Here is a 286,040-nt window from a genome sequence, read left to right as displayed (position 1 = left end):
TATAAACAAAAACAAACAAACAAATAAATAAATAAAGCATGCCTCTATTAAAAAAATAATAAATAAATAAATAAAGCGAAGAGATGCTGCTTTCCAGCTTTTGGCTTGAACAAGGTGAGACCCATGGGTAATAGCAGTGCTGTCAATGTCTTGGCCAGATACCCTGCACACACCACCCTTATGAATGAAAAAGCCTTAAAGTCTATGCACACCCCTTGACCTATAATTCCTTTGCAGGAACTTAGCCCAAGAAAGCAGGAGAGTGCCATCAGGTGTGCGAGAACATGTGTTGTAGAGCTGTTTGAAACAGCAAAACCTGCAAGCATCTAAATGGCTTTCAGAGAGAGCCTTCTTAAATTGCAGAGTATCCATTCACTAGAATGTGATCATTCTATTGCAAATTCAAGATGTACACTCTAGTACATTTACAGAGTTGTCATCCACTGCTATGACAAATTTTACAACATTCCTACTCTTTCAGAAAGGTTTCTCTCATGCCGGTCTGCACCTACTCCCCCCTGTAGCCCTATTCTCCTGGCAACCACTGTTGGCAACTATCTGTCTCTATAGATTTGCTTTTCTGGACATTTCTATAAATGGAATCACACAACAGGTGACAATTCTTCCCATGCAGGATCAGGAAGGAAACATGGCCACAGCCTAGGAGCTGAGTTCTACGGTCAGTCCCACCTACAGATAGGGAAATGGAGGCTCAGCAAGGTAAAGGAATCTGCCTGAGGTCACACAGCTACAATGGCACAGAGCTATGACCTGAACCTGCTCGGATTCGGAGCCTGTACTCCTCTGCCTCCCACAGACTTGATGGGCTGGTCAGCAGCTCAGGGGAATATTTGCAATAAATGAACCCACCCTGTGCAGCACCTGGCAGAGTCTGCAGGACCAGAGTCAGAGGAAGTAGACTCTACGCCTTGCTGAGTGGTTGTTTATAGGAGGGTCAAAACCAGGCAAAACTAACTTTCACAGATGTCAAGGTCAGGACAGGATGGGCAGGGCTGGTGTTTATTTCTTTCTTTTTTTTTTAAAAGATTTATTTATTTATTCATACAGGCACTGGGCACAGTCAAAAGTGCAGGAGGGTGAGAGAACCCACCAGAGCCAGAGCAGGGAACAGAACAGGCAGACGGATGAAACACACTGCTGAGGGGAGCAGCGGGAGGCAGGAGGGGTCTGTGCACCATGTGGGACCCTGGCCTGGTGGCTGGGGATCAAACCGGCACTGCAGAGACCACGGGCAGCTTCGCAACCCAGTGCTCAACCGCTGCGCCACCAGGAAGGCCCAGGGCTGGTGTTTCTTATTGGAGCTCCAGATGGGTGTGTAGACTCCTCTGGCTGCACCCTGCAGGTGTGTGCACCTTTCTCCATGTGAGGGCTGAAGTTTGCCTTTGTTTCCTTTTTGTCTTTAATTATGATGCAAGAGACATAAAATTTACCACCTTAACCATGGAAGCGTGCTGGTTCAGTTCAATTGGGTTGGCATTTTTGCACATTTATGTGATTGCACAATGGATAAAAAGATGGGATTTTCACCTTTCCTTTTCATAAGTTTTTATTGAAGTAACACTGCATAACATGTTCAGGTGTGTGTTGCTATAAATCAACATCCATCTATATATACTACATTAAGTTTACCGCCAAGAGTCTGTTCTATCCTTCCTGGTACAAATCACCCCTTGTTCCCAACTTACCCATCTTCCTAAAGTTTCTAAAAAGGTCACCCATTATGGGTCTCCCCGGTGGTGCAGGGGTTAAAGTCTCAGTGCTATCAAGCTATGGCCAGCCACTGTGGCATGAGTTCCATCCCAGGCAGGGAGCTAATCCACCTGGCGCAGCAGACCTCTCCTGTCTCTCCTGCTGCTCCCCTCAGCAGTGTATTTCAGTAGATCCGCCTGTTCAGCTACCCTCTCTGTCTCTGGTGGAGGAGCACCTCCCTAGCACCTCCGGCCGACACCCCAGTTCTTGTATGCATAAATAAATAAAAAATAAATCTTAAAGAAAAGTAACCCATTATACTCAAGAGGCTGGGAGGCATGTTTTACTTGTTCTAAGCAGCAGGAAAACTAGGTGGCTCTTTCTAATTGCATGCTGATGAGTCAGAAAAAAAACAGCAAAAAATACAACAGAAAAATGAAAGGCCACAAGAACCCCCCTTGCCAGGAACCCTGTTTAATCTGGAGCTGCAGAACAAACAAGATCAAGTGCAGAGATTCGGTCTCTATCCAAAAAAGGAGAGCAAGGCTTTGGCTTGCTTCCCGGGACTTTGAAACCTGACAGTTACGACGTGTGCGATCTGCTTTGGTCAAAGCAAAGGAGGAAAAGGGGAGCTTGGTGTCACCCTAGAATGGGGTTTCCCAGAATCTGCTCCTCCTAGAGCCCCAAGGCCTTTAAATATTTGGGATGGGGCAGGATTCAGGGAGGCGGCGATGCTCTTCAAGAACAAGTCTGTGGTCAGATCCACTTGCAAAGTGTTCTATGTCCCCCTCCCCCTCCTTCATCGAGAGGCTGAATTCACCCATCAGAACATCCAGGGTGCTGGCAGGGCCTGCAATCCAGAGATACTTCATCCTTTGAACCCAGGGCTCCCCAAACAACTTGGACCACAAACCTCTTCCCATTAAAAGCCAATGAAATCCCACATATTTGCCCTGGAGAAAATTCAGCGAGCTTAGCAAATTAATATCACTAATATTAGTAATCACAGCTGCTCCGTCTTGCTGAGCACCAGCTCTCATCTCTTTTAACCCCCTCAGAAGCCCTATGAGAGGTGCCATTGCCTCTAGCTTACAGATGAGGACACTGAGGCACAGAGAGGCTTAGAATCTTGCCCTTGGTGCACAGCCAGTCATGGTAGAGTCTGATCAGATTTAACTTCAAAGTGGTCTTTTCTGCTTTGCCCTTTGAACCTTCTTTGAAACAGGCAGAAAACTTGCGAATCAGCGGAAATATACACATCCTGTATCAGTTTTGGCAACTGGAAGGCTGCATATAACTAACTTGGCTTTAGGGTGATAAGGACTTGCCTCTGCAAGTACCCAGAGTCTTGAGTTTTCAAAACATGGGGTGGTGGACAGTCAGGCAAGAAAGTTCAGGTAAGGCGTTAGGGCAGCACCAGGAGTAGGGAGAGAAGGCTGCAAAATTGCAGCAGGATCAGGGGCACAATTCTGGCAACAGAATTCTCCATAGGCTAAAATGAAGCAAAACGTGGGTTCCAGCTTCCTGCCGGGGCCCATAATTCAGAGCAGGGCTTCTCAGCCTCAGCACTATGGACACTGAGGCAGGATCCTTCCTTTCTGGGGATGGCGGCTGACCTGTGCACCATAGGATGATCACCAGCTGGACTCTACTGAATGCTAGTGGCACCCTCCCTGGTTATGACAACCCAAAACATCCCTAGACTGTGCAGATGCACAGGGTTGTCCCTAGTGAGAACCATGACTTTCGAGGGAACAGTGTTCTCTTGGGAAGGACAATGAGCTGAGGCAACAACTGCAGGGGTCCCCCAGGTTTTCTGTGAGCGCACAGGACCAGCAAGAGACTGACACCCAGAGGGCCAAACCTCAAGGAGACTCCAATAACCTTGTCTCTTCCGCGCCAAGCCTCCCTCCTCCACCATCCCCCACATCCAAGTCCTGCATCAGCTCCGAGGGCTGAAAAGACATCCTCGGATCAGGACCTAAGCCTGGCGCCCACAGTGCGTTCTGAGAAATGCATTGCTCGTGGTTTCATCATAGTGCAAACATCATGGGATGAATCACACAACCCGAAGGCATGGCCGCTAACTCCAAGGCCCTGTGGCACAGCCTCTTGGAACACTGTCCTCGCCGTGGTCTGTCTGACCACAAGCTGGAGTACTAAACACTTCTCAACGATCAAGGGCTGCCCTTGAATCTTTGGGGGAAAACAAAGGGCTCGTGGCTCCTGGCAGTCACCATGTTTGGCACAGCTGAGTGGTCAGCAGGGACAGAGTCCTGGCTTCCTCACCAACAGCCACGACTTCATGGGGTCCAAATAAGCTGTTCATTAGCCCCTAGAAGATCCCAGGGCTACAAGAAGCAGCTCTGCTCCCCCAGCTGCCGGGTGACTCTGGGCAAGTCACTCTCTCTGGACCTTGCTTCTCATGTGGTCCATCAAAAAAAAAAAAAAAAAAAAAGTCAGGCTGGTCTAGCTCTGACATTGTAGAGTATCTGTGATTCTCAATCAAAGTGAGCTGGATTACATCAACGGATCAACGGACATGGCTCACCTGCTTTGTTCCATTTGTTCCACCATTAGTTTATTTTACCATTATTTTTATTTTCCCCAGAAGAACTCAGGGGTAAAAGATCTTGCCACTTCTGTGTCAATGGAAAATGAATCAAATACTCCAAAGGCCAGGCAGCGCAAGGTGGATGCATCATCAGGCCTGGTGGACAACATCCCTGGGAGTTTCACGCCAACTCCAGATTGTGGGCCAGAGATACAAAGCCCATGGTCTCCAGGTTCACATGGGCTATGCAGAAGGGCCCAGGCCAGAGGTGGTAGGGCAGAGTCCTCCTGCCCAGAGAGTGGCCACTCTAGTCCAGCAGTCACTGCCAGTTAGGAAGCAGGCCCTGCATGGCCAGAATTAATCAGTGCACCAATCTGAATTTAGGTACAAAATACCTGTACCCCACAGTTAAATTATAGCCTGATATGTGAGCAAATTGAAAGCTCTCTGGGCCTGATCTAGACCATCTCCTGGCAGCTGGAAAGTGAGGTCTGTTCACGTTCAAGTCCTGACCCAAGTGTGGGGAGGAGCTAAATGTGCAGAGGGAAGCAAGGAGAGACACACCAGGTCTCCAGGCCCCAAACAGTCCCCACAAAGCAATTTGGACTCTAAATGAATAATTAATAGTCATGAAGATAGGTCTGCAGTCCTATGGAAAACAGTAGGGAGGGTCTGCAAAAAAAATTTTAAAGAGAACTACCATATGATCCAGCAATTCCACTTCTGGGTTTATATCAGAAGGAAATGAAAACACTAACTCAAAAAATATCTGCACCCCTGTCTCCACTGCAGCATTATTTATAATAGCTGAGGCATGGGAACAACCTAAGTGCCCAGCAAGGGATGAATGGGTAGGGAAGATGTGCTATATAACTGCAGTGGAATATTATTCAGCCATAAAAAGAAGCAAATCCTGCCATTTGCAACAACATTAATTGACCTTGAGGGCATTATGCTGGGGGGGGGGCGGGGGCGGGGACAGAGAAAACAAGTAGCCTATGGCCTCACTTATATGTGGTATCTGGGGGGGGAAAGCCAACAAAAAAGCAAACTCACAAATACAGAAAAGAGACTGTGATTATAAGAGGTGGGGCGGAAGGGTGGGTAAAAACGAATGTGTCAAGAGGTACCAACTTCCAGTGATAAATAAGTCACAGGGATGTGATACATAGCAAGGTGGCTTTGGTTCATAATGCTGCATGAAAGTTGCCAAGAAAGCAGATCTTAAAAGTTCTCATCACAAGGAAAAAAAAAAACTGTAGCTTTAGCGATGAAAGTTCACTAGACTTATTGTGGTGATCGTTTGGCAATGCATGCAAATATGAAAGTTACTATGCTGTGTACTTGAAACTAACAATGTTACTATCAAATGTATCTCTATTTAAAAAATAGCCGCTATCATTACTGAACCCTTCCTATTCCTTGGGTATCAGGCCAGGCAGTTTATTGTATACACCATCTCTCTATGTCATGTTAAGTGTTCGGTGAGGCGAGCTTTATTTATTATTTCTATAAGACACTGAGGCTCTGAAAAGAAAGTTAAAGGCCTTCCCAAGACAAATTTGGAAGCAGGATTTGAACCGGATCTGTCTGACACCCAATCTAGTCTTAACGGAAAGTCCCTTTCTTGCTCCATGCTCCCCATTGGCTTCCTTAATGCCCCTCAGCCACTGTGCCCCCTGCACCCCAAAAGCAACATCCCAAGGAAGGCTGGGACGTTGGGACCCTCACAGGACAAAGATAAATGGCAAACCTGCGGCTTCAATACCTATGACATCTGCTTCAATCACTTGAAAACTTTTTAAACTCCAGAAGGACTTAAATGAATTAAGTTCATTTTTTTCTTCCCTGCCAGAAGAAAGTGGTTAGGGAGAGGTAGTGCTGTCCTGGTGAAGGGTGCTTTTCAGAAGCTCCATTGTGTTTTGCTCCCTACAGCTCCCGCATAGCACAGCTTAAGTTAAATGCCGTCTGGTGTGTGACCACTGGAGTTTGCATTTACAGTGTCTTTTTTTTTTTTAAGACTTATTTTTATTTATGCATAAAAGAGCTGGGGTGCAGGCCAGAGGCACAGGGGTGAGGATTCACCAGAGACAGTGGGGAGCAGAACAGGTGGATCTACTTAAATACACTGCTGAGGGGAATAGAGGGTGAGACAGGAGAGGTCTGCTGTGCCATGTGGGTCAGCTCCCTGGCCAGGGATCGAACTCATGCTGCAGTGGCTGTGGATAGCTTGATAGCACTGAGACTTCAGCCCCTGCACCACTAGGGAGGCCCACAGGTGAGTTCTTAAGGGACACCACTGTGACCCTAACTGAATCACAATTAACTGGGCCAATTCACTGGCATTGGAATGTTCCTGACACAGGTGGCTTACATTCTAATAGGAGGTTCTAATCACCACCTTTAGCCCACGTGGAAATTAGGGTCATGAAGAGATCACACAAAAGGAAAACCAGGGGCAAGTTTCTCCTTGACAGAAAGGCCACATAAAAGGTTTCCGCATTGCCAAACTCCAGCTGTGCCACACCAAGCTGGAGTGTCTGGTCATGGATGTTAAAATCACCATCCACTGAGTTACCAGGACCCCAGGGCTGTGCCTTTGTCTCATTTAATCCTCCCAAAGGGTAATCCTGCAGGCTCTGGAGTTAGAATAAGCTGGTTTGCCCATCCTGTCTCTGATTGGCTTGCTGAGCCATATCAACAAGTTATTCAGACACCACATTTCTAAAACGTGGCCAGTCTTTCCCTGGGGGCTGTTGTGAAGCCTTTACAGGAAACACCTGGCCAAGTGCTCCACCAGCAATACCTGCTCTCATGAGTTCCATTTTACAGATGGGAAGACTGAATTTCAGAAAGACCATTGCAGGTGACTTCTAAATTTGCTGGTGACGTTCTAGGATTCCAATGGACTTAACATTGGTTTTCCAGGGGAACAACAGGTGCATATCTGACTTCAGAATTACATGTGTGTCTCTACAGTGTAAAATTCACCTGTTTGGAGTCAGGTACTGAGGAGGGGAGACAATCCCCACCCCCTCAAAAAATGTAACTTGCAAATAAAAAGGGGTTTGAAGAAGCAGGTAATCCCCCTTCCTCCTGAATGTCTTCTCCTGGGGTCCCTCCACTTGCTCCCAAGCAGGAAGGACGAAGGCAGAGAACTACCCGGTCAAAACCAATGAACGAAGCTGCAGTTCAAGTCTGTCTAATTGTGAGGGGGCCGGGACGGCCTCGTGGAAAATGCTTCCATAAATGGGCATGTCTGCCTCTATCGCAACCCTCGCATAGAAAAGTAATGATAACAAATCCATAACAAATACCTTGTACGGAATAACACGTCTCTCTCAGACATGATAATAAAAAACACGGTGTTTACCAGGCAAGCCCCAGAAGTTTCTCAGGGAAGGTCCAGCTAGTTTACGTCTCATGCTCTCGGGACAGAAGCCCACCTATGGTGACCAGCTCCAACTAGATTGCCACACCACCAGGGGACAAACAGTGCTGCTATTTAAATCCACAAAAGGTCAGTTTATGTTTTCTTCAAAGAGAAGATGATAAACACTTGCGTTGCTGGACGCTTTTGGTCCCACCAGAAACCAGCCTGCCCCAGAGAGTTTCCCCTTGATGGTGGGGTCAAGGGGAGAGACAGAGCCTCAGCCAGACCCCTGCTGGCTGTGTAGCACTCGGCAAGTTACTTAACCTCTCTGAACCTCAGCTGCTTTCTATGCTAAACAGACATCACACTGTCTTGCTTAAAAGGCTGTTACAGTGATTAAAAGAGAAGCAACGGGAAAGCACCAAAGATTCCATGGATATTCAATACCCTATTTTACACACTGCCAGGTAATGGCTTCGAGTTGAGCATCTTCAAGCTCCTGCTCTGTAAATCATTCTAAAATGGTAGCTTTCAGGAGTCCAAACAAATCAAAACTGCACCAAACCAAACTATGTAAGCAGTTTACTGTCAGCCTGCCTTTTGCAGACCCTGGCCAGTTTTCAATTTAATCTGCTAGTTCTTAGTACTGTAACTAAACACTCTGTCTCGGGTGTCTAAATATTTTCTTTTACTTTATGTTCAGTAAGGCTTTGAATAGTGCCTCTCCTCAAACAGCAAGATCCCCACCGGCTCTCTGTGCCGGGAGAAACTTAACAACAGACAGTAGCCACGTTTGCAATGGGTTGCCATTCGGGCCGGCTCAGGAAGCCTGGTCAACCCAGTGCTGGTGAACGCACCTGCAGCTCGAGGTTGCAAAGGTGGGGTTGGCACCTGCCTGGCAGAGGGCCCTTGGAGGTTTTTTGTTTTGTTTTTTAATTTGGAGGGGGCATTAGGTTGTAATAAATAACCATTCTCTGGATTATAAACCATGGCTCTAGACTAATGGGAAACACTCCTGTCTGTGGCACCCAGGTGTTTTAACTGATTGAACCAACATTATCAACAACTCAGCGATGCTGTCAAGTCCACTTTGACGGCTTCAGCGATAGGAAAGGCCCCTTTAGTGAAGTTCTGCTGCACTATTTGTGCCTGGAATAAAAGTGAAAAACCCACGAAGCTGGTCCCCCCAGATGTCTAAGGGGGCGCATCTCCCAGAGTCGCCTCTTAACAAGAATCAGCTGGGATTCCGAATGTTGAAGGTACAGCTTTTCTGGAGTCCACTGTTAAGTGGAGCTAGGCCCTGCGATTGCTCTTTAGCAACTACTCTCAAAGTAATACTTATCATTGGCAACCTTGGGAGATGCTGGTTTGGGGGGAAATCTAGAATGATGGGGAAGACAGCAAGGACTGCGAGCCCTGCGGCCCCCCTCACCCTGGTTCTCGAGAGGAAGACAATGGTAATACTTCCCAGCTCCCCGGGTGCTGTAGGCTGCCCTGGAGGACCCCTAAATCCTCCCTCCGAAAGACCCCTCCCGCGGGACCCGTCTACTTACAGATCTCCAACTGGGGGGCTAGCGGAGAAGCAACTGGATGGAGAGCTCAGATCTGGCACACCTCCCAGGCAGGGGCGTCCAAATCTCCCCGCTGCCTCCGACGCCTCTCTTTATAGACCTGGGGCGGTCAGCGGGTGGGAACCCGGAGGCGGCCCTGGGGGGCGGACGGGGGAGGGCCCGGCGCCGCGCCCCCCGCAGCGCCCCCTGCAGGGCCCGAGAGGCGGCTCTGGGCCCGGCGCCCGCGCGCACCTGCCGCGGAGCTGGCGCGAGGGGCGCGCCGGGCGGGGCGCAGCGTCCAGGGAGGGCCTGCGAGGGCCTTGGGACGGAGTCTCAGCTCCGGCCACCGGCGGCCACCGAGACTCCGGGTTCCTGGAGAAGGGGGTCGAGCCCAGCGCTTACTGGGGATGCTTGAGAATGTCTGCCCCAGGCGGGTCCAGCCTCCCGGCTTTAACCTGCTCCTCCCCCGGCGGGTCGAGGTGGGCACCTCCCCGCCCCGCGCCCGCTGCATTCGCTGCCGTTGCCGGCGCCACGGGCGGGGAGAGGGGATTTTCTGAACTTTACAAAGTGCAAGGCAGGAGTCCGGGCTGTTGGGAATTGTGCTGGGAGGGGAAGTTTTTACTTTTCCCGGCTCGCGCTCCCCACCTGCACCCCCAGGCCTGAAAGCCCCGCTGCTGTGACTTCTGGCACCCGGGCGGGGGCCGCCGGCTGCGCGGCCTCGGGCGGGTCATTTCCCCGCTCAGACCTCGGCGCGCGCGGCTGGGGCGAGGGCGCGAGCGAGACGAGAGTTACAGGGTTTGGAAGGTGCTGTCAGGAGCCGCACCTGTGGGGTCCCTTCCATTGCTCCCCCCAGGAAATTCTTGCAATTATAGAAAGCCTAAAAATCCACTCCTCTCCCCCTCGGCCTGCCTCGCCGGACACTGTCCCTCCATCGCCACTGCGCCCCCCGTGTCCGTGTCCCACAGCCTCGGGGTGTCTGCGCCCACCTCTTGCTCATCTCCCCCGTGTTCCCTCTTCCCTGTCTCTGTGTCTCTCGCTGTCTCTCCGAGTGTCTCTGGTCTCTGTGTCTCTGGCTCCAGAGCTCTCTGGATTTCCACCTTCCTCCCCCGGCCCCACGCACGCACGCGGGCCATAAAAGGAAGCCGAGGCGCGGGCTGGCGGCGCTCCAGGCGGGGACCCGCGGGCCGCCGGGGCGCCCAGCCGCCCGCCCCGCACCGGCTGGGAGGTCCCGGGCGGGCGGGGCGCTGCCTCCCTCCCGGGCGTGGCGGGCGCGGGCCGGGCTGGGGGCGCCCAGCGGGAGACAACCCAAAAAGGGCAGGCGCGGGCTCCTTCCTGCAGGAATTCCCAGCGCCACATACCAGCCCGGGGCTGCCCGCGCCCGCTGCCTAAATATGGAGCCGAGCGGCCTCCCGGCGCAGCGCGCACGGGGCGGGGGCCAGGCACCCCGCGGGCTGCTCTGCTCGCGGCGCCCGGCGCTGGGAACCCGAGCCCTCTGCTGGGACAGCGCGAGGGGGCAGCCCCCAGCCCCACGTGGATCCCCGCTACTTCCAGCCGCAGGGTCGGGGGAGGGTTGGAGTGCGAAGACCCTGTGCTGGGCGCCGGGCCCGTCTTCAGCAAACCCTCCCTGGCAAGCAGGTCAGGAGGTGCTGGGATCCTCGTTAATACCCCATTTTGCGGATAAGAAAACTGAGGCGCGGGAGGAGCGTAGAGATTTGCCCTCCCTCTCTCTGGGGCTGGAGCCCACAATTGCCGTGGCTCAATTCAATCTAAAGACTTTGAGGGAAATGCCCAGAACTGGCCTTGGGGCTAAGGTCCAGTCTCTGAGGTTCCATGACTGGGTTGGAACGTGCTGGTGCCCCTGTCTTGCTGTCTGACCACCAGCAAGTGACTTAACTGCTCTCTGCCTCAGTTTAGCTACCTGCGAAATGGAAAGGACATTAGTTCCTTCCTGGCTGTTTGCAGACACACCCTGAGATGATCCACTTACCCGACCGCTTGGTGTTGGCAGCTGTTACTCGGAAGTAGAGGTCAGGCCTGGGGGATGTGGTGATGAGAGCCTGTCCTGCCCAGGGTTTTCCTACAGGCTCCCAGGCCCCTCTGCAGGCCCCTCTTGTTGCCTTCCTCCAGCATCACCTTCACCTGGTGTTCACCCCTGAAAACAGCCCATGCTCCCTGCCCCTCACGGAGCCTAAATCAATCAAGACCAGTCAGTGTCCACCTGGCTGGAGAAGTTAGGGGGGAAGTTGTGCTGGAAATGATGGATGGGCTACTTCCCCACGTGCCTTCCAATGTCTGCACTGTAAAAGGAGTGGAAATTGTACAGCAGTGATAGAAAGCAGAGAACAGCGATGAAGGGGAAACCAAGTGGATCGTCACCTTCCCATCCTAGAAAGATAATCCAGAGCAGGCTGTCAGATGCTACCTCACTGGCCTCCAAGAAACAACTGGCATTTTCAGCGGAGGCATTAACATTGGCACTTGCAAAGGAAATGCATTGGATGCTTTCAAGAACATCTCAGTAACTTTTAAGGGAATCATAAGAAATTATTCATAAATGAAAGCTTTAGAACAAACACTGATTTTTACTGCAGTCTCACCTCACCCTTAGAGCTACCCTAGGAAGTAGGTACTCTTTTCCCCTCTCATTTTGCTGTTGAGAAACCAGATTTGATGCGTTAATCCAAGAAAATACAGTTCCTGATGGAGCAGAAATTCCAACCTCTGCCCTTCCCCTCCGGTCTGACAGTGCCCATGGAAGCGGATGAGAACCATGACCTCAGACCTGTGGGCACCCACAGGCAGCTTCGGGATTGTCAGTCCTTGTCTCCGAGCCTCTGTTTTCTCAGGAAACGCAGATGGCCAGAAGATACCGTAGCTACCTTCTGAGTTGCTAACTACGAGATGTGAAGATCTGTAGCTTGTTTCTGGTACGCTCTTCTGAAGGCCTCCGGAACAGCACAGGTGTGTGTCAGTGCTTCATCACACATGTCCACTGCACAGGCCAGATGTTTGACTCTTGAAAGGTCACTATTATAAAAATTAAATCAGATGTCTCTGTTTTATGTCTCCTGACTCAAAGAGCCAGTTATTTTAAGATTGAGGGGGAAAAGTTACTTTAAAAATGTTTCTTTGACTGAGAGCTGTCAAGTCAGTTTCCTTGGCATATGTGGGAGCTTGTAATGGGAGTTTCCATGAACTCATGAAACAAGATGGCTGGGAGACATTTCTCTTTGGAATCTTTTTTTTTTTTTTTTAAAGCAAATAGTTTATTATTTGAAGCAATTGAATTCAAAAATCTCCAAACTGCTTTTTAATATCAGTTTTTAATATTCGGTTTTTAATATTGAAGATTGGGTCCACACATGTGCTTCCTAATTTCATTATTGAAACGTGCATGCACTCACGTCACACCTAGCCCCAGATCAGCACAGGGTTCTCTCCCTGTGAAGAAAGGTGTGCTGTTTCTGACCTCAGTCGAGGCGCTAGCCATTCTCTTCCACAAAAGCACTTGTTTCACTCAGGACGGCCCCCCGGCTTCTCCAAGTGCAGCCTGCATTGCGTAGTAACCTGCAAGAGTTCTATCCTCACCATTTCCGTAACTCCATATTCTTCTCACTTCTATCAGAACCTGCTCTAAAATTCTCAATAAAAGTAGTTTGTTTCTTACAAAACTGAACAGTCTTAGCACATAATCCAGCAAATCAGGCTTCTTGGGATTAACCCAAATAAGCAGAGAACTTACATCCATTCTAACTTTACACACAGATCTGTATGGCTGCTTTATTTATAAGTGCCAAAACTTGGAAGCAACCAATATTGCCTCAGTAAGTGAATAGATAAATCAAATGTGGTACATTCAGATGATGGAATATTACCTAGCACTAAAGAGAAATGAGTTATTTAGCTATAAAAAGACATGGAGGGTCCTTAAATGCATATTACTAAGTGGAAGGAGCTAATGTTCTACGTAGGCACAATCAGTATGATTCTAACTATGAGATTCTGGAAAAGGCAAAATTATGGAGATAGTAAAAGGATCTGGTTGTCTGAGACGAGTGGGGAGAGATGAAAAGGCAGAGCATGGAAGATATTTAGGGCTATAAAATTAAACTTTATGATTCAATGGTGGATATATGTCCTTAAATGTCCAAATCCAGAGAATGTACATGACAAAGAGTGAACCTTAACGCCAACTATGGACCCCAAATGATGATGACATGTCAGTGTAAGTTCATTAACTGTAAAAAAGGTAGCACTCTGCTGGGGGATGCCATCACAGGGAGCTTGGGAAAGGGGCAGTAGTTACTGGAAACTCACTGAATCTTACATTCCATTTCTCTGTGAATGTAAAACTGCTCCAAAAACCGTTTTTACCTCACCTTAATTTAAAAAAAGATAAAGACCACATAATCCTTACAATATGGTTGTTAGAAAGTCAAATACCAAGTGGCTGGGAACGCATTGTCCTAAATGCCTTTAAAGGCAGATTCTCACAAATGTTAATCCTTTATGTACACTTGGCTTTAGGTTAAAAGAACACATCAAATTTTACATAATCATGTAGGCATGTGAGTCATATACAAATGTGTTCTTGCACATAATTATAAAGCTATTAGTTTATTCTGTGCAAACATATGCTAAGATTAAAAGCATCATCTTCAAAAGCCACTTCTGTTCCTGCAAGCGGTTTCGAGATTGTCCAAGTTTTAAGTTTCCACCTTTTCTAAATCCCTCCCTAGTTTTAATTTCCATTCTATTTCTGTGTAAATCCAAGTTTTCTCCTAAAACTTTTCCTTTCTGGAAAGTTACTTCTTCCAGTGACCCCATGAAATCCACCAGTAATGATGGTCTAATTTACTTCATGTTCATGAGCATAATTTAAGGGGTTCCTCTGTATTTTTATATCTTTTCTTTCCTTGAGTTGTTTAAATGTCTCAGCCCATGTTCCTTTTTCAACTACTGGATGATAACCTGACACTGTTCAAAACTCCTGAATATAGAAAATTCTAGAGCAGATTTTCTCAACCCAAGATCTTCCTTTGTAGATAACCATAGAAGTCTTTGTGATTAGGTGGTTCGCTTTTCCAGATATAAAAATGTAAATCTAATGGAAAAAAAGCATGCTTTTTCTAAACACATATGGCCCGACCAGCCCCCACATGGTCACTCTGTGCAGGTGATATGGTTGCTAGAAGTGCATAACCAGGAAAAGTTCTCCCTCACCTGACCACACCAACACCAGGTTGCTGGAGATCCCGAAAGAAGGCCTGGAGGGTCATCTCCAATCCTTCTTCTGGTTCTGGTGTATACCTCTCTAGATGATAGAAAAGTCATATGAACATCCTTGGAACAAAGGTGAGTGGCTTATTTTTTTTATTAAATAATACACTGAAAGTATAAAAATTGCCTAGGTACAAATAAGTTACAGAATAATGCATACAAAAGCACTATGGACTACATGTGACAATTTTGTTTTGCTTCTATTTTGATGATTTTCTATCAGTATCCAAAATGTCACACTCCAGCATTTTTTATTAATCTAGTCATGCATGATTGCAATTCCTGAGGTAAACTGAAGTGTCCACTGCCAACATCCTTGGATATAAACCAAGTCCTCTGGGAATAATTCAGATATTTATATTCCCACATACAATGGAATTCATAATTGTAACCAGATCCTACAAGTTTCATTTAAGAAATGGAAATGAAACCTTATTAATACTTCTCCATCTAAACGTAATTTTAGTCCACTAAGAGGGCCTCTCAAAATTCTTTGACTTGTAAAGTATAATTTAATAATTTTCTGCATTTAGATCAAAACTACTGGTTAATCTGTAAGGACTAAATATTGACTAGCACCAGATATAAAATTGAAAGTTTCAATAAATTCCAAAGGCAGCAGATTTAATACCCTGAAGAGAATGCCAATGTTGCCAGCTATAGCTCTTTTCTCTCTTTCCTTATGGAAAATGTTCAAGCCAAGTGTCACTGTACAGATGCTGTGCAGTTTTATTCTGAATATACTTTATGACTTGTTGATCAGGTACTACCAGTTGTTTTCAGTGAAATCAGTCTATAGCCGCCACATTATAAAATGTCTTAATAAACATCAAAGTAGCATTTTAAAGATAGCACTATGAGTCCTTACTATTTTTCTATCCTAAAAGCAAAAAAATGACATTTAGTAAGACTTTTAGGCCCCAACTGAGTAGGGGTTAGCCCTTTCATAGCTCATTTTGTAATTATACCACTGAAGGTCACATGGAGGTTAAACAATGCCATCTTTTAAAAGGTACTTTTTGGTATTTTTCCTAAAACTTGTCTCTTCATGCTAATTCTACATTTTTATATAATAAAATAAACTCTTTGTTTCACTTACAGCAAAGTCAAAGGAATGATTTCCCCCTCTACCATTTAATTAAATCTCTCAGTAGAAGCCAAAATGATCTAAGAAAAGAAAAAGTACATTGTTACCTAGCTAACCTAATTATAAATAGTTCTCCGAAAAATAGCCAAGCCAAAAAATAAAGATCAAACTTTATAGGAATTAAGTTTTTCTGGCCATCGTATTCTTTCAAAAAAATTTTAACTTGGATGACTTTTCCCACAAATCCACAAAATTCCAGCTTAAAAGTCATTTAATTAAGGTGTCATGTAGAAGACCAGAGGATATGGCTATGGAGACCTGAATTTTCTTAGAAGAATGTTCAGGGTACTAAATCTCTTTCATTTCTCACAAATTTAAGGGGCCTTTAAAATGCTTCCTAAAAACTACTTTTTTTTTTTTCCAAGTTAAATCCAATGACAGATGGAGCTTTTATTCACAAATGCAGTTAAGCCATGAGGGGCTCAATGTTCTTCAGAAACTCAAGTTACTACAAAGTTCAAATATTGGTAATGCATTTTGGTCACATCAGGAGAATAAATAATTTAATACATATGAAGTTTAAAATAAAAGATGCCCCACTGGGAACGTCATCTCTTCACTGCTTGAGACACGTGAGGATCTTCAATGGTCACACCTTCCCCTTCATCTTTAGGTGGTCTCTGAATGAACAGAAGTGCATGTCAATGCTTATCCCAAAGCATAATAGGCAGTAGGCAGACACATCTACATATATTTTAGGATGTTATTATATTTAATATTGTGTGGTTCCTTAAATAGCTTAGAACAATGAAAAAACTCACTTTTTGAAAAACGCTATTGAATCACTCAGAAATGTTTAATACTAGGGACTCACTACTTAAAAGTCTTTAATTTTTTTAATGAATAGAGAATAGCCTGTGTGAGCAGTCACAAATTTCTCTTATATTACATCTTACATTTTAACTACATTATAGCTCTCTCTTTTTTTAAAAGATTTATTTTATGCATACAAGAGTTGGGGTACAGGCCAGAGGGGTGGGGGGCGAGAGGATTCACCACAACAGAGTGGGGAGCAGAACAGGCAGTTCTACTGAAATACACTGCTGAGGGCAGCAGTAGGTGAGACAGGAGAGATCCGCTATGCCATGTGGGTCAGCTCCCTGGCCAGGGATCAAACTTATGTTGCAGTGGCTGCCGATAGCTTCATAGTGCTGAGACTTAACACCTTGCGCCACCAGGAAGGCCTTAGATTATATCTCTTACAATACAGCTAAGAGAATTTGCAAAAAAACAACCCAACTACCCAAAAATAAATGACTAGATCAAGAAGATGTGGTACATAAATACAATGGAATATTACTCAGTAATCAAAAAAAAAAAAAACAACTCATGCAATTTGCAGCAACATGGATGGAGTTGGAAGGGAACATGCTCAGCGAAATAAGCCAAAAGAAAAAGAAAAATATTGGATGGTCTCACTCATAGCAGGAATTTAGAAAACCTAAATAAGAGACCAGGAAAAAGACTAATTATAATGAAGTAAAAATAAAAATCAACAAGCAACTATAGGGCCTCCCCGGTGGCGCAGCGGTTGAGCACTGGGTTGTGAAGCTGCCCGCGGCCTCTGCAGCGCGGGTTCGATCTCCAGCTGCTCCCTGGCCATCGAAGGAGGACCCCACATGGCGCGCAGACCTCTCCTGCTGCCCGCTGCTCCCCTCAGCAGTGTACTTCGGTCCTTCTGCCTGCTCTGCTCCCCGCTCTGGCTCTGGTGAATTCTCTCACCCTCCCGGGCTTCTGACTGTACCCAGTGCTTGTATAAATAAATAAATAAATAAATCTTAAAATAAATAAATAAATAAATGGCAACTATAAACCAGAAACACACTATGGGGTGTGGGAGAGATGGGAGGAGGGATTAGGGTCAAAATAAGGGGGGTCGGAATTATATGGGGAATATAACCAAGATGAAAATGCATACATTGTGCAAAAATGAAAAATGATGTAAAAAATATGTATAAATATATATAAAATATATATATAATAAAAAAAATAAAGTAGTCCCTATCAAAAAAAAAAAAAAAGAATATTCAATAGCACTTTGAGGGATTTGCCAAAATCTTTCACCTTAAAATGAGGGGGAAAAACCCCTTTCCTCAAATAGAAATGCCTCCCAGTAGTACCCTCTTGTGGCAGAAAGAAAATTAGCACAATTTACATCTTCTAAGGAAAATTAGAAAACTATCCAGGAAACTAAAGACAGTGTCCTTCAGCTAAAAACAAAACAAAACAAACCTTCAGGAGAGCTTAGAGGAGACCAGAGGCCCTGGGGCCACCCACTGTGCTCAGGCAATAGCAAAGAAGGGGCCCAGTCACTTCTGTTCAATTTCTTTTGCTACAGGGGACAAAGGGCAGAAGGCAAAAGTGTTCTAGATTAAAAAAAACCTGAAGAAGCTTAACATCCAAGTGTTAACAGCAAGGAAACACGCAAACAAAATTCCTAATAAAATATGAACCCCAGGGGCCTCCCTGGTGGCGCAAGGGGTTAAGATGCAACCTATGAAGCTATCCACAGCCTCTGCAGCACGCGTTTGATCCCTGGCCAGGGAGCGACCCACATGGCACAGCAGACCTCTCCCTGTCTGGCCCGCTGCTCCCTTCAGCAGTGTATTTCAGTCAATCTGCCTGTTCTGTTCCCCTCTCTGTCTCTGGTGAATCCTCTCACCTCCTACACCTCTGGCCTGTACCCCAGTTCTTGTATGCATAAATAAATAAATCTTTTAAAAAAAAATGAACCCCCAATTCTCTCAAACAGTTTTCACAACTGAAAAAATATCGTTTTTATGACAACTTGATAGCAAGAGGGAAAAAATTACAAATATAGACAAGTACACAATTTAGACAAAGATGCAAAGCAGACAAATATGTGGTTTAACACCAAATACACATTTTAATTCTGAAGAAAATTTGATTGCACACCCAGTTTTATTATTAATTCAAAATAGCTGATCTGGGCCTCCATGGTGGCACAGGGTTAAGTCGCAGCAATGTGAAGCTATCCGCAGCCACTGCAGCAAGAGTCGGATCCCCAGCCAAGGAACTGACCCGCATGGTGCTGCAGACCTCGCCTGTCTCCCCCGCTGCTCCCCTCAGCAGTGTATTTCAGTCAATCCACCTGTTCTGCTCCCCACTCTGTCTCTGGTGAATCCTTCCACCACCCCATACCTTTGGCCTATACCCCAGGTCTTATCTGCATAAATAAATTGAAAAATAACAAAAAAAACAAAATAGCTGATCACCTTCATAAATATTTGAAATGTTAATACTACTAGAGGTCTGGATCACAGATGACATTCTATCTCCCTCAATTTTAGACAACTTTGCTTGCCAGAATAAAATTAACAATACTCTTAGGACATAGCCAATTTAAGGTTTTCTAGAAAATGCGCTATTAAAAAATATGTTACCCATGTACTTCACATACATGCATAAAGTCGAACTTACATCTTCTCTATCATAAAATATCTGGTCTTTTATTTGTAGCAAAAGCCACTTTGCCTCCAGTATTTTAAGAACTAGCGTAGCGAAACCAGTGAGCTGGCTATCATCCTATCATTTCATATGAACCCCCTTCATTTTTTTTCAGTGCTTTGAAAAGCTTTGTTTAAAAGGGGGGAAAAAAAGCTTTCAAAAAAAAAAAAAGGAGCTTTCATACTGGCATGCTTTTGACTTATTTTCAAATGAAACACTTTTAGTGTTTTATATTTCAGTTGGATGAGCTGGTGTAGAGAAAGGTACTGTAACTGGAAGACTAATTATTTTAATACCTTCTAACCTTTTCAGTGTCGCCAATAAAACTCAGTACCCTTCTGACGGCAAGCCCACCACATGAAAGTGAAATGTGTCACCAGAATAGAATGAAAAGTTCTGCCTGACAGCGCCTCACAAGTCATTGCATGTAGAGCTCACTGTGGTGCAAGACAACTTTTGATGATCAGGAAAATGATTTGCAAAATCAGTCATTCTTCTGTGAGTTCAGCAGGCATCCTCACTTTTGAGCCTCCCACAGAACTTTCCAAAGAATAGGCACCCAACATTTCAGACTTGAACTTGATTCTCTGATCTCTTGCACTTTACACACAAAGGACCCCTCTTTTTTCGTCTGTCACTCTCCCTCCAAACTCAGAATGCAAGCTCCTTGAAGGCCGAGGCTGTCTCCTATCACTGCTCTCCACTGGGAGCTTAGATTAGTGTCTGCTACAACAGGCCCTCAGTAAACCCTTCTTGGATGAGTAAATGATACAGAATTGCACAGAAGTTGCCAGAGGAAGCCACAGTGACTTTTATCTAAATAAATGTTTTATTTTGGGCCTCCCTGGTGGCGCAAGTGGTTAAGCGGTTAAGCACCGCACTATGAAGCAATCCGCAGCTTCTGCAGCACAAGTTCGATCCCCCGCCAGGGAGAAACCCACATGGTGTGGCAGACCTCTCCTGTCTCACCCGCTGCTCTCCTCAAGCAGTGTATTTTGGTCTATCTGCCTGTTCTGCTCTCTGTTCTGTCTCTGGTGAGTTCCTCTCACCCTCCCATGCCTCTGGCCTGTACCCTGGTTCTTGTATAAAAATAAATAAATCTTAAAATAATAAAAGATTAAATAGAACAATTGCCAAAATAAATAAATAAAAATAAAATTTATTCAGTATACTAAGGATCTAAGCTATACAAATCGATATAAAAATTGATTTTTAATACTTCCAAACAGAAATTATATCTAAGAATGTTGTCTATTTGCAAAAACAGATTCTGTCTTTTGAAGAATAAGTAACCTAGGATAACTATATTAGCTATAAGTACAACTGAAATATGAATCAAAAGCTCAGGAAAAACTACTCCAAACAGAGGGCCTCCCTGGTGGCGCAGCGGCTGAGCGCTGGGTTGCGAAGCTGCCCGCAGCCTCTGCAGCACCGGTTCGATCCCCGGCTGCTCCCCAGCCATCGAAGGAGGATCCCACATGGTGTGCAGACCTCTCCTGCCGCCCGCTGCTCCCCTCAACAGTGTACTTCGGTCCTTCTGCCTGCTCTGCTCCCAGCTCTGGCTCTGGTGAATTCTCTCGCCCTCCCGTGCTTCTGACTGTACCCAGTGCTTGTATGTATGTATCAATCAATCAATCAATAAATAAATCCTTAAAAAAAAAAAAAACTACTCCAAACAGAAACATATACATAGGAAGAAAACATAACATACTTGCTGATAGCTAAGTGACACCTCTCAGAAAACTCCCACCTGTTTGCTTTCTCCCACTTGGGTGTAGATGTCTGGCAAGGTTTGGGTTTGGAAGCTGAAGAGAAGACCTTGTCAGAGATGCAGCTGGGAAGTCATCCTTAGTGCCATGCAAGAAATGAGCTAAAATCCCATATAAAAGAGGTCTGTAGCAGGAAGAAAACAAAATTAATTAAATTTGTATAAACAGGAAAAGCTTAAAACACCTGTTCCTTAAAAGGGAGTCTCTACAGGGGCCTCCCTGGTGGTGAAGGGGTTAAAGTCCCAGCACTATCAAGCTATCTGCCAGCCATGGCAGCGTGAGTTCCATCCCTAGCCAGGGAGCTGACCCACATGGAGCTACAAACCTCTCCTGTCTTGCCCGCTGCTCCCCTCAGCAGTGTATTTCAGTACATCTGCCTGTTCTGCTCCCCACCCTGCCTCTGGTGAATCCTCCCACCTCCTGCACCGCTGGACTGTACCCCAGTTCTTATATGCATAAACAAATAAAAATAAATCTTTAAAAATAATAATAATAAAAGGTAGTCTCTACACTAGGATGGTCAAGTAACTCATTTGACTTAAAAGAAAAAGGTAGTATGGTTTTTATCCAAATTGCAAAATATTCATGCTTTTTAAAATTTAAAAGTACCTTTAACCCTAATGATAATTTCAAAACCCAGAGAAAATATTTTAACAAACCTCATCTAAATTAAAATACAATCAATGTATAGGAACTCAATTTTTAACCTCTAAAGTCTAACAAAGATTTTCCAACAATGTCTGTCTGATACAAATAGGTATTCAATAAACACTTACTGGATTAATAAAACCTTGTCTGAAGAAGGTCTTATGTCCCAAGAATTAAACTGCCTGTGTCAAAATGCTGGCTTTGCACTTGACCTCAGCAAGATTCTTAATGTCTTAAGATGTAAGAGTCATAAGTATCCCTTCTGCTATAGGGTTGGTCCCCACCTCATAGGGTTGCTGTGGACTAAACAAGCTAGTCATGCTAAGTATGAAGAATCATGCCTGGCACATACTAAATGGCTACAAATGTTAACTATTTAGAAGCTGGATAGGAACTACTATCTTAAAAGCTACTTTACAGTTTACTAACCCGACCTTTATGATTTTATCCTCACCTGTGATTATCTCCAATTTATAAATGACAGCATCACAGCTGAGAGACGATTTGCTAGAGATCCCTTGGTAAGTAAGCAAATTTTATGAACCCCAAGTCCTATATTCTTTTCCTTACAATATGCTGCCTAGAGCTTTCCATTCGTGCCCCTGCACAGATGCAAGCTGCTCCACAATTAAGGGAGCTACAAGAGAAATGTTTTCCTTTCTTTCCAATCTCATCACTGAAAATACAGTTTAATGGGTTTTACTGAGATTTCTACCTATTTAATAGGTGTGATGTTTATAAAAAAAAATAGTAATAACAGTACAAACACAACAAAGCAAAAACAGACAATTATAAATCAGAGACATAATGCAGGGGAGGAGGAGGGAGAGGGATCAGAGGGAGGGTGGGAGGAGCACAGGGGACTCTGGTGATGGTGCACGGGTACCCTGGGGAAGGAAATTCTATGGGGACTCCATCTGAGGGGGTGGGGGGAAGCAAATATTGTCTAAAAATATTTAAAAAATGATAAATGTTAAAATAAAAAAAATTTTTAAAAAATAGCTGTGATGCTTTAAAGTATGACATTCCTTTCTCTTTTGAAAGGTGCAGCTAACTTCCCCTCCCTTGAGTGTGGGCTGAACTCACTTCTAATGAACCAAGAAAGTGACAGCAGTGTGTAACTACAGAGAGTAGGTCATAAATGGCGCTGTGGCATTGTCTCCTAGTGGAGTGTCATGTGACACTCTAGCTATCCGATGGAAAGATACAGATGGCAAGGACTTGTGGCCTTCTGCAAAAGGTTGTGTCAGTAAGCAACATGTTTTAGGAAGAGTAATCAATATTACAAAATGCTGCAGAAATGCAAGCAAAGCTGAGCTTCTCAAATTGGACATAAACATATATTGCAATACACACTATACATACAAATCTCACACACACACCCCTATTCTTGGTGCTAGAGGCTTGGGACAAAGTACAGGATAAAGGTAGCATCTGATCCTGGAACACTGATTTTACACAAAGATTTGTGGGAGAGTTAAATTTAATGAGCATATCATTTAAAATACCTTCATGGCAAAACAGAGAATTATACCATGAAAGGAATAAAAAAAAATTAGTGAATTTTTAAAAAGAATAATCATAAGACTTCAAAGAAATTTCTTATTAGGAAAAGGCTGCTTTGAGCTGGAAAAAGTTTAAGAAACAATGAAGTCAGAAAAGAACTAAAAAACGACTAAAAAAGTTGTTTCCCTTCTTTACACAGTCAGTATAAGTGGTGAAGGGATAATTTAAGATTTAGGGAACACAAAATACAGAATGAAAACAGAAGGTTGATTTGGAAGTTGACAGGGTTTTTTTTTTTTTTTTTTTTTTTTTTAGAGAAGGGACCTCTGAGCACATTCCTCACTTGAAGTGACAGAAGCGGTGGTGAGGAAGTTAAATATGAAGAATTGATAGAGTAACACCTCAGAAGAAAAAAAAAGACTGGCTCAAAAGCCATGAGGAATGACCCTTAGAAAGAAGTAGGGGTGCTCAGTTCTCTGACACCACAAGAATTTGGTTCCAGGAACAGAGGTGTCCTCTGACCTGTTCACTGCTGCACCCTTGGATATGGTACAGACACACACATTCCTGCTGCATTACAGTGAAATAAAGTCACCATTATGCGAACATGTCTCCAATACAAGAACTGATAAAGTTCTGACAATTTATATTAAAAAAAAAAAAACTTCTTACATTGTATTATCCTTTGATTCTTCAAATGCATTTAGTTCACGGATGAGAAACTGTCTGTCTAATGGAACTAGAGGTTGGCCAGATTCTGAGGGGAAAGTCATGAAAACAGTTGAGTCTTCATTAATCTCCAAAGCAAATACGCCTTTGACAACAAACACACTTAACTAGATATACACATTATTTTAGATTCTGGAAGAATGATGGCACTTACCACAACAGATTCAAATGTGTATGTGATTTTAAGACTTTCAAAACACGTATTTTGGGCCTCCCCGGTGGCGCAGCGGTTGAGCGCTGGGTTGCGAAGCTGCCCGCAGCCTCTGCAGCGCCGGTTCAATCCCCGGCCGCCAGGCGAGGGTCCCACATGGCATGCAGACCTCTCTTGCCACCCGCTGCTCTCCTCAGCGTGTCCTTCGTCAGTCTGCCTGCTCTGTTCTCCCCTCTGGCTCTGGCGAATTCTCTCACCCTCCCGCGCTTCTGACTGTACCCAGTGCTTATATAAATAAATAAATAAATCTTAAAAAAAAAAAACCCAACATTATAAATAAACTTGTGAACAGATGTGGGACCTCATCAGCCATTAAAGAAATGCCAATCCAATTCACACCTACGTGCTTGGTTTAAAAAAAAAAAAAAATACGTATTTTATTAAATATACAACTTAACACAGTTTAACACAAGTTCATTTTTAAAATCCTTCCATTTTTGGATGGGAAAATAATTTTCTGCATATAATCTAGAATACCAGACTTCAGAAGTCTGTATATTAAGAAGTCTATGAATTAAACATAGGGTACTCATATTCATTCAACAACAATAATTCTAAAAGTAAAATGAACCCTGAAATGACGTGCTGGCAAGTACACCTGGCAACTGGAACCCACCTGGCTGGTGGGAGGTATAATAGTACAGCCACTTTGGAAAACAGCCGCCCACAGAGCCAAGCATACACTTCCCACACGAAACCCAGCAATCCCGCTCCGAGCTCTTTACCCAAGAGAAATGAAAAATTATGTTCACACAAAATCTTGTACATGAACGTTCATGGCGGCTTGATATATAACTGCCAAAAACTAGAAACAAACGTCCATCAACTGATAATAGATAAATTGACACGGCCACACGATGGATGCTATTTAGGAGGGGGAAACCAATATGGTTAAAAGCTCAAATGCATTAGGTTAAGTGAAAGGAAGCAGAACTCAAAAAGCTACATTCTGTGTGGTTCCATGTACAGGACATTCAGGAAAAGGCAAATGATGGATACAGAAAACAACAGGCCAGTGTTGTTAGAGGTAGGGAGTAGGCAAAGTAGTCTCTTTGACTACAAAGTCTAAGTAGTTTGTCCCTTTGACTACAAAGGGACACTATTTCTAATGTGTTGGGAATAACCCACATCCCTGCTATGACTGTGGTGGTAGTTACACAATTGTATACATTTTGCAAAATCCACAGAACTGTGTATTAGAAAAGGTGGAGTACACTGAATGTTAATTATACCTGTTTCTTTTAAATCAAGACAGTAATATGAAACTTAACTACTGTCACTACTGTCAAGGGAAGCCTAAGTCTTCTTTTCTGAGAACTAATGGTATTAGATAGCCATTATAACTGAGCAAAGTAGAGACACTGATATTAAAGATCCCTAAACCAATAAAAATCATCAGTTTATTAGTAAAGATATATGCTTAATAGTCAAGAAAAGATCTTTAATGAAAAGTTCTTTCATCACAAATAAAGAATTCATTCTCTTTTCTATTTCATGATCTCTTGTGCTTACACTCTAAGGCATGAAATAGTCTTACAGTACAGACTGCACTTTACACAGGAGTCAGATGATATACGGTGATGAATGTCTGTCCACCCACCCAGTCTCACTCCCACCACCCCTGTCCAAAAGTAACACTCAGCTCAGCTACTGTGTGTCTATTACCAGCCTTTTATTTTCTTTCTTAAAAATTAAAATTTAACATAGAGTAAATTTCTCATTAACTGTCTACCCCCATTCCCTAATACCATCTCTCTTCCTCTCATCACTAGAGTTTGTTTGGAGTTTACTTTCCTAGTCCATATTAAATACTATATTTTTACTAACATTTGTAGATCTATCCCTAACCAATACATAGTAGTGGTATTTTGAGGTTTTATCTGCAATGTCTTATACATTTTTAATAAAAAAAGTATATACATTAATTCTGTATATGCATATTTTTAAAGATATACTTTTAAAAAAACCCACTGGCAACAAACAGGATAATATGTAAACAATCGCTTATTCTGAGTATCAGAATTATGGGTGATTTTTCAGATTATGCACCTAGCCTAAGTGCTCCTTTACTTAAACTCGTTTTTCCCTACAATACAACAAGGCTCAGGAGAACTTTGTTCAAGCTATGGAAAGAGTCCCTGTGATTTTTATGCCTCAGCCCCTCAGATGTCACTGGTAATGGAATTGGATTTCCAGGCCAAACACTCTGAAAGGAAAAAGCAGATTTTGCATCAGGTGATAACAATGACTTCTTACCTGCTATGAGAACAGATGCTGTATATTTGTATTTGTTGAATTCCAAGTATTCCCGAATTAATTCATTAATTAGAAGGTTTTCATGAGACAATGACGGTCGGGGTTCTCTTTCATCATCTAGGGCATTGAAAACTTCAGCTCGAATCCTTGCTTTTAAATGCCCTAAAACTCCCCTTTTTTCCAAGGTGTCCTTTAAAACTGTTAAACAGAAAACATAGATGCTTCAATTATAAACTTTGTCATTCTTTAGGCATACTTTGAGGAAAAATGTTTAAAAGATAAATGACAAACTGCAGTTTTCAATGTAAACATAGTAAATGAAATTAACGATCATGAGTCATAAAAAATAAAGTTCCCAAGTTGCAAAGATTTACAATTTTAACACATTTAAGCAGATGCAAATTTATCCTTCCAACATCATCATTGTCAGAGGCTACAGTCTGTTACACATTTTTCAGTAAGGGGAAAAAAGGGACAGAAATGTACTTGGTTTACTGGGACCAGCATGGATACTGCCTCATACATTTTCAAATGTGTTGTTTTCAAATGTCTGTCACTGCAAACAGGTTCTATTTGTCACTAAAAAACGCCAGGTCTAGGAAGAAGAGGACTAAAGATAACAAGCATACCATAAAAGGACTGTATTGAGTTCTGTATAAAAATCTTTGATCTTTTAAAAAGGGAGTGTTTTGTTTTGGGGGTTTGCTTGCTTTTTAAAGATAATTATGAGATATCCTTTGAAAGCAGTAGGATTTTGAAATCTTAAGCATAGTCAGAAATCTAGTATGTGACTATATCACTGCCATCTTAAGGAACTGGGGATGTATATACTGAATATAATCTAACTTTTTTTTAATTTTATTTTATTTTTATATTCCCCATACAATTGCAACCCCCTTATTTTGCCCCATCCCTCCTTTCCCCACCCCCCAACCCCCATAGAGTGACTCTGGTTCATAGTTTGTTGACTTTGATATTTTCTTTCTTATAGTTATTCTTTTTCCTGGTCCCTTATTTAAGTTTTCTAGATTCCTGCTATGAGTGAGACCATCTGGTATTTTTCTTTTTCTTTCTGACTTATTTCGCTGAGCATGATCCCTTCCAGCTCCATCCATGTTGCTGCAAATTGCATGTGTTTATCTTTTTTGAATGCTGAGTAATATTCCATGGTGTATATGTACCACATCTTCTTGATCCAGTCATCTATTTTTGGGCATTTGGGTTGTTTCCAAAGCTTAGCTATTGTAAACAGTGCTGCTATAAACATAGGGGTGCAGGTGCTCTTTGGAATTGATGTTTCTGTGTCCTATGGGTAAATACCTAGGAGTGGAATTGCTGGATCCTATGGAAGCTCTATGTTTAGTAGGTCCAGAAATCTCCACACAGCTCTCCATAGTGGTTGGACCAGTTTGCACTCCCACCAACAGTGCAGAAGAGTTCCTTTTTCTCCACACCCTCGCCAACATTTGTTGTTGCTAGTTTTTTTAATATGTGCCATTCTCACTGGTGTAAGATGGTATCTCATGGTAGTTTTGATTTGCATTTCCCTGATTACAAGTGATGTTGAACATTTTTTCATATGCCTGTTGCCCATTTGCATTTCCTCTTCAGAGAAGTTTCTTTTTAGCTCTTCTGCCCATTTTTTGCCTTGATTATTTTCTTTGTTTTTGTTGAGTCTCATCAGCTCTTTGTTGATTTTTGTGATCAGTCCTTTATCATTAGTGTTGTGTGCAAAAATGTTCTCCCAGTCGGTGGAGTTTCTCTTTGTTTTGTTATTGTCTCTTTTGCTGTGCAGAAGCTCTTTAATCTAACTTCTTAATAAGCAAGGGTCATTATTACAACAATCAGTAATGTAATAATGAGATTTAGCTACTAATACCAGCATGGATAGTGACAGGTATAGGGCTGAATTAGTATTATTCCTCCTACAGTGATCTGAAATCTTTTACCAAAGTCTCCCTAATGGAACAATTAACACATCATCACTCACAGTACCTAGAACATAGCAAAAGCTCAAAAATGTCACCTAGAAGCATCATGATATAGTGCCATATGCTGCTAATATAAATATAAATACATAAAGGAAGTCCAGGGAGTTTATTCATACAGACATGAACATAAATTTTTTCTTAACCTTTGATAAACAACAACGAAAAAAATCTGGGTCATATGATTGAGACAACAATCTAGACTATACTTGAACCTTTCGCGTTCCTTATTTTAATATCTTCCCTCAATCATGTTTGCTGGTACACAAGCATAATGATCACCCAATCAGGATTTGTAAGAGGACTTTCATAAAAGGGGAAGCCTTTTCATAACCAAATCCCTGTTTTCTAATTCCAACTTTGGAAGGCAGATGAATTTTTCTCCACTGGCAAGGATCCTGTCCCAGTTAGTCTATTTGCCTACAGCACAGGCTCACTCAGTAGGGCAAGAGGAACTTATGAAGCGGAGTTAGGAAACCTAGTATGTCACATTACCAACTTGCACCTTAGCTGCTTCCTTCAACATGAGTTCTAACCTGTTGGAGGCAAAAGTGAAGTAGGAAAATGTGCTTTAAGGTGAAAATCTATAAAGCATAAGACAAATGATTTGCGAGCACATTTTCACTGGGTTTCTGTTGGACACTTAACACTTTCAGACCTGCAGAAAGAAATATATTCTCGGGCCTTCCTGGTGGCGCCAGGGGTTAAGAACAGCACTATGAAGCTATCCGTAGCCTCTGCAGCACAAGTTCAATCCCTGGCCAGGGAGCTACCCATATGGGGCAGCAGACCTCTCCTGACTTGCCCACTACTCTCCTCAGCAATGTATTTCAGTAGATCCGCCTGCTCTGTTGCCCACTCTATCTCTGGTGAATCCTCTCACCTGGTCCCCCCCACACCTCTGGCCTGTACCCCAGTTCTTGTATGCATAAAATAAATCTTAAAAAAAAAAAAAGACAAATATTCTCTTTTATCAGTGAAGGACACCCTTACCCCCAGAAAGTTATGCCTTCTTCTGAGGTTCCATTTCTTTTTGCCCTACTTTCTACTGTTTTAAGATAGAGGAACAGGTCACACTGTCCTGCAACAATTCCAGAAAGAGGTTCTTAACCTGGCACATATCTGAAAAACACCTTTAAATCCTCTGACATTGTATGTAATATTGCATATGACACCTATTTCCTGGGGTCTATGCATTTCCTGGTATGTTCAGATTTTTGGATAAAAGTCTGCTTTTTTTTTTTTTTAATGGCAGCTCACAAGTCCAGTGCCCCAAATATACATTGATATCAGTGGTTATTGAACCACATTCTTAAAGAAATGCCAATTCTCTAAGAATTACTGATTTTGACCTGAAAATGGAACCGATTTTATTAACCCGGCAGCAGTATCACTCAGAGGTTAAGACCTGGGGCTCTAATGCAGTATCTCAAACTCTGTGCCTCTTTCTGAGTCACTGTGGGTGAACAATTTCACCTCTTAGCACCTCAATTTCCTAACCAATGAAGTGTTCATAGGGCTCTTAAAGGGAGTCAATGAGATAACAGGGGGCTGGGTGGTGCCTGACACCTAAGGCTCAATCACTGATAAGGAAAACTAGTATTGCTTTTCTGGGCAGCTGCATCAGCTAACGGCTGCAAATGTTATCACTTACTCACACCTTGGAAGAACTTTCCCCCCAAAAAAAGATAGGCGAGCAGACAGGCAACATTCTGCCTCCAGTCTTCCCCGTTGGAAAATCAAGACCTACCTCGCAGGCTGTCTTAAGGATTCAGTGAGACAGCTAGGATTGCACCTGACCCCCAAGGCCCAAGGTGCAGTCCTGTCCACCCTTCTGGCACCTGCAGAGCCTGCGAGTCCTCTCCAGCTCAAAGCCAGATTAAGAATTGCAGCCGGAGCCTCCCCGGTGGCACAGCGGGTTGAGCGCAGCTGTCCACGGCCTCTGCAGCGCGGGTTCGAGTCCCGGCCAGGGAGATACCCACATGGCGCGGCAGACCGCTCCTCGCTCGCCCGCTGCTCCCCTCAGCAGTGTCTTCGGTCTGTCTGCTCTGCCCTGTACCCCAGTTCTTGTATAAATAAAACTTTTAAAAAAAAAAAAGAATTACCCGGGGTCACCACCTCTCTCACAAGGCCCCGGGCAGAGGCCGCCAGCCCAGCCGGACGCTCTCCAGACCCTGATACCGCAGAGCGACCCCGGGAAAAGCTGACTCTAGGGTGACGCGCGTGCCCTCTTTCGTCCCATCCTTCTCACAGGCAGCTCCCCCGGCAGCCTCCCGCTCTCACTCACCAGCCTTCAGCTCGGTGACAGTCGCCATTTTTCAACGGCCGTCAGGGGCGCGCCTCGGCCGTGCGCACGCGCAGTTCCGCGGCGTGATCTGCAGCCAATAAGCGCTCGCTTCTTGTCACGCTCAGTCCCGCCCCTCCCAGTTTACGCTCTTCGCTATTGGCTAGGTGGTAAATAGCCAGAGAAAATTCACCAATCAGAGAGCTGACTAGGCGGGCCTTGCTGAGGAAGGGGGAAGTGGGCGGGGACTGAGCAGGTGAGTGCTCTCACCTGTGGGTGGTGCTGACACTTCTCGTTTGTTAACGCGCCATCTACTAAACCTTTCGTGATCTGCCTGTCGCTCATCCCTGCGGGTTGAAGTACTTATTGTTAATAGTCACCGTGTATTAAGCCTGTGGCTCTCAAATTTGAGTGTGCGTCAGAATCGCCAGAAAGACTTGTTAAAATCGATCGCTGGGCTCCTCCCCTGCAGTTTCGGATTCAGTAAATTTGGGCCAAGGTCCAAGAATTTGCAGCTCTAATAAGTCCCCAAGTGCTGCTGCTGCTGCTGCTGCTGCTGCTGGGACCCTGCTTTGAGCATCGCTGTATTAAGTATTTACTATGAGCCTGACGCTATGCTCAATGCTTCACCCACTTTAGCTCGTTGGTGTCTCACTCCCTTGTTACAGAGGAGGAGAAAATTCTTTGTTGGTTGAAGAGACTAACCAACATCACCAGCAAATGGTGGAGGTGAGATTTGAATACACATAAGGAGTCCAAAAGATCCTTGTGCATCCCAAGGAAATAGAGAAAAAGGAACATGAGCATAAATGCCCACAATTGAGCACGAGGTTCTGTGATTCCAGTTGTGTTGTCTGGGAGACCAACATTTGTAACTTACAACTTACAACTATGCCCGATAACCGCAGGTCTGGACACAGCAGTAGGTTTTGAAATCTGTATTTTTGGTAAATCCAATGAGCATGTTTTTGATGGAATGGGATGGATAGGAAACATTGAAGTTTTTTTCTAAAGATTTATTTATCGATACAAAATCTGGGGTGTAAGCCAGAGGTGGGGGGGAAGGGTAGAGGTACATGGTGGTGAGAGGATCCACCAGAGAGAGTGGGGAACAGAACAGGCAGATCTACTAAAATGCACTGCTGAGGGGAGAGGTCTGCTGCTCCATGTGGGTTGCTCCCTGGTGGGCTGGGGATGGAACTCGTGCTGCAGTGGCTGGCATAGCTTGATAGCTCTGTCTTTAACCTCTGTGCCACCAGGAAGGCTCCATTGAAGTTTTTTTTTTTTGAAATTTTGTTTCTGGTAAAATGTGTGTCCTGGTTTCTGGTGTGCTGCTTAAAGTAGGTGGCAGGTCCCCAAAAAAGATAGTCTAGAGGACCTGTAATCTAGAAGAAACATTCCCTCCAAATGAGGCAAGTTTTGACTTTGTGGGACACAAATCTATCCTGTAACCTTAAAGAGGTCCCATCCTGTCACATTTCCCTGTTGTGTGAAACTCACAGTGTCTGACTTCCTGGCCTGCGTCTGAAGGGACTTGAAAGATGAACTAAATTCCATAAGTGGGCTGTTTGAGTTCTTCAAAGAAAAGCACTCCGAACACACTAATGAAGACTACTGAGAGAGACACCAATAAATGTGACTGATTGATTAGGTGGTAATCACACAATAACTAATATTCATTGCCACTCCATGTGTGGCAAGCAGTGCTATAAAAGTTTCACTTTAAGCCCTTGCCAACAAGCCTGTGAGGTAAAGACTCACACAGCAATCATCTAAAGTTTCACTTAACAACATGCACTGAAGTTGGGTAACACACTGTGCTGATGAGCATGTGAGGAAATAGGCACTGCTATCCCTGGTTGGTAGGTAGGTCACTTGGCACTGCCTTCTCAGATGGCTATTTGGTAATATCTAATCACCCTTTGGAACTCTTTGCCCCATCCATTCTAGGCTCAGAATGTCTCTCACAGAGATACACCTACTTACTAAGGATATATGCATCAGGATGTCCATTGTAAAACCTATCTACATCTATCAGAATGCCAAAATAAAAACTACTGACGGTGGTATCTAATGCTGGCAAGTTCACATAGACTGCTGGTAGAGAAATAAAGTGGTGCAGCCACTTTGGAAATCAGTTTGGTAACCACTTATTAAGCTGAACCCACACCCACCATCAAAACAAGCAATCCCACTCCTGGCTGTTTACCTGAGAGAATTAAAAGAATGTCCGCACGCAAGCCAGCATGCAATGATAACAGATTTATTCATAATTGCCCCAAGTGGGAACAACCCAGTGTCTTCCCATTGGCAAATGGGTGTACAGCAGCTGTACACTTGGTAATAAAAGGAACAGGACATCACTTGGTAATAAAAGGAACCAATCTCCAATGCTTGCAACAATATAGATGTATCTCCAATGCATTGTGCAAGATGAAAGAAAAAAGACTCAAAGACTTCACCCTTTGTATGTGTGTATGATTCCATTTATATGCCACTTGGGGACAGGTAGAGAGATAGAAAGCAGAGAAGTGGTGCCAAGGGCTGGGGATGAGTGAAGGAACTGTCTACAGACTTGACCTAGGGAGTGGAAATGTTCTACCTCTTGGTTGTAACTGCATCATGATACACCTTTACCAAGCTTCCTAGAGCTCTACACTTATTTTTTTAATGATTTATTTATTTATGCATACAAGAGCTGGGGTGCAGGCCAGAGATGTGGGGGGTGAGAGAATTCACCAGAGACAGAGTGGGGAGCAGAACAGACAGATGTACTGAAATACACTGCTGAGGGGAGCAGCGGGCAAGTCAGGAGAGGTCTGCTGTGCCATGTGGGTAACTCCCTGGCTGGGGATTGAACTCATGCTGCAGTGGCTGCAGATAGCTTCATAATACAGTGACTTAACCCCGTACACCACCAGGGAAGCCCTTTAATACATATAATTGAAAATTATATATAATTATTTTTATGTGGACAATATCTTAATATCTCCATGTTAAGATAATTCATATATATAGGAACTTTTATGATGTGTCAACTCTATGCCAGACATAGGGGAGGGTGTTGGGAAAGAAGTGGACTCTGTATAATTTTTCATGACTGCAGTTATGAGCTTCTCCCTGACCCAGGATCATTACAACCGATTATCTCTCAAGTGGAATAAATGGCCATTTTGAATTCATTAGCTCTTTGGATGACCAAAGAGGAAACTGATTGTTGCATCTCACTTTTTGTTTGGTGCTTTCCCCATATCATGAGCCAGTAAAGATATATGTGACTGGTGTTATTTGGCATGTATAATGTGAGAGCATTTCAAGCCAGTGGAGAGGGTACATAGGCAAAGCGCCAACAGGGATGTCTTCTCAAATGACAGAGCCTAGTTTTGATGTTTTAATAATCTAGTTTTGGGGGTTGGTAAAGGGGAGCACCACCTTGTCTGTCAAGTCTTATCAGACAGGCACGGTCTGTGGATGCTTTCATGTTCCCTGAGTTAAGTAGTTGCAATGGGGACCACATGACCCACGAGCTTAAAATATTAACCTGGTTCTATAACAACAAATTTACAGACTTCCGAATTCTTGCTCTACAACTTTTCTAGCGCGGGAGTGTATTATTATTTTCCAAGCAAGAGTCAGTAATAATGGACACAGCAGGTAACATTATGAAGCCCTTACGATGTGTGTGTTTCATTTCTTGTGATCTTAAATACACCTGGGAGGCAGATATTAGCATTCCAGGGTTACAGAAAAACTGAGGTTTGGAGAGTTTAAGTAACTACCGAGGAAATGGGGGCCTCCCTGGTGGTACAAGGGGTTAAGATGCAGCACTATGAAGCTATCTGCAGTAACTGCAGCACAAATTCATCCCTGGCCAGGGAGCTACCTACATGGCACAGCAGACCTCTCCTGACTTGCCCGCTGCTCCCCTCAGCAGTGTATTTCAGTACATCTGTCTGTTCTGCTCCCCACTCTGTCTCTGGTGAATCCTCTCACCCCCTGCATCTCTGGCCTGCACCCCAGCTCTTGTATCCATAAATAAATAAATCTTTAAAAAAAAAAAAAACTACTGAGGAAATGACAAAGAGCTCCTGCCCAGCTCTTTCATTTATCCTGAAATGAGGATCTCTTCCCCCTCCTTGCCTTGGCCTCCCATATTCCCCCCTCTTCTTCTTCCTCTCCTTCCCTCCCTCTTATTGCTGTGTCCTTGCAATGCCCTTCCCACAGCCTGGAAACTCCCTCCTGCTCTCTCCTTTCCCTCCCTAGTTAATTTCCACTCACTCTTCTGGTCTGGGTTTTTATGTATCTCTTCCTAAACCTTTCTTGGCTAGATTACCTTCCTCTCCCAGCTCTGTTTGTGAGTGGAAAGGGGAGAGGCTGAGAAAAGGGAGAGGTATAGAAACCAGAGAAGGCTTCCACTGATGACACACCACCACCCTCCCCCCAGGCCCAAGATCATGTCCCTTCCTGGGGGCAGACCACTTAGGGTGCCTGGTCCCAGTGGAATATAAAAATCTGCCCTCCCCACACCAGTTTAGTACACTTCCTAGGGATTGCTTCATTTTTCCATTTTTTCCAAGGGAGTGGGCTGAGGTTTCTGTTGGGAGAACACAGCAGTCCAACTTCCTTCCCTCCCCCAACCCTCTCTCCAAGGTTGATCTGATAGCCCTCCCTCACAAACATCTCCCTGAAGACAGCACTCTCAAAGTGGGGTTCCCAGGGAAAGGAGGACTTGATCCCAGACAATAGCAAGAGGCCCATTTGCCTCTGGTCCCCAACCTGCTCCACTCCCCCAGGTTCTCTAGGGTGACTCATTACTTAGCAGCTCCAGAATGAAGGGCGTTCCCTGACACCAGGACAGTGCAGGAACATTAAGGTACAGTCATCCTGGGACTCTCCAGAGTTTCCTAGTCCTACACCCCACCAGGACAGTGCTGGCGCTATGTGCTGACTGGTGATTCCTTGTCCCTGTCTGGTGCCCACAAGGGACTATTTGCAGAACAGAAACCATGTCTACCTTGACCATCTCTGGTAGAACAGATATTTGCAGAATGAATGAATGAATGGATGGGTGAAATCCTACAAAGCTACTCCTCTCACAGGTAAAACTGACACTCAGAGAAGCAACTGACCCAAAGCAAGTAGAGCTGGTGGAGCTGGGGTTTGAAGCCCGCTCTCCCCTCTACAGCAACCTAGTAAAAGGGATCAGTAGTCCTAGCTATGGACTGCAACATTCACATAGTTCACACATTAAAATGCTCTTATGGGCCTCCCTGGTGGCACAAGGGGTTAAACACAACACTGTGAAGCTGTCTGAATCCTCTGCAGCACAGTTCAATCCTGGCCTACCGGCCAGGGAGCAACCCACATGGCACAGCAGACCTCTTCTGTCTCACCTGCTGCTCCCCTCAGCAGTGTGTTTCAGTCTGTCTGTCTGTTCTGTTCTCCGCTCTGTCTCCGGTGAATCCTCTCACAGTGCCCCCCCACCTCTGGCTTGTACTCTAGTTCTTGAATGCATAAATAAATAAATCTTTAAATTATAAATAAATAAAATGGTTTCATGTGGGAGGTTTTAAAGTGGAATCTTGGGGGCTGGGGGAAGCACTGGTGGTAAATACCAGTCCTTTAGAGGTAGTAAAACAGATCTGCCAGGTAAAATGACATTCTCATGCCACTTTGAATAGATTGTTTTCAGAGGGATGAGCAATACATTCATTCAAAGCCTTATTTACCAAGAGGATTAGGGATTAAGGAATTCTTGAGAAATGTGCTTTACCAGAGAAATCCAACTGACAAAAGCTGTAGGTTGTGTGCAAAAGAATTCAGTGGCCCTGACCAAGATTTAGCCCCTTTTTTCTGGTAGGTGCACCTTTTCTTTGGACCTAGGGTAGGAGACTGGGGATAAAGAGGAGCCACAAATGGAAACTTACAAATTGGAAACAGCGAATTTAAATAAAGGTATCTCTTTGTCAGACAAGTCAAGGCAACTTTTGAAATTATAACATGCCATTTAGGCCCAGAGACCAGGGCAACCAAATTTAAACTGTGGATTCAAAGAGATGGGTGTGAATCCCAGAGGAATTCAAATTCTTTTTGTACTGACGAAGCAGGAAAATAGCTACTAGCAATGTTTGCAATATTGCTGTAGGAGACACAATCCTAAAAAGAGGGGTGTCTTTATTTTTGAAGTCCTCACCCCTGCACTGGAGACCGTGTGCAGCATTACACAGTCTGATTAAGGTAACCCTTTTCCGGGAGGTAGGTACTGTGGTTATCCTAATTTCAAGACCGAGATGAGGAAACCAGAGTTAAGGAAGCCAAGGTCAGAGGTGACTTGACCTATTTCAAACAACCTGATGCCAGGTCCAAGTTCTTCCGTTTCATTCACCTTGCAGGTGGACGGACAATTTAATATTCCAGTGGGATTAAACAAATGTATGATGTATCGTTGTTGTAGTGAATTCACGGACCTACACAATAAGGATTTTTTTATGCTGGAAAAGAAGGGTGATGAAATCTGATACCCTTTCCAAAATTTTTCCCAGCGTTCCTAGTCTCTGGCCCAGTGAGGGCTTCCCTCTCCTCTCTGGACTTAATCATTGTGAGAATGTACAATATACACAGCTGATGTGGTAGGCAGGGTCTGGGGTAGCTCAGCACTGGCTGTGGGAGGATCCTCAGGGACTGAGATGTTAAAAAGTAAAGCAAAGCTGGGTTTTTTTTTATTAAAGATTTATTTTTGGGCCTCCCTGGTGGTGCAAGGGGTTAAGACGCAACCTATGAAGCTACCCGCAGCCACTATAGCATGAGTTCAATTCCCGGCCAGGGAGGTGACCCACATGGCACAGCAGACCTCTCCTGTCTCGCCCGCTGCTCCCCTCAGCAGTGTGTTTCAGTCAGTCTGCCTGTTCTGCTCCCCACTCTGTCTCTGGTGAATCCTGTTATTCCCCCCCATCTCTGGCCTGTAGCCCAGTTCTTGTATGCATAAATAAATAAATAAATATTTTTAAATGATTTATTTTTATTTATTTATGCATACATAAGAACTGGGGTGCAGGTCAGAAGTGTGGGGGTGGGGTGGGGTGGGGTGGGGCAGGGGAGCAAGAGGATTCACCAGAGACAGAATGGGGAGCAGAACAGGCAGATCTATGGGCAAGATAGGAGAGTTCTGCTGTGCCCTCTGGTTTAGTTCCCCTGGCAGCTGGAGATAGCGCTGAGACTTTAACCCCTGCACCACCAGAGAGACCCCCTTGAAGCAAAGTTTTACTGAGAGTACTTTCCACCTGAGGCAAGGGCTGAAGTCAGTGGCTACCTGCAGAAGTTACCAGCTGGAACCCATCTTTTGTATTCCAGTTTCCTTTACCTTGTGGTTTCCTTGTGCTCACTTAGCAAGAACTGGGTTAGCAAGTGCTGGGTACCCACATTTTGGTCAAGATGTGGCACAGGAAATGTTGCAGTGGGCAGGGTGTTGATAGTGTTCATGGGGACTGTGAGTTCACAGAAAACCCTACTGGTGCCTGGGGTCCTGGTGAGGGCAACTAGCTCACAGGGGCCAGTTTAAATTTGTTTTTTTTTTAAATTTATTTTTTATTTATACAAGAGCTGTACAGGCCAGAGTTGCGGGAGGGTAAGAGGATTCACCAGAGACAGAGTGGGGAGCAGAACAGGCAGATCTACTGAAATACACTGCTGGGAAGCACTGGGGAGACAGGAGAGGTCTGTTGCTCATGTAGGTCAGCTCCCTGGCAGGGATTGAACTTGTGCTGCAGTGACTCCCAATAACTTGATAACACTGAATGAATTTTCTACCCAACTTTATTTTCGAATACTCTTTCTTCTTTGAAAAATAAATACACTTTTTGTGAGAATGACAGATATCAGCATTAGGAAATCCCAATTATATAAAAAGTACCACATCTAGTGGGCAGGGTAGAAATATTGATTTTGGGGTTAAATCCATTAAATGGCACTAATTATACTAGAAGGTAATTAACATGAAGCAGGGCAAGTGCAAGTTTGCCTCAGCTACCTGCACTTGGTCCTTTCTGGCTAAACTCACATCCAAAAAGCAGATGTCTGTCCCAGAGCTATGGCCGTGGAACCAGAGAGGGATCACCTTGTATAAGGGATCATGATGGGATTATATCATCAACTGGTAACTCCCCAGCTTACCTTGTAATTAACAGATGATGGGCAGGACGCCTCAGTTGTACAGTTGTTATACACTAACTCACAAAAGATACGGGCTATTTCTTTTTCTAGAAAGAAGTTGAGACATTCTGTGGATTAAGTACCTGCTGTGTTAGAAGAGGGCTCCTTGGTGGCAGGGCACCCTGGCAGGCCAGACAGGTTGGGCGCCACTAATCACCGTAGTTCTACATGCAGGTAGAAAGATGACGTCTAATCTTAGGTAAATTATAGATAAATGAAAAGAGCTAGTAATCATCCACTAAGATTAATTAACAATGCTTCAAATTGAACCCCAGGGGGGCTGGGCTTGCAGCAGGATTTCACAAGACCAGATGCCTAGACCTTTTCTTCCCATGTCTGGTGTGCAAAGTGGAGTTCTTGAACCCAATTCAAAATCCTCCATCTTTTTCCATCTTTGCTTTTTGGTCAACACTCCATGTACCCAAAACACTGAAACTTTCCACCATATCTCAGTCCTCTTCTGGTTTTGCTGGTTTCTGCTTCATCTTGCCTTCCTCTTGCCTGTGTGTTCATCATTCCAAAGATCTTTCTTGTTCCCAATCAAGATGATCTGCATGTTGGGACAGAAATGCTTGACTTCCAGTCTATGTTTTTGGAATGTCTTCTAAACTATCGGGGCTGTGGATGGAGTTACACGTGGGTAACTCAAGTCATCACATTCTTCCTACAAAAGCTATTTCTGGGGCCTCCCTGGTGGTTCAAGGGATGAAGTCTCAGCACTATGAAGCTATCCACAGCCACTGCAGCAAGAGTTCAATCCCTAGCCAGGGAGCTGACCCATATGGTGCAACAGACCTCTCCTATCTTGCCCGCTGCTCCCCTCAGCAGTGTATTTCAGTAGATCCACCTGTTCTGCTCCCCACTCTGACTCTGGTGAATCTCCCCTGCCCTGCCCCCATACCTCTGGCCTACACCCAGCTCTTATATGCAAAAATAAATAAAATAAATCTTTTAAACAACTACAACAACAAAAGCTGTGTCTGGACAATACATCTCTACCTGTTCTCTGCTCACTCCAGTGTCTGCTATCTGCTTCTTGGATACTGCAGGTATGCACAACTTTGGCAACTTGTCCTTGTTAAAGACACAGTACCGCGTTCACTAGCCAGTGAGGAAGATTGTAATTAATCTGACATGAATTATTTAAGAATTTTTTTTAAAAAAGGATTTATTTATTTATGCATACAAGAGCTGGGCTACGGGCCAGAGATTTGGGGGGTTAGAAGATCCACCAGAGACAGAGTGGGGAACAGAACAGGTAGACTGACTGAAATACACTGCTGAGGGGAGCAGCGGGCGAGACAGGAGAGGTCTGCTGTGCCATGTGGGTCAGCTACTTGGCCAGAGATTGAACTCGTGCTGTAGAGGTTGCGGATTGCTTCATAGTGCTGTGCTTAACCCCTTGCACCAATAGGGAGGCCTCCACTGGAGATTTTAGATACTGGAGTCAATAAATTTGGGGTTAAGCTGATTTGAATGTCTGTCACTTGCATCCAAGAGTCCTCTATAAATTATCCCTTGGATTTTGGGCAACCTGCTGCTCACTACACCTGTGTCCTTCCTGGAAGCCCCCAGCACATCATCTGGCATCTACCTTCTCTTTTATGTGTGTGTGATCAATAACTGTTTTTTAGTGCTTCTTGGTCTAAATGTCAAATTAAGTTTGGGATTCAAATGCAAATACATGGACCATTTACAAGAACAATCATACAGAACACTTCTACATGTTCCTGCTAGAATAAGAATAATTTGTAATAACATAAGTTGTCTTGTTGGCCAATAATTAATCAAACAGAATAGTACATGATTTTTTTTAAAGATTTATTTATTTAGGCATACAAGAACTAGGGTATAGGAGGTACAGGGGGAGGTAAGAGGATTCACCAGAGAGAGAGTGGGGAGCAGAACAGGTGGATCTACTGAAATACACTGCTGAGGGGAGTAGCGGGCGAGACAGGAGAGGTCTGCTGCACCATGTGGTTATCTCCCTGGTGCCTGGTGGTGACTGAATTCAGTCCTGGCAGTAATAATGCTGAGACTTAACCCCTAGGCCACCAGGAAGGCCCTGCATTACCCTCTATTCCCTCCCCCTGACAAAGAGAAATCGACCTTTTTGTCTGTATAGATTAGCTTATTCCGGACATGTCATATAAATGAATTCACACACTATATAGCTTTTAATGCCAGGCTTCTTTCACTTTACTCAGGTTTTCGAATTTCATCCAGGTTGAAGCCTTCATCAGTGGTCACTCCTTTTTATACATGAATGATACCCCATTGTTTGACAGACAAAATGTCATTTCTCCAGCCATTAGTGAGCAGACATTTCATCATTTTCACTTTGGACTATTTAAATTATGCAGCTATACATATTCCTGTACAGGTTAATGTTTGAATACCTGTTTTCAATGCTCAGATAGATACCTGGGCAACATATTACTGGGTCATTGGTAATTCTTTGTTTAATACTTTGAGGATATGCCAAACTTTTTGACAACTGGACTATATTTCATTCCCATCAGTAATGTAGAAAAATCCCATTTCTCTACATTCTCCTCAATGCTTGTTATTTTCCCTTTTTAAAAATTCATAATCATCGTAATGTCATGAAGTAGCATCTCATTATGGTTCTCATTTACATTATCCCAGTGACTAGTGAATTTGACCTACTTTTCATGGGTTTGTTGGCCATTTGAATATCTTCTTTGGAGAAAGTTCTATTCCAGTCCTTGATCCATTTTTTGAATCGACTTCTTTGTGGTTCGTTGTTGTTGCTGAGTTATAGAAGTCCTTTACATATTCTGGATATTGGAGCCTTATCAAATATATGATTTGCAAATATTTTCTCCCTCTGTGGGTTGTCTTTTCACTCTCTTGATAGTGTCCTTGAATGTGCAGATTGATGAAGTCCATTTTATCTATTTTTTGTTGTTGCTTATATCTTTGTATCATAATTCAGAAACCATTGCCAAATCCAAGATCATAAAGATCTTGGATTTACTTGTAGATTTTCTTCTAAGCATTCTATAGTTTTAATTCTTCCATGAGGCTGTTGATCCATTTCAAGTTCATTTTTGTGTGTGATGTAAGTTGAAGGACCAGCTCCCCTCTTTCACACGTGGGCAGGCAGATGTTCTGGGAAACTTTGTTGGAGAGATTATTTTCTCCAGCAAGGAATGGTCTTGATACCCTTGTCACAGGTCATTAACCATGGATATATGGGATTCTTTCCAGAATTTCAACTTTTCCTCTATTGATCTGTATTTCTAACCATATGCTAGTATCACCATGTTTGATTACGATAGCATTACGCTAAGTTTTAAATCACAAATGTGAGTCTTTGAACTTTGTTCTTTTCCAAGATCATGGACTTTATTTCAGGGTCCCTTGAAATACCATATAAACTTGAGACTTGGTTTTCCCGTGGCTGCAAAAGCAGACACGAATAAAAACATCTCTTAGAAACTGTTCATTGCTGAGCCTCCCTGGTGGTGCAAGGGGTTAAGACCTATGAAGCTACTGGCAGCCACTGCAGCATGAGTTCAATCCCCAGCCAGGGAGCTGACCCACATGGCGCAGCAGACCTCTCCTGTCTTGCCTGCTGCTCCCCTCAGCAGTGTATTTCAATAGCTCTGCCTGTTCTGTCTTTTTTTTTTTTTTAAAGGATTTGACGATTTATTTATTTATTTATGCAAGCACTGGGTACAGTCAGAAGCATGGGAGGGTAAGAGAATTCACCAGAGCCAGAGCAGGGAGCAGAGTAGGCAGAAGGACCGAAGTACACTGCTGAGGGGAGCAGCGGGAAGCAGGAGAGGTCTGCGCGCCATGTGGGACCCTCCTCCGGTGGCCAGGGAGCAGCCGGGGATCGAACCGGCACTGCAGAGGCTGCAGGCAACTTCACAACCCAGCGCTCAACCGCTGTGCCACCGGGGAGGCCTAACTCTGCCTGATCTGCTCTCCACTCTGTCTCTGGTGAATCCTCCCACCCCTCGCACCTCTGGCCTACATCCCAGTTCTTCTATGCGAAAATAAAAATACAGTTAAAGAAATGAAAAATAAATAAAAATAAAAATACAATTCCAGAGCCCACCCCAAAGCTGCTGGCTCAGATTCTCCACGAATGTCTACTTCAATACACACCCCCAGTATTCTGATAGGCCGACTGGCTGGGGACTACTCAACTTATAGATCTCACAGCTTCTTTTCTCCTTTACCTGCAAACTGCAGATGCCAGATGACTATACACAAAGCATTTCTTCACCTATGATTGTGAATCAAAGAAATTGACTCAGAGTGTGAAGCCCCAGGACTTGCAAGTCAGTCCTGAATTTCTATCTCAGCTCAACACGCAAGCAGCTACCTAGTGTTGAGCAAGGCACTCTGTTTCCTCATCTGGACAACGAGGGTCAGATTAGCAGAGGAGGTAAGTCTAACGTGTAGGAGGGTGCTTGGCCATCAGTCAACAGCATATGAATAAGGTAATTATCATTGATGGCTAGTGGTGGTGGCCTTTCACAATCTGTCAGGCACAAATGGGTAAATCATCAACTATTTTGCATCTGTTTCCTCACCTACAGAGTTGGGATGTTAATATACTTTCTTCCAAGTTGAGAGCATTAGATGAAGGAGAAACCATCTCCAATGTTGAGGGGCACGTAGTATTCAATGAAAATGAGATGTTAGTGTTAATTACTCTTTTCTTTATCTCTGCGCTTCAGAACAAAGGAATTCTTAACTTGAATAAGCACTCTGGTGGGCAGGCAGCCTCCTTGCATTTTTCTCTGCCCTGCCTTCTGCCTGGATTTCCCTGTGTGTCAACTCCCCATCAATCTCCTTCAGCCCCACCAGCCCTGTCCTCCGTGCCTGGGAAGCCACCCCTTTCCCTCCCCCATGGGGAACTTTACTGACCTCTCTTGGGACACTTATTTTTAGCTTTATGTGGAAACCTGTTTGTCACTTCTCTGTCTGAAGGACCCGTTTTCTCAACTTCAAGCAGCATCTAAACCAGAGCAGATTTACATATCTGCTCCCCTAAACAGACCAGAGACATTTTTAGAAGTAAACGGATAAAGTTTGTTGGGAGTCAAGGCATTTGAGCAGCTTGTCCCTGTGGCACCTCCCATCTGTCTGTTGCCAAGAATGAGAATAAGTGCATCAATATGGACAACCCCCACGGGTCAGGGAGTGATTATTAACGTCCTGCACAGGGAGAGAGCTGGCAGCACCAATGGCTTCTCATTCCTAGGAGAGGAGGCCTTGGGAGGCTTTATCAAGGACCAAGGCTACTGGAGTCTCCCCCACTGCAGTTAAACTGATGGGAATACAATGGGCAGATTGCTACAAAAGTGGGTAGGCCAAGGAGGCCCAGCCAAGGACAAGCCTCAGCCAAGATGTTTCCACTTCTTTTTGGGTGTTTCCACTCCTTTCTGGGGAGGCAGATAAGAGTGCCACCAGAGCCCAAGAACTCCTACTCTGCCTTTGCAAACTGAAATTCTTTTTGGTATCTTCCTTAGATAAGCATATTGAGACCTCTTATTCCTTTGGGGACTCAAAGGAACAATAGCTGTTGTTCCGTCTAGGGCCTGCTGGAGGCCAAGCCCTCAAAGGTGTCCTCCCAGGGAATTTTCTCCTTAGAAGAAAAACGTGGTGTCCTCCTGAGCTTCAAGTCTTTCTTAAATGTCACCTTCTCAGTGAAGCCTCTCCAGATGACCCTATTTTAAATGGCAACATGCTCCCACCTCCACCCCAATTCCCAAGCTCTCAACTTCACCCTCACCACCTCCTGACATGACCCCACCCCCACAAGGAGGACATCCATCGGGTGGGGAGGTTTGTCACGGAGGGCCTCATAGAGGCTGGATCTTTAATAGATGACATGATATAGCGCTCATGCCATCATTCTTTTAGCCAGCCTACTCCTTATGAACATATGGGTTGTTTCCAAATGGTTTTGAGACACAGGGCAAGCTAGAAATTAGGCAGTTTTAGGGACAGTGCAGGAGGGGACCTCTGAAGAATTTAGGGAGGCTTCAGAGATAAGGACAACCAAAGGAATGTAACCAATTCCACTGGGAAAAACAAACATCCCAGGACCACAGACAATGTTAACAATGGTCCTGGTTTTCTTCAGGTAAGTGTAGAGATGGGCACCCGGAGGACTGGGCCATAAAGATAAAATGATAAGCATAACAAATGGGGAAAGACAGACCTGTTAGATAAGGAATGTGAAGATCCCCCACTCAGTAGCAAATTAAGTGAGACAGCCGAGAACTAACCAATCACAAAGAGACTGGTGGAGCTTTAGAATAATCAGGGAAAGAAGGTCTATATTCCCTGGGACATGACTCCACTTTGGCTTCCTTGCCCCTCCCAGGCCTGGTTCCCTGGCCTGGGAGTCCTACTTTATTTCTGTTCTTTTTCTCCTCAATAAACTTTTTCTTTCTATAAACAAACCTGCCTCTTCTCGCTTGCTTGCCTGAGCGTCTGCGAAGTTCCTGCTGCGGCTTCGTGAGACACCAACCCGTGGGGGTCTAGCAGCTGGGGCTCAGCATTGCCCCTGCAGCCTGGGATCTGTTCCTGGCTGGGAGACTAGGCCTGACAATTCGGTATCAGTTTGTTAGGGGGAAAAGGATGTCCCAAAGCAAATTCCATATAGGCTTTGTGGACTCCACCCCCACCCCAGGTCAAAGCCAAAGACACTGGGAACTCCACATCCCATCACCACCAAAGGGAAGGTGGCTGGGACCTGAGGGTGGGGTTAAGCAGCCAGGTGGATACAAAAGGCAGACACGTGGGCTTTGGGGGCGCTCCATTTTTGGGCTCTCAGCCAGCTCGGAGCGTCTGGCCAGCTCTGAGAGTGACTTTGGGTTTCCAGGTCGTCGGATCGGGTAGGACGCATTAAAGACTTTATTTCCCTATTTTCTCCCTGAGTTGTACATTTTCCTTATTTCTTTTTCTCTTGTAAATAAACCTTTTATTAACCCTTTTGCGTGTGTCTGTAGTAGAGTATTCATAAGTCCCTTTAAAGCGTGCGGGTGAGGACCCACAGCCAGGAACCCGTTTAATATCGGGGTTGCTCTATAACAAGTTTATTATTATAAAAAGGCAGTGGTGAACCTTCTTGGGCAAATGTCTTTGCATATCTGTGTGTTTCTATTACAGGACAGATTTTGATATGGATCTCCTCAATCAAAGGAAACAAGAAGCTTGGATATGAATAGGTTCCACCAACAGCTCTTCAGAAACAGACTGTTTCTCATTATAGTCCCCCCAATAGTGTGTGAGGTGGCTCAGTCAGGACTGGTGAAATCAGGGTAGAGGTGGAGCGCCTGCTCCACTCTTCTGAACTGCTAATATTTGTGATGACACCACCACAGTGCCAAAGGGACATCGAAGTTCATTGCATTTGTTTCACCAACCCTTGCAATCCTAACACAGTCTTGTTCTTGGACTGTGTTCTGGTCAGGGATTCAAGTCAAACCCCCGACTTTTGTTTCCAGAATAAATCACCACTACCAGGAATCTTACTACTTCCTTAAGTAAGTTTATTGCCTCACTGGTTCAAATCTACTTTCCTGCAATCCCACCCCACCTATCCTGGCCTGGTCTCAGGAGCAATACAAAACAGGGCTAATCCTTTTTCCACATGACGGCCCTCAAAATATTTGAAGACTGTATCAAATCTCCTCTATGTTTTCCCCTTCCAGAGTGAACGGCCTCAGCTCCAGCCGGACATGCTCTCCAGAGAGAAGAATGTCTGCCAAGAGGCCCTTGAGTTTATTGACTAAGGAGAAGAGCTTTAGTGTTGCCCACGCCTGGACTCAAGACTTAGTCCCACATTTCCCAGCTGTCTGACCTTGGCTAAGTCACTGTTTGGACTTTAGTTTCTTCCTTTGGATAAGTTACATAAAACAGGTCCCAACTCACGGGGCCACGAACTCTGCCACATCCCACCATTTAAAAAAAAAATTAAAATTGTATTTTAGAGATTAGCAAGCTTTTATTTTTTAAGATTTATTTATTTATTTATACAAGCACTGGGTACAGTCAGAAGCATGGGAGGGTGAGAGAATTCACCAGAGCCAAAGCAGGGAGCAGAGCAGGCAGAAGGACCGAAGTACACTGCTGAGGGGAGCAGCGGACAGCAGGGGAGGTCTGCGTGCCATATGGGACTCTCACTCTGTGGCTGAGGATTGAACCGGCGCTGCAGAGGCTGAGGGCAGCTTCACAACCCAGCGCTCAACTGCTGCGCCACCGGGGAGGCCCTAAAATTGTATTTTAGGACTGATGAATATAACAAAGGCAGGGTTGTATTTATTTTTTCTTCTGATTTTAAAAGGATTAAATCATGTTGGGTCTTAGGTACTGTGCCTTCTAGAACAGAAGGATAGGTTCTGGTTGCTTGAAGAGTGAGAAAAAGGAACAATAAGCCAAATATGTCAAGTGCATTTTGTAACTTAATAAATGAAGATCAAAAATGAAAAAGGGCTGTGCAGAGAACAGAGTGTGACACTGGAGGACAACCCCCTACCTCCCTATCTCTTTATCAGCACTGGTTGGAATTCACAGACTGAGCTGCTTCTGAATGAAAGGAACATAGCCTCCGGCTGGCCCTCCTGTTATCACCTTGCCTGCAAGAGCCTGGCAAGAGGTTTTGTTCAAAAGATACACATTCTAGGACATTTATTTTGAAAAGAGGTGTCTTATTCTGCTTAGGCAAACAATAAAATACCACAGACTTGGGGACAGGGAAGGGGTGGGGGGACTTATAAACAAAAGAAACATTTCTCATAGTTCTGGAATCCAACAGCAAGGCATCAGCCTGGTCAGGTTTGCAGCCAGTGGTTCTTTCCTATGTCCTCATCTGGTGCAAGGGCTCAAGGAAGGTCCTCAGGTGGCTTTTATAAGAACACTAACCTCATTCATCATGACCTGATCAGCTCCCAAAGGCCCCTCCTCCTGACACCATCACCTTGGATGTTAGGATTTCAAAATAGGAATTTAGGGAAGGTAGGTAAAAGCATTCAACCAAGCCAAGAGGAAATATACATCTAGAGGCAAGTGTATGAAGAATTCTGGAAGGACAGACAAGAGAGTTGTAATAGCAATTGTCTTCTGGAAAGGACTGGGAAGATGTGAATGGACACAGAAGTGGGAGAAAGACTTATCGGACATCCTTGGTGGCCTAGGGGTTAAGTCTCAGCGCTATTACAGCTATGGCCTGAGTTCAATCTCCGGCCAGGGAGGTTACCCACATATCGTGCAACAGACCTCTCCTGCCTTGCCCTTTGCTTCCCCCAGCAGTGTATTTTGGTAGATCTGTCTGTTCTGCTCCTTTCTCTGTCACTGGTGAGTCCTCTCACCACCCTCCACCCCGCACCTCTGGCATACACCCCAGTTCTTCTACACATAAATAAATAAATAAAAGACTTAACTTATAGTTTTGGTGTTTGAACCATGATGATATGGTATTGCTTTTAAAAATCTGAGTATTTTTATTTTGAAAAACTTAAGAATGATTCCTTAATATTTGAAAGTTTTATTTCTTCTTGAACTTATATTTCCTTTCTTCACCAAAAGATTCCTTTCCTAATAAAATATACTTGAAAGGTTTTAAAAATTAATCATCTGATCATTAATCATCTATAACAAAAATGTTTTATTTTTAAGATTTATTTTATTTATTTATTTTTTTAAAAGATTTATTCATTTATTTATACAAGCACTGGGTACAGTCAGAAGGGCGGGAGGGTGAGAGAATTCACCAGAGCCAGAGAGGAGAGCAGAGCAGGCAGAAGGACCGAAGTACACTGCTGAGGGGAGAGTGGGAGCGGCAGGAGAGGTCTGCGTGCCATGTGGGACCCTCGCCCGGCAGCCAGGGATCGAACCGGTGCTGCAGAGGCTGTGGGCAGCTGTGCAACCCAGCGCTCAACCGCTGTGCCACCGGGGAGGCCCTTAAGATTTATTTTTATTTATGTAAATAAGAACTGGGGTGTAGGCCAGAGGTGTGGGGGGTGAGAGTATTCACCAGAGACAGGGTGGGGAGCAGAACAGGCAGATGCACTGAAATACTCTCCTGAGGGGAGCAGTGGGCGGTGAGACAGGAGAGGTCTGCTGGGCCATGTGGGTCAGCTCCCTGGCTGGGATTGAACTCATGCGCCAGTGGCTGGTGAAAGCTTGACAGTGGTGACTTTAACCCCTGCACTACCAGGGAGCCCCAATATATGCTTTTTTTTTTTTAAAAAAAAAAAAGGATAGATTGTTCTCAATGAAGACGCAAAGCTACTAAATGCAATGCTTGCCCCAACATTGCGTGAAAGTGAAAAATTGGATCAGATTTGGAGAGTAAAACTCAGCTGGCTATGCTTGCTAGCTGCAAGGAAATAGCCCTTCTCCCAAGGACACTGGGCAGCTGCAAAGTGACTTCCTTCTTTGAGTGACCACTGAGAAACTGTAAAAATGAGAGACAGTCATGAATCTTGCATTTGGAAATCATATCCATGCAAGTGAAATGTCTGCCTCTTGCCTGGGAGATCTAAGTCACTTGGAGACAGACAAGCTGCAGGATGTACAGCCCAAGCTCAAAGGGAAGGCCTTCTGAACCATCCATATGGAGCTAACTTGGCACTTTCAGGGACTAGTCCCTCGGTCCACTTTGCTGTCCTGGCTGATAATAACCCCTTTACTCATGGCTCTGTTGTGCTTTGGCCATATCAAAGCCCTGCTTCCTTTCAATTTCACCCTAACTCAACACTTCCCTAAATCCTGTAAGAACCTGATGCTTTCCTTTGTTTGGGAAAGTACCTTAGAGCTCAGAGTGAGCTTTTCCCTATTATAATGAGTAAATGAGTCTGGCTTTGTTGGAGGATGGTTTGCCCCTGGTGGCATTTTCTGATTGGTCTAGAGCAATCAGGCTCCTTGAACATACTTTTTAAAAAAAGGACAGCTTGGAGACATTTAAATGTGAATTGCATTGTAGATGACTATAGGGCATTTTGCCAGATAAGAAAGTGGTATGGAGGTCATGTAAGGGAATACCATCTTTTTTTTAGTGGCGCTTATTGAAAGGTTGAGGGCAAAGTGTCATGAAACCTAATGACCTTGAAATATTTATTTTAAAAAGTAAATACCTTCTAGATACATAAAGATGAAGCAGATATGCAAAATGGTCATAAGGAGGTTGTGAGCACCAGTGCTTAATTTACAGTTTGCACTTTTCCTTATATTTGACAATGTTTACAAGAAAAAGTTAAACAAAGGGAACACACAAAATCCCTGCCCTTCACATCGTCCTGGCATGACCTTCATGCCAGAAGCCCCTGGAAGGTCACTGGGCTCACTGGCTGGCCTTGCTGTCCTGAAAGAGACCTTGCCCTGTCAACTTCCTTGTCAACTTCTTAAACATTCTCATTGATTTTCTCATTGATCAGCAGAGGGATCTGGCAGCAGGAAAGGGAAGTGGCTCCTGGGTTGATGAGAGGAGAGACCCCTGGGTGTAAGGAATCAGTGAGGGGTCTCAATGGGTAGGCAACAACATGGAAACTCAAGTGGGATTGCAGGGAGGAGACAGAACCTTCCTGGCATTCTCATCTGGGTGATTCACTCAACTCATAGTCTCCCAGTTTGCTGAGGTTGGAGGCACAGATGTCGTATGTTCGTCACCAGTATTTTAGTTTGCAGTCAGCTAGTTGGGTGGGTTTGCTCCAGGACCTGCAGCTTCTGGGTCTAAAGGTGGTACTTGAACCTCAGGTGGGTGGAAGAGGCATGGAGAGAAAGTGAAGGGAAGGGGCTTTGAGGCTATGATTGAAAAATATCAGGAGGCGTAGGGGTCCGGAGCAGGGCAGGGCCTGGTCCCTGCTGTGGCCCTTGGACCAGTTATCTCCTCCCTTGAGCCTGTGCTTTCTACTTCATAGGCTTCTTGGTTTCATCTGTTGTTTCTCTTGAGGAGAAAAATCTTTGTTTTGTTCACTGCCGTGTGTACAGTGCCTAATGCACTGTCTGCACCTGGTAGGCCCCAAGACATGACTTAATTTTATTTATTTTCTGTCTTAAAATTTCATATATGGTATAAATTTTATAGAACAAATGACAGCAACCTTAAGCGCCCTCCTCAATGAATTTTAAAATGTGTGTGTATAAAAACTGTGCAAGTGGGCCTCCCCTGTTAGTGCAGGCGGTTGAGCGCTGCGCTGTGAGGCTGTCCGCAGCCTCTGCAGCGCCGTTTCAGTCTTGGCCAGCCAGGAGGGTCCCACATGGCACAGCAGACCTCTCTTGTCTTGCCTGCTGCTCCCCTCAGCAGTGTATTTCGTCAGTCTGCCTGTTCTGTTATCCGCTCTGTCTCTGGTGAATCCTCTTGCCCTCCCGAGCCTCTGGCCTGTACCCCAGTTCTTGTATAAATAAACAAATCTTTAAAAATAAATAAATAAATAAAAACTGTGCAACTACCACCAGCTCAAGACTATTTCCAGCTGCCTCCGGCCTCTCTTGTACCCCTTCCTAATCAACGGCCCCCACATATAACCATTATTCTGACTCAGATCAACACCTATTAGTGTTGCCTGTTCTTGAACTTCACAGAAATGGGATCAAGAGAAATATATTCTTGGGCTTCCCAGGTGGTGCAAGGAGTTAAGCACTGCACTGTGAAGCAGTCCACAGTCTCTGCAGCACAAGTTTGATCCCCAGCCAGCCAGGGGCCTACCCACATGGCGCAGCAGACCTCTCCTGACTCACCCGCTGCGCTGCTCCCCTCAGTAGTGTGTTTCAGTCAGTCTGCCTGTTTTGTTCCCCACTCTGTCTCTGGTGAATCCTCTCACCCCCCTACACCTCTGGCCTGTACCCCAAAACTTGTATGCATAAATAAATAAATCTTAGAAAAAAACTAAGGTTTTGTTAAGTTTAATAAAAATTTGTTAAATGCCTGGACTCATTTAAACTAAAAATTACTGGGCCTCTGTGGTGGCTCAAGGGTTAAAGTCAGCACTATCAAGCTATCAGCAGCCACAGCAGCACAAGCTTGATCCCCAGCCGGCCAGGGGCTACCCACATGGTGCGGCAGAACTCTCCTGTCTCCCTGCTGCTCCCCTCAGCAGTGTGTTTCAGTCAGTCTGCCTGTTCTGCTCCCCGCTCTGTCTCTGGTGGGTCCTCTCACCCCTTGCATCTCTGGCCTGTACCCCAGCTCTTGTATGAATAAATAAATCTTAAAAAAAAAGAAAAAAATATTCTTTTGTATGATACACTGTGAGATTCACCGTGTGTGTGTGTGTGTGTGTGTGTGTGTGTGTGTGTGAGGTGGGGGGTGAGGAGCGCTCGAGGACGCCCCTCAGGTGTGGGGCTCACGCCCCCAGGCTCTGGGGGGGGCTCGGGACCTGCCACTTCCCGGGGATGCTGTGGCCTGGGCGGCTCAGGCCGTCGCGCTGTCACCTCAGGATTCGACAACCGCCCTCAGGGGCGGCGCGCGGACCCCGGCCGCTTCCGGGGCCGGCGCCGAGGGGTGGCGCGGAGGCCCGCGGCGGCCGCCCAGCTCCCCCGGGCCCACGCGGAGCGCCGAGGTGTGCGGGGCGGGGCGGGGCGGGGCGGGGCGGGGCCGCCCGCCCGTGACGCGCCCGCCAGCCAGGCGGCGTCGCGGCCCCGCTCCTCTCGCCGCCCGCCTCGCCGCCCGCTCCCGCCGCCGGGCCCGTCCGCCCGCCGCCCCGTGCCCGCCGGTGCCCGCCAAGCCCGCGCCGGCCGCATGGCGCTCCGGGGCTTCTGCAGCGCCGATGGCTCCGACCCCCTCTGGGTACGTGCTGGCGGCCGCCCGGGCCGCGCGGGGCGCCGGGGGGCGGCGGGAGGGACGAGGCGGCGGCGGGCCGGCCGGGCCCGCCTCCCGGACCCCGCGGCCCACCCGGGGCGCCGCGCCCGCCTCGGCCGCCGGCCGGGGGCCGCTCCCCGCCGCGCCGCGCCGGGCCCCTGGCGGGCGGCCGGCGGGGAAACTTGAGCGACTCGGCTCCCGAGAAGCCGGGAGGGGTGCAAGTGCCAGGCCCCGGGGGTGGGTTGGAGAGGTGAGGGGCCAGTGCCTGGGGGGGACACTGAAAACAGGGGCCCCTCCCGCTTCGGGGTGACCGCTCCCGTGACTACGACGGGGGCGCCCGAGATGAGGCTGTGACAGGGTGGTCCTCACCCTGCCCTGTATCAGGGCCAGGGGAGCAGGTGGTCCTTCTGCTGAAGTCCGGCCATCTCCTTTGTGGGTTGGGGTCCCCTCCTTTTACAGAGGACACCCCATTACCTAAAGGGCTGAGTGGGGAGGAATTGAGCGGGGCTTGACCTCTGCCCATTAGTTTTGCATCCACATTGCTCTTCCGTGGTGATATGTTTTTGTCGTATTTTACTTTCTTTCTACCTGATTTCTGTGGGGAGAATTTGGGGGGAGGGGAGGAATTTGAGAAGTTTGAGGTGCAGGCTGGAAAGAAGGTAGGGCTGCTCACCCCTGCTTTGTCTCTTCCCTGACCCTGGGGTCGGATTTGGGGTGCCTGGAGGATGCCCGGGGCCCTGGTACCTGTGGGTGTGCCATTTCACCCTGTAAAGTGAGTTTTTTCTCTATGGGGGGCCCCCTCTGGGTTTTACGGTGCAAGTTTCTTCTGAATGTTCTTTGCTGAGCCTGGCTGGGTCTCTTTAATCCCCGTCTTTTGAGCCTTAGCTTCCTTCTAATGCGATTTGCCCCTTTGTTGGAGGAGGGCACTTCAGTGTCACCCTGTGTTGCTTATTGGTGAACACAATAGGCAAATCTGGACACGATCATTTTTCTGCTTTTGTTTAGGACTTGGGAGAGAGAGAGGGAAACACCCTTGGCTCTTAGAACCTGGTGATTAGCATCCAAAAATACCTTGCCCTGTTTCCTTGTAGGCTGCATTTGGAGCTTTGTAAAGGCTTCCTTGAAACCCATGGAAAGGTTTTATTTTGGGGGGCCTGGGGGAGGATCTCATTTGGGAGCTCCTTGGCATATCTCACATTTTCAAGCCAGTGGGGCCAGAGATTTTAATTTTACTCCATGGCTGAAAGTAGTACCCATGCTTTGCAGTCAGGGCCTGGGAGCCACGGGAGAACGGACCTTTTGCAAAGCAGGGCTCTACCTAGCAGAGAGGATAACCTGGGGTCCCTGTCCCCCATGCTGAGTGTAAGATGACTTCTGCAAGGATCCAGACTGGGAGCTCATCTAGTGTTGCTGTGAATTCTGGAGTATTTCCTTGTTTGTTTTCTTCTCCTCAATTACAGAGAGGAAAACATTGGCAGTCATAAAATAGATCCTGCATCAGGATGAATTTATTGATGGCAGCTGGCAGTTGGTGGCTAGTGGAGTTCTTCAAAGTTGAATGTGTTTTTGGGGTGGGGGGTGGTGTTCATTTAGCTGACAAAGCACATCCAGGAAAGTCATTTGTATTTTTTCTCCTTCCAAGAACTTTTTGCTACAGAAATTGCCAGGTGGTTGGGTTCTGCTTAGCATTCCCTCTTCCCCCAATCTTGGGTCTTGACGATTTTCCCCTGTCCCTCCCTTTGGATTCCTGGGCTTGCCCAGTGCCCCAGATTTATGGGGGTGGCCTGGAACCAGATTTTGAGAGCGGGTAGCTTGGGCATGAGAATTTCCAGAGGGCAGGGAAAAAATCAGCCTTTATAAGATGGCAGGGAATGTCTGTTTTCTGGGGCATCAGGCTCAAGGCTGGGAGAGACTGGTTTCTCAGCTAGTTAGATACTCTGTGACCCTGGGCCAGCCACTTTACAAACTCTCTGTCTCAGTTTCTTCATCTGTGAAATGGGGCCTGGGCCCCCAGAGCCCCAACCTCTGCTGGTTGTCATGAAGAGTAAGTGGGTCACCTGTGGAAGTGGCTCAGCTGGTGTCCTGCACGGAGTTAACCAGTAATTATTATTTCCGAAGATGAAGTTGTATGTTTCAAGTTGGTTCTCCTTCCTTTGGTCCACTCTTCTGTTGCTGGGGATGCCCACCGCAGCTGGCTCACTCCCCTGACGGTGGTCTTGTGCTTAGTCAAGGTGACTAGCCCACGTGAGACTTACTAGAACTCCTTTCTGGGCCACTGGCTGCCTCTGAACTGCAGGAAGTGCCCAGAAAATCCAGAACTGGAAAGTGACCCATGCGGGCTTCCGCTGACTTACTGCCTTTGCTTGGGCAAATGCTCCAGGATGAAAAAAGGGGAACTTTGGAATCTAAATGGAAATAGGCTGAATTCCCCAACACTTAGCTTGAGGCAGGAAGTCACAGTGGAGTGGGGGTTTGGGGGAGCAGGTATTTGGGGGAGACTCACGAAGGCCCATGTTCCCCGCCTCCCAGCTGGACCTGCTTCCAAATGTGGTGGTGGGAGGGGTGTGGATGAAAAATGTCTTTCCATTTGTGGGCTCAACTATTTGGAACTGGTATCTTCACCTGGATGTCCCGTGGGCCTCTCCAGTGCACTGTGTCTCCAAAGACTAGAAACTTCCCTCTTGTTCTATATCTGATCTGTCAGCAAATTCTGATGTCTCTTCTTCAAAATGTTTCCCAGTCTGCCTACTTCTCACACTCCCCAGCCTGAGTCATGATGGATATACCCTATCCCTATCCTTGACCCCTCCAGTCTACTTTCAACAGCTGGAGGTCCCCCTGAGACAGGTCAGATCCTGCCCCTATTCTGCTGAAAACCGTCCCTCAGAGGTCAGCATCTGACCCTATTGCTTCTCTACCCTCTTCCATTTCTCACTCCAGGCCAGCCATGCTGGCTACCAGACTGCCTCAGGGCCTTTGCACTTGCTGGTTACTCTGCCTGAAATACTCCTTCACCTTCACTTCCTTGTTCAGATGTCTACTAAGCAACCTTCCCTTGACTCCCTGCCGCTTCCTTGTATGCCCAATTCTTCCCTGCTACCCCATCTACCCCATGGCTACGCTACTGCCACCTAATATACAAATATTTTATTTATTTTGTTTATGCTTTATAACTTTCCACCAAAAGGTAAACTCCATGGGGTCTTGGGTTTTTGTTTGTTTTCATGGCTGTGATCCCAGCACCTAGACCAGTGCCTGAGACCTGATAGATACTCAGTAAATATTTGTTGAATGAATGAATGACATGAAGCCCTGAATGGCTATTGTGCAGGGCTGACGCTTATCTCCAGAGATTGCTAAGGTCGAGATTGTCACTCACCTGTCTGGGTAGACAGTCTTTTAGCTTCTGCATTTAGTTGCTTGTATTTTATCTTGCAAGGGTCAGAACTGGGTCCCACTCATTTCTCTTTTTGCAAGCCCCAGTGCCTCTCTTGCACACAATAGGCTCAATCAACATTTGGATTTGAGTGTCTGCGATACAAACAAGTTACAGACTGGAGGGGGTTAGACCCAGCCTATCACTTTGCTGGTTTGTCTTTTTTTTTTTTTTTTAACTGATGAATTGCTGTAACAGCTATTGTGTACTGACTGGGAGATTTCACAGAAAAATCTGGATTTCTGACTTCTGAAAAATCAGAAACTCTGAAAGCACAGGACCTGCATTTGTATATGGCAGTGATTGACTGCTGCTGCCTCCTCTAGAACATGTCTGTTTATTCCAGTTTGCCACGGTTCCAGAAGGCTTATTGTACCTTCCTTATTGTACCTTCAATTCCAAGGCCAAATGTCTGCTGCCTTTTTTTATTGTGCGTTTTCAGCTGGCCCACTCCCCTCATTGATAAAGCCCACCCAGCCCCTGTGTGCGTTTGGATTGGCATCTCCTGCTTTGAAACCCAGCCTTTTGGTGAAATGATTGGGAGTGGTTGGAATTGCCAACAGAGACCCTGGCTCCTATAAGATCCCGTTGGCAGGAGGAGTTGGAGAAGCTAATCATTTGCATGTGAGCTCCAGATTTTCATAGTGGGATAAAGGGGCGCTTTTATTATCAGATCGTAATGGTCAGTAAAACTCTAGCCTACAAAAAAATGTTCCTGAACATTTGGCAAAAAGAATTATCAAGTGCTAATGAAGTGGATTAGTATAATGACAAGGACTTAAATGTCCTGAGACTTCCCCCCGAGTGGGGCCAAAACTGGGCTAGTGTCTGCCCTGGTGGAAGCCTGGGCTGGGCATTTACCTCCTGAAGGCTAAGGATTGGCGGGGAGGGGGACTTTGAGAGAGTCAGTGTTGGGGGGGGGTGTTGGGTGCTCACCTGTCTCAACCTTGGCATATTTGGGACCAGCTACTTCTTTTGTGGAGGCTGATGTGTCAGGAGGATGCTTACTTATTAGCAAGCATCCCTGGTCGCTACCCACTAGCAGCGGTAGCACAATTCTTGTTGTGACAACAGAGATGTCTCCAAGATATTATCAGATGTCCCCTGGGTGGCGAAGTCACAAAGCCCTCAGTGTGGAGGAATCTGGGGAAGAAATTTTCGACAAGACATTCACCCTCATCCCCTGTGTGTGTTTAGGCTGTTGAACTGGTGTCATTGGCTTATTCGGGTCGCCTTGGAGAAACTTAATGAAACGGAAAGAGACATTAAACCCCCATTAGCTGGAGAAGGAACGCAGTGGTTTCCATGCTGGTTTCTGCACTTGCTGTGACTGCTGTGTTTTCCTCCCCTGATCTGCTCTGGTTGGAGCCTGTGCGGCCACGGCTGGGTGAAGATGCCTTTCTTCAGAGCTTCACTTTGAAGTTCTTTGCCTTCATTTTAAACTGCCCCAGGATAGACCAACAATTACAAAGTGGAGATTCGACTAAGTGTCCCTTTGGTTTAATTGTGGGAGTCATCTCCTGGGAGAAGCTGGAAACTGGGAGTGGTGATGGGGAGCCCTGGGGAGAGTGACTCCTGGCCAGCACCCTGTACCCTCAGGCAGTAATTGAGTTTTTATGAGTTTTTTCCTTCCCTCTCTGTGAACTTTCTCTCTGAGAAAGTCAGTTTACCTTTCTCATAAAAGTTAGCTACTTAGGTAACTTGGTGGGGGTGGGGGGAGGCTTCTTCCTTGGAGAGCAGTATCAAATGCCTAAGTTCCTGGCGTGGTCTTTTAAAATACTGGATTTGTTCTTTTATTCCTACAACTATTTTGGGCTCATTCATTCATTCATTCAGCCTTTTGTTATTAATTAGCTGAATTGGCGCCATTCTTAACATAGGGAATACAGCCTTCAACAGGACAAATGAAGCTCCTATTGTCAGGGTGCTTTCACTAGGGTGACAAAGTGATTTTGCATAGTGGTAAGTGGCACAAAGGCATACACTGGAAGAAGTGGGTTGGGCTGGAAGGGATGATAGAGGGGTGTCTTCTTGGAGGAGGTGACATTTGACCTGTGACCTGCAAATCAATGCGATCTGGCCAGGCAAGGATCTGGGGGAAGGAAGTCCCAGATGAAGGGAAGAATGTGCAAAGGCCCTGGGGTGCCTTGAGTAGAGCTTCCCAGAATATCACAGAATTTAACTCAAAGGAACTGTAAAGCCCTTCTCATAAAGCCTGGAGCTTTATGCAAAAAAAAAAAAAGAAAGTAACAGGGTGGTCCCCAGGAAAGGGGGAGGTTTCAGGTTTCCTGCCCCACCCAAGGGAGGGTGGAGCTGAGCAGGGAGAAAAGAAGCTGCAGAGGAGACTGAGAAAGGAAGGAAGGATGGAGAGCCAGAAGGAGACCTGGAGGAGGCACATGGAGCCGAGAGACACGTGAAGAAACTGCGCTTGCCTTTTGGTCGTGGGCAGATGTGGGTGAGACCCATGGGGAGGTGACAGTGGCGGTTTTTGTCTTGATTTTGATTTTGCTCTTTTCCTCCCAGACTTGTCTGGTTGTTTCTGATCCTTTTCTGTGGGAAGATGCTTTAGACTTGTGGCAGGCTTTGGGGCCTTGCTCTGGGCCAATCCTGTTTGGGTGGACTTTTACCCATGAGGGGACGGGTAACTGTGGGTGCTTGATTTAGAAACTAGATTCTTTGCCTTTCCTGTATTGTTCACTAATTGTATTAAAGTTTCTGCCTGTTAAAGTCTTACATGGTTTGTGTTGATGCGGCGGATGGCAGAACCTATTTAGAGCAGGCAGGTTTGTAGGGCCTGGGGTGCCCCTCTCCCTGCCCTGTAACAAAAAGAACGCCAAAAAACAAAACACATAAAAATGGCATGTGGTAATAATAAGGACCTGGAGATTCCAAGGAGGAAGCTTAGCTCAGCTTGGCTGAGAAATGGGACATTATTTGCCCTCTGATAGGGCATGGACCTTCTGATCCTTCAGAGTTAAAATGAGGCTATGAGGCTCAGGTGTTTCTTTTTTTTTTAAAGATTTATTTATTTATTTATTTATACATACATACATACATACATACATACAAACATACAAGCACTGGGTACAGTCAGAAGTGTGGGAGGGTGAGAGAATCCACCAGAGCCAGAGCGGGGAACAGAACAGGCAGACTGACGAAATACACTGCTGAGGGGAGCAGCGGGCCTGGCAGGAGAGGTCTGCACGCTATGTGGGACCCAGTGCTCAACCGCTGTGCCACCAGGGAGGCCCGAGGTTCAGGTTTTTAAAATGAAGTTTGTATTATGAGTCTGATTGTTTCAGAATCTGTAATCGAAACCCTTTAGGATCAAACCAAGTTGGGGCTCCACTCCACAGGCGCTTCATGACCTGTTAAGATGGTGCAAGGCTTTCTTGTGTGATTAAGATGACTTTCTGTTGATCAGTAGGAAACTTTTAATTTAAAACGAAATGTTATTGAATCAACCTGGCTGAGGTCTTGGGGGCCTTTGGATTGTGCTGTTACGTTCAGAAAGGTGAACAGTCTAGGAGAATATAAAGGGAAAGTAAAAGTTTGAGTACTTTCCCTCCCTGCCCCCTGTGCCCAGAAGTAGCCCTTGATGATAGTTTCTGGCTGTCCTTCTAGAAAAATTTCAAGTGTATGCAAATAGTCTGTAGGGGTGAGAGTGTGTGGGTTGCATCATTTTTTCCTCCCCACTTAGGTTCATATTCTACATAATGTTGTTACGTGTGCCCTTTACTTAAAAACAACGTGATATTTCTCATATTGATGTTGATTTTTCTGTCCAATTTAAGACTGCAAAGTGGAAGGAAAAAAGGAAATAACTTTTTTTTTTTTTTTTTTAACCACACATTCTTCTGTGATTGGTCTGGGCTATATGTTTACCAAGTCCCCTCCTGGTGGCTGTTGGGGTGGGTTCTGGGTTTGGGGCATGATAAACTGAGCTGCCAAGGACATTCCTGGACCTGCATCTTGGCACTTGCATGCAAATAGATGTAAATGACTCAGCATAATAAATTCCCCAAGAGAAACTGCTCTGTAGAGGGGGAGGTGGTCCATTTTTAAATATGATAGTTCTCATTGCCACGTGGCTGCTGTAGTTTATGCTCCCAGGAATGGGCCCACAGCATTAATTAAGCACCTGCTGTATGCTTGGCATTTGAGAGCAAGTGGAGAATGGAGACCAGTTTTGTCTTGCTTCTGGGTCAGAGTTTGCCCTGTTGAGTTTAACCATATGGGGTGGGGGGCGTTGGGAAGGAGTGGAGGGAGAGAGGGGTTTGGTTTAGAAACTGCTTGGTTTTGTTACAGTTTTTAAAAGATATGTTTGCATTTTAAACATTCTTGACTTTTCTGCTATTTAAAAGTTATTTTGCATTAACAGTTTATACATCTAAGTTTTACTTATAATCCCACCATGCTAACTGACTTCAATTGCTATACATCAGCTTTCAAGTTTAAATAGCTTTCTGATGACTGAAGTGACAAAACAAATAACATAGAGATGTTTAAATAGATATTTAAATGAAGTGTTAACATGCTACTCTCTGAAACTAACCAACAACCAAGCTATTCTTCCAGCCCTTTCTCTGTAATCATAGAAACAGTTATAAACATTTATAATGTGCTAAAAGTAAAATGGGTTCTGTTATCATCACTCTTTTTTTTTTTAACTTAACGTATAAGACATGCCAATACCTCAGATGTCACTAATCCTTTATGCAGTTGCAGATTTGCTAGAATTAACTCCGCCATCTTCCTATGCATAACTCTGCTTGAATTCACTCTCCATTTCTTTTCCTGTATACGGTGGTGTTCTTGTAAACATCTGTGCACATAGGTCAGAAAGATACACATTGCAGGCCCTCCCCTGGAGGCGCAGCGGTTGAGCCCTGGGCTGTGAAGCTGCCCGCAGCCCCGGCCACCGGCGAGGGTCCCACATGGCGCGCAGACCTCTCCTGTCGCACTTGCTGCTCCCCTCAGTAGTGTATTTCGGTCCATCTGCCTCTTCTGTTCCCTGCTCTGGCTCTGGTGAATTCTCTCACCCTCCCGCGCTTCTGACTGTACCCAGTGCTTGTATGATTAAATAAATAAATCTTTTTTTTTTTTTTAAAGAAAGATACACATTGCAGTTTTTTAAAAAAGATTTTTTATTTATGTATGCATACAAGAACTGGGGTGTAGGCCAGAGGTGGGGGGTGGTGGTGGTGAGAGGATTCACAAGAGACAGAGTGGGGAGCAGAACAGGCAGATGGATTGAAATACACCGCTGAGGGGAGCAGCAGGGTTGACAGGAGAGGTCTGCTGCGCCATGTGGGATTCTCAACGGCCAGCCGGGATAGAACCCAAGCTTCAGAGGCTGCGGACAGCTTCACAGTTCGGCACTTAACCGCCTGGGCCACCAGGGAGGCCTTTGCAAATATTTTTTCATTGGCTGTTGTTTATTAAGCCACCAGCATGCGATGCACTTAGAGAGTGGATGCCATTTCTACCCTACATTTTTCATTGCCAGAATTTTCCCACATTCCTACTTACTTTTTGTAATTATACCTTTAGGTGTCCGAGCAGTAGTCCCCCAAATGGGTGGACTGTAATTTTCATAATTACTATCTGTGGTTTGATATTTGGGTTACTGCTTCTGTCCCCCTTCTTTTTTTTCTTTGAAAGAAAACGCTGGGATCTCATCCGGATGAGCTGAGCTGAGCGCAGTCCAGCTGTTTCCTTAGAACATATTTCAGGAGTGCACATCAGAACATTTGAAAGGTTTTGCTCTAACTTTGGTCTTCTTTGTTTTCCTCAAAATGATTGGCAGAAGTCAGTGTTCTAGCGGGGTGTGAGGATACCCATTTTTATTGTCGTTGGACTTATTATTATGAGCGGATGATGGGTGTGTGGTAATGACAGTCTCTCCTCTCCCCAGTCTGCTTTATAAGCCTGGAGACTTGGGATCCAGAGGAAGGTTGGGGTTGCTGGTGCTGGGGAGGGTGACTGACAGTTATAATTTGGTTAGATTACCTGGGGGCCTGTTGATAATGCTTCTTCCTCAAGGTCATTCCCTTAGTGGGGTCTCCAGTCCCATCAGAATCTGTGAATCTCTCTCCCAGGCTGCTGGGATCCTGCCTGGCCCACTTGCAACCTAGTGGGGAGGGGTTGGAGCAGAGTCTCACTCCCGTGGGTGACCCTCTGTACTTAAAGGGGCCATAGGTGGGGGATGAACATTGTGCATGGAAGGCTTGGGGATGCTTGAACCAGGACCAGGTGCAGCTCTAAAGAAAGCCAGGTACGTGGCTGGCTGAGGTCCAGAGGCCAGGTTCGAGAATCTGAGTTGAAAAATCATCCCTATCAGCTCTGGGGGGAATTGGACCAGTTATTTAACTTTCGGGAGCCTCAGTTTCTTCCTCAGTACAGCGGGACTCACTACATGCTGTGTATATTATGGTGTTGGTTGTGGGGAAGAAAAGGTAGGATGTCCGGACACTAGCGTGGTTATGGAGGGGAGACTGGGTGGGTAAGGGATAGCAGGATGGTCGAGGGCAGTGGAGGGGGGATTTTGGGTGTGGCGATTCTCTTCTGGAGGGTCATTTCCTGGCTACCTCTGGGCCTGTGCAGCCCCTGGCAGAACCAGCACAGACCCAAAGAATCCCGACACCGGCTTCATTCGCCCAGTTGTTACAGGGTGTCTGTCGGGTGCCTGCGTCTGGGGGAGGCTTGCTGGGGTGTCACTGTCAGCCCTGAAATCGGGCCGAGTGTGGGAAGATCCATTCTGCAGTTTTCTTTGTAGCTTAGTATTAGGACAACTGGCTTAAGGACCTACTTCTACGACCTGTGAGTGGAGGTGGGTGATGGCAGCGCCGAGAGCTGCTGCCATTTATGTATTTGGGAGCCCCAGGTTACTGTTCCTATAAACACAGCAGTGATGCATTATGTCCAGGGCCGGTCCCTTCCTCTTACTCTCTGATATTAACAGCTACAGTATAAAGGAAAACAGTACAGGAGTGAGGTTAGGCAACCGTGAAAATCTGTCATCACTACACTTTTCTAGAGACAGTCTCCTCCTGGCAGGTTGGTGCTTGAATTTGCAACTGCTTTGCTGCACACAACCTAAATCTACAGTGCATTTTAAAAAGCAAGAACGGGATCCAATGTAAACACAGTCTGTATTGGGGTTCCACTGACTAGTGCATCTTGGACATGACCCATTTTAAGTGTCTGGTATTTACTTGATGAAATGGCACTATCAACCTAATGAAATTTGCTCGTAATTGTTCCCTCTGGAGGCAGTTGGTCCTCGCCTTGTTTTGCAGCCTCTGTGTCTGGGATGCTGCTGGGGAGACGTGGAGCCAGGGTTAGTGGGTGGGCCAGCAGACGTTCACCCGCCCAGATCAGAATTCAGGGTCAGTGCTCCGGGCTCTTGGGTTCTTCTGGGGCAGAGCACTTATCCTGGGCCTGACCCCATTGGGGGTCTCCTAGCAAACCCTGGCTCAGGGAGGCTGGGAAAGGGTTTCAGGCCTAGTGACTGGGGGGCAGCCAGAGAGATGGGAATTGGGAAAGTCTTTGGAGCATGCCAGCCATTGTCTCCCACTGCTTCTTAATACTTATCTTTAAATCAGTTCACTTTCTTTTAAGCCGCAATAAGTTTCTCCCCAAAGGAAGTTTCTTTCGCAGCCCACCTGGCTCATTCAGCAACTTCACTGTCGCAGCTGGGGCGGGGACCACTTCGGTTTCTCTGCCTTCCCTTAGTCTGTATGACCATGGGGTAAAGCTGTCTGCTGTATCGGACTGTAAACGTCCCGTTATCCTTGTTTGTCGTGATCTTTCAGATTTGGCATCCTTCTGCCTGGCCGTGAGCAGAAAGGCTTTGGTTCCCTCAATTTTGCAAGGCGTGCTGACGGGGTGTAGGAGACTGCACATCGCTGACCCAGAAACTGTCCCCAATGCTTGTTTTTTTTTTTTTTTTAAAGGTTTATTTTTATTTTTGCATACAAGAGCTGCGGTGTAGGCCAGAGGGGTGTGTGTGTGTGTGTGTGTGTGTGTGTGTGTGTGAGTGAGAGAGGATTCGCCAGAGACAGAGTGGGGAGCAGAACAGGCAGACTGATGAAATACACTGCGGAGGGGAGCAGCGGGGACACAAGAGAGGTCTGCTGTGCCATGTGGGTCAGTTCCTTGGCCGGGATTCGAACTCATGCCGCAGTGGCTGGCTATCGCTTCAGAGTGCTGAGACTTTAACCCCTGTGCCATCAGGGAGCGCCCTCCCCCATCGCTTTGAAACACGTAGGAAGTCACAGGTTGGCCCTGTTCATAAATACGTCATCGCTAGCCTGCAAAAACAGGAGATTCTGCAAACTACCTAGGTCAGTTGTTCTCACCCATAGCAGGCATTTGTCAGCATCTGGAAATGTTTTTAGTTGTCATAACTGGAGGGCGGATGCTGCTGCCTCTAGTGGGTAGAGGCCTGCGGTGTTGCTAACATACGTTCTGCAGTGCACAGGAAAAGCCCCCCTGATGGCTTTTTAGGGCCCAGATATCAGTCGTGGGGATGCTGAGAACCACCGCACAGATGCCAGCCCCCCCCCCCCCCCCCACATTTCAGGTGATGCTGTGACTTGTTAGAAACATCACCCTTTTTCCCTGTGATTCTGTTTTCTATGTGGCAGCGGCACTCACATCTAGCTGCTTGTTGGTTTTCGAGCCTGTTCTTAGAGATAATAATATCAGGTCTCCGATGAAGCTGTGAAGTAGTTTAATATGACCATGAATTCAAGACACATCTGCTCCTCAGCCCCTTACAGAGAAGGGGAAGTGGTGGTTGAACTAGTAACCTTTTGCCAGGAACATGCTTTCCAAGTGTATGTTTGGGAAGAAGACTACTTGTGGAGAGAAGGTCTGTTTGGGCCTTATAGACTCCGTGTCCTCTTGATGCTTTCAAAAGGCTTGGACTTTGTTGAGTAGGAGATTTTATTGCCTCCTCTCTGCCTGGGTTTGGCAAAAACAACCTGGACTAGGCCAGGGCCTGGGGAAGAAACTGTGGAGACAGGCAGGCAGCTGGCAGGTGGAGATGATGATGGAATCAGGCTTTGCCCGAGCTGGCATGGTCAGGTAGCTTGACAATTACACGCACCCCCCATTAAAGTTAATTGAAGTGTTATGGCGCAGAAGAGGGACGGGGGCGGCTGTTACTTAGCTAAGAAGTAAGGCCATTTTTTTTTTGTTTTCTTTTTGATTCTGGAAGCATAGAAAAAAGCCTGTTGCCTTCCCTTCACAGTACAGTTGGGTTAGAAAAGAGGCCTGCAGCGGTGACAGGCACCCCAGTTTCGGAGACCTTATGATATGAAAACTTGGCCGGTAAGATTGTAGGATGTGCTGTGAAATCAAAGATAGCAAATGTTGAAGAAACCCAGGACTTAGAATGGATGCAGTGTAATAGCATCCTCATCTTCCTTTGCTCCATCCCTTCTTCCCTCTTCTGTGTGTTAATCCTTTTATTGTGTAGGTCCCATGCCAAGTGCTGGGGACGTAAACAGGGTGAGTGAAAGGCACAAGGCAGCCTCCGTCCTTCCCTGTCTCACGTGAAACCTGTCTCCAGATCTTGTCCTATTTCGTGCCTGCTGTGTGACCTTGGACAAGTGACTCGACCTCTCTGTGCCTCCATTTTTCTCATGTGCAAAATGGGGATAATGGTAGTGCCCAGTAGTGTGTCGTAGAGTCGTACTATTTAGTGAGTCACTGTGCGGTTAAGTGCCTGTCCTCTCGCGTCAGGGCTGCAAGTGTAACGTCGTTGCTCGATGGCAGTCCCCACTCTGGTCCAAAGTGAAACTGGAGGACTCAGGAGGAAACTGAACCAGAACAAGCACTGGACAGCAGCCTATTTAGCCTTGGTTAACTTCTGCTCACCTGAGTAACATGATTCCCTTGGCCCGGGTCAGGAGACCTTTTTACTCTGTGCCTGTTTCCTCATCTGGAAAAAGGAGAATAGTCATAGTCCTCGCTCCTGCTACGTTTGTTTAAGGGGTTGGGTCAGTTGAGACTTGTAAGGTGCTGAGAACTGTGCCTGGGGCTAGTTATGGATTTGCTATAATATCTGCACCTCTCTAGAAAGAAACTTTAAGGTGCATTTGTTCCTGTGGTTTGGAATCCTCCCCTGACCCTCACTCGAGTGTTAGGTGGTATCTTTGTACTAGCTCTTGGTCTGTTCTCACAGAGCATGTGAGCCTTGGGTGGCCAGTGCTGCCTCCTCCTTACCGATGACCTCTCTAGGGTTGGAGGGCCCCCCCTCCGCTGCTTTGGTGTGTGACAACTGGGTCATTTTTTTTTAAAAAGATTTATTTATTTATTTATTTATTTATTTGTTTGTTTATTTATTTATTTATTTATTTATTTATTTATACAAGCATTGGGTACAGTCAGAAGCGCGGGAGGGTGAGAGAATTCACCAGAGCCAGAGCGGGAAGCAGAGCAGGCAGAAGGACCGAAGTACACTCTGAGGGGAGCAGTGGGCGGCAGGAGGCCCACAACTGGGTCATTTTTAACAGGGTTCCCTCCTACCATTTGCCCAGCTCTTCCTTCCTGGAAACTTCTTGGCTTTTGCTATGCGTGACGCAGAATATGAAATTGCACTTTTTCTGGATGTTTGAGCTACTTCCTCTGAACCTGTGCCCTTAACTAGGATTATTGGGTCAAAGGCAGGGATGGAGTCTGGCTTTTTCTGTGTATTTCTGGGTTGCTCTGCAGGTGGCTTTCTTCACCACACTTTCATTTGTTGAACAAATATTTAATGTTGAACAAATATAAATTTAACAAATATTTAATTTAATTTCCTTCACCATGCAGGTGAAGGAAGAGAATATTCTGCTTTGGGTGGGGATGAGGGGCCCTACAGGGCAGGAGGGGAAAGGAGACACTTAGAAATCAGGGAAGGAGCTGATAGTGTAGACTTACAGAGCCTCCTGAGCACCAGGGATTGTTCTAGATGCTTTAAAGTGCTAGTGGTTGCAGCCTACCACCAACTATACCATAGCTGTAATAGAGCTGTGTGTATTCCTGTCTTGCTGATGGGGAAACAGGCAGTAGCAGGTGGCACGGGAGCCAGGCGGTCTGGCCCTATAAACATGTAGGTGCAGGAGGATAATGGTCCCAGTGAATAATGGGGTAGGGGGCATTTTTAGGCAGTTAGACCTCTCTCGCCCTGCTGGTGTTTGAGGCAGCACTAGAGGGATGAGAAGGACCTGGCCAGACCAAGGGCACTCAGGCCTGGGAAAGCCAGTGGGAGGCCAATGAATTTGAAGAACAGAGGGGAGCGGGGCGGGATCATGGCTGGACATGGTGGGGCGTGTTGTGGTGGTACAAGGGGCTAGTAGAATGTGAACTATAAAATAATAATAGCTAACACCCATAGGATCCTGGCATTCTACCACACACTTTCCAGAACAGCCCTGTGAGGTCAATAGACAATTATTCCTGTTTTATGGGTGGGGAAACCGAGGCCCAGAGAGATTATGTGACTTCCCCACGGCCAGGCAGCTTATTCGTAACAGTTTGGCCCAGTGTCTAGGCTCTCAACGGGGACACCATCCTGCCACCTCGATGGGTGTGGCCTGGCGGCTGCTGTTGAACCACAAGTGCCCCCCCAGGTCAATGGCATGATAGGACTCTGGGGTGGGCCCAAGTGACTTTTCCAATAGGCTGTAACATGACTTTGGTGAATCCTGGCACAAGAGAGATGAACGTCAGTCTCCCAGGGGACCTCAGCATTTTGGCACATGGCCCTGTGAGCTGTTGTTTTTACTCAGATGATGAGGACAGCAATAATAATCTGGTGGTAGCAGCAGCAGCAGCAGCAGCAAACTCAACCCCCAGCGTCTTCCACCCCCACCCCTAACTTTGAATGTGAATCTTCCCATGGGAGGCGGTGTTATTCTTTCCTTTGGCACAGAGGCAACTGAAAGCCAGAGAGGGCATTGACTTCCTCAGGGTCACACTGCCAGAAAGTGGCCTTCGTACCAAGGACTCAAACCCAGATTTGCTGTTTTGAAGCCCACTCTGGCCACCAGGGCGTGGTCCTACCCTCCGCACTGCCTGCTCCCTGCCCCTCTCCCTCATGGCGCTGTTGGCACTGTGGACACACAGAGTTTGGGCTTCGGTTGGGGCAGAGACCTTTGCGTAGGGAGATGAGGGGGCTGGCTGCCCCTGGGATGGAAGGCTACAGGGCCGGGTGCCTCTGCGGGGGTTTTTGAGGACACGTTGGCTTTCCCAGTTTCTCCTTCAAGAGAGGGAAGTGAGGATAACCCAGAAATATTCCCTCTCGGTTTCACAATTCCTCGGAGCCTTTGCAATTTGGGGGGATGCTGCCGTCACCTGGTGGGAACCGTAAGTGGAGCTTAGTTTTCCTCACTTAACTCGCTCAGGCCCTGGCTGGTCCTCCCAGCCCTGCTTGCCAGCCAGTCCCCTTCTGTCCCTTCGTCCCCCTTGTGCTTACACTCTGGGCCTGTCCTGTACTGTCTCCCATTCTCTTACCTCCGTGCCGCCGGCAGCTCTGGGTACCTTGGCCCACCTTAGACTTTACAGGCTTCTGGAAGCCTGCTTGACCCCCTAAGTGGTCACCAATACCCACCTGTTGTCACATGCGCACTTCTGTCCCTATTTCCTCGGACGCAGAACCTGTGCCCTGGGCTGGACTGGGCTGGCCTTTGTTGAAATCTCCTCCAGCCACTTTCAGGCTGTGCCACCTCAGGCTAAAGTTGCTTTACCTCTCTGTGCCTTACTTCCTTTACAAGATGGGAACAATAGCACCCACTTGAAAGGGGTGGGGTGAAGATGAAATAATCTCCTGTGTGGGCTTCACCTTCCCCAGGACCTGGGAAAGCAGCCGTTCTCGTCTCGCCTGTGTGGGGGAGAAAGCCGAGCCCCCCATCCTGTTTTATGAAGAAGCCCCTCCTGCTTCCCTGGATGCTTCCCGCCATTTACTCCGACCTCCTTACTGGCCTTTGTGCTCTCAGTCCCTGTCCCGCTCCTGCATGGAAGCCCAAGCATCTCAGGGGTGGGGCACAAACATGGATGCTGAGCCTGAGCGCCTGTTCCCAGGCTCAGCCTGTGGCTGGGCGGGTGCATCTCTCCCGAGTCACCTGGTGGCACGAGAGGGGCCAGATGGAGAAGCTGTTAAGACGGCTTTCAGCAGGGGCCGGACACCCCCAGCCCCACCAGGGGACCCTACATGTCTGAGACATTTCTGCTGTCACAACTTGGGGGAGAAGGTGCATCTGGTTGGGAGAGGACAGGATGGTGCCACGCACCCCACATGCACCGGGCATCCCAAGGTAGTGGTGCCCAGGGTTTGAATCTGGCTGTAAGAACTTAGCTGGGTGACCCCAGCTCTTCCACAGCCGATTCAGTTTGCTGAGTGAGAGCCCCTCGATTTTGGCGTCTGCCCTTCTTGCCATGGTGCTCACTGGCCCGGACCCCGCGACATGCTGGGTGCGAAACCCGGGGCCTTCACTGCCCTTGAGGAACTGACCGTGTGTGTGGGGTGTGGGGTGAGGCAAGGAGAAAAGTGTGTAAAACACTTAGCCTCAGATTGAGCCCTAAGAAATCGCTGACTGTCTATGGTTTTTGCCCTACTTCGGGGTTGGCAAACCTTTTCTGTAAGAAGCCAGGTGGTAAGAGTTTTAGGCTCTGTGGGCCAAGAGGCAAAATTGAGCAACTGCTCTTGACAAAAGGCACGTGGCCCTTTTTTCCCTATTTACATGTTATGTTCCTGGTTTGGTGCTGTACCAAAGCATGCAGCTGGTCAGATTCGACATTGGGGTCCTGGCTGGCCACCCTGACCTGTACAGATGACACTTCCTGTGGTTCGTCTTACTCATATGTATTATAGCTGATGTACTGCATACTGTATTGTATACTCCGTAACATGCAATACCAAATAAGAGAATGTCTAAATATAAGCAAATACAGAAAATCTGAAGAAATATCAAAGGACAGAACATAAGTGCCCTGTAGAAAATGTATCGAATGCCAGGAGGCGGTTCAGTGCGGGGACTGGACATGAGTGAGAAGGTGCGGGAGGGGTGGTTTTAGCTGAGGCCTGAGGGCAGTGAGGAGGAGAAGAGCTCCAGGTAGGGGGAACCCGACTATGCAAAGGCTTGAGGCATAGAGTGTGCAGGTACTGGTTGCTGAGGCTAGATCCTGGGGGAGTTTAGGCAGAGTGAGGGGGTCCAGGTTGCATTTGAGGCTATCCCCTGGGCTCCTGCTTGGAGGACAGGCTGGAGGACTGCAGGCCACTGGTTCGGAGATGGGGGTCGTTGCCCAGGAAACTCGAATATATACTTGACAGGTGTGGGATGAGTTGAATGAATCATACCTTCAGCAAGTGCTGTGTTACTTGCTTCTTTCATTATTTCAAATTAGTGAAAGGATTTTGTGTTTATCAAGGGTCAGGCTGGACAGTAGCCAGCAGTGTAAGTGTCCCAGCCAGCCCAGCGCGGCCAGCTCTTAGTGATCTGACTTCCGTGTTGAGACCAGCACTGTCCAGGGAAATGTTATACAGGCCACATGTGAAATTTTGCTTGTCTAGTAACCGTGTTTAAAAAATATAAAAGAGACAGCTGAATGATTTTAATAATATTTTATATAAGTAGGTATATGCCAGTGTGTTGTCATTTCATCTTATAATCAGTTTAAAAACTACAAATGTGCTCTTTTGCATCTTCCCCACAGGAAGCCTTAAACTGGTATGTTATAGCGCACAGCTGAGTTTGGGCTAGCTTCGTGTCGCGTGCTAGGAAGCCCCACAAGGCTGGTAGTTATGGTATTGGATGCTGCAGGTTTAGGTAGTTTCTGTTTGTTGATATTTAAAATCACATATATTGTAAATGGACATGTACTCCTTAATTTAGTGATTCCCCCCTCCAGCTTTATTTTTTTTAGATTTATTTATGTATACAAGAACTGGGGTACAGGCCAGAGGTGTGGTGGGGTGTGTGTGAGAGGATTCACCAGAGACAGTGTGGGGAACAGAACAGGTAGATCTACTGAAACACACTGCTGAGGGGAGCAGTGGGCAAGACAGGAGAGGTCTGCTGTGCCATGTGGGTAGCTCCCTGGGTGGGGATTGAACTCGTGCTGCAGAGACTGTGGAACACTTCATAGGTTGTGTCTTAACCCCTTGCACCACCAGGGAGGCCCACCCTCCAGGTTTATTGAAGAGATTATTCACTTACATATAAATTTAAGGTGTGCAATGTGATTTGACATAGGTACACATTGTGAAACCATTACTATAGTGAGGTTTGTTAACACCTCCATCTCCTCACATAATTATTTTATCATTAAAATTATTTTATCATTAAAATAATTATGGTGCATATGTGGTATCATTATTTTGGTGCATATTTTGGTGCATATTGAAGGTCTGCTCTCAGCGACTTTTAAGTATATGGTACAGTATTGGTAACCGCTGTCATCAGGCTGTATGTCATATCCCCAGAACTTGCTTATCTTGTAACTGGAAGTTTGGACCTTGGGACCGACATCTCTCCATTCCCCCAGCCCAAGGGACCACTGCTCTACTCTCTGTTTGAGTTTAGCTCTTTCATATTCCACATATAAGTGAGATCCTCTTTGTCTTTCTCTGACTTCAGTTACTTAGCCTAATGCCCTCAAGGTCCAGCCATGTTGTCACAAGAGGCAGAATATCCTTTTTCAAGGCTAAATGATATTCCATCCTATATCTTCACCATGTCTTTACTTTCATCCACCAATGGGCACTTAGGTTGTTTCTAGGTTGTGGCTACTGGGCATGATGTGGTGACCTCAGGGGGGCAGATATTTCTTCAAGACACATATTTTACTATCGTAGGATATATTTAGTTCTCTTTTAAAGATGAAATTCCTGCAAGGATAAGGGGGGGGGTCAGCATTTCTTGGTATATTTATGACTCATATGTGTCTCCAGGTTATCAGGCTTAACCTGACCTTCCTGCTTGTTTCCTGCCACAGAGAGGCTTGTAGACGATTAAGCAAAATCCCACTGGTCTCGGGTCAGGCTTCCCCATGTTTTCCTTAGCTTAAGGAGTAATTTTTAAGGGAGTTTGTTGTGTCGTTGTTTGGATTAGCAGAAGATAGGCAGCAGTCCAGGCAGCAGGCACTGGGGGTCTGGGCAGACACCTTTCCTTCTGCCCGTTCTGTGGGGGTGCCGCCCAGTGAGTGAGGACGAGGTCAACCTCTGCTGAAAACACTGAGATGCCGTCAGTGTACTTGGTGAACCTCTTGTGTAAGGAAAGGGACACATAGAAATGTGTAGTTGTATTTGCATGAAGATTCCAGAAGTTTACACCAGAAACTCACACAGTTTACACCAGAAACTTAGTCACAGATGTGGTTTTGTCATATTTGGTGAAGGGAGAGGGAGATGGAATAATGTTTTGCTGTTTGCCTTTACACGTGTGTGCGCGAGTGCACACACACACACACACAGAGTGTTGGTACCTTGAACTATGCAGGAGTTAGAGGCACCGTCAGTCAAAAGTCCTCATAAAACTTTTCACTCTCCACTTTTCACTCTACTTGTCCTCTATATTTATGAGGAATTGATTTTAGGATCTCCCCCACCCCATGGGTACCAAAATCTGTGGTTGCTCAAACCCCTTAGAGTGGACATCAGCTGTTGGTTGAATATGAGTGTAAAACCCATGAATAGAAAAAAGATCTTTGTAAAGTGGCCATGGGAAGTTCAAGGGCCAGTTAATACAGATACTTATGCACACACACGCGCACACACATGTACACACAGACAGCTGTGCTCAGTTCAAGGATGACCCCTGTCCCTCCTACTTGCTTCTGTGTCCCCAGGCATGTTCCTGTGCCTGGCACAGACCTGACCCTCTTGAGTCTCTAGGAGGTGACCAAATAGAGGATTTGGTGAAGCTCCAGAGTCTGATGAGAGGAGAGGCAGCTGGAGATGAATGCAGCGAAAGGATCAGGGCTCTATGGAGAATGCCAGGACACATGTGCTTTGTAGGGAACGGCCTGGCAAGGCATCCCAGGGTACTTGCTGGGAGTGCTGGGGTCTGGGCAGGTCAGAGCAGGCTGCCCACCACCGACACTTGATGTGTGTGACAGGCAGCTGTTTTCCTTTTGACGCTGGAAGTCCTGTTAAGACAGGAGTCTTTTTTTTTTTTTAAATATTTATTTATTTATGCATACAAGAACTGGGGTACAGGCCGGGGGTGGGGGGTGGTGAGATGATTCACCAGAGACAGAGTGGGGAACAGAATAGGCAGATGTATTGAAATACACTGCTTAGAGGAGCAGTGGGCGAGTCAGGAGAGGTCTGCTGTGCCATGAGGGTAGCTCCCTGCCCGGGGATTGAACTCGTGCTGCAGTGGCTGCGGACAGCTTCATAGGTTGCATCTTAACCCCTCGCGCCACCAGGGAGGCCAGGAGTCTTGGTTTTGCTCATAACTCCTGTCTGTTTCTCACCAAGGTGCTCTGTGTGGCCTCTTGGGCATGAGTTGGGCACTGACCGAGCCTGGGCAAGGACTGCTGTGGGCCCAGTCCTGCCTTTCGTGGGGGTGGGGGGTGAGGTCTGGCTGCTGCCACCTATAACCCTCCTTCACCCCCCATTCTGATTTTATTCTTAGCTCTGCTGAGTCAGAGGTTGAGGGCAGGCCTGGAGCAGGCGGGGGCATCCCTGCCAGCCTGATGCCACCTTCTCCCATCGCTCACTGCTGCTGGCTGCTCTGCCTCGTGCTGTATCAGACAGGGCAGCCTCTCCCTTCCATGGCCTCTCTCTGGACTGTGGTGGGAAGCGAGCGCCCCGCGCTGCTCTGTAAAAAGGGCCAGCAGCCAGAGGCCCAGCAGACCCCTACCTGACGGCAGGCTGCCCAGCAGTGTCCTTTTCTCAGCTTCCCTTTGCTACCCCTTTGCCGGGGATTGAACTTGTGCTGCGGTGGCTGCAGATAGCTCCATGGTGCTGAGACTTAGCCCCTTGCACCACCAGGGAGACCCCCCCCTTTCTTTTTCTTAGTAAACCCCTATTCCATACATGGAGGAAGGTGGCCTGTGTCTGTTTCCCTCAGGTCTTTGCTCGAATATCATCTTGCCTCAAAGGACTTTTCCATCCACTTGATCAGAAGTAGCAACCACCTACCCACCTGTGTTCCCTGTCTCCTTTGTCCTTCCCGGGGCATTTGCTGCTGGTGGACAGGCATGCCATTTGCTGTCTGCCTCTTAGGATAAAATAAAACTCACAATCAGTGGAAACTTTATTTTACTTTCGATTGCTATTGGCACATAGCAGTTGGCTGATCAACAGTTGCCCATGGGGTGATAGAAACCCAGCGATTGGGAGTTCCCGAGGTGACTGAACTGGAAAACTGACGTTCAGGCCCCAGTGGAATGCTGGGTACGTAGTAGGTCCTCATCACTAAATGTCAGAGTAGTTCTCACTCCCAGGCATCCCGGGAACTGAGCTGCAGTTCAATTTCATAATCACGCTCTGGGCATAGCAGAGGGGAGGGCTGGCTTTGCACAGGCTGGCCAGCACCTTCTGGAGACTGTACGTGCTGGCTGTGAGCAGTAATAAATTAAATAAATGTCACCACTGCCCCCAGGACTGCTCAGGCTCAGGGCAGCTTTAAAGGACAAGGAAAGCTCCGGTTAGGGAGTGAGCAAGAGGAGCTCAGGAAGCACAGAAGGACTCTGGGGCTCTGGGGAGGTCACGAGAGGTCAGAGGAACACTTGTCTAAGGTTCCCGCTCTTCTAGCTCAAAGGTGGAGGCAGTTGGACCAAGAGGGAGACCTGGGAGGAAGGAGGCAGGAAGGGGACACTGACCGTGACATGGACCTGGCCTTCTGCAGGACACAGCTACCCCTGCCACCCCCACCACCAGCCCGCGGGCCTTAGTGGCGGTGGTGGCCACAACCACGATGGTTGCTGCTTCCAGGCCTATGTGTTTTCCCGGCCACTTTACTGGCGAGGGGCCTGAGACTTGGAGAAGCTCAGTGACCCGCCCAGGCTAACATGAAGTCAGGGCCTAGATTTTAATCCACACTCTTCTGACCAGAAAGCCAGGGGTCATATATTGTTACTTATAAAAAGCAAAGCGGGAAATAATGCAAGGGAAAAAAGACCTGACTTGGGCCATTTCTTTAGTAATAACTTGTAGTTACCTGCTGGGCAAAGTAACTTGCCTGAAGCTAAATACCACCTGGTCCTGGCACTGAGTTGCTTGCATGGTCCTTGCAGAACAGAGGTATTGATAGACACATCAAAAAATTCTTATAAAGATGGGGGTGCTGGCTATTTGGGTAGTGAGGAGGAGGGTTTTTATTTATTTTTAAAGATTTATTTATGCATACAAGAGCTGGGGTACAGGCCAGAGGTGCAGGGAGTGAGAGGATTCACCAGAGACAGAGTGGGGAGCAGAACAGGCAGACTGATGAAATACACTGCTGAGGGGAGCAGCGGGTGAGTCAGGAGAGGTCTGCTGCACCATGTGGGTTGCTCCCTGGCTGGGGATCTAACACGTGCTTCAGAGGCTGTGGTTAGCTTCATAGGTTGCATCCTAACCCCCTGCGCCACCAGGGAGGCCCAGGAAGGCTTTTCAAAGAAGGTATCTGAGTTGGGCTTTGAAGGGTGAGTAGGAGTTTGTAAATTCAGGAAGCACATCCAGCAAGAGGTATCCCAGAGAACCATTCATTAGACCAGTAGCTGGGCAATCTCCAGTGCCTTGAACAAAGCCTGACACATTGGCAAGTGCCTGTTTGAGAGTGAATGCCTGAGTGACACTATGGGGGATGTGGCGGGAGAAGTCGTACAAGACACAGTTGGGGTTTGAATGTGGAAGATCTTATTATGCACAAGAAGGGTCTGCTCCTAACAGCGATTGGGAGCCATTGAATTGGTATCCAGAGGAGAACAAGTGGTTAGATCTATCCTGTTTATTAATACCAGTTGTGTAAGTCTGTGAATTTCCCTCTGAGCAGGGAAAGCTGACTCCTTTTCAACACAGTTGGTAAGATCGTCAGTTTCATTCATCTTAAAAAGCAAAGCAGGGGGTGAGAGGATTCACCAGAGACAGAGTGGGGAGGAGACAGGCAGACTGACTGAAATACACTGCTGAGGGGAGCAGCGGGTGAGACAGGAGAGGTCTGCTGCGCCATGTGAGTAGCTCCCTGGTCGGGGATAGAACTCATGCTGAAGTGGCTGATGATAGCTTCATAGCACTGAGACTTTAACCCCCGCGCCACCAGGGAGGCTCTGGATATTCTTGCTTATATAAGTGTGAGATGAGGCATTTCTCAGGTTATCCATTCACTGCTGCATTTTTGGTTTGTAAGAGCAACTCAGGCCCAGTCAGCAGAAGATTGATTCCATAAAGTCAAGTCCACTCTCCATTGGGGGACAAAGTGTTCAGAATAAAGAGTAAGGAAACTGTGTGGTGCAAGGTGATCTTTAAGACCTGTTGTTGTGAGGGGGGGAAACAGTAAGTAGGGGTGTGATTACAGAAAGGAATCTATTTACATTTGTTAATAGGCATCAGGTATTTTCTGGAAGGCTATGCCCATGAAGCCATAATGGTTGCCTCTAGAGAGAGGAACTGGGACCTTAGGGGCTGGGATGGGGAGATGATTTCTACACTTTGTCCAAAAGATAAGTCAGCAGATGAAACGAAACCAAGAATAAAAAAAAAAAAAAGAATTAACAAGTGGCATGAAACCAATTGAAATCACCAGCATGAAATCATCAGTCTTTGATATAAATCTCTCCTCTCCATGGTCAAGTTCTCCTGTGCATGGCTGTCTTCCAGATGTCTAGTCCCTGGAGATGTGATCTTTATCCTTTTTAGGGTTTCTTTGTGTCTAGAGGTTTCCTCGCTAAATCTCCTTGTGCATGTTGACATTTAAAGTTTACTTTTCAGTGTACTTCTGGAAAAATAAACATTTATATCATAGAATAATTATACCTCCAAAGAACCAGTTTAGGGACTTTCTTAATACCTAGATTTTTTTTTTTTAACCTTCTTAACCATTTTTTTTTTTTTTTAAGATTTATTTATTTATTTATACAAGCACTGGGTACAGTGAGAAGCGCGGGAGGGTGAAAGAATTCACCAGAGCCAGAGCAGGGAGCAGAGCAGGCAGACTGACGAAATACACTGCTGAGGGGAGCAGCAGGCACCGCGGGAGAGGTCTTTCGCACCATGTGGGACACTCGCTGGCAGCTGGGGATCGAACCAGCGCTGCAGAGGCTGCGGGCAGCTTTGCAGCCCTGCGCTCAACTGCTGTGTCACCAGGGGAGGCCCCCATCTTAACCATTTTTTTTTTAAACATCTTTACAAGTTTATTTTTTAAAGATTTATTTATTTATACAAGCACTGGGTACAGTCAGAAGCACAGGAGGGTGAGAGGATTCACCAGAGACAGAGCGGGGAACAGAACAGGCAGACTGACAAAATACACTGCTGAGGGGAGCAGCGGGCGCTGCAGGAGAGGTCTGCGCACCACATGGGACCCTCCCCGGCAGCAGGGGATTGAACTGGCACTGCAGAGGTTGCGGGCAGCTTCACAGCCCAGTGCTCAACCGCTGCGCCACGGGGGAGGCCCCATCTTAGCCATTCTTAAGTGTACACTTCAGTTGTGTGTATTCACACTAACATGCAAAAATCCATCTCATTTTCTAAATACTTGGGACAAATATTTGGATCAGGCTATCAAATGTTTTCCTTTTTTTTTTTTTTTTTTTTAAAGATTTATTTATGGGCCTCCCCTGGTGGCGCAGGCAGTTGAGCGCCATGCTGTGAAGCTGTCCGCAGCCTCTGCAGTGCCGGTTCGATCCCGGCCGGCCTGCGAGGGTCCCATATGGCAGGGCAGACCTCTCCTGTCTCTCGCCCACTGCTCCCATCAGCAGTGTATTTTGTCAGTCTGCCTGTTCTGTTCCCTGCTCTGTCTCTGGTGAATCCTCTCGCCCTCCTGCGCATCTGGCCTGTACCCCAGTTCTTGTATAAAATAAATAAATAATTTAAAAAAAAAAAGATTTATTTATGCATGCATGTAAGAGCTGTAGTACAGGCCAGAGGTATGGGGGTGGTGGTGAGAGGATTTACCAGAGACAGAGTGGGGAACAGAACAGGCAGACTGAGTGAAATACACTGCTGAATGGAGCAGTGGGTGAGTCAGGAGAGGTCTGCTGCACCATGTGGGTAGCTCCCTGGCTGCCCAGGGGATGGAACTCATGCTGCAGTGGCTGCGGACATCTTCATAGGTTGCGTCTTAACCCCCTGCACCACCAGAGAGGCCCCCAAATGTTTTCTTTATTAATTTTTGCGCATAAGAATTGGGGTGTATGCCGGAGGTATAGGGTGTGAAAGGATTCACCAGTAACAGAGTGGGGAGCAGAACAGGCAGATTTACTGAAATCCACTGCTCAGGGGAGCAGGGATTGAAACAGGAGAGGTCTGCTGCACCATGCGGGTCAGCTCCCTAGCCGGGGATTGAACTCAGGCCGTAGCGGTGATAGTGCTGAGACTCAAACCCTAGGCCACCAGGGAGGCCCCTCAAATGATGACTTCAGTAAAATGATGCCCATTTCCTCATCACGTTCTCTTCCTGGATCTTCTTCCAGGTAGCCTTGGAGCATGTGCAGGGCCTGAGATGCCAGGTTCCTTGCAGTCACCTGGTGGGCTCACTTACCGGATTATGGAAAGGCTGCTGGAAACAGGGACACCAGAGCTGGGGAGCACATGGTCAGCAGTGAAAAAGGATGTAGGGAGAGCAGAGGCTGCACTAGATTGTGGGACACGAGGACTCATCACAAACTCGCTTTTCCCAGCTAGTGATGACCTTGAAGCTGGAATCCAGACTCTGTGCTGGCAGATGTTCTGGTTTTTTAAACAGAGAAGCCAGAACTCCAAATTTTTATATGGAATTCCTGGTTTTATTTTATTTATTTTATTTTATTATTATTTTTTTTAAATAGAGGCATGCTTTATTTATTTGTTTGCTGGTTTGTTTGTTTTGTTTATACATGCACTGGGTACAGTCAGAAGCGCGGGAGGGTGAGAGAATTCACCAGAGCCAGAGCGGGGAGCAGAGCAGGCAGAAGGACCGAAGTGCACTGCTGAGGGGAGCAGCGGGCGGCAGGAGAGGTCTGCGTGCCATGTGGGACCCTCCTCGGTGGCCGGGGAGCAGCCGGGGATCGAACCGGCGCCGCAGAGGCCGCGGGCAGCTTTGCAACCCAGCGCTCAACCGCTGCGCCACCGGGGAGGCCCTGGAATTCCTGGTTTTAAATGTTGGCAGCTAACCTAATTTTTTTTTAAAGTGTGCTTTAAAACAATGGTAATAGCAAACTGTGGGTCAAACTGGCCAGGGGACCACCTGTGTCAGAACTTTATTTTTTATTTTTTAAAGATTTTTATTTATTTATTTACATAAGAACCGGGGTATAGGCCAGATTCGCGGGAGGGTGAGAGGGTTCACCAGAGACAGAGCGGGAAACAGAACAGGCAGACTGACTGAAATACACTGCCGAGGGGAGCAGCAGGTGAGACAGGAGAGGTCTGCCATGCCATGTGGGACCCTCGCCAGACGGCCGGATCGAACCGTTGCTGTAGAGGCTGTGGACAGCTTCACAGTACTGCGCTCAACTGCCCGCGCCACCAGGGGAGGCCCCAGTGTCAGAACTTTAAATTTATCGAACTCGTGGTAGAGATAGAAAAGTGATACCCTGAGATAGGGTAACTTCTAAGTTGTATCTTCTCTCTAAGTTGTAGAACTGGTCAGCGGCAAGATCAGGACTTGAATTAAATTCTCTGTTAATAGATGTCTAACAGCTGCTTGAGGTTTATCCTCAGGTGGCAGGAACACCTGGTCTATTTATGTCTGTGTCCTTTGAACTATTTGCTTGTCTTTTTAACAAAATACAAATGAAATCAAAATGAATAAAATGAAACCAAATGTGTTTCCAAGACTGGACAGCTTGGTAGTAAATGCAGAGACTCTAGAATCAAATTGCTGGAGTTTGAATTTGCTCTAGCTCTCAACAGCTGTGTGCCTCAGTTTTCCTATCTGAAAAAGGAATGATAAAGTACTTATGGAATTAAAGGCGATAATACATATCCAGCACTTAGAAAAGGACCTAGCATGTAGAGCTGCAGTTCAGGTATTATCCATGATGATGTGATAGTGCTAATGGTGCTGTTGGTGGTGGTGATGGTGGTGGTGATGGTACTGGTGCTGGTGATGCTGCTGCTGTTGGTGATGGTGATGGTGCTGGTGGGGTTGTGATGGTGTTGGTGGTAATGGATGTGTTGGTTGTAATGGTGATGTTGGTGGTAGAGCTGTGAAAGTGATGATGATGGTAGTGATGGTAATTGATGATGAAGATGGTGATGATGGGTGGTTGTGACGATGGTGTTGATGATGGTGGTAGAGGTTTTCTGAGAATAATTGTGATGGTGGTGGTGGTTATGCTAGTAATGATGGCGATGATTTGGAGATCATGGCAATGGTGATAAAGATGATTAGAAAATCCTCTGTTCCCGAGAGAGTAAAGTAGTAATGAGCCATGTCACTTTAGGACTCTTCGTCTATAGGAGAGTATCCATTAGGACTCCTTCATTTTATTTTATTTTTTTAAAGATTTATTTATTGGGCCTCCCTGGTGGCGCAGCGGTTGAGCGCTGGGTTGCAAAGCTGCCCGCGGCCTCTGCAATGCCAGTTCGATCCCCGGCTGCTCCCCGGCCACTGGAGGAGGGTCCCACATGACGCGCAGACCTCTCCTGCCGCCCGCTGCTCCCCTCAGCAGTGTACTTCGGTCCTTCTGCCTGCTCTGCTCCCCGCTCTGGCTCTGGTGAATTCTCTCACTCTCCCGTGCTTCTGACTGTACCCAGTGCTTGTATAAACAAAACAAACAAACAAACAAATAAATAAAACATGCAAAAAAAAAAGATTTATTTATTTATTATTTATACAAGCACTGGGTACAGTCAGAAGTGCGGGAGGATGAGAGAATTCACCAGAGCCAGAGCGGGGAGCAGAGCAGGCAGAAGGACCAAGGTACACTGCTGAGGAGAGCAGCGGGCGGCAGGAGAGGTCTGCGCGCCATGTGGGACCCTCCTCCGGTGGCCGGGGAATAGCCGGGGATTGAACAGGTACTGCAGAGGCTGTGGGCAGCTTCGCAACCCAGCGCTCAACCGCTGCTCCACCGGGGAGGCCCACATCAGGACTCCTTTAAAGGCCAGTCTCCATCTTTTGTATGACCACAGCTCTCGCCACCACTTTCAGGGTCTCATCTGTTACATGGAGTGAGACCTACCTTCGTTCCTCCTGGTTTCGCATTCTTTCTGGGCCCTGATCGTCCCTGTTTGCCTGATCTGCCTAGAGGCCCTTGGGTGCTGGGGCCTCCTCTGTTGTCCTAGACCTGCTGGCTGCAGGCTCTGCCCAGCTCCTGCCCCTCGTGCTGCGCCCGGTGACCGTCCCTGTGCTTGTGCCCGCAGGAGTGGAACATCTCGTGGAACACCAGCAACCCTGACTTCACCAAGTGCTTTCAGAACACCGTCCTGGTGTGGGTGCCTTGCTTTTACCTCTGGGCCTGCTTCCCCTTCTACTTCCTTTACCTTTCCCACCATGACCGGGGCTACATTCAGATGACGCATCTCAACAAAGCCAAAACTGTAAGTCACCTGGGGTTTTCGGGGCAGGGGTGGGTGCCTCTTGGGCGGAGCAGTGGGTGGTGAAAAAGAGGCAGGATTCTTCTGTTTAACTGGCCCTGAGCGCCTTCATCTGGGAGATAGAGTGATAAGGTGGTAGATGTAAGCTGGGACCTTGGAGCCTGATGTGGGTTCAGACACCTGCTGTGCCTGTCCTAGCTCGACCTTGGGTGAATTTCTTACCTCCCCCGAGTATCCCAGTCAGTGCTTGGAGACTAGGCTTGGTCTCCAGGATTATCAGGACACGACCAGGACGTCTCCCTCCCACAGAGGATATCTCCCCCAATCTACTTAGTTTTTTTTTTTTTAATTAAAAAATACTTTTATCTTGAAATAATAGCAAGTAGTTGGATGCATGATACCAAGAATGCCCCTGCAGAGGCATTGTAACAGTATACCTGTTACTTATATTCACCAGTTTTTAACATTTTGCCATATTTTCTTACTTGCTTTAGCTCCCTCTATGTGTGCATATTATTTTTTTCAGAATTGGGCAGCCTAGGCAGCATCCAGCAAGCCCCTTCACCCTTCATTCCCCCAGCGTATCATTTCTCAGAACAGGGGTATCCCCTCCCACATCCTCAGCACAGTGAATAAATTGAGGACACCTAGCATGGACATGATACTTAAAAGCATGCCTGTGTGTATTCCAATTTTGTCCATTGTCCCAGTGCTGTCCTTTCTGGCACGTTCCTTCCCCCGTTCAGGATCCCAGTCATGTTGTCTCCTTTGTTTTCTTTATTTTTAGGGAGATTTATTTATGCGTAGAAGAATTGGGGTGCCGGCCAGAGGTGCGGGGGTGAGAGGATTTACCAGAGACAGAGTGGGGGGCAGAACAGTCAGGGCTACTGAAACCCTGCTGAGGGGAGCAGCAGGGAGACAGGAGAGGTCTGCTGCGCCATGAGGGTCAGCTCCCTGGCAGGGTCGGTAGAGGTGATAGTGCTGAGCCTTAACCCCGAGGCCACCAGGCAGGCCCTCCTTCCTTTTCTTTAACTTGATAAAAGGCCTCACCTCCCAGGGTTGGGGGCACATCTCAGGGGAAGCCTGGAGGCCAGTCACTACAATGAGCTCTTCACCTAGGGTTTCCTCAAGGTTGGGTGTGGCTGCAGCCTGTCTGGCTGGGAAGGGCAAAGCCATGCTGTATCCTCAGGCTGGTTCATCTGGGGTCACATGGTGTTTCCCCACTCTTTGATACAGTTAAATCTGATCTGCTTTTCCCCGCTGTGCAGCCACTCACAGCAATGAGCCAGCGAGGGGGCAGGTGAGGAGCATGTGAATGTCATGCCACCTTTGTTTATTTACAGCTTCTCGAGACTTATTTTGATAAACCCTCGGTAAATAGGAAGGTTTGAGCCATTTAACGGAGTCTGTCCCTTTCTGCTGGTAATATCCCCTCTTTGCCCAGCAACTCAGGCCTATCTTCAGAAATGATCTGTTTCCCTCTCCTTAACAAAGTTGGATGTTTTCCTGTTAGACCTCTGGGAGCACTTTGTTTTGGGAACACCATCTCTCTTTAAAATGTTAATTAGGGGACTCCCTGTTGGTGCAAGGGATTAAGTCTCAGCACTATGAAGCTATCAGCAGCCACTGCAGCTCGAGTTCGATCCCCGACAAGGGAGCTGACCTCTCCTGTCTCCCCTACTGTTCTCCTCAGCAGTGGATTTCAAAAAATCTGCCTCTTCTGCTCCCCACTCTGTCTCTAGTGAATCCTCTCACCCCCTGCACCTTTGGCTTACACCCCAGCTCTTATATGCATAAATAAATAAAAAAAAAATGTAAATCAGACTTTCTTCTTTCATCTTGCTCAAAAATCCCTCCAATAACTTCTCAACGCGGGTAATAAAATCTGGAAGTTGTAGTGGTTTACCCAGATCTGGCTCTGAGCTCCTCTTCAGCTCCCACCAAGCCATTGCTCATTCCACAGGAGCCTTACCCCACCAAATGTAATCCTGCCTCAGGGCCTTTGCCTGTGCTGTCCCCTCTGCCTGAATTATTCTTTCCCTTAAATACTCACTTTGACTCTTCAGTGAGATATCACCCAATGGAAGAGACTTCCCTGACTATCCTACCTTACCCATTTTATTTATCTGCACCTCACTTACTACTTTCTCGTTTTATTCTGTATCTTTACCTTGTTTCCTTCCTCTAGAATCAACTGCAAGGAGGCAGGGGCTTGGGTCTGCTACGTCCTTGGCACCTTGAAAAGTACGTGGTCATTGCAGGCCCCAGTCCATGTAGGCTAGATGAGCGCCAGGCATTATGCCAGCTGCAGATCTATCACCGAGGGGCAGTGGTGCCTCCTGAGAAGTGCAGTTAGGTGGTTTGTCACTGGGACGTCATAGAGTGTGCTTACACATGCCCAGGTGGATGGCCCCTGCCCACCTGGCTCCAGGCTCCAGCCTCTAGGACCTGTGGTAACTGATGCCTGACTCGGATGTGCTCTGGGCTGGGTTCTTGAGGTCTTGAGGCCTGGGGAGAAGAGTGACCGGACAAATAGGGTATAGGCTGGGGTGTGATGACCCAGATGGGGGCTCACCCTACCTACCTAGGACTTGTCCTTGTTGCAGAGGGTATGGGCTGGGTGCTGGGACCACGGCTGGTAGTTTAGTGGTTGGCTGGTCACCCTCAGGCTGTTTCTTTGCAGGGGTGTCGGGGCCCGTTCCAATGCCGTCCATTGTAAGACATGTGTGTGCTTCTCCTCCAGGCCTTGGGATTCTTGCTGTGGCTCGTCTGCTGGGCAGACCTCTTCTATTCTTTCTGGGAAAGAAGTTGGGGCTTGTTCCCGGCCCCGGTGTTTCTGGTCAGCCCGACCCTCTCGGGCATCACCATGGTAAGTGAACAATGGCTGTGAACCCCCACTGTGCCCCAAGCACTGTGGAGATCTGTTGTTATGTAACTACTGCAGTCCCATCACCCTAGAAAGCTCCCGGTGCGGCTCCTCCGTCTTTCCAGCCTGCGTCCACCACCCTTCCCTGGTCACCACTGGTGTATTTCTGCCCTGTTGCCTTTTGCAGGATGTCACCTGAGTGGACCTCAGCCTCCTGATTTCCACACCTGGAAATGCAGGCTGGATCTCTGAGCAGCTTTGGGGCTGATCTCTCAGCACCTTTGCGTCAGCCATGCCGTTGCACCCATCTTTTTGTTCACCTGCTAAGTGTGTTTGATTGTTTGGTTTCACCACATACGGTATCTGTTCTCCAGTTGCAGGACTTTGGGTTGGGAAACCAATTAGCTTTAAATATAGCTGTCCAAAGACTAAGAAAACAAATTCATGTGAAAATAGACATGTCTCTCTAGGAATGATCTGGTTGGGGGTGTGATTTCATTTTAATTTTCAGGTAGGGCTGACGGCATGACCATCAGAGACTTCCTTAGCTCTTTTTTCCAGCTGTGATTTCCAGAGGTGAATGAGCCCCCGTTGCTGCTAGTGCCCTGTGACTTGCTGCTGTCGCTTGTAAATTGGTGGTGCTAGTGAAGGAAAGTGACACTGTAATTGTTTCCTGTCCAAGTTCATGGGCCCTGGATTACATCCTCAGCCAGTCCCTGGACCTGGGATTGAAAACTCTGGTTCCGAAGGGGCAGGTTTTGAGCAACCGTGTGTCATCCCTGCTGGGCATGTTTTGAAGCTGTCAGTGACCTTGAGTGGGGAACAGATGGGTCTGGACAGGTGTGGAAATCAGAAGGGCAGTGGGGACTCAAAGTATGACCATAGATTAAGTGACCTGAGTTTCCATGTCTGCAAATTGGGGTTGACGACATTACATTTTCACTGTTGTCCAAAGGAACCCATCATTGTTGGGGCTGGGATTTGATCACTGCTTCTTTCTAGTTCTAAATCCAGGGTGGGCCCCCAGCCTGTTTTTGTAAATAAAGTTTTATTGGCAGCCAGGCCCATCTGGGTATCATGGAGGGGTGCTTTCACGGCCATGTGGAGTGGTTAGGACAGAAACTCTATGGCCCATAGAGCCTAAGATATTTACTCTCTGGTCCTTTAAGAAAAGGTGTGCTGATCCCTGACTCACCATCCTTTCCCAGATCCATACATTAAAGTCCCACAGCTCACAAAGTAGCTGTGTTATCATCTCCATTTTGCAGATAAGGCAGTGAAGTCTCAGAGAGGTTCAGTGACTTACCCAGTGCCACCCAGCAAGGCGTGAGCAGAGCTGGGACTGGAGCCAGCTCCTCCCTCCCAGCCATTTCTGTACCACTGAGCTGTTATCGGCCAGTCCTGGATTATGGGAACATCGGAATCCTACCCTCTCCTGACTCCCGTTGTTCTTTCTATCTTTCAGCTGCTTGCTACCTTTTTAATTCAGCTTGAAAGGAGGAAGGGAGTACAGTCTTCAGGGATCATGCTCACTTTCTGGCTCATAGCCCTACTGTGTGCCCTTGCCATCTTAAGATCCAAAATCATGACTGCCTTAAAAGAGGTAAGTGTGGCCTCCTCTACCTCTGCCTTCATTGGCTCTTGGGAGAGGTGCTTGTTCCTTCTGGCCGGTGAAGAGATCATGTGTTGCCATTGGATGGGACCCATCTGGGTCCAACTTCTTTTATTTTTATTTTTAAAGATTTATTTATATAAGAACCGGGGTGCAGGCCAGATGTGCGGGAGGGTGAGAGGATTCACCAGAGACAGAGTGGGGAACAGAACAGGCAGATTGACGAAATCCACTGCTTAGGGGAGCAGCGGGCGAGACAGGAGAGGTCTGCCCCATCATGTGGGATTCTTGCCTGCCGGCCGGGATCAAACCTGTGCTACAGAGGCTGCAGACAGCTTTACAGCGCTGCGCTTAAGGGCCTGCGCCACCAGGGAGGCACTGGGTCCAACTTCTCTCCTGAGGATTTCCCTCCCTCTTCTAGCCTTTGTTCTAGAACCTTCTTTTCTTAGGGTCCCCTTACCTCTGCAGCCCTGAGGACCCCACGTGGGTCCTGGGAACCATGGGCAGATGCATACTACACAGTGAGCCTATAGCGGCTATAACCACAAGTCCAGCTGGCTCCACATGTCTGCAGTCCGGCACGCAGCCAAGGTCGGGGGGCAGTGTTTGCAGAGTGGTTGCTTCCTGGGGGTGAGGGGGCTTGTCCCCACATTACCTGGGTGCCATCAGCCACTACTCCAGTCCTGAGGTGGTCCAGGCCAGCTGCCTTATGCTGGAGCAAGCCGTCTCTTACCAGGCTGACAGCTGACCATCACGAGATCTATGTGCTGGGCAGGGGACCAAGCTTGGTACATGAATCGTCTTATTGATGTCTCCCCATCGCTCCAGCAGGGCTTTCGGCCTCAGCACTGGTTGACATTTGGGGCTGGAGATGCCTTTGTTGTGGCATTGTCCCACACTCTGTGGGACGTTAGGGGCACCCACCCCCACGCCCCGCCTCCACCCCCTGGACACCAGTAACCGCCCCCACAACCTCCATCCAAGTATGACAAATAGAAACTTCTCTAAGGTGTTCCCTGGCGGGAAGAATCACTGCTGGTTGGTAGCCACAGGTCTGGTATAGATGGGGAAACTGAGGCACAGAGGTTGGATACATTGACTTGGTGCCTCAGCTGGGATGCACAGAGCCAGGCCGTGGCATGGGTCTGTTTCATACCCAGCCCAGCCTCCTCCCACGGAGTCAGCTGCCCTCCCTAGGCAGCCTGGACAACCCAGTGTTGTCACCGCAGGGGGTGGCCCGGGGCCTGCATGGGTTGACCTGCAGCCTGCACCCTCGGCCTGCAAGCTGCTTCGGATGTAATGTTCTCTCTCTCCTCCCTCCCCTCGCCTGTAGGGCGCCCATGTCAACTTTCGAGACATCACCTTCTATATCTACTTTTCCCTCGTGCTGGTCCAGCTTGTGTTGTCCTGTTTCTCAGACCGCTCGCCCCTGTTCTCGGAAACCATCAACGACCCTGTAAGTGTGACCCTAGAGCGACAAAAACGTGTGTGTGTGTGTGTGTGTGTGTGCCTGCAAGAGAGAAAATTGACAGGGCCAGCTCACATTACTGGGCGCTTGTTCTGAACTGGTGGCACTTCTGGGATCTCACCCCCACTCCCTGAAGCCTGCAGGTAGATGGTATCATCCTCGGCACTTTATAGATAGGAAAACCAAGGTGTGGTCTTGGCTGGGGGCTTTAAGGAGAAAAATCTGCTGCTTAGCTGTCGATGGCCGTCTGTGGACCTGCAGGGTCTCTCATTTCGTTGGCATAAGGAAGTTTGGAAAAATGAGCCAACATTGAACAATCAGGAAATTTGCATATCTGTCCCTCTTTTCTAGAGAAAAGAGGGGTTCTGGCAGCGCCAGGGTACTGGGAGCCATGCTACTCATGTCGTCTGACAAAGGTTCAGGCATGGGGCAGATTCCTGAAAAGTCAGGAATCTTGTTAGCTGACTCCTAGATTCTCCTCATTTGTTTATGGCTAGTTTCTACCATTGTCAAAATACGCATTTAATAGTAAAACCGCAAATACCGTTTAATTAATTAGCGAACAACCAATTTGATGGCAAATGGCACTGCCTGATACATTAACAAAGTGAAAAAACTTCTGGGAACAAAAGGCTGTAAACATCTCTCAGCCAAAGTCTTTAATATGGAGATGTGGTCTTTTGAGGCAAGGGCTAATTGGAGAAGGAAATTCTTATACTTTAAAGTTAAAGATAGCGGTTAGGAGCCCTGCCTCAAGTGTAAGAAAATTCCTATTAAGCCAGGAGGCCCCATAGCTGGCTCCTGCTAAATTCTTCCTGTTTGTTTAGGGCTGATTCCCCTGGAGGTGACAATTGGTATGGTAGCTGTTAGAGTGTGCATTCAAGAATAAGTCAACAATAACTTTGTGACTGGTTGAGCTAATAACCAGCACAAATAATGCATTTGGAAATAGTCAATGTTACCACTACTGATATGTCACGTATTAACCATTTCAAAAACCAAAAGCAATAACCATCTCCGGCCCTGCCCCGATTAAATATTTGTAGTTCCTTAAAATAACAGCCAGCAATGTTACAGAAAAAGGAATTTTCCCCTGATCTTAAAGTTAGATACGGAAACTAGGTTTGTTACAGGGTAGGGAGAGGTATACCCCAGACCCCCCAAACCTGCCTATTCTAAATAGGTTCTGCCATCCGCCACATCAACACAAAAACATATGAGACTTTAACGGGAAGGAACTTTAATACAATTAGGAAACAATACAGGAAAGGCAAAGAATATAGTTTCTAAATGAAGCACCCAAAGTTACCCATCCTCTGGTGGGTAAAACTCCATCCAAATGGGACTGGACCAGAGCAAGGCCCCAAAGCCTGCCCCAAGTCCAAAGCATCTTCTAGTGGGGACCCACAGAAAAGGGTCAGAAACAACCAGACAAGCCCCAAAGGAAAAGAGCAAAATCAAAATCAAGACAAAAACTGCCATTGTCACGTCCCCACGGGTCTCTCATCCACATCTGTGTCACCCAGTCCACGACCAAAAGGCAAGCGCAGTTTCTTCACATGTCTATTGGCCCCATGTGCCTCCTCCAGGTCTCCTTCTGGATCTCCATCCTATTTCCTCCTTCCTCAGTCTCCTCTGCAGCTTCTTCTCTACCTGCTCAGCTCCACCCTCCATTTGGGTGGGGCAGGAAACCTGGAACCTCCCCCTTTCCTGGGGACCACCCTGTTACAGGCTGACTAGATAAGTAGAGGAATAATAGGTAGAAAACTCTTTTGTTAGATTAGGAGAATTCCTCCCTTAATTGAGAGCTGGGGACTAGGGAAGCTGCACTAATGCCAGTGCCTGCATTAATGCCTCCAGGCCCTTGGTTCCTTAATATTGAATTGATATTAAAACAATATACTATAGATGATGATTTCTATATAAAAACCTTCTGTTTTTTTGCTTTAATCATTTGGTTATATGTTAATCTAAACTTTATAGGTTAGTTAAAAAATATCCCTTTGTCTCCCTTCCCCCAGGTAACCTCCGGCCCTTTGTTTCCCCCAGCCCTTAGTTAATCTTCACCATGGCAAACATAGAAATAAAGTTAGTTGCAGTCACATAGGCCTTTTGCTAGTAATAAAGTGACTGGTTGGTTGTTTAAAGTAAATGACTATTCTAAGAACATTTGTTTAGCTACTGTGCCTTCTTTAAGACAAAGAATAATAAATGTCACGACCTCTGCAGGAAGGCAAACAAACCCTTGGCTGCTCTTGAAAAAACATGTAATGATTGTTAACTTCCTACCTTAATGCATATGCTTATGCACTCACACTCACGGTTTGCTTGCTATGTATAAATGAAGGACTGCTGAGACCCTCAGCAGGATGATGCCTGCACCCCGATGCCTGCACCCTGATGCCTGCACCCTGATGTCCATGTCTCCTCACTGCCCCTCCCCCTCATCCCCCTCATTCACCCACAATTGCTCCAAAGGCCATCCCATCCTTCAGGAACCCCTGACACCCAGGCTGCTGAGGCTGGCTCACAGCACGAGGGCTCTTGCCTCACATTGCAGTGGTTGGCCAGAGTTTCTGGGTGTGGCCCTAGGTCATCAGAGTCTCCACCCTGCCCTGTTGCTTTCTGCAGTCTCACTTTCCTCTTTTGTGGTACTGCCTGGCCCCAGGGGACTGGAGTTTGAGACCCCTGCCTTTTCTCTGAGTTTGAGAGAAATCCTGGTGTGCAATGGCTGTCGTTGGGCAGGGACAGCCTCTCTCCCTGCTGGAAGAATAAAAAAGACATAGTCGTTTGCAAACTTTCCTCCCCTCCCCCTCTCTCTTCCTCTTGTCTCTCTTCCTCCTTTTCCTTCCTCCCTCCTGGCGAGTGCCAGGCCCTATCTGGGAGCAGGGCCGTCAGCAGTGAATGAAGCAGGGTCCATGTCCAACTGAGGGCTGTGTTGTCATGGGGCGGAACAAATGCAGGGCCGAAGAATATTGCAGTGAGGTGGTGGGAAATGTTGAGAAGGCAGGGTTAGGAAATGGAGAAGGAGGGAAGCCATTAGGGAAGGCCCCCTGCCCACCCCTCCAGGAGAAATGAGGGAGTGAGCTGAACAAACAGCACAGGCAAGAGCTTTCTGAGCAAAGCAGTGGCAAGTGCAGAGGCCCTGGGGCTGAGCCACCCCGAGGAATGTTGCAGAAACAGCAGGAAGGTTGCTGAGGGGGAAGCAGTCAGGCTGCAGGGCCCTCAGCAGACTGAGAGGTGGGGTTCTTAAGGTGGGAACAGATCCTGTTTGGATTGTATTCTGAGTGGGTCAGGAAGCCTTTGGGACACATATTGGCTGCTTTGTTCACGGTCAGTCAGCTGTTACTGGGCACATTGCAGTGGGAGCAGTTTTCAGCAGATGTGTCTCTGTTGGTTTGGCCTGAACCTCAGTAAAAGGCTGAGCTGTCTGTGTTGGGGATGGGAGGGCCTGTGGCATTGGCTCAGAGAGGGGACCAGCCTCGTGTGTGTCCTGAGGGGCCCTGTCATGGATTTCCCTGCTTAAGGAGAAATTGGGTTGGACAAATTAGCAAAAGGTGTATTTGTGTGTGTGTTGGTGCACGTGTCTATTTATGTGCATGTGTTTCCACGTAGATATGTCTGTGATTGTGTGTGTGTGTGTGTGTGTGTGTATGCGCGTGCCTGTGCCTGTGCATCTAGAATTCACAAGGGCAGTGACCTTGCCTGGGGCACCCGGGGATCCCAGCATAATGGGGGTGCTCAAACGTGTGGCTCTTGGGCCTCTGTTCATCAGTGCTTGTGTGTGTCTGTGGGGTGGCAGTCCAGGGTCCCCAACGGGAAACATTTGTCACATGGACTATTCTGTGGCTGAACCTAGCTTGTCACACTCACCTGAGTGGCCGTCAGAGGGTAAACCAAGCTCTTTGACAGCGGTCTGTCCTGGACATTTTATGGGGGAGGGGATTTCTGATTCCCGGTTACCTCAGGGGGTCTCAATGACACCCCTTTCTTGGCCATCCCCTCCTGTTGTGTTTCTGTGTCCCTGGAGCCTGAGCCTGGGACGGGCTCTGCTCCCACTGGGGTCACTGACATCCTCGGTGGACTGGACACCAGGTCTCTTCTGCCCAGCCTTGGGTTCCTGTTTAGGAGTAGAGGGTCAGAGGATTTGGGCTGTTAGACTCTCACTTTTACCCTGACTCTGATGTGGCGGCAGCTTGGTGTGATGGAAGAGGAGCCTCATTCTGAAGTTGGGCATACCTTGGGCTTTAATCCCATCTGGGTCCCTTTATCCTTCAGCGGACATTTAGTAAGCACCTGGTGTATATATACTGTGCTCACTTCTGGATCAGAGCAGCATGTGAAAGAGAGAAGGGTCATCCTTGCCACAGCCATCTGTTACTCTGTAGTGAGCCTCCTATAATCAATGGCATCAAACAACAATGATGGTTTATATTATGTGGCCCAGTCCTGGGTGTTCACTGGGCTCAGCTGGGCAGTGTCCCTTGGGGTCATCCCTGCAGTCACACTCAGAGTGGCCAGGACCCGAGTCACCTGAGGGTTCCTCACTTGAGTGCCTGGTGTTTGTTCTGACTGCAGTCTGGTGCCTCGACCAGGGTTCCAGCCCGTGTGGCTTCCCCAGTGACCTGGGCTCTCATAGCATCGTGGCTGGTCTCTGAGGCTGAGGGTGCCAAGACAGAAAGCCAGGTGGAAACTGCAGCTTTTTTTCTTTTTTAAAGATTTATTTATTTATGCATACAAAAACTGGGGTACAGGCCAGATGTGCGGGAGGGTGAGAGGATTCACCAGAGACAGAGTGGGGAACAGAACAGGCAGATCCACTGAAATACACTGCTGAGGGGAGTAGCGGGCAAGCGAGACAGGAGAGGTCTGCTGCTCCATGTGGGTATCTCTGCGGCCAGCCAGGATCGAACCAATACTGCAGAGGCTGCGGACAGCTTCACAGTGCTGCGCTCAACCGCCTGCACCACCAGGGAGGCCTGAAATTGCAGCTTTTAATGACACAGTCACATGGTGTCAGCCCCATCATCCTCTCGGATGAGCTAGTCACAGAAGTCTTCCTGGGTCAAAGGGGAGGATGCAGACCCTGTCTCCAAGAGGGGGTGTGGCCAGGTCCCCTGTCAGAGGGCAGGTGGGGAGGCAGATGAAACATTATTGTTCTGTGCGCTCAGGAGGTTCAGTCTGGCTTGGAGGGTGCGGCAGCCTGTCTGCAAATCACCGTGTGACTGCACTTGCAAAAGGCTGGGAATCGGGGCCTGTGACCTGTACGTTTGTGACTTTGTGCAAGTCGTTCCTCTTTTTAAGGACCTCAGCGTCCCCTTCTTTAAAATGGGCTGACCCTTAATTTGATGCTCGCTGCTCCCCACCCTCCCTGACCCAGATCTGAGCCCGGGATCTGGAGCGGGAGGGACACTTAGGCAGCTTCTCTGCACGTCTCTCCTTCACTTAGGGTTTGCATCACGGTGAAAGGCGGGGAGAGTCCAGCCCCTGCTGCTGTCTGCCGTCAGAGTGGCAGTCACATGCTGCCTGTCCTCAGAGAGCGTGGTCAGCCAAGCCTGGGGTGGCTGGGGTCAGGCAGAGCATGGGTGGGAGCCGGCAGCGCCGGGCTCCTCCAGACTTCCTCTCTTGCTGAGTCACGCAGCCAGCCATCCTCCCCAGCTGGCCCTGGGCCCAATGCATGACTCAAATGTCTATTCTGGATTCTCACTGGCGCTGCAGCCTCCGTCATCCAGTCCCATGGCTGGTGGTGATTTGGGGGCTGTGGCATGGCTGGCCCAACCTTGCTGGGAAGGACTCCTGCCTGCTCCCAGCCTCTGGTCCTTCACTCTCGATGGCCCTGAGGTTGCTACTGTGGATTGGGAGAGGGCTTCCTTTTGCGGTTGGTTGGGTGCATCAAGTAGATGGTGACTTCTTAAAGGGGAGGTCCCAGGGCCCATGGTATCAGCACCCCCAGGTGCTGATCAGAAATGCATTCTCAGGTCTACTGAGTCCACTCAGTCTATCTCAATAGGATCCTGGCACTTCATGGTTGAAAGTATTGGTTTAATGTGCTTTTTGGAAGATGGAGGAGACTCTGGTAGTTCTCAGGAAGCTGTTGTAGGAGCCAGGCAGCAAGAGAGGAAGGCTGAGCTGGACAGTGGCCCTGTGCACACTTGCGTGTCCCAGACCAGCAAAGGAGCAGACAAGTGCATGGACAGAGGGTAGCGTGTGCTCTGCGGTGAAGAAACTGAGGGCCGGGGAAGGCGGTGATTTGGGCAGCCGTTAGGATGCCGAATCAACAAGACCCAGCAGTGTTCACAAGTGTACACACGATCTCTTATTGTTAGATATTTAGGGGATGGAGCCAGTGGTCACGAAAGCAGCACTGTTTGCTGTGCTCACGCACCTACTTGTTTAATGGAAGCATTCCGGGGTCAGGGTGGTGAAGCTTAGTGCCTCAGTTCGCAGGCTGGATCCCAGGCCCTTCCGCTGGGTTCTCGTCACCTGGAGGGCTTGTTAAAACAGCTCTCAGCCTCACCCCAGAGCTTCTGAGTCACTGGGTTTGGGTGGGGCCACCCAATTTGTACATCATTTAGTCAAGCCAATTGGCTTGCTCGATTTGTGAATTTTGTTTCTTAACACTGTTTTCACTCTTCTTATTAGTATCACCATGACGGCCATTTCTTGAGCTTTTACTCTGTGCCAGGTACTGTTCTAAGTACTTCACATGCTTTATCTCATTTAATCTTGTCACCACCAAGTAAGGTGCGGTCCCATGGCTGGGGAGTGGCAGAACACCTCGCTACATGCTTCTCCCACACAAGCCACCCCTACCCCTCCCTTTTACTCTGGCACCCCGTTTTCTGCCTTTGTTGGGAGTCTCACCAGTTTTAGTTACATCTTTATTGGCATCTTGGTTTGCTTCTTTTTTTTTTTTTTTAAAGATTATTTATTTATACAAGCACTGGGTGCAGTCAGAAGCACAGGAGGGTGAGAGAATTCAGCAGAGCCAGAGCGGAGAGCAGAACAGGCAGACTGATGAAATATGCACTGCTGAGGGGAGCAGCGGGTGGCAGGTCTACTCGCCATGTGGGACCCTCGCCCCACGGCCGGGCATCAAACTGGCGCTGCAGAGGCTGAGGGCAGCTTCGCAACCCAGCGCTCAACTGCTGCGCCGCCAGGGAGGCCCTTGGTTTGCTTCTTGTCCATCCCCCACCATGTGGGAAGCTTATGGGGCAGGAATCGACATCGCGTCTATTCAGAGCTTTGTTCCCAGAATTTGGCCTCCTCCTGGCACGCAAGCAGGTCCTCCCTAAATATTTGCTCAAGAAATAAATGAGTCATTGCCAGCTGCACCCCACCCCTCCCCCCGTCCTCTGCCAGCTACTTTGACTTTCCACTGTGGGTAGGAATTGGGCTACAATCGAAATGCATTTGCAATTCCTTGATAATCCACCCACTTCCGGAAGCAGTACCAGCCTACAGAGTAAATGCCGTCACCTCCTCCACCTTAGGTTGGCACCTGCAGTTAGAAAAATTCCAGCTCACAACATGGTCCCATGGACCTCATTCTGCTTGTCCTTGTAGTCCTTGCAGGTAGGCTGAGAAGTAAGACAAGGGATCCCACTTCTCAGATGTGCAAACCCAGGCTCTATGGGGAAGGGACTTGCCTAATAGCATTGAGCTAGAAAATAGCAGAGCTAGGATTTGAACCCATGTCTGTCCAGCATCACAGTCTGCTGTGGGTTGGTCTGGCCAAATGCCTGTGGGCTGGCTGCATCTGATTTACCTGAACAGAGCTCCTTGAGTAACATCCTCTTGTTAAATTTTCATTATGATGTTGCAGGGAAAATGTTGAACAAAACCATGCAGCTGGAGAGCCTGCTTGTAGCATACATCATTTTGTTTAAATTCACAGATCACAAGACCTAGTGATGATATTAAGGGGGGACCTATTGTGTAATGGTAGGGGCCCCCTGATCTAGTTGGTGCCCGGGACACCTCCATTTAACAAACTCCCCAGGTGGTTCTGGGGCAGCCAGGGCTGCACGGTCCTGACACTCACAGCCCCGGAGTGAAGCAGGTGGTTCTCAGCCTGGGCTGTGTGTCTGAATCAACAGGGATGCTTCCCATGTAACTTTATCATGCAAACTTCACACATGTACAAGAGTGCACACAGCAGCATATAATGAGCTGCATGGATGCTTCACTCTGCACCACACGTACCTCTGAAAGACCAGAAATTTTCTTTTCTTTTCTTTTCTTTTTTTTTTTAAAAGATTTATTTATTTATGCATACAAGAATTGGGGTACAGGCCAGTGATGCAGGGGGGTGGGTGAGAGGATTCACCAGAGACAGAGTGGGGAGCAGAACAGGCAGACTGACTGAAATACACTGCTGAGGGGAGCAGCGGGGAGACGGGAGAGGTCTGCTTCGCCATGTGGGTTGCTCCGTGGTCGCCTGGGGATTGAACTAGTGCTGCAGAGGCTGCAGATTGCTTCATAGGTTGCATCTTAACCCCTTGCGCCAACAGAAAGTCCCCAGAAATTATATTTTCAATAGCTTTATCTTTTGAAATAACAGCTCATGGAAAGTTGTACAGAGACTAGATTCCCATGCACCCTCTCTGCCGTTCCCCCAAAGTGATATCTGAAAGAGAAGGATTTTTTTTTAAATTTTTATTTTTTTAAATTAACTTATCCTTTTTTTTTTTTTTTAAAGATTTATTTATTTATTTGTACAAGCACTGGGTACAGTCAGAAGCACGGGAGGGTGAGAGAATCCACCAGAGCCAGAGCAGGGAACAGAACAGGCAGACTGACAAAATACACTGCTGAGGGGAGCTGCAGGCACCGCAGGAGAGGTCTGTTGCGCCACGTTGGACCCTCGCAGGTGGCTGGGGATCGAACTGGCTGCAGAGCCTGCGGGCAGCTTCGCAGCCCAGTGTTCAACCGCTGCGCCACCAGGGGAGGCCCAAGAGAAGGATTTTAGACCATTATCTGACCTAAAAACATTCATAATTCTCTCATAACATCCAACTCCTGTCATCAAATATTCCAATAATCCATTGTGGTTGTAAAATGTCAGTCTCTTAGGTCTTCTATGCTTCCTTCACTTATTCGCTGGGCTATTTCTATGCATGATCCTCCTTTTATCTCTTGACCACCCTCTGGTTTAGCTCATTCAGGAAAGGCAGCAAAAATGCCTGTTTCCTTCCCCATGTCTGTTTCCAAAACAACAACTGGGCGCGTTAGCATTGTTTGTCAGTGACACCCAGAAGTTCTTTGATAAAAACTTACATGTTCAGGTGTTCATGTCATGTTCCGGTGCATTCTAGGGATTACTGCAGCTCAGATTGTGCCTCTTGGGGCTGTCATGGGAACCACTTCTGGTTGCTTCTGAGGCCTTTTAGCAACATTCCTCATCTTTAGTTTCCTTGCCGTGGGTAAGGAGATGTTCTAGGTTGATCTTGGACATTTCCTCCCCAGCCACTTTGCCAAGGACACCCTGGGAATTAAAAACAGAAACAAAAGCTAGCTGCTCTTGTCCTACCCCAAACCAGCCTATCACAGTCTCCAGGGTCAGGGTCCGGGGGCGGTGTTTTGAAAAGCACTCCCAGCCCTGATGAAAACCGCTTGGGTAGAGGCTGCTCTGTCTTCTGGCTCTTGGCTCTCCTAATCTTGTCTCTAAACTTCTGGAACATGGAGGGACATCCTGAGCTCAGCGACTCATCACTGTGGTGATGAGTGGTGACCCCTCCCTCCCCCACCCCCCAGCCCCTGCACTAAAGCCTGTGTTGCAGAATTTGGCCCTAAGTGTTGCAAAGTGGAATCCTGCCCGATGTGCTTCCCTCACTCCTTGCTGATGCTGAGCTCCTCCTAGTGCCTCTGTTATAGAGCAACCCCGATATTAAACAGGTTCCTGGCTGTGGGTCCTCACCCGCGCGCTTTAAAGGGACTTATGAATACTCTACTACAGACACACGCAAAAGGGTTAATAAAAGGTTTATTTACAAGAGAAAAAGAAATAAGGAAAATGTACAACTCAGGGAGAAAATAGGGAAATAAAGTCTTTAATGCGTCCTACCCGATCCAACGACCTGGAAACCCAAAGTCACTCTCAGAGCTGGCCGAGAGCCCAAAAATGGAGAGCTCCCAAAGCCCACGTGTCTGCCTTTTGTATCCACCTGGCTGCTTAACCCCACCCTCAGGTCTCAGCCACCTTCCCTTTGGTGGTGATGGGATGTGGAGTTCCCAGTGTCTTTGGCTTTGACCTGGGGTGGGGGTGGAGTCCACAAAGCCTATATGGAATTTGCTTTGGGACATCCTTTCCCCCCTAACACCTCTGGGAAAGAGGTTCTTTGAAAACTTGCTTAGAATCTGAAAGTGACGTCCTGTTGTCCTGAGGATGAACATCAGAATTCCTTACATGGCCTCCAGTGTAGACCGTGCGCTGCCTCCAATGTGGATTGTTCAGGCTCTCTCTGGGTTCCTGGAATAGGAACCTGCTAGAGGGCCTTTGCACACACCACTCCCCTGGGAACATGCTACCTCTCCCTTTTCTTAGCTGTCCGCTACTCTTTTCAGACCCCAGCTGGAATGCCTCGCTAAGGACCACTTCCTTGAGCCCTATCAACTAGAGCAGCCCTCAGCCCCTTATCAGCTCTCTTACTATGATCCTGTTAAGATACCAGTGATCTCATTGGTAATCTTGGTCTTCTTCTGGGATAAGATCCCATCCCCATTGTGGTTTTTTGCCTTTGTTTGCATGACTTCCTTTTTTTTTTTTTTAAAGATTTATTTATTTATTTATTCATTCATTCATTCATTCATTCATTCATTTATTTATTTATTTATACAAGCACTGGGTACAGTCAGAAGCACTGGAGGGTGAGAGAATTCAGCAGAGCCAGAGCAGGGAACAGAACAGGCAGACTGACGAAGAAATACACTGTTGAGGGGAGCAGCGGGCACGGCAGGAGAGGTCTGTTGTGCCATGTGGGACACTCGCTGGTGGCCGGGGATCAAACCGGCACTGCAGAGGCTGCGGGCAGCTTCGCAGCCCAGTGCTCAACTGCTGCGCCACCAGGGGAGGCACTGTTTGCATGACTTCTTGATGTCTCTCTCAAGCTTGAATTGCTTTGGGACCCTCCTTGCTCTACCACTGCTCCTGGCCATGGACCTGGACAGGTCAGCCCCTTCTGCCTCTCAGTTTCTTTAACTGCAAGATGAGGGGGATGCTTTTACCCAGCTTGTAAGGAGGTGTTGAAGATTAGATGTGCTAATCTGTGTAAAGCACAGGACAGAGCTAACTGGTGGAGGATTTCAGGGGGTATTAAGGTGATTAGCACTCTCATTATTATTATTATGATATAGCAGAGGCTCCTAGAGGGAAGGGCCCAGATTTGTTTGATGGCGGTAGGCACAGAATGGGTGCTCAGAGAATATCTGTTGAAGAAACGAAGTAGGAATAATAATAATACACACATAAGTTTCTGTGAGGATAGAAGACACTGCCAGCTCTTTACAGAATGCCTGACAGAGGACAGGTGCTCAATAAATATTTGTTAATGGAGTGACTGATTGAGTGAGTGAATGCTGAACAGTGAGGACAACAGCAGTACCACCCAGGTTGCTGTGGGCACAGAAGATGAGGCGGGGATGTGGGCCCTGTACCTTCTGTACATGGTGGACACTTGCTGGGCAAAGCTGCAGGACCCACCTTGTGTTTCTTGCACGGCCCCCTGGGCTTTGGAGAGGAATCATTTCGGGGTGCCATCCGTGGTGAGAATGGCTCCTTATCCTTTGGGGGACAGTGTGGTCAGCTGGCTGCTCCCGACTGAGCGCTGGTGAGGATGAGAAGGTTCACTGTGCATTTCCTTTTTCTTCCCCACCCTGTGCTTTCTCTCCACTAGAATCCTTGCCCGGAATCCGGTGCCTCCTTCCTCTCCAGGATCACCTTCTGGTGGATCACAGGGTAAGAGTGGGGTCTTGAGTCTGTCTACTCTGGCCTGGGGGCTTGGAGATATTCCCCTGCCTCCACATTCATGAACTCAGGTATGAGACCTGCATGAAGCAGAACCCGCGTAGAATTGGGCGCACCGCAGAGGACTGCCCCTGGTGTGACATTTTTTTCACAGTAGCATAATTGCTGTTGCTGGCGTTGTTTCAGACCCCTCACCATTAGAAAATTTGCTACCCTTGTGCCCTAGGAATGTGGGGAAAAGAAATATGCCTGGATCAGCCACAGCGAGACACCAGAGGCCACCACTGTCTGTGTTTGACTTGCTTCCTTGCCAGCCTCCTTTCCGTTGTACCGTGTCAGGGTCTCACTGGAGACTGTTGGAAGCCCCCTCCCCAGCACTGCTCCTTGTGGGTGTACACTTTTTACAAGCTCTTTTTTAATTAACTCTTTCCGTGCTTCATTGTTTTCCTAAGTGCCCTTAGAAGGCCTTGCTGGGGTAGTGGGTATGAGCAGAATCTCCATGCTCCTGGGCTAATTGCCTGATGGGATGCTGCCGTTTGGGTCTGTACGAGCGAGCCCTTTTTCTTAGTGGGGCACACACTCATATTTAGGGTCACAGACGCTTACAGTCTGCAACCTGCTCTGGAATGGCTCAAAAAAAAAATTGTGTTCACATGTGTGTCTGCGTGTGGAGACAGAATGACACCACGAACCTGACACAAAACTTTCCCAATGGTGAATGCAGAGCGGGGTAGACAGGAATTCTTTGTAGGCCTGTGTCTTTTTTATTTATTTATTTATTTATTTATTTATTTATTTATTTATTTATTTATTTATTTATTTATTTATTTATTTATTTATTTGTACAAGCACTGGGTACAGTCAGAAGCATGGGAGGGTGAGAGGATTCACCAGAGACAGAGCGGGGATCAGAACAGGCAGAAGGACTGAAGTACACTGCTGAGGGGAGCGGCGGGTGGCAGGAGAGGTCTGCGTGCCATGTGGGACCCTCGCCAGCAGCCGGGGATCGACCGGGAAGCTTAGCAGCCCAGCGCTCAACTGCTGCGCCACCAGGGGAGGCCCAGGCCTGTGTCTTTTTTATTAAGTCTGAAATTATTTCTGAGCAACAAGATAAAATACTGGGTTTACTTTTTACCCTGAAACTATTCGATCCCTTTCATACATAGAAAGGCTAGCGGACACCTCAACAAACTCATTAGCATATTTAACCATGGTTAAAACTCTGCCATATTTGCCTTAAAATGTTTTTGTTTTTGTTTTTTTCCCCCAAACACCATCCTGGGGTTTTCCCCTACAGAGTTCTGCATGTGTCTCCGAAAAATGAGTCCATTTTTCCTGGGGGGCAGAGGAGACAAAGAATTAGCACTGATTACTGACTGTGCCCTAACGTCTGTCCACATTAGGTTTTCTCAGTTGCACAGTGGGAGCTGCCCTGGTTGCTCTGGGTAGTGGGTGGGGACCCTGATGTGCGGTGGGTGGGTGTATCAGGGCCCTGGTCTTCTCCCTCTGGACTCTCACGGCCTCTTCTTGTGTTTCTGCTCCAGGATGATGATCCGGGGCTATCGGCATCCCCTGGAGAGCACTGACCTCTGGTCCCTGAACAAGGAAGACAAGTCAGAACAAGTTGTGCCCGTTTTGGTCAAGAACTGGAAGAAGGAATGTGCCAAGTCCAGAAAGTAAGTGTGCAATCGTGGCTTCAGAGGAAGCCAGACACCCTCTGGAACAAACCTGTTTCCTCCTTCCCACCTCCTTGACCCAGAGTGGTGGCCATGCCTCCACTGAAGAGCTGTGTGGCCCTGGGCACGTGGCTTTGTTCTTCTGAGCCATGACTTGCTCATCTGCAAAATGGGTTGAGTCTTAGATGGAGATAGAGCAGTTTGGGTGGAAAAGAGAGAAAGACATCAATGAAAGGCAGCGGGTTCTGTTTGCCGAGACGTGCGGTGAGCTTGTGTCTGGACACATGGCCTGGCCCCTCCCTGGCCCTGACATCCTGAGCCATCCTGATGTGGTGGTTCAGCCCGCCAAGCCAACTGCTTTGTGAGGGGCTTAGCCAAAGACACCCCAATCGAGGCTGATTTTGACTGGATTGGATCTTTAAAGACTGTTTTTTAGAGCAGTTTTAGGTTCACAGCAAATTGAGCAGGTGGGACTGAGATTTCCCCACCCCCCCCACACGAAAGCCTCCCCCCACTGCCCTCGTCCCCACCAGAGGGGCACATTTGTTATAATCACTGAACCCACATTGATGTATCACAAGTTCACGGTTTATGTTATGATTCACGCTTGGATTCCTGAATATAAAGTTCAGACACACCCTACCCCACCCCTTACCCCCATGGAAGCTGCGTGCAAATGCGACCTCTATTATCAAATTATTCCAGAAATTGGACCAGGCCCTCTCCATCAAACCTGAGTCATCACGAACTTACAGTGCATCATTACTTCATGTACTAGGCAGAAAGAAAAACAGCTGCCAGTTAAACCAGGACACACCATTGACTTAAGACGCATCCTGGGTCCCGAGGAGCCAGATCGAAACCAGGAGTGACTTGGGGACAGTGGGTGGCAGTCATGGGTTTTTCTTTTTTAACTAGACTTTGTTTTTTAGAGATATTTTAGGTTCAAGGCAAAATTGAGTGGAAGGTATACAGGTTGCCCACGGCTCTCTGCCAGGGCAAAGAGTGCTGTCATTCCTCATCTTTCTTATGGGCTGGCTTTGTTACCTTTTTTAAAAAATTTATTTTTTATGTTTATTTTCTTACATTGTTGTTAATTTTTGGACAGTTTTTTTAAAAAATATTTATTTATGCACATAAGAGCTGGGGTACAGGCCAGAGGTGTGGGGGGGGTAAGAGGATTCACCAGAGACAGAGTGGGGAACAGAACAGTCAGACTGATTGAAATACACTGCTGAGGGGAGCAGCAGGCGAGACAGGAGAGGTCTACCACGCCATGTGGGTTGCTCTGTGGCCAGCAGGCATCGAACTGGCGCTGCAGAGGCTGTGGACAGCTCCACAGCGCTGTGCTCAACCGCCTGCGCCACCAGGGAGGCCCCTGAGTTTATCTTTTTTGATTGCTGAGTAGTATTCCATTGTGTATACAGGCCGCATCTTCTTGAGCCAGTCACCTGTTGTTTGGGGGCATTTAGGTTGTTTCCGTATTTTGGCTACTGTTGTTATTCAAACCTTCTATACAGAATTGGTTGACCGCGGGGCCAGCCTGGTGTGTTAGATTCCCCATAGACCCATAGAAAAACCTCACCAGTTGCAAGAACACTGGAACTGTAGGTCTTAAGTGAGACCCGGGCAGTGGTTGGGAATTTGGGGCATCAGCAGAGGACCTTGTGACTTATGGCCCACTAAAGGTGACCATGGCCATGGCAGACGTGGTCTTGTGGGAGACATAGCTGGAGCCTGTGGCCCAGGTAGGGCCACAACATAGGGGTGAGTAAGGCAGGATTCTGATGGCCTAGACACATGTCTGGATGGCCCGTTGGAGGTTCTCAGGAGAGGCGGGGTCCCTCAATCCCTTCTCAATGAAAAGGCCTCACTGTTGGCTAGGGTTTCGCCATCCCTGTTACCCAGCCTGGCTGACTGCATGCCTTCCCATGGCTGGTGGCAGGTGATGCTCACGTTTCCATGTCAGGAGGACCAGAGAACAGCCCTGTGCCAAGAGCCCCTCTTGAGAGCCTCTGTTTTGGAGGAACAAAACACACTAACCATCAAGCAAAACTAAATCAAAAAGGGGAAGAAAATCTGAGTCATTTGCATTTGTAAGCAAAACATTTAAAATCTTGCCTGGGCTTTATTTTCCATGGCAGGGGAGGGGGACTACCACCCCATGCTGCATGGTGTCAGCTCTAAGGAGAGTGAACATGTGTGTCGCCTGGAAAATCCATTCTCTGCATCGGAGCGCAAATCTGCCCTTGTGTGTTATGTTGGGCGTTGTGGGTCTAAGGCAGAGTATATCCAGAAAATTCAGAATTTTAATTAAGCTGAGATATACTTTTGCCCACACATGGAAGATCTTCTCTAACAAATGACAAAGTCATTAGTCTCTGCTCCTAGCCCTGCTTACTGAGGTTCCTGCAGTTCTTGGAAAGGCTGCTTCTCTTTTTAAATCCTTATCTCCAGGCCACCCTCAGCCTATTCCTTCTGCCTAGAGCACACTCTCCTGCCCCAGGGGGACCTGTTCCCTCATTCTGCAGATCTGTCTGTGATGTCACCTTCTCCAGGAAGTCCCCATGATAGCTTCCTTCTCATATGCTTCTCGTGTTTCTCTCACAAGGATCCTTCAATTCATTCATGGATGAGAGTGCGATGAGCAGCTTTGTCCACATCAAAATCAGACCAAGTTGTCCTGTTCCTTTTTCTTCTTGACCTCCAGCAGCCCACCCTCTCTGTCATGCTCTTCAGACTAACTTTCTTCCCCTGCGCTTGGGGAACACCCTCTACCCTGTAGGCCGCTCGATCCCTGGATATTTTCTTACCTCACTCGGCCTCAGCCGACCCTTTCCACTGTTCTTGACCTCTTCCTCCCAGGCCTGAGCCTTCCTCCTGTCCACCAGGCCTTCTCCCTGGCCCTTTGAGAGCCTGGCTCCTGGTCACTGGGTCAGCAGTGGTTGCAGGCAGGCCCCAGGCTGGGAAGTGGCCCCGGGTGGGAAGTGTGCAGAGAGTGAAGCAGGGCGGGCTGGACCACTCCCTTCCTCTCTGTCCGGCCTTCTTGTCCCCCATGCCAAGAGGACATGTGTGTGCTAAAAGCAACCACACCGAATAAAAGTCCCCGCCAGAAACCCAGCGTGAGGGGAAGTAAAGCGAGCAGGGAGAGGCCTACGCGGTCACAGCGAAGACACAGAAAGCAAAACTGGGCCTCTGTGGTCTGCAGGGGCATGCCCTCCCCCTCCTGGGACTGCTGCTATTCGAGTTCACAGAGTGCTCTGTTGGCCTGGACCCTTGAATTTACATTTGCATTTTAGCACCAGCTTGTCTGTGTCTACAGAGCCCCAGCTGGGACTCAGAGATGACCACGGATGAGCCAGGTTGGGGTGGGCTCTCTCCCCCTTATCCTGGGGCTCTCTCCCCCTTATCCTAACTCATTCCAGCCTTTGGCACACACCTCAGAGATGTTCTGGGAACTCCCCTCCCCCTCTACCAGCAAAGTCGTTTGCATAGACTAGGAGGCAGAACAGGCTCCACCCTGTGTGGTGAGGCAGTCATGCAAAATCTGTCTGCAATACCAGCCTTTCAACCTCACTAGTGACCAGGGCGTCCCATCAGGGACATTTGGACAACGGTCCTCAGCCCCCGCATCTTGGCAGAGGACTGGGAGAAGTGATTAAAGCCCAGCATCGCCTTCCTTGCAAACAGTGTCAGCATAGCTTTAGGTCAAAATCACTTAGAATCAGAGCTTTTTCCCCCTCCCCCCCATTCCCCTCCATGAATAATTATATTTTTGATGTCAGTGACCAACTGAACCTTTCTGTATAAACTAAACTCAAACTCGTGTTGGTTGGCACAGTCCTAGCAGAGCGAGATGCCAGGCCTAGTGAGGTTAAGGATCCTGGCTACATCCCCGAGCTCGCCAGGCTCCCCAGGCTGTGTTCACAATCACTGTGCTCAGCAGCCTGTCTGCAGAGTCTGCTTCTCTGTGGCCAGGTCTCCCTGCAGGGTTGGGGTTCTCTGACCCCTCCAGTAGCAGGGGAGGGAGGGCCTAGTCTCTGGCAGACCCTGCATGTCTTCCCACTCATGTTCCAGGCAGCCGGTGAAGATCGTGTATCCCTCCAAGGACCCCACCCAGACGAAAGGCAGCTCCAAGCTGGACGTGAGCGAGGAGGCCGAGGCTCTGATCGTCAAGTCCCCCCAGAAGGAGCGGGACCCGTCCCTGTTCAAGGTGTTATACCAGACCTTCGGGCCCTACTTCCTCATGAGCTTCTTGTTCAAGGCCCTTCATGACCTCATGATGTTTGCCGGCCCGGAGATCTTAAAGTAAGAGCCCTTTCCTGCCACCTCCTGTCCTTGCGCCCAGCTTATGCCACCTCTCACCCTCCCCTTGTGCTCAGGTGGCTCCAGAGCCTCCACCTGAGTCTTTCCTGGTCACCCGCTTGGCCCCGTGCTTTGCTTTAATACCATCTTCATTAAGGCCCCTTGGGATCCAAGTACCTGAAACTTACTAGGCTCCCCTGAAGCCTAATGGGGGAGGATAGAGATCATCTAGGGAGAGGAAAAGCAAAGGGGCCAGCGGGCATGGGCCAGAGAAGGCACTGCTCCCCCTCCCTGTGCCTCTCCCTCCTTCCTCCCCATCGTATTTCCCTCTCTCTCTCCATGTCTCTTTGTGCCCACACGTTCCTTTGCTCCCCTCCTTAACCTCTGTCCTTGCTGTTCTCTCGGTCACCTTTGGGTGATGAGACGGAGCTGCTGGTGTAAGGACCCCAAGGCAGAGATGCCCCGTTCTGGGCACTTCGCTCACCTCTGGGGGTGGGTTTTTCCTTCTCAAAGTTTGAGTGCCCGCTGCACTGGCCTCTCTGGGCAGAAAGTCGGCCGGCGCAGCCAGAGGCCTCTCCCCATGTGCTGGCTGTGCGGCCCCTCATGCGGGCTCCGCCCTCGCTCCTTTGCAGGTTGCTCATCAAATTTGCGAATGATAAGAGTGCCCCGGCCTGGCAGGGCTACTTCTACACGGCGCTGCTGTTCATCAGCACCTGCCTGCAGACCCTGCTTCTGCACCAATACTTCCACATCTGCTTCGTCAGCGGCATGAGGATCAAGACCGCCGTCATCGGCGCCGTCTACCGCAAGGTGGGTGGGCCGGGCGGGCATGACTGAGGCCGACAGCGCCTGCTGCAGCCTCAGAATCCCTGGTCTTGGCTGGGTCACTCTGGAAAGCTCAGGGGGGCTTTCTGCTCAGCTTCTGGGGCAGCCAGAGGGTGGCCTGCGTGGCTGGGACTGATGCTAGACCAGCGATGGCGAGAGGGAGGGTGTGGGTGTCTGAGCCCCGGTCAGCCTCAGGCAACTGCATTGCTTAGGGACGCTGGTGGTCCTTGGCTTGGGAAAGTCCAGATTCAAACCCTCACTCTGCCCTTCATGTTTTGTTCTGACTCTACTTGAACAGAGTAGGAGAGACACACCCAGATAATTGAGTGGTTGGTGGGCTTGTGTGCACCCCCTGAGAAGCAACTGGGTCTCCTCCTTGGCCCCTTCATTTCTTAGCCTTGGGGCAAGGACCCTGCTGGGCTCCTTGGTGTGGGAGGAGATGTGTTGCAGGTGGTCAGGAAGGAGGGACTAGGTCATCAGTTCAAAGCCTGGCCTGCAAGTTAGACTCGCCTGGAGAGCTCTAGCAATGTCCTGTGCCCAAGGCTCCGGCTCACATGACTCGGTCGGGATCCCTGAGGGTGGGACCCGGCATCAGTGTTTCTAAAACTTGCCAGGTGATGGTGCGAAGCCATGTTTGGGAACCGGGTGATTTTGTCCCTCCGGGGGTTTGGCCATGTCTAGAGATATTTTTGGTTGTCATAGCAGGTGGGGTGGAGGCAAGGAGAGATTGGGAGCGATGGTCAGTGCCCCACGCCATCTACAGTATCCAGGAGAACCCTACAAAGAATCATCTAGTCTCACATGTCAGTAATGCCAATGTCAGGAAACCGGGGCCAAGACCTTGGTCCTTCAGTGTGAAGTGGGGACCAGCAGCATCCACATCACCTGGAACTTGTTGGAATTTTAGAACCTTGGGCCCCACCCAGATCTGCTGAATCAGAACTGCCAGTAACTCCCCCGGGGTGATGTGTGCTCCCTAGAGTGTGGGAGCCCTAGTTTTAGTGTGGGAGACCTCAAGATTCCTTCCATGTTGAAGAACTCAGGAGGGGGAGCGGTGTGGGTGCTTCCCAGAGGGACTCCGTGGCGAGGCAGGCACCAGGAAGGTGGGGCCGTCTACTGGGGAGGAGAAAGTGGCCTTTCTGCCCCCGCTGAGCACCCTCCCGCCTCCATGTGGGCCGAGAAGCCAGCCCACTGCCACACTCACCCTTTCTCCTTTTTCACACAGGCCCTGGTGATCACCAACTCAGCCAGAAAGTCCTCCACCGTGGGGGAGATTGTCAACCTCATGTCGGTGGACGCACAGAGGTTCATGGACCTGGCCACGTACATCAACATGATCTGGTCGGCCCCTCTGCAAGTCTTCCTGGCCCTCTACCTCCTGTGGGTGGTGTGTGTCTAATGTCCCCTCCCCTCCCCCACCATGGGGCCTCCACAGGGGCGGTGGGGGCAAGGCCGTGGGTGTCAGTAAGATCCTCTATTGCCTGCTGGGATTTCTTGCCATCATTTCCATTTTATCTTCTGAGTCTTCAATCAATTCCTGAATATTTACTCCTTTCCTTAGTTATTGGATTCATGTTCTCATTGGGGCAAGTATGTGTTGGCATCTGTCTTTCTTGGATAGGGTATTTAACCTACAGACACACTTACCATATTTCTTTCCTGTTGGTGTCCACCAAACACTCACCAAACTCATTCATTCACTCTTCGCTATTTATGTTGGTCAATAGGGATAGAAATCCATCTTAAAATAGCCTAACCAGATAAAGGGAATTTTGTGGGTGCAGTCACTAACTGCAAAGTCCAGGGATCGGTTTCAGGCAAGGTTGGATCTAGGAAACAAGGAGTGCTGTAAGGACTCAGTCTCACTCTTTCTGTTATTATTTCTTGGCCCTGTTTTCCTCTGAATTGACTTCTTTCACAGGGGATGCCCTCAAATGACTTCCTTAGCTTTGGGTTTATGTCAGCTTTAGGGATTGTGGTGCTACAGAAAAGAGAATACTGGGCCCCATGGTGGTGCAAGGGGTTAAGACGCAACCTATGAAGCTGTCCACAGCCTCTGCAGCCCAAATTTGATCCCTGGCCAGCCAGGGAGCTACCCACATGGCATAGCAGACCTCTCCTGTCTTGCCTGCTGCTCCCCTCAGCAGTGTATTTCAGTAAATCTGCCTGTTCTGCTCCCTGCTCTGTCTCTGGTGAATCCTCTTACTTCCCACACCTCTGGCCTATACCCCAGTTCTTGTATGCATAAATAAATAAATCTTTAAAAAAAAAAAAAAAGAAAATACTGCATTCCTAGGGACTCAGCTAGAGTCCCAGGGAGCACTCTGATTGGCCAGGCACAGTCCAGTTCACATCCCTGAACCAATCACTGTGTAGCAGGAGGCAGCGTTTTCTGATTAGCCAGCCTGGATCATAGTCCCACTACCATGATGGGAGCAGCAGAGGTGTGATCGACAGCTGTTCTGTAGGGAGAGGCTATTCCCCCAAATAAATAGCTGATGAGCAGAGACGCTCAGCCTAACCCTTGCCTTAGTCTTCCCCACCTCTGAACTTTTGCTTATTCGTTTCCTTCCATCAGGACTTCCTTTCCTTCCTCCCCCACTGATAGAATCCCACCCATCCTTCCTGGTTGTGCCTCCTCCACTGATTTTTTTTTGTGCGTGTCTCTCAGTCAGATGCACTTCTTCCTTTGTTGAATACCAGTAGCTTCACTATAGGGACTCATCTGATCTGACTTTCTAGAGTAGTCTTCTGCATGCTCAGTCCACCCCCGCACCACCAAGCTCATGCATGGCTGTCCCTGCAGGGCCTGGCGCATAAAAGCTGCATACAAATTACCTGTTGATTTGACTGTGTATCTGTAGAGCAGAAGATAAGTGACTGGAAAGTATTTCTAACAATGAAACTGAGGGGAAAATCCCCAGAATTTAAATAGCAAAAGAAATGTCTTTTGAGGCAGACATTTTGGGGTGCCTGCTAGTAATTGCCACCACAGGCAGCTTGTTTTTGAAATGTTCTCTTAGAACTGCTTTCAGGATGGGCCTGTGAACCCTGAAGAAAATTGCTTTGATTTAGATGAAGGGAAACTCATTGCTTTATTGATGTTTGGGGTTAACTTTGTTGTTGGGTGCTGTCCTGAAAATTGTAGGCTGTTTAGCAGCATCCCTGGCCTCTCCTCACCAGATACCAATAACACAGCAACCCCTCTCCCCCAGCTCCACCACCCTGTGTGACAACTTAAATGTTTCCTAGGGAGAAATTCCTTCCTGGTAGTGAACCCCTGCTTTATATTTTTTTAAAGATTTATTTATGCATAGAAGAACTGGGGTGTAGGCCAGAGGTGAGGTGGGGTGAGAGGGCTCACCAGAGACAGAGTGGGGGGCAGAAAAGGAGGATCTACTTAAATGCACTGCTGAGGGGAGCAACGGGGAGACAGGAGAGGGCTGCTATGCCATGTGGGTAGCTCCCTGGCTGGGGATTGAACTAGTGCTGCAGTGGCTGCGTTACATCTTAACCCCTTGCGCCACAAGGGATGACCCCCTACTTTAGATCAAAACTGGAATTTTTCTATCTGACCATCAAAATCTCTGTCCAGGATAGTGGAAGACGGAGTGTGTCCAGCAGTCAGACTGCCTGGTTCAGGCCCTGTCTCTCCCGTAGCCAGCTCCCGTCCTTGGACACGCCTCTTACTGTCCCTAAATAGGTGGGGACAGAGGAGGCTCTCAGCCTGGGGATGCTGGCACAGTTAGATGAGCTGATGTAGGTGCTGTTTCTAGAACAGTGTTGGTATGTTTGTGCAAGCAGACTGAACAGTGCTCAGTATGTTTTGGTCACTGTTATTTGTTCTCAGAGTTGATTCTGCACCCTGTTGATTGCTGGGGTGGCTTCAGCTGCCCTGGGTGGACACATATCACAGAAACCCTCTGGGGCCACAGCAGCATTGTTTTGGTTCTAGAGTTTGCGAGGGTGGCTGCCTGGAAGGGACTCAACACTTATGGTTTTCTGAACACCCAAGAGGGAACTTGGCATCAGAGCTCCCTCTCTGTGTCTCAGCCAAGGAATTGTCCGCTGCTCCAACTCCTCAAATCGTCTCATTTATGTGACTCGGCTGGGGAGAGAGGTTGCCTTGTATCTTGCTTTAGGCTCCTCCATGCTCTCAGAAATGGACTTTTTTTATTTGCAAACGGGAAGATGGAACAAGGCTGCCACCTCTTACCTCCCAATCCCCAAATCAGAGAAGTCTGAAAACAAAGTTTTTCTCGACGCATCAGCGAAGTGATGCGAAGGATTCTGATCTTGATTATTCCTTTCAATGTGAATATTAATATTGCTATTTTACTGTGGAAAAATAAATGCATCTCTCTCACTGCAGGTGCTGTGCCAGGGCTGCAACACAGTGTATGGCAGGTGCACCTGTGTCAGGGTCCCCAAGACCACACCAGCTTGATGAGGCTCTGGGGAGGACTCACAGCTATAATTTATTATAGTGGAATTAGCAAAGGGGATAAACACAGGGGGCAATTTTCAGGGGGAACCAGGTGCAGACTTACCTGAATCCTTACCCATTGGAGTCACATGGGGTACACTTAGTATCCCAGCAATGGCTTGTGATAACACCTGTGAAATGCCACTGGCCTGGGAAGCTCTATGGAGGCCCCATGCCCAGAGGCCTGGGGGGCTGGTCACATTGGCATCTACCGTTTGGCACATACCAAACTTCCAGGTTCCCTGAAGGATGAGTGGAGTTCAGCATCAATCACGCTGTTCTGAGCAACAGCTTAGGCACCTTGGGCCACCCTTGCCAGTCCTGAGAGTGGAGGGAACCCTCCTCAGATCCAGACCCCCAGGTGCCAGCCCGGGGTCAATTTTGCAAGGCTGCCAGCTAGATCCGCAGGTAGGCTGTGTGAACTGTCCCCTGCGCAACGCTGTCTTACCTTTAAGAATATGCAGGTCTCACATTCCTAACCTGAAACCAGTGGGACCACGTGAGTTTTGCAAGTTAGAGCTTTAGAAATGCAGAAAGGTCATAAGGTAGAGGATCCAAAAGATGCTCAGGAATAAATCTGCACCCCATTGCAGGGTAGAAGTAGCATAACTGCCCCCAACTTGCTGGGCAGAGTTGGTGTGCGTGACTCCACTGGGGGAGCCCTGCATCAGGCCTGTGTGCCCTGTCTTGAGAGTAACGAAGGGTCTTATTTCCTTCCTTAGAACCTGGGCCCTTCCGTCCTGGCCGGGGTGGTGGTGATGATCCTGATGGTCCCCCTCAATGCCGTGATGGCCATGAAGACCAAGACCTACCAGGTAGGGTGTCTTGTCTCCACAGTCTTCCAGGCAGGGCCCTTGCCCACCTCTTGGGATCCTCTGGGAACCTGAGCAAATGCTGATGCCCAGGCTCCACTTCCCGGATTCTGATTCACCAAAAGTGGGGTCATGCTTTGGACTTTTTTACTTTTTTCCAGCTTTGTGGGTGATTACAGTGGGCAGCCAATATCAACAGCTCCCGAAATAATCCGACCAAGTGGGCCGGTAAAATCACATCTGGGGACCCCCAAGAAATTCCTGGTTTCCTGTAGGGTGGATTCACTTAATGTGTTTGCAAGAACTGAGTAAAAATTACCCGCTGCATTTCCCCCCACCTGTTAAGCACCTTATGCTAGGTGCAGTATTAAATTCTTTATTTTTGGTATTTTTTAGGTTTTAAATGCCCGAGTAATAGAATGAATACTTTTTCATTAAAATTGTTCCAAAATCCCCAAACGTTGTATAGATTAATAAAAGGGGTTGTCTCTTTCACTATCCTCTCATCCATGGCAAACACTTTGAAGCACGTTCTTCTGGAATGTTCTGTGAGTTTATATAGCGATCCAATTAACTATAGTTAATCAGCCACACACACATGCGCCTGTTTGATGTTATTTTATCCTCCGACATCGTGCCTTGGCATCTTTCTGTCTTCTGCCATATCATGTGACTCATTCTCTTGAACCGGTGCCTGATAGTCCATAACAGAGTCGGGCCAGACCTCATTCTCTGCTCCCCTGTTGATGGCTGTTTCTGATGTGCCTGTGCTTGGCTGTCCCCGCTCCCCCCAGCAGGCATGGGAGAGATAAATTCCAGGACATAGGCTTGCCTGAACGATGAGCCTTTTTGGCAGGGGATGTGAGGCAGGTGGGCGAGGAAGGAGTGGGAGCCGTGTCCTCTTTCATCCTCTTGGGCTTCCCCTGTGCCTGACTCTGCAGTGGCTTCAGTTACTGGCTTTGAGGTCATGTGCTGAGTTTTTCCTTGTGACCCAGCTCAGCGCTGGGCTTCCATGCATGTTAAGTGACTAAATGCATGGAAAATGCTGGATGGCATTAAAAATATCTAACGCCTATATGGTGTCAGCACCCAGTGGTTGGGGCCAGTGCTGGCTGGCACGGAAACATTTCAGTCTTCTAACAACTGTATCCTGGCAACAAATCAATAAAGAAACTAAGAAGATGGAGAGAAAAAAAACAACAAAACATCTCATGTGTCATGTGTTTTAGTTGGCAGAGTAGGGCCCCTGCCCCACCTCCCCTGGGTAACAAAGTTTTTCTTGCCTCTGTCTGTTAGCTCCAAATTTAATAGTTTTCCTTACATCTTAATTTAATGTGTCTCGAGGCATTTACAGCCTGCTCAGAAAGTCTGTTGGCGCATTCTTGGGGTCCAGAGTCGAGAATCCAGGGATGGCAGGGCCTGCGTCCCCACCCTCTCCAAAGGCAGGCTGATTTTCGGGTGATGTGGTGTGACAGTCTGGTGGCGGGCGGGGCACGGGGCATTGACCCCCTTTTCCTTGAAGGTGGCCCACATGAAGAGCAAAGACAGCCGGATCAAGCTGATGAATGAAATTCTCAACGGGATCAAAGTGCTGAAGCTGTACGCTTGGGAGCTGGCGTTCAAGGACAAGGTGCTGGAGATCAGACAGGAAGAGCTGAAATCCCTGAGGAAAACTGCCTACCTGGCCGCCATGGGCACCTTCACCTGGGTCTGCACACCTTTCCTGGTGAGTGAAGTCAGGTTGATCCTGGCCCGCATCCGCTTAGATTTTATTGTCTTTCTGTACCAAAATAGTCTTTGAAAGTCATTATTTCACTATTTCTGCTTTTAAAAATTGCCTCTCTCTGACTTCTCCTCCCCACTGTGTTATTGCAGCATTTAGCAACCTCCTGCCCAGGGGGACATTATCAGCCAGGTCAGGAACTGCTGGTTACAGGTGGTCTCAGGCCTTGCACCAGGCCTGCTGGAACAGAATGTGAATTTTACCAATTTACCAGATGTTTTGTACACACTTTAAAATTTGAGAAACAGAGGCACAGAGTGAGAGTAAGCAAACTCTTTCTGTAAAGGACCAACTAGTAAATATTTGAGGCACCGAGAGCTCACGGAATCTCTTATACCGACTCTGCCAGTGTGGTGTGCGGGCAGCCAGGGCTAGCACATGAATCTGAATGGGTGGCTGCATTTCTATAAAAATGTATTTGTGGACACTGAAATTTGAATTTTAGGTCATCTTCATGTGTCATCCAATATTGTGATCTTGATATTTTTTCAGTCATTTAAAAATGTAAAATCCCTCCACCCGCCGTGTCCTGACGCCTGGCATGGGGTGCAGACACTCTGCTGACAGTCCTGATGCCACTGGGCTCCGCTGCCATCTCTGTTGTGACCTGAGCCGGTCATTGCGACACCCACAAGGGAGGGGCCCGGGGCCTTCAGTCCATGTACCCCTCAGCTCTCCTCCCAGTTGGGACAATTGAAATATCTCCAGTCATTGCCACTGTGCCTCACTTGAGCGCCATGGGTTTACAGCGAAAGACACAACTCTTTCCTTCCCCAAGCCCCATTTACTTCTCTCTTGTGCCAGTTTACTCTGTATATTTCCAGAGTTACAGACGTACTAGCACAGCAGAGAGTATAGTAAGACAGTTAAATTTACAGATCTTGTTTATTCATTTTAATACAAGTGGCAGCAAACATCCAGAAAACTCAACGCATTTTGAAAAAAATTTTTAATAAAATATCTGCAGCCAGGGAGCTGGGTTACAAGGTTTAGGCTGTGATTTGTGTTAGGGTGGGGGACCCTTGTCCTGTGGCCATTTGCTTTGCCTGTTGGATCCTCTGATGAAAGCTTCAATGTCTAGTTTGTCCCCCGAATTTGCTGGCCTTTTATTTATAATTGCCTGCCCTGGTTGTTAGGAGGCCACGGCAAGAGATGAGTGAGAGCCGACGGGCTCTTCTCTGCCTGGAGCTTGCCACTCAGTGTCGGGGTGGGGAGAGAAGGCTAGAGGTGACAGGCTTCCAGAGATGGAGTTTGTTGGGCTATTTGGCATAATAGCTGATCCCAGACCTTGTCCCTGGCTGAGACACCGCAGCCCTGACTGCATTAGGATAAAATATGTGGTCCCTGTGAGGGGTTTGCCTGTTCTTTCCATCGGCAAATTCCTGCACTTCAAGGATGATGAGGTGTTTACCCACCAGTTGGAATGATGGAAAACAGAGGTCGGGGACTCAGACAAGAGTGGGGATGCCTTTGCGTGGGATGGATGGGGCTGTTGTTCTCGAATATGGAGCCTGGCATTTATCATGTCCACTTAATGCACGTTCCCCAAATAACCCAGGCTCAATAGTTAGCATTTTCTGACTTAGATGATTTGTGAGCCTCTAGTCTTCTGCTGGCCTGGCTCCTCCCTCCACTTGTGAGGCCACACCTGCGGTGACCTTCCCTGGTGGCCAGATTGCATGCAGACCTTAGCCTTTTCTTGGCTTATATCCCCAGAACACAGGGGACTTGGCAGATGACACACTCAGGTGTGCAGAGAGGGGTGTTGGGATAAGTGAATGTGAGATTTGAAGTCTTAGTCAGGAACTGTCTTCTAAGTGACAGAAACCAAATTCAAATCAAAGAGAGATTAAAAAAAGAGGAGCCGGGGAGGATGGAAGAAGAGGGGGTGAGACGGTGAGACAGGTTTCAGAGACGGCACCTTTACCGCTCGGCTGGGCCCGGGGACCAAGTCAAGACTTTGGCTTTGTCAGTAGCACAGGCTGTGGAGAGGTGCGTTTATAACAAAACATTGTTATTTTTATTGTGCGATAATTTACCATTTTAAAGTGCACCCTTCAGTGAACGCCCTGAATGTGAGATATTCCTGGGTTGCATCCCATCCCCACCATTTAATTACAGAACGTTTTCATCACCCCAGAAGGAAACCCTATACTCATTGGCAGTCACCCCCCCACACACCCTCATCCCCCACCCCCAATCCACACTAATCCACTTCTTAGTTCGGTAGACCTGCCTGTTCTGGACATCTCATATAAATGGAATCATACTCGGTGTCCCCTTTGTGCCTGTCTTCTTTCAGTTATAATGTTCCCAAGGTTCATCCATGTTGTAGCGGGTTATTCCTTTTGATGGCTGGATACTATTCCTTTGTGTGGGTGTATTTATTGATAGTTTTTTTTTAAAAAAAGATTTATTTATTTATTTATGCATACAAGAGCTGGGGTGTAAGCCAGAGGTGCGGGGTGGAGAGTCGGGGGGATGAGAAGATGCACCAGAGACAGAGTGGGGAGCAGAACAGCAGATCTACTGAAATACACTGCTGAGGGGAGTAGTGGGTAAGGCAGGAGAGGTCTGCTGCGCCATGTGGGTCCACTCCCTGGCCGGCCAGGGAACAAACTCGTGCTGCAATGACTAGCTATTGCATGATAGCGCTGTGTTTTAACCCCTGCGCCACCAGGGAGGCCTGATAGAGAGTTTTGAGTGAAGCCTGTCTTTGGGTAAGAGGCCAGTGCCTCATCACGGCCTGGAAGTGGGGAGTGACTCTGAGATGTGGGGATCATGTGTCGGTGGCTCTTTGATTGCTTCACCTCTCCCTTGGCCCTGGAGCCTGGAAAATTTCTGGGCTTTGCCTAGGGGTCAGCTAGCTTGTAATGTCAGAGCCAGAACAGGAATGGGTTTCTGCTCCTGACCATGCTTGTGGGATCCGTTAATAGATTCTGCCTGGGGCAGTTGATTTTTCCCAAAGACAAGCTTTAATGGTCCTGGGATCCTGGGGCTAATGAGGGGCGTGGAGACTTGCCCATCTGCCAGGTCCAAGGTTTCCAGTTTGCTCCCGATAGTGTACCTATGACCAGCCTCCCTGGCAACACCTGGTGCTGCTCCGGCCCTTGTAGGGGGGGAGGTGGGGATCCACCTATTGATCTTTTACCTCCTGCTTAAGCCAGCAGTGCAGCCCTAGATCACATTACTGGGGGCCCTTCTGTTCTGGCCAGGGAGGTGTTAGACAACTGAACCCAAATTTTGGGAGCATGAGCAGGGTAATCCCACGAACCATCGAGGGCTGAAAGCAGGTCTGACTTCATGGTGAAGGGAGTGGCCGCCAAGACTTGTTTTCCTTTCCTTCCTTAAAAATAACTTCCTTTCCTCGGGCTACACAGCCAGAGACTCTGAGCTGGAAGTAGCTGACATTGATTTCACACCTCCACCCCCATTTCACAGATAAGGTGACAGAGGTCTGGGAAGAGGAGGTAACTGGTTCCGTCTGCTCGGGGTTATTCTGAACACTGAACACACAGCCATGTGTGAAACAAAACTCCTGTCTTCAAGGAGTTAGCACAGCCGTGCTGGGGATGGGCAGTGAGCCAGCCCAGGAAACGGGGGACGTGGCTACCTCTGTTGGGGGACAGGGACTAGCTACACCTTCTAGCGGGAGGTGGGTTCAGGCAAAAGAAACCTTAGGGGGAGAGGCTGGGGGATGGGCTCTTGCTTGGTGTTGTCAAGGAACTCCCGAGAATGCCAGTTGGTGGGAGAGGCCTGGCTTCGCAGCCCCCGGCCCTGCTTGCCTTCTGAAGGACACACCTGCTGGCGTACTGCACCTGGTGCCGCAGCCCTCCGTGTCCCACAGCCATGCTGGGGTGGGACGGCTCCTGCCACTGTGTTCAGCTCAGGGCCTCAGGTCAGCCCGCACCTTCTGCCTGCAGGTGGCCCTGTCCACGTTTGCTGTCTACGTGACCATCGACAAGAGCAACATCCTGGATGCCCAGAAAGCCTTTGTGTCCCTGGCCTTGTTCAATATCCTCCGCTTCCCCCTGAACATCCTCCCCATGGTCATCAGCAGCATCGTGCAGGTACCGCAAGGTGGGCGTCGTAGGGAGGGGCCTCTGGGAAGCGAGGCAAGGGGCATGGGGATCCTTGGGGTTCCCACTGGTCTCACTGTGCGGGGGATTCGGCCAGGTCCACTCTGCTGGCTTGCTGGCTTTCTTGGTCCTGCCCCCAAAGAAACAGATGTGTTTTCTTCTTGACACACAACTTGATTTTGAGCACAGACGGTCCCCTGACCTAGGATGTTTCGATTAAAGATTTTTCAACTTTTTGATGGTGTGAAATTGATATGCATTCAATAAAACTGCCCTTGGAATGTAAGTCTTTTCCTGGGCCAGAGATTTGAGGGGGGCTGGGCCAATCTCATGGGAGCTCCTGTCGGGCACTCAGTCGCCAGGATAAAGAACCCGAACTTGCAGTGTGTGGTAGTAGCACATTGCATCCAGCCCCCAGGACACCACACCCTCATGTCAAGTGGCCTAGCCCAGCGGTCAGTCACATAAGTGTTCTCAGCTGTAGGTTGTAAGCAGGCCAGGCTGAGCTGTGACACCCTGGAGGTTAGGTGGCTAAACGCATTTTCGACTCAGCATTATTTCCAACTCAGGATGCATCTATCAGGATGTAACCTTCCATGAAGAAGATCTGTATGTGAAACAGACGCCACAGGCTTTCCGTGCCCTGCAAGATTCTTTCTGAAATGTTTTCTCTTGTTCTCTCTGCTCTGATCTGTTCTCCCTGTCCTGTTCAGCCCTGTTTTTCCTCTGACCCCCAGAACACTTAGTGAATGCACATGGCTCCGTAAGGACAGGAGGCGCTGCACTGTCACACCGTCCCACTATTTGCATCTCTGACCACTTTCCTGCCAAGAGTCGTTTTCGCTCTTCTCCCTGGCACGGCAGGCATTTTTGTGGAAAACCCCTTTTCCAGACACATGCATGAATCGGCCTTCAGATTCGGTTCTACAGCTCCAGCTGAAGGCTCTACTGAAAAAAGAAAAAAAATGAACAAACAAAACTCCTGTAGTTTGAACACTTTCAAATGTGCACGGAGTAGAAAAGTGGACTCCTGGGCACCTGTCACCCACATACATCACACTTGCTTCAGCTCATCCTTTTTCTATCCTCCTTCTCTCCCTCCCTTTCTATCTGTGCCACGGGATTTTAAAGCAAATTCCAGACCCTTTGACACATCACACATACATACTTCAGCATGCATTTCTTGTTATATAATTATAACACCATCACACATAACACAACGAAAAATCATTGCTTAAAATAGTACCTAGTGCATAGTAAGAATTTCTGGATGATCAGAAATGTCTTTACAGTTGGACTGTTTGAATTCGGACCTTTGCTTTTTTTTGAGTTTGTTGTTTAGATATAGTTGGTATTTATAGTATAGTCAGTGGTTGAGATGAGCTCATATGGATGGATGGCCACGTGGTTACCATGGGACTGACAGCTCTGTGGCTTATCACTTCTTTCATGTGGTGAGACCATCTCTGCTTGGACTCTCAGCAGCGCTGGAGTTTACTGTGCCGTGTGTTGAGGTCACAGGCCACGTCCCACCTCCAGGACTCACTGAGCTCCTAGGAGCAGGTTGGGTGCATTGCCTTTGGCTGTTCTGTTTCTTAAGACCCTTTGCATCTGTGGGTCTTGAATACCACTGTGGGCTTTGAAAGGAGAACAAACTAGGAGCCAGAACTGGTTTTATGTTTCATTCCAGAGCATCCACTTGTCAGAAATGCAGAAGCTTCTGAAGCAAGAGAGCGTGCGGGCCCCTCCATGCCCAGGGGAAACCTCTGAACGTCTGCCTGTGTATTTTGCAGAAATGTTTTTAAAAATAATTATGTTGCTTTCTGTGTAGGCGAGTGTCTCCCTCAAGCGCCTCCGGATCTTTCTCTCCCACGAGGAGCTGGAGCCCGACAGCATCGAGCGACGGTCCATCAAAGACGGTGTGTGCACCCTCTTCTTCCCTGCCCTGTGGCCGCTGCCCACCCTGCCCTCCAGTCCCTGCTGCTCCTGGTGGGCGAGGCCCCAGGGAACAGGATCTCCTGTATGGGGCATGGAGGAAGGGAGGTCTGTCCTGCAGGGGACTTATCTTGCTTTGCCTAGGACAGACTTGCACTTTTGTTTTCTTGCTGAGTTGCAGCCACCTGGTGAGGCCTTGCCCTGAGGGTCAGTTTCCAGGGCCCCACCTCAAGTCTCTTCTTTCTGGGCAGCTGGACAGGGAAACAGGCGCTGGGGACGGGCCAACCTCCCATACTAATAGCTGAGTGTACTGGGGCAGGTCACGACATTGCTCTGAGCCTCAGTTTCCTATCTGGGTAATGGGGGTGACAGTGCCTTTCTTTGGCAGGGGAGTGTATAAATTTTGATTGTTGGGCACCCTCCCCCTCAGCTGGGTTCTTCCTCGTGGCTGGCTCTCTGGGCGTTTACTAATGAACACTAATGGCACCATTGCAGTGGCTACTTTCACATGTAAGCCACTCCTAGCCTGCACACTCTGGTCCAGGACCAACCCATCCATAGAGCCCTCCCATTGGACGACACCTCCACTTTACAGATGAGAGTATGCGTCTGACGTGGTGCTGCCTTGCTGAGACTCTGTGAGCACCTACTGTGTGCTAGCAGGGCAGGGGGTGCTCTGTGTTGCCTTATTTGCTCCACACCACAGCCCTATGGACCCTTGTCCCATGATTATCAACCCCATTTTACAGAGGGGGAATGTGAACAGAGCAGTCCAGTGACTTGCTTGTGGCTCTCCAGCTAGGATGTGGCAGCACCAGCATTTAAGCTCACACGGTTGCCTGCAGAGCCCAACAAATATGGTCGGAGGAAGGGCTGTGTGCAGCGGCCACGGTGTGAGCTGTGCCTGCACTGGTAGACCCCACCTGCAGCGGTGCATGGCTTCCGCGCAGTGCCTGCTATAGGTGATTGTGCTGGGGGAATGATGGGCCTCACCTTCAGCTCTGCCCTCTGGGGCCACACTTCTCAGCCTCGGGCTGCTAGTGCTGCTCAGGCCTTAGGCCTCCGCCTGCCCATGGAAGACTCCTGGGATTTTTGACTTTCTGCAATCATCTGCCAGATCATTTGTGCTGTGCAGGGCCGTCGATTACACTGTAGGATATGGAGCAGCATCCCCGGCCTCTACCCACTAGATGCCAATAGCCCCCCACCCCAGTTTTCACAACCCAGAATGTCTCCAGACAGTGCCCCATGTCCTTTTGGGGGCCACACAGCCTCCTGCTGATATCACCACTGTTTCTTGGATGCTGGATTCTTCTTTTAACATCCCTGGCCTGTGCTTGTTCAGTTTCTGCTGTCTTCAGGACCGATTCCTCCCTGCCCCTTCCCCCACCTAGGCCTTGATGTCGGAACGATGCCATCTAATCTAGGGTCAAGAGTTCTCTGCTGAAATTGGATGTGGCCACTGGAGGTTTGGAGGTCCTGAAGTTATTCAGAACTTACCTCAAGGGTCATGTTGGAAGGACCCCGGGCCTGCTGGTTCTGTCCAGGCCTCAGGCCCCGCCTGCCCATGGAGACTTCCAGGAATTTTGATGTTTATTCTTGCTCTCCAGGTGCCAGGTGGGGCCACCTTGGCAGCTCCGGGGGTCAAGTCTTAAGAGTCTAGCTCCTCTGATTCAAGTGGCTTTCCTGCCTCCCTGTCTCTCTGTTATGGGAGTAGGGAGGTTAAATCAGATTAACCAGTAACTTCCTCTGGACTCAGGTTTTTTTTTGTGATGGGGGGTGGATTTACCTCGTCATTTGACAAGTTAAAAACACCCTCTTATCTCTAGGTGGTTTTAAAGTAGCTCATAGTCTAGAATCAAATATTGCTTTGTTAAGTGATGGGCATGAAGGAAAACAAAGAGGGAAAGTAAATGATGACAGAGGTGTAGAGACTTTGGAACCAGGAGCTGGCCAGATAAAGCAGCCTTTGTCTTAAACACGCTCCCCTCCCCCACGTGGTGATACGCCACTTCCTGGTCCATAGTGAGCTTTTTCTGTTTATTCCGACTTGTGTTTTAGAAGGAATGACCTGTTCTGAAGGATGGGAGGGAGGGACAGGTGGGTGCGGGGAGAGAGAGAATATGAAAGAGCAGAGAAGCGTTTGTGCCTCCCTAGGATCCAGGCAGATTCCCTCCCTTTCTTCTCTAACTGTTACGGTACAGGGAGAGGGGCAGCCCAGACCCTGCAAACCTGCCTGCTCTAAATGGGTTCTGCCATCCGCCGCATCAGCACAAAACATATGAGACTTTAATGGTCAGGAACTTTAATACAATTAGGAAACAATACAGGAAAGGCAAAGAATCTAGTTTCTAAATCAAGTACCCAAAGTTACCCGTCCCCTCGTGGGTAAAAGTCCACCCAAGCAGGATTGGCCCAGAGCAAGGCCCCAAAGCCTGTCACAAGTCTAAAGCATCTTCCAGTGGGGACCCACAGAAAAAGATCAGAAACAACCAGACAAGTCTGGAAGGAAAAGAGCAAAATCAAGATAAAAACTGCCATTGTCACCTCCCCACGGGTCTCACCCACATCTGTGTCACCCAGTCCACGACCAAAAGGCAAGCACAGTTTCTTCACGTGTCTCTCGGCTCCATGCACCTCCTCCAGGTCTCCTTCTGGCTCTGCATCCTGCTTCCTTCCTTCCTCAGTCTCCTCTGCAGCTTCTTCTCTCCCTGCTCAGCTCCACCCTCCCTTGGGTGGGGCAGGGAACCTGGAACCTCCCACTTTCCTGGGGACCACCCTGTTACACAACTGTGGGCTTTTTTTGTTCTCTAGACAAATGACTGGACCCAGTTTTGGTTGTCACAGAGAGGGCGTCTGGTGAGTTGAGGCCAGGGAGGCTGCTCAACACCTTGCTCCCCATAAAGCAGCCACCTGTGGCAAAGGAACATCCAGCCCAAGCTGTGTGCTATGGAAAGACCGTTTAGCCCCAAAAGCTGCCCAGATTGAGAAACCCTGCTCTCCCAGGGGAGCGTTCTGTCAGCTCCCCATGCCCCAAGAAACATCCCATTTTGAGCCTAAAGGAAGGGCTACGGGTAGGTGGGGTGGGGTGCAGGGACCAGCCCCCCTGATGGAGGGACCATCTGCATGAAGGTGCTGCTTGCTCCTCCTTGACCTCCCCGCAGAGCTCCCTGCACGTCCCCCGATGGGGCAAGGGAAGCCCCGGAGCCTTGAGCAGCCCCCACGTGAGCTGGGTGTTCAGATGGTGCAACCTCCGGTCTCTCAAGGCAGAGTCTGTTGCAGTTGGTTGTTTCCTTCTGCTTTCTGGGTCTGAGGCTGCTCACTGGGGTTCTTGACAAAGTGTGACTGATACAAACAGATAAGGGCGTCAGCCTCAGGGTGGAACTACTTGGTTAGTTAAAAAAAAGAGAAGTCAAAACATCCTGCTCAGGCTCAGCCCCACGGGCAATGTCACTGACTCCTGACGTGTTTCCCTGCGTTTTCCAGGTGGGGTCACGAACAGTATCGTGGTGAAGAACGCCACCTTCACCTGGGCCAGGAGCGAGCCTCCCACGCTGAATGGGTGAGCTGGAGGGGGGTGGGGAGCCGGGCATGCTGGCCACTCGGGGCTCCAGTTCCGGCTACACTCCAGCTTTCTGACCTCAGTAGTCTCTGTGTCTGTCAGAGCCTCAGTTTATACCCCCGGAAACAGGCCCAGTCACACCTGCTTGGGCTGCCGCGAGGGGCTGATGAGAGGGTTCCTGGACAGAGGGTTCCCTCTGACTGTAGGTGACCGAAACCTGAGGCCAAAAGGGAGGCTTTGGCACACATCGCTGAGAGGTGGCAGGTACGGGGTGATCCAGGGGCCCAGATCCCTCAGGCCCCCTCTCCATCTTGTCTCCTGCTTTCTCATCGCGTGGCCTCCCCCTCACAAAGGCAGGAGGTCCCTGCAGCTCCGGTGTACTTCCTACCTCACCAGCTGACCTGCCTGCCTCTTGTTGGCCCAGTTTGGGTCACGTGCCTGGAGAGACGGAGCGCGTTGATTGGCCAGGTTGGGTCTCGGGCTGCCAGTGGAGACAGACAGGCACGGGGCAGCTGAAAGGAGCTGCTGGGGTTTGCTGTCAGGGTGGGATTGGGGTGCTGTGCTCCCCAAGGTCCCTGGCTGCCATGCTTTCTCACACCTCCCCGCCTGCACCCCGACGCCCCCCAGTCCTTATCTTTGCACAGCACACGGTGTTGTCCAGGGAATCGGCCTTGTTCTCAGGCAGCTTGTCAGGGGCCTCTTACTTATTTCTGATGGGGGTGCCCTGCTCAGTGGCTCCTGCAGGCTTCCTTCAGGAGTCCCCAACCCAGTCCCCCATTTTTAGGGGCAGGACTTGTCCCTCCTCCTCCCCTGAACAATTATTTCCTTACTAGACAGTCCAGTTACTGCTGTGTTTTACCTGTGGAGGTGGGGGGGTGGGCGCCCTCCAGGGAAGTATTTATGTGACAGCTCCTAGAAAGTTCAGTGGGAGTGCACCTTGCGGAAGCTCCTCTGTAAGTCTAACTTTACTCCTGCCTGCTCCCGTTCTAGCTTTTCTCTTTCATCCTGCTCCACAGCTAAATAATCTGTTATCTCTGTCCCCACCCCTCCCTCTGTCCGTCCCGTCCCTGCCGTGGACGCCTGGAACCTTTCCCCTTTCAATTAAACCTTTCCCCTCCTCAGCCTATAAAAATGCTCCAGCCTCTGCTGGATGAAGCTCTGCTGTTCTGCGCAGGGTCAGGAGAGTAACCACTGTGGCCTGCAGTAGGCCCACGCCAGGCGGTCAGTGGCAGCGAGGCCCCCGGCATTGCCACCGCCATGGGAATGAGACAGCAGCACGCCGGGCACTGGGAAGCACAGCCCGCGCATCGGCCCAGACCCTGGCCAAGGGGGCAGGAGGCGTCCCCATCCCACCACCCCCCCACCCCCCACCCCCCGTCTTCAGACAGCCAGCCCGCTGGCAGAACATGTCACCCTGCTCGGCCTGCAGTCATGTGTTAGGGTGACTCTAGCAGAGGCATGCTTCTGAGAGTCAGGTTCATCCTTCAAACAAACCTTCTGGCCTCCAGCTGGCAGGCAGGGGCGTCTGAGTGCCACGTCCTCAGGGGTCTTCCCTGCCTTGTCACGTAGTGTGGATACCACCTCGAACCTGTCCTTTCATGCCCTTGGGCCTTCCCTTTAGCTCTGCTCAGTTTCTGTGACTGGGGTGCTCGCTCATCCTTCAGAGTCCATTTTGGGGTGTCTTCTCAGGTGCCTCCATGTGGCCTCGGCTCCTCCTCATCATGCCTCTCCCAGGCCTCCCCTGCAGCTTGTTTTCTAAGATGCTTTTGCGTCCCCACCCCGTCCGTGTCCCCCGGGTGGAGACCTTCTGAGACCGTCCCCTGAGCCAAGCCCGCGGTGGAGAGGCCAGGAGGAAGTCCTGACCCCATGCATGGCGGCCTGGCTGCCTCTTTGGGCAAGGACAGGGCTGAGCCCCAGTGTGTGTCCTGTCGTTTCAGCATCACCTTCTCCGTTCCGGAAGGTTCCTTGGTGGCTGTGGTGGGCCAGGTGGGCTGTGGCAAGTCATCCCTGCTCTCCGCACTCTTGGCTGAGATGGACAAGGTGGAGGGACACGTGGCTGTCAAGGTACAACCCGAGGGTGGGGACTGTGGGGGAGCTGGTGGCCTGGGCAAGTGCGGTGCTGTTTTCTTCAGTGTTGGGCTCTGTGAGTGAAGCCAGAGCAGGGAGCTGTCCTCTCCTGTCTCTTTTGCCCTCATTCTTTCTATTGCATCCTCTTAGGAGGCAGAATCTGTGCCATTTGTTTCCTCCTACTTCCCGGCACTTAGAATAGTGGCCGCAATCAAAGGCACCCAGTGGCTCGTTAGTAGGCACCCACACTCCCTGGTGCACTCTCTTGCCCTCATCGCTGCCCCTGGAGTGTGTCCCCGCATCTCTATCACAGTCTTTCTGGCTCACTCTCCCTCTGTGTGGCTCTCTCTGTGTATCTCCTTGTACGAATGCAACGAAACTTAAGGTTTATGTCCCAGGGATGTTTCCCTAGAAAGTTCTTTTTAAAAGAACTGTTTAAATTCTGAGTGTTCTTTGAATCCTTAACATAGGGCTAAAAGGAGACTACGGTTTTATAGCTTTGAAATCCGCAGAGTCCTTTAGTTTGGAGTCAGCCTCGAAAGAGAGTTTAAGAGGACACGTCAGGGGACATGTGGGTCCCGTGGGAAGGCCTTTCCCTGCAGTTTTGTGACTCTGGCCTTTCTGGAGCATGGTCTGCAGCCAACCCATCTTAGTGGATGCTTTGCAAATAAGAAGCCTTGTGTTCCTAAGAGATTATTTCAGGCTTTTAGGAGTCCTACAAGGAGGAAAAACCTGTTTAACTCTGATTAACCTGGCTTGGCCCAGATTTTGGCCTGCACCTCTTCGTGGCCTAGGCAGCAATTTTTACATCCCCACTGTGGCAGGCTCTTGGAGTCTGCTAGGTTATGTTGTTCATATTTTAGAACCAAATACTTCTTGGCTGATTGTAGGATCCTTCTATAGCATGCATTAATAGAATGTGTACATTACACTGGGATCCAAAAGAAGGTCATTTAACCATTTTAAGTAGTATCTGTTGTTCCGGGCTTCCCTGGTGGCCTAGGGGTTAAGTCTCAGCGCTATCCCTGCTGCAGCCTGGGTTTGATCCCCGGCCAGGGAGCTGACCCACATATGGTACAACAGACCTCTCCTATCTCACCTGCTGCTCCCCTCAGCAGTGTATGTCAGTACATTTGCCTGTTCTGCTCCCCACTCTGTCTCTGGTGAATCCTCTCATCCCTTCCCCCACACCTCTGGCCTACACCCCAGTTCTTCTACATAAAAATAAATAAAATGAAAAAAAAAAGTCTGTTGTTCCTTTCAAGTGCGTGTTACACAGTGAGATTAGCGGGCAGTGTGAGCTGGGTTAATGGAAGGACGTTCCCAACTACATTGGCATCCACACTACATTCTGTCACATTAACCCTGATTTCCACATCCCAGCACGGTGGATATTTTGGGCTGGATGACTCTGTGGTCCTGTGCATAGCGGGATGTTCAGCCGCATCCCTGACCCCCATCCACTAGCTGCCACCAGACGCCCCCCCACTTCTGACAACCAAATGTGTCCCTAAACATTGTCAGATGCCCCCTCGAAGGCAAAATCACCCTCTAATGAGACCCACTTTTTGAAAGTAGAAAGCTTTTAAATATAAAATGATGGATCTAGAAGCTGAGGATAGGCTTGACGAGATTTTTCATTTCCTTGTGAGTGGTTGTTTTGCCCTGATGAGAAAATATTTTTCTCCTGATGCTTTAGTGGGTCAGACTCATGCTCACCATGTCTGACCTGCCTGAGGCTTGTGATGCTGGGGCCTCTTATATGTGACCACATTAGAGTCAACAGTTTAGATATTTATCTGAGACTGAAAATAGAGAGTCAGGAGACTTGGATTCCATCTCCAACCTTGTCCCTCTCGAATTCTCTTCTTTAAGAACCTTTGGTGGCTCCTGACCCTTCAGGAAGGCCCATGCTCCTCACCAGGAACCACTCACTTTGTGTGAGCTACCCTCCTGCCCCTTCCTGTCTGTCTCGCTGTCATGTGATGTTCTGCTCACACCCGCCTTCCTGTTTCTGGACTGGGCCAAGCTCCTCTTACCTCCAGACCTTTGCACATGCTCTTCCCTCTGAGTCATTGCTTTTCCCTTTCTCTTTGTCAAACCAACTTATCCTTAACTGTTTGTTTATTTACTTTTTTTAAAAATCTCAGTGTTTTATTACCAAAGTACAGAAAACACCCTCCCCCCCCAATCTGATTATTTCTCATGCCATTCTTGATAACTTAGGTACATGGAAATAAAGGCACAACTTTTGAAATAGGCAATTTTGATGTAGAAATCCTTGCTTAAGTCAACCTAATCAAGGAACTGTCTTCAAGGAGTCCTTCCCTGATGTCCCACATGAGCTCTGTTTTCAAAAGGCTTTAAAAAACTATCATGTATATGAGAATCTTAGCATTGTCTACAAAGGCAGTCAAATCAATTTTCATCATGTCAGGGACTTCCCACTCTTGGGAAGAAAAAATTAAATTCACTCTTGCAGACATCCAATGAACAGTCACGAATTTGTAACTATAATATAATCTACAACTCCTCTCCCGATAATCTCATTGATGAAGATTTCAACTCTTGAGTTCCCGATGTTGGAGTCAGTGTCTGACCTACTGTGGATGGGTTCTGATCCCAGCTCTGGCACCCCTAGGCCTTCCTGTAGAAACAACAGGTGTGATGAATGTCTTATGAATTAAGGCTCCTCCAGTTGTGGGTGCGGCTGTGGTCCCGTTAGCCCACACCCGTCTGTCTGACTTTCCTCCTCCATTTGCCACCTAGGGCTCCGTGGCCTATGTCCCCCAGCAGGCCTGGATTCAGAATAATTCTCTCCGAGAAAACATCATCTTTGGACGCCCACCAAAGGAACAGTATTATAAGGATGTGATAGAAGCCTGTGCCCTCCTCCCAGACCTGGAAATTCTGCCCAGTGGGGACCAGACGGAGATTGGCGAGAAGGTCAGTACAGCTTCTCAGTGGCCCCTGTATCCATCAGCTATTGCTGGGTAACAAGCAAGGGCATAACTGCAGTAGCCAGGACGTCAAGCTCTCCTCCTGTCTCTGAATGTGTGAGTTAACTGTGATTGTTTGACAAGGGCTGGGCTCAGCGGGGTGTTCTGCTTGTCAAACGGGAGTGTTTACTGTGTGCCAGGCACTATGCCAAACATTCTGTAAATATTTCATCCTCACAGCAAGCCCATTGGTGGGATTTTACTGTTATCCCCATTTAATGGTTGAGGCCCAGAAAGGCTAAGTGACTTGTGTGAGGCCACACAGCCAAGAGCTGTGGGATGTTGCTCCTGTGTCCTTGTTCTTAACTGGTTACAACTTGTCTCTTGGGGGTGTCTCCAAATCTCACTGTCCACCCCCCCATGTCTGCCCTCCCCACTGGCGTTCTGGCCAGCTCCTCAGCGACCCCAAGCTCCTCGCCACCTTCAGGCCTTTGCACATGCTTTCCCCTCTGCCTGGCAGCTGTTCTGGTGCCCTGGTGGTTATCTGGTGTACACTCAGGGAGTCCAGACATCCCACGGCAGCCCAAAGTGCTTCCCGCCTGTTTCATGTTACAAGCCAGTGACTGCAGTAGCTCTCTTAGTTGGTGAATGATTGTTTTCATTTGAGGGAAATCTGTAGCTTCTTGGAAAGAAAAACAAATTATTAGCAGGGTTCTTTGAGTTTGTAAGTAACAAAGAGCCTCAGCCAACACAAGCAAAACCTCAGACTGTCTAAGAATACAGATGGATCTTGGGGAATACTAGGGACAGATGAGGAGTCCTCAGCCAGGGCAGGGCAGGCAGCCTGCTCCCTCCTCTGTCCTCTGTCTTTCCTTTTCTGCACAACCGGTTTTGTCCTTTTTTGACTTTTTAAAAAAAAAAGTCTGTTCCTACCACTCAGAGATTCCTAACTCTTCCGTGTAGGTTCCAATACTAAAATCTGGAGGGAGAAACTGTACCCTTTAGCTTGGGTCTGGGGTCTGCCCCTGGGCTAATAGGTGGTGGCCAGAGGGACCATGAAAGGAACGATGCTGCCGGGACCCCACCCCGGCACATGGGGAGGGGGGTCATCTCTCTGGAGAGGGGCTGGGTGGTTAATCCAGTGGGCTTGATTCCCCTGCGTGACGTGGAAATGACACTGGGTTATGTGTCTTGGGAGGGCTGTCCTGCCCAGTTGCAAATTAGAAAACGGTGCCCATCATGCTGGTGAGCCACGCAGGGCCTGGATTTCAGTGCCTGCAGGATGGAACCTTCTTTGTATGTGGCTTCACCTATGAGTGATAGAGCCATGTAATCTGGCAAAAAGTGTTAGCTGTGAACTGTAATCCAGAGCAGTGACAATTATAATGTCATTACCACATCGCAGGCGCCTTCCCTGTGGCACCGGCATTTGACGGCACCAGCCCTGCTGTGCTGAAGGCCCACTGTGTGCCAGGCGCTCTGCTCAGCAGATCCCAGGAGGCTTAGTTTTCTCCTTCGCCTTTTTCACTGTTGAGGCTAAATCAGTGCCAGGAGTTGAACCCGCATTCCTGCAGGTGCAACTTTTATCCTTTGCTGCCTGTTCAAATGGGAGGGTTGGTGCAGCGCGGCAGCGGAGTCAGCCTGGGTCTGCTGCTGCATCCTGGCAGGTCATCCTTTCTGCGTGCCAGTCTTGGGTCTCCCCAGGAATCCCACCCTGTGCCTCTCTCCCTAGGGTGTGAACCTGTCTGGGGGCCAGAAGCAGCGCGTGAGCCTGGCCCGGGCCGTGTACTGTAACTCTGACGTCTACCTCTTCGACGACCCCCTCTCAGCGGTGGATGCCCACGTGGGGAAGCACATCTTTGAAAACGTGATTGGGCCCAAGGGGATGCTGAAGAGCAAGGTAGCTGCCGGAGCAGCCAGCTGGCATCGGGCTGTCTCTCTCTTTAACTTGGAATGTGGCCCCCTTGGGGATCTTTCCCTTCTAAGGCTTTTTAAAAAGCTGGACCGATGGACACATTTCTAATCCTGCAGTCACTGCCCCCACTTGACCAAAGGTGACCTCGCCCTGACTGACTGGCAGGGGAGGCTGCAAGGGGGAAATCCCACCCCGGGCCCCTGGGGGCATGGGCCCCTCAACCCCCTTCCCTGCGGAGGTGGCTGTGGGCCAAGGGAAGGCGGTTTAGAGCAGAAAACTGCCCCAACACTTGACATAAGAGTTTCCTGTTCTTGTTACTTTTCTGTTTGTTTTTTCAGGGGAATCTCAGGCAGGGTGAGGGGATGTCCTGAGTATTGTTTTCTGATTTCATGAAACAACACACGGTCACAGGTGATTCAGAAAAACACGGGAAACACATCAATTATGTATAAATCTGTTGCTTAGAGATTTTTGTTTCCTTTAAGACTTTTTGCTGTGTAAGCAGCACCTAACCTCTGGTGAGCTTCCCCACAGACACCACAAAAATTTGCTGTGGGCATAATTTTTAAAATTTTCAAAACATTTTTTAAGTTGTCAGAGTAATACAGGCCCGTAGTAACACGATCAGAGGGTTAGGACAAAAAAACCCAAAACAACAAATAATTGCCCCCCCCACCCCACCTCACCCTGCACCCCAGGCCTTCTCTGAAGAGCAGGGCCAGTGCACCTGATCCACCTGGTTGGCTGTGCCTGCCTTGTGTGACCCTGAGCCCAGGGTGGTTTCAGTACTTCCTTTTTTAAAGATTTGTTTTTACTTGTGCATATAGGAACTGGGTGCAGGCCAGACGTGTGGGGTCAGAGGGGTGAGAGGATTCACCAGAGACAGAGTGGGGAGCAGAACAGGCAGATAGACCAAAGTACACTGCTGAGGGGAGCAGCGGGGAGACATGAGAGGTCTGCTGCGCCATGTGGGTACAGGCCATAGTGGCTGGCGATAGCTTGACAGCGCTGAGACTTAACCCCTGCGCCACCAGGGAGGCCCAGTTTCAGTACTTTCAAGTGGTTGGAAAAACTCCAAAGAAATGGCCCTGTGACCTGTGGAGTCACCATCCCACTGAAATCCCAGCCAGTGGCACTTTGCTGGGACACAGCCAGGCCTGGCATCTCCCGTGTGGCTGCACTCACGCCACAACGGCGCTGCTGAGCTGGAGGGTCTAGGGTTCCTGAAGCTGAAAATATTTAGCATCGGCCCCTAGAGGAAAATCTTGACAAAGGCACACAGAGCCTCATGCTCATCCTCCTGGACTTTTAATACTGATAAAGCCAACACGCACTGCAGACTTCCAGGGGGCACCTTTACTTACAGAAAAAAAAAACAAAAACAAAACAACAACCCAAAAACAAGCCCTGGTACCCATTGTTTGGCAGCGGGGATGGGGACTCTTACTCATCCCCACCCCGCCTGTTACCCTCTCCCTTGTCCTATAGATTTTTGTCCTCTGGTCACTCCTATTAAAGTCGCCCCTCCTCCCCACTCCCTTCCCGCCCAAGACCCTTCCAGCACATGCTGGCTTTACTGGCACTCACCCCTGTGCTCCAGGGCACAGATCTTTGTGGGCTCCCCAGCGGGGGACAAACGCCTCTGGGGCTGGGGTGTTCCGGGTTCTCATTGCGGGTGTGTTGCCTGGATGTGGCCCCTCAGCTGGCGCCTGCACTGCCCTCGCCCTGCCACCTGACCTCCCTGCTTGCCTGCAGACGCGGCTCCTGGTGACACACGGCATCAGCTACCTGCCACAAGTGGATGTCATCATCGTCATGAGCGGTGGCAAGATCTCCGAGATGGGCTCCTACCAGGAGCTGCTGGAGCGGGACGGGGCCTTCGCCGAGTTCCTGCGCACCTACGCCAACACTGAGCAGGAGCAGGATGAGCAAGATGAAGGTAGGTCCTCAGGGCCCTGGTGGGCTGCGCGTCTCCTCGAGGTGCCCACCTCGGGTTGCCCACCGGCCTCCCCGGGAAGGCGGTTCATAGCCTCCTGGGAACTATCTGGGAGTACTGGCTTAACCCCTTCAGGGCTGAATCGAGACGGTCCCCTTGCCTATGGCCAGGTCGGCAGGTCTCAGCTCAAGTCTCACTCCTCTCTGGTGATGTGGCTTTGGACCTCTTAAGCATCAGGGTCCCCCAGCCAGATACGGGGACCGTGATGATTATAGTCATCCTGGCTCTTAAGTGGACATGAGGAGCCAGTGACAGATGTGGTCACCGTGAGGCGGTGACAACCCAGAACAATGTGGGGGTCCTGAGGCGAGGTGCAGCAAGGGCTGAGCAACAGGTCAGGGTTGGCAGGATCTGGGTTTGAATCCCAGCTGCTGCTCTCACCAGCACCCGGACCCCAGGTCCCTGCTGCACACCCCTTGGAGCCTCAGTTTCCTCACTGATAAAGCAGCACAGTAACAGAACCAGCCTCCTGGCTCTTGGCGTAGATTCCATGTGCTGAATTATCTGGAGTGCAGCTCAGTGCTAGGTGGCAGCTGCTGTGACTGCCCTGGGAGGAGTGTCCTGCGCCTGCTCTGTGCACCTGGCACCTGTCTGCTTCCCAGCAGCCCTGCTGCACCTGTCCTCCCCACAGGGCTCTGAGGGCCCAGACAATCTTGGAGTTCCCCTTTGAAATCTGGGCAGCGACCTCACCCAGTGCTTGAAGCCATCATGGTGGGACTTCTAAGAATTCTGTCTTCTCTTATCAATGGTTTAAAATCCAGGGAATTGATTGAGAAGCTTCTCAGACAGGCCTGTATTGCATGGTCAGATTGGCATCTCGAAGATTCTGCCGGTCTCCCTTCCAGGGGGTCTGCAGGGCCCGGGGAGTGTGGGCGGAGTGTCTGGAGATGTGTCTGCTCTGGACCCGCCATGTAAACGGAGTGCGAGCGTACGCGGCCTCTTGTGACTGGCTTCTTTCACTCGGCGGGACTTTGTCCAGTTCATTAGGGGTGGGGGGGGGTGGCATGTGTCAGCGCTTCATTTCTCTCCACAATCCGTTGTGTGGTCACGCCATGTTCTGTTTATCCAGCCGTGGGCCGATGAGCATCTGAGTTGTTTCCACTTCTTGGCTTTTTGAACTGTGCTGCTGGGAACACTGGTGGTTGTCCAAGAAAAGTATTTTCTTTTGCCAGTGTGAAATGGCCCACAGGCCCTTCAGCCTCAAAGCTCCCTGACTGCAACTTCTACACGTTCATGCTCTTGGCATTGCAAAGTTCTGCCTTAAGTCTAGCCAGCCGCCCTCCTGCTGCAGTCTCTTTCCATGGTCACTTGAGTCCAGCCAAGGTCACGTGATGGGTCCCAGTGTCTTCGATCCTTGTGCATCACCTACCCTCTTGATTGGCTATCTTTGGATAAAATTAACCCTCTCAGCTTTCTGAATGGGTGTTACTGAATCTTTCTCCCAGAACGAGGCCTCTCTTGCTCTCTCCCCTGTCAGGCCAGGTGAGCAGGGATCGGCCATAAACTCTGTTGGCCACAGCTGGGGTTTTACCTTTCCCTTCCTCCTCACCGGCACAACCAAAGCAGCTTATGCAGAACATGGGATGCTATACATTTCGTGTGTGTGTGTGTGTGTGTGTGTGTGTGTGTGTGTAGTGGTGGTGACGAAAGTACCATCTACCACCCTGGAACCATGGTGGGCATTTCCCCAATTCAGCTATCTAGCCTCTGCCCAGCAGGACACAGAAATCCTCAGCCTGGGAGTCTCCGGTCAAACCCTCTCTTTCTTCCTCTCCGGTGGGGCCCCTCGGGTAAGGCCTGGCATCAGGCTCTTGTCTTGTGCAGGTCTAGCGACTAAAAGTGCCGGTGACTTGGAGTTTGTTGTAACCACGTGTTGGGCCCCTCCCTAAGGGCAAATTCTGTCCTTGACGGAGGAATGTGGTCCTTTTTGGCAGGACAGGGAGAGTGAATGATGTGGGGAGGGGCATCTTTCTCTGAAGGATGGGAAAGGAGAGATATAATAAGAACTGAGCTTGAAGTGGGGGTCACTGGCCCCTCGTGCGGGATGTTCACTCTAAGATTTCTAGGAATAGGAAGCAATTTTTTTTTGGTGGCAAGGAACTTTACAAATTGACTCGTTAAGCTTCGTATCTAGAAGGCGGAGATCATTTTTATTGACTCTGGTTACATTTTGTAGGACTAAACCCTAGATCAGCATTTCCATCAGGGAGTCTTCGTGCCCCGGGGTCGTTCGGCCACATCTGGAGACAGTAGTTGTGGGTGTCACAGCGGGGGCGGGGGAGGATGAGAGATGCTATTTCATGCCCTGCAGTACACAGGATGCCCCTCTGCCCGCCAAGAGCAGAGAAATGTCAGCTCACAAGGTCAGCAGGGCCCAGGGTGAGAACCCCGTGTATTTGGGCTCTTCTCTGCCAGGTTGTCCCCTGGTCACCTGGGGGGCAAGACCCAGTTCCTACAACACGGCTGCTTTTCGGAACCTCGCTCGAGCCGTCCTGTGCGTGTGCATGCGTGTGCGTGTGCGTGTGTGAACCTTGTAACTATTTTTTTCCCTTTTTTCAGTGTGTTGCCCATTTTCCCTTACTAATTGTTAAATCACCACGAGCTCCTTGCAAACAGTTGCGAACTGCAGGGAAGTGCCGAGAACCAGCAGAAGGAGCGTCCTGCTGTCTCCCACCCCTAGGGGTTGCCCCCCACCCAAGTTGGAGTTTGACCTCTCTTCCGCCTCCTGCTCTCTCCTTAGCCTTCTTCCCCGACCAAAGTAGGATGCCACGCAGGATGCTCTTCATCCTCCTCCCCTTCCTCTTTGTCTTAACGCGGGTCACAAGCGCCTCCCCACATGACAGAAACCCGTCCCCAGCGCTGAGCAGCTGCTGGAGAGCCCGTCCCTCAGACAGCACATTCCTTTCGGCTGCCCTCAGTGGCCAGATTTTTTCCTCTTTTGAGTATGAAGAACTTTCGGGTTGGGTGATACAGCTGATCAATTCCGTTTTTGGTCAAAAAATGAGGCGTTGACTGTAAAGCAGCGACGTGGATTCTTCCCTCAAGGGAGGCTTGCCTGCTGGCCCTCACCCAAGCAGAGTTCCAGAACCGTCTTGAGAAAAAGCAGGGAGCCTCTAGGTACCAACGTTACGGGCCCCTGGCAGGCTGAACGCCCAGCCCAGGCAGCACTCCTGTGGCTCAAGGGCAGGTGGTGGCTGGTGGGTCAGCCTCACAGCCCACATCTGGTCCTTGGAAGCACTTAGAACATGCATTGAATTATATCTTTTGTGTCTTTGCTTAAAAGAAAATTAGTCTTTTATAGCATTTCCTCTCCCCTGCCTGTCACTGTCTTCCCCTCACCCAGCCTTACTCTCCTTTTAACAGTTAGGACTGCCTGGCAGTGAATTCTGGATCTGCTAATTTGTTTATTGTTGCTCTCTCTCCCCCTTGGGAGTTAGCTCCAAGAGGGCACTTTGGTCACCTCTGTGCCCCCAGGGCTGAGAACAGTGCATGGCACAGAGTAGACATTCAGTAAATGCCTCAGATACGTCAGTGAATGAACCACACCTTGGTTGTTTCAGCCGCGCCATGTGAGAGCATCTGATAGGTCTGTGGGCTTTGGACTCATGCACCACAGCACAAATCCCCGAGATGAGGAGAAAACGTACCCCGGTTGTACCCGTTTCTCTCCAGGCTGGTTTAGAGACCAGCTTTGTGGTAGGATCCAGTCTGTCCCCTCCAACCCCCCAGCAGTGGAAGGTCAGCTCTGTTTGTCTTCTGGACTGTTCACTTGGTATCTGTCTATCTGCCTGGCAGGTGTGTCCTGAGCACCTGCAGTGTGCCTGGGGACACCTGGTACTTAAGCTGCTGTTTGGAACTGTGCAGTGCACATCCTGTGCAATCCCACGTGGCCAGCTGAGCACCATATGCTAAAAATAGGGTGGTGGATAAGACCTAATCTCTGATCTCAAGAACTCACAGTCTGATGGAGGAGACAAACGTGCAATAATCAAGGACAGCACGATGTTGAACCTCTTGGGGGAGGGGCCTATGAGACCCCTGAGAAGGGGTGACATCCTGGGAGGGCCCAAGGGGATAGCTGCACCAGGTTACCTCCTCTCCCCCTTTTCTCCAGTCCTTGTCTAGCCGGCTTAGAGTTAAGCTCCAGGGAACCCAACCCCATCTCGTGGGTAACGTTTGTCCTTGGGCTGGAGGCTAAGGACTGGAACCGAGGCCCATGCTGTGTCCCAGCTGCCTTGTCCACCCACTGCAATTCCTTCTTCCCTTCCTTCTGCTGTTCTGGAAGCGGGTGTCGAGACAGAAGGCAGGCCTGCATTTTCCTAGCTCTATTTCTCTTCAAACACTTAAGAGTTAATGACTTTCTGAGAAAGGGGCTGGTCTCATGCAGAGCATTTGCCAAGGATCCAGGGGCTGGCTGGGGTGACTGAGGCACAGATGCAGCAGGCCCCATAGCCAACCCTCCCTCTCCCCCTTAAGAGAAGCCATCCCATCCTTTCCCTTTGGTTATTTAACTTGGAGCTTGGAAAAGGGGCATGTTTTGTCCTGGTTCTGAACACTTTTTTGGATCTTGTGAATTCCCAGGTGGCAAAGTGGTGGACCAGGAGGACGAAGGTCAGTGGCACCTGGGTTAGAACTAGCCTTGCTTATAGAACAAGACTCTAGGCGGACTGTGCATGCCTGGGAAGGGAGCCTTGAGTGCCTGCCTTTCCACCCTCTTCTGTTGGTTAGCCAGCATTTCAGGGGCACCTGCTCTGTGCCAGGCTTTGTGGTCGGCCCTGGGGGATTCAGTTTGAGTTTCCAGCTCTCTCTTGTCAGTTGGGTGACCTCGGCTAAACTTCACTGTCTCAGAGACAAATTTACTGTGACCAGCATACTCAAAAGAGGTCCTGATAGCAAAAATGCTGGCACGCAGCGGGTGGAGGATGACAGGCGATCAATGGCAAGAGTCTGATTATTACAGTAGCACCCATATCTCCTGGGCGCAGGTGAGACCTGTGCAGGGGTTTGGGCCCTGGATGGGGTAAACTTGGGAGGCCAGGAACTAGATGTGGTCTGGCAGGATTCCAGCGGGCAAGGCTGCCCTGTCTCCCTCCAACCACGTAAAGGCATCAGGTGGTGCTGGAGGGACCCTCCCATCCTACCTTCCACACCCAGCAGTGTGTGGCTGGGGGTCCAGACAGGAGTCTTTGGGAACCACAGAAGCCCACCCTGGCCACTTAGAACACAAGGCTGTTTACCAGGAGGATACCAGGGAGCTCAGAAATCTAAGCCAGAACTGGATACACAGACTCAGGACAGGGGAACTCAGGGAGTCAGATCCCTTTAGGGCAGACGGACTGGACTGTCTTTGGTCCTTGTCTGGCCAGATTCCAGGGGAAGGGGTTCTCATGGGCCATCTTGGTTAGGTTTCCCCTGGGCTTAGGGGAGCCTGGAGAGCCCTGGCAGAAGCATTTGCTAAGACTAGGAAGAGGGGTGTGGGCACCCCATCTTCATGTTACCCTCCTAGGACTCAGCTCTCCCCTTGCAGGGAAGAATTTTCCAACTTCCCCAGTTGGCACATGGCCCTGGGGGCTGCTGGGTGGAGGAGAGAGAGCCGCCACATGAGGCCACTGTGGGGGGCTTGTGCTGAGTGAGCAGCAGGAGAAGGCTGGGGCCCCCAGAGAGACAGAGGGGCTCTCTGGGGTACCCACTCATGGGACAGGTGTCTTGGGAGTGTTTTTAAGCATCAGAGAAAAGAAGGTCAAGGCTAGGCCCAGCTTCCTAGTGCTTTTCATGTGCATGAGCCCTGGCTGCATGGAGAGTTTTGTTTGTATCACTTTTTCTTTGTTTGTTTGGTTTAGTGGTTTTTTTTGCTTGTTTTTTTTAGTTAATAATAGAAGGATGCGGACATTACAGGAAGTGTTTAAAGCAGTGATTCTCAGTCCTGGCTGAGCCTCAGAATCACCTGTGAAATACGTTTAAAAATGCAGGTGGACAGTGATGTCTCCCACATCCTGAGCTCCTACCTGAGTGTTGCCCACACCTCCTGGGAAACACAGCTGGGAAGTTAGGGAACACCTCCTGTCTGTCATCCACCGGTTACCTGACTGCTTTCAGCATGGGGGCCCGGCCTTCCCGACAGAGTCACGGTAGTGGCCAGCGCTAGGTCTGGGCGTCCCCAGGTCACTGGTTCCCAGCTGAGATAGAGAATCAGCAGCTCGGAGCTCCTCTGGTCGGCCCAGCCGTGGGCCCACCCCAGCCCCTTCAGCCTTCTGTTCCTCCCGTGGCTCCTCCTTGCTTCTGCTTTAAACCTTGTTTCATCAGCATGTTCCCCGGGTCACCCCAGCTGTGTTTCCTGACTTCTCTCCTGGGGTCACCCTCAGAAGGAGCCCTCCTTCTGCTTCTCTCTCTCATGAAGGCAAAGACTGAGGACATGAGTGCAGAGTGGGACTAATGATAACGTGGCCCTGAGATGCTGGGGATATTGAAGGTGATAATATATGTCAACACAGTACAGCAGCCAGCGCCAATAAATACTGCCACCTTCGTGGTTGAGGTTACGGCCCTGGTGCTGGTAAACACTCGCTGGGGTCAGGGTAGATTCCTGGCTGGGGTAGCCTAGTCATTGAAATACTGAAATGCTTCCTTATGGCTGGGCACAGCCCCTGCCGCAGGTGCCCCCTGCCCTGGACCATCTGGATCTCCTGTGATCTGGTCACCAAAGGGTTAACTCCTGTCCCTGCTGGGGAGGCTCTGAGACACCTCCTGTTGGCTAATGCCCTTGTCAGATCTGGTTGTTAGTTATCCCTGCGTAGGGTGCCTGGGGACCACCTGCTTTTTCCCCTACATAATTCCCTTCACCCTGGCCCTAGCGCCCGAGCTCACTTCACAGACATGTCATCGCCTGAGCTGGGTTTCACCCTCTGCAGCTGGCACGTGAGTTAGGCTCGAGCCCCGTGTGCTCCACTGATGGGGCCCTCAAAATGGATCTCCCCAAGGGAGCTCGCTCCAGAGAGCTCCTGCACCGCAGCCAGGAGCCTGCGCATGCTCCCAGCAAATCTGACCTTGACTGGCCTTGAGCTTCCTGGTGGTCGGGTTATCTGCTATCTCCTCCCAAAAGGGACCAGTTATCCTCATCTTGGCTTTGGTGTCTGGCTCTTGAAACCATGATTCCCCTTTCTCTCTCTTTGGCCGTGTCAGCAGGCATCAGTGGTCCAGGGAAGGAGGCAAAGCAAATGGAGAATGGCATGCTGGTGACGGATACCACTGGGAAGCAGCTGCAGAGGTGAGGCAGGGAGGGAGGCCTCGTCCTAAGGATTCCCCCAGCTCTGGGTGTGTCCCCTGCCTGGGGGATCAGAGCAGGTTACCAGGTAATAGCAGCCAGGTTCAACCCACCCTGAAGGCCTTCAGCTCCCCGGGGTCACAGATGGCAATGGCTCTCTGCCTCCCTCCGGAATTCTTGGGAACCTCACTTGGCAGAGCTTCAAGGCCCTGTTCCTGCCAAGTGGCACGTCTCATGCTGGCCTCATGGTTCAGCCCTCTGTCTGCATGTCTGGCTCTCAAGTTCCCTACATGGTGTGGATCTGCCCAACAACACACACACGCACACACACACACAGACACATAGAGACATACATTCACACACGTGCACACATACACAGAGGACACAGCACACAGAGAGGGAACATACACACATGTATGCATACACACTTTGTTCCCCAAGCTCACAAGTCCCTGGGAAAGGGGCTGCCTCTGGGAGATGCTTACGTGCTGAGCCATGTGGTGTGTGCTCATCTGTAATGGTCTCTGTAAAGCCGGTGACCCGGGGAGCAAGAAATGCTCTTAATATCTCCTTGAAGGAGCAGATCTTCTGTGGGCCCTGGAACAAACCCTCCTCTCTCTGGGTAAATGCAGAAGACTGCACTGCTGGGTGCTTGGTGAGGGCCTCCAGCCTTCCCGAGGCCTCCACCTGACACCCTCTGCCTGGCTTTCCCCAGACAGCTCAGCAACTCCTCCTCCTACAGCGGGGATGTCACCCGGCACCACAACAGCACGTCCGAGCTGCAGAAGGATGGGGCCAAGAAGGAGGAGACCTGGAAGCTGATGGAGGCGGACAAGGCTCAGACAGGCCAGGTGAGGGCCGCCTTCCAAAACGAGGGCCCTCTGCAGGGCGCTTTTTAAATGTTTAAATGAGCCTGGGTGATGCCCAGGGTTGCAGCCGTGGAGCGGCAGGTGAGGGCTTGAGCCCTTTGGTGGGACTCCAGGGTGAGCATTTGCAGTCCCTGCCTCCTGGAGCAGGACAGGGCGGTCCCAGCGAGGGCTCCCCACCACACGACGTGGCTTCGGGCTGCCACAGACACAGGCTAAATGACATAGAAAAAAGACACAGTCAGAAAAAAATCTTTGTCACTGCTCTCAGCCCTTGTGATTTGGTCAGTGGGGAGGCGGTCTCGAACTCTGCCTGTCCAAGCCCGTCCAGGCTGCCCCAGCCATTCCAGGCGGCAGCTCAGAAGTGGCACGTTTGTTGCCTGAGCTCTGATTTGAGAAGAGCCACTCGACTCCACGAGGACAGAGGCCTTGACTTTCCTGCTGCTTCCTTATGGCAGAATTGGGTGGGGGTGACAGGTGTGGGCAAGGATTGGGGGCCCTGGTGGGGTGGGCGCTGTGGGAGTCCCTGGGCGGGGTGCGTCCTATACACCACCTCCTCTTCCGGTGTCCAGGTCAAGCTCTCCGTGTACTGGGACTACATGAAGGCAATCGGACTGTTCATCTCCTTTCTCAGCATCTTCCTTTTCTTGTGCAACCACGTGGCCGCCCTGGCCTCGCACTATTGGCTCAGCCTCTGGACTGACGACCCCATCGTCAATGGGACCCAGCAGCACACTAAAGTCCGGCTGAGCGTGTTTGGAGCCCTGGGCATTTCGCAAGGTGGGGACCTCCCCTCTGTGGCCTCCCCGTCCACCTGCTTGGGGCACTTGGAACCGGTTCTGGGTCTCATGACCGAATTGGGTCTCCCCACTTGTCAGGGCTTTAGGGGTCCCCCAAACCGAGCCTAACTCACATGAATGATACCCATGATGTGGTAAACATTCAGATGTGTGTGGAATGAATACTGTGTTTCATGTAGCCCCCAGAGATAAGGGGGCAGGGGAGGCGGACCCAGTGCACCCATTTTACAGATGAGGAACACTGAGAAACAGGTTGCCTGGCACGTTAGTGAGCAAGGACCCTCTCTCCGTTGGGTGATGGGGCTTCTGTGACGTCTCATTTGTGGACTTCTCCCTGATGTCTGAGGCTGGGACTTAGTTCACACTAGTAGGTCCAGCACTGCCCCCAGGGACATTTAGCAATGTCTGCAGATGCTTTCAGTCATCACAAGCTGAGGTGGGTGCTGCGGGCAGCTAGGGGACATTGCTAAACATTCTGCATTGCACAGCGCCACCCCCACGGCAATAGATGACCTCTGCTAGTCAAAAGGCTGAAAAACCCTGCCATGTGCCTGTGAAGTCCCTCATGTGCAGCGTTAACAGGAATAGCTGCTGTGTCCTGAGCACCAGCTTGGTGCCTCATCCTGTCCAGAAACAGTTTTAGGTGTTTTAACTTTGCAGCAATCGCAGGAGGTAGGAGTTCATGTTTTGCACATTTTAAAGATGCAGAAACTGAAGCCCAGAGAGGTTAAGTGAGTTGCCCACAGTTACACAGCTTGCACGGCAGAGTTGGCATTCAATGAGGCAGTCTGATCAGGGACCCACACTCTTCCCCACCATGCTTCACAGGACATGAGCTGTGTGTTCACGTGCTCATAACTCCGTGTTCCCCTGCACACATGCTCACGTGTGTTTGGTGTCTAGGATGCACTGGCGTGTATCACTGTATGCGTTTGATGTCTGTGGGCACTGCCTGTGCACCAAGCACATTGCCTGCAGGTCCTTTACCTCCAGCAGGGCTGCAAGATACCATCCCATTTTCCAGATGGGGAAACCGAGGTGCCTAGAAGTTTAGTGCCTGGTGGAAGGTCCCATAACTGGTAAATGGCAGGATTTGGCAGTGTTGGCTCTAGAGCCTATTGTTTTAGTCCCCACCTCTTGATTAAGATGCTTGATTCCTTGATTAAGGTGCTTCTCATTCCCCATGAAATCTCTGCAAAGAATGGACATCCCAGTGTGGGTCGTTAGCAGGAGCACAGCTGTCTCATGATCTTCAGGGGGTGACTTTGGAAAACGAAAACAGAGGAGCAGACGTGGATTTCTTAACTTTTTTAGACTCTCTGCTCACAGGGCAAGGTATGGTAGTCTCCAAAGTATACTTAAAGGAAGGGTGCATACAGAAAGGGTGCAATGTTCACCTGGACCCCCACAGCAGTGGGGTCTATTCTAGAGCAGAGCTGTGCTGTCCATATGGTGCCACTTGTCAGTGGTGGCCATTTATATTTAATAAGCAGTGGCTTATTATTTATATTTAATAAGCAGTTACTCAGTGGCACTAGCCACCTTACAGATGCTCTATTGCCGTATGTGGCTGGTGGCCACATACAGGAAGGCACAGGGGCAGAACATTTCCATTGTCACAGCAAACTCTGCTGTGCAGCACTGGTCTCAGGGACTGTGGCAGGCAGATGGAGAGCAGGACCCGGCCCAGGCTGCCTGGGCCCTGGCTAGAAGAGTGCAGAGGAATCTGCCCCTCTGAGCTTCCTCGACTGTAAACTGGGTAGTGATAGAACTTACCCAGAGTGGTAGAAAGGTTTGGATACCTAGAAAATTCTAGCACATAGTACAAGCACAATAAAGAACAGCCACCACTGTTTCCATGATTGCCATTAGAAGATGGGGGTCTAGCCCCGTTTTGTTCACATGGCCCCATCACCCCTCATCCCTGCCCCCAGCTTGGCCCATCTTCCACTGTGGAATTAACCAGAGAGTGTTTGCAGGTGTTGCGGTGTTTGGCTACTCCATGGCAGTGTCCATTGGGGGGATCTTCGCCTCCCGCCACCTGCACCTGGACCTGCTGAATAATGTCCTCCGTTCACCCATGAGCTTCTTCGAGCGGACCCCCAGTGGTAACCTGGTGAACCGCTTCTCCAAGGAGATGGACACGGTGGACTCGATGATCCCGCAGGTCATCAAGATGTTCATGGGCTCTCTGTTCAACGTCATCGGCGCCTGCATCATCATCCTGCTGGCCACGCCCATGATTGCAGTTGTCATCCCGCCCCTGGGCCTCATGTACTTCTTCGTCCAGGTAAGAGGTAGGGTCTGGTGTCCAGGAGTGTGTGCTGTGCCTCCATGTGACAGAAGACTCACTTCACTCATTATTTCCCCTGAGTGGAGCTGTTGAGGGTTTGCTGGGAGAGGGTTGGGTTTGTTTTATCAGTTTAGGATCCCTACACTGATTATTTTTAGCTTGCGATAATCCAGTGTCCTTTTTTTCCTAATGGTTGTTTTAGTAACTATATTTTATGAAAGGAAAAGTAAGCTTTGTTTGAAAAGAAACCTTTATTAGTCATATTTCTTTAAATATGAAATGTTTTATGTCCTAGTCCCCTGCCCTGCAGATCATAGGGACATGAATAACAGCAGCTTACCCAAGATAGACATTTAGTTTTCTTCTTCATAATAGAAATTTAGAGGCAGGCCATTCAGGGTTGATGTGGCAGCTCCATGAGTTCTTTAATATCCCAGGAGCCTTCATTGCTTTTTTTCCTCTGATCTTTGCATTAAGCCTTCCATTCTTGAGTGGGTCTGATGGTCCAAGACGGCTACTGGATCTCCAGCCATCACAACTGTATTTCAGAAAACAAGACTGAGGAAGGGGAACAGGGCATGGGAAAATATGATAGCTGAGTCAGCATCAACTGTGGTTTCTTAGGTTATTCCCGAATAGATCTTATTCCCGCATAGATCATGTCTCCAATTGATAGCTAGATGAAGATGTTGAACCTGGGAGTGTGAGTTCACCTCTCTGACCCCAAAGCTTGTGTGGGTAACCTTTGTGCTGTACTGTTCCTTCTTGCCCTTAAAAGGTTAGCTGTAGCACATTTGTGAGTGGGGGAGACTTGTTCAGATGGGAGCTTTGTGGACTTCTAGTGAGTCCGAACCTGGGACGCGACGGTGAAGGAAATCAGACATGGGGGACTGTCATGTCCAGCATGCAGCAAATCTTTATTGTCTTAGTGCTCATTATATACTATTTTAATTGCAGCAGGTGTAACATCAAAGCATACCACATAATGATAACATGTATTGTGATTAGTCTATTTTCTTACTATTATCTATTTACTTCAGACAGTAGGGTACCAGGTGGTTAGTTCTCACACACATAATCTTATCGCCTCCTAGCCAGAGCCTGGGAAGTTCACTCATTATTTTGTTGTTCTCAAACTGTGGAGATGTACGCAGTTCACTTCCAGGCTCTCAACACCAAGTCCTGTCACCCAGAGGTTTTCCTCCGAGACGCATGTGTTTTCACATGCCTTAGAGACTCGGGTCAAGGCCCTTCTGCTCACTACGCAGGGTGGCCACCTCCAACAGAGCATAATGACTGCAATGCAAAACAAGAATCAGAAACCACAAAGTACTTTGTATTTCAGATCACACTGACCCGTCCATATGGGGTGCAGAAAGTCTTGGTGTACTCAGTCAACCCCCAGAATGCACCACACTTGGCCCAGTGTTTAGTGAGTGTAGACAAAGGTGGAGTCAGAGAGAGCAGGTCCAGTTCCTAGAGCCCATCGGACATTCTTTTAATTGGCATCAGTTCCTTGGGAAAGTCATCTGGCTGTGTTTGTCAAAAATGTTATCTGTGTCCATACCATGACTGAAAATTTTCCTGGAGGACCCAATTCACAAGAACAAAACAGGCTAAATGCTGCATTCAGGGGAGCTTGAATATCTGTCCCTGGTGCTTAAATAACATGCCATGGCCATGACCTTAGGTACCCTTAACAAGGTAATTAGGAAGACACTGTAGCCCCAGCCATTTTATTTCTAAACAACAAAGGAATGAAGTTTAGCCAAGGACCATGTCATTAGAACTAAGATGAAATGCAGAAGGTGAGGGAGCAGAATTGCAAAGGGAGTCTTGCAGAAAAAGGAAAATGTTACCTTTCTAAGAGCTGGGGTTATGGGAGAGTTCATTGTTTTAAGGGTTTTTAGTTAAATATATTTTAGTTAAATATAACCCCTTAGTGTGTATGGGAAAGACATGAGAGAATATATACAGAAAAAAAAAAGTGGGGCTAGGGCACGCTAAAACATTCTTAGTCTCTTGATTCATATAGCCTCAAACTAGAGACAGCCCAAACACCCGCTGTAAGGGAGTGGGTGACTACGTGCTGACGTATTTAACATTAGCGATGACTCAGCAATAAAGCAAGTGAACTGCTGACACACACTGTGGTTCGATGAACCACAAACTGTTGAACGAAGAAGGCGGACACTGAGCCCAAAGTGTGTGTCTCCATTTAAATGAAGTTCACAACCAGGAATGTGTGATGAGCTGATAAAAGTCAGTAGAGGCGAGAAGGGGGGTTTTCTGGGGTGCTGGGAATGTTCTAGATTGTGGTCGGGTGATGCCAGTACAGATCAGTGTAATATTAGTCGAGCTGTTAAGACTTAGTGCCCTTCCCTGTGAATGGTTCCATCTCCATGGAAAAGTACCTTTCTGCTTGCCTTGGGGGATGCGGCCTAATCCCTGAACCATTTAATAAAACCAATTCGATTCCTATAAATAAATGAAGAGTGGCTTTCAAAGAGGCTCTTAGATATCTGTATGTATGGGCGTGGGCATACCCGCCCTTTCTTTTTGGAAAACGCACTGATATTCCTTAGGATCATTAACTTAATGTCATTTTTATTTGATCTTCTATATCCCCCCAATTTTTTTTTATTTTGTATACATTCTTATTTTAACTTTTTTTTTTTTTAAAGATTTTACTTATGTGTAGAAGAACTGGGGTGTAGGCCAGTGGTGCAGGGGGATGGGGGTGAGAGGATTCACCAGAGATGGAGTGGGGAGCAGAACAGGCGGATCTACTGAAATATACTGCTGAGGGGAGCAGGAGAGGTCTGCTGTGCCATGTGAGTCAGCTCTCTGTGTGTTTACCAAGAAAGCTCGTGAGAGTTGATCAGTCGAGGGAGGTGGGGTGGCCGGTGAAGCCTGGGCTTCATTCAAGGCGCAGGAGTCCTGGAGGAGCCATGTCATCTGACCCACCTTCAGGGAATTGCCAGGCAGCTGCTGAGTGACTGCCCAGGTTGGCATGGTCCCTGGGTTAGCAGCCCGAGTTTCTGGGGCCCCAGATGGCTAGCCAACTGTGGGTTCAGGTTACTGTGTGAGCCGCAGTTCATTGAAGAAGCTGCCGTCCTCTGGGGCCCCATCAGAGATTAGAGCCACCCCTTATGTTCTGTGGCAGGCCTCTGCCCCCGAAGGACCCAGGGTGTGAGGCAGGGCAGGAGGCAGGGAGGTTGTGTCCTGACCAGCCCTTGTTCATTGTCCAACTGCCACTTCCAAGCCAGCCTCCTGTCCGCTGTCTAGCGCGCCTGGGGCAGGGAGGCCCATCTCATCAGTTACTTTGCACAGCTGAAGAAATGGAGACCCAGAAAACCCGTGTAACCTCAGGTGGCCAGCCAGTGTCCATTCACGGCTCCTTGAAGCTTCCAGTGGGTGATTCGTGATTTGCTTTTGTTCCAACGAGTGTTTGTCAAGTGGCTGTGTGAGCCTGGCGCTGGCTGAGTACCCTGGTGGGGATGGAGCAGAGCAGATGTGGTCTTTGCACCCAGGGACAGGTGGAGTCAGGTTTGAACTGAGGTCTGGTTGCACCTAGAGCCTCAAGGCTGGAGCCATAAAACCGTAAGGCCAATGTCTTCCCAGAAGTGGTCAGAGCAGAAGGTGGCCCTGTGGCCAGACTGCTGGTTCGAGTCCCAGCTCCCTCTACTCCCCGGCCACATGACCCTAGGCGGAGGTTCAGCTCCTTTGTGCTTTCGCTCAGCTGTCCTGAAAATTGGAATACGCATCTTGTAGGTGTATTGTGAGGATCCAGCGAGCTCATAACACCTTCTAGTGCCTGTGACTGTGGCTGGGGGCTGGGCTGTGCGCGAGTGTTGGCCACGAATTAGCTATGGCCATGGTGCTGCTGTTGCCCCGCGTCTGTGCCTGCAGTTCACCAGGAGAGGGCCCACATTTCAACTCCAGCACAGTGCTGGGAGGAGAATGGGATGAGGGAGCCCCGCCAACCCCCTCCGTTCTTCACCCCCCAGAGGTTCTACGTGGCCTCCTCCCGGCAGCTGAAGCGTCTCGAGTCGGTCAGCCGCTCCCCGGTTTACTCCCACTTCAACGAGACCCTGCTGGGGGTCAGTGTCATCCGTGCCTTTGAGGAGCAGGAGCGCTTCATCCGCCAGAGTGACCTGAAGGTGGACGAGAACCAGAAGGCCTATTACCCCAGCATCGTGGCCAACAGGTGGGCATCTAGGCCCAAGGGCTCAGGAGGCCTTCTTACTCCTTACTCCTAGCGCCTCGTCCCTCTGCCCTGATTTCTTCTATGGGCCTTCTTCCTGGAAGAGGGTGTGAAGCCAGACTTAGTCCTTCCCAGAGAGGAGGGCGAGACCTGGCGAGAGGAAGCACAGGTGACCTTGACAGGTAGGCAGGAGCCCTGTAAGCGCGTAGCTCTGGGGGCCTTCGGTGCAGGGCTGAGTCCTTCTGGAGTCAGGTAATTCTCAGCCAAGGGCCTAGCACCCCCCCATGGAATGAAGTTGAAAGCAGTTTCCTAGTATTAGGTTGAACCCTGTGGGATTGTCCTTTAAGGGATCAAGAATAGTTGCATAGCATTAATCAAAACGGGCAGGCGGGGGGAGTGGGCAAAAATTTGCTAATTGACTGAAATTGGGAAAGTGTCTCAGTTAACCCCCAAATATTGTCCTGTCTTGCTTGCATCCTGACACATTTTTGGAGAGATGGACTAGAAAACCTGGAGGAGGGGGTAATAGCACCCTGGAGGTGACCTTAGTATGAGACTCAATGTGGGGGAGACTGAATTACTGGGGCCCTTGCCTGCCCTTGCAGAATTGCTAGGGGTTCCTTGTGGCGGAGTAGCTTCCATTCAAGAAAACCAGCCACGTGGATTTTTAGGGTTGATGATACCAATCCCCTGTGAGGCTTTACATTGTAAAGCATGAAAATGGCATTGTGAATGCTCTAGAAAGTTAGCTCTAAACCAATGAAGTCATCTGTTTGCATTGCAAAAGATTCAGTAAGGTAGTTGCTGAAACAGGGTGAGCTGGGTCGGGACTATCATGGCTCCATCTCAAATAGTAGTTTAGTTCTCACTCCCCCACTTCTCTCCTGCCAAGAGGAGATTATTTTAAAGCCTCTTCCAGTTGAAGACTTTCAGTATTTAGGAATTTCCTGGGACCTCTTGTTAAAAAATGCATATGTGGGTTTATCCTAAAGGTTTCAGTGAGAAAAGTTGGTTGTTAGGAAGGGCAAGCCTCAGATTCCTGGGAAGATTGCTTCAGAACTCTTAATCCCTGGGGTTGCCAAATGTAGAAGGAATTACTGAAACCATACCCCTTTGGGCCTCCTTCCCGCGCATTCACTGAACAGGGCTGGGAAGTCATTTCAGTTCGCCAAGTGCTCCCTGTCCCCCCACACCCTGAACCAGAAGCCAATCTGAAAAGCTCAGCCTGGGGGTGTGTGTGTGTGGGGTGTGTGTGTGTGTGTATGTGTGTGTGTGTGTGTGTGTGTCCGTGTCCATGTTCATGTTCATCTGTCTGCCCTTCATCTGCCTCTGTGTCTCTGTGCAGGTGGCTTGCGGTGCGGCTGGAGTGTGTGGGCAACTGCATTGTCCTGTTTGCGGCCCTGTTTGCCATGATCTCCCGGGACAGCCTCAGTCCAGGCCTGGTGGGCCTCTCGGTGTCCTACTCTTTGCAGGTAAGGGGGCAAGCTCTTTCTTGGTTGTTTGATTTTTCAACGGGAGAACTAGTGAAGTGCTAGGATCCCTTGCTTTGAATCCCTACTTTGAATCCCTGTGGGAGGGTGGAGAGGAAAGGGGCCAAGTGGAGTTTGGGGAGCAGGTCTAGAGCTCAGTGAGTGACTGGCGCAGGAGAGAAGTTAGACATGTGGCTGGGGTTCTCCTGTCAATCAAGGAAAGTCCTTAATACTTAATAGCCTGTGATGCCTCCATCAATGAGAAATGCTTGTAATGCTATAAATGGCCCTCTTCAGTTCTGCTTTGGCTGCATCTCCCAACTCTTGACACATTATGTTTTCCCGTGGTCATCAGGCTCAGACACTTTCCGATTTCCTTTCTGATTACTTGTGTCGCCCATGGGTCATTTTGAAATGTGGAGTTTGCTTAAGAGATGGAGTGTAGCAAGTCTGGGTGATGACTGCAAAGTGGGGTTGCTGTCCTCTGCACCTTTCTTATCTGAAGAGTTTCACAAATCATAATTCCCTCATTAAAATACAGTAACTCACACTCACACTAGCACTTCCTGTGACTCTTTCACTTCCAGATCACGACGTACTTGAACTGGCTTGTTCGGATGTCTTCTGAGATGGAGACCAACATAGTGGCCGTGGAGAGACTCAAGGAGTATTCAGAAACTGAGAAGGAGGTAAAGCGAGCCTGACCTCTTGGCCTTGATCTTCAGTGTTGCTTTACTCCCAAGAATGCTCTGAGCCATACCATGTCTATCCTCTGCCTCCGATTGGAAGGATCAGTTGGATTTCACACAGCAGCACCTGCTTAGAATCACTGGTTTTAGGGAGAGAAAGTAGTTTCATTATCCCGGCTCTCCCCAAGATTGGGGATGCCCAGATACAAAATGACTGTGCCGTCAGGACATTTGAACAGTGGCGAGGAAGTTGTCCCTCTTCTAACTCGCCTGCATGCCTTTAGATGCCATCACAGACAGCGCCTTGGCTTGGTGCTCACTAGCACTTGAACGCCCTTCAGCAGACTCAAGTAGCCCTCAGGCTCAGAGCCTTCAACAGGCAACCTCTCTCTAAAACAAGTCTTCTGTTATTTGTCCAGTACGTTTATGGGGGTTTCTGTTATGGAAAATGAGACTAATTTCTTCTTTGAGTAAGCTTAACATTAAGTACCAGCAAGCTGATTAAAAGTCAGTAATAACAAGAGAATCAGCACATGGAGATTTCAGGAATCAAGAGACTGACAAGGACTTGACCAAAGTTTGGAAAACCGTGTGGTTAGCCCAAGGCCCCGTTTTACAGTGGAGGAAAAGTATACCTTTTAGGCTTGAGCTAAAAGTGTGCTCATGTGACTTGAGCCCAGTAGGACCCATGTCTCTGCTTCAGTGCCACATGGCCCCTCGAAGCTGCCTCATTCTGCCTGCAAACCACCACCAGGAATAAGTGACAGTCCCTATGCCACACCAGTGCCTGGAGACATCCCCGTCCCGGTGATAGCAGGGACTCATGTTGTGTCCTTGTGGCGGTTGGCCTTGACCTTAACATCCTACATGAAACAGTTCACTGAATGCCTTATAACTCACATTGTTGCCATTACCCCCATTTTATAGTTGAGGAAGCTGAGGCACAGAGAGGTTAAGTTACTTGCCAGCATCACACAACTTACTAAATGACAACCCAGGATTGGGCGCTGTGCCATTGTGCCCTCCTGGCTCCCAAGGAAATGCCCCCTGGAAATGAGCGGCCCCACTTAAGCTCTGCGTAGGGATTTATGGAGCGCCCCTCTGCCCAGTCCTTGAGTGCTCTTGAACCAGGCCCCAGTGCATGGGAGAGCATTATCCAGAATGGTGTGAGCGCCCCCTGGCTAAACAAGAGTGAATTGCCCCAGGAGGCCTGTACTCGGCATTGAATTTCTTTTTTATTGTAACTTTTGAGATAGACTTCACACATCCTGCAGTTTATCCATTTCAAGTATGAACTTCACAATTTTTAAAAAAAAATTTCAATTAATTTTATATTTTTAGAATGAAAGCATATATGAAAAATGCGAGCCAAAGATCCCCAGAGTCCTCCCACAGCTAAAAATATGTATTTATTTGTTTCTATAGAAAGGTCGCAACCCACCCCCTTCTCTGCAGTCCTGTGCTCTTACAGCATTTGTGTACATGTAGTTGCAGAAGGGAAAGAAGATTGTTGAAAGAAGATTGATCAAGGACTTTATGAGCAGGAGTGAAAGTCTTCTCACTGTCTCCAAGGACAGTCTCTAGTCTCCCCAGGCCCTTCCTGTGCGTGTTCACACACTTCTCTTACCTCAGACCCATGCACATCTCTGCCCTAATTTTTTTTTTCCTTTTAAGCTAAGGTGGGACCTGCCGGTGGTCCCGTGGGAGCCCCTTTGCTCCTTACCCACACTGGAGGCCGAGGCAGCTTCACATCTCCATGTGACAGCAGCTTCTGGCTCTTGGGGTGCATGACACTCAGAGGAGATAATCCAGCACCGCTCGTCACACAGTGCCCTCTCCCTTGAAGCACTCAACCACAGCTCTGGTATTTGAGAGCTTCCGAAACGAGGGTCAAGTTTTTGCCGCGTGCTGACCCGGAAAGGTGCCCACCACACTGCAGCCAGGCTCGGAGTCTGCGTGCACCCACCCCCTGGCGCCCACCCCGCAAATTCTCTGGGGCTGCAGCCCCCACATCCAGCCCTGGACTAGTCCTAGACCTTGAGAAAGGCTGAGCTGAGCTACGAAGCACACCTGAAGTGGGGGCTGCGCTGCCCTGGCCGGTGGCATTGCCTTGCTGCATCTTTTCCTGTGTGCGACCTGGGGGTGGTAAAGGGCTGACCCTGTGCTCATAGGATCGTAGTGACGATCAATGAGGTGAGGAGTGAGCTCTTAGGGTCCGCTGCTGTTATGGCTGACGCCCTCCAGACCTGGAAGGTTGGCAGGTTCTCTCACCTTTACCCTGGGTCTGTCTTGAGGAGACCACTCATTCATTTGCCCATGAATTCCTCGTGGAATGACTGTTGCAGTGGGCACTGGTGGCAGCATACACAGATGTGCATTTAGAATGTCAGAAGGTGGGAAGTGGAGGAGCAGGACACAGCTGGGAGGGAGGTCTGGACTGACCGAGGCCCCAGGATGTGAGGAGCAGGCACGTGCTAGCTTGGGGAAGAGTGAGTCAGGCAGAAGTCGCCAGCGCAAAGGCCCGGAGTCGCTGGAGGACAGTGTGGGGAGCAAAGAAGCGAGAAGGCAGCGGGGGTGTCAGGGACCACTCACAGAGCCCCGGCACGTAAGGTGGACGTCAGAGTCCTTACTCTCCCTCCCCTCCCCACTGCCCCCTGTGATTTCAGGCTCCATGGCGAATCCAGGAGATGGCTCCCCCCAGCACCTGGCCCCAGGTGGGCCGGGTAGAATTCCGGGACTATGGCCTGCGCTACCGAGAGGACCTGGACTTTGTTCTCAAGAACATCAACGTCACGATTGATGGTGGAGAGAAGGTGGGTGCACGTTGTCCCCCTGCTCCTTCACAGTCAGGTCCATGAGCTGTCAGGCAGGTGCAACCAGCCACATCACTTCACCCTTAGTCCTGACCCTGTGCCAGGGAGTGGAGAGCCTTTTTTGGAGGGGCTTGTTGGGACTTTGGATATAAAAATCCAAAGTTTTCTTGAAAGATCAGAACATCCAGCCATGCTGGGTCTCCACCCGGCTCCTCATAGACACGACGTGAGCCTCCCAGATCACCCCATCCCTCCTCGCTCAGTGTTGAGCCTCTTGGCTCTCGGTGCCATTCCAGTTAGAGGATTGAGAATAGAAAGATGTTACCATCATGCCAGGGATGGCTCAAGGGACTTGTGAAATTGTCAGAATTTTGGAACGTGCCCCCAGGCCCCAGCTGTTCCTGGAAGACATCCTTGCCCTGAGACCTTTATCTTCTCCTCAGGAATCAGAGCAAGAGTCTTCTGGCCCTTTGCCAGGGGACGAGGCTCGTTTTCGTCTCTGACCATAAGGCTTTGTTAAACCATCCTTACTACGAGTTCAGAATATTCCATTCCTGTGAGATAATTTCACTAACTTGCAAGGAGGGGGGAAGGACAGAGTGGATGACCTTCTCACTGAGACTTTATGTCATCGCACTAGATTGTGGCAGCAGCTGTGGTAGAGCCTGGAGGAAGCTGCCTCTTGCACAGAGTGGTCACTGGTGGGCAGGAGTGCGGACACTGGCCATTAACTAGGGAGCCCAGATCCCTCAACAGAGGAAAAGTGGAGACCAGGTCATATGCATAACCTTGGACCTCAGCAGGGAGGGGGAAGAGAGGAGTGTCCAGGGGGATCAGCCTGAATCTTCGAGCTATTTTAACAGCTTGGAATGGGAAAGTCACCACCAGAGGACTGGGTGACAGGGTGAGGAAGATGCCCAGTTATTGCTTAGTAGTGTCTTAAGTTGAAAATAGTAGGATTTTTTGAAAATCCCTTCTGCCTGATGCCTCTCTTTTGGGAGTGCTCAACCAGTTTATTAAAGAGTTTTGTCTAAGTTTAATTTATAAAAAGAGCTGATCAAGAGAAGGGAGTCATTCTTGACTCTTGGCCAAAACAGTCCCTACAGTGGTGTCACTGGGAAGCTGGTAGGTAGAAGTCATGGTGGAGTTGGGTCGACCAGATGACTGAACTGCTCTGGGGCAGAGACCTGGAATGAGAGCTCTAGGGAGCAGGTGGTAACCGCCAGATTCCAGCATGTGCACCTTATCCTGGGCCCACCCCTTCCGCAGGTTGGTATCGTAGGCCGGACAGGAGCTGGGAAATCCTCCCTGACCCTGGGCTTGTTCAGGATCAAGGAGTCTGCCAAAGGCGAGATTATTATCGACGGCATCAACATCGCCAAGATCGGCCTGCACGACCTCCGCTTCAAGATCACCATCATCCCGCAGGTGGGGACCCGGGGGTGCCTGTGCATTTCCAGGACACACACAAACTCTTACATTGTTGTAATTAATGAAATTCTGCTGTGTTGTTCTCCACTGAATCTCCTTTTAGCACAGAAATGTCAGTGGGGACTAACCAGGTGTCATTCCGTCTCTCCTGCCACCCTGTCGGGCAGCTTCTGGGCGGCTGTGAGACGCTTCCCTGCTGGCTGTAGGTCAGGACGAGCATCTCTGGTCTCCCGAGAGCCAGGCAGGAAACACTTTTCTAGCCTGCTTCCCGGAGGTGGTGATCCCCTAATGTGTTGCCTTTTGGTGTGATTTTTCCCTAAAATTTGTTTTGAGATTCTGCTGGAGGCAGGGCACAGGGAGGAGGCCTCGTACTTTACAGTGAGAGATTGCCCATGCTGGAAGCTTCTCCGCTTGTTTGCCTATTGAACGCCCTGGGGGGAAAAAAATCCTGTGCAAACAAAAACCTCTTAATTTACTTAGCTCAGGGTTTTTCCAGACTTTTTTTTTTTTTTTTTTCCATGACTAACATCTCCAGAAATAGTAATTCTGAGAAACCCCGGAGTCCCATCTTCAGCAGTTCTGGCAAGAATTTCCTTTCTGACGCGTGTCTCACATGATGTGAGCCTCACATGCTGTTTGCTGTCCTCTCTGCACAGGACCCCATTTTGTTTTCGGGTTCCCTCCGCATGAACTTGGACCCGTTCAACCAGTACTCGGACGAGGACGTCTGGACCTCGCTGGAGCTGGCTCACCTGAAAGACTTCGTGTCCACCCTTCCGGATAAGCTGAACCACGAGTGTGCAGAAGGCGGGGAGAACCTGAGGTGGGCATGGGTCGTAGCCCCGGTGGAGCTACCTCCCCTGTATCAGGCCTGGACTCGAGTCCCAGCTCTGCCGCAGACCGGCTGTCTCAGCCTATGAGTCCTGACATCGCCTCCTTGTCTCTTTCTCCCGCTGCAGCGTCGGGCAGCGCCAGCTCGTGTGCCTGGCCCGCGCCCTGCTGAGGAAGACGAAGATCCTGGTGTTGGACGAGGCCACAGCAGCGGTGGACCTGGAAATGGACAACCTCATTCAGTCCGCTATCCGGACACAGTTTGAGAACTGCACGGTCCTCACCATCGCTCACCGGCTCAACACCATCATGGACTACACGAGGTGCTGCCCCTGGCATGGAAGCCCCGGAACTTGGGGTCCATCCTGTTGCCCATTAATGTGGTCATTTGTTCAATACCAGCCTTAGGCCCGGGGACAGCCCCAATTGGTGGAATCTCTCTCTATCCGGGTAGTCCTGGGTTATTTCGACATAGCTCAGTCATCCGCTGGTAGGCACATAGGTGTGGCGTGCCCACTGCGGTCCTGGCCCTGTTGCAGGCCCTGGGGCCTGTCAGACAAGGCACCTGCACAGGGACCATATAATTTAATGGGACCTGGGGGTGTGAGAGATGGAGAGAGACAGTGAACACAACAAGGCTTTGATATGGACTAGAACTAGGGATTGAGGATTGGCCGCAACAGTCCTGGCAGGAGTTAGGGGCCTGGCCCAATGCAGTGACTTGCTTAGGTAGATTCCTGGGGGTATGAGGTGCCAACAGACCCTCCCTTGCCCCTCATATCTGCATCCCTTTACTCCCTTCACAGGGTGATCGTCCTGGACAAAGGAGAAATTCGGGAGTATGGCACCCCCACTGAGCTCCTGCAGCAGAGAGGTCTCTTCTACAGCATGGCCAAAGATGCCGGCTTGGTGTGAGCCCCAGAGCTGGTGCATCTGGTCGGAACTGCAGGGCCAGCACGCCAGCGTCCAGGGATGAGCCAGCACCAGGCCACCCAAACCTCCAGTACAGAAACCAAAACCAAAACCAAACACCAAAACACTCACAACACAGCCACCATCTGGCCCTCTGCCTTGAATTAGCTGCAAGAAGCAGAGAGACACAGAGACGCAGCCCACTCAAAACACCCCCCCCCCGCCTCTGCTGTTCCCACAAGCACACGTGTCCTCGTCCCTGGGGAGGTGTGCCGTGTGCTCGGTGCTCTCTGACCAGGTTACGGCAGCCGACTTCCAGAGGAATTGGTTGCGTAAAATATCCCAGTGACCAAATCCAGCCAACTGCCTCAGATCTCTCCAGCCGAAGCCTTCGAGAGGCTCCCCAGCCCCCATCAGCGCTTCTCCCATCCTTGTCTGACTATCCCCACCCGGAGCTTTATTTCCTCGGGCTGCAGTGTGGAGGTGAGGGGCCTGGTGAAGACCACCCTCCCCCGGGCAGTGTCTGCAGGCTCACGGGCGCGCCTCTTACCAACCACCTGGTCTTCCAGGCGCTCAGACTCTGGGAGCCAGCGTCCCAGCTCCGCCTGCCCCTGCACTGGCTGCCCAGACCAGAGGCAGCTGCTCCCCCGTGCTTCTAATTGATGGGCCTGGGCTGGACCTGTGAAGGGGATTTGGACCGACGCTCAGGAGGGCAGAGCCGCCCTAACGCTGACTTCCCGCCTTGCTCACCTCCTCACCTGCTCCATTCTTCTCCTCGCCTTCCGCCCTCTCCCTTCTGCCCGGTTGCTAGGCTAAGGTTACCCCTCCAGGAGCCTGAATGACAAGCGCTGCTAGTGATTACGAAGCATTCAAAGCCAAAGACGTGGGTGCCTCCCGAGAACGCCCAGCTGGTCCCGGAAAGAACCCTGTGGAGTCTTCTCCTCTTTAAGTTTCGGTTTCTCCCCCTTGGCATCCGGTGCGCTGTCAAGGTGCGGGTGTGGAGAGCTGGACACTGCGTTACTGAGTGTCTTTCAGGACAAGCAAAGAACAAAGAACCCACTCATGAATACCGGTGATTTCTTTTTCTTTCTCGCTTTCTTTTCAAGTACTGCTCTAGGGAGAGAAAGTCTCAAGACTTTGCTTTCTTGGGAGGAAGTTCAGGGCAAAGAGCGGCATTCCAGGGAATCGCCGAGTCGGCAGCGTCTGAGCGTTGGTGGGGTGTTCCTGGAAGAGAACGGGGGTCCGTCAACGGCTGGCCTTAAGGTCTCTTGGTCAGAGAGAAAATGAGACTCTGAAACCAGAGCAGTCACTGCCGCCCGGTGTCACACCTGCTGGGAGTGACCTTGCCGGCGCCAGGGCCCAAGAAGCATCTTCTTTTAGGTGGAAATAATATATTTATTTTTTGTAAGTTATACCATTCTTTCACATTAGATAAACCAAGTTTTTCTTGGGGATCTTTTTGTAATGACTTACACTGGTAACATGAACATTTGCAAATGATTTGCAGTAAAAGAAAAGTTTTATTTCTTTCTAAATGACTGTTCCATTTTCTTCGGGTCATGAGTGAAGGTGCCAGCCCCCTGCCTGTAGTCGGGGCACCCTCTTGTCTGCTTCGGGTCCTTCCTCCTGGCAAGCACAGTGTTGTCAGAAATGGGGCGCCTGGAGGTTAATAATCCAGTGGGAATTAGTGGGGAGCCCTTGTAGCCCACGGACAGGAACCTGGGCTTTGTGCTTAGACAGGCCCAGGCTTGGGTCCTGCCCTTGTCATTTGTGGGCTGTGTGACCGTGAGCAAGTCACTGGGTCTCTGCCTCAGTTGCCGTCTGTCAGCTGCCTTTGGGGTTGTTGTGAACAGTGATGTGTGTGGCACAGATGGATCTGGTCAGGTTCTACCACAATAACAAGTTGGAAATCACACGTGGTCAAAATTCCCCTTGAAAATTCTTTGTATTGTCAGCCTCGGCCGAGCAGCCTGATCTGCGTAGCCATAAACTCCCGGGGGATGAACACGAGGGCAAGTTTCTTGCTGATGTGTTTTTCATGAGGGTTAATGCGCCTCTTCCATGCAATGAATGGACATCCAGACTGTTGTGGGTTATGGTATCTCCTCTCAAGGGCTGGCTTCCCGGTCACCCCAGGAAGGCAGATCTTGGGCAACACACCCCATCGGAAGCACCCCAAGCCAGAAGGGACACGAGTCAGTCCCACAAGTCAGTCCCACTCAGCCCACTGGCCAGAATCACGGTCCCAACTGAGCCACAAAGGAAGCTGGGGTGTAGGGGTGCATAAGGAAGAGAAGAATCTCCCTGTGCCAGTTGATGGTATTTGTAAGCTTGGGGTGGTGGGTAATGAGACCGGCGTGGGGCGTCTGAGTCTGAGTCAGGCGAGTGGATAATGAGGATTGCCTGTACGTGGGGAGCATGTCGTGTATCTGTTGCACTCCGAAACCATGCACTGAGGACCTGCAGAGGGAACATTCCCTCCAACATCGCTGTCCCCTAGTGAAATCGCTGCCTTGCCTTGGGGACCGGGAAGCGGAAGGTTCTGGTGAAGAGCAGCCAGTGAGTCAGCATCACAAGGAGGCCGGGTAGCCTCCACCTCCCTGCCCTCTGCTGTCAACCCACAGCTTCAGCCAACCTCACACTCCACCTGTGCCGCCAAGTCAGGCCCACGGTGACTGTGTCTGTGCAGGAAATGTGTCGACCTCCTGGCCGGTCATTGTTCCCCAAACAGCGTGGTGTTACAGCTACTTACGTGGCCTTTACGTGGGTGAGGTGTTACTAGCCGTCTGCTTCTTCCCCTCTAAGCCCCAACCCCACACAGTCAGGTCTTGACCCAACAGCTTAGTGATCCCATAATAATGGACTTCGGCGGTTCCTTCAAAGTGACCCCCCTGGAGTCGCCAGCCCGGCTCCCTGCCCCCTCTGTCCTCAGCTCCCCTCCAGCCACTCACCCCTCTGCTGTCCTGCCTCAGGGTCCTTGCCCAGAAGCCAACATCACGCGCCCCCACCACCCCCCCACACACACACTGATTCTACAGCGGCAGCTCCAGGAGATTGGAGCTTTATTCTTCTCAGAATGCCACTCTGGAGGGTGGGCACAATGCACACCTTCAAGCACTAGATTCTTCAATCTGGGACCGAGCCCTTCCTTCCAGGTCCTGGGCTAAGGTGTGAAGCCACCAGGTCCTTTGAGAAGCTGAGGTTCTTAAGCCCAGGGTGGCCGTATCCACCTGGCCAGGTGGTGGTGAGGATGGAGACAGGTCACACTAGGCCCGGCCTTCGGGACCCTTCCTATGTGGTAATGCCATTTGCCGATCATTTGCTGTCTGCCCACACCCCATCCACCCTTCCACCCACCCAGTCATTCTCCCACTCTCCCTTCCATGCATCCATCTGTCCATCCATGCATCCCTGCATCTATCCGTCCATCATTCTGTCCACCTGCCCACCCATCCATTCGATCTTGCCGTGGGCATGTATTGAACCCTGCGTGCTGCACATGCTAAGTGCTCGGTGCTGGGGAACATCGTGAGCCACATGCACAGCCTTTGGCTCAAGGAGTGAGCACCTTCCCTCCTTTCTTGAGAGTGGCATTCAGGTCTCGATGGAAAGTGAGAGTTGGCACACGCAGTGCTTGACGTGGGCTCTCAAGTCAGACCGCTGGGGTCAGCAACGCCCCTGCCCCCTGACTCAGTTTCCTCATCTGTGTGAGAGGCCCAGCGACAGTGCCTTTCTCCCCAGGACGGCCTAGTGAGGGGCAAAGTGACAGCACCTCCCTCCTCCCGTGGTGAGGAGCTGACTGTGACAGGAGGTCAGGGGGCCCTTGAGTGTTTGCAGTGACAAGTGGGACGCAGTGGTGCTGACTTGGCCCACTGAGGATCGCACTGGCCAGGGAAGGGCTGTGTGTGGCTGTCCTGGATCTAACGCCGCCTGTGGCCAGCCAGGCCCTGCTGGCAGGAGCCCACGAGGAGGTTGAGGGGCCTGGACCGCCCTGCGGGCTGGTCTCCAAGGGGCCTTGGTGTGCACCCAACACCAAGCTGCTCTCATGGCAACACTCTAGTCCCGTGCAAGTTCTGGTCCACGAGAGGTTCTTGTGTCCTTGGGGTCACCCCAGGGACTTCCAAGCGTCACCACCGCTGCCTTTGCCTGTGGTGGCTCTGCCGGGATGTCAGGTGGCTCAGGACCAGCAGAGGAAAGAAAGGGCTGTCTCTGGCGCCTTCACACATGGACACAGACACACACAAACACACACACGGCCCGCCGCCCTTGTACACACTGCGCACAAGCGGAATGGGAAGTCTGAACGTGACTGGTGGATTCCACCAATGTCAGTACCTGGGCTGTGATATTGCACCGTCATTTTTCAAGATGCGATCGCCGGGGGTGGGGGGCTAGCACACACAGATTGAGGATTATTTCTTCTAACTGCTTGTCAATTTATAAGCACCGCAAAATAAAGCGTAAATCTGTAACAAGTAGACACCATCGTCCTAGCTCCTGTCCCAGGGATTCAGATTTCATGGGTCTGCGGGGGGACCCTGGGTGTGGGCAGGTGTCTGAGGCCCCCAGGGGAGCCCAGTGGGTGGCCAGGACTGAGGGTCACTGTCACTTGGGCTCCAGACAAGCCCTGATCAGCCTGGCCCGGGGCTTGCTGTGTCCTCCTGGGTCAGAGATAAGGGGCGGCTTTCTCTGCTTTCCTCCCAGACTGCAGAGAGGGAGGGGTCCAGCCTCAGCACCACGGTGGCACTGATGCCCCCTGTCACACAGCTCCAGGGCAAGGCCGTCTCCGCAGCTTAGCACAGTGGCAGGAGCAGGGGTGGACAGCCTGGCTCAGACCAGGCCTGACTCCTGTGCCAGCCTATAAAAGAGGCCCTTCCGGGCCAGCAGCTGGGCCGGGCTGCCACTCTCTGCCACCTTCCCTTTGTCCATGACCAGCACCCTGCAGAGGAGAGAGAGGGAAACAGTTCTTAGGACACCAGCCAGTTTGGAGGGCCCAGCATGTCTGCTCGAGGGTGCTCCCCAGAAGTCGGCTTCTCTAGTCCCTGACCCTCCAGCCAGGTTGGCAGCATCTGCCGGGCATGTGCCCTTGGGCTCATGCCTTCTGGGCACCAGTCTTACCACCTGCACAGTGGACCCTTGGTCCATCCCGGTGCTTTTCCAGCTCTAAATCCTGAAGCTTCGTGCATGGGCCTGGGGCTGGCGGGGGTGGAGCTTACCTGGAGCAGCCCATCACTGAGCGCAGGCGGTGGGCGATGAGCAGCACCGTGCACTGGGCGAACCAGCTCCCCAGGGCCGCCTGCATCTGGAGCTCCGTGCCCGGGTCCACGGCGGCCATGGCCTCGTCCAGGATAAGGATCTGGGTCTTCCGGAGGAGGGCCCGTGCCAGGCACAGGAGCTGCCTCTGGCCCACACTGGGAACGAGCAGGCAGTCAGGGGCATGTTTGTCTGCATCGCATCAGGACTTGTGGGGCCTGCCCACAAATGGGTCCCCATAACAGCCTCAGAAGTAGGGGTGCATGCTGGTATGCCCCTAAACAGGGGGTCCCCCCGTCAACAGAGCGGGAAGAATTCCCATCCTGACATTTCTGAGCAGGGTGACTGAATTTTAGACAAGTCATTCAAAGCCTCCAGGCCTCAGTCTCCCCGCCTGTGGGATGGCTATTCCTAGTCTCTGTGTCTAGTCTATGGCCTCCGCCGCGGGCCAGCGCCTCCAGTGCCCGGGCATGGGTAGGTTCCGTTCTCAGCATGAGGCAAGACTGGGGCTGGTCACTGCATCTGAAGTCCTCAGGGGTGGTGAGGCGGAGACCAGGCTTATAGACGCACTCAGCGGAGTGCTTGTCACAGAGTGAGCCCCGTGTCCACGGAGGTGGAGTTTTGTCACCAGATAAATCCAGGAAACGCATTTAGGGTGAGGACACTTGCTATTCAGGGGTGGTGTTGGAGTTTGGAGCTGCTGATAGGATGGGACCGGACCGTTGATTACCTGAACGGGGTGGATAGTCCCATGGGGCAGGCTCCGGGGGGAGCCTGGGCCACACCTGCCTCTCCTCCCTGTACCCCCAGGTCCTGGCTGTGCGGGGCGGGGGGTGGGGGTCCTACCTCAGGTCGCCCCCCTGGTCGGCGCACTCGTACTGCAGCCGGCCGGGCAGCCCGTCCACCAGGGCGCGCAGCCGCACGGTCTCCAGCGCTGCCCAGACAGCGTCGTCCGAGTGCTCCTGAAACATGTCCAGGTTCATCCGCAGGGAGCCGGGGAACAGGATGGGGTCCTGCCCAGGAGGAGAGGGGCAGCGGGTCAGAGCCGGCCGGCCACGCCTCCCCCTCGGCCCGCCCTGCCCCCAGGCCTCACCTGGGGGATGATGGTGATCCTGGAGCGCAGCGTGTGCAGGCCCACGTGGGCGATGGCCACCCCGTCGATCCACACCCCGCCCTCAGCCGCCTCCAGGAGCCGCAGCAGGCCCCCGGCCAGGGAGGACTTCCCGGCCCCTGTCCTGCCAACGATGCCCACCTGCCAGGGAGGGCGAGGCCTGTGCTGACCTGGCCTCCGGCCACAGTCCAGAGAGTTCTTGGGCAACTCTGCAAGATGTTTCCTCTGCGCCCAAGAGCTGCCCATCCATCCGCCGTCCTTCCAGCTCTCCGGGTGTCCGTCCACCTGGCCGCCTTCCCGTGCACCCGCGCCTCTGGCCAGCCAACCCTCTGTGCGTGCGTTCTCGAGCTCCCTCCATGCTGACAGCTCTCTCCCGCCTCCCCAGCTGCACCCCAGCCCTCCTGCCACATCTCCACCTTCACTGGTCCCCTGCCTTCCGCCCACTCCCTTCCCTGCCCTTCCTCCGACCTTCCATGCCCACGTCATCCTGTCCTCGTCCTGTTCTGCTTGTCTCCATCTTCTCCATCCACACACCCCTCCTCCCGCCCCGCGGTCTTCCCGCTGCCTTCGGCCTGTCTGCCGTCCATTCCTCGCCGGAACACACGCGCCGTCCTGCTGGCCACGCTCCTCTCCGTCCTGCCCGTCTTCTCCTCCCAACCTTGCTTCCTCTGCGTCCTATTCAGTCATGCGTCCCCCAGACCACCACCCACCGCCCCCGCCCCAGGCTGCCCCCTCTGACTCCTCCACCCATCCTGCGTCCATCCGTCTCTCCCGACCTCCAGCTTCCACCCCGCTGCCCCCACCCTTTGTCCCGGCTTGTCTCTCTTGCCTGTTGTTGCGCCATCAGCTTCTCACCCTTGGGGGAGGGGTCAGCATTATTTGTTTAATGAACGATGAGACATGAGGGTCGCTCTGCTGAGAGGCACCCTTTAGGCTCCAGGACACAGAATTTAGAGTTCTTGCTCCCAAAGCCTCATCATCTGGTCTTAGAAATAGTAAGACTGAGCAAACCTCATTTTAGCACAGCGTGATGAACACGCACGATCTACGAGCAAGCTCTGGACTGCAGCAGTGGAGCAGGAAAGTGCTACTCTTCAGCTGGTGGGGGAGGGAGGGGGTGCAAGGAGAAAGGTGTCAACTGTACTAGCAGCTTCCTTACAGGGCTGATGTCGGAGGAAAATGCAGAGTAAAGGTGCAAATAAGAATTAAAAGCTATTCATTGTTTCAAGGCGTTTCTGTGATTAACCCAAGTAAACGCAGCACTCTGAGGTCGATATTATTCCCATTTTACAGACGGGAAAACTGAGAGTACGAGTACAGATTTGGGGAAGATGATGAAGTTCAATTTAGGGTGCAGTGGGCCTGAAGACTAGGTAGGACACCAAGGTGGGATGTAGTGGAGGCAGCTGGTGCTTAGGACTCTGGGGTGATTCAGCCCAGCCTGGCTGCGACCCTGAGGTGCTCTGGTGCCCTGTGGCCTGTCCTGCATGTGGGGAAAGTTGTAGGAGAGCCACTCACCTTCTCCCCTGCGTGGATTTCAAAGGACACACCCCTCACAGCCAGCGGGAGCTCAGGGTGGTATCTCAGACCCAAGTCCCGGAACTCGATCCGTCCCCCACGAGGCCAGGGGGGCTGGGCTGCACAGGTGGCCAGCCTCCAGGGTGCCTGGGGCAGGAGGGGGACACTGGGTCAAAGGAACTTTTCTCACAGGCATCTCCCAACATGGTCCATCTCTTTGGGCCTCAGTTACCCGCGTCCACGCTGTAAAATGGGCATTTTCACTGCTGCTTTACAGGGTTGTTTCTGCAATGTCCCGTCACTCACTGTTCTATTTCTATACTGTTGCTATTGTGTGGCTGCAACATGCTGCGGCATTGCTGTTTCTCACCTTCCCGTCACTCAGAGCACCCCGCCTTTCCCAAGCCAAGGAACCAGGCAGCGTTTGACCTTGCTCCAGACCCCACACTCTTAGCCATCGAGTTCCTGGCTGTGACTCTGGCCTATAGTGGAGGGGGCCACCAAAGCCCATGTGGACCCTGGCCCCCTGCCTCTGCTGAGTCTCAGATGGGGCCCGCCCTGCCCCCACCTCCCGCCCATCACCTCCTTGGGTGTGCGGGTGTAGTCGTTCATCCGCTCCACGGACACGATGTTGCTCTCCAGGTCGGTCCAGCTGCGAACAACCCACTGCAGCGTCTGGGTCACCTGGCAAAGCAGCAGACTCAGCGAGGCCACCCGTAGGTGTGCATTGGCCCAGGCCCGTGTGCCAGTGGCCCAGAGCCCAGGCAGGGGGATCGGGAGTACCTGGAGAGCAGCGGAGACGGAGAAGCCCACGAGGCCCGCGCTGAGGTGAGCCTTGCTCAGCACAGAGCACACGGCAGCCGCGAACACCAGCCCATTCCCCAGCAGCTCCAGGTTGGCAGCGAGCCACCTTTGAGGCGAGGCAGGGAATAGTGGGATCAGCATGGGGGTCCTCATTGGAGGAACCCACTTCTACGGGTACAAGGAAAGGGCTTCGTGCCAGCTCCAGTGCCCTGGGGAGTCCCCGCGGTGGTGTCCATACCCAGACCCCACATAAGCTTGGCGGATGGGGGAGGCTGACGATGTCCTGTTTCAACAGTGCCCGGCGCCGAGACTGGCATACAACAGGTGCTCGAGTAAAGCTTCCCTCTAACTGTCCATTTTCTGTCTCCGGGCTGTATCAAGTTGTGTGCCCTTGTGTTTTCTCTGCCAGAACCCAATCTCTGTCTTCACTTGACCAACAGCTTCACTTCATGCACATCATCTCGACTATCACCTCCGCCAAGAGCCAGATTGCGCTTCCCTTTTCTCCCTTATGCATCACAGCTAACTTCCTTCACAGCGGGTATCACTGTTTATAATTGAACTATTTTATCAGTTCTTGACCACCCGTCTCCACACTAGATCATGGGTCCCATGAGGCTGGCAACTTGTCTCATTCATGGCTCAGTTCCAGCACATAGCGCGGGACTCAGCACATAGTAGGTGCTCAACACGCAGATGTTAAATGGATGAATAAGGACACATCCTTTCTACTGGAGTCCTACTCTATCATTTATTCAATCACTCATTCAACAGATACTTATGGAGCACCTACTGTGTGCTGTGCATGTTTGAGGTGCCGGAGACAAAGTCATGAACCAAACATAAAAATTACTGTCTTCAGAAAGCTCTGGGCTTTTTTTTTTTTTTTTTTAGCTCTGGGCTTTATTACATATAACATCCACTCTTTCAAATAACCCCACCATGTGGGGCAGGGGATTGTCAAATTCATTCATTATCTTGACTGATTCTAGAAAGCATGCACCCTTTCCAAGAAGTAGTGCTTGTTAAAGAACCAATTAACTAATAAACAAAGACGCACACAGGTCTTTGTTTAATTGTTAATGGATTAATAAATAAATTAATCCATGCACAAGTCTCAGAAAAGTGCTGGGCATGGAGTCAGCACAGTATAAGCATTCATTCTGAGTGATTTATTTAGTTCTCATAACCACTCCATAACTGCAATCCTATTTTGACAAATGAGATTTCGCGAGGTTGTGTAACTTGCCTGAGACCACCCAGCTAGTAAGTTGCAGAGCTGGGATCTAAACCCCTGTCTTTTGGTGCTGAGAGTTTGTGTCTTATTGTTGCTTAGTACAGAAAGGAGGCTAAGGATGCTTTTATAGCTGCTTTATCACCAAGGCAACAGAGGCCCATGTCGCTGTTGAGGCTTTTGCTGACATCTTTACCTCCTGCTCACCTGTTGCTGGGAACCCCTCAAGCCAGGTTCCATCTACTCATAGTGGGAGCCAACTACACCTCTGGGGAGTAGCCTCATCTTCGTTCCAACTTGCTGTGTTACCTTGGGCAGGTCACGACCTCTCTGGCCACACTGTAGGACCTTAGCTCATTCTCTGGGGACACAGATGGAATACAGGTCTTGTCTGCCCCCAGACGCTCCCTACCTGTCAGCCACCAGCCGAGGGAAACTGACCCTCTGGCTTTCATCCACGTGTGCGTCATTCTGAGCCACGAAGGGACCCTGGGCCCGGAAGGCCCTGACCACTGGTCCACCCTGGAACGTCTCAGCCACGTGGGAACATACAAACGAGTGCCTGTCGGACTCCAGGCGTCTGAGCTGGCACGAACTGGCTACATACAGGCTCTGGGTGTGACAAGGCGGGAGGGAGAAATCATAGATACAGAGAGGTAGTTTGGGGAACTTAGGCAGCCCAAAGTTTAGGCTTTCTGACTAGACTCTATTACCAGCTTGTTGTATGACATCCAGCTGCTCCCCTTTCTGGGGCCCCAAAACCTGTAATGCCCCACCCCAGAATCACTGAATTAGAATCTCTGAAGGTGTTGCCTTGGCCTTAGCATTAAAAAGAGTCTTTGGGGTGATCTAGTACAACCAGGACAGAGGGACCACCCGCCCAGTGACAATGTCTCAATTCTCAGCTCAGAGGCCAGTTGCTTCCCTTGTGGACAGTCACTGTGTGAACAAAGCCACCAACGGTGAGGGAGGCAGTTGGTCATGTCAAATTTGTTTGTTTACCTTGAGGGTTCCATGCCAGTGCTGGGGCCATAATGATGCACAAATAATAAGTGTTGCTTCTTGGTGGCAGGTAGCAAGGTGTGCACACCTGGCAGGCAGGGGTAACTTGCATTTATTTGCTCAGTACCCCCTGGCTGCAGGTGAGGCTCTTTACAAGTAGTATCTCGGTACAGCTGACCTTGGACACACGGGTTTGAATTGCGTGGCTCCGCTTACATGTGAACTTTTTCTATCCATAGGTTCCAAATCCGTAGATTCAACCAATTGCGGATACTGGTTGGCTGAGTCCTGGGATGTGGAACCTACATTCAGGGGGACTGACTGTAAGTCAGCTATGATTGTCAACTACGTGGGGTCCTGACTGTGCTGTTCAAGGGCCTGCTGTAATGGTGAGGTGGGCTTCAGTGTCAATCGCAGTGGACAGAGGGATTAAGCAGTTGGTCCAAATCCCTATGGGGTCTGGGTTCAAAGCCACCTCTGCCTGACTCCAAAGCTTTCAACAGGTTAGCCCCTTCCCAAGTCCAGACCCTCCCAAGTCCAGACCCTCCCAAATCCAGACCCTCCCAAGTCCAGACCCTCCCAAGTCCAGGCCCTCCCAAGTCCAGACCCTCCCAAATCCAGACCCTCCCAAATCAAAGTGGTACAGGAGACCTGGGATAGTTGTAGGGGATGGTGGTGACTGTGGTTTTTCTCTACTTTGTTTCTGATTTCCAGGTGGTGTTGTCAATCATGGCACCTGATCGTGAAGGTGATCCCATGGGGGTGATCCCATGGGAGTGATCTTGTAGGAGCGATCCCATAATGCAAATGCAGGCTGACCAGTCAGAGGATACTATCTCTTTGGTCATGGTGATTAACTCAGGGATGAAAATGCCCGGAAAGGTCTAGCATCTTCTGTGGGACTCACACATGAACAGTGAGCCTGGGACAGAGTTCTTTATGTTGTGATTGCTAAGTGAGGGGGAGGGTTCCTAGAATTACAGGGTTGCCAGGGGCCATCTGACCTGCCGCCCTTGGAAAGAGGATGTGAGTAAAATTAGCCCAAGCAGAACTAAGCGGTTGGTTCTCCAACATTAGCATGCATGAAATGAGCCAGAGGGTTTGTTTAAACCCAGACTGCTGGGCCCTGCCTCCCCAGTGTGTCAGCAAGTTTGGGACGGGGCCCGGGAATAGGCATTTCTAACACGCTTCCAGGTGATACTGATGCTGCTGGTCCAGGGACCACACTTTGAGAACCACTGAGCGAAGCTATGGAGCATGACAGTGTCCTGGAGAGCCCACTGCTCCCTGGAAATGTAAGCCACTCATTTTGTTCTCTTGTTTAAGCTAGTTTAAGTGGACCTCTGGCTCAGGCAACTGATAGCGTCTACACTAATTGACAGTCTTGGAGACTGGACAATGTCTTCTTGGTTCCCAGGACATGGGAGAAGAGGAAGCCAGGTTCGTAGTCACAGGGCAAACTTGAGATATTAAGAAACTTGATGTGACTGTTTGGGAGACAGAGATGAGTGTGTGGGTGTCAGACACAAGCTGTCGTATCTCTGTCTCTGGGGACTTTTCTGGAAACAGGGGGCTGGCTGAGGTGATCTCGCCTGGCCCCAGGAGCCTCCCTGACCCCTCCCTACCTGAAATCCAGCGTAGAGGAGCAGCAGTGGCAGGAGGGCCACCACGGCCAGCGGGGTGGCTACTGTCACCACCAGGCTAACCTCCAGGAGCCCAAAGGCATAAATCAGCAAGGACCGGAGCTTGTCTGGGATGTCCACGTCCACCGTGTCTGTCTCCTTGGAGAAGCGGTTCAGCAGGTTTCCCACAGGTGTCCGTTCAAAGAATCCAAGGGGAGACCGTGCCACATTCCACAGGAGTCTCTGGAAGAGCAGGCGGGATGCCCGGACCCCCCCGAGGAGCACCATGGCCATGGAAGCAAACAGCCCGATGGCTGGGGAGAGAGGGGGTGTCAGCACGTGGCTGGACATCCTCAGGAGCCTCCCTATGGAGCTTTGGGTAGGGATCCCCCATCACCTTTTTATTCCCCCCACCATGATGAATGTCTTATGATCTGGCCACCCGATTATCCCTTGATGGGACCACCTTGCAGTGGGGTGAAGTGCCCCCCCCCAGTTCACATCCATCTGGAACCTCAGAATATAACCTTATTTGGAAATGAGACTTTGCAGATATTAGTAGTGAAAGATCTTGAGCTGAACTCATCCTGGACTTAGGATAAGCTGTGCCCTTATAAGAAGAGACAGAGAGAGAAGAAGATGATAGGAAGACAGAGGCAGAGATTGTGCAAGTCAAGGAAGGTCAAGGGTCCCTGCTGGAATCCAAGAGGATTCTTCCTCTTGGCAGAGTCACCAAGAGACACCAATCCCTTGATTTTGAACTTCAGTCTTCAGAACAGCAAAAGAATGAATTTCTGTTGTTTAAAGCTACTAAGTTTGTGGTAATTTGTTTCATGGGAGCTCGAGGAAGTGAGTATGAACACTTCCCTCCCATCTATGCTTGGAAAGCGGCTAACTTCACTCCCTGGCTCGGGAGCAGGGTGAAGCAAGTTTCAACCTAGCTGATTCAGACCACTGCAAAAGGTTCGGGAATGAACATGTGACCCACTGTGGGCCAATGAGAGTGAGACCTGGGACTTTGTTAGGACTTTGGGAAAGAGGAGCTTGTTTTTTTGAGGTGACCAAGCTGGAGCTCTGAGGGGAGAAACGTGGCTGGACAGGAAATTAACACCAAGTAAGGAAACAAAACCATTCCTTCAGCCTTGTTTGGACACCTGGATCCAGCCACACCTGAAGCTAGTTAACTGCGAATTCCAAGCCCATGAACCAATGAATTTTTTGTTACTTAAATTAGTTTGAGCTATATAGTTACATAGTATCTTATAGATATACAGTTAGTAGCTATGCTATTTTTAAGAAAAATCATCAGAAATAAAGACAGGCCTTACAAAATGATAAAGAAAAAATAACGATCCTTAATAGCTATGTGCCTAAAAACAGAGCATCAAAATATACAAGGTGCAAACTGATAGGACTGAAGGAGAAAGGGCTGAATCCAGGATGTTTTTTGCACTGCTGTTGAGGGAGGACACAGATGGGTGGGCAGGGACTCTGAGCCCCACTTGGTGGGGGCCAGTAGAAAGCTTGGTGAGGGTTACCTTGGAGAGAGCCCAGGAGCCCGAAAACCCAGCCCCGCAGGGCTGCCTGCGCCTGCCGTCCAGCTATGACGGGGTCATCCGCCCACAGGCTCAGCCAGTAGCCACGGCAGAAGGAGGCCACTTGCTGGCAGAAGAAGAGGAAGAGTGCGTAGAGGCAGAGTGGAGTGCCCACAGCCCGCAGGTAGGTCAGGTACATGGCGGCTTTCACCTGTAGCACATGGAGGGGGGCAGAAGGAGCGCCCCAGGGGAAAGAAAGGGCAAGACCAGGTGAGGGTTCCTAAACATGCCAGTGGGGCAGAAGGTACATCGGCATGCAGACTTCAAGGGTCCTCTCTCACTCTGTCACCTGGAGCACTATCTCCCCTCCAGACCTCACCTGGGCAGGACCCCCTTCTGTTATAGCACCCCCAGAGGGCCTATGGGAGTTTTAAAAGTGACAGACTGTGGCACTGACTTCGCAGTGATTTATTGAACACATACTATGGGACAGGCATGCGTCTCTCGTCCCACAATAAATTCTATTTTACAGAAAAGAAAACTGAGGCCAAGAGATGCTAAGCCACTTGCTTATGGGCCAGCTCCTAAAAAATCTGAAGTTCTTTGAAACCACAATCTGACCCCATCTACCATGGCTTTCTTATGCTCTTAAAAGAAATTCCAAACTTCTTGTCCACTGCTCTGACCTTACCTCCTCTTCGCCTTCTGCCAGCCTCATCGGATCCCTTTCTCTGGAACTCTAAGTTCTTTCCTGCCCCAGACCCTTTGCACCTGCTGTTCCTTCTTCCCAGAATGCCTTCTCCTTGCTTTTCACAGAGCTGCTTCCTTCACATCCTTCAGTTAAATATCAGTCCTCAGAGCATCCTCTGAGACAGAACAAGCAGCAGAATAAGCATCTAAGTGGCCCCTGACTATTGATTAATCTCCAGCTCAATGTCTCTCATTATTTCTTTATAACATTTAGCACTATCAATATTACCTTGCTGATTATTCTAGTTGCTGACTGTCTTCCCCCACTAGGTGCAGGGACTTTCCACCAGGGCAACCTTGCCTGGCACATAGTGGCAGTTCTGTAAATGTTTTCTGGGTCGATATGCAGGTGGATTGTAGGTAAATGGGTGGATGGATGAAGAAACAAATGGGTCTGTGGGGGCAGGGGTGGATAAATGGATGGATGGATGCATGGGTAAAAAACTGGGTGAGCGGTTGGGTGGATTATTGGGTGAGTAGGATGGATGGGGTGGGCATGTGAATGGGTGGGAAAGTGATGGATAGAGGAGTGAATAGGTAGGTGAATGGATGACCAAAGCAGCATAGATGATAGAAATAGTTTAAGCTTCAGATTTGGGTGGGCTTAGATTTGAGTCCTAGTCTAGTTGCTTACTAGCTCTGAGAATACAGATAAGTCTCTAAACTCTTTAAGACCTCAGTTTCATCATCTCTAAATGGACCTAGCATCAGTATTTTTTTTTTTTATAAATGTAACTGTGATCATTAGGAAGTGAAATGTCTAGAATCTTACTGGGTACATAGTAGATGCTCAATAAAATGAGTCCCCCTCTCCCTGAATTCTGCATCTGGTGGGAGATCTTGAGCCCCCTGGACAACAACAGCAGCAGATACAGAGTGAGCAATTGGTGGTTACCCTGCCATACTGCACGCTGTCCTCTCCTGTCGTCTGCCCTGCTCCCTTGGGGTCACCTAGGAGAACCCTTGTCTGGGTCTCTGAAGTGGTGCTGTCCTTCTCAGGGACTAACTTCATGGACCTGTCATTTAGAGGAAATGAAGACATATCAGTGTCCCTTCCCTGTGGGGTATGTGTGCCCAACCCTCAAGGTTGCTGCTGACCTCTGGGGTCACATTCTCCAGCCATTCATTCATTTGTTCACTCATTCATTCATTAGTTTGACTTGCTGAGCACCAACTAGGTGCCTCCCTCTGTGGTACCCATGTAAACACCATCTATTATCCCAACATGGAGCAAGCTTTCTTCCAAGGCCATTTCACAAAACTGGCCATCTGGGGACTTCATCATTTTGGTCATTTGATTGTCAGTTGGTGAATTATTGCATAGCCGAGCACCAGGGTGGGTATTCAGCAGGTGCTCAGTTGAGTAGTTTTGGCCACACCCGACCTGCCTGTGATGCAGCGGGTCTCAGGGCAGCCCTGATACAGCTTAGCCTGGTCACGCCCCAAGCTCAGTGCCACAGTGAACTCACCCCTCAGGTCCACTCACGGACCTCCTGCTTCCAGTGGAGACTCCTGGGTCCTCGGCATCAGTTGTGGCTTCCGTTTCTGCAAGGTTGGGGGAATCCTTTCACACACTGGGGGTCAGGTGCCTGCTTTGACACCCACCTGCTATACAGACTTTACTTGCCTGAACATTCTTTTCCTCTGATCTGGCTCCTACACCCTATCTCAACCTTCCCTTTTCCTAGAGCCTTAGTCATTCATTCATTCATTCACTCAGCAAATATAATGGAGCACCTGCTATGAAACTGGGTTTGGAAAACATCAACAAGCACTTTACAAAGTCAAACTGCAGCAGCCCCCCTGGCAGTCTTGCATAATCAGTTCTTTGTACTGGAATGTTCATTTCCAGAGACCTCCTAATCTTGTGTCATGTCCCCCAGGAGGGACCTCCCCCACTGACTTCCCCAGGCTGGGTGAGCCTCATCTTCAAGTTCCATGATGGTGACCCTGAATCGATACTCAGAGCTCTATCCAGAGGGGCCAGTGTTCACTGATGCTTTCAGAAGACGCAGAGCCTGCGTCTTTACTGCTCTTTGCTGCTGTTTGCTCATCTTTACTGCTGTTTGCTCATCTATAAAATGGTAGCAATAATTGCACGCCTCTCACGGGGGCTGTGTCGGTCAAATGAAACAGCGCGTGTTTCTAGAAGCACTTTGCACAGCCCCTGGATCATAAATGGTACCACTGGTGCTTATTAGGGACATGGGTGGCCTCTCAGAAGAGCTGTCTGCTTGCCTGGGTTCTACCATGGGGGAGGGGTGTCACCCTTGCTGCAGCCATATTAGGGGGCCCATGCAATCTTCTCCCCAGGGTGGCAGGAATCACAGAGAAGCAGCCAAGCCTCGCCCCAGTACCTCCTTCTCCTCCATCTGGCCGTCTGCCTCGATCCAAAAGGCCTACCAGGACCCCGTTCCTGTGCAGAAGCTCCTGGTAGGAACCCATCTCTGCGACAGCCCCATCTTCCAGCACCACAATCCAATCAGCCTGGGGCAGGACGTGGAGTGTGTGGGTCACCAGGATCCGTGTCTGGGCAGGGAAGGTGTGGGAATTACTCTCATGTGCTTGATCAGTCTTCTAGTACTAGGGGATAGGGGCAGTGTCTCTGGGTTCAGAGTGGAGAGAGCACCCCTTCTTGTGCTCCCACCCTTGGTCTTGAAAACAGCATGTTCCAGAGAGAAAGAGAGGGGCTCCTGGTCTCAAAACAAAGAGACACAGAGTTCACCTGGCCCTGGCCCAGGATCCGAGGCAGAGCTTGAACCATAGACCCATAAGCAAGAAGTCACTGCTGTCGTGGGCCACTGAGATTCAGGGGCTGTTTGTTACATAGCATTGCCACAGCAAAAGCTGACCATTGCAAAGAGGAAAATCCCACTCGAGGAGGGCAGTGGTGGGATAGACGTGGGTTAGGACTGGACCAGAAGGGCTTTCTCTGCCTTGGGCTTGGAACCCCCAACCCCTCTGCCCAAACTTACGGTTCCCTGGAGCAGCCCGCTGGGCCCGATGACCTGGTTGAAGACCTGCTGGCTGACATGGGCATCCAGGGACGCCAGGGGGTCATCCAATAGGTACACAGCAGCCTTCCGGTACACGGCCCGGGCCAGACTTAGCCTCTGCTTCTGGCCCCCGGAGAGGTTCATGCCCTGTGGCCATGAGAGGGGGACCTGAGTCTCTATTGCTTGGAGAGGCCAATGTGACAGAGGGAGGTGCCAGCCTCCAGGGCCACCTCCCTGCTTTACTCCCAAGTCAACATCCCCTGCAGCCTCCACCTAGGACTGCCTCTCCCCTTGCCAGCCTGTAGTCTGTGCCTTCCGTGCCTTTTGCACTCACCCTGGCACGTGACTTCTCCACTGATACCACCTTCCTCAAGGATACCAATTACTTCCCTGCTACCGAATCCAGCGGGAGCTCTTTAGTCTTTATTTTCATTCATTCATTTGGCCCATTCCTATTTACTGCAGGGTGACTATATACCTGGCCGGCAGTGTTCTAGGCTCCGGGGACACGCAATGAACAAACACAGCCCCCGCTGTCATGGGTCTGTCATTCTAATGAGGGTAGGGTGGGAGGCGGACAGCCAATCAGCAAACAAATGAACTTTCCACCTATCAATGGTGCTTTATGCCATAAGTTTCATAAAGCAGGGGGGCGGTGGGGAGAGTACAGCCATGATCAGGGTGGCTGTGTTATGCCCAGTGGTCAGGAAAGGTCCCTCTGAGAGGGTGACATTTGACTCGAGATCTGGCAGAGTGAGGGCTGAGCCATGTGGACTCGGGGGAAGAGCTTTCCAAGCAGGGGGAGGAGCAGATGTAAAAGGCCCTGAGGTAGGAGCGTGGCTGGGGTGTTCAAGGAAGATCCATGTGGCTGGAGTGAAGCAGGAAAGGGGAGCAGGATGGTGATGTGGTCAGAGAGATACTGGGACCACATTTCAGGGGGCCTGTCTGTGATGGTCAAGACTTTGGCTTTGACTTTGAGGGCAATAGGAGACCCTGGTGGGTTCCGAATGGAGGAAGGACATGACCTGAACTATGTATGAACAGAATCAGTTTAGCTGCTGTGCTGGGATGAGCGCATCAGGGGCAGGGACAAGGAGGCCAGCCGGGGCCACTGCAGCAATGTCGGCAAGAGGTGATGAGGCCAGAACATTATTCGGAATATGCCTTGAAGGTGGACCCAAAAGAATTTGCTGATGGATTATGTGTGGGTATATGAAAGAGAGCAATCAAGAATGACACCACGAGTTTGGACGTGAGCTCTGAAGGATGGAGCCTCCATCACCAGGGGTGGGATGACAATGGGAGGAGGGGGTCCAGAGAGCACATGAGGCAGTGGGCACCCCCTTCCTTCGGAAACACTCTTCCCTTGGCCACCATAACACCTCATCTTCCACCCTGGGTGCCCCTCTTTATTTTTAAAAAATTTTTTAAATTAAAAAAAAGGTTTATTTATTTATGCACACAAGAACTGGGGTATAAGCCAGAGGTGTGGGGTGGGGAGTGAAAGGATTCTCCAGAGAGAGGGGGGAGCAGAACAGGCAGACTGACTGAAACACACTGCTGAGGGGAGCAGTGGCTGAGACAGGAGAGGGCTGCCGTGCCATGTGGGTCAGCTCCCTGGCCAGGGATCGAACTTGTGCTGCAGTGACTACAACACTGTCTTTAACCCCTGTGCCACCAAAATGGCGCCCTGGCGCCCCTCTTTATTACTCTTTTTGGCTCTGCTCACACAAGGGCACCTCCAAACCCTCTCCTGGCCTTCTCCCCTTCTTGCCAGAAAAATCTCACTCGTTTCCTTAACTTTAACTCCCAGTTTTCCATTCTCAGTTGCCTCATCCAGGGCTCACTCTTCGTGTAAAGGGCAGAGAGTAACTATGTTCAACTCTGGGGGTCCCTGGTCCCCATCACCACTGCTCATCTCTGCCCTTGTCATGCAAAACCAGCCTTGGACCACGGGTGAAGGGATGTGCATGGTCATGTCTCAGTAAAACTTTATTTGCAAAAACAGAAGGTGAGCTGACTTGTGGGTCATAGTTAGCTGCTCCCTGCCCAATCCCTAGTTCCAGACTTACGTATCCTGGGTTGTTTTGTTTTTTTTTTTTTGACATCTCTACCCAGAACCCTTTAATGAGGCCCAGAGGGAGGAAGCAATTTGACTTATGTCACCCAGAAAGGCAGGGAGGGTAGGGCAGGCGCCCAGGTCTCCTTATTCCAACTGTTGGAGAGCCCTCACCAATCCCTCCATGTCTCTCTGACTCCCTTTGTCTGTTTCCAACCATTCACACATTAATATCTAACTGTTGAGCATCTACTGTATGCTTGGTCCTGAGCTGGGCCCTTTCTCTCCCCCATTCTCTACTCCCCCCTCCCTCCAGATGCAATGCTTCCCTGTCCCAAGAAGATCCTGAGAACCTCACCTGCTCCCCAATTTGGGTGTGGACTCCTGCAGGGAAGCTGCTCACATCTGGCCACAGAGCACAGGCCTCCAGGACTCTCTCCAGCCACGGTGGGTCCAGCTCCTGCCTGAAGCACACATTCTCCACCACGGATGTGTTTTGCACCCAGGCCTCCTGGGGCACATAGGCCACGGGACCCTAAAACACAACCCGCTTTGGCCATCAAGAGGCCAGTGGGGACAGAGGTAGGAGTGACTTCGGAGGAGCAGAGCTGCTGGGTTCTTGGTGAGAGGTGGAAGGTGGAGAGAGTGAATGAAGAGGAGCAGCTGTGAATGGGGTTCTTAGGAGGGGGGCAGTCTAGTGGATGGGCAGGGGGTGCAGACTCACCCTGATGCTCACAGATCCCTCCACCTTGGACAGCTCCCCAAGGAGGGCAGAGAGCAGGGAGGATTTCCCTGCCCCCACTGGACCCACAACAGCCAGCAGACAGCCCTGGGGCACCCTGAGGTTTATCCTGGCAACAGGGGTAGGGGGGCGTGTCAGGGTCCAGCTGGCAAACCCCAAGCACAGCAGTCATCCAGGAGGTGCAGGGCAACCCTTCCCTCTCCTGCTGCACATGTGAACACACATATGCTCACGCATGGTCCCACATACATGTGTGCATGGGCACAATGCACGACACCAAACACATGCACCCATGGACATAGATATCTGCATATACATACACACAGCACATGTGCATATGCACATCACACAAGCATACAGTGTGTGCACACACAGAAAAATGCACACACGATGTATACAGATATCCATGGGCATGTGTGCATAAACTAATGAACATGCCTCCCACATGTATACGTGCATGCACACACATCTGCACGTGCACACATGCATACATAATCATGCATCCTCACTCATACCTGTACACCCACATGCACCTACACACATGTGCACACAGAGTTTATCATGACAGGAGAGTTTAACCAGCATCGCCTCTTGCTGAGGTTGCTGCAACAGGCTTCCCATTGCTCTCCTGCCTTCTGAAGCCCATGCCGCCTGCCCCATCTATGTCCTGCAGCCCCTCCTCCACCCAGAGGGAGGGACCTGTTAAAACTGCTGAAGCCACTCGCAGTCCCATCTCACTTAGGGAAAGAGCTAAGGTCCTCAAGCATACCCGCCTTCCATTGCTCTGTCTGGGTGCCCTGCTTCTCAAGCACAACAGGGCAGTAGGGCTCAATGAGGAGGGCTTGCACTCTTAGGTGTCATTTGGAAAGCCTTGAGATATTTTTAGTTGTCACAACTGCTATTAGAATCAGTGGGTAGCTAATGGGGGTGCTGCTAAACATCTTACAATGCGCAGCACAGCTCCCCTTCCCCAGAATTATCCAGCCTCAAAGGTCAATAGTGCTGGGGGAAGAACCCCGCCTCTAGGCAAACTCCTGCCTTTGCACTGGCAGTGCCCACTGCCTACAAAGCTCTTCTAGACACATCCAGACTTATTCCTTCTCAGGGGGGTTGGGGTTGGCTGGGGTTTTCTGCCACAAGATACAGCCGAGGAGTTGGGAGCTAGAAGTGACAATGATCTGGGACTACACACAGATAGAAGCCAGCAGGGCTGACGGGGCTATGCTTGGGGATCCTCCCAGCCAGGCCTCCCTTAGCATCATCTCGGCCAGCCTGGGAGCAGAGGAGCTTCTCCTGCTGACAGGGAAGCTTGGATGCCCTGTTCCCCATCAACAGGAGCTCCTGCCCTCCCAAAACTTTCTGTGTCAGGGCTGGGCCTGGGGTCTCCCCAGCAGATCACTGGCCCAAGCTAAGCCACCCTCCAGCTGCAGGCTGGAAACCCATACCAGCTCTTCTCTCATGTGGGAAGTGGCAGGAGCATCTCGCCTCTTCACTCTATAAACCGGAAGGTGGTGACAGGAAGCCAGTCTGTACCTGTGCAGGCAGGGGGGACTCTCCTGAGTCCAGGCAAAGGTGCCCTCGCGTACACGGATGCAGTCCTCCCCGACAGCTGCAGGGCACAAAAGGCCAGTTATGCCACACTCTCCTGCCTGGCTGCCACATCCTTCAGCCCTTGCACGGGCCCCAGAAGGAAGCAGCAGATCTCGCTACCGAGAAACTGTCCTGTTACACATTGGCTTGTGTGTGACCTGGGTGGTCACAGTCCCCACCCCCCCAATCAGATGATTACTATATAATTCAGGGGACTGGCCACCCTGGCCCAGGGGCTGGATCCCCACTGCTGCTTATTTTTATAAAGAATTTTACGGGACGGGCTTCCCTGGTGGCCTAGGGGGTTAAGTCTCAGCACTATCTGCTATCACTACAGCCTGAATTCGATCCCCGGTCAGGTTGGTGACCCAGATGCGCAGCAGACCTCTCCTGTCTCCCCGCTGCTCCCCTCAGCAGCGTATTTCAGTCGATCCGCCTGTTCTGCTCCCCACTCTGTCTCTGGTGAATCCTCTCATTCCCTGCACCTCTGGTCTACACCCCACTTCTTCTAAGCAAAAATAAATAAAATTAAAAAAAAGAATTTTAGGGGAACACAGTCATAGCCACTCACCAGGGGATTCTCATTCTGGCGCTTTCCCACTACAAGGACAGAGGTGAGTAGTGGTGACAGACACCATGTGACCTGTAAAGCCTAACATATGTGCAGGCCGACCCTTTGTGAAAAAAGTGGATTTCTGATACCATGTATTGTTTAATTCGGGGCTTTGGAGAGTGACGGTAGTGTTATTAATTTCACTGGAGATACTGGTCTCCTTATGACTCTGAATCTCAGATAAATCATCTATTTACTGAGAGAGGAACCAGATTGGTGGTTTTTGACCCTGAGCAGACATTTAGAATCCCCAAGAAAGAGATTTGAAAATACAAAACCCTCAAGCCTTGGCTCAAACCACTACGTCAGAATCTCCACTGGGTGATTCCTGAGCAGCTAAAACCCAACAAGCAGTCCACAGCCCTGGGCTGGGTGGCCTCTAGGGGAAGGTTGCAGAAAGATGCAGAATGCCAAGTTAAATTTGAATTTCAGGTCAATAATAAATAATTTTTTACTATAAGTATATCTCCAGTATCGCATGGGATATGTTTCTGCTGAATAATAAGGGCATCTGAAATTCAAACTTACCTAGGAACCCTGTGTTTTTATTTGTGATTTTATTGTGATCCAGTTTTCATTTGTGATCACAGGACTCGGGGTTCTAACTGGGTGGGCTTGTTCTTTAACTGTGGGGTGTGAATGACTGGCCAAAAGTGGCACCCCCGGGTCTGTTTCCAATTTCTACACTGATGGCATGATCTATGGTGTCATCCACAGCTGGCAGAGCCCTGAGCTGGGACCCTGGCTTTCTGCTGGCCCCCCACACTCTCCTCACACATCCCTCCTGCTGCCTCAGCACTCACGGCATCTGGAGGGACTTGAGTCTACAGCCCCAGGATCAACTTCTTCCAAGCAGAGGAAGGAAACCAGACGGTCGATGGACACCCGAGCCTGGGGAAAACAAAGGCCAGGTCACGGGCTCTGGCAAGCACCCAGAACCCAGGCTTGGGGTGGCAGTGCCTTAGCATGTGTGTCTGTCGGGCCCTGCACATCTGTAAGGCACTGGCACCACGCTTTCTAGGTTGCAGACAAGGAGGTACATGGAGGTGGTGAGCTCCCACCATCTCCTGCTCACTAGCATAACTGGAAGGATCCAGTTGCGTTCTGCAGACAGGCCCCAGAGATGGATGGTGCCTCTTGCAACAGCACCATCTGGCCATTATCAGAGTGATTCCAGACTTGACCACCTGGGGGTGCTCTCCTCACTCCCAGCCCTGAGAGGCGGCCATTTAAGCTTTGGTGGCTCCGTCAGGTGATTGTTCTCTATCTCATCACATCAAGAAGGTAAAATGTGAGTAGAGACAGCAAAGGGAGAGAATTTAAATTGTTTTGTATAAAACGGAAACTGGAATGAATTCTTGCATGTGGAATTGGGGGACCAGTGAGCTGTGTATTTGGTGGGGGTTTGCTGCAGCCCCTTACCCTCTGGACAAACCCTGTCCGCATTTCGGAGGCCTCCTTTGTCTGCTCTAGCCTCCTGCTCCTTCCTGCTCCATGTCTTTGCCCTTCTTTCTCCTCCTCTACTGACTGGGTGGGAGGAGTCTGGGCACAGCCCACCACACCCCTGTAAGTTTTCTCCAAGACAGCCTCCACCCCGGGCCTCCAGGGCACCCCCCCCCCCCACCTGCTCTCTGCTGCCTCACCTGGACGATGGAATGGATGGAAAAGGGCAGAAAGGCCTGGGCCTTGTTGAGGAGGTTGAGGACAGTGAGGGTCACAAAGGCTTTCTCGGCGTCCATGGCGTTCTCCTGGGCCACCAGCGTGTGGATGGCGAATACAACCAGTGCCACCTGGGGAGACATGGGGTGACCCTGAGTGCTGTGTGGCCGGGGAGGCTGGGTGAGCTGCTGGACTTCCAGGGCCCCTGTGGCCCAGCCCACCCTCCACCCAGAGCTCACCCCAGTTCTGCTATTAAGGGAAGGAGTGTATGTGCTGCCCTCTTCCAGGAATCAGAAATTCTGGGTTCCCATGGGGGACACCATGGTTTTCCATCTTGGTAGCACTTCTGTGGTTCCAGATGTGTGTAGGCCTTGTGATTCTAGAATCCCTTGGAAGGTGACTGAAGTTGCAGGGATCAGCAGCACGTGGGGCCTTAGCCACCAGTGGCTCTGTGGTTCCGGATGTCACTAGGCTGTGGTGCTGTTCTAGATGTTGGTGATGTTTTGGTTCTAGGTGTCATGTGGCATTGTGGTCACTCAGTGTGATGGCCACTTAGTATGAGGGTTATTTGGAATGACGGTCACTCAGCGTGATGATTACACATTATGATGGCCACATGGTATAATGGTGACGCAGGCAATCTCTCTGGGGAGCCCTCAGGTTCTAAGTCATAGTACTGGGCGGTTCTGAGGGTTGATTGTGTCGATGTCTGGTGTCATAGCAGATGACCCTGCGGTTCTAGATCTTTCCAGAAATGATGGTTTAAGACTCACTTGTCACCAGCCTTGAATGTTTGATGAAGAGCTTGGATTTTATTCTGGGAGCACTGGTGGGTGATTGTGGGTTTGTTTGCGACAGCATGACAGAAGTCGGCGCTGTGCTTTAGGATGGTTAATCCCATAGCAATTTGTGGAGTCAGTTGGTGGAGGACAAGACAGGCACTGAGTTGGTGGGTGCTGCTGTAGGGTAGACTTGGGGTTCTACCTCTGCAGCTCCCCAAAGCTGTCACCTCCCTTCTTGACCCCTGTAACAGCTGAGGCCTGGAGCTTTTAGAAAAACCACAGACCTTAGTGGCCATTGACATCTTCAGGGAATGATTGATGATAAGCTACCTCTGCAGAAAACAGGCCCCCAGAGAGAGCAGGATGCAGGTGAGGTGTGCTATGATGGGTGGTTTGCAAAGAGGGGTTCCAGGATCTGCAGGGCTCTGCCTACCTCATCACCCCCTGCATCCCCTTCCAGCCCACACTCCACCAGGAAACCAGGGTGACATCACCAGAAATGTGGACACTTGGAAGGACACCAGAGACACAGAGAAGAGGAGGCCAGAGGTCCTTAGTGCACCCAGCTCCTGGCTCCGGATGCGCAGGACTCTTTCCAGAAAGACTTCCTCCCAGCCATGGCATTTGATCATCTTCACATTCCTGAGGATGGAGCTGGTGAGTCGTGCTCGGGAGTCCTTCTGCCTCATTTGCTCTTCCTGGGACCAGAAGGAAAAAGAGGGGGAGAATACAAGGACAAGTCTAGAATTCTCCTTCCATGCAACTAATCTGCCTGTCAACAAATCCTGTGGATTCTACTTCTAGACCAGGCATCTCCCCACAATGTTGGTCCAAACCACCGTCACCTTGCTCCTGGACCATTTGCAGCTGTGCCCAAAGTCCAAGGAATAGAGGCAGGGCCCTGACCTAGGATGGTGTGATCAGGAAGGCTTCTTGGAGGTGGGGGTAACAGTGAGCTACTTCTGAAAGGGTGAAAAGGTGCTAAACATGCAGAGAATGTGGTGGAGAGTTATTGGCACTTTGGTGGTGGGCTTGGTGTGGCCCGCCAAGAGACGTTTGAGGAGGCGTGACTCTGTTGGGGGGCTAGGCTGTCCTGAACAAACTCCACAAAGAGGTTTTGTGGGCCCCCCACCCCCAGACCAAAGAGATCCAAGACACCAAGGACTGCAAATCCCATAACGTCATCACCACCAAAGTGGGGATTGCTGGGAACTGAGGGTGGAGTTAAGCAGCCAGGCTTGGTATATAACCAGACATGTGGGCCTTGTGTGGGGGCCTTGGTTTTTCGCAGGTTTTCAGCGTGCTATTGGGGTTCCAGCTCAGTGGAACTGGTAGGACACATTCACCAATTTATTTCTTTCTCCCTGAGTTATTCATTTCTTCATTTCCCCTTTTTGTAAATAAACCCTTCATTACCCTTTTTGTGTGTGCCTGTGGTCAACCTTTTAAGTGCATGTGTGAGGACCCACAGTCAGGCCAACCCATTTCACATTGGGGTTGTCCTGTAACAACTCTATTCCTAGAACACAGTGTTGTAAACCAACATTACCTCAATTACAGAAAAAAAAAAAAAAGTTGTAGGAGGTGGTGGTGTGTTGAGATGTAACCAGAGTTGTTGGTGAGGAGAAGCTGCCCAGACTTCAGGGAGGTGTGGGAGGGAGGCAGAGACACCTGGGGCCAGGTGTGCCAGGCAGAGAGAACACCAGGGCAAAGGTCCTTGGACAGGTTGGAGGATGGGGGAGGCCATGTGGGAAGTGATGGGGTGTGGGAGGGCATGAGGCCATATCATGGTGGGCCTGGGGGCCGCACTCTGAGGAAAATGGGGGCCACTGAGGTTCTGACCAGAGTGGGGAGCCCATTTGTCTGGATTTCACAGGTACAGGGGACCTGGAGAGGGAGTCAGTGCAGCAATCCAGGTGGAGGGCAGTGGGCTTGGAAAGCCTGAGGGTGAAAGGCAACATGCATGCATTTTAAAGGCGCTACCAACAAATTTGCTGACAGATTGGATGGGCAGAGAAGGGAGGTGTCCAGGCTGACCCACGCTGGCCTGCCTTGGAGGCTGAGGGAAGGAGCTGCCGTCCCCAGAGATAGAGGTACGGGGGGGCAAAGCCACACCCGCCCCATCTCTGCCCACCCCACCCTCCCTCTCTGCACTCGAGGTGGTTCCAGGGCCCATGGGCTCTCCCTGCTCTTCCTGCCTGGTGAGTCTCGTCTCCTCAATGCCAAACCTGATGGTGGTTCCTCTTCTTGGTGATGAAGAAGTTCAGAGGGAGGAGGCTCAGGAAGACAGCAATGGCGGTGAGGGCAGAGGGTCCTAGAAGCTGGAGACAGAGGGGGCAGGATGTCATGCGACACCTCCAGGAACCCAGCTGTGAACCCCACGGGATTTGGGCAGAACTGGAGGGAGGTCCAGACTTGGGTGCCAGGGCAGAGGGGTATCGGGGGTCTGATGAGGGCAGCCACTGTCATGGGGAGGTGGAGCTTCCTACGTGAGGCCGGGCATGACGCACTTCACACAGGTGGTGGGGTCAGGAGGGGGGATAGTTAAGGGTGGAGCATCTAGATGGGGCAGAGGGTGTACCCAGCCCCGCTGAAGCCGGGCCTGTGGAATTGGGTTCTAGGTTCAAGTCCTGGCCCTGATATTGGTGTGACCTTGGGGGAATTAGGTAAAGAAGGAAGAAGGGAGGACCACAGACTGGAGGGGGGGTGGGGCTTGTCTAGAGAACGGGCCCCACCGCAATGATCTCCAGCAGGATCTCAAAAGCCCTCTCAGCCCTGAGCTATTTTCGCCTCTTGGCAAGAGGAAGCCAATTTATTCATGCAGCAATGGTGCCACACAGTGGCTCTGTGGGGAAGTGGCCAGAGGCCGCCAGCCCACAGCCAGGTGGGAAAACCCTTGTGAACTGGAGGAGGGTTAGGAGGGGGAGATGGAGGACTAGCAGGAGAAGAGGAGGGAGTCAGCTTCAGCCACAGCCGCCGCCCAGCATACCTGCCAGAGGTAGACAAAGCAGACGATGATCCAGATGATGGGCAGCCACAGCCCATTGAGAAAAAGGACACTCTCGGCCAGTCGCTGCACGTCCACGGACACCAGGTTCACCACGTCCCCCACCGGGCTGGCCTTTCTGGAACCGCTGGACAGAGTCAGGACCTGCGGGGCAGGAGGAACAAAACCTGAATTGCAGTATAGGACCTGGCAAGGGGCAGGCCAGGAGGCCCAGGGAGGACTGAACGAGAGCTAGCCAGGCCCCCGGGCCTGGGTCCAAGCTGTCATCCTTGTTGGTGGAGGGCTCTGTGCCTTCCGAGCCTCACTCACTCACCTGCAGAGCAGGCTGGGAGAGTCTCCTAAACCAGCCTCCTGTGGCCTTTGTGAGACTCCAGGGAGATGATAAAAAAGAGAACCCTGGAGCAATAATAACAACACAGCACCTAAAGTCTCTGGATTCACGCTGCTGGTGGTAGTCATTTGCTGAGGCCAACTATGTGGTAGGCACTGTGGCAGGTGAATATTTTCACCACTTTCTATGAGCGGGCACTGCTGTATTTCCTTCTAAGGGCGTATTTCAAACTGAAGTGCCATTTATTTTTTTAAAGATTTATTTTATTTATTTATGCATATTTTATTTATTTATGTATATTAAAATATGCATAAATATTCTGCGGTGTAGGCCAGAGGTGTGAGGGGTGAGAGGATTCACCAGAGACAGGGTGGAGAGCAGAACCTGCAGATCTACTGAAATACACTGCTGGGGGGAGCAGCAGGCGAGGCAGGAGAGGTCTGCTGCGCCATGTGGGTAGCTCCCTGGCCAGGGATCAAACTCTGTGCTGCAGTGGCTGCAGATAGCTTCATGGTGCTGAGACGTTAACCCCTGCACCACCGGGGAGGCCCAAAAGTACTATATTTTTATATCACTAGGGAAACCGCCATGCCAGTTAAAAAGAAGAAGATACATCTTGACTTCAGACGTGTTAGAAAAGTGGGAAAAACTAAGACCACAATCAATGAGACACAGGATTGCTAACTCCAGTTTACAGTGAAGGAAACTGAGGCACAGGGCAGTCCACACCCGCTGGCCCAGGGTCAGGGGGCTTCTTTGTGACTGAGGCAAGATGGAAGGCAGGATGACCAAGGCAGACAGGGAGTCAGGCTCCACCCCCCCAACCCCGACACATACACACGGGGGTGCCTCTCAGACACCAACCTGGCAGCCCCAAGCCTGTGGTCGCAATGGACCTCTGACAGCGATGAATGCTAAATCCTACGTGCCATCCTCTTACCATTGTGTGAGGGGTTGAAGGAGTGAAGTGGGATGGGTGGAACATAAGAATTTTCTAAACTGGCCAAACCTTTATTAAGCTCTGGGCCTCGCACTGAGAATACAGCGGTGGGCAACAGAGACAGGGGCCTTGCTTTCCCGGGACGGGGTCTAGGCTGGGGGACAAGGTAAGATAACAACTTCCATAGTTAATTCTTTAATGGCAGTTACAATGCGTGCCGTGAAGATGTGTTTTACTATTATTATCCACTGAGAAGAGAGTTTTAAGCTCAGCTCTCAAGAGGAGGGGCACCTCTTGCCTTGGGGGTGGGGGTGCTGGAGAAGCACCAAGGCTAGTCGGAGGCAGAGGCAGGGGGGAAATGTGGGCAAGAGCCTTTTCTGAGGTTTCTGCAGGAAGGAGCATTTGAAGCAGGGCAAGCAGGCTGAGGGTGGCAAATTTGAATCATCTCACAGGTTCTGGGGCAGAGGGACTGTTCTGTCCCTAGTGGTCTGGTGTGACCTGGAGTGATAAGGGCAGGGGACAGTGGCCCAAAGTGTAACAGTCCGTAAAGGAGGTGGTTGGGGCGTGAGCGCTGGATTGGTTGGTTTGCGTGTGCAAGGCGTGCTCTCAAGTGAATCATTTACTATCTCCAGGAATCGGCTAGCCTTGGTAGTCCCTCTGGGCTCAGCGAGCTGCAGAGGCAAAGCACCAGATACAACATATAAAAAATCACAGGAACCCAGACGCAAACAGTAGAGCTGGGTTTGAGCTTGTCAGGAGGCTTCTGGAAAGGCAGGGACTGGGGACTAACAAGGCTGGAAAGGCCACACGTGGCCCCAGAATGCCCAAGGGCAGCGGGCAGGACTGCCCATTTGGCCATTCTGGACCTGTTCCCTGTCCCCCAGGTCACAGCTCAGGTGTGAGATAGTGAGACTCAGAGGGGATGGGGTTGGCCTTGGCCGATGCTCCAGACCCCACAGGAGTAACGTCATGCATCCTGAGAGGAGCCCCAGTCGTGGCTGCTCAACAGTATTCATGGTGCTTTGACAGAATCCAGCCCAGATGCAATTTCCCCGTGGGCCATGGCTCATTTGCACCTTAAGCAGGTTGCCTGGTCCCATAGCTGGAGTCCACTCTCTCAGTTTGGGCACGGTTACCCCTTTATCCTCATTAGGGATGAGTGGAAGTTAATCACACGAAGAACTGAGGAAAAGGCATACTGGAGTAGGTCACTGAGATGACGTGGCCTCTGGGTCACCTCTGAGCTGGACCCCCAGGCAGTGGGAGTGTCCTCGCCTCACCCCAGTTTCTGGCCCCGGTTCCCTCCTGCACAGGGTACTTCAAGGACTCGGCCTTGAGAGTGATGTGGACCATCTGGGTGGTGAACATGACCAAATCCCATTATGGCCTATAATGACCAAATCCTAACATGACCAAATCCCATTATGGCCTATATGACAAAATCCCTATATGAAGAGTCTGGTGGGCAGTAGGCCTGTGGGCATCTGTTCACCTTGCAGCCCCCAAGACAAACCTCAATGTAAGTTCTCTTACTTACTAAAACCATCCAGGCATCAATCTGGAGCGGTCTGCCTCTTTCCTTGTCTGACTTTGCCCCCTGTAAATGGTGTCAGTTTCAGACTTCACCTTGGGGGAGCTCCTCAGGGTACAAACCACAGGTGCCTAGACAGTGGGAGTAGCAGGTGCAAAGGCCCTGTGATGGGAGGGTGCCTGATTCCTGATTTATTGAGGAACTAACAGGAGAGGATCATATGTGAACTAAATGAGGTGCTCTTTATAGAGGAACTATATTGTGCTCAATATAGAGGAACTTTATTGAGGAACTAACTGTGTACTGGGGGTGAGCAAAAGAGAGGTTGGTGATATGATGAGGGCAGAGAGGTGCCAGGGTCAGATCATGCAGGGTCTTACCGACAAAATTAAGAAGATGAAATTGTAGTAATAATAGCAACTATTAGTAAAGTAATGAATGAATTCATTTTCAGGTACAGATGACATTGAGTTCAGTGATGTTACCTTTCTAGGCAGAATGTTTGTATGTAAATCAGGACAGGATGGAGATAGGGAAAGGCCCACATACCTCCTTTGGGCTCACCTTTCTATACACCAGGCCAGTCATAGCTGTTCGCAGACGCATCTGCAGCATCTTGAGTCTGTACATGTGCTGCTGCTCAAACAGCGTTTGTAGGCAGGCGGTGAGGAACATCAGCACTGCAAGGAGATAGCCATTCCAGGCTGGGGTCTTGGGGTCACCTATAAACTCCAGAAAGAGGCTATGGGAGAGGGAGGGAGAGGATTTACAACTGGTGAGAACCTGGCAGGTCTTGAGGGTCAGATGATGTGGTGGATGATTTTTTGCAAAAACTGTCACCATTGTTTTCCGCGCTGTACACATTCCTTTTCAGTGTGACTTTACAGCAATGATAATCAAAAGGAGAGTTTTTATTTCCACCTGTTATGGGCTAAATTGTATTCCCACAGAATTCACGTGTTGAAATCCTAACTCTCATGACCTCTGAATGCAGGTGTATTTGGAGATCAAGCCTTTAAAGAGGTGATTGAGTTAAAAGGCAGCCCTTGTGTGGGCTCTAATCCACTCTGATCAGTGTCCTTAGAAGAGGAAGTGTGGACACATGAGGAGACACCAGGGGCTCACATACACATACAGAGGAAAGACCAGGTGAGGACCCAGTTAGAAGGTGGCCATCTTCAGCCAGCCCAGGGGAGAGGCCGCAAAAGAAACAACCTTGAACTTGGACTTCTGGCTTCCAAAACCATGACCAAAAAGTTCTGTTGCTTGAGCCCTCCAATCTGTAGCACTTTTTAATGGCAGTCCTGGCTGGCCAACAGGGCACACCTTGAATGTGGAGTGGCCGTGCCACCAGTCAAAAAGACACAGTGGTGGTGACACTGGGCTGCCTGCAAGCCTAGCCCTCGGAGAACAGAGGAAGTGCAGATTTTGTGCCAAGTTCTTTGGCATAAGTGCCCTTTGACAAGGCCGGAGCTAGCCTTTTGGAGCATGAAAGACTGCATGGAGTCAAAACACCTGTCCCAACTAGGACCAGTCAGTCCCCAGCCAACCCCACAACTGACACAAGAAGGAAACCCAGCCAAGGAAAGAACTGCCAAGCTGAGCCCAATATGATTTGATGACCCACATAATCGTGAACTAAATAAGTGGTTTTAAGCCCCTCCCAGTTGGGGTGTTTTGTTATACAGCAGAAGCTAACTGATACAGTCAGATTAGCTTTCACTCATGTTTCCTCCCTTAGGACAGTTACTTTCACATTTATTTTTTCCCTTTCTCAGTATCCTTTTTCACCCACCCTCCTGAGGTCCAGGCAGAGGCAGGAGAGCTGAAGCCACCCTGGCCCTGGAGGGACGCCATTAAGGGAGCACCATCTTTAGCAAGGCACCAGGCCAGGACCCACCTGAGAAGCTTGGGAACAGCAAACCTGAAGACATCACTGATGATCATGCTGAGCGTTGCCAGGAGGAAGGTGGGCCGGAACACCTGCCAGATGGCCCTTAGTAGCGGACCCCTCTTGCTCCCTTCCTGCTGCAGGAAGGCCTCAGTCTCTGAGGCCTTCACAACATGGCTTCTTTTCCTCTGAAATGCTGTGGTTTCCATGTGCCTTAGAGGAGAGGAGAGATTGGTTCTGGGTCCTTGCCATAGACTGAGTGTCTGTGTCCCCCCCAGAGTCAGATGTTGAAACCCCAAGGTGATGGTGTCAGGACATGAGACCTGGGGGAGGTGATTAGGACATGTGGGTGAAGCTGCTGTGAATGGGATTAGTGCCCTTGTAAAAAGGGCCCCAGAGATCTCCCTTCTTCTGCCATGCCTCCACCCCTATCTTAAATGGCCCTTCTGTTTTCTGATCACAGCTCCACCAGTACATCTTCCCTCTGGGGGCCTCAAAGAGACCCCCATTTGTCAGGGTCTTTCTGGAATCTGCAAAGCACTCTGGGAGCAAAGTTATGTTGAGTTGTCAGTTCATGCTTTGTGAGATCAGTGGTCAGGCAGGGGACTGGGGCAGTGGAGCCAAGAGAGGGTGAGGGTGTTGTACTTGGGGCCCAGTGATGAGCTTTGGCGACTGAGCAGCGCCAGCCAGCTTGCATCCTCCACATGCTCACCTCTGGGCAGCACTGCGGTTCCTGATCCACTCCCTTTGGAGCTGGGACACGAGTTTTTCCGAGCAGTTTTCTCCTCCAAGAGACCAGATGTCTTTTGGCCCCAACAGCCTCCTGTAGCCTTTCCAGACCAGCCTGTAAGAGGGGATCACAGGGTTCCTCCTGCCATCTGCCCCCCTCAGGGCACAGGCCTGGTAGCTGTGTGACCCTGAGGAAGTCATGTTACCTGCCTGCACCTCTGCTGGCCTCTGGTAATTAATCTAATCTCCCCTAACATTTACAGGGTTCTTCTCAGTCTATAAAGAGCACCTCATTTAGTTCACATATGATCCTCTATGATAGATTACTATTGACCTATTTTACAGCCAAGGATGAAATAGATTAAGTGACCTAACCAAGGGCCCATCTAGGTGGCTGGGGAAATAAATGTCCCTAAGGATGAGAAGTCCAGAGGTGAAGACTGTTGCCATGGAGGGAATCTGCACTTCTCCCTCAGCTTTAAATGTTCCCATTCGCTTCTTCATTTACCCCTCTAGCCACATGGCCTCAGGGCCTTTGCACATGCACACAGCACTGCTTAGAATTCTCCCTGCTGCTCCTCACCTTGCCCCTCCTACTCATCCTTTACCTCTGGGCTTAGAGCTGATTTCCTTAGAAGCCCACTTGATGACTTCCCAGTCCAGATAGATGCTCCCATTATAAACTCTCATAGTTTCCTGAGTTTTCTTTTCTAAAATGCTTGTTGAATTATGATTATTTACTTGTTTGGTCTTGTTATATTTATGTACAGTCTTTCCCCATTGGCCAGTGGCCAGTGTGGGGACCAAGGCAATCCTTGCCTATGTGCTTCTTCCTCTTTATCTTTACCTCCTGACAAGGGCACAGAAGATGGTCATATGAAGATACTTCTCAGCTCTGTGACCTTGGGCAAGTCATTTCCCACCCATGGGTCTCTCAGCTTAGAGAGTGTTTCCCAGCCTGTGAGCTGCTATGTATTTATATGCCAACCTTGTGTTGGAATATACTCAAGAAGTTAAATACTATTGCTTTCCATAGCAAGAGTACTGTTCTTTTTCTGTTCTCTTTAATCTTGCTAAGGAGAACAAGGAGAAGGTCTTGTTTGAGGCTTGAGTCCCTCCCTGAGACTTTCCAAGCTCGCTTTTCTAACAGAGCAAACTCAGGTAAGCGAATGATCTACAAATTTGCTAATATTGACTAACATGAGACTAACATATAGACTAATATTGCTTGGTTTTCACTGAAATTAATTTTGGAGTTCTACATGGCAAGGTATTCTAAAGATTTTCCTGACTTCTGGCAGGGTCAGAAAGTTTCCTTCAAATAAAGGCATACTGAAGCACAGAAGCAAGTTCATTTCCAGAAATGAAATTAAGTAAATAGAGTATGAGTGATAACCCATGAAGGCAAAAAGCTTGAAAGATGGCCCATGGATGCCTAAGTTTGGGGGCAGAATGCTAGATCCTGTGTAGAGTTTTAAGACAACTTTTGTGCTCTTTCCTCATGTCCACACCCCAGACCATCCTATCTTTCATTTGCTTAAGAACCACGTTGTATAACACTCATAATGTGCCAGACCCTGTGCTCAGAGCTTCACAAACATTTAATCCTCACAACTTTATGAGGTAGACACCATCATTATCCTCATTTTACAGGCAAAGAGACTGAGGCACAGTGAAGTAGGGTCACTCAGCCAGGTAGTGTTGGGGCTAGGATTCAGGTACTACTGAGATCGGATTGTAATATGGCCGTGGGGGTATCCAGTGGGTGGGCACATCCTTAGCACCTGGGCCCCTCCCCCCTGGAGAAACACGTCTTCTCCATCAGCCCAGGAACCTCTGGAAAGTAGATTTGGCCTTTTCTCTGCTCAACACTGGGACATGGGTATGTAAATATTAGTGGGGTGACTGAAGCTGAATGATAGGATTTTATTGAGCATCTGCTAGGTACAAGCACTAAACACTTTACATTGAATAAATGTGATGTGGTTGCTAAGCCCAGTGTCAGGATGCAAATTCAGACCTCACTCCAATGACTGGGAAGGGGATGTGGATGCCAGATATGCTGAAATCTGGAAAGCTCTAAGACTGGGATGGAGAAAGTCTGGCCGACCTCGGTAGGAATGGGAGGAAACCTCATGGGGAATAAAAGGAGCAAATTCAGGTGGGTGGGGGCACTGCCCAAGCCCCTTCCCTGCCATTTGACTTACCCAGAAACCCACCAGAACGTGACCTTGGAGGGGAAGGAAGCGCCAGCCTCCGGACATGGGTTCTATAAAGACAAAACATGGGGAGGACTTAGTTTCATATTTCATGCCAGTATGTGCAGGGGGACCAAGGACAGAAGATAGGAAGAATGGTCCATGTGCTTAGTGCCAACAGTGCACACTGAGGTGCCCTGCCTACTGTTGGAGATACACACCAAAGAGCTTAGAGTTTCCTAGCAGGCAAGGTAAAAAGGGGTTGGGTCATGGGACTGACAGCATCAGTCACAGGACTGACAGCACCCACAAACTACGAGCTAACAGCTGCTCAGAATGACTTTATTAATACTAAGACTAAAAAGATCTTAAAGCGAGGACCATGTATGACATAGACAAAAACGTGCTTAATAATATCCCTTGGTAAAGGTGGCAAAGAGGCTCAGAAGGATCTGCCCTGAGATTTTGCCAGATGCTCCAGAAAAGTTACATGGAACTATGCCCTTAGTCAACAGGCATGAGAGTGCTGATTTCACCATGTCTTTGCCATCACAGCTGGTTATCAACTTCTTATTTTTTGTTGTCCTCCTCAGAGGAAAAAGATTGTCCTGTTACAGCGTTAGCTTGATTTTTCAAGCAGCTGCGCATCTTTTCAGATGATCTCAGATCAACTCTATGATCTCACGGAAGTCTTTCTCGATCATAGATTAGCTCAGTGTTACCTGTTGTAAATTCTCATGGCATCATGAACTTTTCCTGCAGAGCATTTGCCCCTGTTGTAATTTTCCATGCATTTGTGTGACTATAGAGTCAGTGTTGGTTCCCCTAGTTGGCTTCTGGCTGCATGAACGCAGGGGTCTCATCTGCATGTTCACCATAGATCCTTAGCACCTAGTTGGGGCATGGAGCAGAGGTTGGCAAACTATGGTTCTTGGGCCAAATCTGGCCCACTGCCAAGCTCTGCAAATAAGGTTTTATTGAAACACAGCCATGCTCCTTTGTGAGATAGTGTCGGTGATTGCTTTTGAACTATAATAACAGAGTTGGGTGTTTTCCACTGAGACCATCTGACCCAGAAAGTCTATAGTATTTTCTTTCCTGCCCTTGGCCACCCATGGTAGAGAGTAGACATAATATACATTTTGCTGAATGGCAGAAGGAATAAAAAATCAAGACCCCTGCTCTAGTTTAACTCCCTTTAGTCACATAGGGAAACTGAGAGTGGTGGTGGGAGAGGGGTGAGGGAGGCCGTGGGTGGGGGGCATGGCCACTTACAGACTTCTGGGGGTGTTTAGGGAAGAAGGGGGATTGGTCGGCAAGGCAGGACAGCAGGAACTCGGCCACAACCAGAGCCAAGTACAGGTAGGTCGACAGGTGGCGGAAGGGGTCGCTCAGAAAGCCCTGTGGGAGAGAAAGATAGCCTGAGTCAGTGCAGGCAGAGGTTGCTGTCTGGGGCCTGTGAGGAGGGAAGGAGCAGAGGCTGAGCTGAGGAGGGGGTTTGTCATGCTGGAAAAAGTTGAGGCACAGCGGGTATTCCAATGTTAGGAGCAGCACCCAGGCAGGGGACCAGTGCCCCCGCCTTCCTGGCTGACCTCACACACATCCTGTTCACACAAATGATCAGCTGGGGAGTTGCCCTTAGCCAGGTGACAACTGGTCATAGCTGCTGGGACATGATCTGAGGGGACACTGCCTTTCTCCTGGTGCCACAAAGGGAATCGTTTCTCAATCTCAGCCCCCACCCCACTCTCCGTCCTGTTGCCTCTTGCCCAGTGTTCTCCAGCTTGAGATGGGAACTGGTCTTCCTGCACGTTGGCTCCGCCGTGGGCCCACTCTCTGTCTCATCAAATCTCTCTGCTCTTTTTTTTTTTTAAGATTTATTTATGCATACAAGTACTGGGGTACAGGCCAGAGGTGTGGGGTGGGGGGTGGTTTAGAGGATTCATCAAAGACAGAGTGGGGAGCAGAACAGGTTGATCTACTGAAACACACTGCTGAGGGGAGCAGCGGGGAGACAGGAGAGGTCTGCTGTGCCATGTGGGTAGCTCCCTGGCTGGGGATCAAAATTGTGCTGCAGAGGCTGCGGACTGCTTCATAGGGCTGAGACTTAACCCTTGCACCACAAGGGTGGCCGTCTCTGCTGTTCATCCCAGTTGGGGTTCACTTTTTGTGTTTTACCTGGAGAAACCAAGGCCCTGAGGAGTGATGGTAGGTACTTTGCTCAAGAGCACACAGATGATCTGAGCCAAAACATGAGCTTGGCTGCTATGCAGTGATTGCTCTGGGTCTGCTGCTGTTTCTGGCCAGGGCACCTTATTTCGTAGCCCATGCTAAGGCATGTGGTTTATGCAGAACTGACTCCACTCCCGGGCAGGTGACTGGATCCTGACCCGTCAGTTGAGTATGTTCTAGCGGGTCTCCCCACTCCTGTGATGGGAATGGATACCGGACACACACCAGACCAGTGAGAGCCCACCTCCTGGAAGCTCTGGGAGATCTTCTGTGTTGGTGGAACACAAGTCTGGAGGACTCGCCACCCATCTAGAATGAAGCTCACATGCAGAGCCAAGAGAGATGGAGATCTGAACTCCTGGACCAGCTACGCCCCAGGATCCCACCTATATGACCTGATACATGCAAGAATGAATACATTCTCTTGGATTTTTTTCCCCCTTAAATTAGTGAGTTAACTTTTTTGTGACTCAAAACAGAGCCCTAGTTTCAAATCATAATTCCTCTATTGAATTTTTATAGTTTATGTTCTAACTACATTATGGGCAACTTCCCCCATTCTGCCATTTTTACCTTTGCTTCTATAGGAAAGTTTGTCCTGAATTTGGTATGGAGTAGAATTACTATTTGGTTCAAGAAATGATGATCCACGTTATCACCACCCAGCTGCTGTCCTGGGTTTCCTGGCCAGAGGCCTGGAGATAGCATGCCATCTATGCAAGTGGGGATGATCTCACCCCTTGGGGGACTTTGGATAATGTAGACATTTTGCGTTACCCCAATGGGAGGGTGTTACTGGCATCTACCTGGGTGGAGGCCAAGGATGTACAACACTCTGCAGTGCATGGGGAAGCTTTTCCCATCAGTAGAATTATCCTGCCCCAAATGCCTGGAATGATGATGTTGAGACACTCTGCCCTAGGCGATCTGGTTTTCTCCTCTTCGCAGAGAAGTGATCCATCATGCCCCAACATCAAAATGCTGCTTCTCATATTGGGAAGCAGATATACGGGTAGGTGTGCAAAAGCAGTGGGCAAATACAATGCCTGGGAGCATGGGTCAGGGTGAGAATGTGTGAGAATGAGGGGAATCATGTACTTACAGAGTAAGAGTGCTCAGGGGTGCCTGTGCCCATGCAGCGTGTGGAGGATGTGCGCTTGTGTGCACAGCATGGGAGTCTGGCCTATCTGTGTTCAAGATGTGTGTGGGCTTGAAGGCATGATCACAACTGTGTAGCATCAAGTGTGAGTGGGTGCATGCCACTGTGCGTGTGTGAGGTGTTTCGGATTCTGTGGTTGTGTGGTGCATGAATGGTGTGTAAGTAAAGTGTACAATGAGTGTGCAAGACAATAAGAATTTGTGTTGATAAAAAGTGTACGGGGTGATGGACTGAGGGGCTGCATTTGCACTTAAGCAACGGTGATGTGTCAACATGGACCCAATATGGATGGCAATATTGGTTTCCCCAGGTGGCCCAGGCCCTGACTTACCCCTTGAGAGACCTGCTGGGCGATGCTGGTAGCTGGAAAGACAGAGCAGAGCAGCCAGAATCCAAACAGCACGCCAGATGTTTGGACCCCCTTCTTCCTTTCCATGTGGATCAGGAACACAGCCAAGCTCTGGACAAGAGAGTCAAGGCAGGAGGACCCTTAACGGGGAGGGGGTGGCAGAGGGGAAGGGAGGGAGTCCGGCTCTGCCCGACAACCTGCACCAGAGCAGGAAAGGCTGCAAGCAGGAGCAAGCCAGCGAGGCTGGGGGCTGGGGGAGGATGTTACCATGGTGGTGAGCCACACGGTGGGATGAATGAGGAATTCTGGTGCCTCGGGCATTCCCCGCTGGATTCTCCAAAGAGCAATAGACACACTGGAAGTGCCCAGGAGTATGAGGACAAACACAAGCACCTGGAGAACAGGCTTCGATAAGGCTGGGGGGTGAAAAGAAAGGTGACAGCAGACTGGACAGTGGCCCCACATCCATTTGGACAGTGGCTCTGGATGGGATTCTGGAAGATGTCAGTGTCATAATTTAACAAGTGCAGAGGTGAAGGGGAACTCTGTCGCCTCTGGAGCCCCCTTCTGTTTGATGAACAGGTACCGTTCTTCCCCCTCCACCCCTGGGTGCTCCTTGATCGGAGGAGTATTCACTTTGGGATCTCCCCACCATTGTCTGGTTCCAGACTCCCGAAGGCAGTATCTACCATTTTGGTCTTGAAGAGTGGGGACATCCGGATGTAGCCCTTGCCATGGCGGTGGAGGTAGAGGAGGTAGATGGGGCCAAGGACCCAGAGGTACAGAGGGGGCACCCACACTCCTACTGTTCTCAGGAAGCACAGGCTCAGTAGGTGGACAGTGGTGTGCTCCGATTCCGTTTGGTTCCAGACCTAGGGAACACCAGGATGCCCCTTATGATGGTGCAGCACAGGGGTCCCCAAGTCATCTGCTTGGAAGGCAGGCAACTTTTTGGACCCCCAACAATTACATGAAAATGTACCAACCACTCTTTGGCGTGTCTTCATAATTTTCCACTCCTTTAATGCTAACATCAACCCTAAAAGATAGATGCATGTATCGTATTGATTTTGTGGATGAAGAATGCTGAGGCCCAGAGAGGTTAAGTAACTTGATGGTTGCTACCCAGCTGGAAAGTGATAGTGCTGGAATCGGAACCTGGATGGTTGGGTCCTGGAGCCTCTGAGACCCAGGCTTCATGGTGAGTGCTGGCGTGGACTGTCACTGAATCCTTACAACAACTTAGGAGGTAGATGTTACTGTCCCATTTCACAGGCCAGGGAACTGAGGCAAAGAGAGGGCAATAGCCTCTCCAAACAAATAGGAAATAACAACTAGTTTCCACAAAGGCCTGTTTGACCCCAAAGCTTGCTCTACTGGTGGTCTTTATCTGTGATCTTATCTCAGCCCCTCTGCCGACCTGCTCTAGCCATAGACGAAACTACCATGTGACGTTCAGTTCTCTCCCAAGTGTATGATGGCCACCCTCCCTCCCCCACCGGTTTCACTACTCACCTGCTGTGTGAACTCCAAGCTCCCTGTGCCTCAGATTCCTCCCCTGCAAATGGGGGCTAATAAGAGAATCTACCTCTGATGGCTCCATTAAATGAGTTAATAGCCGAGTTCAGAGCATGCATAGGGGGTAGGCACAGAGTAAGCCCTCAATTAACATGAACCATTATTATTGTCTTACTGTCCTGGCCCCTGAATGCCTGGGAGTTTGCAGCCTCAACTCCCCACCCCCACCCAGGAACTCCACCCCCCAGAGTCCTTTGCTAAGAGCCTGGTTGAGAAAGGGAGCCAGAGGGGTGGTGCTGGTAGGGATTCCTGAGTTCATGCAAATAAAAGTCTAAGTACCCCATAGCTGGCAGGTCTGGAGGCCCCTTTAACTGGACTCTGGGGGAAAGGGGCTCCACTTGGTTAAAGAGGTCATCCCACCCCTCACTACTGGTCTGGCAGGTCTCTTCCCTTTTCAGGGACTGGAATTTGGGAGGTCTCTACCCTCCCTAGTATTGCAGTCAGAGAGAATTAGTGAACCCCCCAAAAGGAGGGGGCACTCACCTCCCTGGCAGCACAGGGCCCTCCAGGCGTGGCCATCAGGGAACCAGCGGGTCACTCGGGAGTCTGTGGTCTGCAGGTCAGTCCCAGGCAGCTGCTTCCACAATGCTTCTGGCCAGGGAAGGGGCGGGCAGACAGCCTGGCGGGGATTCGCGCGCGCTCATGGATTTCCAGGTTGGGGGCAAGGTCCAGCTGCTGCATACCAGGAGGGTGGGGCTAGAGGGGTGAAGCCCAGGCTGGCGACCTGGTAGGGGATCCCCAGAAAGTGCCATGGCATCCCCCTCAAACCCTCCTGCCCCATGTCATCCCAAACTTCTAAAACACTACGGACTTGACTTGGCAATTCCAGGAATTTTAACCATGAAGATTGCAGCAGGATGCACGTGTGTGGCCAAGGGGGGAGGGGTGCCTGGTTAAGGTGGACAGAGGGATGGACTTTCCCAAGCCTCGAGGGAGGTGGGAAGAGTTTAGGAAGAGTACACTTTCCCACTGCACCCCCATTCGAAAGCAGAATTTTCCTATGAAAACTTTTGTTAACTTAAGTGGCCTGAAGTAAAGAAGCAATTACTGTTCATTTATAAAATTTGAGCTCTCCTACATCCAAAAGAGTAACTTACCAAATCGTACCACCTAACAAATAAAAGCTAAACTAACACAAACATAAAAGCAGCAATGACGGGACCAACAACACAGCCCAGAAACGGGAGTTCAGGGAAGGAGATAGGTGGGCCATTCTAGAAAGCTGCCTTTAGAACAGTGGCTCATCAACAAAGGCTTGAGGCTATTTTTGCTTTCTCCCTTTTGTTATAAAAGCAAATATCCTCTTAGGATTTCCTTCAGTTAGTGAAAACAGGGATTAATGTAAGTCTTTTGTAAAAAGACGTGGTCTAATGTGAATTTCAAAAACTGCAGTACAATTATCTGTACTAAAAAAGGTTTAGCACAGTGGTCAGGCAAGAAATGCTCAGGCAGAGTCAGCTCTGTTAGCATTAATATCATGTCACCCATAGGTTCTTGAGCCATGCATTAACATGGAAAGAGAGATTGCTAAATGTCAAGTAAAAACAAAGTATATGCTCAAGCTGAGGAAAGTGTGGAAGGAAGTCAAGTCATTTACCTTCCTCTCCTGGGACTTAAGGTGTTCCCGAGACACTAGTTCTTTCTGGAAAATCCTCTGTGTAACACATACATGTGGACTAAATGATGGAAATGCATAGCAGAGATCAAGAGGAACCCCAAATTTGTTTTGTCTCCTTTTGCAAGGAACATATATTTCTGTCAGGATAAGAACAGAAGATTCAACTTCTTCAGACAGACATCAGAGGTGAATAGTTTGGGTAAAGAATTAAAGTCCCCTCCATGTTCTTCACTCTGCCCTGTGGCTTTCTGGGATCTTGTCCTCATCTTTTAGTCCAGCCTCCTGCAGGACCTCCACAGTGTGGATTCTCTGGCCCAGTTTCCCTCTTTTTGAGTGCCTCTTCAACCCTCTCTGGGTCCCAGGCAACATCCTCTTGGTTGTCCTGCCTGGTCTTCTGCAAGAGTAGGGGAACATGAATGTGGCTGGTCTGCTGTGGCAGTTAATTCACTCCTGTTTATTAAAGAGAGATCTGGTGGAGGCTGATTGAAATTATGGGAAGGCTCTAGCCCCCTGTCCCACCTACCCCCTTCTTCTTCCATTGGCATTGTCATAGCACTAGTGCTTTATTGCTCCTGTATTTGAAGATGCACCTGAGGAATAGTGGGAATTTGAGGGGGAGTGGCCATGAGGTCAGAAAGAACGCAGAGGGATTCAGTTGGAATGAGCTAAGAGCAAAACTCGGGCACTTCAAAGCCTGCTCTCCAGTTTTCTGAAAAGCAGATGGTTGTGTGCAGAGAGACCTGGCCAAATCCCTTTCCTTCTCCAGGCCTCAGTTTCTCATTCTGTTAAGATGAGAAGACTCCATGGGCCAGCATTCCTAAGCGGTGACTTTCAACCCTCTGGCCATTTGCTAAGACAAACCAGAGGTTCATGTTAGGAAGGATAAAGGGCATCTTTCAGTTGTTGTTATAAATACAAACCCCAATAAATAAGATAATTATATAAATAATCTCTTTTTATCTGAACAGTTGACAGTCTTCTTGAGAAAGAAGGCAGACTGAGAAACTAAAATCAGATTACTTATGACTGAGATCCTCTGTGGAGGTATCATCCATTACACATGTAGCCACAACAAAGATCTTGCCAGTGTGTAGTGTTAAATCCTTGCGATTCACCTTGTCTATTGCTTACATCTGAGCCAGAATGGCAAATTCTTGGAGGAAATCTTCCTTCTTTCTTACCTTATCATTTAGAAATAAAATATGAAAACTACCCCAAAAAGTGCTTTTTTAAAAAAAAAAAACAGGAGCCAAATTAAAGAATTCCAAAGATCAGGTCAGAAAAACAATTTTTGTTAATATTGGTGTGACTTGTGGCTAAATGCAGTCCACATTACAGTATGTATTTGGTCTTGGAATGAAATACAACAGGCCAATATTTGGACTATTTTTGGACAAATAGTGTGTAATTTCAGCTTTAATTTGAAGTAAATAAGGCTGTATGCACTTCTTCAGGGGAAAACCTCAAAATTTTTTCTCTTACAAATATTATTAGAGTCACAAGTAAAATACATTTTAACTGTATTAAAAAGATATGTTGAACAGAAATGAATCTATTTTTTTAAGATTTATTTATTTATTTTTTAAAGATTTATTTATTTTTATTTTATACAAGAACTGGGGTACAGGTCAGATACGTGGGAGGGTGAGAGGATTCACCAGAGACAGAGCGAGGAACAGAATAGGCAAACTGACGAAATACATTGCTGAGGGGAGCAGAGGGCACGACAGGAGAGGTCTGCTGTGCCATGTGGAACCCTCGCTGGCCGGTCGGGATGGAACCAGCGCTGCAGAGGCTGCGGACAGCTTCACAGCATGGCGCTCAACTGCCTGGTCCATCTGGAGAGGCCCAAGATTTATTTATTTTTATACAAGAGCTGGGGTACAGGTCAGAGGGTGAGAGGATTCATGAGAGACAGAGTGGGGAGCAGAACAGGCAGACGACTAAAATACACTGCTGAGGGGAGCAGCAGGCGAGACAGGAGAGGTCTGCCGCGCCATGTGGGTATCTCCCTGGCCAGCTGGGACTCGAACCCGTGCTGCAGAGGCTGAGGACAGCCTCACAGTGCTGCGTTCAACCCGCTGCGCCACCAGGGAGGCCCAGAAATGAACTCTATTTTGCTTAAAAGTGCTTACTGATCATTTATCAAAGGGAACAATGGGCAAATACACAAATCCCTGAAGGGTTTTTGAGATTATATATCACCTGTGAAACATGTGGGTTAAAAAGATTTGGGAATCTAAATTCCTGCTATGAGTGAGCCCATCCGGTATTTTTCTTTTTCTTTCTGGCTTATTTCGCTGAGCATGATCCCTTCCAGCGCCATCCATGTTGCTGCAAATTGCATGTGTTTATCTTTTTTGAATGCTGAGTAATATTCCATGGTGTATATATACCACATCTTCTTGATCCAGTCATCTATTTTGGGGCATTTGGGTTGCTTCCATACCTTAGCTACTGTAAATAGTGCTGCTATAAACATAGGGGTGCAGGTGCCCTTTTGAATAAATAGGGCACCAGGAAAAAGACTAATTGTAATAAAGTAAAAATCAAAACCAACAAGCAACTATAGACCAGAGACTCACTAGGTTGGGGAGGTAGGAGAAGAGGGATTAGGGTCAGAATAAGGAGGGTGGTAATTTTATGGGAAATATAACCAAAATGAAAATCCATACATTGTGCAAAAATGAAAATGATTAAGAATTATATATAAAAAAAAAAAAAATTGGGGACCCTGCCAGACCGCGCTCGGAGTCCTCCCGGCCTCCAGGGGGCACAGTCGGGCTGGTTTCCTTGCCGAGCATGCGCCGTAGTGCTCCTGCCGGGGGGCGTGGCTCGGGGCGGGGGCGCGCACGCGCAGTCGCGGCGGGGCGGGCCTGGGGCTGTCAGCGCCCGGCGAGCAGGAAGCGGCGGGCGGGCGCCGCGTGCGGGGCGGGACCCCGAGGCCTGCGGAGGGTCGGGCGGCCGAGGCCGGGCCATGCGGGCGCGCCGGGGCGCGGGGCCGCCGGGGCCGGGGGCGGTGGCCGCCGCCGCGCTGCTGCTGCTGAGCTGCGTGGGGCCGGCGCGCGGCTCCGAGGACATCGTGGTGGGCTGCGGGGGCTTCGTCAAGTCGGACGTGGAGATCAACTACTCGCTCATCGAGGTGAGGCCCGCCCGGGCGGCTGTGGGCCCGGCCCCCTCGCCCTCTTGGGCCGGGGTGGGGGGGGCCTCGCCTCTTAAGGCGCCGCTTTCTGAGGGCCCCCTGGGCCCCCCGAGCCGAGAGGGGATGCTCGCGGGGGTCAGCCAGCGCCTGGGGCTGGGGCTGGGGGCGCCCCTTGCGAGACACGTTTATTCGGTGACGGCGCCGGTGGTTCTCGTAGTTTTATCTTATCACTCACACCCGAGGGCCCGCCCCGCCCCGCCCCGCCCTCAGCAAGACCCCAAGGTCTTCAAAGCCCAAACTGCAGGTCCCCAGAATCCAGGCGCAGGATGAGCCGGGACCCTGACAGCTCCCAGAATCCAGACCCCAGATCTCTCTTGAAGTTCAGTCTCAGTAGGACCCTGACTCCAGAACCCGAACCCCAGATCCTCAGAACCTGGACTGCAGATTCCTTGGAACCCAGACACCCCAGTTTTCAAAAGTTAGACCTCAGATCGCTCAGAATCAGATCCCCTGAAACCCAGATTTCCCCTAAAGACCATAGATTTTATCACCCAATTCCCACAACTCAGAGCCCCCAAAAGCCGTATGCACTGCTCCCACCCCTGTGGGGTGCTTTTAGAGACCATTAATTTCCTTCCCAGGGAGCCCGACCCAGTAAATCTTCCTCGGCCTCTGAGGTCGCGGTCTGTATTTTTAAGCCCCCCCATTCCCTGCTGGGGACTCTTCCCAATGAAAATGGAGAGTTGTCAGCTGTCCTGATGGCTATACTGGCTAATTGTTGGAATTACACTAGAGATTTGTGCAGAAGCCCTTTTATTACCTTATAAAGCCCCATCGTCAGCCTAGTAGGATTATGACCCAGCAAGCTTTTGCCAAGAGGGAGGGAGGTTGGCTGATGAGATAAGGGTAGAAGGTCACTTGTCAGGGTAAGGCTGGGCCTCTTGATTTTGGAGGGTACTTATGATGGGGCAGAAGGGGACTTGAGAGGAAAAAAGAACGATGCTGAGAATGCTATAGAGAAGGGCCTGGAACCCCAGGGGCTGTCTGAAAGCTCATTTGAGCCATTCTGGGAAGGCTGCAGTGAAGGCTTGAGCCAGTGTCTTAGAGCAGCTTGCTGAGGATTGGGGGAGGGGTAGGAAGTAGATTCCACACCCCACTAGCTCTTTGACCCTGCCTTGGCCCAATTTCTTGTCCTGAAAAGTGGCATTGGAGAGAAGCACATCCAGCACCATATATTTCCTGAAGAAGAGAAGTGTCACCATCAAGACTATCCTGTCTGTGGCTTCTTAAGACCATTTTTTGGTCTTAAGAAATCAGGTGTTTAGCGATTCTACCCCCCTAGCAGTAGCCAGGATCCTAAGAGCTGCTGGGTCCCCATGCCACCTCCAGATGGCCTCCCAGTGTGTGGGCACAGGGCATGTCAGAAGTTGCCTTGTAAGACTTTTTGCGTCTCATAGTTTCCTAGGACTTCAGACAAAAAGTGAAGGAAGAAAAGTTAGGGGCATGCCCATTAAACACTTAACAGTCACCTGGGGAGCAGTGAGCAGGTTTTGTGACCCTCCATGAAGTGTGTTCCCTGAACTCTATCCAGGTGGTCTGTTACACTCATTCTTTCATAATTTCTGATTATGAAATCTGACATTTCGTATCTGTAATGTATATTGCCATCTTGTGTCCTCACCTGTACTTTATGAAAGAAATGTAATTAACCAAGATATTTCACAATCATGTCTTTTTTTTATTTTAATTTTTATTTATTTATGCATACAGAACTGGGGTGTAGGCCTGAGGTATGGGGGAGAGGTGAGAGGATTCACCAGAGTAGAGCAGGGAGCAGAACAGCTGGATCTGCTGAAATGTACTGGTGAGGGGAGCAGCCGGTGAGACAGGAGAGGTCTGCTGTGCCATGTGGGTCAGCTCCCTGGCGATCTCATGCTGCAGTGGCTGGTGAGAGCTTGGTAGCACTGAGACTTAACCCCTGTACCACCAGGGAGGCCCCACAATCATTTCTCCCCCCCTCCACAATCATTTCTTGATTGTTTTCTGTGTTCCAATAAAACTGCCTTCTCCAGCCTACCTACACTGAATCCTGTCCCTAACCCTAGCTATAAGCTGTGACCACTGGGAACTTGTAGTCTATATGTTATTTTTTCTCCAAGTGTGCACATGCACATTTTGAATTTGCTGTTTATACACCTCTTACCTGTATGACTTTCTTGTTTCCTTATTGTGGTCACATGTTAAGATTTTAGCAGTGAGGCTCTTAGATTTCTTCAGATCCAATTGCTTCCTTTTACAAATATGAAAACTGAGGCTTGGAGTGGCTGAGCCATCAGGTAGGTTTAGGAAACTCCTTGTATCCAGTCTTTGCCTGCAGTGACACAGTAATTGCCATTTTTTTTTTTTCCAAAGAGCTGTTTAATAGTAATACAAACTCCTTTTGCTTTGAGTCTGTACTCTGCCAGCTGCTTTATATGCATGAATAGCAGTTTCTACAGTCACCATCAAGGTCAGTGGCTCTCTTTTCCCCTTAAAGAAATGAAACCTCAGGAAGTTAAATGACTTGCCCAAGGTCGCACAGTTTGTGGAAGACCCAGACATTACTTGAGCACTGAATGAGTTCACAGTTTGTATCTGGGCATGCTCAGGGTGCAAGAGAGTTTTTGAGTATATTGTGCTGGTAATGTTTTTTTGTCCAGAGAATGAAAGTGAAAATGAAAAGCTTCCATCATTTGGTGTTAATAATGCAGCTCCCTGGCTCTTACCCCAGACCTAGTTTAGAAACAGAAGTGGCACTCAGAAATCCCGTGCTAACAAGGACCTGACTAACAGCAAAATTTGAAAATTTCTTTAGACCCAGAAACAACATAGACAGCCACTAAAATGAAAGGTAAAAGATTGAAAAATAGACTATTGGGATCGACTTTAGATGATTTTAACCTGAAAGCTATCAAATCACATTTAGGGACACTTTGTCTTATTCCTCTCTGTCCCCAGTGCCCGTTGTCAAAAGCAGCGTGTATTATGGTGGGGCCTCAGCACATGCGTAGTGACTTGGAATGCTTCCAGGTGGATGGTACATAGCTAATTCTTACCTGTATGACTTTCTTTTGTTCTTATTATGGTCACATGGTAAGATTTCAGCGGTGAGGCTTTTAAATGTCATCAGATCCAACTGCTTCCTTTTACAAATGTAGAAACTCAGATATTACAACTTCTCTAATTTCCTTCCTTTCCAGATAAAGCTGTACACCAAGCATGGGACTTTGAAATACCAGACAGACTGTGCCCCTAACAATGGTTACTTTATGATCCCCTTGTATGATAAGGTAAGAAGCAAGGGTACTTTAGTCTTTTATGATGGGGTGTAGTTAGTGTGGGCCACAGGATCAAAACCTGTGCCAGCCAGGAGGACAGCCTTTCCCCACGGGTGCAAATACTTGCCTGCTTTGTAAGTTATAGTTAGAATAGGACGTTGCTGGCCACATTCCGAGGGAGACGGCTTATAACTGATGTGATTGAATACAGTGGTTCTCCACTGTTTCCACTGGCGACGCCTGGAGACACTCCTGGTGGTCCCTGCTGCGGGAGAGAGAGCTCTGCAACTGCCTAGAAAGTGGAGACCAGAAATGAAGCCCCACATCCCGTCACACTGTGCAGCACAGGCCATGGGTGCCAAGGTTGAGAAAACGTGATCTACCAGCGCCCTTGACTTCAGATAATCTGGAATGTTGTTAAAAACATTGTACAAGTAATATAAGATTGCAGGAGCTTTGTGAAAAACATTGAGATTTTCAGAGGTATATAACTTTCACTCTCTGCCCCCCAGTGCTAGTCCCTTTGTGGGGTGTGTTGTGGTGTGCGTCCTGACGCTGCCTTCTCGAGATCCATGGTGACACAGGCGTTATGAATGTCCACGCCCCTCCGTCTGCCCAGCACATGGTTGCACGTTAACACGTGTGTGTCTACACCCACCCAACTTCCTCACATTTCACCTTTTTATTTGGAAAAATAGATTTGCCAAAGTTGTAAAGGCAGTCCATATATATAGTTTTCATTTTGATTTTTTGGTTACAATTGGAATCAAGCAATAGGAATTCCTCTGTAATTTGATTTTTTCCCCTATAAATAATTTCTTGGCACACTTTCAACAGCAGCATCTGCGGATCTGCTGCCTGCCTTGTAGTGGCTACTTAGCATGTCCCAGTTAACCCACAGTGCTGATGTGCTGAACTGCTTCTCTGTTGATAGAGGCTTTCCCCACTTTTTACAACTATTGTTACTACCAACACAACTGTAGATATCTTTATGCGTAGTATGTAGGATTAGTTTACAGAGATTAACTAGCTGGGTCTTGAATTTTTTAATTATTATTATTAGTATCAGTCCCATGAAGCCACTAAAGGAGTAAAATCTAGTTTTGAGAAATGGCTATTTCCTAAGGAGATGTGCTATCCCTGGGCATGTGAAGGCCTCATTGGAGACTCGGTAGTAGCATGTGTGCTATCAGACAGCGAGTGGCTGAGTATAGTGTCTGGCCCCCTTGGCTGGGTCTTAACTGGAATTTTCTGCTGTTCAGTTTCTGGTGTTCAGCTTTCCCCATCTGAAGGGGAACAGAGATTTCTCAGCCATTTACAGGAGACAGCTTATGCCTGGAATTCTTTTCATGTCTAAAAATGCTCGATTAAATGATAGCACTAAATTATATTAACCTAGCACAGAAGGATCATCAGTTCTCATTCCTTTGCATTTTTTCCCCTTCTTAGGGAGATTTCATTCTGAAGATCGAGCCTCCTCTAGGCTGGAGTTTTGGTAAGTTAACTGATAACTAGATGAGACATACTGTGTAAAGGTTAAGATTAGATGCTGCCTGTTATATTCAGGGTTCTTTCTCATGCAGAAGAGGCCTTACCCCCCTTGTCACTTCAGAGTTGATTGGATTTACCTTCAGTCTACCTTAAGGCCTTCTGTCAGCCTTCTTAAAATTGCCATCTTTTCTTGTCCCTTTCTCCAAGGCTCTGCTTCTGTAGTTTCCTTCAGTAAGTGGCGGTAGAGTGGTATGTCGCGGTCAGGAGTGGGGACTTTGCTCCTATCCTGGGACAGCGTCTTTCTTAGGCCCCTCAGTGTTGTTTAGTGAATTAATTGCAACATTTAAACATTGTGAGATTTGGCTACTTCTCTTAGAGCAGAGGTTCTGGCAGCCTTGGGCTTTATCAGCTCTGTGACAACCTGGGACATGTTACTTCCATGTAATACATTACTTCCATGTGGGGATGGGCTGGCCTCCATCCCCACAGGCAGCCAGGAGAGCTTAGTCCCTGCCTCAGAGGCTGTGGGAGGGTTAGTGGGCTGGTGCCTTTATGTGTTCAGAGTGACATAGTAGCAGTTAATTGGTAAATACTTGAAAGTAGGCCTTCTGTGCCCATACAGACAAAAGCTCAAAACTTTGCTGAGATAACTGCCTTTTAGCAAAGTTGGAGAGCTGGGACTACGGTTGAGTTCAGAAGAGAGACTTCTGCTTTGACTTGACATTTTTGGAGAGGAGAGATTTGAGACATTTCTGTCATGGATTGTATGAGGCCTGTATCTTGGGGAGAGGAGCAGGTGCCCCAGTTGTTCCCATCAAGAAGGAAGAATTCAGTCCCTGCACCTGGCTCGTCTATTCCAGAAAGCTGGAGGGAAATCAAAGCCAACTGATGTTTACAGCAGAGGCTACAGCCCAGGGGAGTGTTTTCTTTTAGTCCCCTCCCCTGATGTCATTGCTTTTTCTTTTGATAAGCTTTTTTTATAGAATTGTGCTTCCAGAATAGTGTGCTTTCATGATTTTCACAAAGTGAACAGTAGCCAGATAACAAGCAGACTTTTTCCAGCAGCCCAGAGGTTCCCCAAGATAGCACTCATTAACTGCTCCACCACACCCTCCCCACGACACAGGGGACCACTGCCCTGACCTTCTAAAATTGTAGGTGGGTTTGTCTTTCTTGGACATTATATAAATGGAATCCTGAAGATACATTTTTGTCTGGTTCTGTACGTGTAGCTCTAGTTAGCTTATTGGGTTGCTGTAGGTGTATAAAGAGAGTCACTCCTTCAAATGCTGACAGACCTTTGGGCTGGCCACTGGGAAGAGTCCTCTGGACTTTCTTGCCTGTATCTTTTGGTGCACGTGTCTTTGTGTTTCCCCAGAGTGGCTGCTAAGAGTTCGGTTGCTGGATGATAGAATTTTTCTCTGTTCAGCTCTGGCAGATGTTGCCAACTATCTATATCCAAGGCCCAGCAACTTCTGCTGTCCCAAGAGCAGGTTCCAGCTGCTCCAATCCTCCCCCACGCTGGGTGTGGTGGGGCTTTTCTTTTCAGTCATGCTGGTGGGGATCTGTATTCCCTGGTGCTCAGTAGACTTGCCAGTTTTTCATTTGCTTATTGGCCATTTCAATACTATTTTTTGCAGGGTTAGGGTTAGCGCTTGTGTATCCTTAATTTTACCCGAAATTCTCTTGATTTTTCCATTTTTTTCCCTGTACTTATAACTCCACATACTTCCTCATTTTTTAAACCCTCAACTAACCCCTGCATCATTCATAATGATGTACCAGCCCTTCAGTTTTTTTTTTTTTTAAACAACTCATTGCTAGTATTGAAAATCAGGAGATGGTGCATAAAATCCAGCTTTCTCAAATGTTGGGCACCCTGGTGACATGGCCCATGTGGCAGCCGTGGCAATGGCTTTTCTATGGCCGCTGTCCCCATTTGGCCTTCTGCTTACCTCTTGCCTGTGTGTTCCTGGTTTCATGCAGCTGAAGCCACGTATGTGGTCAGGGGATAGATCTGAGCCAGATTTTGGGGGTTGAATTAGAGCTCTGTCACTCATGTGCATTTTTCTGTGCCTCCGTTTACCTCTCATGAAATTGCACATATCCTACCCCCCCCTTAAGATAGTTGTGAGAATGAAGGCACTTAGCCCAGTGCCTGGCCTGTGGTAAACCTGCAGTAAATACAACTATTTGCCAGAACGCGACTGAAAGACTATTACAAAAGTCTGTACTTCTCTGAACACTGGTACATCTGGGGCAGGAAACCGGCTGGGTGTCCAGGACAGGGGTGGGAGGGACACTTTGCCCCTATGCCTCTTTGTGCCCTGGGGTTTGGGGCCAATCCAGTAGATAGCACTCAACAATAAATAAAACCAAACATTGCCAATCAATATGTCTTACCTAAACAGTATCCCAGAACTAAGCTTGCTCTTGCTTCTTATTCCCTTTCCTTCCATCCCCTGTTTGTTCCTCAGAGCCAACCAACGTGGAGCTGTACGTGGATGGCGTCAGTGACATCTGCACAAAAGGCGGGGACATCAACTTCGTGTTCACCGGCTTCTCTGTGAACGGAAAGGTTTGGCTCTGGAACTTTGTTATTTGTAATGTTTGCCCTGTAGCATAGATGATGCATCTTCTCTTACTTTTAAAAAATGCAGGACTCTTAATTGGGGCTTTGAGTCCATAGATAAACGTCACATGAACTCAGTGAAATTGCATGCAAAATGTGGAGGGTGTTTTAGGGGTCAGGTCTAGGTTGCTGATAGCAAGATAGAGGCTGTTTAAATGTATAAATGCCAGGTGTGACCTATAGGGATGAATTCCCAGGGCAGTTTCTTTTCCCTCCATCCAGTGCCAAGATTGAGGGGTGCCAATTTCCTTGCCCTCTTTCTTAGTGGTGGGTGTCTTTCTCCTGGACCTTAGGCTCTGGGTCCTGGCTTTATGTGTGGCTTTCTTGGTAGTGATGAGGAATGTGGGTATTTTTTTCCTCTCTCGATAGTTCATAAGATAACAGTGCCTCTTTAACTGATGGTGTCTTAGATTCAGTAAACAGTGTTGGTTATTTTGCTGTTTGCTGTTCCCATTCCCCATCCCCTTAAGCCTCCCCAGGCAGGGAATCTGTAATCTCTATCGCCTTTTCAAAGGATTCTACACCTAAAGCAGGTTGCAAGCCCCATGTGGGGAGCAGAGCAGGATGGACAGTGTGATTGACAAGAGTACTTGTCTGCTGGGCTGGGTCTAACCTCCTTCTCATGCAGGTTCTCAGCAAAGGGCAGCCCCTGGGTCCTGCAGGAGTCCAGGTGTCTCTGAGGAACACGGGGACCGAAGCAAAGATCCAGTCCACAGTCACACAGCCTGGTGGAAAGTGAGTGGTGCCTGTGTTGCCTGGGTTGTGAGGGCAGTGACGGGGGGAGCTTTGGTGTTAGGGAGACCGTGGTTCAAATCCTGATTCAGCATCTTAAATTTGGACAAGTTCATGCCCCTCAGCCTCAAGTTCCTTGTCTGTAAAATGAGAGTCATTTGACCCATGCACTCAGCTTCAGTGGGGTGCTTAAAAATGAGGTAATGCCCATCAAGCATGCCCTGTGGGGCCTGGTACATAGCAGGTCTTTAGCCAATGGTTGAACATTCTGGCTCTGGAGCAGGTAGTCGAAGTTTTTGTTCCTGACTCCCCCATTTGCTAGTCATTTGACCTAAGGCAAGTTGCCTGTCATCTCTGGGCCTTCGTTTCCTCATTTATAAATGAAGATAATCTTAGAACCTGGCTCCTGAGGTTGTTGGGAAGATTAAATTAATACTAATTCAAACTACCTGGCATGGGAAATTAGCTCAATTTATGTTAGTTCCATTATAACTTTTAAAAGTTATTCATCAAATATATATTGTAGTTGGAACTGATGACTGAGTAACCTCACTGAGTCAGATTTAAAGCATTTGTTTATTTACTGTATTTATATTATTGAATTGTGAATGTTAACAGATGTACCAAGATTAATACCAGAATAGTTCTACCTGATGATTTTGAAAGCATTCAGATCATTACTAGCTACTTCAGCATACAAAAATAACTAAACTGCAAAATAGCAGTTTTTATATATGTACTAGTCTGTCATAAGTCATCTGATTTTTAAGTGATTGTTGAAATTTTTCATTTTGAAATAACATTTACTTCTACTTGGTTGATGCCTCTCTAACCCTAGTCTGCAGAGGGAATACAGAGCTTTCTTGTTCTCTAGGCCGGTACTTTGCTGTGGCCTAGTTGGGAAAAGTGACTGGAACTTTCTGAATCTCTTTCATGTGCATTAACTAAAACAGTCACTCATGTGCAGAACAGGGATACTCCAAACATGAAACATAAGCTAAATCTTAGACCAAAATCCAATAATAATTCCAATTTTATTTTAGCAAGATGGTTTCCAAATCCTGTCCAGTTATTAGAATCTATACTTGATACAGTAAAATACCACAAAAGAAGAAATGGAATGCTTTTTTGAGTTCATGCTACTAAAATCTTCCCTCTGATTGTCTAGTGCTTTGCAAATTAAAGGGCTAAAAGTGTTAGACACCTGGTGGTAACATTTCCAACCTCAACTCATCTCACTGCTCGTGCTTTGCCTATAGCCACTCAAGTGCTCTTCTTCCGCCACTAGTTTCGTCACAGTTGCTCTCCATGAGAGCTCGGATGGCTTGAATTTGTTTCTGGACATAGGAGTCCATTGTGTAGGGGCAAATGGCTGTCATTTGCCCCTCCCCATATCATCTTGATCATCTTGATCATCTTGTGTCAGTGTCAGCCCATCAGACCTGTTCTTTGTTCTTCATACATAACCACTGTCTTCTTCTGTTCTTTTGTACACTTCCCTTTCCTTGGCTCACTCATGCCTATCACCTCTGTCAAAACTCACTTGAATATTCTATGAGTCATTCCAGCTAAACCACAGTCACTGGATTTTTTTTTTTTTTAAAGATTTATTTATTTATGCATACAAGAGCTGGGGTATAGGCCAGAGGTGTGAGGGGTGAGAGGATTCACCAGAGACAGAGTGGGGAGCAGAACAGGCAGATTGACTGAAGTACACTGCTGAGGGGAGCAGCGGGCGAGACAGGAGAGGTCTGCTGTGCCATGTGGGTTGCTCCCTGGTCAGCCTGGGGATTGAACTCGTGCTGCAGAGGCTGCGGACAACTTCATAGGTTGTGTCTTAACCCCTTGCACCACCAGAGAGGCCCCACAGTCACTGGATTTTAAGCCAGAAATCCTCTGGGTGAAGGGAAACCCAAGACCTCCTGTGCTGCTCCTTGCACACAGCAATGCTCCCTGCTCCGTGCTGTGGATCTGTGTGTGAGGGGTTGAGTTCCATTTGTGCACACAGGAAGGAGCAATGGCCAGCTTGTGATAATTCCAACATTATTTTCCCTGTGGGTCCAGTATTTTTTATACAATTAAAAGCCTTTGGGTTGCTGGGAAAAAGTTAAGTGTTATTTTTTATTTCTTAGGTTTGCATTTTTTAAAGTTCTTCCTGGAGATTATGAAATCCTTGCAACTCATCCAACTTGGGCATTGAAAGAGGTGAGCTTTTCAGTTGTATCTGTAACTGTACCAACAATATGCTGGTTTGGGGTTTTCAGTTCAGGATATGAAATGAATTTATGGTTTTTCTGGAAGTAGATGAAAAAGCAGTAATGCTGCCGATTAGTTTGGTGGTGTTTATGAGATAAAATGCTCACTGTGGCAGATGTTACTTACGTTGGTTTCAATTTTACGTGACAATATTGTCTTCCTGCTGTGAAGCAGGTCTGTTATTAACAGCTATTTTAAGCTAAATCAACACCAGAAATATCTTGAGATGTATTTGCTGTTCTCTTTTCAGTCTGAAACAGTAATCTATAAATACACTGAACAGTCTAGTAACTTGTATATGTGCCAGGGAGAGTGTGCAGACTGCTTACTGCAGCTTTGTTTGAGAGAGCAAAGTTTGAAACAACCTCATTGTTCATTCAGAAGAGTGTGGATCGTAGTTTCAACACACAATTGACTTCTGTACACGAGGATGACATACATCAGTGTGACTACATGCAGGAACTTATAAGTTGAAAGAGGGGCTTCCCCAGTGGTGCAGCGGGTTGAGCACAGCACTGTGAAGCTGTCTGCAGCCTCTGCAGCGCAGGTTCAATTCCTGACTGGCCAGGGAGATTCCCGCAAGACCTGGCAGACATCTCCTGTCACACCCGCTGCTCCCCTCAGCAGTGTATTTAGGTCCGTCTGCCTGTTCTGCTCTCCACTCTGTCTCTGGTGAATCCTCTCATTCACTCCCGCGCCTCTGGCCTGTACCACAGCTCTTGTATAAATAAAAAATAAATCTTTAAAAAAAAAAAAAAGTTGAAAGAGAAAATCAGGAAGCTGAAGGGTGTGAAGATGCTGGGTATGTAGCAATTAAAAACACTCCTGAATACAGTGTATGGATAAGTACATAGAAAAATGAGAGCGAGGGCCTGGGATTGGCCGCTGCTATGTCTTCATGGTGCTGACATCTGCAGAGCAAGGGAGGCATTTAGAGCACATGGGGTCTGAGTTGACTTCTACTCTTTCATTTCCTTAGCTCATTAGAACACAAGTAGGTGTGCTTTGGAGTGTTCTTTATGTCTTTGAAACAATTTATATTAAAAGTTCAGAATAGGAAGAAACATACTGAATGAGGTTGTATAATAACTGGGAAAACAAATTGATTAGAAAAAGGACGTTTTGACATGTTAGCTTTTATATTTGGTTTTGAGGGTGTCACCGTCTTACAAAGAAGCATAGGAATCAATATTTCAGTATTACAGGTTTTACACATTTATGGTTGATGTAGGTATAATTTCTTGCCAAGATGTAGCTGAACACTGTGACTTTAGGTTTTCAGGGTTTTAAAAATTATTTAAAACTCAGTGGTTCACATATTATAAATAGAAAATTTTTAAGGCTTATATTGCTTGCTAATTGAATGCATAAAGGAATTTGAGTTTATGAATACAAAATTGTGTTTCAAAGGAAAGCATGTTGTTAAAAGTCAGGATAATGATTCCTCTTTGGGGGCAGTGACTGGAAGTGATTGTAAGGGGGCTTCTTGGGTTGCTAGTTCCATTCTGGTTTGGGGTGCTGATTGCATGCTTTGTTCAGCTTGTGAACATCACCCATTGTGCTTTCGAATATGTACTTTCTCTGTAAATTGTACTTTAGCAAAAAGCCTTAAAATATATGCATGTTTAATATTAAGCATGGGGAAGAAAGTAAAGCATGCCCATTTTAAAAACTGGAACACATAGAAGTACATAAAGGAGGAGAAGTTAGGAAATTTGGGGAAATGTAGAAGTAAAATGTCACCCTGGGGATGAAATCCCTGGCAGCCTCATTCTGCCATATTTCCTTCTGCTTGATTTATGCCTTAAAAACAGTTGTGGTCATACCACATACACAGTTTTCTCTGTTGCTTTCCTCCGGGTTAGCCTGAGCACGTCCTTGTGTTGCATACTTTGCGAATATGTATTTCCTTGGAAGTTAAAATCTGCTTTTGTAGGCGAGCACCACTGTCCGGGTGACCAACTCCAATGCCAACGCCGCCAGCCCCCTCATAGTAGCTGGCTACAACGTGTCTGGCTCTGTCCGCAGTGACGGGGAACCCATGAAAGGTGTGAAGTTTCTTCTTTTTTCTTCTTTGGTGACCAAAGAGGTAAGCAAAGAAAAGTGAACAACAAAAGAGACTGTGGGTGGGAGGTGGCAGAGAAGGGGCCCTCCAGACACAGAATATACTGTTCGAAATGCAGGTCAAGGTTGATGTGCCTCAGCATTTAAGAACATGGCATATCCCAACTGACTCATGAGGGCTTGAGTGTCTACACTGGGAGGCAGTGGAGTTGAGTGGGACACGTACAAGCTTTGAGTCAGTCAGCCCGGGGTTGAGACTAGCTGTGTGACCTTGGACCAATCACTTCCTTCCTGAGCAACCTTCTCCTATCTGGTTATTGGGGACCTACCTGTAGGGAGCCACAGTCATGTTTTCAAGAAGACTATGTCAGTTTTTAACGTGAATGTGAAGATTTTTATTCTTTGACCTCTAGTAGTCCTAGATTTCAGGAATATGTATTTTGTGATATAAAACTTGGAAAAGTTTTCCTGCATTGGGGAAAGTAGAAGGGTAAGTAGAGTAGAAAGGAAAGTAACATGGGGTTTTTCTCCTGGCCTAGGACGTCCTGGGCTGCAATGTTGCGCCAGTGCCCGGCTTCCAGCCCCAAGACGAGAGTCTGGTGTATCTGTGCCACGCGGTCTCCAGGGAAGATGGCTCATTCTCCTTCTATTCCTTGCCGAGTGGAGGCTACACTGTGGTGGGTGAAGCAGGTTCTCCTGCCTGTGTTTAGGACACTTATGTCACAGTCAGTGCCACTGGGTGCTCACGTAAGAAATGGCTGACCTGCAGTTTCATGAACATTTTATTTAGTAGTTACTTAAGATGAGATTCTGACCTTTCACTAATAGCTGCAGAAAAGTGCAGGCCTTTTTAAAATCAGCCATAGTTATGATTAATAGTCTCCCTTGGCTCCTTGAACCCTTGGAGGCCCTTTGTGGCTCTGGATGGATTATTAGTATTGAGGGGCAAGTGATGGTATTGGCTTTTAGTAATGAGCAGACTCTTTCTTCCAGATTCCCTTCTATAGAGGGGAGAGGATTACCTTTGACGTCGCTCCTTCCCGACTTGACTTTACAGTGGAACATGACAGCCTGAAAATTGAGGTAAGAGCGCCCTGTCCTCTGGGGACAGGTGTTCCAGTTCCCAGCCCTGCACACAGGTGTTGCAAATATGTTTGAGAAAGAATCAGGATTTTATCTGGGTGGACTGTTGGGACAAACAGAATCTTGGACTCTCTTCCAGCTTAGCCTGGGATACTCTACAGACCTTCCTGTCTCACATAATTTCTTTATCCTAGGGAATTGGAGCCCTAGTTATAGATGCTTTGTTTAATGAAATGTTTCTTGAATATCAATGTCATATGCTTCACCTACTCTTTTAGGGTTAGACATATAGCAGTGGCCAGAAGAGAGACTCCTGTTCTCATGGAATGCATGTTGTAATGGCAGAAGGAGACAGGATACTTACAGTCAGTAAATTAGAAAGTTAAGTTAGAATAAAGCAGGAAAGGAGATCACACTGTTTTGAGGTTGAGAGGGTTGCAGTCTTGCAGGGTGTTCTCAAAAATTCTCCTGAGTTGACATTTGAGCCATAACCTGAGGGGAAGTGAACTGAACCGGCATCTATGGGCAGAGTGTTTAAGACAAAGGGAATGGCAGGTGCAAAGGTCCTGAGGCAGTGTGCCTAAGGGTTTGGGGGGCCCAAACCCTTAGAGACCAGAGTGGCTGGAATGGAGGGGGGCAAAAGAGGGCTGTGATGGGCAGATTGTGCAGGGCAGGGTGGCCACCCTCGGTGCCAGCTCTGGATGAAGTTCTGAGCAGAGGAGAGGTGTGACAACCCTTCTAGCTATTGTGTCGAGGAGAGCTATTGTGTGTGGAGGGCAAGGTGGAAGCACAGTACTGGTTAGAAGGCTGTGGCTTTAAACCGTGTGAGAGCTGACAGTGCTTGGGCCATGGCGGTAGGAATGGAGGGGGAGGGAGATGGCTTGATAAACCCCCGGGGCCTTAAAATCGACGGTAAATCTGTTTTTCATCACATTTAGATCTTTAAATACAGAAGTAGAAAGTGATTACTATAGAAGATTTGTTAGATAGAGCAAATCCCAAAAGAAAATTACAGTCTTCCATAAATGGACCACCTAGTGTTATAGTTATTGAAAAAATTAGATTTTAATCATTTTCTTTTAATGTTGCACTGCAAGCGCTGTGTTACAGTCGCCTGAACTGGTAGGAGCTGGCTTGAGGTCACGTGCTCAGTGGGGCTCTGGCTCTGCTGTCTGTGTTTCGGTAAAGCATTTGACTGCTGTGCTCCGCAGAGGGCAAGAGGGCAAGAAGATGAAACCCTGGCTTGCTTCAAGGGGCACCCAGAGAAGGGTGGGGCGGTGAGAGGGGAAGACTTTCCAGGTCATGACCAAATGCAAGCGGGGAACAGAGGTGACGGGAACTTCGGGGCGTAGCCTGGAAGCTGCACGACGCCACTGTGTTCCTAACGTGATTTGGTGCTGGCACATAGCTGGTACCAATAGAAATGTTATAGAGGGCATGTTGGAATTAATAAATGGGTAAACTGCTTCTTAGGAAGATCAAAAGGCTGCCTGAGTAAAAAGGAAGGCTTGGGGGGAAAAATGCCTCTTAAATGCTGTTGCATGTTTGCATTCATTCATTCATTCATTCATTGGGTCACTGACTGTGTGCCTGCTCTGGACTCGGTGGCTGAGACAAAAAAGCCCCTGCTTTCCTGGACCTTGCATTCTGATGGGCGGTAGACAAATTGTCAGGGTTCCAGGTAGTGGGGAGTTTGATCCGGCTAATAAAATAGGTTAGCGTGATGGGCAGTGACTGACTGGGGCGGGCAGCAGGGGCTACTGAGTCAGGGAGCGCTTCTTAGAGGTGGCGACAGATTGACCTGGATGAGAAGGAGCAGCCTACTCCCAGATCTTTTCCAGATGTGGGAGAAGATCCAGGCTGAGGGAGCATCTGGTGTAAAGACCCCACGTGCGGAATGCGTGTGGCATTTGCATGTGGTACACTTGAGGACTGATGATCAAGGTGACTGGACTGTAGCGATGACAGAGCAGAGCCTGGCACTCAGGCAGCGTGGAGGCACAGGCAGGAGGCACAGGCAGCGTGGAGCATAGGAGGCTGCTCGGGGGTGGGGGGTCATACGAGGGAGTCAGAAGGATTGAAGTCAGGTTGTCATGGGAGGAGACAGGAGGAGGCAGGTGCGACCTGCAGAGGTGGAGCCCACAGGACTGGTGGATATTGGAGGTGTGTGGAAGGGGGCCAAAGTGATGCTGGGGTTTGGACTTGGGAGACTGGAGAATGGGCGACTTGTCAGAATGGGGCCTTTGGAGGGAAGGAGCCAGGCAGGGGCCAAGAGTGGCGAAGCTCTCTTAGGTCCGACTTGCTAATCTTCAACTTGGGAATCAGGTCTGTAGATCTTTTAACTCAGTTATTTACAGACACCAATGTGGGGTGAACGCGCTGCCTGTGGGGGAGCCTGGCTGGCATGTGGGCCTGGGAGAAGCCATTGTGGGCGGCTGTGCTGAGTGTGACGAGGGTGGCACAAGGAGCCTCCGGGGCTCAAGCACATGAGAACCTTCCTCCTGCTCTTTATCTTCCAGCCCATGTTCCACGTCATGGGGTTCTCTGTCACGGGGAGGGTCTTGAATGGACCTGAAGGCGAAGGTGTCCCGGAGGCTGTGGTCACTCTGAATAATCAGATCAAAGGTGGGCAGACTCCAGAGGGCACCGGGACTGTTTGCAGGGCTGGTTTTGATCACTGAGAAATGTGAAAAGGAAACCAATCTTAATGACTCTACAAAGAGGCCAGCTTTTTGTCTTGAGTGTTCTTGTGTTGAGGGGAGAGGGCGCACTGTGTTTGGCTCATTTTTTGTTTGAATATTTTCGTTTTACAGTCAAAACAAAAGCTGATGGCTCCTTCCGTCTGGAGAACATCACAACGGGGACCTACACCATCCATGCTCAGAAAGAGCACCTCTACTTTGAAACCGTCACCATCAAGATTGCACCAAACACACCTCAGCTGGCCGACATCATCGCCACGGGGTGAGTGAGGTCTGCGAGTGCCAGTGCTCACGTCGGCAGATGGCAGGTCCCTTTTTACTGTGCTTCTGGAAGGATCCACAGCTGGTCTCAGACACTCCCGACAAGTTCAGACTGGCTTCTTAGAGAGATTAGTGTTAAATCTTTCTTTATGGTATTTGTATGTGCATGCTCCAAGAAAATGACCTCACTTCAAAGTTTAAACAGGTTTGTTAAGGTCGGGAAAAATCCCTCGGGGCTGGCTTCACTGAAGTGGGATCTTGCTTGGTTCATTTCTTGGGATCTTTGGAAGCTGGTCTACTTGGTTGAGAAGGTTTGTTATAAGCTGCTTTGGGTCACTGTCGTCACTGCTTTGCTCTGTTGTACGTACTGTGAGGATGTGAGGGGACACTCTGTAGTGGAATTTGTTTTATCACAACGTGAGCTCGTGTCATGCCAAGAGCCCTGCCCTGAAGGCAGATACCAGGGCTTTCTCTCACCTGTGAGTAACCTGCAGCGTGGGCATGCTGCCGGCACCTCTGAGGCTCACTGAACAGTAACTCCAGAGGGCAGGGGCAGTGCGGAGAGAGGCGCCATGAACACAAGTGGGTGGCCTCAGCAGTGCCCCTGTGTGAGCACAAAGTGCTGGGCAGGCAAATGGGGCCGATCCCAGAGGCCTCTTCACACTTGTTGGGAAGATGGGCCTTCACTCTGCCGAGGGACAGGGGGCCAGCAAGTGGTTATGAGCGTAGATGTAACGCAGTGAGATTTTTTTATTTCAGTGAGGGGCTCTGGTGGACGATGGCTTGGGAGGGGAGAAGCCCAGGAGGCCTGAAAACAGAGCTGACAAGGGCTTCTCTTGTAGGGGAGTCAAGGACAGAAGGGAAAGGTACTTAGGGTCCTCCTTGGGGAGGCAGGATGGCTGTGGTGCACCCGGCTGAGGCTCCAGAAGCCAGAAGCAGCTGGTCGGGGTGGTTTGGCCACGGGGGTCTGTGGGACCACTAGGTGGCGCTCTCTGACAGCTGCTTAGATTGTAAATCCTGAAGATCTGGCCACAGGTGGCAGCCAGGATGTTGAAAGAACAGGTAGAATTAGAATAATTAGAATAATAGACTAAAAATGGAATGCTGTGGCCACAGGAGAGCCCGGGCTGGTGGATTTTAGGTATGAGGGTAGTGCCTGATGGTCATGGAGGTCCAGGGAAGCTTTGAAAACACAGTTAATTGACTTGGTCAATGAGAAGTCCATGGTGACCGTTTTCTATAGGAGGTGGAGGTCAAGGTCAGGAGTGAGTGGCCAGTGGGAGACAAGGCAGCACGTCACCTGTGGAATCTGAAAACTCTTCGTCATGGTGGAGCCTCAGAAAATAGTTCTGGGACTTAAGTCCACCTTCCACTTTGTAAACATTTTTGAGCAGCAACTCTGGATGAGGCACTGTGTTAAATGTGAGGCCTAGAACCTTGAACCAAACTCAAGATACCAAGAAGAGGCTTTCATCTTGCTGGGGAGACAGACTCAGGGCAAGCACCTCCATGGCAGTGTGCTGTGGTGGGTGTGCAGGGAAAGGCCTGGCATTCTTACCTCATTTTGAAAAGATTTTTCTTCCCTGGCTGCTGTGTGGAGAAGGGATCAGAGGGAAGTCAGAGGATAAATGGAGTCACAGCTGACTATGGTCTGGAGGAGACTGGGTGCTGGGACCCTGGTGCTGACGGGGAGGGAGCAAGAAGTAGGTGGATCTGATGGGCCATAATGAGAGAGAATTAATGGCATCTGGAGCCTCAGGTTTCTTAACATGAGCAATTAGGTGTAGATGGAGGAAGTGCTGTCTGTGGAGATGGGAATATGCTTCTGTTTCTTCTTTAAGGTAGAACATTAGGGTCAAGGAGAAAAATAGCATTTGTTGAGCCCTTTTCTTTTCCTTCTTAAAAATGTATTTCCTAATTTATTTGAAAAATAACCTCTTGAACTTCTGTCCAAATAACTGTGAGCATGTAGTTATCTCGTGATGCCCCAAAATGACCAATTTCTAGCCATAAACATATTAAACCTTGATGAGGGACTTTATTGAAACCAATCAATCTTTAAGGGCATTATTATACTAAATCCTCTCCTAATGGTTTTTGAGTTTATTTTTCTAAAGTAGACCAATACACATTTGGAGTTTGGGGTAACTGAACACTTCTCTTTAGTTGAGAGTTTGACCTAAAACCCATCTAATGGTTAAATATTTAAAACTTAGACAAAGAGGTTCAACTTGGAGCAAATAAGATGACATTCCACCTGCAGGGACACAGATTCCCTTCCCGGCCTCCCGGCCTGAGAGTGTACAGTCGTGGAGTGCGAGAACCAAGCACACCCCTTTGAATCTAGACGCGCTGTCTGCACAGGGCCAGGGAGTAAAGAACGAGGCTTTGTGGGCCCAACTATCTTGGGGCAGAACCCACCATCGGGCTTGGTCGTTGAACGGGGGTGTCTGCTCCCGCATAGCTTTACTTCTGGACACTGAAGTGTGAAGTTCATATAATTTCTGTGGTCAGGATATAGTCTTGTTTGGATACATTTTTTTCCTTTTAACCCTTTAAAAGCGTGACAGTAAAAGTGAGAAAACCATCCTCAGCTCACGCCGAGTGAGTGTGATTTGGCCCATGGGCTGTGGATTCTTGAGCCCCATGCTGTTCAATTCCTCGGGTTGCTTTCCTGCCTGTGTTACATACAGTCACAGCGGTGAAGGCGTGGGTGTTTCAGGGCCTGGACGTGCTCCAGTGTCTTAGGTGGTTTTCAGACTTGCTTTGAGGGACTAATCCACACTGATGGTCCGAGGCTGCTCCACCATCAGTGGTCCAATTACCTGAAACATTTCTATCATCTGCACATTTTTCTAAGGTGGCTTCCCCAGTAGGGGATTGCCAGATGTCACCCAGGAGACACAGTCTGCTGTGGGCTCTGCCTTTGCCCTTGCTCAGAAGATGCCCGTGCATCTCCTTCCGAAGCTTACTTTTTAAAACTGGAGTCATTCGGGCTGCATTCCTCTCTTCATTAAGATTAAACTGGTCTCAGGGGCAAGGGCTGGAAGAGGGATGCACACTTTGGGTTGATAAGCTCCTCTCCTGTTGTAATTGAGTTCTCATGCTGGACTGAATGGGCGCCTCCTTGCAGGTTCAGTGTCTGTGGCCAGATATCAATCATCCGCTTCCCTGAGACCGTCAAGCAGATGAGTAAATACAAAGTTGTCCTATCGTCTCAAGACAAGGACAAGTCTTTGGTCACCGTGGAGACAGATGCTCATGGATCGTTTTGTTTTAAAGCAAAACCAGGAGCCTACAAAGTCCAGGTAATGATGGGTCTTCGTTGCATTTACAACAGAAATTTAGAAATTTGAGAAAAAGCCATGTTTTCACCAGTGGGGTTCAAATAGGGCAATAGTGGTTTGAGTAGAAGCATTTCCATTCCCAGCTTCTGATTTTGAGGTATTTCCAGTTGCAGCGTCTCCCAGTTGGTAGAGCGGACGGGTCAGAAATGACACAACAGGCCTCTCTCTCTTCCAGGCCTGATGTTCACTAGGGTGAGGTCAGGCTGCCAGTTGTGCCTCCGCTTCCTCAGGTTCCTGAGGACACCCACGAGTCACGAAGGAGATCAAAAAGCAGTTTATTAGTGGCGGTTCAGTGACTTTCCAGCTCATGGCTTCTGGGACCCGAGACCAAAATGAACCTTCCTTTCTCCTGCCTCTGCTTGAGTTGAAGATGGCTGGGCATCACCGCCTGGTTTCTCCATCCAGGCAGGCAGATAAGCAGGGAGGTCCTGGCCTGTGGTCTCAGCATGAGGGCCCAGCCTGAGCACAGGCGGGTGGAAGGAAGACCAAAGCAGAGGTTCACCCTTGCCTCCAGGGTGGTGGCCCTGCTCCTGGAGAGACTGGGTCAGTACCTCCAGGCCTTGCTGCTGCCCCTCCCCGCAGAAGAGCGAGCAAGGGGTGGGGGTGGTGAGAGAGCACCAGGAAGTTTCTCCTCTGGGGCCCCTTTTGTGAGGAGCTGGGAGGGAGCACAGTGTCATCCCTGGTGCCATCAGCAGTGTGGTGGGAGGGTTGTCACCTCCTTTACCACGCTGACAAGCCTTTGGAAGCCCTTTTGGAAGCATGATAAAAGGCTTTACTGAGGAAGAGCAGTTCTAGCCTGATGTCTTTACCAGGGGTGAAATAGGTGACCACCACCCCTTCCTAGCCCACTGTGGCTGAGAAAGGCACACTGAAAGAAGACAGGAAGAAGGAAGTGGCCTAGATCCACGGTGAGCCAGCCACGAGTGCCCACACGGTCCCGGCTCACATTTTGAGTGACCTTCAGCCAGGAAGAGGCTCTGGGGTCCAGTGTGGTCCCCAGCCAGTGCACAGGTTACCAGGGCAGCTCATGCATCTCTGGAGAGTTGCACAGGTCTGCCCCTGTGCACCCTGACACACTGCTGCTGGGTCCTGTCTGGTTAATACAGGCTGTATTGTGGATTTGTTGTCATTATAAAACTAGGCCTAGGCCTCCCCGGTGGCGCAGCGGGTAGAGCGCAGCGCTGTAAAGCTGTCCGCAGCCTCTGCAGTGCCTGTTTGATTCCCGGCCAGCCAGGGAGATTCCCACATGGCGCGGCAGGCCTCTCCTATCTTGCCTTCTGCTCCCCGCTCTTTTCTGGTGAATCCTTTCACCCTCCTGTGGCTCTGGCCTGTACCCCAGTTCTTATATAAATAAATAAATCTTTTAAAAAAAACTAGGCCTACGAATGAGCCTTTTTCAAAATCTCTCTTGCCTTGGGCCCAGACAACCTTCTCATGCCCTGGCAGAGGCACAAGAGCAGGGAGCAGAATCCCTCACACAGCCACTGACATTGTCCCATGTGTCCCGCAGGTGATGGTTCCTGAGGCTGAGGCCAGAGCAGGACTGACACTGAAACCCCAGACCTTTCCTCTTGCTGTGACCGACAGGCCTGTGATGGACGTGGCCTTTGTACAGTTTCTGGCATCCGTTTCAGGGAAAGTCTCTTGTTTGGGTAAGATGTCAATTAAAAGCAAGAACAGATAGTTTCCAAGTAGACACTAGAAGTGGGGTTTTGGTGAGCTTTCCTCGCTGGGCAGCGGCACAAGGAGCAGAAACAGCTCCTGGGGGAGGTGGCTGAAAGGCCACATCACCTGTCATTCTTTCTGAATGACTGCGCTGGTGAGTTACCAGACCAGTGCTCTTGGAGCAGTTCTGCTTTGGCTCCACAGAACACAGGGGCTTTTGTTCCCCTCTGACTCTGAAAAGAAGATGGAATTAGGCCCAAGTTTCAGTCCTACCTGTCACTCCCCTGCTATGAGACTGGAAGCATTTGTGCAGTTTTTCTTCTGTAAAATGGGAAGCTTCCTGCTCTCAGAGGGCTCTAATGAGGCTAAGTGTGGGCGTGTCAGGAAATTCCTGTCCCCTCAGACCACCTGGCCTAAGCCCTCGCTGTGTGACCAGGAGCGAATTCCTTGCTCTCACCTGCAACATGTAGATAGTTTTCATGCCTGTCCCCTGGGTCTTCGCGAGGGTCAGGGTTGGTGTGTGGATAGCCTTTTGGAGCCTGGACCACATGGTCAGAGCCATGTAGATCTTTGCTGTTGGTGCTGTTACTTGATGAAGGATCCATTCTGTGCTGGTACAAAGCAGGCATTCAGCAAAGCCGAATTCTTGGTTCTGTTGATGTTCCACTGCTTTCTGCTTGTCAGTAAATGGGATCTCAGCATTGGTGCCTTGTTCTTTGGCCCTGATGGCTACCCTGAGGGGAGACTTCTTTGAATCCAGTGGCAGCCGTAAGGTGTCTTCCTGGCACTGCCTTGTGGGATCTAGATGGAGTAGGCAGGCTGGGGGTGGGAACATGTGCTGGGCCTCATGGGGCTGTCCCATCTGACCTTCCTGTCTCTCTGCAGACACCTGTGGCGACTTGCTGGTGACCTTGCAGTCCCTGAGCCGCCAGGGTGAGAAGCGCAGCCTCCAGCTCTCCGACAAGGTCAACTCAATGACTTTCACATTTGACAATGTGCTCCCTGGAAAATACAAAAGTAAGAACCAAATGTAGCATCTCATGGTCCTCACAAGCTTCCTGTCTCTTCAGTCTGTCTAAAACCCAGCTTTCAGGTTGCACCACAACTGTCTACCTTCACTTGTTTATGTCTTCCTTGCCCCGAGACCCTGAATGTGCTCTGTCACGCCTTGGGTGAGATGGGGGGAGGCTCTGGGTACTAACTGCCATCTCCTCCGACAGCCGCACACTGCTCATTTGGGAGGCTGCGCTCACTCGTGCCATTTTATTTCTAAATGCCAAGGAAGTGTGAAATAATGCCAGGCGGGAGTGTTCCACCACTTAGCAGCTATATGTAAAACAGAAGTTAATAGAACCTTCTTGCAGAAAGCACGACTAAGTGAAATGCAGTGGGAAGCTCCTGCATGGTGTCTACTAAGCAGTAGGTCCTGTGAGCACTGGACCTTCTCAAGGGCCCCGCCCTTCTCAAGAGCCACCTATTGCTGCGTTTCTGCTCTGACGAGCTCAGCCTGCAGCTGCTGGCAGTGAATCACCAGTCAAGTCGACTGCTTTTTATTGTTTTTTTTTTTCGTCTGGCCTGAGGATGACTGCCAGTTTTTTTTTTTTTTTTTTTATGAAGGTTTATTTTTACACAGCCACATCCATTTGTTTATGTATGGTCTGTGACTGTGTGTGCACTTCAAAGGCAATTGAATAGTCATGACCCCATGGGCTGCAACAAGTTGTAAGATTTACACTCTGGCCTGTTACAGAGCAATTTGCTCATCCCTGAACATCTTACTTGTAGCCTGACCTTTAGGCACAATTGAATTTCTCTCTTGGTGAGTTTAATGGGCGCTGGTTTCAGTTTTCCCATAGTAGTTACTTGTTCCAGGCGTGGCTGGCTGTGTAAATGTAAAGTGTGTGGATGCGCGTGTATACACACACACACACTTTTAAAAATTAGTCACTTCGCCACCTTTTTTCCTGGGGGTATATGGGGTAGCATGTCTATGCTCACGTGCCCCTCTGTGTTGGGTGTCTCCCAGTAAGCATCCTGCATGAAGACTGGTGCTGGAAGAACAAGAGTCTGGAAGTGGAAGTCCTGGAGGACGACGTGTCCACCATTGAGTTCAGGCAGACGGGCTACATGCTGAGATGCGCCCTCTCTCACGCCATCACTCTGGTATGCCTGGCTTGGGAGTCTCTTATTTGGAAGGACACTCACCTCTTGGAAAGCGAGTGGGATTAGTGTGCCAAGAATGTTATAACCGTAGTCAGATTTCCTTTTCTGCCCCTCCACTCACCAGCCTGTGATGGAAGGCTCAGTCAGGAAGCCTCTACAGTGGACATTCCTTTATTTGGGAATGTCCTGTCCTCTCCTGATATTCACTTCTACTTTTGCCTGTCTGGGGAAGCCATTCATAGGTACAGAGAACATTGGCTTTGTGGCCTTGGACAAGTTCATGTCGTGGTTCTGAGCCTTAGTTTTCTCCTGTAAAGTTGGGATCCTGATACCATTTCTCAGGATTAAAGTGAGTTTTAAGTGAAGCCCTTAGGTATTTCAAATTTCCTTGGGCTGTTCGGCTTGGTGTGACTGTGACTACTGATGTTAGGCCCTGGGGGAATTGAAACTGGTATTTCTAGTGCCCATCATCTGATCCAACTGCTTAACTACAAATGCTCATGAAATAGCTGCATCCCAGGCGATGGGTGAATTCATGTCCAGTTGGGGGTAAGTGGCAGACCTTTAGGAAACAGTTTCCTTCCTTAAATCCTCCAGTGGATCTACATCTTCTTCAGACTAAGGTCCATATTCCTCATGACAGCCAGCGAGGCCCTTCCCCAGCTGCCACCTCGCCCTCTGGGCCCTGGACACTGGCCTTCCCAACTCTGGGCACAGAATGCTGTGCCCTCTCCCCAGAATGCTTCCTCTCACCTTCCAGGCTGCAGCCTTAGTGTTCCCTGCTGAAGAGGGGCCTGCCCTGAAACCAGCAAGCTAAAGAGACTCATTGGTGACCCCACTTTATCCTGCTTCCCTTTTTATTTTCTTCAAGCCTTATTACTCACTGGCTTAAACCTGCTAATGTCTTTGTTGACCACATCGACCTCCTGTCTTCCTGTATTAGATTGTAAGCCCCCTGAGAATAGGAGCCATGTCAGCCCCTAAGGCCTAGCCTTGGGTCCGTCACATAGCAGCTGTCAATAAATATTGGTTGATTGAATGAAAAAGAGCACATTTTGTTGGAAGTTTTTGAAGGTTTTTAATTTTCCTGTGGCTCCCAACTGCCCAAATGATTAATGGGCAAAACAGATGACTGGTTCAGAAACAGAAATATTATTAATCATCTTGGTGTCTCCATCTCCCCTAGTAAGTCATTGTATTGGCTTTGGTCCCTTAGGAGTTTTATCAGGATGGAAATGGACCTGAGAATGTGGGGATTTATAACCTCTCCAAAGGAGTCAACCGATTCTGCCTGTCCAAGCCCGGTGAGTCTGGGAGGATGGATGTGCGTGCTGGAGCAAGGGAAGGCGCCGAGATGGCTTTAAAGGCATTTTTTCCTATCTTGGATTTGTTTGCATCAAGCAATCAATTTTGGTTGTGTTTATCAGGCACTTGTTTTTCCATCTCTCTCCTTGGGAGGGAGCAGGGCTTTTCCCCAAACACTTAGAGCTGTGGGCATCTCTTGGGTAGCGTTGAGTAGAAACCACTGGGTCCTTCACTTTTAAAAATATGACACCTTTGCCCGGTGACCTGTCCTGAATCATCTGATTAAAATATACATTGGATCATCTCCCATCTTGCTTAAAATTCTGTGATTTCTTTCTCTTAACTTTATTGAGCTACAATTTGCAGACCATAAAATCCACCCATCGAAAACGATGATTTTTAGTATATTTGGCAAGTTGTTTAACCATCATAATCCAGTAAAGAATATTTTTCATCACCCCAGTAACAGCTTTCCTCTGTATTGACAGTTATCTCCATTCCCAGAAGCCACTTATCTGTCGTCTGTCTATGGATTTCCTTCTTTTGGACATTTCATATAAATGAAACCATGTGATATGAGTATTTTTGTCTGGTTCCTTTCACTTACTGTAACGTTTTTGAAGTTCATCCTGGTGGTGGTGGGTATTAGTCGCTTCTGCCTTTTTACTGCCTTGTAGTATTCTCTTCATGATTAAATCATGTTTTGTGTGTCATTCACCAGTTGGTGGATATTTGAATTGTTTCCTGTTCAGGGCTGTTAGGAATAATGTAGCAATGTGCATGTGTGTACAAGTCTTTGTATGGATATCTGTATTCCCTTTTCTTTGGGGAAGGCCTGGGAATGGAATTGCTGGACCATATAGTAAATTGGTGTCCTTTTTTCCTGAAACTGTCAAATCATTTTCCAAAGGAACTGGATATACCATTTGATATTCTCTTGAGCAATGCACAGAATTCCTATTTTTCCGTGTCTTTGCCAACATTTGCTATTGTCTGTCTTCTGGATTACAGGCATTCTGGTTTATATAAAGTCATGTCTCATGATTTTGTTTTGCATTTTCCTGATGAATAATTGTTTATGAATTCTCTTGATTCTTAAAATAGAAAATCTTTAACCTGACCCTGAGCTTCTGTATAATCCAGTCCTGTCTGCCACTCTCTTTGCTTCAGCCACCTGCCCTGTGTTTATTTAGGGTGCCTTTGGCTGCAGGTAACAAAAATCCATACAAAGGGACCATCAAGATGTGGAGTTTAGTGGGCTCAATAACAAAGTCTGGCAGAACGTGGCCACAAGCATGTGAAGGATGGTGTCTTTGTGGTTTTTTTAGCCTTTCCCTTGTATTTTTTACCTTATGTTTGTTTTGGGCCGGAAGAGCAGGAGAGCTCAGGGAAATGTTTCCGTGTCCCCTCCTCCAGGATACTTCCTTAATGACTTACTGGACAACACTGTGTCATGTGGTCACTTCTAGCTGCCAGGGAGGCTGGGACAGTTGGACATATTGCCACCCCAGATAGGGCCTAACCTGGTATCAAGGAAGGAAGGACAGATGGCTGTTGGGGCATGATTAAGTGTTCTCTCTACCCCTTGCACCCTACTCTGCACCCAGCTGTGCTCTCCTGCCCATCACATCCTACTCAAGATGTTGTGTTCACAGGGAGTCTGGCCCTCCAGTGTCATCCCTGTGATGCTCTTGCTCAGTTCTTGGCCTTCACTGAATGCTTGTGGCTATTGACTTCTCTCTCTGTCGACAGTGAGCCCCACGAAGGCAGGGTTCATTTCTGTTTTGTTCCCTACAGTGTACCCCAGTACCTAGCCCAATTCCTGGCATGTAGCAGGGGCTGGTACTCTGTCAGTGTTTGTTCAATGAAAGAACAGACAAAATAAATGGAGAACAGGATCATTTTTTCTCATAGTCACTGTGCTGGCATTTACGTCATATGATGGAAACAGCGGAAGTAGCTTCATGTTTTTTTGGGAAGTCTGGCCAAAAGGTCGGTGATCACTTGGGGGAGCACACTGTTAGACCTCACTCCTCCCTGAAAGTGACGACCACCTAATCTGAGCAGTACCCTCTCTAGGCTCATGGTCTAAAGTGTTTCCTGAAATTTTTTTTCATTTTCTGGGCCTTCTCCTGCCCCTTTTTAGGGATATTTACAGGAAGTCTTTCCTGTGGTTATCTTTTGGGTCTTTGAATCTGTGAAGCAGAAAACTCATGGCCTGTCTTGCTATGAAAATGAGCTTCCTGTTCCTTTTCCTGTGTGTGTCTGTTAGCTAAGTCTGTACAGATCAGAGTCCTGGGAGCTGTCAAGTCCTAGAGAGTGAGACCCTGAGCTTGTGCTTGGGCACTAAATGGAGGGGGTCATGGGTAAGAGGCAGCAGGAAAGAACTCTCTGATTCCCTTGTCGTATCTGCACCCTGTATTGAGTCTCGTGAGAGGCTCTGCCTTTGGATCTCAAAGGTTGGAGCTGCCCTGGGGAGTGGACGCCCTTCTCTGAAAACTGCTTTTGATTTCCTGACTGCAGGTGTGTACAAGGTGACCCCTCGCTCCTGCCACCGGTTTGAGCAAGCCTTCTACACCTATGACACGTAAGCTGGGCACTCCCGGCCCCGTGGGGTTTGTGCCCTTCGAGCAGGGAAGCAAATGTGCAGCTTTCCCCCGCTCATTTTTGAAAACAGGGAAAATGCTTTGTATTTTCCTGCAAGAAGAAAGTTAGGCATTAAAAAGACTTTCTAGATAAGCATTTTAAGACACTAGGGTAAATTACAGAGGAAATAGAAATGAGATTTCTTTCCTAAGAATTCTGTAAACCCAGGATAGAAGGCTGGGTTTTGAAGTAGTTTAAGTATAATCTTGGTTAAATCTTCCAGCTCTCACTAATGGGAATTTTTCAAGCTCAACACTACCATTTTTATATTTTTACAACTGATTGTGGGTTTCACTGGGAATTGGATGTATTTTGGAGTGGAGAATTAGTTTACTCTTTAGAATACTTGTAGTGCAGGTTTCTCCCACTACCCAAAAGCAGAGGATTCTTAGGAAACTGAAATGGCCAGAAGCAAAGCAGCAATTACCTTTCGTTTATATAGGAAAATTGTAAGCTTTCCCAGACCTAAAGATCAACTTGCCAGATCAAACCAAATAACATAAAACCTAAATCAGCACTAACAGAGAGTAAAAACAGGAATGTTGTGATAAGCACATAGCCTGCATCAAGGAGTTTCTAGGGAGGGAGTTGGGGCAGGGAGGGGTGCCACTGCCTCTCAACAGCTCCTGTAAAACCAGCCAAAGCTAAATGTGCTCTTTTTGCTTTTCATTGTAAGAGTAAAATTCCCTTTGAATTTCTTCTGGTTCATGAAAACAGGGACTACTGTAGGTGTTTCATCAAAGCAAAGTGGCCTAATTCAAACTTTCAAAAAGCAGGGCCTGCCTGTACTTCAAGAGTTACTTCCTCCCAGACATAGAGCAATTTCATGTAGTATGTTTGCGGGTCGGGAAGGATGTACACAGGGTGTTGTTTCTGATCCTTGAGAACGACTAATACTGCTAGCGTCTCCTTTCCGCTTCCTTGATTTATAGGTCTTCACCCAGTATCTTGACGTTGACAGCCATCCGCCACCATGTCCTTGGAACTATCACCACTGACAAAATGATGGATGTCACTGTGACTGTCAAGTAAGACAAGCTTCCGGATTGGGCTGGGGGCCTTCTCTAATAGACTCCCTGAAAATTATTTTTGATTTCTTATCTCTATGTGTATATACAATGGTCTCCCTCTCATATACTTGTGTGACATCGCCATAAATTCATGACAGCTTGGTCCTTTCCTTTCATGAGTCAGGAACTAACTGCAGATGAGGAAGAGCCTCTGACAGCCAGACTCAGTGCTCAATTTCTGTCGGAACTCTTCACACTTCCTGACTTGGCTAAGGGAGAAAAAAAAAAAAAATGTCTGCTTTGTTCATTGTATTTCAAGTGTTTTAGCAAATTCAAAAAAATTGCCTATTTTTCTTGAGACCTTTTTTCGAAGCCTTGGAAATAGAGATGGCTCCCGATATAAGAAGGGTCATGAGAGAGAAAGTATATGAGAAGCCGTCCCTCACTGGGGGTCATGTTCATGTGAATATTGCCTCAGAAAGAAATTTTTGCAGAGCGGTGAGGTGCATCTGACATCCTAATTTTCTTGAGAAATGAGAGTTTTAACACTATGACCGTCTTTGTGAAATAGAATGGGTAGTCTGGCTGGCTTTCTCCCGCCTTACCTCAGTTAGGTTGTCTTTCTAGTTGTGTCTTTCTCTCTGTCCCCACCTTTCATTCACCCTCCATCCAGAAAAATAGTGTCTGAGAACCTTCTGTGTCTAAGTGCTAAGCGTAGCCCCAGCCTTGCCCCCGAGGAACTGAGAGCCTCACGGGCAGGTGCACACAGAACTGTAAACTTAAGGCCTGATCAGTGCTTTGAATCTGAGCCCGTGGGGGTGGGGCCACGTATGCGAGGTGGCCTGTTAAGGGGCTTCCCCTTGTCCCACCATTGCCATATTTTAGGTAGAGGAATGACTTTTTTTATTCAAAGGGTCCCCCTGGCTGCCAAATGGAGAAACAGAAGAGGCCTCAGAGAGGAAGTCAATTGAGGCAAGAGTCCAGTGAGAGACGGTGGGGGCTGCGGTGTGATGGCAGAGCCGAGGAGAGGAGAGTGGAGGGCGGGTTGAGATGTGGAGGAGACAGAGCTGACAGGTTTCTAGGAAGGGTTGGGTGCCGGGTGCTGAGTGCATTGGCTTTTACTGTTTGCCTGTTTGGAACGTATGAATTACTGGGATGACGAGGAATCATGTTATTAACAGCAGTGGTTCTGTCTTGCCTGTTTTCAGTGTTTATTCTGTTCATTTGTGTATGCTCGGAAGGGTTTGGATGAAATGCATTTTCTAGCTGGACATAGCTGCCTGGATGCCTAATGGGATCGAGTCCTTTCCAGACCCAAAACCTGACACCTGCTTCCCACCCCCCAAAAACCTACTCTGGGGCCCTCCCTGGGTGCGGGCTCTCTGGAAGCAGAATGGCAGTGCTGTCTTTCTAATTGTTCCTCGAAGCTTTTTCTTGCATCCCACACCCAGCTAATTCATCAATAAATACTTGGTCTTCTAAGTAAAATATATCCATCCTCTGGTGCCTCCTGACACCTCACCTCCGTACGTGGGCCCAGCCCACATGCTCTCTTGCCTGGGTCATTGCTCTAGCTTCCCATCTGACCTCCCTGTTTTGGCCTTTGCCTTGTGATTGTATTCTCCATGCAGAGTCCAGAGTGGTCCTCTAAAGTAGAGAGAATATCATTCCTCCTCAGGGTGAATCCACTGTTGGTGGAGCCCCCGTCTGACCGCTGGAGTCCCTCTCATTGTCCTGCCCGGGCCTCTCTGCCCAGGCTGCATTGGTTTCCTTGATGTCTGTTGAGCATGCTGGGGAGCTCCTCTTCAAGGCTCCAAGGTCTTCACCTTTATGTCCCCTTGCCTGAGACACTTGTTACCTGGGTTGCCCCACAGCTCACTCTCCCCCTTCCTCAGGTTCCTTTACTACCTTACCAGAAAGGCCTTGGCCGTGCAGGCTTCCGTCATTCCACGCTGCTGTGCTTTGCTGCATCATGCTTGTCATCTCACCTCATTTTTCTTTTCATCGTCTCTTCATACTGGAATGTGGATCCCGCAGGGCTAGGCCATGGTCTGTCCTGTTACGGGTGTGTCCCCCATGCCTGTGATCTAGCAGAGCATGTTCCCGGGAAAGGCTGAGTGAAAGCAGGAGGTGGCGGCCTGGAGAGACCTCCATGTCTACGAGAAATCTAATAAGTTTCCAAATCACCAGCAAGGCAGTGGGATTCCATCCCAGGCCAGAGCCAGCAGACTCTGCTACCCTCACAAAGGAGTTCCCTTTTTACTTTTGAAAAGCTATTATTTTATTCACACCGTGAGCAGACTGTGCCATTGGTGGCTTGTGTCGCATCACCATGTCAGATTCCGCGGGTGACAGGGATAGATGACCATGCCCTCTGCTGCCACTTCCTCTCCCCAGGTCTTCCATCGACAGTGAGCCTGCCTTGGTCCTAGGCCCTCTGAAGTCTGTGCAGGAGCTGCGGAGGGAGCAACAGCTTGCTGAGATCGAGAGCCGCAGGCAGGAGAGGGAGAAGAACGGCAAAGAAGAGGGTGGAGATGGAGGGACCAAGCCCCCCGTGCAGGAGATGGTGGACGAGCTGCAAGGCCCCTTCTCCTATGACTTCTCCTACTGGGCCCGGTATGCTTGTGGGCTTTTCTCTGCAGTCCCCTCTGTTCTGACTTCCCCCCTAATGAAGGATCAGAACCAGCCTAACTGCAATGTTTTATTTTAGGTCTGGAGAGAAAATCACTGTGACCCCCTCGTCTAAAGAGCTGCTCTTCTACCCCCCTTCCATGGAGGCCACCGTCAGCGGAGGTAAACCCAGCTCGGTTGAGCTGGAGTCATGTTTGGGCAGCTGTTCCTATACCTGCGTTTAAGAATTCCTCAGTTGCTGGAGGGACACCGTCTCTGTTAGCCCCCACCCTGCATGTTGCTGTTACTCTTGATGCGTGAATGTGTGAGTGAGTGAGAGGGAGGGCTAAGTCAACACATGTTACTCGCACTGTAACTTGGGCTGTCTTTTTGGAAAAGGACTTCACTTTCCTTGATAGTTATAAGTTGACACCAGAAGGTAGGTGAAAAGCACAATCACTGACTGGTGAGCCGTCGTTGTCCTCGGTCTGATCTGTTCATGTTGTATTTTGGGGAGGGCTGAGGGGGAGACCTCTTTGGGATGGGTATTAGCAGCGATTGCTAGTGGGACATTTGCCTTTTGCTATTGATCAGTTTTTCTAGCCATGTGGATTCCTTGAATCCTGGGCATTGAAGTGCTTTGTGTTTGAATGGGGAATGTGTGGAGGAGCCTGGTTTGCAGCAGCAGCCAGTTTGGGGTTTCCCACGTGGGGTGCTCTGGGGTTCAGTAGCATAGACCCTCACTTGCTATAAGCACATATCCACATCTGTGGTCCTTTCAGAACGGAGGGAGCGGAGTAGTGGAACCTGTCTTTGTCGGGTTTACCTGCAGGGCACCTGAGTCCAGCCTTTTGGGGCTGCAGAGAGGCTTGCGCCCCTCCAGACATCGCACCGTCTGGCACATCAGCCTCATGTGGAGCTAGCTTCACGTTCTCAGTCTTAGCCCCGTCTCTAATGGGGAGGCCCACCCCGGAGATCCCTCTCCTCTGCAGCTAACTCCTGTCCCCTTCTTTCTTTTTTAGAAAGCTGCCCAGGAAAACTGATTGAGATCCATGGGAAAGCAGGCCTATTTCTAGAAGGCCAGATCCATCCAGAGTTGGAAGGAGTCGAGATTGTCATCAGTGAAAAGGGGGCGAGTTCTCCCCTGATCACAGTCTTTACTGATGATAAAGGTGCCTATAGGTAAGCCCTTGCTGAGGAGACATTGGTTTGGAGCCAGTTGGGGAGCCCACATCTGTGTGTTGATGCCTCCTCCAGGATGGAAGCGAAGCCGTCTATAGTGTGTTGCCTTTTTCTTCTCAGTGTGGGCCCACTGCACAGTGACCTGGAATACACCGTGTCCTCCCAGAAGGAGGGTTACGTCCTGACTGCCCTGGAAGGCACCATAGGAGACTTTAAGGCTTATGCCCTGGCTGGTGTAAGCTTTGAGGTAACACTGCATGTTTATATAAAGCAAAATCACTGAGTTTTACCTGGCACGCAATAATCTGCCCATAACGTGTAAGTTCTGATGGTCTCACATGAACACACCCATGAAGATGCTACCACAAACACAATAGTGAGCAGGTGTGTCCCCCCAAAGTGTTCTCGTACCTCTTAGTGTCCAGCCCCTCCTACCCTCCCTGCCTGTCTGACTCGCTTTCTGTCACTGTAGATGAAGTTGCATTTTCTAGAATTTCATATGCAAATGGAACTATACAGGAGATACTCTTTTTTGTCTGGTTCTTCTGCCAGCAAAATTGGGAGGCTTTTGACTTCTGCTTGTTTATGTACCTTTTGGGGAGTGCTTTAAGCTTCATCCTGACTCTGTTTTGTATCGAAAAACATGGACTGTTCCTACGGAGGGGTTAGATGTCTTCCTCAGTCCTTCTTGGGAAGGAGCACACTGTGTAATGGGGCGTCTTGAGTATGAATATTCTCAACACAGAAACCTAAACAACGTAGCAGATGACAGCATATAAAAATTTAAAGCTGTATTGTGCAGAATACATTTTTAAGTCAAATGAAAAGATGTTTGAACTGGGAAGAGAGATATTAATGCCGTAAACAGTATCCCCAGAGCACAGGGAACTCCTAAACTCTGTAAGGAAAAGACAATCTAATAGAGAAAACATGAACACGGCTACAAAAGGGTGTCTGCAGAGGTAACGTGAGTGACTAATGAATAGAGCGCTCTGCTGCGGTCATGACCGAGTTGATGCAAAGGAAGTTACCCTCAAAACACTGGTTTTGGGTTAGATTTGCGATAGTTAAGGCGACGGCCAATTTTTTTAAAGAAATAAATACTTGTATATATTTATTTATTTATTTATTATTTTTTGATATTTTATATAATTCTTACATCATTTTTCATTTTTGCACAATGTATGCATTTTCATTTTGGTTATATTCCCCATACAATTGCACCCCCCCTTTTTTTTAGGATTTATTTATTTATGCATACAAGAACTGGGGTACAGCCCAGAGGTGCGGGGGGTGAGAGGATTCACCAGAGACAGAGTGGGGAGCAGAACGGGCAGACTGAATGAAATACACTGCTGAGGGGAGCAGTGGGCGAGACAGGAGAGGTCTGCTGCGCCATGTGGGTTGCTCCCTGCTTGGCTGGGATCAAACTTGTGCTGCAGAGGCTGCGGATTGCTTCATAGTGCGATGTCTAACCCCTTGCGCCACCAAGGAGGCCCAACATCCCCCCATCCTTCCTCTTCCCCACCCCTGCCTTAGTGTGTCTCTAGTTTATAGTTGCTTGTTGATTTTGATTTTTACTTTGTATTAATTAGTCTTTTTCCTGGTCCCTTATTTAGGTTTTTCTAAATTGATAATGGCCATTTTTGGGAGCGTGTGTATTTTCCCATGCGTGGATCATTGATGGAACTGTAAATGGTTTTAGCTACTTTAGAGTACAATTCGGTGGTGTCTTTCTGAATTTAAAGTGCCCATAGCCAGTAGTTGTCCTCCTAGGGTTTGACTCTCCAGGAAAGGAGAAAAATATAAGTACACAAAGATAGACATGTCCAGGGACATTTAGATCGTCCTTTTCCATCACAAAAGGAGGCGGCCGGCGCCCCACCAGCTTCCTGACCCTGACTTTACAGTGACGTGCAGCTTTTAGAAACCCACGAGGCAGGTCTGAGTTGACTGATCAAAAAGGAAAGCCGTGAGTGGCGGTGGAGGGAGAAAGTCGGGTACAGAGCCGCCCGTGTCGCCTGCCATTCTTTTTCACCTCCACCTCCACCTCCCTGCTGCCCACCCGCCTGTCATCAAGCCTAGTGCTGCAAGGCTGCACCCCAAACTGTTAACATTAGTTACCTCTGGGGACAGAGAGGGAGATTTCTGTCCCCCAGTATAAGAATAAAAGCTCATGGGTTTACCTCCTGACTTGTGAGGTGGGGTCTGCATGGTTAGTATGTTACCTTTCTCACCCCCAGATAAAAGCTGAAGATGACCAGCCCCTCCCTGGGGTCCTCTTGTCCCTCAGTGGTGGTGTGTTTCGTTCCAACCTCCTGACCCAGGACAATGGCATTCTGACGTTCTCAAACCTGGTAAGGTGTCCGTTCACTCACTGCCTGCTTGCCTCTCCCAAGAGAGCAGGGACACGGCGTGCGGGACTTACGTGACACTTGGCAATGCAAGAAGAGAATGCTAGCATGGAGTGTTTTTACGTTTCTTCGGGGACCAAATCTAATTAGAGGATCACTCTTACCAGAACTCGGTGCTGCTGATTCATGTCCCCTTCCGCACACTCCCATTTTCTGGCCACCTGCTTGTCACTAAGGCAGTGTAATGAATTACCATGGCTGCCATGGCTCCTGCCTCCGGTGTCCCTGTGCTCACCACAGGATCAGGTTGCTTGTGATGCCGAGTCTGGAGAGTGGTCAGCTGCTGCACCTGGTGGGAGGAGAGTGCTGAGTCTCATTCCAGGTGTTAGTCTGAGGCCCCGACTGGTGGGCACTCCAGAAGTGCAACCCAGTAGCCCCCTGGTTAATCCTGGGAATAAAGGGACCTTTTCAGGGGTGTCGCCTGCAGCAGGGAAGTGTGCCTGTCAGAGCCCACGTGGTGCAGTGACTGGCACCCAGGTTCAGACCTGCCCTCTGCTGTTTACTTGTGTCATTGACCTTGCCGAGCCTCAGTTTCTTCATTTATAAAATTCAAATATGAGTTTTGCCTCCCCGTTGCGGAAAGCCCATGATAGTAACAGCTGCCTTTTGGAGCTGGAATTGCTGTCCTCCGCTCTGTTTGTGGTAGAGTAGGGTGACTCTTCCGTCTGTCCAGGAACCCTGGAGCTCATGGCATCGTTCTGACTTTAGCTGCCCCCTTTTTGAGTTCCACCTGCACGTGGCAGGGAAGGCTTAGTCTGTGTTCGGCTGTCTCTTGGCAGAGCCCTGGACAGTATTACTTCAAGCCCATGATGAAGGAATTCCGCTTTGAGCCGTCCTCCCAAATGATCGAGGTACAGGAGGGCCAGAACCTGAAGATCACCATCACCGGCTACCGGACGGCGTACAGGTGAACAGCCCTGATGCTCCCCTCTCCACAGGCCTGGGCCCTGGGGTGCCTCGCCTGCTTCTGGTTCTAGAAACTTACCCCAACCTTCAAGTCGGGAGAAAGGAACTAAGATACCAGGTCCAAAGAGTTTTCACTGCTGCCCTTTTTGTCTCCTCAGACTGGTGATTCAGTCACAAGTGTCCTATTTTGAAATTGGTCTGAGAGAGCCTACTACTTAGTTGCTTAATTTTTTTTAAATTTTTATTTATTTATTTTTAAGATTTGTTTTTATTTATTTATGTAAGCACTGGGTACAGTCAGAAGCGCGGGAGGGCGAGAGAATTCACCAGAGCGGGGAGCAGAGCAGGCAGAAGGACCGAAGTACACTGCTGAGGGGAGCAGCGGGCGGCAGGAGAGGTCTGCGCGCCATGTGGGACCCTCCTCCGGTGGCCAGGGAGCGGCCAGGGAGCAACCGGGGATCGAACCGGCGCTGTAGAGGCTGCGGGCAGCTTCGCAACCCAGCACTCAACCGCTGCACCACCGGGGAGGCCCAATTTTTTTTTTGAAAGAGTTTAAAACTTGAATTAAATTTCTAAAAAAAGGAAATGCATTCACTAGAGTAAAACTTCAAAATGTTGAAGAATGTGGAGTGTGGAATTTCTCCAATATCCTTATCTCCCAACCAACCAGGTTGTCAGTGTTCCTGAACACTCCCAGAGGTGATTCATGTAAATACTAGTATACACAGGCCCTCCCCCTCCATGGCTGTATGTGTATGTGTATCCATAATGTGCTTACACATCAGCCCATGTATATAGATAGAGACACAGAAGTACTTGAGATGAAGATTCAGTCAGGAGTGGGTTCAGCATGATGGGCCATTTCCAGCCAAATATGTGCGATGAAAGAGGAAGTGATTTTTTTTTCCTTTTATTGAATGCTTCATTATTTAAAATAAAGCCTAACAAAATTTTTTTTAATGAGGTAAAGTCAAGCTTAGCCTTTTTAAAATACAGTTTTTTTGAGTGTCCCCTAAAATGTAGGAGAAGAGAAATCATGACAGCCACTGGCTGACCCCACCCTCTGGCAGAAGTGGGTTCAGGAGTGGAGGAGCCAGAGCTGAATCTGCAGGGTCACTGGGGCCAATGCCTTTGGAGCCGTCTTGTACCTTGACTGCTGGTAGAGGCAGGACACCTTGCCTGCTGTCTAGCGAGCTTCCGAAAGAATCTCATGTCCTGCTGCCTCTGTCACTCCAGCTGCTATGGCACAGTCTCTTCTTTGAATGGAGAACCGGAGCAGGGTGTGGCTGTGGAAGCCATGGGACAGAACGACTGTAGTATTTATGGAGAAGACACGGTGACGGATGAAGAGGGCAAGTTCAGGTTACGTGGATTGCTGGTGAGACTTTGAACATGTTTTATTAGTGGGTCTTTTCATACTGTGTTCAAGAGTGTCTGAGGGACTCCCAGATTGTTGGGAAGGGACTGAGCAAGAAGGGTAGGGATGGGGGTAACAGGGTTCTGGAAATCTCTCAATCCCTATCTTAGTGACACACCTTGCCTTTATCTAGCTGACATGTTTGATTGGGGTTTTGTGGCAAAATAAAGTTGGATAACCATGGGTTTGGTGCAACTTTTGCCTGGAGTTGATAATTTATGCCTAAGGTCAGGACTCTCAAACCAAATGTCTGTAGAGCCAGAAGACAAGTACAAATGGCTGAAGGAGGCTGGGTGTCACTAGGGAGTGGTGAGGATTGTGGTTTACTGGAATAGGCATAACCCTTGTAAAGGAGCCAGCGGCCCTGCAGCTCAGCTCATTAGAGCCACGTGAGAAGACAGACTCAGGGTCACCAGATCATTAGGATTTTCAGAAGAGTAATAAGGAATTCAGATCCCACATGAATATTGACAGTTAATTAAAAGAAAAAACAAAACCCTACAATCTTTTTGTCCTTTCGGCTGCTAAATTACAACATTTGGTTTAGGGGAGGAAAACAAAACCATCCAACCTCTTTGCCCTTTTGGCTGCTAAATTGCAACGTTTGGTTTAGGATTTATGGTGCATTTTTCTTGAATTTTCATTTGTACATTCATGCTTCATTCATTTGCTCACTTAGCAGTCACTAAATGGGTGCTGGTGAAGTCACCTAGAGTGTGGGTGGCACCCACTGGATGGGGTCACCTCTATCTGGGGTTTGTTCCCAGTCTTTTAAATAGACAAACTACACTTGTAGTTGACCCCAGAGCTAGTTACATGCACGTATCTCAGCAACAGACTAATGCTTGCTCAAATCAAGTGAATGGAGATACCAACCAGTTTGCCAGTTTATTTAGATATACCCTGGGATGACAAGAAAGACTCTGTCCTGTGTCCAGGTACTGGAGGTCACTGGAAGTCAGGTCAGAAGTTTGCTTGGGAGCGTGAAGCATTCATGCCCGAGGAGGATGGATGTGGGGCTTTTTCCTTGCCATGCTGTGGACTGCTATAGGCAGGATCTGATGGTCCTGCAGGTGGGCTGGAGGCACACTGACTGGGTGGGTGCCCTGCACCTTGTTCTGCCCGCCACTCACCCTCTGTGGAAGGTTCTCATCAGATTTATCAAGGCAGTGGTTTGCTTGCCACTTGCCTCCTGAGTTCGCTTGTCCCAACAAGCCTTGCTGCAGTGTTCCCTCTGGCTGTCCCCGTTTTGTGGCGTGGAGACATGTCCCAGGGACCCCAGGAGACTGCTCTTTGCTGGCCTCCAGGCCTGCTTTTCTTCCCTGAGGCAGTGGTTCCAGAGAGAACGGACAGGGCCCAGGGAGAGCTCACAGCTTGTTAGAACCAGGTTCTCTATCTTGCTCATTTATTGCAAGCCCAGCTGTGCAGTCTTGTCCTTTGCTGGCTGCACAGACAGACACCCTCCTGCCCTGCTGTGTCTAGAATCCCGCCTCTGCATTTCCTCGAAGTGTGAGTTCAGGCAAGCTTTTCATCCTTTCTGTCTCGGTTTCATCCTCAACTGTAAAAGGAGGGCTGTGATAACGTCAGCTTCCTTGGCTTGCGTGTTGAAGGAGTTAATACACACAAGGCACAGAGAGGCTCAGGCACACTGACTCAGTGACAGGTGATAGGCAGAAGCAAAACCTTTCCCCAGGTGTTCATCACTGGAACTGGAGCTTAGTCCTCTGCTCCCCCCTCATTGCGAGCCCGCAACCCAGAGGGGCTGGGCGGGACCTGTGCAGGTCCCTCCTCTCCCCCTGGCCTGACTGCTGCCTTCTGGGCACCTCTCCCGAGGTTACCAGTTCCGTATCACCTTCTTGGTTCCCTCCAGTGCCTTGCTGGCCTCGACACATTCATCTAAACTCACCAACTTAATGCTTTTCATGTAATTAAGCTGAACGTAGCTTCCTTCCCCACTGCTATAGATTTCTATTTTACCTGATTCTTGGGACACCCTTCTCTTCCTTGTAGGTGATAATTCATCAGTGCTCTCAGTGTGTTTTAGAGTTGCCCCCTGGTGGCAGCCTGTGCCTTCCACGTGCCGGGCGGGGTTCCAGAGGCATGTCCTTAGCGTCGGCAAGGGGTTTGGATCTGAGTTTGCCAGAGGACAGCAGACTGGAGAGCCCCTGTTGAAGATTTCCTAGGGATTTCCACCCAGTTGGATTCGTTGGTTCTTTGGCCTTTTCTGGGCAGTGTGCTGCATAGGATCTTGGGTGTGAATCACACCACTGGGACTCCTACCCAAGAATACAGGCAAATCCCTGAGATGTCACTGTGAGTGAGGGGTCGGGCCAGTTGGGATGGGAGCAACTGCCCCGGGGCTCCTGCCTGGCCCAGGAACCAGTGGTGGGCAGTGCCCCTCCCCCTGCTGCAGCAGTGCTGTCTCCTTTTCTTCAAAAATAGCTGCTCCCATGCTGCCTCTCTCAGGTGCATGCAGCTATTTTGAAGGAACCCAGTGCTACCGGTCCTGACTGAGCTATAAAGTAAATTAATATGTCTGTTGGTGGTCATAAATGTGATTGTTCTCATTTCTTTTTAATAATAACTTTAGTATCTTTGTAAAGGTGCCGCGTGCTCATTATAAAATAGTTCAAGCAATATATCTAAAAGGAAAAAATTTTGAAAGGGAAAAAACACAACCTGAAGCTACCCCGGCAGTGGCCTTGGTTAATGGAGAGTGAATAACGTGTCCCCCGCTGCTTTGCTCACAGAACTGGGCCTGCGCGTGTGGCCCAGTTTAAAATAAATGATTACAGCTTTGGGTCATTCCCTCTTAGATGCATGTAGTCACCTTTGAACTTGACCCAGTGCTTTAAACACTTGTGGACATCATTCTGGATATCATTTAGACAGATAGAGGGGAGCGGTCTCCAGCAAGGCAAATAGGATTTTATCAGAATAAGCATATGTACTGTGCTTGCAGCTTGGGAATAGGAGACCAACTTCAGTTGCCTGAGTGGGGATTAAAGGGATTGCAGAACTGAGATGAATGTTTCTTCATCTGGGTACATTTTCAAGGCACTGGTAAGAGGGTGCATGGGGCCTGCAGGGGACAGAGTGGTGAGGGCCTGTGGCCAACACAGGCCCAACGGGCTTCATGTGACGAGCTCCTTGCTGGAGAAGTGACCTGTGGGTTTGTTTGCAGCCGGGGTGTGTCTACCACGTTCAGCTCAAGGCGGAAGGCAACGACCACATCGAGCGGGCCCTCCCCCACCACCGGGTGATCACGGTAAGCACAGGATTCTCGACGGGGATGACGTGATTGCGTCCCAGACCAGGCACCCTTCAGTGCTTCCTTTCTGGCTGCCTTTCGTCTGCCGTGGGGGAAACGTGAAATCCTAATTAAGGGTTTCCTTAGAGTAGCATCCTCACAAGTAGCACCTTAGGTGGGGTTTTTAATGAACAGCCAGAGAAGAAACTTGAACTGTTGTTACCCTGCTCCCTCTTTAAGTTCTGACTGTTATCCACATGGGTTAAGGATCTTAAGGCCTAAGTAGCATTTTACACCAGGGGAAGGTCCAAAAGAGATGTGGTCTTCCCTGGGGGTAGGGCCACGCCAGGTTCTTATAGTCACATGACCCTGTTTTCCCTATGGTGGGCAGAGTCTGGTAATACTCGAGATCATGGCTTAGCTGATTGATCCCTAACAAGGCAGCCCTTCAGGTCCCCGGGAGTGGCTGGGAATCATTCGAAGTGAACTATTTCACCGTTTGCTAGATGAGAGGGTGAGGGTGGAGGGACTGGTGCTTGGTGGCTTTGCCAGGTGGCACTAGGCTGGGAGATGATGACGTCTCAGGGAGGAGGGTGGTGGGCCAATGGGAGCCACCCCGATTTTCTTAATGTCTCTGTGGTGGCTGACATTTTATATAGCTGTGAGGGCTGCATCTTACATGGATGCTAAGCCCATCCTGCCATGGACTTAGCCAGTATCGCAGGTAGATGGGGGATGACAGCCGCGCAGGTATGAGCAGGTGATGGGGGGAGGACATGGTCAGGAGGGGCTCGGGGGCCAGCTTCACTGACTATGCCACAAAGAACATGTCTCTCTTTTTTCAAGAGTAGGCGGGAAATCTGTTAGTTTTTTTTTTTTTAATGTACATGAAATTTCTTTTGTAAATGTTGACAAGCAATTAAAACTTAGGAAAAAATGGAACACTTGTCAAACAAAATGTGTCCGTGAGCCAGGTGTGGCCCATCTCCTTCCTGTCGGCTCGTGACCTGGGACTGGACTCCAGTGACAAACTTTGCTCCCTCATTCTCAGAAGTGAGGTTGCTCTGAAATAGCTGCTAGGACGTCAGGCCACCAGGTAGATACTCCCGATCCAGCTCTCTCAGCCCCAGCCTGCCTGTTTCTCTAGGTCGGGAACAACGACATCGATGATGTTAACATCATAGTTTTCCGGCAGATTAATCAGTTTGACTTAAGTGGAAACGTGATCACGTCCTCTGAGTATCTTCCTACATTATGGGTAAGACCAGCTAATTTTTTTAAAAAAATATTTATTTATTTATGCATACAAGAGCTGGGGTATAGGCCAGAGATGTGGGGGGTGAGAGGACTCACCAGAGACAGTGGGGAGCAGAACAGGCAGACTGACTGAAATACACTGCTGAGGGGAGCAGCGGGCGAGAGGAGAGGTCTGCCACGCTATGTGGGTTTCTCTCTGGCTGGCTGGGGATGGAACTCATGCTGCAGAGGCTGTGTATTGCTTCATAGTGTGGTGCCTAACCCCTTGCACCACCAGGAAGGCCCCAAGACCAGCTAACTTTTAAGGTTGCAATGTTTTGTTCTTTTCAGCTTGAGGGGATTAGGGGCAGGCTCCCTGGGCCCATCTGAGCTGCGTTAATGCACAGGACTGAGGTGGACATGCTTGATGTCCTGCCTATGGGGGTTGAGGTTGAGGCTGAGATTAAGAAACTTCCATCCACGTGCATCTGGGAGAATGACTGCTGGTGGCTGGAGAGAAACCAGTTCCAGTTAACTGTGTTGTTAGTATTTATTTTTGGAAACATGGCAGCCAATGCCCCATTAACATGGAAAGACATGGCATGGGAGCTAAGGGTGGACTTGCGGAAAGGGAGAATGCTGGGTGAGACCCTCAGCCATGTGGGTGAGTCCCAAGCTCCCCAGGAATAAATCAGGGTGCTTGGGCTCTCTGAGTCTCCATAGCGATGGTCGTGATGCCTGGCCAGTGGGATTGGTGACCAGTTATATGAAGTTCATGCCTGGCGTATTACAGACGTGTTAGGAGCTATTCTTTTTGATATCATCATTACAGTATTATTATTTTGAACATTAACAGTCAGCAGAGTCTATTTTAAAGGTTTGCATTTCTGTGCTCATCACGTAACTGGTGCCCAAGATGATTGAAGCCATCATGTTTGGCTGTTGGGGGTGGGGTGGTTTCCCTTCCAAATCTCTGTGTTTCCAAAGATTCTTCCCCCTAAGAGATAAGCTATGCCAATGGTGTCTGACATGAAGTGTGTATCAGGTTTCAATTTCAACAAACAGAGCGCCTGCTTTCTTTCTGCTCTCCAGGTGAAGCTGTACAAAAGCGAAAATCTCGACAATCCAATCCAGACCGTTTCTCTGGGCCAGTCTCTCTTCTTCCACTTCCCGCCGCTGCTCAGGGACGGCCAGGTAGCTCCCGCCCTCCGGGCAGCTGTCCTTGTTTAAATGGGCCCAGTGTTTAGTTTAAAGGAAACACAGTTGTGGCTCAGCTAGTTTTTCTCCCTAGATGTCACTCTGCAGCAATGGGTGAGGTTGTGCTCAATCCAAGGAGGTTGGGCTCTGTAGGGACAAGTTTTCTTAATTCCTTGTTTTTCTGTCTACAAATTAATATTCATGGCAGGAGGTTTTGGGTAGGAGACTCATCACTCAGAAGGAGCCAGTGTTAACATGTCAGTCGGCACCCCAGATCTTCCAGGCTGTGTGCGTATGATTCAAACATATATGTACACATGTGTTTATTCACCCTAATAACTCACATCTGGGACTATTTGTTTTATAATCTGTTTTTCAGTGAAGACTCTATCATGAACCATCATAAATCTTTTATGACGTGGTCTTAAAGTGGTGCACAGAGTCCGGTGTATAGGAAATACCATAGTCTGTGTAACCAAGGCCTCCAAGTTGGACGTCACTTACCACTTCCAGGACAGTATTGTCCACCTGGACACTGCTGTAGGCGAAGTGGTGGGAATAAATTTGGCACGAATTTGGTTCTTTCTGGTGGACTTAGCCTGCGGTCACTAGGGTACGCTGTGTGACCTTTCCGCCCCTGGCTGCTTACACCTGCCTCAGGGATGCTCAGCCAGGCTTTTCTCCATGTGCAATGACTATAAAGTAACAAATATTTATGGAATTTGGGGTTCCTCCCCATTTCTCCAGATGCCCTTTGAAGTAGCCACTTCAGGCAGCACAGCTCTATGGAAACAGCTTGGGCTTTGGGGCCAGACTCTACCTGGGAGCAGAGCCTGCGGGGCACCTTGTTAGCCAAGTGACCTGAGCCAGCCACTTAGCTCTGTAGGCCTCACTCTCCTCCTTTGTGAAATGGGACAATAACCCGGCTAGTGGTTGAGACCAGAGCAAACAGGCATTTGCTCAGTGGGGTGAACACGGTTAGGGCTCAGCACACAGGGCTGTGACTGTCATGGGGACCACTCCAGAGATGCAGTGTTCTAGAGCTGGCCAGCTGCAGAGCCACTTGAGTCTTGTCCCTGCAAAGCCAGCTTCATTTGGGGTTGAAGGTGGTCTGTGTGTGATCCTGTCCTCCCTCATCAGAGTTGGCTCGCAGTAACTTTCTGTGCTGCATAAAGTCGCCTTCTCAAAGGACCGTAACTGCCATGGTTGAATATACTCATAAAAGGTGCCACAGACCCTGGGCACCTTGTCAGCAGGCACGCCTCAGCTGTAGGGGACACAGCGCTGTCACTGATGGGCTGGTCTGCTGAGGCCCATTCTGAAGTTAGTGATCTTAACTTGGGTGTGTGAACCTGGGGGTTTCTTGAAAAACCTAAAGTCCTTTACATCATAGCCATGTGTTAACACCTTCATTTTCATTTGCTTTGCCCAAAACTCTATAAAAATTCCTTCTGCACGTGCTCAGAACTACGTTGTGCTCCTGGACTCCACGCTGCCCAGGTCCCAGTACGACTACGTTCTGCCCCAAGTGTCTTTCACGGCTTCAGGCTACCACAAACACATCACCTTGATTTTCAACCCCACGGTAAGAAAGAGGGGCGCTTAAGAGAACTGGTGAGGGTGTGCATAGGGAAGTGTGGGGCTGGGGAGAGCTATTTAAAGGCTCCTGGCCCTGGGCCCTCTTCACATTGTGGATTGCGCATTCTGGGTTCCCCTGGATGCTCTTTGGCTTTTCTAAGCACTGAAGCCTTCATTTCCTGTTGAGGAGGGCGCTAGTAGTGAGGACAGGCAGACTTGTCTAGGGCAAGTGGCTCTGGGTGGCCTTGGGGGAGGCAGGTCCCCATGATGCCATGGAGGGTGAGGTGTGGTCCCTCCAGCAGGAGGCACATGACCTCCCCCCCCCAGCCTGCCTATGCTCTGCAAATGTATCTGCGTACCTTCACTCCTCACTCTGATCGCGTGGGGTTCCCGTGTCTGTGGGTAGCTGACGGGAGGCCGGGGTCGTGTGTCGTGCTGGGTGGAGCTGGCTGAGGAGTGACGGTGTTGCTGGGTTTGCAGAGGAAGCTGCCTGAGCAGGACATCGCACAAGGTTCCTACATCGCTCTGCCCCTGACGCTGCTCGTCCTGCTGGCCGGCTACAACCACGACAAGGTAGGGCCTGCAGAGACCCCACAAGAGGGCGGCCTGAGCTGGGGAGAGTGAGTCCTCACAGCAGCACAGTGACACAATAACCAGAGACGTCAGTGCTAGGGTGGGACCTAGAGACCTTAAGTCCAGTCCCCAGGCTTAAACCTCTGGCCTTGAAACCTCTCCCTGCCCCTAAACCTGGAGTACCAGGCCACATCTATCTCCTCTCCCTCTGGAACAAAGACGGGCCTTTGTGAATTGAGGTGATCCCCTGTGGCAACCCCCCCAGGCAGGAGGTCCCTGAGTGTGTGCAGCTCAATCAGCTGTCAGGCCAAGTGCACCCAGCACCCCCTCATTCTCTCTGTCTCTGCAGCTCATCCCCCTGCTGTTGCAGTTGACAAGTAGACTGCAGGGCGTCCGAGCCCTCGGTCAGGCAACCTCCGACAACAGCGGCCCTGAAGATGCAAAGAGACAAGCCAAGAAACAGAAGACAAGGCGGACGTGAGGAGGTGGAGAGTGCGTTGGGACCTCACGCGGGACAGGCCACGGCCGGGGGCCTCCCGGCCCAGGCATCAGGGCAGCCTTGGACTCACGTTGCGGGTGCTGTCTGCCCACGCGCCTCGGTGGGCGTAGCTGCCTGTGCCCTCCGCCCCGGCCTGGCCCCTAGGTGCAATGCGATGTCGGACCCTCCTGTCACTCTGCTGAGCACAATTTATTTTCTGAGTTGAAGATAATTTATTATTATTTTTGTCAAAGAAGTATTTAAGCTGTGCTGGTGGCCTGAGAATGTAATTCTTAATTTTCAGCATCCATTTGCAAAGAGAATTTGTGAACATGGGTTTTGGTCCCCTAAGGAAGTCCCTGTTGGGTTTACCTTCTCCTTTAAGTTCCCTTTGTACCCAAAATCCCTGTTGGCAATTGCACAACCCATATCTACTACTTGGAGAGAATGTTAGGAAGTAAATGTCAATAAAATTGCCCTTTCATTTGTGTTGTAGCTCATCTCAGATGTGTTTCTTGGATGACATAATGTTGGGCACTGCAGGGGTAGGTAGACCCTGAATGAAGGGCTGGAGCAAGAAGATCCTTAGCAAAGGCAAGAGGAGTCCCAGCAGCTGTCTTTTGGCCTCCGCAGCAGGAAAATAGGGGCGGGTGGGGACTGTGGCAAAGTGAAGAGCACCCACTCTGTTCAAAGGTGCCATTGTGTCTCAGACCTAGCTCACTAGTGCCCTGCAGGACTGTACATTCATTTTTTCTAGAGAAGTCAGAAAGGCAAAATTTTTGTGAAATCTTGCAAGTCTTAAATGTCGGCAACAAATTCATTTTGAAAAAAAACACACATAAACTTTTGACTAAACAAAAATGCCTGTGTAGTGTAGGTGAGGCTTGAATGCTTCCAGTTTGCATAAGGGATCCAGGAATTCACAACATTTGAAGAGCATTCATTTAATTCTTACAGGAGATAATTTAGTCAACTGAGTTATATTGAAGGAGGAGCCACATCCATCCACCCAACTGCACGTGTGACAGGCACTGGGGTGTGAAGACGACACAGTGAACTGAGTTGGAAGAGGATGGGGCCGCTTCCACTTTGTCCCTCATCCCCTCACAGCTTGGTGGGCGGCGGGCACTCTGTGAGGAATGACCAAGTGAATGCATCTATGGGCACGGCTCTGGTTGTTGGGTGGAGAACCCCCGATAAGTGGACAAGGGCAGTGCTGGTCAGCACCTCCTGGTGGAGGAAGCTCAAAGGTCTGATCCTGCCTGAGAGCTTGGGGAAGCTTCGGGACCTGGTGTTCAGGCCAAGTCTGGAAGGACACCAGTCACCTACACATTTTGGCCTATTGAAGCCATAGCCCTCTATGGCACCCCAAAAGTCCCCAGAAAAGCCCCATTTAAAGGTGCTGGCTTTACCTCAGTCCTCTTTCCTTGTTTTGAATTTTATCAACGATTGCCACCCTGAGTTAAGAACACTTCCTCTCTCCAGGGCTGAGGATCTTCCTGACCTTATGAAGACAGGTGTGCATTCACGCCTGTCTTAGGAGGAAATCTGTGCCCTAAGAAACTGTGCCCTAAGATCATGTAGCTGTTAGGTGGCGGAGCTGGGATTTGAGCCCAGCAACAAGAGTCCTTGAACTCCCAGGTGCTGCAGCCCCTGCATACCAGCTGAGACGACACAGCTACGTGCCAGATGGTCCGGGATAATTCAAGGGCCAGAAAAGTCACGCTTTATGCAGAAGTGGACAGAGCTCTGAGAAAGCTGTGAGAAAGTTAGCAAAGTCAGCATTATTTCTGGGACCAAATATTTCCACGACTGAACACTTAAACCCTGTTCCTCAGTAGGCAAGACTCCCCTTTCCTTAACAGCTGGGGCAGCTCTATGAGAGGAGTTGGGAAGAAGACAGTTGCGGTTGCCTTCAGTTTAGGCTGAGTTCATTAGGGATAAGGAGTGTCTTAATCATCTGCATTTCCAGTCCCTTCCACAGGGTGGGTGTTTGAGAGAGGTGCCAGCTTCAAGATGCCCCTCCCCCATCCACATTGCCCTTACCCAATCCCCTTGCCATGCTGAATCAAGGCCTGGCCCCTGTGACTGGTGGAATGTGGCAGACCTGACATATGACTTTGCAGGTTGGGCTGCAAAGACTTGGCACATCCGGATCACTTATGCTCTGGGGAAGCCTCTGCCTTGCATGAGGATGCTCAGGCTTCCCCCGGAGAGGAGTTGAGGCCCCAGCCAACAGTTAGTCCAGCTTGCCCGCCATGTGCCTGAGGCAACTTGCAGTGGATTCCCCAGCTCCAGTCCCGCCTTTGGGTGCTGCAGCCCCACTGATATCTACTGCCGCTGCTTCAGAGGCTTCACGTGAGACTGCCTGGTTGAGCTTCCCCAAGTCCCTGACCACAGAGGTGTGACACTGTTGTGACTGTCTTAGGCCTCTGGGAGTAACCAGCTGTACACTAAGATAGTGCGTTATTTTTCCTCCATCAGGGCCCTTGCTCTCCAGCTTTCAGTGACCAGATTCCAGAAAGACCAGTTGTTACGAACTGATAGACATTGACACCAGGTCCAGAAGACTGTGCTCCCAGATGTGAGTCACGTCACCCACCATTTTTGACTTTATTTCTATAGTTTGCTAAGCCAGGCCCAGGGCTGCTTGCTGAGGCACCGCTCGGCCTGCAGGGGCTGGCACAGATGCTGGGCGCACACCCATGAAAGTGGAGACAAGGGAGGTTCCCTGTGAGTGGAGTTTGGAAATCGGACATCTGGCTTTGCCGATTGTTCTGGCTTTGTAGAAACACCCCCTGCAGCGCCGGGCTTTCTACCATCCCAGCTTGCAGCCCCAGCAGAAAGAACAGTTCCCATGCCCAGCGTTGTGTGTCCTTCCTGGGGAGGGGGAAAGGCTGGGTCCCTGGGGCCTGGCCAGACGCAAGCCACACCCTCGTCCTTGCGATAGGCAGCTCCTTGGCTGGGGACCCTGCGTTTCCCAGGGGGGACAAGGACCCAGGTGAGAACAAATAGCAATCAGCTCTTTTTCAAAATTTGATGTGGTCATGTCATCCACCATTTTTGACTATCTTTTTACTAGCAAAATGACGACTTTATTGTGTCATGCCTGGTGGAGGGGAGAAGCTCTTGTAATGTGGGCCTACTGTGTGTTAGGGACACAGTACAGTTCCAGGCCCTGGAACTTGGTGCAGTGGGGGATGAGAGGACCCCATTCTTCCCAACCCCCTTCTCAGTGGGAGCCAGTGTTTATGCTTTAAGACCCATTGATGATCACGATCATCTCACTTACACCCCATGTGGACACTGTGTGTACATCTGGAGTTAAATTTAAGATGCCGCAAATTTACATCTTTTTTAAAAAAAGTTTATTTATGCATACAAGAGCTGGGGTACGGGGGGTGAGAGAATTCACCAGAGACAGAGTGGGGAGCAGAACAGGCAGATCTACTGAAGTACACTGCTGAGGAGAGCAGCGGGCGAGTCAGGTGAGGTCTGCTGCGCCATGTGGGCTGCTCCCTGCCCGGCCAGGAATTGAACTCATGCTGCAGTGGCTGCAGATAGCTTCATAGGTTGCGTCTTAACACTTGTGCCACCAGGGAGGCCCCTACATTTTTTTTTTTAAGATTTATTTATTTATGCATACACGAGCTGGGGTACAGGCTAGAGGTGTGGGGGTAAAAGGATTCACCAGAGCCAGAGTGGGGAACAGAACAGGCAGACTGACTGAAGTACACTGCTGAGGGGAGCAGCGGGCAAGTCAGGAGAGGTCTGCTGGGCCATGTGGGTTGCTCCCTGGCCAGCCAGGGGTTGAACTCATGCTGCAGAGACTGCGGATTGCTTCATGGGTTGCTTCTTAACACCCTGCACCACCAGGGAGGGCCCCAATTTACATCTTTTTAGGGCAGTGAGGTTTTTACCATTTTGCTGTGTGGATGAAACAGCCGACTGTCTTGCCTTCGTTTCCTGGCTTATACTTTTAAAAATAAATGAGTGCATTAAAACAAGTGGTCCCCAAATCTGTGTGAAATCCTTGTCTCCAGAGACTGATGGGTGCCCCTCCCTGTCTGGGCTCTGCAGGGGAGGCGGCTGGTGAGAGGAAGAAACTGGCAGCTGCTGCATTGTCCTCCCGTCCGCTGAGTGAACACTCAGGAAGAGCTGCTCTTTCTGTGGGTGCAGCCACGTGGAGAAAGCATTTTTCTGCTTCGAAAGGGTGCCTCTGCTCCTGTGCAGCTTCCAGAACGCCTAACCTAAGTGATGATGGATATTCAAGTGTTCACGCGTGAAGGTGCTATCCAAGACTGATAGTAGTTGAGTGTGGGGCTTAGCAAACTGTGGCCAAGCTTGCTGTGCTAGCTGTGTTTGTAACCAGCCACGCTCATTCATTTACAGATTACCCCTGGCTGTTTTCACCCTGCAGTGCCAGAGGTGAGTGGTTGTGGCAAAGATTGTATGGCCTACAAGGCCTAAAATGTTTGCTCTCTGGCCTGCTACAGAAAAGCTTTGCTTTATTCTATTCTAGGGGGTGATTTGTCAAGTTTGATTTGGGGAGAGTCATTCAGTCATTCAACAAGCACTAACTGAGCATTACTCTTGGAGTGAAATGATGGCAGTGGATCCTGGCCTCTGTGAACTTCCTCCTCATCATTCAGCCAAATGATGAGAAAAACATCAGCCAAATTCCAGTTGAGGTACATTCTACAGAATTCCTGGCCAATATTCCCCCAAACGGTCAAGGTCATCCATGTGGTGTCCTGGCTGGGATTCTGGCCCAGAAAAAGGGCATTAAATAAAAACCAAAGAAGGACTGCATGGCATTACGTGGGACACATGAGAACTCTTTGCATGATCTTGGCCTTCTTTCTTAAAGCTATCCTAAAATTAAAAATTTAAACATATTTCTTAAAAAAAAAACAACAACAACATGCTGGTGGCAATGGGACTGGTGCAACCTGGTACCTGTTTGTCTGGCTTTGTTTGTTGGCGTGAGTTTGTATTGTTGCCATGTGCCCTCTCCTGCCTGACCCTCACCCTAGCCAGTGATCTCAAGTTAAGAGTCAAAAAGCACAAGTTGAGGATGTGCCCTGTGGCAAAGACATGGCCTAGCGTCCAGACCACGCTCATTGGTGTTTCTGCAAAAGCCAAGGCGTAGGCTCGGCAGGCGTCCACCAACTGACCCACGGGCCAAATCCAGCCAGCTGTCTGTTTTAGTCAATAAAGTTTTATTGGAACGCAGCCACTCCCAGTCATTGATGGGCTGACTATGGTTACCTTGCAATGACAACAGCAGAGCTGAACAGTCACAACAGAATTTGTCTGGTCCACAAAATATGTGCTGTCTCTTTACAGAAAAAGCTGGCCGAACCTTGGATTGGGGGACACCGATTGTGTCCAGATGCCACCCGTTAGCAGGAAGGGTAAGCAATCCTCATGGAGGAACAAGTGAGGCTTTTAACAGCAGCGCACACAGCTGGGCAAAGCCCGAGGCTTGCGTCTTTGGGACTGAAATGGATCATTAATATTGACTATTTTACAACCTACTTGCTCCAGATGATTCCATTTAATTTCTACTGTCTCTCGGAATAGGGCCCTGCGCACAGAGGTTGGGGCTACGTGTCTTCATCGGCTTCAGAACATATTGATTCTGAGATATGTACATTTCTCTGCAAAGAGCATCTCTTGGCATGACAGGAGATCACACGTTGCTTGTTTCTTGTCTTTCAGTCCCCTCTGAACATGATAAAATCATGATCCCGGCATCACCCAGGGACCCCCGTGTCTCTTGGAAGTGGGATTCTTTTGTTTGTTTTCTTTTTAAATCTCTTTCAAGTCAGTGAGGCAGAATGGAAAATTTTTCCTGTCTTTGGAGTGGACAGGGCTGAGTGCCAGTCCTGCCCCTTTATTTGCCGGGCCATGTGACATGTGGCTCTGGGGAGGCTGCCTAGTGTCCCTGATAGGACATTAGATGGGCTGTCCTGCATTAAAACAATAAGGAATAGGTAAAATAATGATAATAATAAAGGGGACAGTGGCCGCATCACAGGGTGGTTCTGAGGATCCCATGAAATGATTAAGGGCTTGCTTGGTGAGGTGGGTGGCCATTTAGCCCATAGCCACTGCCGTGGCTATACCGATCACCACAGCTGGCCACCGTGGTTGATCTCCCCCAAATTTACACTAATTAATGTTCTGGTTATTAGCTCTAAGATATCATGACAGTTTTCAATATTTTGAAAATCATCTCTGGGTAGAGATGAATTTTCCCTTCCCTTGGGGCTTCACCAATGACATCGGTCTACACAGGGGCAGACACTGGGGGAGCCTACCCAGGTCCCCTTGACCTGGCAGGTGCCCATCCCCAGCTGCTGTGACAGCTGGCTGCGAAGATCTTCCAGGTGTCCCTCCCTTGGAGAAGAGGCAGCTCACCCAGGAGAGGAGGCCCTGCCTCTGTGACATTGATTCATCTGTAGGGATTGGGGGTCCTGCCTCCGTGGCCCACAGCTCCCATGGGACTAGGCTGAAGCAGTGAGTCTGGATGTTACAGACCCTTCTCCCTCGGCTCTTTCCCCTTCTGCTTATGGCTCTCGTGTCCCTTCTGAAAACTGCCCTCAAAAACACCACCTCCACCTCAATCCCTCTGTCCGGCTCTTCTTCTAGGAGGCCTGGCCACGGCCTGGCCCAAAGCAGTGACCTGCTTTCTGCAGTCACTGGAACAGAAACTTATCCTTGGAGACCCAGTGGAGGAGGATCTGAGGGGCCATCAGCAGGGAGCTGGTTTGGTGAGGTCTGTGACCCAAGGGTTTTGTCAAATATCTTTATGGCCCTGACATATGCAAAAGACTGTGGGACCAGACTCCAGGGTGTCCCCACTGCCATGCAGAGGCCCTGCTGTATATTATGCTCTCTGAGGGCATTAAATTTGGAAGGAATGTGTGTGTGTGTGTGTTTGTGTGTGTGTGTTGAGAGAGAGTGAAATGAGGCTCTGGCCCCACTTCTGGGGTGGCGTCTCTGCCTGGGAAGGCCCTACCTGCCTGCTACTCTGGGCCCTCAGGTGGTGGCCAGCTGGCAAAGGAGGAAGGACTGGGCTGCTTTGTTCAGTGGGACTCTGGACCATCCTCACCATATTGGGCCTCTCGGCCTTTGGGGCATGACTCAGCCTCAGCTGGCTTTGAGGGCCTGCCAGAGATGCCATCTGGTCTGGGAAATGTTTTTAGACTGGCAGAGCCCACTGACCACTGTCTGCTGGTCTGTGACTTCTCTGTCCAGGAGAGCAGCCCAGTCTGACCTTAGTGAACTTCAGGGATGGGGCCACGTCTTGTGAAAGGCTGTGTTGAGGTTAGTTTGGTTTCTGCTCTTGGTCCAGCTACTTAGGTGCAGAGGACACTGGGTCTGCTGCTGGCCACCGGCTCCATCCTAGACCTGCTGAGGAGGGAGCTAATCTTCCCCAGGGGTTTTCTCAGGGTGGCCACCTCTGCCTGGGTGAGAAAGACATTAAAGTTTGAGCAGGGTAGTATTAGTTAGCCCTCTTGTTTTCAAGAGTCAATAGCTCAGCTTAAGCAAGCATAGGCAAATCTCAGGGCAGGATGTAGCTGGCTTTAGGAACAGTGGAAATCATTGGCCAAACCCCTTCTTTATCTTGTGTACAGTACTCAGGAATTGGCATAATTTTCTCATTTGATTCTCAAAGCAGGCAAGGAACCTGAGGCTCAGAGCAGTTATGTAGTATCCCAAGGTCACACAGATGGTGTTGCTGGGATTTGAAGTCTTTCTGACCCCAACATCTGAGCTCTTAATCACCAACCATTGGGTCAGGGTATTAGGGTCAGTTAAACTGCTGTAACAAATAGGCCCAAACCTAATGGCATCTATACAACAGGATTTAATTCTGATTCAGGTTACCATTCTTCAGGTTGGGTCCCACATCAGAGACAGGCTCACAGAGTCCCTTCCATTCCAGCTCCAACTGTGGCTTCCAAGGTCACCTTGGGGACACAATATGGTGGGCCAGACAGGTTGGGTTTTATGGACCAGAACAGGGAGGGCCATGTTGCTCCCATTCTCATTCCACTGACTTGAACTCAGCTGTGTGGTCCCACAAGAGCTCTGGGAGATCAGTCCAGTTGTGTGCCCAGGAGGAAGGGAATGATCAAATTTTATGCCTGGCTGGCAGTCTCCACCTAAGTATTTCCTCTTTTCTATTTCTTTTTCTCTTCTAATGCTTACTTGTAAGTAGTTTTCCTACTTAAAGCCATAATAGATATTCTAGTTTTGATTGGACTTTTTTATTTATCATAATCCTTTTTCTGTGTGGCTCCACTGAGTTTTTATAATGATCATGGTTGTAGGCTGTGTGCACCAATTGTTGGACAGTTTTTTCAGATAATGCAACAGTAAACACCTTTATGCAAAAAACCTTTGTTACTATTGAATTATTTCTTTGAATTCTCAGGTGTGAGAATACCAAGTCTAATAAGGAAACATGTCGACTGCTTTTGATGCTTGTTGCTTTATTGCTTTCCAGGAGTTGAATAAGCTAGATGATATTTGCAGTGCTACCAGCACTGGGAGCTATTGTCTTTTATTTTTTTCTAATTTAGTTACTGAAAAATGGTTTATTCTGACAGTCTTTTTTTCAAGTCTCAACCCTTAGGGTAGGAAGAGTGTGTGAGCGTCTGTATGTATCTGGCCTAAGCAAACATGCTATAATTTTAACCTCTTCTTTTGTTTTTGCAGGTGACAAAATCATTTTTCCACTCAACAAAAATTTAGGTAGTGTGTGTGTGATGTCTGAAGCAGCGGGTATAGTGGTATATTTTTATATGTAAAAGACAAAGTCCTCACTCTGATGGAGCTTTGGATTCTAATGGGACACAGACACTGTTGAAATGAACACAAATACATGGTCCTCTTTCAGTTTGTGCTACGTGCCAAGAGGAAAGCTGAGCTGGGTGATGGACTGATATCAGCCTGGGTGTCTGTTCTAGGTTGGGGAGAGTCAGGAAAGGTCTTTCTGAGAAGACACCATTCAAGTCTAGGGGATGAGAAGGGGCAGTCATCTGAAGAGTAGAGGGAAGAATATTCTAGACAGAGGGAGCAGCGCAGACAGAGGTCCTAAGGGAGGAATAAGAATATGTGTGTGCAGGGGGTGGGGGCTTTAAGAAGTCACCAGTGGGCCAGTTTGGTTTGAGCGCAGCGAGTGAGGGAGAGAGTCTCAACAGACAAGACCCGAGAAAGAAATGCATGCGTGTACCCAGGCTTTGCCAGCTGGGATAAAGAATTGAGATGTTTTCTAACAGTCGCTGGAAGTCAGGGTGCCTACTACATAGTGAACACTCAGCCGTGCTCCCCCAGCGTTTGCTTGTGCTGATCTCATTGGTTGTATTTCCCTCAATTACAAGTGACTGAATCATGCTTTAAGCAAAACAGGAACTTGGTGGCTCATTGAATGGAAAGAGTTGCTGCTTGGACCAAGGACTCTGTGACATGAAGATGCTTTATATGTCTATCTGTTGCCTCTGCTGGCATTAGCATCTCTTAGTGACTTGGCCTTCTTTTGTCTCATATGACAGAAAAACTGGAATGCATGATTAAAAAAGACTTTATGGCACTCAGCTATTGATACTTGGGATTTATTCGACATTGCAGTGGTGTCATCCTATGTTGATTATTGCAGGACTATCGCTACATTATTTATCATCTTAACTGCTTACTGTCCTGTAATGTAAGGTATCTCCACTTATCAGGTGGGAAAAGAGAGGTGAATAATTTTCTTAAGATCACCTGGTTGGTAAATGGCCAATGCAAGATTCAAATCCAGTTCTGGCTGCTTTATTGTCCCTCACCCCAGAGGTCTTGAAATGTAAATCAGGGTTGGGAGAAGGGGCCAAGAAGGCAACTGTCAGCCCAGCTGATAAATAGGATGGAGCAGAGGTGAATGCCAGCTGTAAGCTTAGCCCGTGTCCTGCCCAAATTGCAACTGTGAAACAAGCAGATAACACAAAGAGTCTCGCACTTGGAAAATTTTCAGAGGAACACAGTTCTGGAGCATTTGCTAAATGATCTGGATGTTTCTTCAAAGACCCCTTCATATTTTATGCAGGTAGGCAGAGAAAGATAATGCTGCTAATGTCCCTTCATAGGAGTTAAGAGGACAGGTCTCTGTAGTTCCTCATCAAAGCTACGTATGCACTTCTGAAGGAATGAAGTCCAGCATCTGGACCGGATGTCAGGATAGCTACAGCTGGGAGGGCCCTTCATCTTCAGCCAACTGGCGTCTTTCCAGTGAGGCCTCTTGGCAAACTTCTCTTGCTCTCAGGATGAAATAAATGCTAGTGTCCCCTGCACATGAGAACAGCTCTTAACCTCTTTCCAACTCCTGTCACTTAGACCCAGGGTGGAGTTTGCCTCCACCTGCCAATGACTGATTTGACACCAAAGTCCTCAAACTATAGCAAACTATAGTAGTCTGAATCCCTGGCCACTGGTGATTGGCCCAGAAGTTGGCACATGACCCACGCTAGGCCAATCAGAGCCCTACCCTGGGATTTTGAACTTGGAATTCTTCTCTAGGGTGGAGGCTGTGAGGCTGGGGGTTGTGGAGCCTCATGTCAGGCACAGGAGAAGCTCATCTGCTGTGAGAGGGAAAAAGTTGAGGCAGAGATAAAGAGCAATTTCTGTGGAAATTCAAGTGCTGGGCATCAGTTACTCTTGTACAAATATGCTCTTCCTGTTACTCTTCTTTTGACTAAAGTCTAATGGTGATGGGCATCGTCCTGGAACCAGACCAGACAGGTTCAAACCTTGACTTAAGCCTAGGTGTATAACTGCAGCTTTTATCTTCTGTAAAATGGGCGGTTGTGAGAATTAAGAGAGATAAACTCAAAGTACATGGAATAGCACCTGGGAGGTATTAAATGCTTAATAAATGTCTCCTTCTTCCTTCTCCTCTTCCTTTAAACAGTAACAATAATGTTATTATATCTACTACTACTGCTATTACTAATTAGATATACTAATATAATTTCCCCCCACTTTATTGATAAAATGGACACTGCACCATGTGTAAGCTTAAGGTGCAGGCATGCTGATTTGCTACACTTGCATATTGCAACATGATTACCACCACATGACTACCTGCATCAAGTCACAAAATTTTCTTTTTGTGGTGAGAACATTTAAAATCTATTCTCTTAGCAATGTTAATCACCATTGTAGGGTAAAGAAAATGTCAGGTTTTTCTGCCCTCCCGCCATCAGGATAGATGATGGATCCTTGAGGTCCTGAATGCATGCCTGATGGCGGGCACCTGGAATAGGGTGTGGGCAGATGTAGATAGGATTCACCTGGGCTAAGACTGTGCTTTTTAAGGGAGGCATCACAGGGATGCCAGTGGAAGCAGCAGCAGTAGAAGCCGAAGCCGAAGCCGAAGCCGAAAGAGAAGCCGAGAAGCAGCAGAACGAACGCTAGAGAGCCCAGATAGAGTGAAGACTTGCTGGGGGCTGGGAGGTCTGCCAGCCTCCCAGCCCCCAGCCAGCACCCCTGCCTGCCATATGCCTGGTGAACCCCAATAAAAAAACCTGCAAAACTACTGAGGACTCTGACTCCTCCTTTACTGGGTCTGCATGGGATCAGAAAACCTGCACTGTGTCCTGTCCTGGCCTTTACAACCATGCTGTACATTAGATGTCAGAACTTATTCATCTTAGAACTGGCTGTTTACACCCTTTGCCCAAGAGCTCCCCATTCCCAGGTCCCCAGCCCCTGGTAAGCATAAAATAATATTATTAGATATAACAATAATATTAGATATACTAATAACAAATCTAATATATAATGCTACTATAGCTAAGAAAATTATATCTAATATGCTTTTTTATTTTTAAAGATTTATTTATTTATGCATACAAGAACTGGGGCATAGGCCAGAGATGTGGGGTGTGAGAAGATTCACCAGAGACAGAGCGAGGATCAGAACAGGCAGATCTACTGAAATACACTGCTGAGAGGAGCAGTGGGCTAGCCAGGAGAGGTCTGCTGCATCATGTGGGTAGTTCCCTGGCCGGGAATTGAACTTGTGCTGCAGCGGCTGCAGACAGCTTCATAGATTGCATCATAACCCCTTGCGCCACCAGGGAGGCCCTCTAATAATAATAATTGATGGAGTTTCGTAGAGTGCTGGGTCCTTGGGTTCACTCTGGGAAAGTTTTCGCCAGAGCTCTTATTTCGGCGGCACACAGTGAGTTCCCAAGGCGAGTTTCTCCATGAGACAGAGATGTTGGTTATATTTAAAGAACAGGTTTATTAGGGAAAGGGAAAGAGACAGGTTTGCCGAGAGAGGCCTGCATGGTTGCAGGCGGGCGGCCTTGAGGAGAGTGACCTCCGCTGAGGGAGGTCAGTGAAGAGAGGCCCCAGCAGGCACAGGTCACGGGCAGGCAGGAGGCTGCTGCCTGCAGAGGGAGAGAGCTGGTGAAAGGAAGCACCTGCATGATCACAGGTGGGCAATCGGAGTGCTGCTCCGTTGTGAGGGCTGCGTTAGGTTTCATCATCTTCAGGAGGGGCTAATCTTCGTAGATGAATGATTTGTGCCCCTGACCCTCCCCACAGCGGTCTGATAGTTTCTGGGTGTGGTGCCTCCTGATGTGGGCGCTGATGTCTAAGGGTCTTGGTTTCTATAACTGGATAGTGGATTACGCTAATTCCTTCTACCCCTACCTCCTTGAGTGAGTTAGGTTCTTGACCTTGTATCTCTTTTCCAGTTTTTCTATTCTTATCCTCCATCAATAATAGCAATAATTAAAGATTCTTCAGTATCCTTCCAAAACTGGGTGTCACTCGAAGGGAAAAGCATGGCGAGCCCATGGCTGAACAGGCCCTTGGCCATACCAGTTTGATCATCCATTGGATACAGGGTCTGACAGTCAAACAGGCTCCACCAATGACCACAGGTCCCTGGACCGGAACTGCACTCTGGGTGGGCGGGCCTTGGGAGCAGGAAGAGGCGGGGCTCCTGGCTCCACCTCAGCGCGTGAGGAGGCGGAGCGTGGGCTGGGGCGCCCCTGAGTGTGTGGCAAAGCTCTGGAGTTTGGGGGTGAAGTTCGAGGCCGCCCACTCCGGGGCAAGGAGAGACCGAGAGAAGAGGCAGGCTGCGTCCGTCTAGAGGCGCTTTTAGTCCACCAGGCGCCCGCTTCTGAGGTGTTCTCTGGCGCGGCCTGGGCGGGGTCATCTCCACACGGCTCCCGGGATCCCCAAGGTCACGCTAGAGACTTTATTGGGGTTCAGTCACCTCTACCGCCCAGATGGTCCACATGACTCTCCGGGTTGCACCCGTGAGGTGGCTCCAGCTGTGGGGAGAGTGGGCAGAAGGACTGAGAGGCCTGAGGAGCCCCCCGATTGCCTGTCCAGCTGGAAGGTCACTCGGCCGCGTCCCCTCAGTGACCACCCCCCTCCCCCAACACAGCATAAGCAGCATAAGCCAAGGCTCAGCGAGGAGCGGTCAGGACAAGTGAAATAGCAGGGACGGGGAGGTTGAACTACTGGAGGCTTTGCCCAGCTGCTGGTGTATTCTTTTTTTTTTTTTAAAGATTTATTTATTTATTTATACATACAAGCACTGGGTACAGTCAGAAGCGCGGGAGGGTGAGAGAATTCACCAGAGGCAGAGCCAGGAGCAGAGCAGGCAGAAGGACCGAAGGACACTGCTGAGGGGAGCAGCGGGCGGCAGGAGAGGTCTGAGCGCCATGTGGGACCCTCCTCCGGTGGCCGGGGAGCAGCCGGGGATCAAACCACTGCTGCAGAGGCTGCGGGCAGCTTCGCAACCCAGCGCTCAACCGCTGCGCCACCAGGGAGGCCCGAGCTGCTGGTGTATTCTGACTGGCAGCGTCTGGGCAGCTGTTCACATCCGAAGTCTCCAGAAGCCACCACAGGCACCGCCAGGGAGGAGAGGATGGCAAAGGAATGGAGAAGCTGAGCCCACGGTTATTGTTTGGGCCCCCGAATCCTGCCCCCCGGAACCCAGCGCCCCCAGGGACGCTTCAGTTAGGTGAAACAACGAATTCACTGCTGAACTGATGCCTTTTGTGCTCCTTTGCCGTGGACTGACACCTGGCCAGGACCACCTCCAAAGCGAGCAGGCCAGTGGCCGGTGCCACCTGTAGTTAAACACTGGCGACAATTTGAAGCTTAAAAGGAATGAAAACCCAGGACTGGACTCTGAGGACATGTCCTGGAGGGTCACTCTGGTCCAAAACAGAGCGTGGTACCCAAGCTGCAGTCAGCACCGAACCCACATGCAGGGCTGGGCCAGCTGGGGAAGGAGGGACAGCAAAGGTAGCCGCCTAAGCCAAGGCTGGAGGACTGGTGGGTGTTTCCCTGGAGGAGGAAGTGGGGCCGGTGGGTTCCTGATGGCTGGGAAGAGCCGGCTTGGAGTCTGAGGGACCTGATTGTTAGAGGAGAGCTTTGTGTTATGTAGCCAGGTCCCTGCTGAAAATATGAAGGTAAGAAAACCAGGTTTTATTTTTCAGTTGGTTTCTACACTTGCAACAGTTTTCTTTGTGTGCACCTTCTATGTGCCAGGTACTCTGTCTTTCACTGTGGTATTTACATGCAAGGCACTGCACAAGCTCCAGGGGGAGCCACTTGCAGCATTGTCCCTATTAGTAGCACCCTTGGAATTGTGCAGTGCACAACCTTTGGCAGCAGTATGGGCCGGTCCCAGTCCCAACAAACTATAAGTTAGGTGGTGATATAGCCCTGCTTTTTTTTTTTTTTTTTTAAAGATTTATTTGTTTATTTTTATACAAGAAATGGGGTACAGGCCAGATGCGCGGGAGGGTGAGAGGATTCATCAGAGACAGAGCGGGGAACAGAACAGGCAGACTGACGAAATACACTATTGAGGGGAGCAGCAAGCTAGACAGGAGAGGTCTGCCGCGCCATGTGGGACCCTCGCCGCATGGCGGGGATCGAACCGGCACTGTAGAGGCTGCAGACAGCTTCACAGCGCAGCGCTCAACTACCTGCACCACCAGGGGAGGCCCTTTTTTTTTTTTTTTTTTTAATAGAGGAGGAGACAGAGACACATGTTGCCCAAGATAATAGAGTTAGTTAGTAGATAGGAGAATTCTGGCTTGAACCCAGGCCAGTTTAACTCACTTTCCATTATATCACGGTGAATTAAAATACCCTCTAGGATAAATTCAGTTGCCTCTCACATCTTGGACTTACTTGGAATAGGACCAGTGGTCCCATGTTATTTGTCCTGTTATCCCCACACCATCTGGGCCCAGTAGGCATTTGGCAAGTTGAACTGACAGTGAACAGAGTCACGGGGCTCCATGGAGAAAACCTCATCAAAGGCCTGACAGGAAAAAGGAGCTGGAGAGGAAAGTGTGTTTTTTGGTTCCTAGTAGAAATAAATCCAGCCCTATGCCTTGAAGCTGATGATGAAAAGGCTGGTTTCCGCAGACATCACCAAACCTGAGAGCTTTCTGGGAGTTGTCCGGCACCCTGATGAGTACACAGCCAGGCCCGTCTGGCTACTTGTAGAGACTTGTTTATCACAGCGGTGTGTCCTTCACTGACCCTAAAATCCAGTCGGACTCAACAGTTTTTCTCTGCGGAAGAGATTCAGGAAGAATCATACCTTTGTTGGGAATTGCGTCTTTGAGATGCCTCACTGGGGGAAGATAGGGTCTGGGGATTGCAGTTTAACCTGAGGGTAGAAAATTCTGTGGGTAAGATGCTAAAGGGATTTGTGTTTCTTGCTGGAATTACGTTGTTAGGTGGGACTATATTTGACATGTACTTTATTTTCAGCAAATTTGAATTAAAAGCAAACATTTAAAAGCTAGAAGAGTTTACATTAAAATCCTGATTTTGAGCTCTTCTTAAAAATCAGAACATAGGCCCACATTCCTGCAGGACAACAATCACCTGCGGGTGAGAACCACTGCCCTCTTTGGATGGAGTATGGACTGCTTGTTATACTTCCTACCACTCTGTATTGTGGTCTGCATGGACTACTTCTCTCATTTCTGTTACTGACTGGCCCTTATAGACATTTGAAGTTGAGATTTTTACTTCCAAAGCTAGGCTGGAACATCAGTCATTTTTCATTTTTATGATAGCTTGCTTTTTTATTACCTAAAAGAGTGTTGCAAATATTTAGTAGTTTCTCATCCCATGTTGGAGATGAGAAAACTAAGTCCAGGTAAGTGCTAAATTACTTAGCTGGGGTCACGTGGCAGGTCAGTACTGGTTCTAGGGAGTGAATTATCTTTCTCCTTGTGGATCATGAGAATAGCTTCTACTGCCTTTTGACTTGGCCACCAGGGAACTCAAAATCACAACCTCAGATTCAGTTTAGTAACTGACCTTCTGGCCTATACATTTTTGTTCTACTGTCCATTCTGTTGTATTCTTATCTATTTATCTTTTATTCTAAATCATATTTCTCTAGTCCCAGTTTAAAATTTATATTTTATAATTTAGTCATGTATTATAGATTCTTGAATAATGTCATTTTTTTCAAAGTTGTTTGGTTATAATTTTGATGAGAAGAAATTGCTCTCATGTCTGCATGCTTTTTCTCTGAATATTCCAGTTAGAGATATGCCATTAGGTTAACTTGGGTGTCTAAATTCCAAGTGTGGGTGTGTGAGATGTGTCCTGTGATGGAAGACAGTCCTGTCCAGAGTGGGCCCTGCTTTGTGCCGAGATGCTGGCATAGACCCTAGTCACCTGCAATTCTGAACTGGAATAAGTGGGTCGGAAAAATGAATGAATGACTACAAATGATTGTTGACTATTAGAAGTGTTTGGGTCTTACTACCTTTCACCATGCACAAAAATCAACTCAAAATGGATAAAACTGGACATAAGACCTGAAACCGTAAAATATATAGAAGAAAATATAAGTAAAACACTATAAGACATACATCACAATAACATCTTTAAAGAGTCATCACCCAAAGCAAAGAAAGTCAAGGAAAAGATAAACACCTGGGATTACATCCAACTGAAAAGCTTCTGCACAGCAAAAGAGACATTAACCAAAACAGAGAGACACCCCACTGATTGGGAAAAAAAATCTTTGCATTCCAGGAAACTGATAAGGGACTGATCACAAAGATATACAAAGAACTCACACGACTCAACAAGAACAAAATAAACAATCCAGTCAAGAAATGGGCGGAAGAACTTAAAAGACATTTCTCCAAAGAGGAAATGCAAATGGCCAACAGGCATATGAAAAAAATGTTCAACATCCCTTATAATCGGGGAAATGCAAATGAAAACCACATTGAGATACCACCGCACACCAGTAAGAATGGCACATATCAAAAAAAGAAGCAACAACAAATGTTGGTGAGGATGTGGTGAAAAAGGAACTCTTCTTCATTGCTGGTGGGGGTACAAACTGGCCCAACCACTATGGAAAGCTGTCTGGAGGTTCCTCAGTCTACTAAAAATGGAGCTACCATACGGCCCTGCATTTCCACTCCTAGGGATCTACCCAAAGGACACAGAAACATTGATTCAAAAAAGCACCTGCACACCTGTGTTTATTGCAGCACTATTTACAAAAGGTAAAACCTGGAAACAACCCAAATGCCCAGAAATAGATGACTGGATCAAGAAGATGTGGTATATATACACCATGGAATATTATTCAGCAATCAAAAAAGATAAACTCATGCCATTTGCAGCAATGTGAATGGAGCTAGAAGGAATTATGCTCAGTGAAATAAGCCAGAAGGAAAAAGAAAAATATTGGATGCTTTCACTTATAACAGGAATATAGGGGAACCCAATAAGACATCAGTGTAAAAAAATAGTAACAGTACAAAACACAACAAAGCAAAAACAGACAATTATAAATCAGAGATATCCTGCAGGGGAGGAGGCAGGAGAGGGATCAGAGGGAGGGAGGGAGGAGCACAGGGGACAGGGGATGGTGCACGGGTACATTGGGGAAGGAAATTCTGTGGGGACTACACCTGAGGGGATGGGGGGAAGCAAATATTATTTGCTTAAAAATGAACAATTTAAAAATGAACAATGATGTAAAATAAAAAATTAATATAAAAAATAAATCACACTTAAAAAAAAGAAGTGTTTGGGTCTTTATGTAGATATTTGGTGATGTTTTTGTGACCTGAAATATGCTGCAGCAACTTAACTCTTGTGATCAATTAACCTCTGTAAAATTGATTTCATTGACATTGTTTACTTAAAGTAGCAGTTTCCAAGAACATATTGACAATGTTAAGTGAGGACTTACTGTCTATTTCTTGGAGTCTACTGTAAGTTCTATGTGGGCAGTGAATGAATAAATAAAATGCAATGAATTTTACAGGTCCAGTAAGGGCCTGAGTCACACCCATCTTCATGCTTGTCACAGACTCAGACTGTGGCTTTCTCCTCACCAGTTGCCAGTTTTCTTTTTTGCTTTTTGCTTTCCTGGCATCTAAGTAGACGGACTGATGGCTTCAGCCTGGAGATGTTCTGAGGGGTGGGTCTGGTGTCAGGAGGAGCTTGGCAGGTGTCCACAGCCAGAGTGGCAGCCGGGAGGGGCCAGCTCAGTTGGAGAAAGATGCCCACACTCTGCCAACCTCTCTTCCCATAGTCATGTGGCCATTTCTGTAGAGATGTAGATAGAACATTTGAACTCGTGCCTTTACACTCCCTACCCCACCGCACCCCACCAGACTGAGATTTTTCTCAAGACACAGTTGTGAAGCAAAATCAAATCCAAAAGTTGAAACGGAAGGACCATTTTTATTTAGTTTAGCTGTTTTGGAGTAGGGACAGTGGCTCACGGTTTTTGAGCTTTTATTCTGTACTGGCCAATGTGCTGTGTTTTTAGCTCAAGTGCTTGCTTGCCTTTGACGTCAGAACAACCTAGAAGTAGATTATCAGAGCCTGCCTGCCCTGATCCTGGCTGACTTCCCTAACTGCATCTCCTCCTTGCTTCCTGCAGCTCTGCCCCCATAAAGCCAGTTCTCTGCAGCCTTTCTCCCTTTGCACTCTGTGCTGGGAAGGCCCGACCCTCCTCGTCTTTGCTTGGCTGGCTTCTTCACACCCAGATCTCAGCTGAAATATTCAGCAGGCCTTCTCTGATGCTAAAGGAGATTGTTTATTTACAGAGACCTCCTTCTTCCATTATAGCATTCTTCAACACTTTTAACACTTGTAATACTTCATTATTTGCAAGTATTTCTTTCATTATATCTCAAATCTTTCTTCCATTATAGACCTTCTAGGAAGGTGGAATTTTGTGTCTAGTGTCCTATTGTGTCTCCAAGTGCACAGCACATAGTAGGTGCTCAGGAATGGTTTGTTGAATAAACGAATGCTCCACCCAGTGATTTGAGTGTTATCCTCATTGCATTTATTACTCACGGTCACTACTTCCCAGGCGCTGACTATGTGGCACTGTATTGATATTTCAGGTCTAGCATCACATTAATTCCCACAATGAAATAGGAAGGTGGATATATTATCCTCATCCCTCAGAAGAGAAAATGGGGGTTTTGGTCTTTGCTCAAGGCTACTTACTGACAGAGGTGGGATTTGAACTCAGGTCCCCCAGCTCCAAAGCTGTGCTCCTCCCACGCTGCCACTCTGCCCCTCCCCAGAGGAGGCATCTTCGCATTCCAGGACTGATTGTTTGACATTTACTGAGGCATGTGAGTCCTATAGAAGAGAAGGGCTGAAGGGGTGGACTTGCTCGGTGGGCATTGCTAGGGAGGAAGACTGGGGTGGGGGGCCCATCTTGCCGGGCAGAGCTCAGCTGGCAGGATGAGTTCACATTGTCTCTCTTCCTCTGCTTTGTAAGCCACGACAAACTATCACAGGCTGGGGGACTGAGACCACAGCCATTCATTGCTCACGGTTCTGGAGACCAGAAGTCTGGAGATCAGGGCGCCAGCATGGTCTGGTGCTGGGGAGGACCCTCTTCCTGACTTGGCGGACAGCTTCTTCCTGTGTCCTCATGTGGCAGAGAGGGATAGGGAAGGAGAGGGGGAGAAAGGTGCTTCCTCTTTCAAGGACACAGTCCTGTTGGCTTCGGGCCCTGCCTGTGGCCTCATTGAGGCGTAATTACCTCTTAAAGACCTTTCCTCTACATAGAGTCACATTTGTGTTAGGCCTTTAGAATATGAACTGTGTGTGTATGTGTGTGTGTGTGTGGGGGACACAATCCAGCCTGTAGCAAGCCCTTGGGGGCTTTGGGGAGTCCAGGCTTTGGGGCCAGACAGACTGTGTGTTTGGTGCCTTCCAGCCCTCCCTGGCCAGTTCCTTGTGGTTGGACACTGCTTTTCTGAGTCTCCGTTTCTTCTCAGGGAAGGGGACACCAGAGTCTCCTCGGGCTGCTTCGTAGGGCACTAAGGGAAATGATCTAACAGATGTGAAAATAGACTTGTCTTTTATTTGTATTACTTATTGTTACCACTATTCTCAGGCAATCTGACTGTAATTTTTCTTTCTCTCCTTTCTTCCCACCCTTGAGTTGTTTGGAAATCATTTTAAAAAGTCTTTGAAATGTCCTTTTCTGTATTTGGCAAAAGCAGAATGGAAATGGATAGCGTTGTCACTGCCTCCGGCCCCCTCCCCCCGACTGCCCCACTGGGGACAGCTCTGGGAAGGCTTCTGTTGAGGGCCACTGCTGTGCTATTGCGTGAACTTTTCCTGCAAGGCCCGATCAGCTCTCTTCTAAAGCAGTTCCACCTTTCCTGCTCCTCTTCTCTTCCTGCCAAGGTCAAGTGCTCCATGTCACAGCTGGATTCAGGAATCCAGGTAGCAGGAGTCCGTCTCCAGTCTGGCTGCTTCCGGCCGCAGGAAAAACCTCCAGTGGTTTCCCTTTGAGAAGAGCCAGTCTTTATGGGGACCAGAGGCCCCAGGGTCTCCTCCTGTCCCTTTGCCCTCCTTCTCGGCCCCTTTAATCCTCAAATGCCCACATTCTTTCCAGCCCCAGGCCCTTTGAGGGAATCTCCTCTCTCCCTGAAACTCTTTTCTGCTTTTTTCATGGTTGCCCCTCTGACATCTCTGCTCATGTCACTTTCGTAGAGGACTGTCCTGACCCCATGGAAACTGAATGCCCTTTGCTATCCATTCACAGTTGGGCATGAGTTTAACTCAGACACCAGAGGAGAACAGGTGCCCCGTTAGGTTGGACATTTGGGTACACGTTGAAAAATTTTCTATTATTGCCTGGAACATACCTGTACTAAAAATCCTTCATTATTTCTCTGAATTTCAAATCTAACTCGGTGTCCTGTATTTTTTTTTTTGAAGATTTATTTATTTAGGCATACAAGAGCTGGGGTACAGGCCAGAGGTGTTGGGGGGTGAGAGGATTCACCAGAGACAGAGTGGGTAGCAGAACAGGCAGATTGACCAAAGTACATTGCTGAGGGGAGCAGCGGGCAAGTCAGGTGAGGTCTGCTGCACCATGTGGGTAGCTCCCTGGCGGGCTGGGAATGGAACTTGAGCTGCAGAGATTGTGGATTGCTTCACAGATTGTGTCTTAACCCCCTGCGCCACCAGGGAGGCCCTCGGTGCCCTGTATTTTGTTCACTGCATCTGGCAGCCCTGCCCTCCAGACACGTGTTGACTGACTGAGCGTGAATCTCAGCACATAGAAGGGCTAAGTCATGTTAGCTGTCTACATTCTTCAGCCTTCTTGCAACTAGCTGCTTCTTGTACCTGCAGTGTCCCCGCTCCTTTTTCTCTCTGCAGAAGGGAGACAAAATGTTTCCTACCCACGGGCCTTCGCCTGGCTCCTTAGAATAGCATCAAATATTCCCTGCCGCAGTGCTGGACTCCGACGTGGCAGTGTTTGGCAGGGAGACGCGGTGAGTTATCACGGAGCGCTCCCTCCAGCGCTGGGTCATGCAAATATTTATTGTGAGCATTAAATAATAAATGGAACAGCCTGCCCAATGGTAAATCTGTCACGTTTGGTTTCAGCCAGGAGTTGTGACGGCTCCAGAATTGCTGCCTATTCGCCATGCCGCCTGCCCTCCAGAGGGGCGCTGCACACAGCGGGGCCTGCGGCGGCGTCAGCTGGGCTGATGAGACCCCTCAGAAAGGGGGGCGGGGGGGCCTGCTCCCCGGGGGTGGAAACCAGCGGTCAGGAGACTGGACCTGGGTCCCCAGCCAAGGAGACGGGCAGCCCTGCCCCTTGCAGCCCTGCTCCAGTTCTCGGGGGCCGGCGGCTCATCGTCCCTTTCTTGAGTTGTCTTGTGATACTTCTCTCGATGCGCCTCTCAGTTTTCCTCATGCTCCCTGGCCAGCTTCTGGAGGTGGAGCCAGGGCTGCGTGTGTGAGGTAGAGGGGAAGGACATGCCGAGGCCCTTGCTCACACCTGCCGCTGGACCCTGGCGTCACCCCGTGGAGCTCCAGCCCATGGCTTCTTGCCCAGGCAGGGCCAGTCAGCCTGCTGCCTCTGCACGTGCAGGTGTGCGGCCTTGGGCAGGCCCCTGGCCCTCAGACCCTCAGCTACTGAACTAACTGTAAGAAGGGGGCCTGATGGTGCCCCCTCCAGGAGTTGTGGTGAGGACCGGAGATCATGTTGGGGAGGGCGTTGCCTGGGGCCTGGAGAGTGTTTGGCAGCGGCTGGCTCCCGTGGCCATAATGGTCCACAGAGGAAAAGGCAAGGCCCTAGTCCAGGCCCGCAGACAGGGCTGCCTGGGTCAGTCACACAGGAATCACTGGCATCCCTGGTGTGGGAGACAGTTGTGTAGAGATGGAATTAAGGCTCCAGCCCTGGGGGTTTATGACTGCCAAGAGAATGCTTCTTCTCTAGTCCTGGAGCCGCCAGCTCCTCGTCAGGTGGTTCGCCCACTCCCTCACCCCCCACCCGGTGGCTCGGGATCACGTGTCCTCACAGTGGCCAGTTGGAACCTGTTGTTGGGTGGTGCACTGTAGGGATATCATGTAGTTGTATTTGCTTCAAATCACTGAGGCCCCCTAGACGTGAGTGAGACAAGAATTGCAGCTGCTTCACAGAAAGTAACCTGTGGTTAGTTCATTCCATGGCTCAGCGTGTCATGGTGATTTGGTCACTTCCCACCTTTCAGCTCCTTCTGCCATCTGCAGCAGGTGGCTCTTGTCCTCAGGGGTGCCCCCTGGTGTCTCCAGATGATACAGACCAGGAAGAAGAGAGCCCAGCCCTCCCACCTTTGTCTTTTTATAATTCCTTCTCTAGAAGCCTCCAGTGAACTTCTTTTGAAGCTCATTGGTCAAGACTGTATCACATGCCCTTTTCTAAGCCAGTCACTGGAAAGGTGCCCTGGTGAGCCCTGGTTCAAGCTGGTCCTGAAGCCCACTCTCTTCCCTGCCTTTCCCATGCTTTGGTGTTTAACCCTACTTTTAATTACTTTAATAATTCCCTCTTTTTGCTTAAGTCATTTTGAGTTGAGTGCCTATTGATGGTAACCAGGGGACTCCTAATACATTTAAAACTGTAAAGAGTTGTTCTTTTGAATGTGACTTGGCTGATGATAATAAATCCTATAGTCAGCTCCATAAAGCTGCAACTTAAACCCCTCTGGGTTTGGCTCTGGATTTCACAAGCTGGGTCCAAAGACTATTTCCAGCCCTCAAATGTGTTTCATTTGATAGGTATGGTATTTTAAAAAATATCCAGTTGCAATCACTCAATAATTGGGAGATTTATGTAGCAGCTGGTCTTTTAGTTTCTTTTAGTGTATTGAAAGCTCTGGCAGCTTTGCATTCATGTTCCCACAGGAAAACCATTGGTGGGTACAAGATAAGAAGTGGTTGTTCCCATTTTTTAATAGCACATGCACTCTTGTTTGCCACAGACCCCACCATTCTCTATTGCTTCTCACCCTTCCCTATTACTTGGCTGTATTTTACAGGCAATTTGGTTTGTGGTTCCTGTTTCACATAAACCCCTGATTGTATGGTCTTTTCCGACCCTGTCAAATTTCAGGTTCCCAGAGGGGGTGAAAACAGATACTGCACATTGTGAAGGGAACAGATAAAATAACATAGGTGAGAGCTCTTGGAAAGCCTCAAGCTCTGTGAAATCACAAAGCTATACAAATGTGAATTATCATCATCATTATTAATAACAACTGAAAGGACAGGCGACAAGGAAATCATCCCCCACCGTGCTGCCCCCAAAGCCCAGAGGGTGTTTGTGCCATCACCGTGGCATTTATCATTGACATTGACAGTTATTATTAAGCTTTGTCATCTTCCGAATGAAAAATGTTTACCAAATGAACTAAAATGAGCTGGCAAAAATAATATCTGGGCACTGTCTACCTTTAACTGTTCTTTCTATAAATTACTGTGGCATTTCTCCAGGGCCTGAAGTCAATGGAAAAAAAAAAGAAAGAAAGAAAAACAATTCCTCTAGCTTGTTATCCCAGAGGATACAGTTTGTCCCGTTGGCCCTCCTGCCTTCTCCCCCTCCATGCTGATGTGGAGACTTAACACTTCAGAGACTGTATGTTGCTGGCCACCTCTTCTCCCAGACACATTTACTAATAAGTGGGTGAAGTGTCTTTCCCTTTGTGTCCTTTGATTCCCCAAATCAAAGACCATTGGCCACAGTGCACCATTTTCAAGCTCAGCACAGGCAGAAGTTTGATAAAACATCTTTCTGTGATCTGTAAGTGGCTGCCACTTGAAAGCATGATGGTTTTGTATGATTGTATGTGTATGTGGCTGCCTTGCAGCTCCTGACTCTGTGTCACTGTGGCTTTATTCAGCACATGTCAGGACCCACTGTGATCTGGCCCACCTCTCTCTGGGTCTCCTCTGCTCTGTCCTCACCTTCTTGCCATATTTATGTGTGCTGCATGGGTTTGCTCCTCCATGCTGTTCCTGTCTGAAATGTTCTTTTCTGCAGTGACTCTTTCCAGATTTTTTTAAAAAAAGTGATTCTTCCTCTTATTTATGTGTACAGGAGCTGGTGTGTAGACCAGAGGTACAGGGAAGTGAGAGGATTCACCAGAGACAGAGTGGGGTGCAGAACAGGAAGATTGACTGAAATACACTGCTGAAGGGAGCAGCTGGTGAGACAGGAGAGGTCTGCTGTGCCCTGGGTGGGTCAGCTCCCAGGCCAGGGATCGAATTCATGCTGCAGTGGCTGCAGATTGCTTCATATTGCTGAGACTTAACCCCTTGCATCATCAGGGAGGCCCTCTTTCCAGACTTTCTTTGATGATTAAAGAACTTGTTGGACCTGTGTATTACGTGTCTGGAAATTATCTCCTAGTTTCCAGAGCCCCAGATGGGACAGTGAGGCTTAGGGGAAGGAGAAGGGCCTAGGAGGATCAGGCAGGTTTGAGTCCTGGCCCATGCCTTACTGGCTATGCCATTGTGGCAAGTTACTGACCTCTGAACCTCAGTTTTCTCCTGTGTCAAATGGGGGCAGTGATAAGATATAAATCTAGTGGTGAGGATTAAATGTGACAATGTTTATAAAGTGTACATCATCACAATGCCTGGCATGTAATGAGTGGCTAATAGGAACAATTAATTTGAGGTATGAGAAGGGGCCAAAGATGAACTGGCCTGAAGCAGACCCTGAAAACCTTTAAAATTGAAATACCATCAATTTGTGTTTTTACTTCTAGGCTCTCTTTCTCTAAAAGGCAAGTGCAGAGAAGTATCTAGCTAGTTGAAGCTTTTGGTTAATCAATGGACTGCAAAATCCAATGATTTTGCACTGATTTTAGTATTAGAACTGAAATCTTCCACATGGCTTACAGTTCCCTCAGGGTCAGGACCCTGCTCCTGCTTATCTTTTATCCCCAATCCCACTTCTTGTTCCGTGGGTGTGGCACATTGCCACAGAGACTTTGCACCTGCAGCTCCTTCTGCTGACTCACTTTAATCCACATTACCCACACATGTAACTCCTGTTCACTCTTCAGCACCCAGGTACTTCCTCTGGAAGCTTCCCACAACCTGCAGCATCCAACCATATTTCTTCCCTGTGGGGCCTGTACTGTGGTTTCTGGTTATACACCCAGTACTATGTGTATCTGATTAATGTCTGATTCCTCCACTGAACTATGAGCTCCACAAGAGCAGTGACCAAATCTGTGGGTTACTCAGTGTGACATCCCATCATCCAACACACAGCTGGCCCACAGAGGTGTACACTAAGTAGTTCGTGGAGTGTAGAGGTGAATAAAGAGAAGTGTAGAGTCAAGATGTGCAGCCAAGATGTTCGCTTGAAACAACAAAGTCCTTGAAGTCTTCAAAGAAAGAAGGACCAAGAAATAAGACAGTGGAAGACAGAGACTGGCATGTTGGAGCTGGGTTGCTGCTGGCATCTGGCAAATGTACGCTAGGGAGGATTTGTGAAGGAGGGGAGCAAACCTCCTCTTTACTGATGAATTTCCTCCTGGCTAGACTGGCTTCTTACTCAGAGTCCATCATTCGAGAATACTGCTACTATTGGTGAGGTGCTTTCTCCCACCTTGCCCATCTCTTGTTAAATAGAGTGTCAAATGGGTGGCCTGACCCACCTTGGGGTTCTTATAGGTCTTAAGGAGAACATCCCTCACCTCCTAAGTTCCTGACCTGCTGTCAGAAGCCTCCTTAATTAGTGAAACATTTACTATTCCAAAACACTGCAAACCTATTCTATTCTTGATAATTTTGGAAAATACATATGAAATGAGTAAAAAAAATATAAAAATGAACTAACATTGTATCATTCAGCAATAACCATAGTAATATCTTGCTGCATATACTTCTTATTCTTTAAAAAAAATTGTGTTCCTGTTCATGTTTTATTTATACTGCTTTATAAACTGATTATTTTCAATTAGCTAATGTAGCATAAATAGAAAATATTCAGCAAAGCAAGTGTGCCCCACCCCTCCGCCCCTGCAAGGCTTGGTTGGTGTGATAGTATTATGCAAGATGTTGGTGTTCCAGAACTGCAGTATCTGATAAAGGTGTGCAAGGTGGCCTTTGGAAGCGGTGACTGTGACAAGTGAGGACATAGGCAGTGGTGCAGACCTTCCATCAGAAGGGTCATGTGAGCTACTCCCCCAGATACTTATGAGGGGGCATGTGGAGGGACCTCAAAAGTAAGGTAATAGAACTGATAATCTGGAGGAAGGATCGTGGAGCCCTTGAAGCTTCCATTTATTCATTACTGATTCACTCAAGAGGTATTTCTGGAGTGACTTGAGTGCCAGGTTCTGAACTTGAACTTGCAGCATTCCATTTTCATGTGGAAAGCACAGAGTAGGAGTGTGATGCAGGGCAGCCATAGGGATTACCATTCATTACTTTTCCAGAATCTCATCTGTGGTTGGTGATTATTCACTTTAGCAAATCACCAGAAGGAGCAGAGAACTACATTTTTGTGACACCTTGTCCATACAAGTGATTACTGTAAATACATGTTGATTTCCTTTAATCCATATATAACTAATTGAATATGAGCACCTTATGGTGTAGTATCAATGAAAAGAACTGCCACCCGCTCTGGCTCCTGGTACATTATTGAGAAAACTTTCCTTGGGGGGCACTGGGTAAGTTACTGCTCCTTTAATCTCATCTTGGTCCTTGGAGAATCAGCCAGTAGGCCAACTTTTATTACCTGTTGTTTTTTTAATCACAACAAAGAAATGATAGCAAGGCACTGGGGAGGGAGACTTTTCATATAAGATGAAATGAGCCAAGATTGGAAGATGACATTTTTATTTGCTTTACAAATGGAGAGGCTACAGTGTGCGTGAATGGCGCTGTGAATGAGATACAGGGCTCTGGCGATTAGCAAACCCAAACCATTCACCCTTTGCCACGACAGGGAATCTCCTACATGGTTTGGGTTAGATTGTGGTTAGCTTGCTTTCTGGCAAAGGAAGTTAGAGTTGGAGGGTACCTGATTCATGGCCAGTCCCAATTAGCTTTGAATCCAGGCAAAATGTGTGTTTTTAATCCATTAGGTACAGAGCCTTTTGGGATTTACTAGAAAAATGTTTGAGACCTGAAAAAAAGTTATTGGTTCCAAAATGCCAAAGGGAAACATCAAAGTTGAAATTAATGAATATTAAAAAATTTCCTACAAGCTGTGTTATTCTGTCAATATTGCTAATTGTTAAATTTAATGTTATAGAGATTTCATTACATCCGAAAACATTTGCAGATGAGAATTTCCCACTTTTGTGAGCTTCTGAACATGCAAATTGACAAGAAATCACATCCAATCAAAATTAAGTCACTTATTGCCAAATAGTATCAGAAGCAGAATTTAAAATATTTTCTCCAAAAAATTTTATAGCAAAAAATCTACTTAATGTAGGGTTTAGGCAATTTTTTTTTTTAAAGATTTTTTTTTATGCATTCAAGAACTGGGGTGTAAGTCAGAGGTGCGGGTGGTGAGGGCATTCACCAGAGACAGAGTGAGGAGCAGAACAGACAGATCTACTGAAATACACTGCTGAGGGGAGCAGCAGGTGAGGCAGCCATGTCAGTTAGCTCCCTGGCTGGCTGGGGATCGAACTCATGCTGCAGCGACTGGCAATCACTTGATAGTGCTGTCTAACTCCTGAGCCACCAGGGAGGCCCCTAGGCAAATTTTTAATACATTTGAAATGCTCTCTGCTGAGGCCTCCAAAAGTAATTATGTCTGAAGTATACAGAATTCTTAAGATTTGCATTTATCCTTCCTCCTCACTGCCCACCCTTCTCCCCTGTGTCTCCCCCCACCCCAAAAAGTAGATTAGACAGAAGATATTTCTAGTGGTAGCAGGTTTTTTTGGTACGGTGTTTGGGTTTTATGGTAGATTAGATTATTGTTCAGTAAGTATCCATTCCCTTCTTGGTTTGCCCTGAGGGTAAGTATAGTGAATTTCCCTACCCTTTGGGTGTTCAGTTGATCCCGTGACTTTCTCTGGCCAACGGGTTGTGAGAGGACCTTACTCCTGTACCGCCCTGAGTATGCTTGCCCTCAGGCCACCTTCTCACAGCAACAGCATGACTTCCTGAGTCCCTGGTCCCCGGAAATGAGGAGAGACCTGTGGAGCAGGGTGGCCTCCAATAACTGCAGACCTGCAGCCTCAGGCAGGGTCGTCCCAGCCCTACAATACGTGAATGAGCAGCAAATGCTCACTGAGAACTTGTGTTTGTTTGCTTCCGGCATTATTGTGACCTTTGCTGACTGATGCAAGCTCCCGCACACATTGGAGCTTACTCATCTTTCTGAAGCAGTAACAGTTTGTTATTTTCAACCACATTGCTAGGGATTTGCTGTTTCAACCATAATGCAAGGGATCTGTCTGCAAGGGTGAAAAAAAGTTCAGCAACTTTGCTTATGCTGTTCCCTCTGTCTGAAAAGTTTGTCTCTGCTCTTCACATAGAGGGCTCTTTCTGAAGTCTTTCACGATGACTTTAAATATTGCTTCCTTGGAATGACCTTCTCTGATACATTATTTAAGTACCATCTGTGATGGAGCCTGTTATTACGCCCATTTTCCCTTCTCTGAAATAAATCCCTAATTCTCCACCCCCTTTTTTGAAAACTGTCTTAAACTTAGTGAAGAGTTGCACCTATTGTACAAATAATTCCTTTCCCCACAAATCACCTGTGAATGTTTCTGATGTGATGCCAATGTCTCCTAATATTTTTGTATATATTTCTTATGATGAAGGACCTTCTCCTACATAATCATATTTTAGCCATCAAAGTCAGGAAATTCACACTGATGCAATTCCACAGATACATTACTATCATCTAATCTAAAGTGGCCATTCAAATTTCACTGACTACCTCAATAACATCTTTTATAAAGGGTTCTGACCAAGAATCTCATAGCATTTGGTTGTCGTGTCTATTCTGGAGGGTTCTTAGTTTCTTTATGACTTTCTTGACCTTAATACTTCTGAATAGTACTGGCCATTTATTTTGTTAATGTCTTACAGTTTGGGGTTGTCTGATGTTTCCTCATGATTAAATTCAGGTTATATACCCATCTCAAGCTTCACCCCATGTTGAGATTCTATCCCTGTCATGAATGCCTATCTTGTTTGGTTCCATCTGATGACATAATTGGGGGGAAAGGATGTCCTGATCAAACTCCACAAATAGGTTTTATGGACCACCCTTCCCCCTCCACCCAACCAAAGAGATTCAAGACACCAAAGACTACAAATCCCATAATGTCATCACCACCGAAGGGAGGATGCTGGGTCCTGAGGGTGGAGTTAGGCAGCCAGGCTTGGTATATAACCAGATATGGGGGCCTTGGGGGGCCTTGGTTTTCCACCAACTTATTAAAGGCATGCTCTTGGGAAAGTTGTTTGCTAACCCTGAAAGAGGAAGTCCCTCCCTGGGTCTGGAAAGCCCTAAGATGTCAATGCATCATAAAATATAGGAATAAAAAACATGATTAATGCAGTTTCAGAGAGCAAATGAAGCCTGAATGGATAAGGGAATGAATCTTGGTTCTCTGGTGCATCTGCCCTCCCCTGGCACTAACTTGCTAACCCAAGTTCAGTTGTGACAGAGGTTTTGTGTCCACTGAACCAACTACTTGACAACTGGCTGGTTGGGGGAGTGAGGGGTCCAAGAATAGAATTTCTCCAAACAGAGAACTGTGTAAACTGAGACATTCTCCAATATTGGGAATTATCAGAAAGAAAGTGAAAAATAGAAGGCATTACAAAGATATTCTGGCTTGGTTCTTGTGACTGATTGAACTTCAAATTCACAAGGATATTGCAAAGAATTTACAATTAATTAAAGTTGGCTGACCCTTGTGGCATGGTCCCACTGACTTGAGAAAACCGATTGCTGCCTATTTTCTCTGGATTCAATGTCATAATAGGCAGTCTTAGCCAAGACTTTTAAACACCAGAAAAATGCAAGAAACTGATTTTCATTAATTGAATTTCATGTTTGGTGGTAACATGCTTGAGATTGCCTTTATCTCCTCATCAGTCACTTGTGTTGACCCTCTTTGTTTTCCAAGTTGTTCTAGGAATCCGATGCAGCAAAAGCTTTTCAGATCTGAGTAAGCCTCCCACTTCATGAGCCCTGCCTGGTGCCCATAGGGATATCTGGGGAGAAGGTGTGCCATTTACATAAAGAACTGAGGTAATTTTCTAGTAGGAATCAGGTCAGAGAGATTCTAAAGCTTAGTGCTTTAAAGCTTGGATTCTTTCAGTCTGCTTAGTTTTATTTTACGCTTCTATTTTCTAAAAAATTTTTTAGAAGTGGGGTCCATGCCAGAGTTGTGGGGGTAAGAAGATTCACCAGAGAGAGCAGGAAGCAGAACAGGCAGATGTACTGAAACACACTGCTGAGGGAAGCAGTGGGCGAGACAGGAGAGGTCTGCCACGCCATGTGGGTTGCTCCCCGCCGGCTGGGGATTGAACCTGCACCACTAAGGCCACAGACAGCTTCACAGTGCTGCGCTCAACCCCCTGTGCCACCAAGGGAGGCCCCTATTTTGTTCTTCTATTACTTATTTGCATGTGATTTTTGAGCAGCATATTTAATCTCCCTGGGTCTCAGTATTCTTATATGTAAGATGGGATGGTATAGTGAAGAATAAATATGTGTGTGTGTGTGTGTGTGAATTTATATTACTTAACAAAGGGCTAGGTTTGGAGTGAGAACTTAATAGATACAGCCATTAAAATCCATTATTACTCATTCTTCTCCCAGTCTCTTCTTTATGAGATTTGGAGATCTATTTGGGTGGGTGGGACTATTCCCAACTAATGTCTAGTGGAAGGAAGGGAAACAAAACTCCTGAAATAAAATTATCCTCAAGGAGAGGGTATATCCCAGCGGTTGGCTCAGCTTAACACTGGACTGAGAATAGACTGGTGTGTTCCCAGCCCAGGTGTGGGGGACAGGATCCTGAAGGCCCTATGGGAAAGCATATGGTGACAGGTTTGAGTGTTTACATGTAACTGCAAAGAGCTGGGCCTGATTACTGAAGTGTGAAGGATCACTGTGTCCTCTCAAGGAACCAGACTGTGTGGGAACCATCACAACTGCAAACACCCAGCTGGACTGGATTAGCTTTTAACAGAGACACCTTGTGGCAGTTTTGGGGAAGAGGGGAGAGAGAACTGTCAAGTGTGAAAGCCTCAGACTTCTCAGGTTTCTCCTGACCTGAAGTTTGGAAGCGACTTTTGGATGAACTGAGTCTTCAGGATTTTTGGAAATCACGTGAAAGAAAGTCTAGAGGAAGATACCAGATTTCTCGCTCCCATGAGTGCAGTGAGAAGGCATATAATTAATTGGAAAAGTAAGAGTGGTGACTACTTCCTGGGCTAATAAGATGGGTCATACCAGTTAAACTCATGGAGCTCCTCAACAGTCTTCGGGATTGTTTTTCTTCAGACGTTCTAGGGTGGCTCACCAGGCATGGAATATACTGCTTGCTGCTTTATCCCTATGCGGATCTCATCCCCTCTTACCCTCTGACTCATTCACTCTGACCCAGCCACACTGGTTTCCATTCTCTCCTGTGAATAAGCCAAGCTCTTGCCCCCTCAAGAGTCCAGGCAATTCCCTCTGCCTGGAATGCTGCTCTCTGTGTCTCTGCCTGACATACTCATCTGCCGTGTCACCCTAAATGTTACCCTTTCAGCAGGTTTTCCCATTGATGCTCCCTCTCTCCATGTTACTCTCTATCGCATCACCCTCTGACTTCTCAGAAGTGATCCTTGTTATGTTCTGGCTCGCCTGGTTTAGAGACTGATTTCCCCACTGCAATACAAACCCTGTAACTGATTTTTTGAGTGCTTCTCAGCACCTCAATCTTGCCTGCTCCATATTAGTGCTTCATAACTATTTGAACTTATTTAAAGATTCTTCATCCTACAGATGGAAGATTGTGGGCACGGACCCCAGCTTCATCACCCTCTGGCTGAATAACCGTGAGGCATGCTCTGGGGTGGCGAGGGCTGGAAGTGCACATCTTGCCCTAACTCCTCGTTCAGTCCCATCACGTCATCATGTCGGGAGTGTGAGATCAGCCATGGGGATAGGCAAACACTTTAAGCAGGGCTTTTTGTTTTACCCTGGAGGCTCCCTCACTAAACATTTCCCAGCACATGTTGTGTATACTGGAGTGTCCCCACCATCTCAGTTTTCCAGCAGGACTTAGCCCCAGTTGCCCAAGGAGACAGCTCGCTCTGTAGCTGCCCTCTGATGGCCGCCCTCCTCCTCTGGTCGCTCCCTGCTGCCTTTTCTTTACTGCCCACGTGAAGCATGCACACACGCTTGGGTTCTTTTCTCAGGGTCTCTTTCTGGGGAAATCCAAACTAAGGCATCCAATTATAAATGATGGAGCCAGGATTTAAATCTAGACCTGCAGACTCCAAATCCTTGCGTGTTTCACCACCATCTACCATCTCTCGTGTCTGCCTTGCCCTTTGCCTGTCAGGATGGAGGGGCCTCTGAGGAGTGAGGCAAATGCATTTTATTGATGAAATTAGCTGGTAATTAAGAAGTTATCCTTCTTATGTTAAGGGCTGGATTAATTAGATAAAACATGAGGAAATCTAATTTACTTAGTAAATTATTCTTTATTAAAAAAAAATTTAAAACATAGTCATGGTTTCCATAAAACTTGTAGGCACCAAGACAGATTTTATTGCTCTCCTGTGTAATGATCCACATCATGCTTCCATTCATGCTTGTTATAATTTACTGTTTATAGTCTCTAACTCTGCTTAAAGGCTGGTTTGAATATTCAAGGACCTTGCCAGGTGGCATAACAGATTTGACACACTGATGGTGTTAGGTGCAAACTAAAGAGAACCTCAGAGAGGTGTTAAGTGCAAACGGCCCCTCTGCTGAAAAGAGGCCGAAGGGCAGAGTAACTTAGATTTAGGGGTCTTGTACTAGGACGTTTTTGCTCACAAGTGGGAGACTCTCATTTCAAAATGGTCATATTGCTTCAGGAAACTGAAAAAGAAAAAGCTTAATGCTTCAGAAGTTTGGAAAGTTCAAGGATAGATTGTAGAATAGCTTCAGGTATGGCTGGATCAGGGGTTGCTTGCTAATAAGACTCTCCTTCACTGGAATATAAGCTCCACAAGGGCAGGACCCTCTTCTGTTCTGTTCATTGCTGTATCCTCTGGCATATGGAATTGTGCCTGGCACATGTAATGACCTCAGTGCACCCTTTATAAGGAGATGGTAGTGTTCTCTGTTTTGAACATGCTATATATATTGACGTACTTAATCCTTTCAACCCAATGAAGTAGATAACTGAAAAATGTTTCCCATTTTTACTAGATGAGAAAACAGGCACTCAGAGGTCATATAGCAAATGAGCAGGGGAGCTGGGATTTGAACCCAGGTCCTCTTACTCCAGAGCTGTGCTTATACCCACGATGCTATATTAATATAGGGAAGAGTTACTGAGTAAGTGAATGAACAAGTGTATAATGATATCACTTGCCATCACAGACTAGTCAATAATTAATAGCTATTTGGGCAGACTTTGTCTTTTGTATTCATTGGCTGTGAGTCCTGCTGTCTGCCATTCTTAGGATTAAGAAAATTTAGTTTTGAATGAGGGCATGTTGGAGGGGCAGGATGGATTGTGTTTGAGGAAATGAGGTTGGAGGTATTTTTAGAATCATTTTTCTTCTGAATGAGGGACTTGCACATCATGGATAGAAAGATCTTAGCCTGGCTTTGGAGAATCTTGACAGAATTACCTACTGGACCCGCATGATCTGCCAAATGGGAAAAAAAAGGAGAATACCTTAAACCTAGACTTTTAGTGTTTTTTTTTTTTAACAACTATAGGGAAGTTATGTGTCTCCCCCACCTCCTTTGTGATGAGGAGTCAGATTCTAAGACCCCTGGGTAGGAATAAAATAGAAGATCTTTTACTCTCCAGTGTAATTATTAAGGCTGTCACAGTATATTTCCAGTTCTCTGTCTGCTGGGCACCTGTCACGTCCTCCCTTTCCCAAGGTTAGACATGACCATGTGACTTGGTTGGCCAAGGACATCGGAGAAGAAGTGATGGCTGACACTTTCAGGGAGAAACCCCTCAGAGCCAGTGGTGAGATGCTGCATCATTCTCTCTGCAGGTGCTGGCAGTGGTCCAGACGCCCATGCACTGGCTGTGTGACCTTGGTAAACTCCTTTGTTCTTTCTTTTTATTGAGGTAACACTAATTTACAAGACGGCATAGGTTTCAGCTGTAGTTTCTTACCTCAGTAACTGTGTGTTTCACAGCACAACCCACCACGAATGGCCAGTCACCAGCACCTCCAAGTCCCTGCACGCCCATCCTTCCCTTGTGTTGTTGGCAGAGTCTAAGGGGCTGTCTTTGTTGTTGTGTTTGTTTGATTGCTTTTGCTTCTCTTTATAGTCCACAGATGAGTAAAATCATATGGTGTTGGGAGCCTGCTGCCCTAAAGGGAGTTGGAGTTTTTGGAGACTACCTGTTGACTCTGTATGCAGAGTTCCAGGACGTTGGAAGTTCTGAAAACAGAACTTCTTCCCAGAATTGACTCGTGTACTCTGAGGATGTGCTGGCTTGTGCGCATGTTCCCTACTAACTAGAAAAACTTGTTTTCAGCAGTAACTTGTTAATCTATACAAGCAAAAACACAATTGCATGTTATTTTCTTGTTCCTTTGTTCATGTCTTTAATAAAAGCTTGGGCTGGGCGAGTGAAAGGCAGAGCTGCTCTCGATGGCTCTCTCCCCAGCCTCCCCTACTACAAAATTTAGACTCTGAGTCTTCGAGTAAACATGCATGCAGAGTAAGCAGGTACTCTCCAAAAACTCTAGCTTCCTTTAGGGCAGCAGGCTCCCAACAACAGACCAAAGGCTCAGCAACTTTGGCTTCTTCTAAGGTGTCTCTCCTTGGCTGGCAGAGGACTGCCCTCCAGCTGTGTCCTCACTGGTCTTTCCTTTTGCATGTGCCCATCTGCTGTCTTGTCCTAATCTCATCTTCTTATAAAGACACCCATCAAGGGAGCCTCCCTGGTGGTGCAGGCAGTTGAGCGTGGCACTGTGAAGCTGTCTGCAGCCTCTGCAGCGCGAGTTCGATCCCAGCCAGCCAGCCAGCCAGAATCCCACATGGCTCAGCAAACCTCTCCTGTCTCGCCCACTGCTTCCCTCAGCAGTGTATTTCAGTCAGTCTGCCTGTTCTGTTCCCTGCTCTGTCTCTGGTGAGTCCTCTCACCCTCCTACACATCTGGCCTGTACCCCGGTTCTTATATAAAAATAAAAAAAAAAAGACACCCATCAAGCTGGGTTAGGCCCCCACCCAAGGGCGTCATTTTACCGCAGTTACCCCTTTAAATGCCCTTTCTCCAAATACAGTCACATCCTGAGGTACCTGGGGTTAAAGTTTCAACATATGAATTTGGGGGGGTGCACAGTTCAGTCCATTACACCATGAGTGACTGCAGAGGGGGAACTGGCTGCATGTGCACGGGGCCACCAGTCCTCATACATTTCACTTTGTGAAGGGCCACCTGATCAGTGTCCGCTCACCTGAGTGCCTTCTTTTCCTTCAACCCCAGTTCTCATCTCCAGCATTGTGAGAAGAGATTTGTGTTCTAATTTAGTGGGAAAGAGTGTGTTTTTTTTTTTTTTTTTTATTCTGAGCAAATTCTTTCATTTCACCAAACTCCTTTTTCCCCTTTTGTAAATTGGGAGTCAATAAAAGTATCCTGCCTCCCACATTGCAGAGAGGATTAGATTAATGGGCATAGCACATTAAACACCTGCTGAATGCTAGTTGTGATTAAGAGAATTATTTTGGTTGCAAAGAAATTCATTGGAAGTAGTTTAGGCAATAAAAAGGAAATTATTGAGTCTCATAACCAACTCTGGGTAGGGTAGAGGGGCAGTTGAACAGGAGGGGCAACTGGAAACATGCAGCAAATCATGCCCCATGCGTCTCATCTATTTCTACAGATTGTTTTTTTCACACTGTTTTCCCATGGTTGACTGGAACCATGGCTAAGCAACCTTCCATTCTTTCAGAATGGAAGAGGCCCACTCACATAGTTGTAATGTGAAAAACTCCAGGGGAGAACTCTGATTGGCTCAGCTCAGTCATGTGGCCACCCACATGGCCAGGTCAGTGACTGGGGTGTGGGTCCCCATTAGAGCTTGTTAGGTAGAACAGGGGCTGCTTATTTGCAAAAAATGGGAAATGCCTCCTACGTTATCTAAATGTTCTCTGCACTGTGCATGGCACTTGGTAGAAATTAAACAAATTCCCCCTTTCCTTTTCATTCTGATGCTCATGTCTACTTTCTGTTGCACGAGTGATTCAGAAAAGGAAGTCAGCTAAGCTGTAGTGAGGGAAAAAGCCTTGTACAGGGTATTAGGTAGGAATGGTGATTTGGGCCTATGTGGCCTCTAGATGAAAAGATAGCTGAAGCTTAAGTTAGAAGATAGATCCCTTTTTGAAGACAAGACAGATTTCAGGCAAGGAGTCTTTTTTAAGTTTGGGGAACTAATTTGAAATAGGTATGAAGAGTCTTAGCAGATGTTTAGAGTGTCAAGAACTATGAAGAGTCTGAAATATTACCTTACATACAGACTTACAAGCTATCCTGACACAGTTTCAACCTGTGGGCAGAGGCAAGAAACTCCTAGGTCAGAGACAAAGACTCTATTGTACATTGCACAGCAGAGGCATGTGCTTCGTGTTTGTGTGGTTCCTCTGGACCCCCAACTCCCATAAGGGTGGCATGGAGGTGGGACCTGGTGGGTGCTATACATCCAGTGGTTTGCATCACAATGGAAATCCTAGTTTAGGAATCCCAATCTTTTCATAATGGGGCTGCCCAACCTTTGCCTGGAGAGAGGCACTATCTTTATAATCCAGGTCAGCAAAACAAATCTGTCTTCTGCTCTATTATCTCTGTCTTCCAGTGCTGTTAGTTATACAAACATCTTTGTTAAGATAGTCAGCACAAGAGCAATACAAGATATGTGGAGATGTGAGTGATGTATGGAGAATTGTCTCCCAGTAAAGAGAAACTTCCCTAAGGAAAATATATCTGAGACATAAGCAAAAATTTATTCTTTTTTTTTTTTTATAGAGGCATGTTTTATTTATTTATTTATTTGTTTGTTTGCTTGTTCGTTTATACATGCACTGGGTACAGTCAGAAGCGCGGGAGGGTGAGAGAATTCACCAGAGCCAGAGCGGGGAGCAGAGCAGGCAGAAGGACCGAAGTACACTGCTGAGGGGAGCAGCGGGCGGCAGGAGAGGTCTGCGCGCCATGTGGGACCCTCCTCCAGTGGCCGGGGAGCAGCCGGGGATCGAACTGGCGCCGCAGAGGCCGCGGGCAGCTTCGCAACCCAGCGCTCAACCGCTGCGCCACCGGGGAGGCCCCAAAAATTTATTCTTAAACAACTGAAAATTCCAACATTAGGCGAGGTCAAGCAGACTCTTGTTGGAATGTTCTGCTGTTTCTAAAAATGTTCTGAAGATCTTGGAATGACAAGTGAAAATGTTCAACTTAATAAAATATAAAATGAAAAGTTCAGGCTGCAAAACTGAATACACAGACCACATATATATTTAACATGCATATGTTAAACAATCTATAATAGAAAGCAATTGGGAAATTAAACAAAGTAGCAATTTAGCAAAAATGATGCTAAAATCTTGGTATTCTTTCTCTGGGCAGTGGGTCTAAAGGTAATTGGTTTTTTTTTTCTTTTGCATTTTTAATTTTTTCATTTTCTATAATGAACATATATTACTTTTGTATTAGGGAAAAAAAAAACCCAAGATAAATTATTTTTGAAAGTAGTGCCTAGCATTCACAATTTGGCAAAAACAAGGGATGAAAGCATAAAATAAGCAGGGGAAAAAAAGGGTTTCAGTTAAATGAGATGTCCAATTAAGCGATTCGCTTGGCTGCAAAATATCTTTTTGACAGACAATTAGTTCTGGGCAAGTCAAATGTTTCAACAGTGAGTTCTTATGGGGCAATTAAAGTAATTCATATTTGATGTGCCGAAGTGTTGTGGTAATTGGGAAACTTTCCCAAATGGCAGTTGAAGCTGGGGTGGTTTTGTTTTATTTTTCTTCTTTGAAGTTGTCCTGATTGAAGAAGAAGTTAAGTCATTTTCCTTAACAAGTCATCTAGCT

At 48.9% G+C, this 286,040-nt stretch overlaps 4 protein-coding genes across 8 annotated transcripts; 2 read left to right on the top strand and 2 right to left on the bottom strand.

Moving 5' to 3' along the window:
• Nucleotides 1–20,416: 20,416 nt before the first annotated feature.
• Nucleotides 20,417–30,504, bottom strand: CEP20 (centrosomal protein 20; the record flags this gene model as incomplete). Of its 2 annotated transcripts, XM_084249627.1 has the most annotated exons (4): nucleotides 20,417–20,975; nucleotides 23,678–23,762; nucleotides 26,202–26,399; nucleotides 30,477–30,504. In XM_084249627.1, 4 exons carry the CDS (start codon nucleotides 30,502–30,504, stop codon nucleotides 20,804–20,806), a joined length of 483 nt encoding a protein of 160 aa, XP_084105753.1. In that variant the 3' UTR covers nucleotides 20,417–20,803. The 2 variants fall into 2 exon arrangements, with proteins under 2 accessions (XP_084105753.1, XP_084105754.1); XM_084249628.1 differs by lacking the exon at nucleotides 20,417–20,975 and having other exon boundaries at nucleotides 23,308–23,762.
• A 21,906-nt stretch (nucleotides 30,505–52,410) lies between these two features.
• ABCC1 (ATP binding cassette subfamily C member 1 (ABCC1 blood group)) lies at nucleotides 52,411–155,432 on the top strand (the record flags this gene model as incomplete). Of its 4 annotated transcripts, none has more annotated exons than XM_084248918.1 (31): nucleotides 52,411–52,458; nucleotides 81,393–81,569; nucleotides 84,310–84,435; nucleotides 85,898–86,035; nucleotides 87,378–87,500; nucleotides 99,407–99,468; nucleotides 101,022–101,153; nucleotides 105,231–105,461; nucleotides 106,091–106,268; nucleotides 107,509–107,670; nucleotides 111,492–111,584; nucleotides 113,104–113,307; nucleotides 117,288–117,434; nucleotides 119,275–119,362; nucleotides 122,865–122,940; nucleotides 124,878–125,004; nucleotides 127,777–127,953; nucleotides 129,679–129,846; nucleotides 131,617–131,800; nucleotides 139,040–139,121; nucleotides 139,861–139,969; nucleotides 140,557–140,764; nucleotides 142,764–143,074; nucleotides 147,088–147,287; nucleotides 148,630–148,756; nucleotides 149,341–149,442; nucleotides 152,109–152,255; nucleotides 153,525–153,683; nucleotides 154,343–154,509; nucleotides 154,646–154,840; nucleotides 155,324–155,432. In XM_084248918.1, 31 exons carry the CDS (start codon nucleotides 52,411–52,413, stop codon nucleotides 155,430–155,432), a joined length of 4,557 nt encoding a protein of 1,518 aa, XP_084105044.1. The 4 variants fall into 4 exon arrangements, with proteins under 4 accessions (XP_084105044.1, XP_084105043.1, XP_084105042.1 ...); XM_084248917.1 differs by having other exon boundaries at nucleotides 139,834–139,969; XM_084248916.1 differs by having other exon boundaries at nucleotides 139,037–139,121; nucleotides 139,834–139,969.
• A 4,827-nt stretch (nucleotides 155,433–160,259) lies between these two features.
• ABCC6 (ATP binding cassette subfamily C member 6) lies at nucleotides 160,260–197,163 on the bottom strand (the record flags this gene model as incomplete). The annotated part of the gene is made up of 30 exons (XM_084251055.1): nucleotides 160,260–160,368; nucleotides 160,646–160,840; nucleotides 161,529–161,695; nucleotides 161,776–161,934; nucleotides 163,312–163,458; nucleotides 163,894–163,995; nucleotides 164,095–164,221; nucleotides 165,762–165,961; nucleotides 167,977–168,287; nucleotides 169,512–169,719; nucleotides 171,154–171,315; nucleotides 172,587–172,787; nucleotides 173,234–173,401; nucleotides 175,672–175,848; nucleotides 176,038–176,164; nucleotides 177,589–177,664; nucleotides 179,062–179,149; nucleotides 179,902–180,048; nucleotides 181,194–181,397; nucleotides 182,928–183,020; nucleotides 183,689–183,850; nucleotides 187,073–187,250; nucleotides 188,409–188,612; nucleotides 189,112–189,243; nucleotides 191,336–191,397; nucleotides 192,602–192,727; nucleotides 195,049–195,177; nucleotides 195,334–195,459; nucleotides 195,756–195,938; nucleotides 197,128–197,163. 30 exons carry the CDS (start codon nucleotides 197,161–197,163, stop codon nucleotides 160,260–160,262), a joined length of 4,506 nt encoding a protein of 1,501 aa, XP_084107181.1.
• A 4,076-nt stretch (nucleotides 197,164–201,239) lies between these two features.
• On the top strand, nucleotides 201,240–246,922 carry LOC311181282 (BOS complex subunit NOMO1; the record flags this gene model as incomplete). Its single annotated transcript, XM_084249626.1, has 31 exons — nucleotides 201,240–201,404; nucleotides 204,644–204,733; nucleotides 206,171–206,216; nucleotides 208,690–208,790; nucleotides 209,473–209,579; nucleotides 211,709–211,781; nucleotides 213,769–213,921; nucleotides 214,436–214,573; nucleotides 214,890–214,979; nucleotides 217,499–217,604; nucleotides 217,793–217,943; nucleotides 221,076–221,250; nucleotides 222,800–222,941; nucleotides 223,840–223,971; nucleotides 224,981–225,117; nucleotides 226,334–226,421; nucleotides 228,946–229,009; nucleotides 230,001–230,096; nucleotides 232,476–232,694; nucleotides 232,789–232,871; nucleotides 233,711–233,870; nucleotides 233,991–234,117; nucleotides 236,114–236,227; nucleotides 237,064–237,191; nucleotides 238,427–238,568; nucleotides 241,792–241,875; nucleotides 243,005–243,115; nucleotides 244,186–244,287; nucleotides 245,756–245,875; nucleotides 246,349–246,441; nucleotides 246,791–246,922. 31 exons carry the CDS (start codon nucleotides 201,240–201,242, stop codon nucleotides 246,920–246,922), a joined length of 3,669 nt encoding a protein of 1,222 aa, XP_084105752.1.
• Nucleotides 246,923–286,040: the final 39,118 nt, after the last annotated feature.

The sequence above is a fragment of the Talpa europaea genome (genome assembly GCF_964194135.1).
Source record: "Talpa europaea genome assembly, chromosome: 12".
NCBI lineage: Eukaryota > Metazoa > Chordata > Mammalia > Eulipotyphla > Talpidae > Talpa > Talpa europaea.
This window is presented reverse-complemented; position numbering and strand designations above follow the sequence as displayed.